Here is a 288,358-nt window from a genome sequence, read left to right on the forward strand (position 1 = left end):
ACCAATTGCAGGGACCCAGCCATCCCCCAGACCCATATAAAGGTTCACACAAACAAACATATAAACTTTATGTGATGATGATGATGGATGGTTGGGCCGTCCAATTAGTGTGGCTACTTACAAAATGTTATAGTAATAGTTCCCTGAGTAACATATATAAAAATCAAGAGTGAGAATGTAAGTAAAGTTACAATAATGAGCTCGTCTTGTTCTGTAAAATTCTTAGGAATCACTTTAGACATGAATTGTAGTTGGAAAAACCATATAGACACAGTGTGTGACAAGCTGTTGAAATTTGCATATGTTCTGAATCGACTTCGCAACATATCTGGTTGGAACACAGTACTAATGGCGTATCACGGATATGTTGCGTCTCAGTTAAGATATGGACTCCTTTTATGGGGAAATTCCAGTGACGTGGTTAGGGCTTTTATAGCACAAAAAAAGTGCTTAAGGGCAATGTGTGGGATACCTCAACGGGAATCATGTAGACCACTATTTGCAAAGTATGAAATTTTGACATTACCATGTATGTATATTTTTGAAGCAGCTGTTTTTGTAAAAAAATGCCCGTATCTTTTCAAAAAAGCTAAAGATGTATATTATAGAAACACAAGAAACCCGAACCGACTTGTAATTGATTTTGTTCCCAGTAGTGCCCTTTTCATGAAAAGTAGTTATTATATGTGTATACGAATATTTAATGCTCTTCCAGATAATGTTAAGGATCTCCCTCTTAATTCATTTAAAGCACAACTATATCGTTGGCTGAAAACAAAGATGTTTTATACTACAGATGACCTGTTTTGCATGTTAGATACGTAATATTAAGTATAAGTTAGATAGTTATTAAGTTAAGTGTACATTTGCATGCTAAACTAGCAAAATATGTTTTTGTACTGATATATGTTATCCTTGCCATCTCATTGTACCATATTTTAAGCAAATAAAGAATATTACTACTAATATTTTTTGATCGCTTTAAATCGTTTGGTAATAGTTACCGCCCGGTGGAAATCGTCTGGCAATGTTGATTATAATTTTTTAACAATATTTTTTAAATCATAGATAAAAATCAGCCATGAAAAGTTAAGAAAAGTTAGTAATATTTTAACCTAACTTTAGCACCTTGTACCGGACACATGGCCGTCGGACCGATATAGCAAGTATGCAGACATTAAACATACATACTATCACTATAAATATTATCCCATACATTTTATTCATGAGAAAATAAGTAAGGTCTGGCGGCTCTGGGATCTTGCTCTATTATTATAGGTACCGATAATTTTGCGGTTCGTACCACAAATGCTTTATCCTTTCATTTCATGATTGAATCCCTACCACAGTAGCAATATGATAGTTCAGTTTTACTGTCTATAGTGCCATGCGTCACTCTCGCAATATCATACTTGTTAGCCCAGGGTGCGTAGACAAGATAGCAATCGTTAATGCTCAGTAGCGAACGAAACGCAACTGTCTCTGTTGCACTAATGCCGTCTTCGGCATCACTCAGGTGATAAATAAATAAATATTATAGTGATATTCTTACACAAATTGACTAAGTCCCACGGTAAGCTCAAGAAGGCTTATGTAGTGGGACTTAGACAACTATATATATATATATAAAATATACAAAACTAATATAAATACTATACATGGAAAAAGTCCATGACTCAGGAACAAAATATCTGTGTTCATCACACAGATACATGCCTCGAAGAAAGAAATACGATGACGAAAAGTTATGGTTTACATAAGTTCTCATTTAGATATCGTTTGTATATCGTATAATTGACAGAAGCAGCTCGATTTGGGCAACCAATGTCACTTTTACGTTAGAAATATCGTAAATAGATTTTATTAGGATCACAGCGGAATCGAAATAAACGCCAATATTGATATGTTGTTTAGTTATCGATCTTTTAAAGATCTTTCCAAGATCTTAAACGTGTCTTAGGTAATTATTCTTTGAATCGGGCTGAACTACGCTACGCTATGGAGCGTGAACGTTTGGCCTCTTGTATACGCACCCTGGAGCCCGATTCTGATTTGAATGTACTTTTCTGAAAGTAAGCAGTCAACAGTGACGTTTCTGAACTAGAAATGTCATTTTTGACAGATAACAGTTACAGTTTGACATTGGCAGAATCCACCTTACTTAAAATGGCGAGGAGTGGCATATAGGGAAAAAAAAACGCGGAAAATGTTTGCAAACGTTTGTTAGAAGTTCACATTCATTTATTTAGAAATTTATTATTTAAGTTACAAAAATACGGTAAAATCATATTTTTACATTAGTCAAGGCACGAGTCGTCGAGAATTGCACGATCTATAACGACAAAATGTCGTTCTACCCTCATATTACCAATGTTATAGTAGCTTTGCAAATTAAGTATTAATTATGTAAAATATAATGAGACTTACGTGTCGTGAGTTGATATTATACTATGTTAATAGCAAGTTAATGCCTGCAGTAACATGCAATTCCTTAAGTTTAATAAAAACTAATCGTAAAGAAAGTTCTCTATTACTAAGTTTGTAATTTGCATTTTAAAGCCATTAAGATTATATCGTTTTTGACATAACACCGATTTTCTGACGTTTGCCTGCCATAAATATTAATTAGGAAATGTTTAAAAATAGAACGGCCTGCGAGTTATTTGGTGGCAGATAAAATTGACTCGTCCGCGGCGGACAATTCAATTCAATAATATTTAGGTATATTTAAGGCCCATTTTTTACTTTTTTTGACAGATTTTGATAAAAATTGGTAGGTATGTTAAAGCTTCTTATTCTGGTCGGAATAAACACAAAATCCAAATTTGAAACTTTTTTTTATATGAAAATTACCATTGATTCAATACGTTTACCGTAACTCAGTGGAAGATTTTGTAGGAAATGCGGTGAAATTGCACTTATGTTGTACAGAATAAGGAACTCTATTTATCCTCCAAATTTATCAAAATCTAAGCAAAAACAAGGCAACCAAAAAAAAGGCACACATGGATCTACACTTTATTTATAATAATATCAACCTCCTATCAATATTTCTCTCTAGAAACAAAATATGAAAGTAGTCTTAATTTTTTTTTCTAATAATTCTATGTCGGTAAAATTATGATGTTTCAAAACTATTCTTAAGGACAATAAGTATTGCACTACTTGAAAAGATGCGTTATTTAATATTTTATAAATACAATTTTGACACTATGCAATTTACATTTTGATACCCTAGCTCACAATCGTACTAATTACGCGATTTTTTTTGTTGTAATTAGTACTGTAGTGCACGGACATGAACTCTAAATTACAACCAAATTTTCCGCGTAATTACTTCGATTGTGAACTAGGGTATCGATTTTTTCTATTAAGTATATGAGTTGACATTAATATCGAATCAGTAGGGCTAAGATGGTCGGCTCGTGGTCGGCTCTTTATCATTTGTCACCATGCACCATGTCATGTCAAATATTTGCCAGAATGTAAGAGGTTTGCCATAAATAATAATGTATATTGTAAATAATGTAATGTATATTGTGTATAATGATGGCATTATTGTAAATATTAGATTTATTTTAATTTCCATTAATAGGTTAAGATTTTTAGTTTTTATAATTTCACACACAATCTTGTATTATTTTTTAATAAAGTCTATCTATCTATCTATCATGCCTATCACGTTCTAACAAGTACGTTAGCGCGAAAGTGACGGGCATAGTGACAAGTGATAAAAATGGAAGCAAGCTGCCACCGCTGAACTAGTTTTGGACCCGGGTACGTCCTTAAACTACGTCCAAAAGAGAGGTATGGGCATTGTGAATTTCATCTCGCTTTGTGTGGTAGGGCACAGCCAGTGGATGTCATTCCAGATCTAGAGCAGAGCCCAACTGGGGAAGTACCTCCACCTTACAGAAAACAGCAGCCAAATAACACTAGACCCTACTCATAGTGTTGTGTTCCTGTCGGTGAGTAAGGTTGCCAGAGCTCAACGAGGGGGGCGGGGTTACGGTCGGCAACGCGCATGTAACTCCTCTGGAGTTGCAGGCGTACATAGGCTACGGAGACTGCTTACCATCAGGCTGGCCGTATGCTTGTTTGCCACCGTCGTAGTATAAAAAAAAGTAGCCTTACCACGACTCCCTTAATAGTGTCAAACTGACATATTCACTGACATCTGCATAACTTATTCCTACGCATCTCGCTCGTACTAATATGGGAGTATATGCACACGCTGGAGATTTTCAAAAGCAGTATGCCGATAAAAATTAAAACGCAAGTAATGTCGTCCTGCCTTTTACCATGCTTAACATATGCTTGCCAGACCTGGAAGTACACAGCAAAAATAAAGAAAAAATTTGTCACGTGTCAACTGAAGAGAAGCATGCTAAATATTAAAAAAATCCAAAAATACGGCACTCTGAAATAAGAAACATATCAAAAGCTATAGATGCTCTAAATATGCCAAAAAGCTAAAATGGAAATGGGCCGGGCATGTAGCACGACTGACAGACGGCCGATGGACCCTAAGAGTGACATCGTGGAAAGGCCCACGTGGGAAACGCCGGTAACGGAAGACCGCGAACAAGATGGGCGGACGAGATAAATAAAATAGCTGGTCCAAACTGGATGCAAATAGCCCAGAACAGAGCAAAATGGGCATCTTTGGAGGAGGCCTTCACCTGCGGAGGGGTTCTTGCACTTTAAGTACTATTAGTCTAAAAAAAAAAAGAAAAGTTAGTGTTAATCATAAATCTAGATTTAGTGTTTTTTAGCTATGGCAAAATGTATAGTCTTAGTTTGCAGGAAATAAAAGGCTTTTTTATTTATTTATTATATGCACACGCTAGTGAATAATGTCAGTGTCAAACTGGTGGTAGCCGCGTAGGATGAAAACTGCTTCGACTTCCGATTCGAGCGCTATCTTGATAGTCACGCGTCGTGATTAATTCTTTTTTATTTTCTCATTAAAACGAGTATTATTTAAAGGGTAATATCGATAGCTTATTATACAGTAAACTAATGTGGTAGTGTGCAGTGAATGGAGAATTAATCTTGAAACGCGTTTAACCACCATTTTGGAGTCAAAGACCAGTAGTCCACGTGCTACTTCACGTGGTCAAATCACCGTACACTGTCTTGTACTAACCGTACAATTTTAGTCGTATTTAAAGCTCCTATGATCTTATTACTGGCGAAATAGTCTCACTGGACTGAAGCCAAATTTTTTTAAAAAGAAGAAGAAAACTGCTTCACATATGTATCTATAGGTATAAAACTTTCTGTATTTAATTAGTTGCTTTGACAAACATTCATTTAATATTAGTCCGGAATGCTACATAATCCCTGAACATACATCATGTATAATTTCGTGCTCGGCCTCGCGGAAGTTTATTAAAATGCCAACAGCTATCGCGCAAGCCGCTTACAGAACGGAACACACTCGCGAGTCTCGCGACCATCACAGTACTGGTTGCAGCAGTAAAGAGTAAAAATAATAAATACTCTTATTTAAGAGAGAAGAATAGCTTTTCAAATGTAACGAAATAACGGTAATTTTTCTATGAAATTCCATTTCGGGAGAAAACGTTTTCCACTAACTAATTTTTCACAATTTGATTGATCACGTGGTATATTTTCCTCTTAAGATTAATATAACTAAAATTTGACGTGAAAGCGAATTCATTTTAAAATCCGCTTCCTGGGGTTTGCGAATCGTATAAAATGTACGGTAGATTTGCGGGATCCGGGCCTCGACCCAGATAAGTCCATACCTGTTAGACTCAGAGTGCTAGTGCAGACACATACATACGCAGTTTATAAATAATAGGTATTCGAAAATTTTAAACAAATCAACCTGTGGGATAACATAAGCTCAGTAAGGCTTGTATTGTGAGTACTAGACGACGATATTATATAATGTAACATACAATTAGTATTTAACCATGTATATAGGTGATTCATAAATCGTCATCAGAAATATGCGTTTCTTACGTTTTTTTTACTTCCATTAACTGAGTCTTATTATTACTTTACTTTTTACCCATTTTTTTATTTTGTTTAGTACGGTCACAAACTTCAATTGTTGACTCATTTTCGGTTCAAGCTAATTTGTTAATCAATACTAACGCTATGACATATCCAATATAAAGTAACCTCAAATGGCTCAACAATTAAAGTCTGCGAGTGTATAGTCAGCTGAAAAAATATGAATCGAGAGAATCGTCTCATAAATATGGTACTACGCTCTTATTACACTGGAATAAGATGCTATGGGGCATATTTTTGAGTAAGATGTGCACATACACCCATATTTCTACACATGACTGTACGAGCCGGGGTTTGAAACCACGATAACCGGATTGAAAGTCCCACTTTGTTACCGCTAGGCTACCAGCTTTTTTCTATTAAAACTTCTGCTTTACCACATTTGTGACAGGGAGATTTGCTATCTCACTGTCACGGGTTGGAATTCACTGAATATCTGAATAGTTTTCTGTGACATCCTGTTTGACATGGCATCCTTTTATTACAAGCTTCTATTTAACTTGTTCTGTTAGTATGTATGGGCCCTATTCGAACTTTAAGATATGTCTACAAATTCCTATGTCAGAGTCAAAAGTGACATTTTTGTTTGAAGAAACAGCACTTTTGACACTGACATAACTGATCTATATCGTATCTGTAGGAAATGTTTAATGTATCTCAAAGTTCGATTTGGGCCGTATGTTATTTTGTTAGTGTCAAATCTTGGAAGCTAAGTTTGACCCACTTCCTGGTTTCCGATTGAGCTGAAAGTTCGCATACATATGTAAGTATAAGTACGATTTGTTTTTACAAAAGTATTTTCATAAAAGTTAATTTCATTTTACCCATTACCATATTAAAGTTAATTTTTGTCATTTTGGGATTTTGAGACTAAGTTAATCTTTTGAAATTGAGGACATATGAAGACAATGGGCATTATGATATTTAGGTGCAATGAAAGTAAAGAGATTTTCCATCCCAGATGGCATACTTGGCCTCATTGAGACTAGTCCAGTTACCTCGCGTTATTTTCCTTCATCCGCTACCTCCGTATTATTTAAATATCCGTGTATATTGAAAGTCGCACGCTTTTACCGCTAGGTTACCAACGTAACTTACTTGTTTTATTTACAAAAGTTATTCTTATCATATCTGCTTATAATGAATAAGGTAATTTCATGACTTAAATACTACGTACAAAATTTGGAGTGTAAAAAGTTATACTTGGATATACTCCAGCCCTTCGGCCGCGTACGCAACCAGAGCTTCGTAACCAGATGCGATCGAAAACTATTTCTGCCTTTTACGAAACCGGTTGCGATCAAAAACTAATTTCGTCTTACCCGTAACCAGTTACGATCGAACACTTCTCGTTCTTATACGAAACCAATGTCTGGGCCATCTAGCTACAGGTTTTTTTTTCAAATAATTTGTCATGATACTCATGATAATTTCTTATCCTGAATGTCAGTGCTCCATGTCTCTTAAGCCAGTGTCTTTTAAGGAACAAGGTTACATTGTATTTGCCAACAAAGTATTTGAATATTATCAACTGGTACAATTTTTGTGTTCTGATTTTTGACTAGATATATAACGTGTACAGTACTTATACTGTATAACAAGGTGTATAAATATAATCTTAGCTGACTTTATCAACGGTCGAAAGGTTTCGTACAACAAAGAAAAGTGTTCGATCGTAACTGATAACTAGTAAGACGGAATTAGTTTTTGATCGCAACCGGTTTTGTACAAGGCAGAAATAGTTTTCGATCGCATCTGGTTACGAAGCTCTGGTTGCGTACGCGGCCGAAGGGTACTCCAGGGATATAGGAATGCAGGAAGGGCCACAGAATAGCTAGACGCTTATAATTATAAAAAAGTGTTCTAGGGCATCCATACAAAAGTAAGCACCATCAGAATGCCTACCATATGCGGGCCGTATGCTTGTTTGCCATTGACGTAGTATTGGAAAAGTACTTTTGAAAAGACATTCCTCAAAGATTCAATTTCAAACAAATTACGTAGGTATGAAATTAACTATTGTGCGTTTTTTTAGATATATGTTTTTTTTTAATATCTCCTCAAGTGGCATCCCTATGCTATTTTTGAGTTATTGGAATTTTTATTTTATTTTAATTAAACAAATTCCAAATTTAAACTACGTAATCGGTCGGGAGTCGACCTAGTGGCATATTGGTAAGAGCGTACGACTTGCAATCCGGAGATCGCGAGTTCAAACCCCGGCTTGTACGAGTACCAATGAGTTTTTCACCAGTCGCTTTTCGGTGAAGGAAAACATCGTGAGGAAACCGGACTAATCCCAATAAAGCCTCGGTTACCCTCTGGGTTGGAAGGTCAGATGGCAGTCGCTTTCGTGAAAATTAGTGACTACGCCAATTCTAGGGATTAGTTGCCAAGTGGACCCAAGGTTCCAATGAGCTGTGGAAAAATGCCGGGACAACGCGAGGAATAAGAGAGAGGTTTTATTATAATACATAACCATAAAAATCTAAATTTATACGTAAAAACAGCTGCCACAGAAAACATAAAATCGGAAACATCAAACATCTAAAATATGATAGAATGTAATTTTGTCGTGAGTCATACTATCTTTAAGCTAACTAATTTTACGGTTTACCTAACTAATTTGAATGCCTAAAAATATGTGATTTTTACCGTCAAATTAGTTTAAACTAAATATATATTTCATAGTCAGGTTATCAGTAAAAAATGTTCGAACCAAAATCTAAATGATCAAATACGTAAATGGACGCGCCACAGAAACCAATATTCACTACAAAAATATTTGTTCTGTAAATATCAGATTACATTCGAGATAGGTCTATCAAAGCAGCCTCAACACAAAATAAAATACCCAGTAGCCATAACAGAAACGAAAATTCAGTAACCAAAATACTTTTTCTATAATATAGAATAGATATATCTATCACGTCGCACGCTCACACTTCCGTAAATGTGTTCTAGCGCGAGAGAGAAAAAATCAACTTATTGCGTTTAAATATTATTTTTGTACGTCAAATACAAAATCGCGAATAACGTCGCAGATGCAACGCGACTACGTAGATAACATCAGAATATTAAAATAAATTGAAACGTTTTCAACTATCTCTCAGATCCAATTTCCTTGATAGCGAATAATAGGGGCATTGCTACTTTTTCGAAGTCTCGTGAAAACACTGCATGTTCACTAGTAAATATTGAAGTTTATAACATAAACTTTTATGTTTGGATATTTCTTATTACACTTTTTGGACAGACTTATTTTAGATGACAAGTGAATCGATGTCGATAAAATAGGGAATATTACGCAAAACTCTGCGTAGGGGGCGCTACTAGCATAAATACAGGGCCTACCGCGAAACACGAAAATCGAAATTTCTTTAACCTCTATGTATGTCTGTTGCATATTCGGGCATTTGAGCAATAGAGAGGCAGATAACGAAATTTCGATTTTCGCGTTAAACTCTCTGTAAACAAACCCCCTTGTTGCATTAAAGTCATAGTTAACTATTTATTAATCTGAGCATCTAGCCCTCATTTTATTATTAAAACAAGATAGTTGCCTTTGCGTCAGATAAATATTTGTTGGTGGTGAAGGTGAATGAATCCTGAAGATTTCTGTGATGCATATACTGATCGTGATGTGAATTTAATTAGATGTTATTTTTTTTTCAAAAAATTAAAAGTAAAGAGCATATAACTGTAGTATGGCAAACAAATTTTGGCATAAATTTGAAGAAAAGTTGGCTGGTTGGTTAAGTTGTAGTATAAATGTGACTGGTGGAGTCAACAAGTTGGATAAAATTATTGCCAACCTGGAGATCCCGGGATCCCGGTATTGATGAAGACAGTTTCGGTATTAATCGGAGTTCTCACAATACCGGAGAACTCCGGTATTTGGAAGCCCTAGAATTTCAGCCGCTGCCGCTACCCTGCCGGCTCTTAGAGACCTGGCGGCTAGATGGGATGGCGCTAGGGTATCTACACATGTTGCATCCCAGATAAGTGACCGCCCCGTTTGCCAGGGGATTAGGGTTATTCTATCGGGCCTCTCACTATCGTAACGCGTCAGGCGACGGTGCGTAACCAAGCGCCAATCGTCGTAAACGCTCCGTAGCGAAGGAAACGCAACTGTTACTGTTAACGTGAAAAACAAAAGAGTGATAGAGAGAGATAGCTACGCTATGCTAGGGAGCGTTAAGGATTGGCACGTTGGCTAAGCACCCAGGTGGTTCTAATGCGGTTGGCACGCCCACGCTGGTAAGAGCCCGACAGATGAAGTCGTTAAGGCTGACATGGCGGCACAGATTGATTTATCAAATATATTATTATTATCGCGACTATGTTTAAAGTTTATTACGTATTTGCTTCACGTAAGCTGCCTTAAAACATTAGGAAACACGTATTTACTTCGCGTAAGCCGTCTTAAAACATTTTATGTACTTATAAATGAAGTTCCTCATATTTTGTAATTCGCCCCGCATTTATTAAAAAACTTTCTTTGTAGATACCGAGAGCCACTATTCGCAATTTCCAAAGCAATCTTAAGGCGCAGGGCCAGGGGTATTTCAGGCGTTGCGTTGCTCGGAATAGGACTTAATTGTGCTGAACATGTTAATCATACGCCACTCTCCTGAAGCGGTAATCAGATTTTACTACTTATTTGTTAATTGTTTTGATGCGACTTACTTGACTCGCAGTACGTCTCGCGCGCATCAACAAATACTTTATGACTGGCAGTACAATTCACGTGTACCAAATGTACCATTAAGGGTGAGTGATCTGATAGACAAAATCCGGCACGCACAATGCATGTGCATTTAATGGCTTAATGTTGACAAACTGTTTTAAAAAGCATAATATTCCAAAGTCAATGTTGAATAAGGTTCTTAAACTTTTGTCCCAAGCGTGAAACGTGACGTCGCCCTCGGCACGTTTTGAAATTGCCCTGTGTACATTAGAACTTCGATGTTCTTATGTCTTTTTCGATTAGTACGCCGCACAGACTACTAATTATTAGATGGAGTATGTTTAATACATTTTCATTCATACTAATGTTATAAACGCTTAAGCCGCTGAACTGATTTAGATGATATTTAGCATGGAGACAGTTTGAGGACCAAGGAAGAACATAGGATTTTTTATCAATCATCATCATCATCATTCCACGCAAACGAAGCCACGGACAGAAGCAACTGCACAATATAGGTGCTTGCGCGCTTTCATGTAAATAAAATACATGACCGCGAATATTCTGTATATGCGGCGTTCATGTTTTAAAACTCTATGGCTCTCCCAGATTTGAAATAAATAAATAATTGAATATTGAAAAAATATAACCAACTAAATAGACTTTCGAAGATAGTTGTGTTAAACCACTGGCGCAAATTTTACAGAAAAAGGACTTTTGCTGAAATGATTTACTTACAAGTATGTATACAGTTCTTTAATCCTGCTTAATTACGGATAGTTCTGAATTTCTGTTTTGTGCAGTGAATTTAAACCATGCACTAAAACTAAGATAACCCAGTTTTTATATGGACATCTTACGCTCCGCAAAACTACTAGTACAGCACTAACCGCCTACTATGGCTTTGCTAATTCATGATTGCGGTAAGGGATTTTAACGTGGGGAAACAGTACCGTAGCACATGACACGTTTGTGATGCAAAAAAAATGTGTTCGTGCGATAGTCGGAATCCGAAATTGAGGTATAGCTGCAAACCTTATTTTATTAAACACGACACACGAACTCTACCAAGTTTTTACATTTTAGAATTAGGCATATATGTTAGAAAACATATTTGTTCAGAGAGCTACCAAATAAAACACAAAAATATAAACTTGAATTACCCGCGCCGCCAAAATTATAAATACATTACCCTCATTATGCAGTCCTGAAATATTATAATCATATCCCGAATAATATAATGAAAATATTATGACCAGTTATTAAGCCCAATAGGGTTTTTACATATTTTTTCTTAAACTTATGAAAAAAGGGATTTTCGCAAAAACAATACATGTTTCCCTACAAATGCGATACATGTGCAACAACAAGATCAATTTAAAACACAAATAATATGAGATAAATAATAAATCAATATGATATTTAAAAAGCAAGTAGGTAAGTTCGTGTAAGTAGTTTTATAAAAAAATTATAAATTAGCTATAGGTATGCCTGGTTAAATACCAATTTTTTTTAACAAATGGAAATGAATGATTGCAAAAGCTACGTTATAATGATAACGTAGTGGCAGATATGATGGAATTTAATTAGCAACCACAATCTCCACCTAGTGATCGCGAGACTTCGTATTGTTTATATTATTATACAAAATCTCAGGGATGTAATCTATGGCAGACCAGCTTAGGGTCAGGGCACACTGCGGCCGATTTGCAAGTTGTTCTGTCGTGCGAGCGAGATGTCGCTAAAATACGCACATAGCGTTGTCTCGCTTAACTTCTGAGCGACGTGCGAATCGAACGCAGTGTGGCATCATGGCATGCCCCTTAGTGGGAGTGACACAAGAAGAATTCCATTATATTTTTCTTTAGCCAGTAAGAGATATTACGGGGCTTAAAATTCTGTTTGATGTTAAAACCACGCATTTGCTCATAATGGGTCCTAAGTAATCGCTGCTGCCGTTTTGTGCCAACTAAGTTATTTGTTGATATGCTTTTATTAACCGACTTCAAGATTTCAAGTTTTCAATTCGGTTGTTTTTTTATGTTTGTTTATTGTTTATTCATTAGTTAAAAACTGTACCGTAACAGTTAGAGCCACAGCGGCACAAATTGAGAGGGTTTTATAACCTAATGTCACTGTGTATTACTGTCTTACAATATCGTGGCTAATAATATATTGAATTGAACGTATTTTATTATTATTGTAGTTTGTGGGCCTTTGAGTGCCACGTTGACCAGGCATTGATCTATTGTGACAGCCCTTTAAATGAATTGAACGTAACTATATGTACCGAGTTTTTTTTATAAAAATATGGGTGCACACATGTTGCTTAACTGTCCCTTGGCTCTTAAGTTGACAAATTACGAGCTGTGGGACATTTTTTTGAACCTAAATGTATTTTATTCTTCACTTGAAGATCTTACTGAGGAAGGTTTATGTAATACAGTTTTTTTTCTTGTTGTGTTTTTTAAATCTTAAATATATGGAACCTATTGTGCCTTACTCTAATCCAAACCTATAACGCTATCTTACAAGAAAATTTATTGCTAACTTATAGGGTAAACCGTCTATTACTGGCCACCCTCCAATTACTGGCCACTTTATACTAAAATGGCAAAAATAAGAATTTTATTTATTTATTTACATAATTCAAGTAAACTAAATAACTATCGTTCTAATGATTAACTTAGATTGTGTGATTATTAAACAGAACCCCTTTTAGTATAAGGTGGCCAGTAATAGATTCTAAAGCTTATAATAGTAATAATTCCATTTTCAAAATCATTTGTTATTCAGATAGCGCTATTTGACTTAAACGGGCAGTATTAACAAATTAAATTAACATAAACATTTATTTAAAGTTTACTGTCAGTCTACCTTTTTTTAAAGTAGGGCAATAACGTAAAACAATGGCCTTGAGATTATGATTTGAACAGTTCCCGCACTGAAAAAAAAAGATCTATCGAGCATACATTAAAGTAATTTTCATTAAGATTAACCGTATGTTTGAAAAACAGTTAAATAGAATACTATTTGAACATTTATTAGTATTGAAAAAACGATAAAAAAATCTATCGTAAACATTACCGTAATACTCAAAACAGTAAAATTTACTGTAATACTTTAGCCGTTTTACGAACAGAAAATTTTACCGCTTTGTTCGATAGGCTCATATGGCTGTGCTAAGCATTAAACGTTAATGCAATTTCAATTGTTTTTAATGTTTTTTTCTCAGTTGCGATACTAACAATAACAATTACTCTTTATTGTTCAGAAATACACAGGAATAACAGTAGCGCAGGAGCCCTGGAGACTGCGTTAGTTTTCACTGTATTGTGTCCCCGTAAATATGATCAGTAAAAGTAAGATAAAATAATAGAATTAGACTTATGGGTAAGCATTGTACAACAAAAAAAAACATAACCTGCATAATCGATACATTTAGGAAGTAGCAGCTTACTTGGATATTCAACATAGTTGTGTGTGTGCGGGAGGGGGGGGGGGGGGGGGGGGGGCGATGTGTGGAACTTTGCAAAGGTACTAAAAATCCGAACGGAAGCTGTAGCAAAAACTTCATTTAATCCGCAATTAACCGGCCCCCGACTCTGCAGATCGGACCAATCTGGTTGGACAACTTTTAATAACTCTGTTACGAGTGTGCCAGGGGTACGGTGACAACTTTAATTAAATCATCTAATTTCGCCAACTTTCCTGATTCAATTTAGACACCTCAACAGCTATTTTTGAGTTGTTCTATTTTAGATTGGGGAACGTTTTGGAGTTTTTATAGGATTATTTTTTAGGTTGGCTCATATATTTCATTAAACCAATGGGGAAAGGTAGTTTTAAATTTTATCAGGATAAATTAACTCTTCAAAATAGTATTTTATACAATCATGATATAAAGAGTTTTTCAGTCGAATACCGTGTTTAGGCTACGAAGCTTGCTAAGTTGCCTAAGTAAGGTACGAGATTGAAAAGCTTAATTATATAGCTATTGTATAGAATACTTTTTCTACGAGTCATCTATAAAACCTAAATAATTAATAAAAATTGGTAAGTATCTCAGTAAACAAAAATGTACCACAAAAGATATAAACGCGCGACTATTGTCACCCGTTTAGTGTTATCTATTGGTGCGCGGTGGCACGTGATTGGTCAGTTGTTTTATAGTTGACTACAGCGTATCGAAATGAATATTATAGTTGAGTTATTTGTTTTAAACTTATTGAAATATAGTAAACACCACTATTTATATCGTCGAGGAACAAATAAGTAAAAAACTTACGTTAACAGAAAAGTTGTCGGTGACATTTGCTTTGTTTTTCAGTTGGAGGTTTTCTGTTGGCCAGGCAGAAACTTCATGCCCAGTTAACTTTGAAAATAATAATGCATATCTCGTAAGCTTGGTTCCGTACGTATATAGTACGTACGGACTGTAAAAGAGGAAAGGGGACAGTCGTTTCTCCATACAAACGTAGTCCCCATTTTCTTCTCTGGATATTGATATTATGGAAAATATATTTGCATAATTTGATGTATATTAACCATAAGTGCGCCTACGTTTGACTTTTTTCGATTTTTGATTATTGTAAAAAATAGGAGAAAAAAACATATGTCATACAAATTTTTAAACGCTTCTAAACCTTATAATAATAAAAAAAACGAAAAAAATATATTTGTTGTTTTTGATTTTTGTGAAATAAGGGGCCAAAAACTGTTTTCATGTATTTTTTTAAATGCTTTTAACGGTTATAATAATAAAAAAATAATAAAAGATCAAACGTAGGGCTGCACAGCTGTGGTTGATATACAAATAATTGTGTCGAAATATTTTCAATAATGTTAATATCCAGAGAGGAAAATGAGGACTACGTTCGTATGGAAAGGTGATTTCGCGCGGGTTCTCCTCTTTCGTCTTAAGTCATATAAAAATAAGTAATCTTAGAGCGCTGAGACAATACATGGCTATCGTTATAAATATTAAGTTGTATGGGAGGTATGTTAAAACTTACTTTTAATTAGTTTAGAACTCGCTTAAAACTTTATAATTATTAAACTTAAATCTTATTATGAATAAGTTTTCGCAAAGATTGCTTACGACCTGCTATAATTAGTTTTTTAACTATTTATTTATAAAGACTTATTTGTCAGTGCTTACGTATAACATTTAAAATCTCTAATAAACATTAGACACCAAAATACGAGGGCGAGCCTTCCATGCCTAAACATAAAATAAAATGATACGTAAAATAAATTGATTATTCTCAAACTTGCAATGAAATATTGACATGACTTACTTCATATTAGGTCCGGAAATACTACGTATCCGGTGTGATGAGTGAAGATGATATGTAAAGGAATTTTATACAGCCTTACAAACCTAGTCCTGTAAGGCAATCTGCTTTTGTTTTTAAATGGCCGACCGCGTATCCCTATGCGACCTCGCTGCGCTCGGCCGTCTATATCTACTTGGCCTGCAACCCTTCGTTTCCCGGCCTCTAAAGTAATGTCCACTTGTCCAAATGACGAAAATCAGTCTGTGCCTAAGCTTAATGAAAACAATCTGCCGCTTGAAATACGGTTCAAGAAATCGCACGACCTGAAAGGGGGCGTTTGAACAGCCTCAATAACTAGCACAATAAAACAATCGTGACAAAGCAACCCTGAAAACTAATTTCCCGGGCGATATTTATGCTCTTTTAAAGAGCAAAACAAACAAACATAAATCAGTAACGTTATTAGAACAAAGTTGAGAAGTTAAACGGATAGAAGAGTCTATTATTAACTAAACAAAAACAATCTGGGCGATGGAGAGGACTTTATGAGTATTTGTTTGATTGTTTGCTGGGTTCAAGAGCTTTTGTGTATCGTTTAGTACTGATAATACTCATTTCTAAAGGGGCGTGGATCAAATGACTAGAAAAATTGGGATATTACTACAAAAGCTATGGAATAAAAGGATTGCCGACGGAATATGAATATGTCGTAGACCGTCATTAAACCTCTGGTTAGACTAGGGACAATTTGCGCCACGACTTTGCCGGATTTAGCTCCACATGTCGGGCGATATCATATGTAAGGCAAGCGAAGTCTGACAGTGACGCACCACTTCACCCAGCGTCGCTGGTGACACGTGTCGTCGGACAATTGTCTGTAATGAACTTTACCGCAGAGTGAAATAGGTACCTAACTGAGCAATATCAATCAGACTGAGCGTGTACGAGTCTTACTTTTTAACGAGTAATAATAACAAGTAAATTGAGAATGTTGCAATAGTTATTTGTACAACAAGAGAGCAAAGTTTGATATTTCTTAGAGTGCTTGTTTTGAGTCCCGTGTAAGCGAAAGATTCTATAATAGATTCACGAGCGTAGCGAGTGAATCTAATTTAGAATCTTGAGCGTAGTAAGGGACTCAAAAGCGCACGAGATGTAAATAACTTTGATCTCGTGTAGTACACAAAATTTTTCACGTCAGTCAGCCATCAAAAAATACAACCTGAAAAAATGTAATCCAGACGGACCGATCACTATTTCACTCATGTTTTCTGAAGGTATTCTAACAATTAACTATAATTACCGCAATAAAACAAAACGAAAGAAATTTCAATAAAATAATACGAAAATAATGAATTAACGAACATCAATTGACATTTCAATCGCCACCTTTTTTTTGTAAAAAAAAACTTTGTAAGATCCGGTCCGAATTGCGGATACTACTATTTGTCAACTATAGTAGAGATCGTTAAAAGTAGTTAAGTAGAATTATTTACTGCGTAACAATTGCGTAAATTTGTATAAGTTCATTGTTTTGATTGTATAATAAAATACGTAAAATATGGTGTTTTTATTAAATTTTAAACTTTCATTTCATGAATTAATTATTACGAATGAAGACTCGTAGGGTGTTTTGGAACGATGCGGTCTGACTGATTTCGGGGGTCTATTATAAACCGTCAATATACCGTTGAATTACGTATGCACTCTTTTTGTCTCTTTCTTTTTGCTAATGACGTGAAAGGGATAAAGACAATAGAATCCAAATATTTCGAACTTGTATTAGGCCCCGCACGTTGAAATGACATTCGAATCTAAAGGTCACTTGAATGTTATTTTGTCTCACTCGGTGAGCAAAATGCGATTTTGCTCACTGTTTTTAAGCAGCAAATTACCCTTGTTCGAGCTGCTGACGTGAAAAATATATTGCTTATTTAGAGTCGGACCAAGATAAGTTGGCAGCGATTGCTATTGCAATGCCTACTTGAATAATAAAATATCTTTATCTTTTCTTATCTTTAAAATATACATCCACGTCCCAAAACCTCAAAGTCATATCAAGCTTAGCAAGTATGACAGTCTCAGTTAGTAATCGTTCGTACCTTATTATTATTATTATTATTTGTTCAGATTATTACAATAACTATATCTAAACTTATTTACTAAATGTCGTTAAACCAGGTTTGTTTCGATACTCCATTCAGTAGTAGATTTAATATCAAAACCTATCATGGTTACATGGTTGCGGCGTTTGGGGTTGTAACTCAGAACCGTAGTCAAGTGTGTGTGTGTGGACTGTGTACACAAAGATTTGTTGGCGCTTTACATAAGCTTTCAGTGAAAAGGACAGACCACTAAATCACCGGACGAATCGGCATAGCAATACAGCGTCGCAATGCGGACAGCGGCCAAACTAACCATTGACAGTTTGTTACGAATCGTTCAAAAATGGACTCATTTTTGATCCTTCATTCGTTAGGTTAAGTCATTAATGTTTGCAATTAAAAATCAATAATTTTTTATATAATTTAATTTAATGTATCCAAATATTCTAATAATTAATTTCATTCAGATTGCATATTTTTTAATTAAAATATTCAATGAAATGTTTAATTCAATCGTTGCTCAATGTCTTTATGTTCTAATTTAAATATGGCAATTTTGTGTTCAAAAACGTTGACAGTTTACAAAGCTTTTAAAAAACTTACCGTTGTTATCCAATTCCCAACGACTGTTCACTTTGCCACTTTTTGTATTCTTGTATTTTTTGAAGTAAACCAGCGTCTATACTACAGTCCACTATTATTTATCACCTCGACAACACCTGAGACCAGCGAAGATTTTACACAGTTTTAATTAGGAAATAAATGTTGAAATATTTGACGCGTAATTTAGAACAAAATTTGATCGCTCGACAAGCTTGGATCTCTTACGAGGACTAGCATCATTGAAAAGATGTTGAAAGTCGTAAACTATAAGTGATACTTTTAAGAAATTATAACAAGGTAATAAAGCTTAGAGGATTTTACTATAGTTAAGTCACTAAAAAGCTTAACTTCTATTATATGGAAGCGCGTGTTTGGCGGTGGGTTCGTATGACACTTAACAGCTATGATTTTCGCTACCCTGGTTCGAAGGTTAACCAGACCGACTCTGCTTATGAACGTCATCATGTAACCGCAGTATTTAGTCGCAGCGTACTTGGGCTACGACCGGGACAGCGATTCGAATGTGTTATTAATTATTGTCATAAAACGGTTATAGACATGATCTGTTTGTGCCATTCATAGCAGAGGGTTAACATCATAAGGCAACAAGCAACCACACTGCTCCGGCTACGGTAGATCGCTACGTCCCTTACTACGCGCAGGGGAGGTTAACATGGAGGCTAGCGTGTCGCCCCCTTTATATCCCGCTGAAAGTTAACTTAGTGGAACCTTAATGACTCTTGTAAATATCTTTGAAGACATTGTCTTGCCCAACTTTTGTAAGTTCCGGGATTAAATTTACCAAATTTTTGGTCCAGAAATAATAAGTGAATTTGTTCGCGAGCCCGAATATTATCCTGTAATGAACTTTACTGCAGAGTGAAATACCTAACTTTACTGCTACTTAGTTCTGGGAGCTTTAGCACTCAGACTGAGCGTGTACGAGTCTTACTTTGTAACGAGTAATAATAACAAGTAAAATGAGAAAATCTTGAAAATATGTTGCTTATTAGCTCGTTACGAGTATGTCTGCCAAATATTTAACAGACTGTTAAACTTAGACAAAGCTTTTTAAAGGAAAACTCTGCGTGAGTTTTTAAATTAATAATAACAATGTTCTAAAATTATGAGCCCAATGAAAACCCGATTAGCGTTTTAGTAATTTCTAAAATAGGTATTTTAGGTTTCGTTTTTTGCTGGAGTGGTCACTGTTTGTACTAACCTTAATGTATTTATGTGAAATTAATTAATATCCTGTTGTCGTATACAATTACAAAATACAAAATAGCGGTTGTAGCGGTTCTGTTACGTTGAAAGTTAGGGCTAAGATGGTCGGCTCTTTATCATTTGTCACCATGTTTGTCACGTTCTAACAAATATATAAGCGCGAAAGTGACGGATGTAGTGACAAGTGATAAAAATGGAACCATGCTGCCACCGCGCTTACATTCATAAAAGTTCTGATCATGTGAGAAGAACAAAAAACTCATGTACAAGAAAAGTCATATAAATTACTTTGATTTTTAAACAACTGTTTATTCAGCGTGAAAAAAGGAAAAGTTCGATTTTCAAAAATGTGGATTGGATTCGATGCAACGAATATGCTCTGGAAATCATTAACTTTAGCGCATGAAATAGGTTAGTGTATGTACCTATGCTTAGGGTCCTTAATATAATTTACTTACTTATTCCAATTAATTGGTAAGACCTAGGACATGTCTAGTTCAATCACAGTCATAATTTAACATTTCGCGTTATTTTTTATATCGTAACTTTTTCAAACGTAAAATAGCGTCTGTTTCGAAAAGTTAATGAAAACAATATTATAAGTATTGTGCCCAAAGTAAGAACTTGGGACTTACATTTTTAGAATATTATGGTAAAAAAATACTTTTTCATATCAGCTATCCAGAAAAGGGCTTTATCTTCTCCGTTAATATCGTCTTTAGAACGGCACTCGCATATTCCGTAGTCTACTACTCCCAAAAATGCCAAGCCGTTTGCCCCTTTTTATTTCGCAGAACCGGCCACAAATCATCCACCATGTTTATCTTCAACACCACTCGGATGCAATATCCACGGAAAACGTTCCCTTGGACCTTAGGAACATCGTGTTTAAACACAAAATAGTCGTTAAGAGGGAAAAAGCAGCCATAAAACATGGCCGCACTAACGTCCCCGATCCATCATACTTGAATAGGCCAAAAAGGTCTTCACCGGAAAATTGCCATGTGTGTATACCGTGTTTTTTTTTCTTCCAACACATTTTAAATCTCATTTATGTTGTTTGGTGAATATTGTTGCCTTTTCTTTGAAGTTAGGCGCACATAAGTGCATTATAATAAGCTTACATGAAAATAGTTATTTGTTTTACAATGGGCCAAAGTTGTTGTTTAACCGCTCGTGCTAATATTGATACCCCAGCAAACGAGAGATTCTAAAATTGTACTACGAGCGTAGCGAGTGGTTCGAGAAGTGAAATCTTGAGCGTTGCAAGGGTTTCAAGGTGCGAGGGCTAAACAAAATTTGCCTCCGAGTGAAACAAAAATTTTCACCACCAACGCGAGGAAAATCCTAACTATGAAATACCAAAAAATCTAACCAAATAAAATCAAAATGAACGTAATAAAAACAAAATCATTCAAAATCGTCAGTTGACAGTCAATTCTACCAGCGTACATAAGGATATAACTTGAAATTTGCATCCGATTACCTTGCCCCACATATGGAATGCAACTTTCTCATTAGTTTTTGAACAATAAAGTTTACTAGTTGATGTGGTGAAAGTAAACTTTATCTTGTGCGTGGGATAGGTTTGTATCCTATTATCTGTGCCAAATTATATATTTTTTACGAGAGTAAACATATAGGGGCGATATATCTGTTCTATACAGCCTATAAACATATTAGCAGAAAAAAAAAGAAATAAAATCAATGAAGCAGTCATGTATAAGCACGCAATTAGGGCAATCTGCTCACGCCAAGGGATCCCTGAGTCACCAGGGACCGAGGGTCTTCATTATGCTGCGTTATAAGAAACGGGTTAACAGCTAGGTGGTGCAAGTGTTGAGAGAAAACTGCTGGGCAGTAGAAAATGTATGTAAGAAGTGAGGATGAAAATTCCGGAGAAAATCAATTTTTATGTATGTGTATTTTTTTTGAATGTATTGTGTTCGTACATGTATCAATTGTATCACCTATACCTATGTTTTTGCACCGCCTACAACTTATCTGCTTTGCCTAAAGGTTGACTGGTAGAGAATGCCTTACGGCATTAAGTTCGCCTATTGTACAGTGTGTTTTCTTATGTGCAATAAAGATTAAATAAATAAATAAATATTTTTTTTTCGGGAATTTTATTAAATTTCGTTTTTTTTTCGGTTTTTTCCTGTTTTATTCAGAAAAATTAAATACGTCATGCACAATGTCACTGATGAGTGATGACAGTATCAAATATTCACAATCCCATAAACTAATACATTAGACATGCAACCTTATTGGAAAATTCATATGGCAAAATACAGAAGTTTAAAAAACGTAAACGTAAACGTGTGGTTAAAAAAAACGTGTTTTTTTCGGCTTAGTTCGTTTTTTTCGGAAGTATTGTAACTGAAATTTACATTGTTTTTTTCGAAAGAAACTTAAAAAAACGAGTCGTTTGAAAGTTTTCCTGCATTTTTCCGGGTTTTTTCAACGCTATAAAGAAGAGACGCTCTCCAGATAGATTTTCGTTCATTAAACCCGCCTGTTGTTTTTTTTATACTACGTCGGTGGCAAACAAGCATACGGCCCGCCTGATGGTAAGCAGTCTCCGTAGCCTATGTACGCCTGCAACTCCAGAGGAGTTGCATGCGCGTTGCCGGCCCTAAACCCGCCCCGCCCCTCGTTGAGCTCTGGCAACCTTACTCACCGGCAGGAACACAACACTACGTTTAGGGTATAGTGTTATTTGGTTGTGGTTTTCTGTAAGGTGGAGGTACTTCCCCAGTTGGGCTCTGCTCTAGATCTAGAATGACATCCACTGGCTGTGCCTTACCACACAAAGCGAAATAACATTCACAATGCCCATACCTCTTTCAAATTGCAGCAATAGCTTTCTATTGCAGGCGCACAATTACATTGCTGTCCCGCCCAGGATTCTGGTGGTCAATGTAACTGTGCGAGTTGACAGCAATATAATTATACCCGTGCAATAGAGATAGCAACAGGCAGTTCAATGTATAAAATTGTATCTGGAAAGCGTCTCTGCTTTGGGAAAATAATGCTCGATTCCCATCATGTATGCTGTAGTGTGTTCGAATGGACTATCCAAATGTAACATTCGTTCCATGAAGATTCCAAAAAAAGTTGATAATTCGAAATATAAAATGGAAAAAATTGAATCTTAGGTGATCTATTTTAAGTTCAACTTTATATCTCGAATTATAAACGTCTTCCTGCCGTGACCGACAAGTTGCCCGTTCCTTTAAAACCTGTGCACTCCTTTTTTTTAATGCACTTTTAGTTCTTTCAGAAATCAGCAGGGGTGTCATCACACAGAAAAGCATTTGCTAGATTCCATGTGGTTCAACTTTCTTCAAATTTATATCACGAGTTCTTCGCGACGTGTACGGATGCGAAATCTGTCGATAAAATCGTTGAAGGAGAAACCGCGCTCAATCATCTGCCATCTAAAGGCCGGTAACGCACTTACAACCCCTCTGGTGTTACGGGTGTCCATGGGCGGCAGTAATCGCTTACCATCTGCCTCCTATATCGTAAAGTAAACCTCAAGCATCAGTTCTTATATAAAATAAGAGCTGTCATTGTTATTTTTTAATACAAACACCCCCATTGTTTTTTTAGAACAAACAAAAAAATATTCTTTCAAAGAAATAAACAGAAAAGAACTTAGCTTGTCGTTTCATATCCCCTTGGGCCGCAATTGTTGTTAGGCGCTTTTTAGGGACTTTTTTCCGTAACTTTGCATTTTTATTGTTTCAGATTAGATACCTGTTAGCTCGATGTTTCCTTGTTAGGAAAACTTTCTTTCCCAAGTATATTATAATAAGGATAGGTAAAAAAATAAAGTACCTATTGTTTATTGGACACTTTTGTCTTACCTAAACAGAAAATAGCTATGAGCTGAAATTCTAATTCAAATTAGTTTGTATATATAACACTGATTTTGATTAATAAAAAACAGTGATTAATGACAAAAGTGCCCGAGGCCAGATTTGAATCCGGTATCTTCAGCATTCGGGTCTGACTCCATAACCCAGGCCACACGGTGACTGCTTTTCATGCACTCGTATATGCAATCTTAATAGGCTAGCGGCTCAATTCGAACAAAACAATACTTATATGACGTCACAGCGACACGATACCGATCTGTCAGTGTCAAAAGAGACATTTCATCAACCAAAGAATGTCACTTTTTACACTGACAGATCGGTATCATATCGGTGTGACATCGTATAAGCATTGGCGAAAGATAAGTGCTAATAAGTTATCTACCTAGGAAATTTTTAATTAAAGCCTTAAAGCTATTTATAACCTGCGTGTATGTATCAAATATTTGTGTCATTCTGATGTATTAAGTTTTAGTAACATAGTATGTAGTAATTGCTTAGTTGTGAATTTAATGTGAGGTCATAGATTAAATGTGTTCATTAACGCAAGGGTATTAGGGTCTACATATTACACTAAGGCCTGAGTAGACGCTTGAAGTGGAGCGTTCGGCGGGGCGTGCAGCGTGGCGTCAGGCTCACAAGAGATTTGAGCTGCACTAAGGCCGCTCCTATACGTTTGCATTTGTTTAACATGCACGCCGCACGCTCCGCCCCGCTAGACGCCCAACTCGAACGTCCACTCAGGTCTTATACTTATACTTAGGTACCCTTGTAGTAGTAGTAGTAAATACTTTATCGCACAAAACAAGTACATAACACAGAGAGAATACAGTAAATCCCCTTATCTCCTTAAAGGATCTCTTTTAGCTAGCATTTAAGCAACTATGAGAGATACATAAGAAACGGTAGTCAAATTAAAATACTTTTAATATTTTATATGACTGTAGTGTTATACCTTCACGACCGGTCTGGCCTAGCGGATAGTGACAGTAGTGACCCTGCCTATGAAGCCGATAACACTAAAACCTGGTTTCAAATCCTGATTAGGGCATGTATTCGTGTGATGAGCACGGATATTTTAGCTTACTGTGTTATTATTATATATGTAGGTCATGCTAAAGTCAGATATCTAATTGAAGGGACATTACAAAGAAAACGGCAAACTCTGGACTATTTCTAGCAGAACTGCTAGACGACCAACCATAGACTCCGTACCTACATAGTGCGTTATTTATTTGTCAAATACTAGCGACCTATTTCACTTGCACTGTCATCATTTTATTCTATAAGGTCAGATAAATGTTGTAAGAACTCACATGCGAGTTTAATTACATTGTCGTACAACCAACTCAACGTATCGATCAGAATCTCTTCTCGTATCATCGAATCCAGTGAATGATTTGATTCCAGCATTTGATACTTTTGATTCCAGCTCGCCCAATCCTGTGCCGCATTAAATGTTAAGAAGTGAAAACGTATTGGTTTTTTTATTAAGTCTCCATAAATTCACAGAATGATGAAAATGTCTGGAATTAATGTAAACAATTCGATCCAGTTCAGTGCTGGATTCGGTCACTAGACTGGAATGCTCCTGGAATAGATGTGAACAGGGCATAACACAAATCAACTTTAGCACGAACTTATTCGTTAATTAGACTTTTGCAAGAATAAGATATATCACCATTACGCTAGAGATGATTACAATTAAGTTGCTTATCCTTGGAATTAGCGATAGCGATATTGACAGCCGGTAATTCTAGAATATGGCAAATATGTTTGATGTTATTTGTAATTTATGAGTATCCGCTGTGAGTACTAAACTAGCATTGAGGGGTTAAAAACGTTTGTAAAAACTGGCGTCTTGCCTGTGGATAATATAAAAGTTAACGGTTAGTTTGGGTACATTTTACTGAGGCTTAAATTATATAGCTAAGTAGTAGTTGAAGGTTGTAATATAAGGTATAAGGTATACTCGTATTTTTTAATGAGGAAAGACGCATAACTCATACTAAAAAGTTTTTGACCCTGAAGCGCCAATATAAGGTGCTAACAATTAGATACCGATATTTTAAGAGATGGTACTTTACACTAAAACAATTAACTTTAAATAGAAATTAAGAAAACTTTTTATATCATTTATCTAAGCTTAGAATAAATTTAAAAGTGGAAATATTGCATTGGGAGAGACTTGAACTCACGGCCACTGGAGCGATACTCCAGCGCTCTGCCATCTGAGCTACTTCATCCATAGCCAGCAATTTTTTTCACCATATCCAGAGGCCGGGAGTTCAAGTCCCACCCAAGGCTATATTTCCTCTATTAAATTTATTCTAAGCTTAATAGCATCGGTCACTCGCAGACGTTTTTGCTAATTAAAAATTAATTTAGTATGGGTAGCACATAGTCCCGATCTTTACATATCTATCTATTATATATATCGTCGTCTAGTACCCACAATAACTTATTGAGCTTACTGTGAGACTAGGTCGATTTGTGTAAGATTGTCCCATAATTTTTATTTATTTATTATAATCCAGCACAACGTTGTTTTATTTATCTCATTACGTTGTTTTTATTTTAGCACGTTAGTGATCTGTGACTGCGTGACTCTGTATGACGATAAGTCGCAGTCGGAGCGACATATCACGTACAAGATTGCTCGCTCTACTTAGTTATTTTTCCGTTTGCAATAAAAGCTAAACTGTGGCCCTTTAGACATTAGAGTAATATCCTGAAGCCTAATTTTGGGATGTGTAATTAATTTTTATCTATTTTTAGCAAAACAAAACATCGACAAACCTGTTATCGATGAAAAGCAAAGTAACATGAAAATGGACCCGGGTACGTCCTTAAACTACGTCCAAGAGAGAGGTATGGCCATTGTGAATGTCATTCCAGATCTAGAGCAGAGCGCAACTGGGGAAGTACCTCCACCTTACAGAAAACCGCAGCCTACTACTAGTGTTGTGTTCCTGCCGGTGAGTAAGGTTGCCAGAGCTCAACGAGGGGGGGTTTAGGGTCGGCAACGCGCATGTAACTCCTCTGGAGTTGCAGGTTTGTACATAGGCTACGGAGACTGCTTATCATCAGGCGGCCGTATGCTTGTTTGCCACCGACGTAGCATAAAAAAATTTAAAACGAGTTGTTAACTTGTTACTCACAGAAATGTAACAAGAATATGAATCAATTGTTAATCGAGATATACATTTTCTCGATACAATATAGTATACCAGAATATAAAAACTATTGTATATAGTAGGTACCCTAGTCATAAAAATGGCTAGTATATTAAAGAAGATAGATTGCGTGCCCAGTATTTCGCGGTAGCTATAATCTTTAATAATCATTGTATATAATAAATAGTTGACGATCATAATGTAAATTCATATAGCCATAAATAATTTAAATAATTTATATTGCTTTAAATAATTTATATTGTAATTTAATATTATGAAAGAAATAAATCTAAATCGAAATCTAAATGTTACTATTTTCTATAGAGAGGTCGGTAGTCGGTACCAACGTATCGACAACAGTTATGTCGATATTTCATTTTGGAAATCCCTCGTTTTTGCGAGGAAAATTCTAGGCTTAGTAATTTTCACGACACCGGCTGGTAAAAGCTTTCCTTATTCTACAAAAACCGATAAGAAAGTTGCATTTTATCCACAAGAGTGGCAAAGAATTTATGCAAATTTTGTTTATTTACTCGTGTCTGATTGAATGGACTTTAAAGTGATGATTTTGAATGATAAATATTAATAGCACTCAATTTGTTTCGTTCACATTGGTGCGGTGAATAATTTTGTGTTTTACTCTGTAGCAAAGTTTGTTTAACCCTCGTGCCTTGATACACTCGGAACGTTTAAGATTCCAGCTGGTGGTTCAGTTTTAGGGTCATGCTTGCGCGGGTATCAATATTAGCATAATAACAACATTGCCCCCTTGTAAAAGAAATAAATATTTACATATCAAAATTATAAAAGCGTTTATTTAAATTGTAAAGCGCTCGATACATAAGACATTGAACAAACTGAGGGCAAACACCGATGTGCCAAAATTTCAAGAAAATATCGGAAAAAGTAGTGTAGTAGTGTGCATGCTTTCTTTACCTAAGAACCATTAGGAAAAGAATTCCATACTTATACCTACTTAATAGTTTGCCTGAAGCCATAAGACGTTAAAATAACTATTTATATATTAAAAAAACTTTTTATACAATTAATTACCTACTATAAGTTATTTTAGTAATATAACTAGAGACTGGCGACGATGACACTGTTGACTTTTATGGGGCTATGACTATGTTTAAGAATACCGCTGTATTTTAATAAATAAATAAATAACTCTTCAGAATTGCTCTAAAGTACCCTATAAATTGTCTCACCCTCTATTTAATAAATAGATTTGTATCAGAGATGGGCTCAATATGGAGTTTACTGAATACAAATATTCGGCCGAATTATTCGGTTCATCGAAAACATTGGAAAAACGCCTTAATTACATAAGCGGCTAAAGTAAAACGTTTTTTGGCCCATTCCCTAGAAATTAACAGGTCAAATAGCAAAGCACTAGCAAAAAATATTTAAACACTTCAATTAATGTCAACTCCTCATGTTATTTTATGACAACGGGATAACGTGATGGAAGAGGGCACTTGTAAAGTTCTAGAATTTAGAGAAATGCAACAAGATCGCCACTTTAGCCGAATACAAATATTGCAAAACTTGCCGTATATGCAGAGTAGGTACCGACAGGGGCGGATTAAGAAGGCGCGGGGCCCTTAGCACAAAAGCTAGCGGGGCCCCCTGGTTCGAAAAAAAAAATGATTAAGTGCGAGTCGGACTCGCACCCCGAGGATTCAGTACCATCACAACATTTTTACGATGTCTTAATATTTTTCGACTCGTTCTCGATTAGTTTTTAACATATTATGCAGTGTATTTTTTAGGGTTTCGTAGTCTCCTGGAAACTTATAGTTTCACCATGTCCGTCTGTCCGAGGGTTTGCTCCGCGATCGTTAGTGCTAGATAGCCGTAACAGAACGGTTAAATAAAAACTATACAAAAATTAGGGTACCTCCCATACAAAATATTTTTTCTTTGACCCTATAGTGTGGCATAAGGTTGGATAAGGTCTTTCAAAACGAATAACGGTCTCCAAAAACCTTTTTTATTATAGTTATTACTTTCGGAAATAATCGCTCCGAAAGATTTTTTTTTATTTATTTTATTTAGCCATTATAAAAGTGCCTAATCTTAATGAAGTTGTTAGTTGTTGTTATTTTATCACAGTTCCTTTCTTCTATATAGGTTTCCTCCTAACCTTCGGTTTTCATCAACATTGTATTGTCACCGATTTTTCCCTAGTAAGTGAATTTTTAACAACAAATTTTGACAAATGGTCAAAAAAATAGTTTGCAGATTTTGAACAACTTACGAGTATTGCAAGTTAAATAAAAGCATGTAGGGATACTGTTTAACAACATCAATATTAGGTATTAAGTTTAATAAAAGCTTGTAAAAATAGGTGAAACGTGAGTTGGATCTACAATAAGAAGTGGGAACTAATGGCTAAGTGAGCCAAAAAATAAGGCCGAAGGCTGAGCCCCACGAGCTGAATATCCGGACCAAACGATTTCGTAGCGTTCCCGTGCGAAGCTGAAGGCCAAGCTGCAGGAAAGCAGAGCCTAGAATGAAACCAATGCCAGAGTGTGAACGAGGCCGGAGGCCCGGAGCGTTCTATCGCGGCGCGCCACCATGCAAAGGCGGAATTGCAGGAGAACAGAGTTTGGAATTGAACCAATGCTGCAATGTGATCTCGGCTCGCCTGATGCTCGGCCTTAGTTCTTGCTCGAAAGTGCGACTTGCTGGGATGCTTTGGGTATCGGGCCCTATGTAGGGCTTTACACCCGGCCTACGCGAATACAAAGCCCTGCATAGGGGCCCCGCTGTTTTCTTTTTATAACGGCTTTGCAGCAACTCGGTATATTTTAGGCGCTCGGCCAGCCGTAGAGGAGCGCGTCCTTTGGCCTACTACGGGCTCAAAGCTGATCATCATTAGGCATTAGCTGTAAGGTGCAATGTGTTATTTGAAATAATAAATAAATAAATCATCCTTCCTTGCTTTTCACTAATATGTTTTTAACACAGTATCTTCTTTTGTTCGTTTCCGAGCTCTGCTGTTTCCTGCAGCTTAGCCATGCACAGAAGTTTTGAGACACTGCACCTTCGGTTTTATGCTAAACTCTGCTCTTAGTCTTTGCGTAAGCCTAAAAATTATTTTAATAATTGATCAATGTTGTTACTGACTTACGAAACAAATACATTGTAAATAAAATGTGATAGTACAGGATCCGCGGAGTGCGAGTTCTACTTGAACTTGGCCGGTTCCGCGTGCCGAAGTCGCATGGTCAGGGTCGGAGTGCGGGGCCCCCCTGGGCGCGGGGCCCTTAGCATATGCTTTTTCTGCTGTTCGGTTAATCCGTCACTGGGTACCGAATATTCGGCCCATCTGGGGGCACGGCAGTACCCCCGCCAAGTCGAGCAAAAATGCAGCACGGCCGTACCATCCTTTTCTCAAAGCAGTTCAGGCCATTTTCGACCCCCTATGAATTAGTTGTGGATAAAACTAGAAGGCTTCATTTTCAGTAACCAAGCAGGCATTGTATAAACACAGCATATTTCAAATTTCATTCAATTTGCTACTGGTCACTTTAAAATGTTCTTAGGTTAGCTGATTACCTAAGGACTGAATAAATTAACCGACTTGGTATTACATGGATCTCACTACTTCTTACGGTACAAGAACTGAGTTGCGAGACTTATTTTTTTTACAAGTTATGTTTTTGATGGCATCTCTAATATGCATCAATTTAAATGTATCTGCAATTTCAGCTTAGAAATGCCGCGTCCGAAGTAGAAACCGCCAATTATTTTCTATTTGTATTCATTTGTTTTTTATCGTAACCAAAAAGGGTCCAGGAACTGTGTATTTTCTTTGATCAGTCCCTATAGAAATTTTACACATCCCAATGATGTTTTTTGGCGTCCCACTGTTAAACTCGACTCCGCAGAAGGGCTTTCATTAACCAACAGCGCAGATTTCCCACAGGACGTCATTCCAATTATCTGTCAGAATTTTTGTCCGTACAAATCGGATGTTTTATTTTGCCCCGTGCGGCTCGACTAGATTACATTTGACCCGATAAAATGTTAGGGTACCGTGAAAAGGTACCGTGGCTACCTTGATTAATCTCATGTCAATTGATAGCAGGTACGAACGAACGAAACTACGAACGATACGAACGAAAAGTCAAATGCTCAACAATTTTCAGCTAATATTATAAACGGATTAACCAGAATTCTATTTTCAACTCCTGCATGTAATATTAGCTGTAAATTGTTGAGTAATACACTTTTCGTAAGTCGCGACGCTCGTGACATCTAGTGACAAGTAGTGGTACTGATAAATCCGCTACTTGACAACTACGAAAATAATAAGCGTTTTGGTATTACTTATTTCTCTATGCCCTAACGAAATAATTCAATAATACTAACTATAGTTATTTGTTTTACAAGGGGGCAAAGTTGTTATTTAACTCCTCGTGCTATTATTGAGATAAAATTGAACCACGAGCATAGCGAGTTCTTCCAAAATGGAATCTTGAACGTTGCGAGGGTTTCAAGGTACGAGGGTTAAACAAACTTTGCCACCGAGTGAAACACAAATATTTTCACCTCACCAACGCAAAGAAAATACTAACTGTAAAATATCAAACAAAATGAATTCGAAATGTATGACATTTAATATTTATCATTCAATATCATCATTTAAAAGTAAATTCTACCAGCCAACGTAAGGAAACAACTCAAAATTTGCATTTGATTACTTTGCCACACATGTGAACAAAATGCAACTTTCTCATAAGTTTTTGAAGTACCAAGAAAGCTTTTACCAGTTGGTGTGGTGAAAAGGGTTTTTTAATCGCAATTGAGCTGCCGTTCTAAGTCAGTTCTGGAATGGTGCTTGTTTTCGTAACAGGTCTGTTTGCTACTTCACATAACTAATGTGTGCGTATAGTGAAGCAAATATTTATTTACGCAGTCGTAATAAAAAGGGACGCAAATGAGGTCGTTGCTTTAATAAGAGCCAGAAGAGCCTAGATGGTAATATGTATGATATAACATAAAATCTCTTTTCACAATATTTATTGCAAGCAATAAGAAACATTGTCTCCTATAAACTAAAATACATATCAACATACACTAAAGAAGAAGTGACCAAGTCCACTGATGGCCGAGGCGGGAATCGAACCCGCGTCTTCGGCTTACGCGGTGGTCTTGTGGCCAGGACGTAAGCCTGACCACAAGACCACCCGGCCACGGCAGTACCAGACCTAATTTCTCTGGTGTAATGCTAATATCTATGAAATGCTTGGCGTCTTTATCTACCTCTAAGGCTCTCTCCTTTAGATTTAGATTTAGATTTATTTATTTTCATAACGATAAATTACAGTATAAATTATTCCTATGTTAATATATATGAATTTACATTATGACATTACATTACCAAGCAACCAACCATTATTTTTACATTATTGAGTCCTTTACTAGTATTAAGTTTATAGATACCCGATCAACTAAAGATTTCTATAAAGTTGTTGGAAAAGTATGTATTCAATACAATTTATTTTATTTTGGACCATGTTCATAATGTTAGTGTACATTCCCTTAAGCCTATGTTAGTTAAACCTATACTAAATTATAAACTATGTCTCTGGATCCCATATGTACACCCTCCCAGTGTTTCCAGAAGGCGCAAGCAGGCAATTCTAACACTAGGCTCAAGAGGCTGCTGGAGCTGTCACGCACGCGACGCATCAGGGAGGCAGTTCAAACGAACTCTTACGAGATTTGAAATTTCCACGAATCCCACAAGGTATATTAACGACTCAATTTAAAAGAAAACAATAATTATTTAAAAGAAAGCTTCGTTGCTGAATTTTTGGCACGCTTTGCAGCTCAAATGACTTTGCAGATTTTGACGTTTGAGTTAACAATTTCTTTATAGAGGTAAGGAATAGAATCTCCATAGGCAGAACTGTTGCAAAAGTGTCCAGCTGTCAGCTATAAATAATAGTTCCAAATCTCTCTAGAGTAGCGCTAGAATAGTAGAGAACCTAGGCGTTATTGACGGAGATTTCAATAAAATTGCTCTTATATCTTCTGGCAATGGCATTTTCTTGTCGTAAATTTGATTTTGTGCCTATAAAAATATGTGACATTCCACGGGTAAAATTACCTTATGGCGGTTGATTTAAGTGATATTATTAACGACGCTCCAATACTAATACGGCGCTATGCGACGAAAACGCCGACCACCTAAGTTACTTTTTTCCATGGGACGTCACCAATCGTATAGCGGTCTCCATTCGGGTTAAATCTAAAAGCACAAATACGGAGAAGTGGCTGAATTTTAAAAACATGCATTAAATTAATCAATAGAAAAAGACGCCTTTTAAAATAACGTTACAGAGTGAATTACACTATTTACAATGAGTATATATGTACATTTTTGCAGTGCCTGTGGTTTAATTCACATCTGAAACAGCTGCTCAGCTCAGGTGCTGACTATGCCGTTGAATAGAGAAAAAGTGCCAATTAAGTTCTTTAAACGGTTAGCCAGGCGTCTAGCCGTTCTGCTGACTGAAATTGCAATTTGAATTCAGAAATCTTCTAATACTATGTTTGTGCTTCAGTCTCATCTTGGATGAGGGCTGCACGCCGACTACGATATATTCTTTAATTTTTTATAAGATTTTATATAGCTTTCCTATTCTTCCCATCTTTTGACATTCAATTAACTCATACTTGTGTAATACTTGTGTAAAAATAGTGTCAATGCAATATAATGCGGACAAATTATTATCTGCAGTATTTAATTGTGCGTGCGAGATTCAAAGCTATTCTTGTCAAATCAATATCAAATCAAGATGCAACTGTCCGAATGTCTACTGTCCAAATTCACTGTCATTCCAAGTGGGTAGTGACCCTGTCTATGAAGCCGATGGTCCTGGGTTCGAATCCCGGTAAGGGCATTGACCTATTTATGTGATGAGTACAGATATTTGTTCCTGAGTCCTGGATGATTTTTATGTATTTAAGTATTTTTATATTATTTATCGTTGTATCATAAGCCTTCTTAGCTTACCGTGGGACTTAGTCAATTTGTGTAAGAATGTCCCTATAATATTTATTTAAATTTATTGAATGACTGTGAAACTTATGTATATATTATACTACGTCGGTAGCAAAAAAGCACGCGGCCCGGTATATTTATTATTAATAATTTGTTTTTATTTTAAGTAGACAGACTACTATATAAATTATGAACTGAAAATATGTAACACAATAAATGACAAAACAAAGTTTCATACCACATAATTTAAAAAAAAAGCATAATATCCTGCGCGCAATATGAAAAATTCCAACATTAGAAATCATTTTTGTCAGCGCTCCAACAAGTATCGTTGTTTGTATTACCTGGAATAATTAAGCTACCTATCTAAAAAAGTAGCCGAAAATTGAGACTGGTGAATAAAACTAAAGGAGCTAGCCTGATAGAGATCGGCAAAGTTAAGTTTGTCGCTAAGGCTTTATGATTTGTTATCCTGGAACATAATGAAAATGAAATGAAAATCTTTATTTCAGGCAACTAGAGTCTTATTAGAGATAAATACCTTAAAACTGGTAATATATAATAAAACTAAACATTACAGAACATCATTACGATGTATTACGCAACCGCGCAGTGTCAGAGAGCCGGCTGTTGAACCGCCGGAAATGACACCCTTCGGCCAAAACTCCTTGTTATGAAGGTCGGTAGACGTTTAGTCGGAACGCTCGCCACAAAAAAATGAAAACTCGTATTGTGTCGAGATTCCAACTTCACGACCCTCAGGCAGGACGAATCCTGACTTTACTTTTACATACTTTATGATGTTGTCGACCTTCGTAAGGAAATGTAAACGGTACAGCAGCGTCGATAAGGATAGGTAACATAAGTCACAAATTTGTTTAAATTCAATTTTTAATGATATTTTCGTGGTCCTCGTTTTATACTTTTAGAAAATGTTTCTTTTTTCTTGCAATTAATTTATACTAGCAAACTAAATTCATTTATTTTTACACGCAGGCGATGCGTTCCGTAAATTCTGAATTTCGACCTGGGGCTGTAATTTACGTTCGAAATTAGGAAGAAGTTTTATTTAACCTTCTTTCCTCATTAGTGTGATGAAAAATATCGTGTGTGCCACGGGCGGTAAAGAATTTACGAACACGTGTTACTCTCAATTCACACTCGTTCGTAAATTCTTGTTTACCGCACTTAATACACAATGTACTATAAAAATATCAACAGGTACTACTGAGATAGCACATGTTTTATAAAGCCCTACTATGTTCTTTTAAGTGCAGTGGGCCACTGTCCTCTTAGCCATAACGAATTCTACTCTTAAGTACATGCCATAAAAAAAGAAAGATAAGATATTATATAGATAGTGGACAGTTCATAACTTCACTGAGGCATACCTTTGCGTTAGGGATGATACGTGCTATGAATTTTATATGAACTGGATGAATTATCATTTTTCTACGAGTACCCTGTACGGCACAAACGCTTACTATATATAAGTAAGCATTTGTGCCAAATAGCCAATAGGCTTTCTATCTTAATAGTTCGTGTCATCCCCGATGACGCGCAGATTTGTCAAATCTAACCTTTAATTACATGACAATAGGAGTCAAGTTACGCTACACGATCTATAACAGAAATGAGACCGGTCCTATGTATATATGTAACTACTAGTTTACTACTCTAGTTAAAACTAGTTTTCATAAAAGCTTTGTTTCCACTACGTCTTTTCAGTCCCGATTAGTTTTCGCGAAGTGCTTTGGTTAATAACTAGTTTTAACTGCTTGTTTTTATTCAAAATCAGTATTTACAAAAAAACCGGTTAGAACTAGTTTTTACTAACTGATTCATTTATTGATTGAATAGAATAGAATGTAAGCACAAATGCAAAATATAAAAATAGAGAAACACAAAAAGGAGTAAGTGCCACGAAATGGTCTTATTTTAGCATGTTGCTCGCTACTTCTAGCGCTGATCTTCCGATGAGACCATCCGGTGAAACAATCACGGCAGCTAGATTGCAGCTCAAATTAAATCACGCTAGTAGAAAAAATAGTGAGTCAAATAGAATTTTTCGTTGGCTCGCGTCGCGAAACTAGTACAAGCGGGAAAAACAACTTTTCTCTGTTACTGCATAAATAACTATTCTCTAAACGCATTTTAGTTTACCTGTGTAGTAACGATAGGCAGTTAGCAGTATCTAGGTACTGCCTATCTGCGGAGTTTTAAGTCCCGAACACTGCTTGTTGTTCAAAGAGATAATGAGATAAAATATCGGGAGAGCTCTCGTGACGTTGAAGGGCCTCTAGATTGCGCTGACCGGCGCACCTTGAAAGTTGTTTGGTAAATTGCAAATTTTTAACTAGATATTTTAAGAGGAAACATTAGTGGAAATTTTTAAATTTCCTCTCTGGATTTTTGCTCTAGATGAATAATATTTTTATATGAGTTTAATATTACCATACATTTCCTAATGTCTGTATGTTTTCATGTTATGGTTTGTATGATAACAAGGTTACTTAAAAACAGCGCTAAAAACGTCAAAACAAAATGCGCCGTATTCAGACGCCTAGCATAAAAAATCGGCAACAATAAATGAAAAAATCAAAACGGTCAGACACAGATAGTTTATGTCTCATTCCTTTACCTGACTTATATTCCTTTTCCTTTACTTAGACGAGTTGCTAGTAAAAAAAAAGTAGATTAGTAGCTTTTTAGATTAATTGCTATTTAGATAAAATGCGAATTAGACGCGCAGCTCCATAGATAAATTGCTAAATTAGACCCCATGCTATTAGCCCATTTCATCTGCTGCTTACTCATGCTTACTCAACCTAATATACTCGTAAATAACAGACAGATAATTCATAGCATATGAATACTCGGTAAAGCAGAGACATTTTCCATATAGATTTTCGTACATTCCCGCCTGTTGACATCTCTATTGCACTCGCATAAAATTATATTGCTCTCCCGCCCATGATGTCGGTTGTCAATGTCACTGTGCGAGCTTGACAGTAAAACAATAATGCGAGTGCAGAGATGTCAAAAGGTGGGTCAATGTACGAAAACCTACATGGAAAACGTCATTACACATAAGTATTTTATGTTGTATCATTCCTAGAACTAGCGCTTTTCCATCTATATCCTTGCCATGTCCTTCTGTAATTGAATTTGTTCTGTGTATTTGTGCAACAAAGAGTTGTATTGTATTTAGCGAGTTCAAAGTCTCTGGTCTGGAGGAAGGTATTTCATTTTCCAATTTGCTTCATCATTTAATATTAGTTAGAAAAGTTTTTGATTTTAAACTGTGGAAAAGCTATTAGATTTTAAATCTACTTTTTACCAAAAGTATTTCATTAATTGTCTATAATAGAGAATAATTATTTAACAAAAAATAAACTGGCTGCACGTCACGTACTGTCTCTTGCTACGCAGCAATAGTACAATGTGCAACGAAGGAGATAAGTGAAATATTGCAAACGAGCGTCTATAGATTTACAACAGCTGCATGCTGGAGTTAAATTAAAGACTCGAGTCTGAAAAATTCTCACCTACGGAGTTACACACAGTGTTCTTTATCACTCTTGCGAAGAAAAAATGTTTATTTAAAGCGAAATAATTCTTACATACGGTGATATTTCAGATATTCGTCCACCATATTGTCATTTTTTGATAGATTAGGCATCGAAGGCCTGTGTGGGTCTGTACCCATCCAGCATTCAGCCACGTTGGATTACCGACTTAAAAAAATACTTCCAAAAAATATTTTGCAGTGTAAAATAACTCTTTTAACCAGTATTTCCCAGTGATTAACCAGCCTTGACAAAATGTACTTAGGATATGACTACAGAACCCTAGTTTCAAATATTGGTTCTCTTGACATCGGCTGAAGCAGTTATCTATTGGCCGGGCGTGCCTAAGCGTCGAAACCTAGTTGAGCTACATCCCTTTTCAACATGACGTTCGTTATATATAACTATCCTTATCTTATGTGAGTCTTGAAGATGCTCGTAAGTGTATATGCTATTGAAAAATTAGCTGTGGGTCAATTACCCTTATTTTGTTTTCTAGAAAAAAACTAATTGTAGCTTTCACAATAAAGTTATTACAGTAACCCAATTTACACAAGATTTGAAAGTCCGAGGAGCTAGGCGAGGCCCATTATAATATATCTATACTTGGTTTTTCACTTCAGTAAAGATAACACCGGGTAAAATAGCTTAGCCAGATATAAATAAATAAATAAAATAAATATTAGAGGACATCTTACACAGATCATTCTTGCCGCAAACTAAGCAAACAACTGAAAATACTAATACTACCCTCCATTTATATAATGGAGGAGACTCTATTTGTAAAAAGTCACCTTCAGTTGTTTGAGATAAAAAAAAACTGTTAAGACCAAATCGCAAACGTGTCGGTCCCCAACTATTTTTGCCACTCTCTAAACTAGCTATGGTAAGAAACGGCCCTTACTGTCGATGTGTGCGCATTATGAATAAAGTGCTACCGTTTCCTGAATCTAGAAATTAGCGATAGATTATTTAAGAAACGGTTAAAGGAAATGTTAATAGAAAAATGTTATTACTCAATGGATGAATTTTTGTTGAAGGTATGTTTTTTCAGATTTTTTTCATATTTCCAATATCTTTACTAATAGCATTATGACTACTGGAGATAAAAGTTTCACCATACAATTCCCTACAAATTTGGTTATATTTATTTTTAGTCTACGATGAATACTTTAGGAGCTACAGGCTATTTAAGTTTATAGAGAAACATGTTGGCTAGGTTTTTCAAAACGAATACGGGTCTTAAAAACTATTTTTTGATAAACGTAATATTTTCGGAAATAATCTCTCTGATAGAAAAAAGAATAGGTTTCCCCCTCTACTTCCCTTAAAATCAGAACCATGGGTCCAAAAAATATGAAAAAAAAAAATCGTGAAAGTAAAGCTTAGTAAAGACTTTCAAGGAAAACTATAGCGAACCTGATCGGCCTAGCCGTTTTTGAGTTTTTGCAAAAAGTTTATGTTGACGAACGGGTAACTATAGAACCCTACACTGAACAGGGCTCTTTGCCAGTTTTTTTTTTATATTTGGTCATCAAACATAAACATCATCATCATTTTCAGTCATTTTGCTTATTCTGAACAAAAAAATTGAGATAAACACATACAAATACAAAAAAAACGACGTTTTCTTAAATCGTCATTTTTTTATCTCTCTGTTAATTTAAACACCCTGTAGCTCACCCGGGATTCAAACCCAGGACCATCGGCTTCATAGACAGGGTGAGTACCCACTAGGCTAGACCGGTAATATGACCGGGTACAGGTCCTGTAGGCAACGCTTGTGTTGACGATACGCACTCGCACTCACTTGATCGATACGCAATCACTATGACATTGAAATATTTTGCTTAATAAGTAGACTATTGACATTATATCCCGAGAATTTTGTTTATCTGGTATAATCCAAACCCAAGTTATGAGGGTTCAAAAAAACGACGAAGCGATTCGAGAAATGGTAGGTAGTCCCCGTGCTCGTCTTGGCATTATCTACTACTAGCAATCTATTTCACTACATTACACTTATGATGCAAGAACAAGTTAATAAGCCCAATCATAACATTTATTTATTTTGTTTCTTACTTGAAAACGAAGTAAAACATTTTCAACTGTAAAAAGAGTTAAATAAGCGTATTCGTTAATTTTGGTTCCCCTCTTTCATTTAGAGACTCGACAGTAATACAAATAAAGCACTTTATCAACTTTATTCTATTTTTTAACTACGAGTATAAAGTACTACACCATACATTATCTATGCAAAAAGCAAATTAGCTTTCTCTCCCATTTCCTTCGAGCAGAATTTCATAGTTAAAAAAACAAGGCATTTCATAGAAAAAAAGTAAAAGCTCACGAGAGAAAAACTATTGTATAATAAAATAAAACCGCCTTTGAGTCCCCTCGAGTTCTGCTCAAAGGTCGAAAGAGAAAGTGTCTTATAATATATCTGGAGGATCGGATCGGCGTGAAGGGCCATCAGCTCAGGGACCAAGTCGTTACGGTCTGGAGGGGACCCTCAGGTGATTTCATACAAACGGAGTTTCCTTTTCATTTTTTTATTAATTTCACGCAATTAAAAAAACAGTCTTGCGAATGCGAATACTTTATTGGATTCATATTAGATTTAGATCATTTAAGTGTAAATACTTGTGAAATAATGTGCGCTTTATTATTATTTTCGTGGCAATATTTCAGTCAGTCTGCCGACTTAAAATTTGAATGGAAACATAAATGCAACACGTTGAATTGACAACAATTCAATGTGCAAACCCTAATCGTATGAACAAGCATACGTATAGGGTTTGCAATCTGTAAATGTATGAAGTTATCCGGATTGTTTTCGGATCCGCGGATCTTCCCATACATTTTACCGAAGCTTAAATTACCTATTTCGACGTTGCATTTATTTTAAAACATCCTTATTCATATTTAAATTAGGATGTCTATTTACTCCTAATTTACTCCCACGCCTATCCAAGCAAGGGTTGACTCGGAAAATTCCCAAAAAAATGAGGCAAGGTTGCCCACGTACCACCCGTACCCGTACCATGAGTCACACACAATGTCAAACGTAATTTACTTCTATACATCTCTCTTGCACTTATATGCGAGTACGAGCAATATGCATAGAAAGTAAGTTACGTTCTCGATAGCGTTTATGTCAGTGCCAAACTGATGGTAGCCACACTTGAGGCGCACAGTGGAAAAGGAGGCTGCATCAATTGACCTCGGCTGGGCGGAGTTGGAGGAGGCCGCGCTGAAATGGAAATCCCTTCTGAGAGCCTGATGTCCCTGATGAGGGATAACAGAATACCATCATCATCATTATTTACTCCCAAACCAATCAAGTTGGCAGCACGGCAAAATTGCGTCTAATGATCGTTGTGTGGTGACTTGAGGGGAGTTTTGTATCAATCGAGTTAGTAAAGATGATACTTCACACAAATACGTCTTTATTATTATTGTGGTTTTGTGTGCCTTTTGAGTGCCACGTTGACCAAGCTGTGTTCTATTGTGACGGCTCTTTGATAGTATATTACTACAGAGGCCGGGAAGTAAGGGGTTGCCGGCCGAGTAAATATACAGGCAGTTTATTTAGGCACCTGCATTAATTTACGGGGTAAATATATAGGTCATACTGGGGGGGTGAGGTCTTTGGGGTGAACCCCAAAATCAGAAAAAAAATTGACTGTTTTATATTGGCTATGGGAGGGTAACATTTTTTTTTTCGCGATTCCGGGGTTGGTGCCATAGTAAAAGTTATTCAGTATGACCTAAATATTCAGCCCGTAAATTATTGCAGGTGACTAAATAAACACCCTGTAGATAGTAGATAGTAATGACAAGACTCGCCCACCGAGGGTTCCGTACTTTTTAGTATTTGTTGTTATAGCGGCAACAGAAATACATCATCTGTAAAAATTTCAAGTGTCTAACTATCACGGTTCATGAGATACAGCCAGATAGACAGACAGATGGACGGACAACGGAATCTTAGGGTCCCGTTTTACGTTTTTGGTACGGAACCCTAAAAAAGAAAAGTTATTTAGTCATGCAGAAATATTTAAAGGGCTAGTTATAGTGCATTAATAACATTTTCGTTTCCCTGTAATTTCCCTGAGCATTTAGGAAAACTAGTTACAGCTATTGAAAACGCGTTTTATCTGGGGCATACTTATAACGGCTAAACTATGAAATGAACTGTCGCTCGCGGTATTTCAGGACCGATACAACCATCAAACCTTCAAGAAAAAGCGTACTCCCATCTTAAAGGTCGACAACGCACTTGCCAACCTCTTGGTGTTGTCATTTTAATTGGAAAACGCGTAGCATAAAATTTATATTAACATTAACATAATGTGTATGAGGATGTAATTTATCCCATTAATTAATCATCTCGTCATCAGATCATTGTTAACATGATTACAGCATCAATCTTCAACGAACCGAACCGAACAACTTAAAACCGAATGAAAGACAACATGAAATATTTGTTTATTCCACAGGTACTTAATTCCACAAAAGGGCTCCAACCACGACAAAGCGGGCCCCTAATATTTTAATGAGACGCTTATACAGTACTTGGATTTGAGTGTTGTTCTTTGATTACTACAAGAATTTGGAGGGTTTCGCCAATTAACTGTCATTAAATTCACCTTGTGATCCCTGTACTTGAGAATATCACGAGAAAATTTAATTTATGTGAAGGAGAATTCGTATACTTAGGTACTCGTACTGGCATACTGCTCTTAAGTACTCGAGACGCAATCAAAAATGTTAAAATTTAAGTCCAAGGTTAACATCGTTCCCGTGAGTGAATATGCCTGGATGGAAAATGGAATCGATGTTAGGTGGTACACTTTTTAGGGTTCCGTAGTCAACTAGGAACCCTTATAGTTTCGCCATGTCCGTCTGTCTGTCTGTCTGTCTGTCTGTCCGAGGCTTTGCTCCGTGGTCGTTAGTGCTAGAAAGCTGAAATTTGGCATGGATATATAAATCAATAAAGTCGACAAAGTCGTACAATAAAATCTAAAAATTTAATTTTTTTTAGGGTACCTCCCCTACACGTAAAGTTTAGTTTTTTTTTTTCGTTCAACCCTAGAGTGTGGGGTATCGTTGGAAAGGTCTTTCAAAACTAATAGGGGTTTTCAAGAAACATTTTTTGATAAAGTGAATATATTCGGAGATAATCGCTCCGAAAGAAAAAAAAAATGTGTCCCCCCCCTCTAACTTTTGAACCATAGGTCCAAAAAATATGAAAAAAATCGTGGAAGTAGAGCTTAAGAAAGACATTAAATGAAAACTATAGCGGACATGATCAGTTTAGCTGTTTTTGAGTTATCGCAAAATGTTTCCCCTTCATAGTAAAAAGACTTACTTTAATTAGGTACTGATTATGCAGTTGCCTATTTGTTTAACTCGCGTGAAAAGTACCGTTTCATTCCTTGGTTAACAATTTACTATACTTTAAACTCCAGTTTAGCTTATTGTGACGGAAGAGTAACTACGAAACCCCTACACTGAGCGTGGCCCGACATGCTCTTGGCCGGTTTTTTATATTTGAATAGGTACAAATACCACGCCGGAAATTAATACTTACTTACTCCGTTGGCTCAGCGACCCAAAATGAGACTTGGCCTCCGACACAAGACAGCGCCACTTTTCTCGGTCCTGTGCGACCTCTCGACAATTGTCGACTTGAAGCTCGCGCAGATCCGCCTCCACCATGTCGCTCCAGCGATACCTAGGGCGTCCGATAGGACGTCCTCCTGCTAGGCGACCCAGGTACGCTCTTTTTACGTTCCGATCTTTTTTCAAAAAATTTTTTCTTCTAACCCATACGTGTGGGGTATCTATGGATAGGGCTTCAAAAATGATATTGAGGTTTCTAATCTCATTTTTTTCTAAACTGAATAGTTTGGGCGAGAGACACTTCCAAAGTGGTAAAATGTGTGTCCCCCCCCCCCCCCTGTAACTTCTAAAATAAGAGAATGATAAACCTAAAAAAAATATATGATGTACATTACCATGCAAACTTCCACCGAAAATTGGTTTGAACGAGATCTAGTAAGTTGTTTTTTTTAATACGTCATCAATTTTTTTTTTCATCAAACCCATACGTTTGGGGTGTTTATGGATAGGTCTTTAAAAATGTTTGCGCGAGAGACACTTCAAAGTGGTAAAATGTGTCCCCCCCCCCGTAACTTCTAAAATAAGAGAATGATAAACCTAAAGAAAATATATGATGTACATTACCATGCAAACTTCCACCGAAAATTAGGTTGAACGAGATCTAGTAAGTAGCTTTTTTTAATACGTCATAAATGGTACGGAACCCTTCATGAGCGAGTCCGACTCGCACTTAGCCGCTTATTAAAATCAGAAATCATCGCATTTTATAGCAATATACAGTTTTTAAAATCACAAATCATTGCATTTATAAAACGGAATACTTTAAGTAAATACAGAGAAAAAAGGTTTGCTTCTGATGATATTTCACGCTATATGTCACGACTCCTATATCTTGGGTACCGTGTCTGTGTTTTCTATTGGTATGCTAAGTAACGTAATAAGATTAGCCCCAACATCAACGTCTTCCAGAACTCGACAACTATTTAGCACTATTCAGTTTCAAAGAACCAAGCAACTATTCAAGGTGTTCGCGTAAAGAGGACCGACGATGCTTGACAAGAAACGTTGCCACATTCCGAGGGCTCTCGTCCCTTTTTGAAAGGGATATGTTATTTAGAGGAAACATTAGTTGAATCTGTTTTAGGATTTAAACATTTTAAATATTATTTTGTACTTCTGGACTTAAATATAAATTAGTTCACACTGCCACATATTAAATTAAATGTATTACGCATAAGATCAATTAACTTGTGCTTTATAAAACCGTCAATAATACGACTTTATAACAAAAAATATATTGCCACCAACTTCAAGCTTTAATTCATTAATTATTTTACAATTAGTTAGTTTTTTAAGTAAAATATTTTTTATACTTCCTCAAAAAAGATAATTTGTTGATAACGAACAAAGGTTGCTAAAGATTTCCAAGAAAAGAAAATGCTGTTTCTTTATTTTGCTCAATAAAAGGTTATAACACAAAGACATAGGTAGGTATAATATTGCTAGGAGTAGACGCACTTACGTCCTTTCTGAGTCTTATGTAACGCCACATATTGCACATATCTGAGATCCTCACTGCATCGGACCATGAATCGGACGTTCGAATCGGACGTAGATTTTGATGTCTAAGTGATGTCATTTAGGTATATTCGTGTGTGCATTTCGCTCGTATTTGTCCGTATACTTGACGCGGCGAATGATGATCGCTATGACGGTTCCTCTAATTAGCTTTTGGATAGACATAATTTAAAGAATAATTGTAGAAATAGGTTTTTACCGTATTTTTATTACCTAATTGTTATATTTATAAATAAATAAAAAAATAAGTACCAAAAAAGGTCCAAAAACATTTGACATTGACAGTTACTCCATACAAAAATCATTGGCGGGGTTATCATTGGCCGCGTCAGGTACCTATAGGTACTTGTATTGTCCCGAGCGAGACGCTCAGGTGAATGATAACAGAATGACATCTTATTCATTATCAAAATGTACGTTTGAACTGGCCTCCACCAATTTGTTCGTAGCACAGGAACGGTCACGTCGTCTGGTAATATCTAAAAATGGAACATGTGAAGTCACGTTCTTAAGATTTGAAGCTCAACAGCTCTCATTGGGCTGAGATGCACTTAGGATTTCCTTCGATTTTCAGCTTCGGTTTTCATTTCTACATGGTGGAATATTTTTTTATTAAAATAAATATGATGTGCAAACTTTTTAAGTATTTTTTTAGCATGCATCCAATATTTTATATTATATGAGACGTATAAGATATATATATTATGAAATAGTTATATTGTCTGGTTTCAACAACAGAATTAAAATTAATATTTATATTTTTCCTTAATAATGAACAATCAAAGTAGAATTATATACAAAAATATATTATTGGATACTTATAAAATAAAACAACTAAAACTAAGCCTATCTAAAAAAAATAAAAATAAAAACCCTACCTTCTAAGCCTAGGCGACGCAGGCAACGTTTCCGCGCTGTATAGCGATAGCAATCCTTTTCGCGAGAAAGCTACCGGCGCGAGAGTCCCCTGTTGCCTCCCTCAACCGCTTTCTAAGCTCCTTAAGTAGCCCACGCGCTCCACTACCCCACGGCCCCAGTATCACGACGCCAAAAGCTACGAACTTGTAGTTGGCGCCGAGACAGCTGTATTTCTAGGCCTTAAACCGCTCTTGGGCGTTCTGCTGGTCGCTTCAATGTAGGACGCTGCCAACGTATCGGCGCAGGTAGCATCCAACACCAGCGCGCGGCTCATTCTCCGAGGGATCAACGACATCCCGTCCGGGCGCATGCCACTTGCACTTGCTTGCTCGCTTGCTTGAGCTGCGGGGACGTTGACACTGATGAGAGCTCTTCTAAGGATGTCGTTAAGGGTGGCGCGGCGAGACAGGCGGCCGGCGCCCGAGAAGCAGGAAAGGCCGTGGTGGCCAAGCCGGTCCACTTGTGCCCCACAAGAAGCACAGGCGTAGTCTGTGCATATCCTGATTCCAAGGCAGAGACCGACGGCTATACGTAAGGTAACTGGGTCAATTATAGTACCCGCGTTGGGCGAGGGATAGGCGTGAATCCAGTGACCCAATTCCGGTTTGGACGTGGCTAGGAGCCGCACGAAGTCTTTGCCTGACGATGTGGCCACGAGAGAGTTCAAGGTGGCAATGGAGGCTATTGTGTCCCATGTTCTCTGTTGTTTGGGTCTGGATGGCAAGCTTGGGCTCGGTCCAGCAAGCCAAGCATTCGTGGCCCCATCGAAACACGTGATCTCGCAGTTTGTAGCCGTAGAGGCTTTCAGAATTTTTCCCTGCGAGATCAGACAATCTATAAAATATTGTCTTTCAGAAAGCGACGATGCGTGACCGAAGTAGAACTAAATAGAAAATAATATTAATATATCTGCCGTATGTAACTTCAAAATTGCTTTCTATACTGTATAAGTGGGTTAAAAAATCCAGCAAATATTATAAAATTATGTCATGCACAAATAAAACGGAAATATCGGAAACCATCCACACTAAGTATTTATAGGTATTATGATTACATTTCGAGTAGGGATTGCAATCCGGTCCGGCGGATCCGGTAATCCGGCCGGATCCGGCACTTTTCAGGAGCTACCGGATCCGGTAAAAATCACCGGATCCGGACCGAATCCGGTCAAATAAAAAAAACGCCTAAATACAGCACGCACTGTGCGGTTTAGATGAGGAAAAGGCGACGGATGAGAGGTATGAACTTGAACAGAGCATAAAACGAATGAAAACGTTTAAATTTAGTTAAATAAAAATATATTTATTATGACGATGACTAGGAACAGAAGTTGCCTTTCATGTTGGTGGCACGATACGACGATTACATAAATACTGTAATAGAAGGAAAAATTAAACGATGGAGATGCCATGGAAGGCATTTGTAATTTATGCTAAAAAGAAGAAAAGAGTGTCATAATGTTGTGATAGGAGAAAAGTAAACAAATGAGCAGGATTAAGTCGGCGGTACTCAACCGACTAGAGCTGGGCTAATCAATATGTGTTACATGTGTGAATGAATATAAGATTGTAAGTTTGTATTGAAAATGAATGTATGAAATGAAATGATAACATTGATAATCTTTAGTTTACTTCGAGTTTATATATATATATGTATATATCTATAAAATATTGTTTATTTTCTATTAAAATTTGAGAGAGAATCTTTTGTATTTACAATTTCATCCAATCTTATGCAATTTCCTTAATGGTACATGCTACTCTACGTCTAGCCAATTCTTTATTTGATCCATGTAACTTTTCTTAAGGAGTCCCTTTCCGCGATGGATTTCAATTCTACACTCTATTATTTTTCACATGAGATCGTCGTGTCGTGTAAGTCGTGTTCCATTGCCTATAATTTGACCAATATACTTTTCTGTAAATAAAAAAAAGTACTAAAGTACTACTTTCTTGGGCAAAAAATGAGGGAAAATTTAATATCATTTTGGTTAATAGTAAAATATCTTATTTTCTTACTAGAATGGATGTCAACGTTACAAAGAATTCAATCAAAGAACAGTAACAAAAACATGTCATTTCAAGGAGTTCCAATTCCCACCCCACATCCCATTACCGGGCTTTGGAAACTAATCAAATTTATAATTGTAAACGAAAATTTGAGCACTTGTGAATATATAATATATAATAAATGACCGATTTCATATTTGGGTTATTAAGTGATATTGACAAGGTCACACTTTTTACTACTAAGGGTTATTTTATTGTTAAGAAGTTATTTATTAACTTCAAATTATAGATTTAGGAATACGTATTACGCAAAAAATTAGAAAAATATGTCATTTAATTAATTTCGATATCCCTATACCAAACCGGATCCGGTCCGGCCGGATCCGGCCGGATTATGGCCAAAACCCAGCCGGATCCGGCCGGATTGAAAATCAATCCGGTTTGCAATCCCTAATTTCGAGTCTTAAATGGTTATAATACACCGATATCAAACTGTTATAATATTCTGATAATCATTTCAAAGCCTTTAAACGAGCATTTCTTGATATATATTTATATATTCCGGGGATACTAACAATTCCGATGAAAATTGCTATACGGGGTTTTCCCGGGGGCGAAACATCGAACTAGCTAGGTCTTATCTCTGGGAAAGTCCGCAATTGTGAGATTTTTATATGTTTTCCGAGCAAAGCTCGGTCTCTCAGATATTATTATAAATTTGCAAACAAAATGTTTGCGCACGCCATAACAAAGTATAGAACCCAGAACTGTATTCTTAAAGTCGAAGTGTTTTCGAGTTTGAACTGGATATTTTCTCGAAGACAACTGGATATTTTTATGAAGAGTCCCAATCGGACAGTCTCTCATGTTTGTTACTGTTATTACTTCTATTGACCTAGGGATGGCCATGAGTTGGCCATGGTTTTATTTTTAGTAATATGCATTGGCATATGGCATTGATATTACATCAAACAAGGCCTTCATGTATTTATGTATTCTCCGATTCGTTCTCCCTATCATTTATTCTGTATATTTATTTGTGTGTTCTAATTAAAATCTTGTAAGATATACAAGTATTTTTAGAATTGTTTGAGCTGTATGTGTGTATTTTCGTAATTTCGAGCTAAAGGGCGGATCTGATGATACAGTCGCAACAAAACAATGCAATTGTTTGAGTTAGAATCATTCCGAAGAGTAATTGATTTGATTTAAAACTGTAGTTTGCAATAAAACCTGATGTTAAAAGTGTTATTAATGGCATTATACAACTATAATTAATCACAAAAGTAACATAATATTTATGCAGATCGAAAACACAATGTCGTTAAAATAAATAGTGAAATAGATGTTTCGCATCGCTACGTTGGCCTATGCCATGTCGCTGCGCTCGTCGTCGGAATAATACACGTACTTTACCCAAACTCTTATACCCTTTCAAAGTTCATTTGAAATTGGACTGTACATCGTATGAATTTATGGTTTCTTTTACATTTTTTGCAGCTATATCAGCTAGGACAGACCAGCAAGTTGGAGGGATGTAGTATATCGGGGCATGTCTGTTGACCTCGCAGTCATAGATAGCTATCACAGATTACGCGGTTATCGCATTGATGTGGATCCGCATGCCACTCCGTGTATAAAGCGATGTTCCGCTCGCGCATCGGAGCGGTATTCGGATCCGCATCTTATGTGCACTTGCTGAAAGCAACTTATAAATACATAAATAAATATTATAGGACATTATTACACAAATTGACTAAGTCCCACAGTAAGCTCAATAAGGCTTGTGTTGAGGGTACTTAGACAACGATATATATAATATATAAATATTTATAAATACTTAAATACATAGAAAACACCCCTGACTCAGGAACAAATATAGGATTTGAACCCGGGACCATCGGCTTCATAGGCAGGGTCACTACCCACTAGGCCAGACCGGTCGTACTTATCGCAATGTGCGCAAGGTGAGGGCTCTTTGTACTTGGCTGCACGCATGGATATTTTGGAAGATGTCAATCGATTGTACTTCTCGTGAGATTGAAATCTTACTAATAAACCTACTCTCTATTGTACTCTGAAAACCTTCAATGGCGATAATAAATGTGGCGCGCACACCGTGAGTAAAAATGCCCCATAAAAAAGCGCGCGGCCTGGGACATCACAAGCCGCACGGCGAAAAATGACTTTCTGATATTTATGTTGTAAAACAATGCATTTAATTAATCACTTATTATACATTTTATTTCTCATTATAACTTAAGGTATCTAACAATAAGTGTTGAATATACATTAAGGCAATAAAAATATGTTAAAATGTTACGTTCTTAAACTCGATTACTTCTAGAAAAATGTTACAAAAAATTGCGGATTTTATATTCTTGGATTAATTTCATGTTATAGAACGTATTTCTTGAATAAAAAATATAAAAATATTCTCATCCATGTAGCCAATTAGGTTACTTTCATTTACATATTGATATAATAGATTCATCGAAGCATAGATTGAAATTCTAACACAAACATACTCACGTACCGACAGCTGGGTGCTATACAATACCAGTCAATTGGAAAATTAAAATGAAAGCAAAACTGTAACTTTAGATCAATCAAATAGACTTTTTATTATTATTCTGCATTACACAACATTTATTCGAAATTAACTCTAGTAAATTTAATTTAAGTATGTAAATTCTATTCAAATAATATTGGAAATTAAATAAAAAAACATCAAAACGGCTTAGTTTAGACGGCCTCTCTGGTAGGTAGTGACCTATTGACCCTGCCAATGAAGCCGATGGTCCCGGGTTCAAATCCTGGTAAGGGCATTTATTATGTATTTATATCTATATTGTATGTATGTATATCGTCGCCTAGTACCCATACTACAAGCTTTGCTTAATTTGTGCCTGGGTAATATTTTATTAATTCCTAGCAGAAATTCTCACAAAACTGGACAACCCACAGAAAAATATCCAATTGGGTATAATTATTTCCATTTTGTATCTTGTCCATTGTTTTCAATTGAAGTTTTATGTCTCTGTAGACGTAGACATCTATACATCTCGTCCAGAAAACATGAAACTTTTCTATAAGACGATCTTCCTCGAAGATTGTACTAATTGTCTATCACCCGGAGTTATGTTGATTTTCGACCGACTACTTGGTTGTTTTGAGGCTCTGGTGATACCGTCCACGAGTCTATAACGTATTTTTAGAAAATATTTCCTCAAGTTACTCTCGTATGTTTATATAGATAAACTGCTATTATATTGCGCACTACTGTAGGTACTTACATAAACTGTTTAAATAATAAATATTAATTTTAACCCGTGGCTTAGTCACGTAAAAAATGGTGAAGTTCAATAAATAATTATTTAATTCTGATAATAGTATTTTATACAGCCGTAATAGAGAAACATAATGAAAATATCACAATTGTGTGGGCAATTTCACTTTCTGGGACACCCAATTAGCTTAACTGTCGAGAAAAAGTTAACTGGATGGTCAGTTTCGTGGCGACAAATTAAGCTTTAAATTTCAACAAAAACATTTTTTTTGTGTTCGATTCAAAAATAATACGCGTTATTGTAATGTAAAAATGTGGAAAAAGTTGATTTACATGAATATTTCATGCTTAATTGTCGTCACGAAACTGATCATCCAGTTAACTTTTTCTCGACAATTAAGCTAATTGGGTGTCCCTAAAAATGAAAATGCCCGTGTACGAGTCTTCTAAAATAATACTTTCTTTAGTATGACACCTAAATAATTCATGAAAATTGGTAGGTAAGTATCTCAGTAGATAAAAATGTAATACCAAAGACATAAACGCTTGAAGTCCACCGCCCGCCCGTCCCCCGTTTAGTCTTTTCTTTGGAAACGTGGCGGCACGTGATTGGTAAATTTTTTATAGTCGACTACAGCGGATCGAAATGAATAATTAAGTTAAGTTGGAAGCCCATTCATGATAAGTATGCAATTATAGTATGACATACGAAATCTTAATTCAAACATTACAGTCAACGAGTAGAAAAAATCGATTTCAGTCTAGTATCGGCCATGTTAAGATTGTGTTACAAGCATGCACACGAGAAACCGTAATGTGTTTAACCTTAATCATGTCACAGTTGACCTCGTTGGCTGCGTTTAGCAAATTGTTACATTTAACATCAAGATTGGCGAAAACGTGAAACCTGCTCGTTATAGCACGCGAGCCAACGATACCGGATAGTTCACGACTTAGGGCCAGGACACACCATGTCGCGCAGCAAACGTGCCAATCGCAGCCAACCGTGCTCTCTTCCCTATTAATATCAGAAGCACGATTCTAATTTAAAAAATTGTTTACCTAGTTAGTACCTAATAGTGCTGACTTCTTAGAAAAGAGCTGTTTCAATTTCCGGAAAAAATTGCAAACTTTCTCAATGAGCATTCCATTGAAATTTGCATTTTTACAAAAAACAAAGCCAAGTAGAATGTAAATAAATCTACCCTTACCTGGCTCTGCTCCACCATTAAAAACTACATTCGGACTTTGTAGCGTGAGAAAGCGGTAAGCAATTTAATTAATTTACCAACGATTTCATAATGTTATGCTTGGTGGCGCGGAGTTATATTATTATTTTATTTACAGTAAATATACTGTACCACACTAGTGCGAAAATTAACACATTACGTAACTATGTCGAAAATTTAAAGGGTCATATGTAGGTACCTACTGTAAAATGTTGTATGATACATGTGCGAATAGGTAATTCGCATCTCGTGTCGATTTAGGACACTGTTTTTGATGGTGTTTTAATTTATCGCCACTCATTAGGATTTCCTATCCTTCGCACTTGTATCGTAAACTGCTATTAATTTATAAGTTTAATAATGACACCAATGAAAAATAAAACCAAAAAAATAGTGTAGTGTAAGGGAAATACGTTGTATCGTTAGAATTAATCTATATTTATTCCATACTTAAAGTTTGTTTTTTTATTTTTTTATTTATTTGAGTCAATATCTTTTTTAGTAAGAGCGTCTTTCTTGTGGACATCATAAAAGAAAATATTTTTTCACCTCAGCAGCTCGAACAAGCCTACTTTCGTTGCTCCAGGGCACTCCCTGGACTCAGGGTACTCCACACTTGGAGAGTGTGACTTTCCTCACTCCAGGGAGTGACACAAAGCAGCTTTTTAATTTACTGAAGGCCATGAACACAAGAATAAAAACTAAACTTGATGTTGAATTTTTTTAACCTTTAATATGTTCTCACTACTAAGGTGAAAAGTTGTATATGTCACACGAGAGCAAAGTTGGTTTAAATCTCGTGTTTTTGAGTCCCTCGCTACGCTCAAGATTCTGATTTAGAATCACTCGCTTCGCTCGTGAATTATAGAAGCTTTCGCTTACTCATGACTCAAAATCAACACTCGTAAGAAAAAATAACTTTCCTCTCTCGTTGCACAATTAACTATTTTAAGCCTAATGGCGTTATTCAGAAACGCATCACAAGCCTGAATTAGCTAAAAAAGTTCTTATGATTTTGAATTAGTTTTGATAGCGTATTGACAAACGTATTGGTGATTGATGTGCATCTCACGCACGAATTTTACTTTATTTCGCATGCACCAATCAGCGTGAGTGATATTCAAGGTCTTCAAAGTAATAGAATAAGATCAAAACCATAACAAGTTATTAAATCTGAATCGGGCTCACGGGCTACATGGGCCAAACACGTTTTAGAAAAAGGTCACTTCTGTGGACTATACAATCGTTATCGTTAATCGTTAACGTACCAGCCGTACCATAAACATCCCGTTTTTCTTTTTTAAGTCTCAAGTACTGACAAAATGTAACGAGCCAAAGATACCGCGTATAAATTAGCTTCAGGATCCCTTAAATTTGCGATATCTACAGGAAAAACGCAGGTAGGTAGGTTCGTAGGTGCTTTTCTACAAACGGGAATAGCCGTGTTATAGGCTAAGCTCGCAGCACATAGCTCGCGCTGGCAGTGATATCGTATCTCATTCTTCGAATCGGGCCATATAAATACGATGATTATGAATAAATTTTAACACTTAAATTTATTCATCATCATCGTGTTCATACGGCCCGATTCGAAGAATGAGATACGATAACGATAAATTCTGGTCTAGATAAGGTATCATTTAGATATCGTTTGTATGTCGTATAATTGACAGAAGCAGCTCGATTCGGGCAACCAATGTCACTTTGACGTTAGAAATATCGTAGCATCTTATTGGGATCACAGCGGAATCGAAATATAAACGTCAATTTTGACATGTCGTTTAGTTATCGATCTTTTAAAGATCTTTCCAAGATCTTAAACGTGTCTTATTCATTTTTCGAATCGGGTTGATCATCATATTCATATTAATATAAAGAGCTTCTTTGTGACGGAGCTACGGCTCTACGGCGTAGGTATTTGCTGTAGCACGTTGGGTTTATTATATATGCCGAACGCTATAAGACGTTTCATCGTGGAACGTCACAAATTAACATTATTAAATATAAATCAATAACATAAATATTATAGGACATTATTAAGCCAATTGACTAAGTCACACAGTAGGCTTGTTTTGTGTATAATACTCATATAAATATTTATATAAGAGTCTTCAATGAATGTAGTCGCAGATTAGTTGACCTGACGCTTGACAGCCCTCTGCTGTGTCATGTCTAGCAAAGCGGATCAGCATTGCCATACAACGTGGCAATGCTGCCAGCCTTTTGGGCAGGCTACCACTAGATGGCGATTTGGGGCAAATTTTCTATTTATAGTTTATTTTTAAGTTTAGTTTTAATTTTAGTTTGTAATTTTTACTTTAAGACCAAATTTTACTGTTTGTTATTATATTACATTACCTACTTGTGAAATAAAAATAAAAATAACTTAAATACATAGAAAACACCTATGACTTAGGAACAAATAAATATTCGTGCTCATCACACAAATAAATGCCCTTACCAGGATTCGAACCCGGGACAACCGGCTTCATAGGCTGGATTACTATCCACTAGGTCAGACCAGTCATCAAAAAATTATACTATATTTATTAAGTCAAGTTTATTTTACCACTTAAAAGTCAATCCTACCAGCCATGGAAGAAACGACTCAAGATTTGCATCTTATTACTTCGACAATCTTATGGATAAATATAACTTATCAGTTTTTGAATAAAAAAGAGAACATTTAAAAGATTGTATTTTATTAAAACCAAAAACACATTTAAATGATAAAAAACTTAGAATAAAATGTAACCTAAAATTAAAACTACATACAAAACTAAAATTAAAAACTACAAAAAAAAACAACATGGGTGACCTAGCCCAATATGTTTATAATAAGCTAGATGATGAAAAGATGATAATGGTGATATAAAAGATGATGTGGCGAAAAGGACTTTAAACGTCTAAATGCAAAATAACCATGAAGCGTAATAAAACCATCCCATATTAATTAATCACGGGGTATTTCATTACTCGCATAGTTGGAAATACTGAGTTACGATTTAATAACATAATTTAATTAAATGCCATAGGCAGATATGTGAAGCTTTGACAAAATCAAGTTAAGTCAAAGGTGGAACATGGAAATCCCTTTTATGAAACTAGCCTTACCTAATGAATCTATAAAATTGAGTTTGGAAAAATCATCTTTACGTATTTGAGCAAGTTTCAAAATGAATATAATGTTTTAGACCTTCTACAAATATAAGCATTAAAACGAAAGTTTAAGTTTTGTAAAGTAGGTATTGAACTTCAAAACTGTATACATAGGAGGGTTTTTGTAGCGCAACACTCTAAAGTCCAATTTAAACGTTTACTAAATCTGCTGACAGATCATATCCATAACATACAATATGTGTAATGTGATAAATATCATAGCGCATTTACGTTATGATGTATGGCTTTTCTTCTAAATGGCTTTAAATAAATAAATATTGGATATTTTTACACAAGTTGACTCAGCCCCACAGTAAGCTCAAGAAGGCTTGTGTGGGCTCAGACAACGATATATATATAATATATAAACATATACTTAAATACATAGAAAACACCCATGACTCAGGAATGAATATCGGTGTTCATCACACAAATAAAGTCCTTGCCGGGATTCGAAACCAGGACCATCGGCTTCATAGGCAGGGTCACTACCTACTTCGCCATACCGGTCGTCCAATACCAGTTTCATAACAAGACTATAAAGTTCTAATCGCCCTCCTGGTAGGTTAAATGGTCAGGTAGGTTATATAAAAAGAAACATGGAAGCAAGAAATGAATGAATACTGAAATATTCATGCAAATTACCAATATAGAGCAGTTATTTTCCTTCGTTTTAGCGCCTCGACAACTTGAAATTCACTTTGTTACTTATTTATGTTTATATGACAAAGAAAAAACCGTCGCATATTTGATATTTTTAACAACTTATATAAAATATACCTTTTTTGACGATAAAAGTACCATTACATATAAATCAAATCCTGAGTATAAGTTCGATACAGCTGACAATAAAAACACTGAACATGTTTCTTTAAATTATTAAACATGTTAAATAAGTATTTTCGATGTTTTTTTTTTTTATGAATACAGTCGAAACAAGCTAACGTTGCTTCTACATGGGAAAACCAATGAAATAAACACATTCTAAATAATAGACATTTATATAGAAATATGACGTTGGTGGAGACGCTTCAGCCCTTCGTTTTAACAAGTCTAAAGTACTAAGTGAGCGACGATTTAAAAAAAAAAACCTTAATTACCTACTAAAACGTCTACGAAACTTAGTGAAACACTAAACAATACCTTATAGAAACTTACTGGCCGCTTTTAACGTATCCTTGCGCTAACAAACAGGATTCCAAATTCAAAACTTCAGCTTACTTCAGTAGCCCGCGAGCGCTCGTGGCGGACGCACGCACGATGCCGCCGTGATGATTCGTACGCTCATCCTCATATACATCGCGTCGTTGGTTCACAGTGAATATAAGGGTGATATTGTGAAACATGTGCGTCATTCTAGCAGGGCCCTCATAAGGCATGGCCGGTCTAGGACCCACTTGACCAGACATCGAGCCAGGGAGTTGGTGGCCCAGGACATCGAGGCTGAGAAGAGCAGTGAGCTAGGTACTAAGTTCTTAAGGATGTGATAATTATAATGATTTTTATTTTAGGCTATGAGTAACGTTTGAAGTTAAAACTTTTAAAACTTTAGTCACTTTTCTGTTTGGCATATAACAAAATAAATTTAATTGGGCAATTTTTGTTAATTAATTTATCGTCAAGCAGTGAATATAAGATAGGAAACGGGCATGTTTTTTTTAAGTAATTAGGACTTAAAGTATAATTGCAACGTCAATAATGAGGAATTAAAAAAAATCTTTTGAGTTTTAATATCGTAAACACCCATATAATGGAAAAGGCACCAGTAATGGGATAGTATAGACAAATCCTGTAAAATAAGTACTTATCATCTGTTTTTAAACACTGACAACATTTTACAATAAAAAAGAGCCATAGAGCTGCTTAAGTTTGATGTTTCATTGATTTTTCTATGTTTTAAAACGAATGGTGCCATACATCCCATGACTGGAGCAAAAAAATATCGTTTTTATTTATTATTAATATTGAATCTAATTGCAGCATCTTTCATTAAATACATTGAAAATATAAACGACGAATAGAATATTAAACTTTTAACGCATACTTTGATAGAAATTTTACAGATGCTGAGAAAATATCAAAATATCCAAATTTTCTCTTAAATGTTTCATGACTGGTGCCAGTAACATACGACGACTTAATTAAAAATAATATATAATGTATAATGGCAGTAAATAAATAAAATAAACAGATTATTTTTACGCTTAACAAATGACTGAGTTATATTCACTGGACGAATAATAATTAAGAAACCAGTACCGATTTCATTATAAACGTCGCTTAAACGTAGTACTATGCTGGCCTAGGACACGGTTAGTAGGTAGGATTCTAAAGGATTAGTCTCAATATTATTTAATTTTTACCTAAAAAACTTTTATTCCATACTAAAATCAGACACGTGCCTATATATTTCCTTGGCTGATGGTACAGTAATAAGTTATAGAGGTAAATTTAGAAAAGAAGTAGGCTCTAGAGCATCAAAGGGCAGTGGCACATAATAGGTATGAGAGAAATTCATTGAGCCTTAACATCTCAAAAACATATATCTAATAAAATTAGACAAACTGCGTATGTATTTCTCGTCTAGAGAACACTCGAAACTCTGGATATTTTGTTTTAACCCTGAATTAGAACCCGGAATTTTCGCGGCAAAAGAAAACTGTCGCAGTCTGGCTAGTGTTAGAAACATAGAAACATTTTTCTATCGATATGGATATATATATAGTTGTGTAATAGGAGTAAAAATCGGTCCAGCAATTAAAACAATATTTATGAAACCAGACGTGAGGTTTGTATAAATTTATATACAAGCAGACGCATTATCTTCACATATGATCCACGTCAGTAGGTACTCACAGCAGCACGTTAATTCGATAATCATTAATTTCTCAACTTTCTCCGGGAGTAAACAGTTTGGTTTGTCACCATTTTATTACTTAATATTATACAAAACAATCCCTTAATTTACCAATTCTTTTGCATAATTTAAATCAGCTGTCACGAATGATTTTGAAATAATATAATAATAATATATCGGCACGATTTTTTTATATACCTAGGTATTAATACTCGATATTGATAAAAAAAAATGTTTCTGAAACTAGCAAGATTGCGAGAGTCTTTTGATTTTCCGCAAAAATTCCGGGCTCTGCCCAGAATATTATATGGTATGGAATCATAACATGGGGTACCTGTAGCGTAAATAATATAGCAATAATTGAAATTGTATAGCAACTGATCCTTTAAATCATTAAAAGAAAACCAAGGCGTTTTTCTACTGAAGCAATTCATAAGTCGCGAGGACATCGAGACTGAGAAAATCAATGAGCTAAAAACCATGATAATTATCACATCCTATAGAAGCTGGTGTGATAATTATCATCTTTTTTAATTTGGCAATTGTTTTTAATTTATCTATCGCCAAGCAGTAAATAATAGATAAATACATGACCTGCATACATAGAAAACACCCAAGACTCAAGAACAAATATCTGTGTTCACACACAAATAAATGCCCTTACCGGGATCGAACCCAGGACCATCGGCTTCAAGGGCAGGGTCACTACCCACTAGGCCAGACCGGTCGTCAAATCAATCAGTTCTAATACAACTACTTAGTTAAAAATAATAATATTGCAGTAAATAAAAAAATTCTGATTATTTTTACGCTTTACAAATAACGGGGTTATGTCCATTTGACGAATAGTTAGCACGGTCGCATTTTATTGCCTGTCACCGTGCCTGTCACGTTCTAACAAGAATGTAAGTGCGAAAGCGACAGGTATAGTGACAGGCGAGAAAAATGTACTGATTTTATTATAAGCGTCTCTTGAACATAGTTCTATGCTGGCACAGGATTCTTCACGGTTAAGCCAAAATTAGCGTTCACTGTACACGCTTGTATTCTTTGTTGGGAACTTAAGGCGAAGAGTAGGGCAAGCTCTTTCCATACAATCTTTGTACGCGTTTTTCATCGTTTGTGTTTGCGCTACAGTTATTATTTTTGATAAATATGCTTATTTTTCTGTTAGCTAGGGCTTGATGTAGTATTTTTTTTTTAATTAAGAAAAATTTCTACATCAAGTTCTGCGTATATCCAATATATACAAGCAAAAAATTAAATGAAATTCTACGAGTATAGTGCCAAAACTATCGAATAAAGCTTGCACAAGGTTTGTATGGAGAATGCCTTACATTAAGGCGACATTGTAACATGGAGTTCTCAAAAAAGAATTTTAGTTTTTTTATTCACATTCATTTTTAAGTCCAAGGGAATATAGATGATGAGAGCGAATTCCATTCCTAAGCATTTTGAAATGCAGTGGCCCATAGATAAATACCGTAAAACATACATATTATAAAACAAAACACTACAAATCACATTATGATAATATGTTATGTCAGTATAGCATGGTAATAATAGCATTATTATTTTGCGAAAATTGGATTTAGAAGTACGTCATGTAGTACGACGTGCGTCTTCGCTTGTAAAAAGTAACATAGTAAGGTGAGATAAGATAAACATATTATATTACATACCTAGTTTATTTTACAGACATCGAAAATTTGAGGGCAAATTTGAATGACAGGTAGGGAGTTTCTGTATCGATATCTCAATTAACGAAAACTGTCACTATTAAAAATTAAAACACTAATATTACTTTGCTGATCCGGGAAATAATAACGTGCTAGTCAATTAGTGCTAACCCGTTATACAAATACATGTAATAAACTACTAACTATTACATAAACTGTTATTTTAGCCTCGGTGGTCGTCCTACCTCTTTTTACTTTTGATTGAGTACCTAATTTCGCTAACGGAAAACATGGCGAGCTCGTATAAGAAGCATTCCAGGCCTGCCCCGTACGAACACATTTTATTTCGAATAACTTCAAGAATCAATCCCAATAAGGCGTACTCCCATCTTAAAGGCCGGCAACGCACTTACAACCCCTCTGGTGTTGCAGGTGTCCAAGGGCGGCGGTAATCGCTTACCATCAGGTGATCCGTCTGCTCGTTTGCCTCCTCTACCATAAAAAAAGGCCTAGTTACCCTTTAGGTTGGAAGGTCAGATGGCAGTCGGTAATTCTTGAGATTTGTTGCCAAGCGGATCCCAGGATGAGCTGTGGAAAAAAAGGCCGGGACAGCGCGAGGAAGATGATGAAGATAGGTTCAAGTATCAGGTTTTGATGCGATAATTATTTTTTTTAACAATTTCTATATCCCTTGTCTCAAAAGTGCAACTCCAATACTTGTAAATCTTCAGAAAAATTACGATTCCTCGGAACAGCGCTAGACAAATTCGTGGAATGCTCTATAAAATAATACATGTACTTTTACGTAAGAAACTAATAAGAAAATAACTATTGTTTTCTTAATACAAGAAAGTATTTTGTGATAAAACCTTTGTGTTTATTGAAGGTGAAATTTCATGAAGAATGTCCTTGTATATAAATATTATTTTATGTTTGTATACGCAATGTGTTAAGTAAACAGGTACTTAAAACAAAAAAAATAAGCAAAGACTCAAGGATGACGTAATATGTATAAATCCATTAAGAAGAAAAATTTGTGGAAAATTTTCCATACAACATACAAATGTCGAGAACAAAGCCTTGATTTCTGAGATTATTACGCAGGATTTTTCGCCTGAGCTGCAGTTGTTCTTATCGAACTAATTTTAGGGGCTCCGCCGTCAGTGCGACGGAGATATTTACCTAAAATTATCAAATCTGAGAAGGGGCTGTTATTTCCTCTTAACTTAGTTAATTTAAGCAACCGAAAATAATATATCTCAATCGAAAATAACCTTAATTTGATTTAATTACTTCACTTTGTTTTGATACTCTCTCGGGATAAATATTAGTATGTCAATTCAGCGGTTGTAGCATGGTAGGATCTTTATCGCCTGTCAATATGCCTGTCACTTTCGCACTTACATACTTGTTAGAACGGGACAGGCATGGTGACAAATGATAAAGAGCCGACCATCTTAGCCCTACAGCGGTTGTAGCATGGTAGGATTTTTATCGCCTGTCACTATGCCTGTCACTTTCGCATTTACATACATACTTGTTAGAACCTGACATGCATGGTGACAAATGATAAAAAGTCGACCATTTTAGCCTTACAGCGGTGGTAGTATGGTAAGATTTTTATCGCCTGTCACTTTCGCGCTTACATACTTGTTAGAACGTGACATGCATGGTGACAAATGATAAAGAGCCGACCATCTTAGCCCTACAGCGGTTTTAGCATGGTAGGATTTTTATCGCCTGTCACTTTCGCACTTACATACTTCTTAGAACGTGACTGGCATGGTGACAAATGATAAAGAGCCGACCATCTTAGCCCTACAGCGGTTGTAGCATGGTAGGATTTTATCGCCTATCACTTTCGCACCTACATACTTATTAGAACGTGACAGGCATGGTGTCAGACGATAAAACGCGACTATACTATAACCGCAGGTTATAACCTAGTGCATTGTACATTGTCCAGAGAAGAGAAATTTTAGATACTATAAAGATTCGGAAACTGCAGTACTTTGGTCATGTATCGCGTCGCGAAATGACAAATACCACCTCCTCCAGCTGTTAATACAGAGGAAAATCCAAGACAAACGAGAATGTGGAAGAAGATGTACCTCGCGGCTCAAAAACCTCAGGTGCTGGTTCAACATGAACACCGGATCGCTGTTTCTAGCTGTAGCATCAAAAGTAAAAATAGCCTTGATGATGGCCAACCTCCGGCAAGAGACGGCACCATAAAAAGAAGAAGAAGATAGTACGGTCACGTCTGAAAATATCGATACGAAAAAAGTACCAAAATTATGTATACACGACTTTATTGCCCATATATTAAGGTAGTGTATACATATTTTTGGCAAATTTTTCGTATCGATATTTTCAGACGTGACTGTACATTGTTTCACCTTAAAGACGGAAAATAATGCACCATACAAGCTGTTCTAAAGATTGCTGCAAATTATATTTCAACAGTTGGCTAATTGGCATAGCTCGGTTTTTCAAGGACATAAACGTAGCAGTACTAGTGATTAATTAAATCTAAATTCAATGTTACCGATATCGATAGCGAGCAATTTCTAAATCATAAAAACACACGTGACTCATCATAAATTAAACATTATTTTCCTACTCCTCTACTGTTATCTGTCATTTAAGCATTCATGAACATTAATATAAGAACATACATGTTTGAAAAAAGTCTATTATATGTATTGTCTATTCCTCATAGCAGCACTTGTGTTATAAAATCGCTAAAACGATACTGTGATGAATGGCTAATTGTCTACTAATCTTCCTGGCGTTGTTCGTTGGTCGTTGTTGGCGTGTAAACTAGGCCTTATTGGGATTAGCCTGGTTTCCTCACGATCTTTTCCTTCACCGAAAAGCGACTGGCAAAATATTAAATGGTATTTCGTATTAAGTTCCGAAATACTTTTTGGTACGAGCCCGGGTTTGAACTCGTGGCCTCCGGATTGAAAGTCGCACGCTCCTCTTAACGCTAGGCACTAGCGCTTTGCGATTATTTGCTACTAACTAACACATTCAGTGCCAGCGCTTGCTACGCGCTACGAGCGTAGCCGATAACATGGGAAAATGAAAAAAAAATCGTATGTAGCGAAAAAAGACTACGGACTGAGCGCCCGCCTGGCGGGTTACTGTCAGTGAATGCGTTAACAAAATGAAAATTAATACAGTTTTCAAACTAAGTGCAATGCTGCCAACTTACAAAAACCATCGTCCATGAATGTCAGTTAATAACAGAGTTCACCATAGACAAGAAAGTTTAGACGATTTTTTCATTTGACGTATTCCACGCTTCTAAAGTTTTTAAATTAATGACAATTTTATTTATAAGTAGTAGTCGTTGTATAAGTAAGTTGAAAAATGCTAGAGGATTCCTTTAAATTTAAAGGCCCATATGTACTGTAAAACGTTGTACGATACATGTGTTAATAGGTCATTTTCAACTCCTCCCTTCGGTCGTATTTTAATTTATCGCTACTCGTTTTGAATTTCCTATCGGACTTGTATCGTAATATATTATTAACAAAGGTTTACATTTGTGTCTAAAAGATAAAAGAGAATATTTTGAGGATAATACGAGTACGTTATGTTTTAGTTCAATGATTGTAGTTTTTTTTTAAACATTTCGTAAAAGATGAGTTTGTGTGTCCGCTTCCCATCAGACGGCTTGTCTGCTCGTTTGCTGACTATAAAACAAAATGTAAGAAGAAAATCATAAAAATATTTCGTTAACGAACTTGTGTTTAAATAAAAATTATTTATCTCGAAAATAATAGTCTAAAGGGCACCGTGAAAAGTTCTTTTTTAAATAATGGCAGGGTAATTTTAGAGTATTACATAGAATGACGTAATGTTAACATTTTTGAGTATTATGAAAGTAGTGGGTAAGATTTAAAGGAGTAAATATATTTGACTTAGACTGTGCATGATAAAGATACAATAATACGTTCAAAAACGTTTCACTCATAATATATTTAGAAGACAGATAGTAGATGCATTTGCCTACGTATTTTTAAAAAAGCTCTGTCATTCATGAATGATATTTCTATCACCCTGAGGACAAGGCGTAAAAATATGTCTCGACGAAATGAAATGGATTAAACATTTACTTAAATTAACGTCTTAATGCAATTAACTAATTAGACGAATTTCCTTTTACATCAGAAAAGGTTCTTTCATGTCTTGTCATCTACTTAAATTCTTGGACTTATTTTCAATCTGCGTTATTTTTTAAAGTAAATTAAAATCAATATTTAAAATAGATCAAGAATTTTGTACGTAATCAATGAATAGTATCTTTGATAACTTTACGTTTGCATTTATAAAAATGAATTTTTTAAATATTTGATATACTATTTCTTATAATAAAATAGGTTTTTAATAAATGTTTTGAATGATTCACAGTTAGTTTCACTAGACTTCAATCGACCGGGATATTCCATATCCATATCCCGGTCGATTTAAGTCTAACTGATGAGTTTTTACTGCAATATCAGAAATATTATCGATAGATAATGTATTTATTCTGCTATGTAACTGTTATGTATATTACTGCAAATCGATGATTTATACGTTACTTATTCACATCACCAAAATATTATTTATAGTGTTTGAATCATATTCGGGTAGTAACCCATCAGAATATTGGCCAATTAAGAACTAAGCAAATTAATGTCACTTTTATCTCATTTTAACATTCACTCACCCATGCATCTCGCTCGTACCAACTTAGGTACATATTGATGCAAGTGAGTTGCATTACGAATAATAATATATCAACCACAGATTTCGACAGATCCAATGTCACTCTAAAGAGGAAAGGGGACGGCCGCTTCTCCATACAAATGTAGTCCCCATTTTCGTCTCTGGATATTGACAAAATAAATGCTCTTAACTCTTATAATAGTAAAAAATCAGACGTAGGGGCATAGCTCGATATACAACAAATTATGTCAAAATGCGATTTTTCAGTTTATTAATTTATTTCCAAGTTAAAACTAATTATATTTCAGAGTAGTTCACTAAAAATAAATCTCATCGACAAGGGCACCCATAAAATGAGAAAATGTTCATTTCTTGAAAGTTTCAAGCAGAAAATGTTCTAATATAAAGACTGAGGGAATAAATTCCCGGTGGCGATACAACAGTGCCAGTTTAAGAGTTAGGCTACAACGAGGCAAGTTTGAGAGCTTCCCCTGAACTTTTACGAGGATTTATTGATTAACATGAAAATTTTATGGTGTAATTTTAAAGTTTATGCTAATTATGATTTTCTTTTAATTATTAATACCAAAGTAGTTGCATATACCTACAGGCTAGGTATACCTCAATACTCCACCTTGAAAATTACAAACCTAATTACTTCAGAAATCTGAATCTATTGTAATTTTTTAGTTTGCTTGCTGATTTTTCTTATTTTTAATATAATAAAGAAGTTGTAGGAGAGCCTTGTGTACGTTTATGACCATATTTTAGAACTGCATCATCAGATTCTGACTTGTTGACACAGATGAACTAGGAAGAATTCCGTTACATCAAAAAAAAACTTTCAAATATTTTCAATTAAAATCTGATTCTATAAACTGGAAGACATTGGCAGAATGACAGAGTTTGACTATTGAGAACCTCCTTCTTAGTTATTTGAGCCCATGGAGATATAAAGTCGTTTATTTTCTAGGTCCGTGTTTGAGCCTCACTGACGTAGACGTAGACTAACCCGAAAGCAGGATCCTAAAATTATTTGTACCCACTCCAAATTGAAGCGACCTAGTTGAAACTTCAAATTGCACTTGCATTTGCATAGTTTGGAGCCATGGCAATCGCCGATACAGGAAAATTCGTGACAACATGCACTTTATTACCATTTTGACGTACTCGCTAGTTCAGCAACAATTTATGAGATAAGTGCATGTTGCAGTTCAACTTTTCGAAACAGCTCCAAAGCACGTGAGTTGCAAAAGTTTACCCTAATCTCGTTACAATAAGGGTTGTTGAGTTGAAATGAAATAGCCGGATAAGAGGGTTGGAAATTTATTCCATTATTTAAACGGAAACGGAATAGCTTCTGGTTTACAAATGAAGAAGAATTTTATTGCAAAAATAGTTCAAGAAATAGATAAGGAAGCAGGTTGGTTCTTTATTTTCTTTTCTACATTAAATAATATTGAAAAACAGATTGTGGCATTGGTGCTCTCAGTTTTCTGATCACTGTCGCACGCAAATTTTAAATGTTGTGGCGCTATTGCAGGCTTCTTTATTCTAATTTTTCTTCGTAGTTTTTACCCTTTTTGGCAAAGTTTACAAGAAACACATCGTTATACATTTTCTTTTGCAAATAACTATACTTGTTATATTATTTAAGGCGCAAGTGTAAATTTAAACCCATATTTACAAGGATTGTATTTTGATTTTGGAGTTTTTAAAAATCACTATGCTACACTAAATACACTTCTATGTAGGATTGCATAATAGACAACATGATATGTAGGTTATAAACCTATTATTAACAAAACGTATGAAAATTAACCAAATTTTAAATCTGAAATACTTTTCATATGAGATAACGTGGTTACACCAACTGTCGTTATCTAATCGTAATCATATTACACATTTGTGAAAATGTTATCGTATGGATAGTTTCACAACTGCGTCGTTAGTATTTGGTGCAAACGACCTTTAAAAATTGAAATAACTATTAAGTAGGTCTCAAGAGTTCTTTAACTCATAAATTTCAAGTCGATAAAACATAGAAAATACACTATATGTGTAATGAAAATTCATAGTTACATTCGACAGCCAAGACGTGGGTAAAATTAGAAGAATCCTTAAAATGTAGGTAGGAAGTAGGTAGGAAAAACCTATCGACTAAATTATGACACATTTGTACCCACTCCATCATGTATTATCGTCACAATAAATTAATATGATAACGAATACCTTGGCATTCATTTTAAGTCTAGGGGAAAGTATATTTTTTTATTTAGCTACTTGTAATATGGCAATTTAGAAATGGCTTTCATTATGTTGTATAGTATAATTTAACATCAATTATATTCATACAAATTGTGGATTGCGTATTTCATAATAACGAAAACAAATTTACTGTGTTTTTAAAGCTCAATCGAAATGAAAATTTTATCTAAATACGTAAGATAATTCGGGATTATTACGTCAAAAGAATAAACCCTAACTAATCCTCCCAATCCTAACCCCTAATAACTAGTCCTAATTTGAAAATAGAAACCTTAATTTTAGCTAAATTTGCCTTTCTTTAAGATTGGCTCACGCTTGACAATTCTTAAAGCGTTTTCCGTAATTTATTTCTAATGAATTATTTAGGCTCAATTCTGACTAAGAGATTAAGACCGGGAGCCAACTCGCATTTAGTAGACTGGCGGCGGACTCAAATTTCCTCTCATAACTGCCCAACCGGGAGGTGACTCTACTGAATGTGAGTCGGTTTCCAGCCTTAAACCATTCAAGACCACATAGATCCACTGGTGTAACTATGCAGTTAGTAAGTTACTCGATATACGATGTAGTTAGTTTTTTAATTTTTAATTTTCGCCCTCAAATTGGTCGGCTAGTTTAAAATTAATTTGTTTACGTTACGTACTCATTCGTGTTTGGGTTACAGACTTACATGTGTGTACCATATATCAACTCAATCGGCCAGACAGACACACGAGTGATGCTATAAGGGTTCTGTTTTTCATTTTAAGGTAGGTACGGAACGCTGAAAGATAAGGGACTTAATTTCACTGTCGTGTACCATGCTGTTCTCAGAAATATTATTATTTAGTAAGGTAGAAACGTAATATATTTCGCGATTCTCCGCTGCCACGTGCGGATTAAGAGCGTAATTCAGTTTGGGCGAGTGCCTCATATTTTTGAAGTCTGAAGTTCAAAGACAGATGCGAAATCGAATCACGAAAGACACTTAAGACTGGTATGTTTTTAAGCACGAATCACATCTGCTTTTAACTATCTAAAAATACATATTTCTTAATTTTACTGCTATATTTATATTAGCTTTCTTCAACGTTGCTTTTTTTAAATACTCGTTCAGGACTGCGTACATATTTAACTAATAGTAAACCTTTAGTTTTAACGAATAATAAGCTTATATAGCGCAATCAGAAGCTCCTTCTAAGAGCATTAAAATAAAATAGTTATTGAAATTTCGTTATCGACCTCACCACCATTCTTGCATGTTAGAGCGATAAAAGATTTTTTTAAATTCGAATTGCCACTCCAGTTCCATTGAAGCATTCAAGGGTCAGCGCGAAAACTCGGCCGAAATAAAATTCTAGCCATTAACTGGAACACCCACCAGTAACTGGACAAAATTAATATAATTAGCAGTGTTTTCACAATAACAAGTATTAACTATTTGTTGCCAAGGCATTTTGATAGAACTTTGCACAAAGGGATACAAAATGAGTATCGGAATTCAAAGCCAGCTTTTTTTTAGAGTGAATTCACTCACTGAATTCATTCACTCACAGCCTGCGTATTGCAATAAACGTGATACATTCTCAAAATATACACTACTCAAATCACATCGGAACAAATCAGGAACGTGGATGGATTGTCTCTAATTAAACCTCATACCTTTTAAACACGATGAAAATGTAAGAATTAATCACTAGACTTAAATTGACCGGGATATAAACCGTGATTACCTTTTATATTGTTTTTAATATTTCGACGATATTTCCCGATATTTCGACGCAGTTACATGCATCTTGTTCACGGGTAACTGGAGATAGCGGGTTATAAAAGGCAATCACGGTCTATGTCCCGGTTAATTTAAGTCTAGTAGAATGAATCAGATTTGAACACTAAAACTTTAAGAAAAGCCCATTCTGATTTGAGAATTTGTTAAGGTTTTCTTCTTGATTTGACATTGAGTCGTGTGATAAGGCATCGCACGCGTTCCAATAAAGGGTTCCAACATAGCGGGGAAACGCTGCCAGCATCCGCGGCACCATGCCAAAGGGTTAGATGTATTTTAGGTTTCCCTGGTATTCGTTTACTAGTTTCATCTAAAAATAAGACTAGTTATTTTTTCTTTATTTACTCCTGTATTCCTAATTGAAGTTTGTTTGTTCCTACCAATAAAACTTCTAAAAATATCGAACTGACTGCTCAAAATACAAGAACAGCTGGACCAATTTTAAGGATATCGGATTTGTTGGATTCGTGTAGCAAAATAACCCGATCAGCAAAAATATCGAAAAAACACGGAAAATAATGGAGAAGTAAATTAAGACTGACATTTAGGTACTTATTTATTCGTAAATTTCATCATGGATATACAACTATATGTAGGTTCTTGAGGGTGCGGATTTCCATTTTGGATTCTAAAATGGCGGGCATGTACTTTTTCGTAAAAGCGTCATGGATTGTTTTCTAGGTTCTCGGGGGTGCTGATTTCGAAAATTTTGACTTTCATCCACAAGCGGTATAAAGTTCGCCGGGATTGCTAGTATACACTAGTATGTCAAAATATTTTCTGGGTGGTTTAATAAATCTTATCTTTAGGCACAAATCTTATGCTTCAATTTTATCTTTTACTGATAAGAGTAACATTGTGCATTGTCTAAAATACAATGATTATAAGACGAAAAACCAGGCTATTACAATATAATACTTGGCGAATCCGTAAAATTACTGGGCCATTACAGGCAGCCAATTTTGATACATTAACGGCAAGGGAACAAAGGAGCCAAATCAATCTTCTGCCAATTAATGCCTCAGTTTCTGTCCAGTCGACAGAGACTGAACACAGTGACGATGTTTATTATGGACTAAGAGCTATTCCCGGAAAATGGCACCTACATGATAATGAAAGCAACGATATTTGAAAGTTAGTTTGCTATATTATACTTATTATTTTACCTAGACAGCAGCTGTTCATTGGCGGAGGTCAGAATGACAGGTCAGCAAGGATTTTATGTTGAAAAACGGAATGCGAACGTACGAGAAAAGTCCCAAAGTTGTCTCATTCGTAATAGGCTATTAATTATCATTAAAATAATGTTAAATGTTCGTGGAAAATAGAAAGTTTATCTTTACATTTCTTTCTTGGTTATAGGGTGACCACACTGTTTATACGAAATTAATAAATTTAATTTAAATTACAAGATTTAGTCTAAATACGGCATCTAACCACCTGCATACCTATGTTGTTACTCTCTAACATTAATGCTTTATTAAATCGTGTCAGTTCTGATGATGCCTCCGATGTCTCTGTATAATTTGAACTGATATTACATATTTTTGATTGAATTATTTTTCCGCTATGTTTTTTTAGTCTATCATAAATCAATGATTCAATTTTAGTGTTTAAGCTATGTGTATCTTTACAGTACATATATCCAGATTTTATTTAGATTAGATCTTTACTTTTCAACTGTGGTTATTTTTTTTATATTGCAAAGGAAACTTATTACCTAATTAAGGTTACCTAAAATGACAACAATCAAAACGTATAGCGACAGATCGATGAGATGTTGGGCTTTTCCTAACATAAATATTAAATAAACAATAATTGGGAGTAAATTGACTGTCTTGTTCCCTTGAGGCGACCGAGTTATGGCAAATTGGCAGCCGGAAATCAAAGCTTAATAAGGACGGCATTGAAGGGTATCAGTTATTTTTAGAATAAGAATACCTACCGAAACTAGCTTCTGTTCACGACTTCGTCCGCGTAGAATATACAATGGCCGTAGAATATCGCTCACAGGGTTCTATGTTACATTTTCAAGATAGTTGAAATCGACTCAATGTCACTATGACAATGTTCAAATTTCAGTTCGATAAAAGTGAAACATAGAACCCTGTAATATTGGGCCAACGATATGGAATCGCACTCAAATTTCCTACTTCCTATGTTGAATTTATAAATTGAAGGAAAAATGGTAAAACTCACTTCTTCGGGCAAGACTCGAACTTGCGATCACTGGTAAATCACTCTGAATCAACTTCATTCCATTTTTCACTTTAAAAATGTGTAGTATCGCTTGCAGAAGTACTTATCTGCTTCTTTAAATAATCGCTCCTTAGTCGAGCTCCTACTTTCAATCGTGTGGACTTCGTGCTATCTGAACATGCAATTCTCTCGCCTAATGTTGATTTTGATGGTGACGTTTAGCTTCTCTAACTGGTTTATGGAGTGTGGAATTAAGAGAAGTGGCATCTCTTATGGTAGAACTGTTGCAAAAGTGTCCAGCTGTCAGCTATAAATAATAGTTCCAAATCTCTCCAGAGTAGCGCTAGAGTAGCTAAGAACCTAGGCATTATTGACGGAGTGAATTGCGCTGTCTATGATTTTATTTTTTTGTTCATGTACTCTAGGTATTGTAGCGCCACCTATTTAAAGTTATTTGATGATACTTTTTGGTACATGGAGATTTTGTTCCTTATCTCCACCTTCCGTAAACTGGTTGTTACCTAATAAAGGTTCCATTCGGATATCAAATACAGCAGTATTGGTGCAAGATGATTGGCGATATCACTATCATTTCCCAGATTAATTCGCGTTTCTGACTTTGCGGCATTGCATCGTCACCGCTTAGATGGTTGACAGTTCTCAACTATGTGTTTCTCCAAAAACTTCCAACTTTACGCAGCTAAACTGTGGAATGGACTATCGCTTGCGATATTTCCGGACCGAAACGATCTTCAAACCTCCAAGAAAATAGCGTCTTAAAGGGCGATGACGCGCTTGCACCTCCTCTGGTGTTGCAGTTGTCCATGGGCGATGGTAATTGCTTGCCATCAGGCGATTTGTCTTCTCGTTTGCTTTCTATATTATGAAAACTGGACAAGAGCGAGTCGGACTCACACCCACCGACGGTTCCGTACTTTTTAGTATTTGCTGTTATAGTGGCAACAGAAATACATCATCTGTGAAAATTTAAAATTGTCTAGACATCTCGGTTTATGAGAAAAAGCCTGGTGATAGACAGACAGATGGATGGACAGCGGAGTCTTAGTAATAGGGTCCCGTTTTACCCTCTGGGTACGAAACCCTAAAAATTACTGTTATTGATATTGACATCACCCGTTTCCTACTCTGCTGCAACGCTGCATCAAAAATACTATTGTAGTCGTAATAGGTACGAAAGTAAACTTTGTTTTCATTTCGATATGTTTCTTGTTTTAAACTCTCTGATATAAAAAAAAAACTCAAACGAATGAAACACAGGTACGGTTATTATTCATAAAGCAAATTGTATAATATTTTCCATATTGTCAAAATCCAGACAGGAAAATATAAACTACGTTTGTATGGAAAAAAGTTTCATTTCAATACTCAGTTTATTTGCAAGCTTTGATTTAACTTGCATATTTGAATGCGTTTCATGCATTTCGCTGCCTAATATAAACACAACTACATTATTATTTGCACTACACAAGTAAGTGTCAAAACAAGTTCTACTATTAGCAGAAAATAAATATGATGAAAATGTACCCGGATTGTATATAACGAGAAGAATCCATCTCTGTCAAGAAAGATACTCTGAAGCTATGATTAAATACGGAATTTGTGAAGATATTGGCAGTTATTGTTGCTATGGTTACTGATATACCTATTTAGAAAGTATGAAAAATATTCACTTTGGCTGTTATTACTAGAAAAAAACTAAAGAGGCCAGTAAACTAACAACGTCCACAACGTCCGGTGTCATTTTCGTAAAATGCTTTTTATTTTAAAACTTAAAGAAGCTGCATTACTGTGGCAACATTACTGGTGCAGCCTTTACGTGATCGCTGTCACAGTCCTAGATAAAGTGAGGGACAGACTGAACGTTTGAATCGTGACAGTAATGCGGCGGCAAACATCACTCATTTTAAGAAGGAAATAGGCAGGTTTAGCGGCCGTCTCCACACCGCAGCAGTAGGTAATGCTGTCACAGTAATGACCTTGGAATTGCCATCCAAGTGCCATCTTTACACAAGTCCACGGCTACAAATATGGTCTCATCCGGTTAAAAAAAACTCCTTTAAACTATAATTTGTGCCAATTTTGTTTCAATAGCTTGTGATTTCAAATCTTCCTCTTCCTCGAGTTGTATTTTGCCACGGCTCATGGGAGCCTGGGGTCCGCTTGACAACTAATCCCAAGATTTGGCGTAGACACTAGTTTTTACGAAAGCGACTGCCATCTGACCTTCCAACCCAGAGGGATAAACTAGGCCTTATTGGGATTAGTCTGGTTTCCTCACGATGTTTTCCTTCACCGAAAAGCGACTGGTAAATATCAAATGATATTCGTACGTAAGTTCCGAAAAACTCATTGGTACGAGCCAGGGTTTGAACCCGCGACCTCCGGATTGCAAGTCGCACGCTCTTACCGCTAGGCCACCAGCGCTTCAGCTTGTGATTGCAAATATTAATAGTTAACTCATTTTATTCATCCTAAGCGATGAATTCCTAAAAGACAGAAATGAGTTTTTTTTTACATATCTCGTAAAAATATGATCGTCAGTCTCTCGCCTGCTTGCTCTTGGCACGTAGGCGTGGGCGGATGTCGGAGTATCTTGAGGGAGTCGGAGACAAAACTATGTACCTTATTGGATGCGTATTGATTATCGATCTATTATTGACATCTAGGTTTCGAGTAGATAAGTACATACAAAATCATAAAGATGGCGCTGTTAACTTCAAGAGTTTACACCTACTTTTGCTTACGAACCTGAGTGTCTGACCGCTAAAAAACTGAGGCTTAATGTCGCCGTGGACTTATTTTTACTCTTAGATGAAGAATAAAGACCAAAACACGTGCACGTTGAAATTTGTTACTAAAAAGTTTGTTGCTCGGCCGTGCGTTTCGGTGGGGAGGATTGGATTAACGCACAAAAGCACGAAATTTCTTGACGCGATAAAAATCTCTGATTTTCGCGCCTTAGCTGTTGTAATAGCCTGTTGTAATAAGTTGCTATAGTAAACATAATTTGAAAATGTCCAAACTGCGGCGCCCGTTTCACAAAGGAAGGCACCCATGATTTTTTTTATTAAAATGTGTGCTACGTAGCTGTTGGCCGGGCGCCTCTGTTGGTGGGTTGGCTTAGCTAAAACTTTCTTGATGCGATAACAATCTCTAATTTTCGCGCCTTAACTGCGGGAACAGCTAGTCCCGGAGTACATATAATTTGCTAGCTGTCAAAAGTGGGAAGTTATTTATCGAATCGTCCGCTGCTCGTAGAATCGCTCAACTTTGAAAATCGATAGCTGGGCGTGGACGTAAGCTCAATCGGCTGATGTAGAAATACGGCCTACAATAAAATCTTTAGGCCCATTAAGCAATTAGTTAGACCACAAAATATTAGCCGTGTTCTGAACATGCCCCAGCTGTCATCGGCGCGAGCTGTGAAGAGAACTTCCCCCGCCAACGTTAGCGTCGATCAGAGCATTGTCATGTACTTCACTCAAATAAACAAAGTTTTGGAAAAAAAAATGTACGAGCTGTTATCGCTGATTGTACTTTTCTTTCCACAGGCAACTAATACTCATTGAAACAATTCTAAAAACCTCAAACACAATTATTTTGCGTTGCTCCATCACAGAGTTCCTATGGCCACTTCCTGCCTCCATTATCAGATCAGCTCTATGGTGCCATAATGTTGCATTGTGATTTGACTTACATATGTATATAAATTTTCAGCTTCATTGGAAGTCGGGAAGTGGGTCAAATTTAACTTGCAATATTTTACCCGTACAAGCATAGTTGCAAATAAAAGCTGGTAAAAATAAATCATTAGTATCATTACCCAAGACCTAGTGCTTTTCATGTTAATAAATTAACTGTTAATAAAATATTTTATGAAAAATGTAAGAGTTTAATAGAACCTCGCATGAAGATAAAATTGAATATATCTGTTGATATCAAACCTATTTTGATTTTATCTGTCGCCTGTCCTACAACCTCACTCTATGCCCTCACTCACATGCCCGACCCATATCTTTTACTCCGGAAAACCATGGAAATGTCAGTTACACCCCACGAATAATTTAGTATCGATATCTTAAGAAAAAATGGCCTTCCATTTCTATCAGCTTATACCTCCCTATATCAAACTCAAAGTAAGTTACCGCCAACTAATATTTAAGTCAAACACATTTTGAGAAATAGGTAATGAGGTTTTCATTTATCTTTCACGGTTTAGTTAGGGAGTTTCTGGAGATATGCCAGTCTGTCAGAATAATGACGGGTGGGTAGTCTACCTAGTGTTAGAATTTACGTAATTTTCTTCTATTCATAATTTAATCTGTGGGTCTGAAAGATCACTTAAATTCATTTAATAAATAAATTATAAATATTTGTGGACAATCGTACACAGATCGACCTGTGTAGCTTCAAACTAAGCAAAGCTTGTACTATGGGTACTGGGCGACGATATACGTATATACATAAATATTCACTTATATATATAGAAAACACCCTTGATTCAGGAAAAAATATCTGTGTTCATCACACAAATGTAGAGGCATTTGTGTGATGAACACAGATATTTTTTCCGGGATTCGAACCCGGGACCATCGGCTTCATAGGCAGGGTAGCTACCCACTAAGCCAGACCGGTCGATAAATTTCCAACCACATACCATTGATGTACTATGTACAAGATTGCCTGTCAAATATCAAAAGTGCGCCCAAAATCGGAATGCAGTCAAATGTCATTGGAAATATTGAAATCAGAAAAAAATATGTAATTGCCGAAACTATTTGCTTTTTTAACTGTACTTATACCTATTCCATGATATAATCACCCAACGTATTTCCTAAATACAGCTTTTTTTTATATTCCAGTCCGCTAACCTTACAATTTGACACATTCAAGCGGCCGTTAGCGGCCGCTTGGAAGCTCAAAAGTGGTCACGTGCTTTCATTTGTAGTCTGCCTTTCTCGCACTCATGAAATGTTCATATACGTGATGGCTTCCCTCTAGCACACTTCAATTACCTTTAAGCGTAGGTAAACGTCATTATAGATCGGTACCCTAAATGATGAACCTTTTACACTAACAGTGAGTAGTGTTGAATATGAAATGTCTTGAGGTATCAGGATTGATTTATTTTACACAACAATATGTTGAACATTGTCAATATAGTCATGAGGACAATTCTAATTTTTAAATTAAAAGAATAGTTGAAAAAAAACCACCATTTCGGCCATGATTCGAACTTACGATCTTTTGGAATACTGGTTCAATAGCTTGTAACTGAAACCAACTGAGTTCTACCAGAAGTTTACCAAACCGTCTAGCATGACTTGCGTTCTCGCACGCGAGTCCATACTTGAAGTCGCGCAGGATGAATGGACTATGAAGTTGAGCGCGAGCACGCAACTCATGTTAGCCGGTCAACGGTTGTACAAATAAATAAATAAATTTATTATAGGACATTGTCACACAAATTGACTACTCCCCACAGAAAGCTCAATAAGGCTTGCATTGTGGGTACTTAAACAACAGTATATATAATATATACAATAAATACATAGAAAACACTCATGACTCAGGAACAAAAGGTGACAAGTTCTTTTTGCCTAGAGTCGTGAGTTTATCAAATTTTCCTTTAAGTATTTATAATTTTGTAATATCGCTCGCAGATGTATCTGTTCAAATTCTAACAAACGACGGAGAAAAGTTGAAATTGCAGGGAGAGAAGTTTTGTTAATTTCATAACCATCACCATAAATGAAATAAAAAAATTTGTATATGGCTTCGTTCCCGTTTGATGTTTATCTTTTGTTCGGCGGTTTCTGTCGGCCTCTTTTGAACTTTAATACCTATACGTCAAAATTTTGCTCTAGACACAATTTGTCTATTTTCTTCATGTGTTTCTGTGTAATTTCTGTAGTAGTAAGTAATTCTTCTTTTTCTTGGATTTTTTTATGTATATGTGTTATCTGTCGCGCTTGCTTCATAGCTTCATTATGCTGAGTTGGGTCCATTTTGTGATGCGCACTTAATGTTCTGTTCTTCTTTTTTGTTGCCTGTACATATTCGTACATGTTTGTGACTCTCATGAATATAGTCCATTGAATGAGTCCCTCCAAGGGGGGTCTAGAGTGCGTGAGTTAGTAACGTAAGATGTTTCTTCGGAAACATGTCAAGAGTCCCTAGGTAATAAACATACTAAAACCCCGGGACACTAGGAGGAGCCCCGGAGTGGGGGGAGGGGGGGAAAGGGTCCATTTTTTCATTTTTCGCTTAAATCTCAAAAACGGTACATGTTAGAGAAAAACTTTCAAGGAAAAGTTGAAAGGCCATAAAATTATCTACAAGTTGTACCTAAATCTTTTTTTTCTATTCCCAGCCGTTTTCGAGCTACATCCCATGAAAGGTGAAAAATTCGAAAACTTTATTTTACCAACTTAGGGTTATCGTAACTACCCTAATAAAATTCAATTCCTTCTAAACGCCTCCATGTTGGAATCTGGTTTTTTTATCAATGATAGACCTAATTATGAGCAATCTATCGGTACCGGTCACAAATTGCACTTTTGAGCTTTTTGGAAGAAAAAAAATAAAAAGGTCAAGTTGCGTAACTACCCTAATATAATATTTTGACAATCGATTCCTCCTAAAGGCTTCCATGGAGGAATGTGTTTTTTTTACCAATGATAGACCTAATTAAGAGCAATCTATCAGTATCGGTCACAAGTTGCACTTTTGAGCTTTTTGGAAGAAAAAAAATAAAAAGTTCAAGTATCGTAACTACCCTAATAAAATTCAATTCCCCGTAAACGCCTCCGTGGTGGAATCTGGTATTTTTATCAATGATAGATCTAATTATGAGCAATCTATCTGTACCGGTCACAAGTTGCACTTTTGAGTTTTTTGGAAGAAAAAAATAAAAAGATCAAGTTCAGTAACTCAAACTACCCTAATATAATATTTTGACAATCGATTCCTCCTAAAGGCTTCCATGGAGGAATGTGTTTATTTTACCAATTATAGACCTAATTAAGAGCAATCTATCAGTACCAGTCACAAGTTGCACATTTGAGTTTTTTGGAAGAAAGAAATATTTTTTGATCGATTGATGTGATAAACATGGGTATGTAGTATGGGGAAATTGTTTGAGCCAAAATCATTTTTTACTGCGTGTAACTCAGAAACGGCTGGGAATAGAAAAAAATGATTTAGGTACAACTTGTAGATAATTTTATGGCCTTTCAACTTTTCCTTGAAAGTTTTTCTCTAACATGTACCATTTTTGAGATTTAAGCGAAAAATATAAAAATGGACCCTTTCCCCCCCTCCCCCCACTCCGGGGCTCCTCCTAGTGTCCCGGGGTTTTAGTATGTTTATTACCTAGGGACTCTTGACATGTTTCCGAAGAAACATCTTACGTTACTAACTCACGCACTCTAGAACTTTTTATTCAATGGACTAATAGGTGTCTTTTATCTTATCTTATATGGATTGGATATGATAGTGTCAAAAGTGACGTTTCTTCAAACAAAAAAGTCACTTTTGACACTGAGATATCCGATCCATATCGTTACTAGAGCAAATTTTTGACGTATATTAAAGTTCGAATCGGACCGAGAGAATCAATACCAATGGGTAGAATTTAATAGAGTAGCGTATTCACATATTGACATAAACAAAAACATACTTAATATATTGTTACTATGTTTGTTTGATTTTAATATTATTGAGTCACGTCCGATCTCGCATATATGTATTTTTTTGCATAGGTATTTAATTTGTAAATAGTAGGTAGTGATATCTTATTCTCAAGTACAAAGCCTGCACCTAACAAAAGTCTCTTTTTGACCCAGTGGTTGACTGGCAGAGAATGCCTTAAGGCATTAAGTCCACCACTTGTACTTAATATTTTATGTGCAATAAAGTATAAATAAATAAATATATAAATATAAAAGTGGCATTCGAATTTTACACATTCATCTAACTGGTGATTTAATCTCACTTTGTAATAACTATGATGATGAATATTATTATTTGTTTACTTATCTTTTCTCTTAACCAATCAACTACGGGCGGCGAATGGAGTCGCTACTAACAAAATCATTCCACAATACGGGAAGGCTGTGGAAAAAAATAATGGACCCTGGAGGGAAAGTGCCTCAACAGACCCCAGCAAGCGCAGTTCTCCATACAAAAGTGATTTCGCTCTGGCTAACGACTGGCTACATTGCTCTGAAACTTTGTACTTACAATAGGATAAAATGTATCTAAGGCTGTAATTAGTTTATGTAACCTCAAATACCACGGTTAAAAAATACAGCGAATTTAAGAACTTGTTTTTGCTTTATTTTGTTTGTTGTATAATACTAGATATATCTCATGTCATTGTACTTGCAAAGTTTAATTACAATCGTAGTTAAATATGTAGTTTTAAAATGAGAATGAAACTTGTATGGGAAGGTGAAATTCGGCAGAGTTTGCCGGGGTCTCTTAGAACCTTGAGTTAAAATTCATATTCAAAATTCATAAATGAAAAAATCGTACTTGCATAGTAAATGCTCTAGTACAGAAAGGTATCATTTTCTGCACACTTTTTGGAACAACAATGACCCAATTTTAGAGCATGTGAAATGAAAAATGGGTTTGCTATACTATTTCCATTCTGATATTCCCTCCCTATTCCATAAATATGATACTTTTACTCAAACGGTTAATTGAAATTACCCTCAAGAAATTCTTTTAAAATGTATACTGAATCATGTTTAAAAAACACGTATTTTACTTTACTAAGTAGAGCGTTTCATCCCTTGGATAACAATCTACTGTATCAATATTACATCAATATCAAAACCTTTACAGATATGAAAATCAGAATACCGCGTCTAATGTGCTCTGCATGGATTAAAAGATGTTATCAGTTATCTACATCTACGTTGAGCTGAGATCCCTAAACTTTTGTAACATATATCCCACGTCACTGTCGTTGACAGGTGCTATCATCTCTCCGACTGCGTCCGACGCGCCCTATCTTTCAAGAGACGTCCATCATTTACAGTGATTGATATAAGTCTGAACTCGCTTTAGACTAGAGTAGTTAGTTATTTGTCGCAGAAAGACGTGATTAAATGTTAAGTGTAAGCCCTGAGTGGACGCTCGAGCTGAGCATGCAGCGGGGTGGGGCGTGCGGCGTGCATGTTAAACAAATGCAAGCGTATAGGAGTGGCCTTAGTGCACGCTGCTCAAATTACCTGTGAGCCCGACGCCACGCTGCACGCCCCGCCGAACGCTCCGCTTCGAGTCACGCCTTTCACTAAATATTTCAAAGCGCTTAAATTAATTTGATTATATAAATAAATATCATAGTCCCACGACTATGCTGAGACGGACAATTAACATACAACACACACACACACACACACACACACCTACACACACACGCACACGCACACGCACACGCACACGCACGCACGCACACACACATACACACAGTGTGAGCGAGATGTATGTGCGTGTACGCACCAAACCGCGGGTATCATGTTTTAGAATTTTAATTCGTTGTATTACTTTTTTTTCTTTCTGTACGTGTCTATGTTCGGCCCTATGTTTGACTGCTAGAGAATGCCATTTGGTATTTAGTCCGCCATTTGTACAGAGTTGTACATATTTTGTGCAATAAAGTGTAAATAGATAATGATCGTCTTTGTTAGTCGGTTGAAAATCAATTTGGTACACAAATACAATAAATTGTTTACAATTACACATAAATGTTTTAAGCATGTTAATCTCCTAATTTAATTCAACTAACTGTGCCAAATGACCATTGAACCGAAAATGAATACAAAGCTGATATGGAACCTGATACAAAGGCTTTTACTTCGGCTTTGAGGTTCACATACAGATGGTGTAATTAAAGGGGCCAACTATTTGTAGGTATGGCATGCGCATTGAACTGGAAAGGGGCTTATAGTTACGAATATAAACCCATTTCGTTATTGGCCATCTTGTTAGAGAAAGGTTAGTATAGGAGGAGATACGTAATAAGGAATATCGACCTTCACCTGTTATATATTTGTGATAAGAAATAAATGATAGGTATTATTCACATTGCCACATTGCAAATAAGTTGCCTAGTAAAATTGTGTACGGACAGAAACATTTTTTAAATGTTTTTGTTGTTTAATCGGATATTATATCAAATGAAAGCTTATTTTATACGAGTATGTAAACGATTTTTATTTAAAATCTAGGCAACCATTGCAGTTAGATTATATATAAAATAATCTTTCATTTGATATAATAGTCGATTAAATAACAAAAAAAGTGTCTGTCCGTATGCAATTTAACTAGGCAGCCTATTTGTAATGTGTCAATGTGAATATTATATAATATAATAATAATTCAGCCTATAGACGTCCCACTGCTGGGCACAGGCCTCCTCTCATGCGCGAGAGGGCTTGGACTGTAGTCCCCACGCTGGTCCAATGGATGGGTTGGAGACGTCACATACACCTTTGAATTCCTTCGCGGATGTATGCAGGTTTCCTCACGATGTTTTCCTTCACTGAAAAACTCATTGGTACGAAGCCAGGATTTGAATCGGTTGATAATTGTGACCTGTAGAGGAGAACATCCGGACATATGAAAGCAGTTTGCCGGAATCAAAACGAAGACCTTCGCTAACGCTTCGGTCAATTAATTTGTAATATTTTAAAATTTGTAGTATCGATTGTAGACCTTTCTGCTTGATAAAAATTTATTTATTCTCAATACAACTTGAGACTCCAATGCCGTTAAGATAGAACATTTTCACGATAGATATCGCTATGCGCTTTCCTAAGTGTAAGAACTGAGTGGACACGCGAAGCAGTGCTTTCGGCGGGGCGTGCAGCGTGGCGTCGGGCTCACAAGTGATGTGAGCAGCGTGCACTTAGGCCGCTCCTATACGCTTTGTTTTGTTTTACATGCACGCCGCATGCTCAACTCGAGCGTCCACTCAGGCACACTCAGGCGTGTTAAACAAAAATAAAGGAATGGAGAAATTCTCACGTTTCGGTAGCCCAGTTAGTTAAGAGCGATTGGACTAGTGTTTCAAAAAGTCGCAAGTTCTAATTTTGTTTGATGCGGTGATTTTTGTTTTTATTTTTATTTAAATTTAAAATATATTTGTAGCTTATACGAAGGTAAAGATTTTCCATAAGTAGCTTCCTCGTCTTTACTACAGAAATCTCAAGAATCGCGTATCGCATTAAAGTCGCGACGATATTCAAGACCCTCATCCAAAACTTGGAACCTAATAAAGAAGTCATCCCTGATCAATACTACCCGGGATCTCATAACATCTTATTGGCATCGGACACATGGCGGGAGAAACTTTATTTATTGCAATTTGTACTTAATCCCGAACACTGATATTAGTTCTATACGTATATTTACTTGGTATATTTACTTAGTATTTACTTCGCTTGGATTAGCTTGGGAACAACAACAATGGGTCGGAATAAGTAGGTAATATTTGCTTCTTTTGTAAGGATTTGTGTATTGTTTTTAAAAACAGCTTTATATTACTAGACAGAGTAATCTCAGTATTTTACTTTTATATATGTATTGTTTTGATTAAATAGTAGATTGTGTTTTTAAAAAAATGTACCGCCCGTGGCGCACAGAAAGTTTTTCATTACACTTATGAGGAAAAAACAAAATTTTAAGCGAAATAATTCTTAAATACGGTAACTTTTGTTCGCCATATAGTCAGTTTTGACAGGTTAGACATCGAAGGCACAGACCTATCTGGCATTCAGCCACGATTGAAAATTGTTTAAAAATATTTTAAACGGCTTATTAATCAAATTAAATATTTTTAAATATAGACAAAAAAGTTTTAAAGTAAGTATATATTTTAAAAGTAAAACTCGTTTATACCTCCTTGCATATAAATTGAGTAGATGATAGAAAAATCATTATGCCAAATATGCCCATGATGTATATTGAAATATAAAAAAAAAACTATTACGCCCGTGGGCAGCTCATTCCATCTCAGTATGCTGGCATACAGTAACACCGTTTTCAAGTAAGTGCGATGAAAAATACAAAAGGGTGCTCAATTTTATTATAAAAAAATGTAATAGCAGCAAGCGCTAATAGCCAAGAGATTAAGTTTGAGACTTTCTAAGTAGAGAGGTCATGGATTCGTGCTCGCACGTGGCACGTACCAATAAGCTTCTTTGATCACCGAACATGGTACGATACCTATATCACTAAATAATACTCTTCGGTGAAGGTAAACATGGACTAACTCTGGTCATTAAAACATTATACAATAAAAAGAGATCTGCGCCATAAGAAAGGCCGCGGACTGAACCACGCGACACTGCGAGGTCTGGGAGACATGTCATTCGCACTTGTTGGTGCTCGAGAGATACACTTCGAGTCATGTCAAGGTCGTATATACCATGTTCATAGTATATTGTTGTAGTTTAACACGTTTACGGGCACAGCGCCATTCTCGAAACTGCATGATATAAAGGTGCTTTCCCGTCTATGGACAGACTGCTACATCGCATTTTCTATAAAAGCTGTGACACATATTGACAGCTCAGATTGTATACATCTTCATACATTGAAGAGGCTCGTGATACGGCATGTCGTCAATCACCGTAACGTCCTCAGCCGTGCCGTGCCGCAGCATGCGTCATGGCATTTGACAGGTGATGCATAAAATCGGTAAGGCTCTCAGAAGTTTTTGCTGTGACATCAGAGAGCCTTGTGGTGTTCGTAAACCGGCACAAGAGACTTAACATAATATTATGAAAACTTGGCATCTGTGGACAAAATTGCGGTTTCGTCACAGTAAAAATCATCGGCTGCAGACTTGGTGCCATATCACGAGGGTCTCCTTTTACATCTCTCGACGGTCTGTTCGTGAACTATAACTATCATGCCATAACTGTAAATCACCCTCTGTGACTGAATGAGCTTAAATCAGCCAAGCTGTGCCCGTACTGTTTTCCTGAACAACATAGTAAATAATAAGAAATAAATTATTTGTATTTAACAATTTATTTCATCAGAATCAGCCTCTCAATTGAGTTCGACAAGCATTTATTTGAATTGACGCCCTTGAACCGAACTTTGTTCACTCTTTTCGTTCAATCGCTTCATAAAAATCTTTCTGCCGTAAATTCCTTTATGAAACTTCCGCGCCACCCGTATTGGACCATAAATAAGGTCCAAGGATTTTCAGATAAAATACTTTATGTAGCTACACGTATTCATAAAGCATAGAAAGTATTTACGAGTTTCAAATGACCTCGAACCGTATTGAAGGGTATTTTTAAGAATTTACTGAAGTATTTTGCGGTGCTGGGTTTCAAATACAGTGGATGCTACGGGCGTATAATTAAATTCTGTTTACATTTACCTTAAGCGGGGCATATTAAATGTGGGAGATATACGGACGCGGAATCAGATTTGAAGAATGCGATGGCAACATGATGTCAATCGGATTGTGTCACGCTCACATTAATATTTTCATGCGAGCGAGACGCATTAAATGTGCCTCACGTATAATGTTTTAATGTTTGAATGCGCCTCTCGGGGAGCGTACGTACAATCCTAATGAGTATAATGGAACGAAAATAACTTATTCCAAGGATGATTCGTAATATGAACGTTATTTGTATACGTATATTTCAGTTCCTGCATTTGTATTCTTCATGCAATAAACTCGTAATTTTATGTAGTAGCAATAGCAGAAGCTCGTTTTGTACACAAAAATACGAGTATATTTTAAGAATATAACACTTAATAGGGCATGGATGTTAGAACCACTCAAAATTTAACTTAACCATTTTTAAACTAGTGGCTCTGAGCTATAGACCTCACGTTAATCTTAGTAAAAGTGAAAAATACCTGCCCGTTGTAGGTTCATCATCATCATCATCTCAGCCAAAAGACGTCCACTGCTGGACAAAGGCCTCCCTCAAGGTTCTCCACAACGAACGATTATTCGCTGCCCTCAACCAACGGCTTCCCGCAACTTTAAATAAAAAATAAATAAAATAAATAAATATTATAGGACATTATTACACAAATTGACTAAGTCCCACAGTAAGCTCAATAAGGCTTGTGTTGAGGGTACTTAGACAACGATATATATAATATATAAATACTTAAATACATAGAAAACACCCATGACTCAGGATCTAATATCCATGCTCATCACACGAATAAATGCCCTTACTTTAACCAGATCGTTGGCGCATCTAGTCTGGGGCCTTCCCACGCTGCGTCTTCCGGTACATGGTCGCCATTTGAAAACCTTTCTGCTCCATCGACCATCGGCCATCAATGTGGGCTTGCCTGCTGTAAATGTGTGTACTAGCGGTATGCAGGGCATGTTGCTCAAGGGTCATAAATTCCAGCAGTAAAGCGTCCCTTTCTGCATAAGGTCTTCTTATATAGTTGGCGCCTCTTTATAGGATCCAAATGAAAAAATCGATGCTTGTCACGAGTATGCTTATAAGTAAGCAGCAGCTACGTTAAAATAGCTTAATATATAGAATATTTCAGCTTTTCAGCGAATAGGGCCAAGTGATGTCGACCTTATAAATCACTACACCTTATAAAACAAAGTCCCCCGACGCGTCTGTCTGTTTGTATGTATGTTCGCGATACACTCAAAAAATACTGAACGGATTTTCGTGCGGTTTTCAGCAATCAAAATAGTAATTTTTGAGGAAAGTTCAGGAGTATAATTAAGGAGGGTTTTGTGTAACCCGTGCGAAGCTGGGGTGGGTTGCTAGTGAAGTAGAAGGAAAAGGTGACAATAAACCTCACAGTACTCGTCCAACGCTGGATAAGTGCTTGTCTACATCTCGAATACTTAGATCAATATTTTTCCTTTTTCTGGACCTTTCTGCACTGTGTTTTAATTGTACGCCCCTTTTGCCCTACCAATAATGTATATCCCGGCATCAGTTCATCAAGCATTCACTCCTGCAGCAACGAGCAACTGAGCTATACGAACAACCTTCCTTCTGTGAAACTCTTCACTTAAAGAAAATAATATTGCTGCTTTAATATCGCTGATCGTGAAATTTTCGACAACTTCCGCTCTTCAAAATCCGGAAGTACTAGAAGATTGTTTCCGTATTTGAGTTTCCAAAGTGCCTTCACTGTCACTTGAGCAAATTCTGCTGCGGAAATTCATGCCCGAAACCTCTTCAACGCTAACTTGGGTTTTGTTTAAATCGTTTACGTTGTTTGTATACATTGACTGCCTTTCATAGACTTCACATTGTTAAGCAATATACTAAATACTCTTACCTCCCAACTAAAATTAAACGCTAAATTTAAAGTTTACAAGGCACCTTATTTACTAAGTATGGCTATAACCAAGGCTAATTTACTCATGACTAAAAAGTGAACAGAAGAACAGAGGACTCAGTAACAAATATCGGTGCTCATCACACAAATAAATGCCCTTACCGGGATTCGAACCCAGGACCATCGGCTTCATAGGCAGAGTTACCGCCGACTAGGCCAGACCTGACTTTGATATTATTCAAATAAACTTAAAAGACAACTCTATCTTACCAATTAACACATACTCGTAGTTAAATGTAACCTCTATTTAAATCGCAATTAAAGATTAAACGAACAACTTTGCATTTTCGACTATCAATAAACAGTTAGGTTGGTAGAATTTAATAATGGACCGGCGTAACTTATAGTTGCAATTAAAACTCCATTCCACCCTGCGGTACACCGAAAAGTAATTTATCAGCCACGCTAACCAAATCTTGTACACAATGGAACAAATTGCTGCGTTGTTTCCAGTGGTGTCGCATTATGAAAATTATTATTTTAGGTGCATTGGGGTTATTACTTAACATAGATTGATTTTGTCAAGTGACAATTTACTGCATTGTTAATGAAAATTTTGACTCACGGGTCATGACAGTATAATGTACCTACATAAATAGGTGTTTGTAAAATCGAAAACCCATTTCAGAAGCCAGTAATTAGGTAGAGTAAGACTAAGACAAGTCTGCAACGATTTTGATAGCACACGTAGTGTAAGTGTTATTTTAAACGTCAAACTTCTATGAAATTATGACGTATAAATAACGCTTGCACTAGGTACGTAGGTATGCTATCAAAATCTATATGCTATAAAATATGAGGCTTACAGATAGAATAGGCCATTATGTTTTGTACACACAGAAGCATTAGGGAAAAAACAATTCGAGCTTTCACGCAGTCACCAAAAACACATTAACTATAACTTAGGGTTAGCCCAAACCAAAGTGTTAATGTTGATGTTACCGCCCCCATTTTCTTTATCAATGTATCTGTACGTAAATCAATTATTCAAACACGTTAACGTTAAGGTCATACTGAGCAACTTGTACTGTGGTACCAACCCCGATATCGCGAAGAAGAAATTAACTCTTTAAAGAAATTTCAACATCAGACCAGCAAAATGTATGAAACGGTCAAAAATTTTTTTGCGATTTCAGGATTGGTCTCATAGTAAAAGTTGTTCAGTATGACGATTAATGGGTTTAAGTAATTGCTTTACGTTTAGATACTGTATTGACATATTATTTAAATAAAGTTAAATACGTGAAGCATCGAGCGTAACGCCACTTGCGAACACACACACTTGTGCCACATATATGTCCATAATTTCAATATACGGTACTCGTGCGTTTATGTAGGCGTATATTTGATTATCTTCTGATTGTAATAATAGCAAGTTAGCTCATTAGTTATACATAAGCATTACTTCGCTCCCATATTCAACAAATTATCGTGCTCATCAAATATACTCCCTTAACACATCACAAGCTCTACACGAGCCTATGTATGTACATAATTAAGTCTGATATATAGTTAGTTAGTGGGTCTGGTGTATAGTTTACATAATGCTGTGCTATCTATGGGTGTATTCTAATTACTGAAATATTTTTTTTCTCTTATTTCTGGAACAGTTCAAGCGCTTGCCCTTATTCCATACAGCATGTCTTTTACTTCCATGCCTCATCACCGTTACCTCATGATTCACATATTTCTTTCAAAGAATGTAGATGCCTAAACAGACCTTAAAATTGATGAAAATGAAAAAGTCAAACCTAATCATATCATGAAGTAGTGAATTCTAGAATAGCATTTCATGAAATGATCAAATTCTATAATCTGCAAAAAACACATGAATCTTCACTTTTGGAATAAACTACATATTCTAAATCACAGCTTTTTTTGTATCACAGCAGCAGTGATACAGCAGCAGCAACAGCAGTTCAAAAACAAACCATTCTTTCCCTGTTACTAACCCGTTACTGTGTAATCATTTATTTTGGTCTCTAACCAATTTTATTATCGGCAGACCAAACATTTACTTTCCATTGTTAAATGCTTTTTGTTTTGGTAACGATTGTGTACATACATTATGTTGATAAAATCAATGGGTAAAAAATGTTTATTTCAAAGAAAAACTTACTTAATTCTGATTGCATTGATGTACAATCACTAATGTGTAATTGTGAGCGCGGTCACTAAACTTGCGTTGTTATTTTGATTATGCTTCTCATTTAAACTATTCTTAACTAATAAGTTTATTCACTTGGTTTGCAATACATTTCCTAGCGCATTTTCCTTTGTGGTAGCCTGAATAGGCTATCAAGTTTGTCCACTATGGCACTGTATTGACAGCAACGTAGCCACTTCGCTAACCGGCTGGTGAGTTGTAGCCCCAAAATGTGCTATTTGCAAGACGGGAGGCATTGTAGTCCAGGAAAATATTTGAGAGGTTATTATTGTAGCTAAAGCCTTGCTCCCACTCTGCAGTCACAAGGAGAGTTCGGTTTGTCAAACTAGTTGATTAGATTAGATGTGTCCACTAGTTACGTTAGGTGTCCGGTCCGCACCGCGTCTCCAATTGCTGTGGAGGATAAATCAAATTATCCTATTGAACTGGATCTAATGCTCATAACATGGTGAACTAGATTACGTTTGTAATCACGGAGGACATTGTTAGCGGGATCAGGGAAATGCTCATTAATTTACTGGCATGTTGTAATATAACTTTGAAATTAATTTAGGGCAGATATGGCTGCTTAACCCAATTGCGTATTACATTTATTACAAATTTAAAGGTCATATCTAATTAGGATACTCGTAATCCTGAATATGTATTTCTTTGTTATGGGTTTTTAACCGACTTCAAATTCCAAAAGTAGGAGGTTCTCAACTTGGTTATATGCTTGTTTCACGCATTCCCCCAGGATTACCTAGCGTGATCCCCCAGGGAATCCTGGTAAACTCAAGAGTTCACCATCAGAATCCCCTTAAGTAAACATATGTAAAGTTGCGATTTCTGCCATTCGCAATTTTTACCACTTTATTCTTTCTCAATTGTTTCCTTTCCCGATAGCATTTCTAACTATTCGAATATTTTCCCATTATATTTGTTTTATAGTAGCTTATTTTTCTGAGAGGCTTCCTAATCATTCGTATAATTTGGATATAACTTCTTTTTGTAAATCAATATCGTACAATAAAATAACACGGTACTGGCACTGTTTCGCTCGCGGTTCACCTAACACATTCCTGCTTGCTTCGCTCGTCGTCTCACCTATCTATTTTCTGTCTTCCATGCTTATAAAAAAATGTGGGAAATTATGCGAATAATGAGAAAACCTATCAAAAAAAAATATGTTTCCATATCGCCCTTTGCTCAATATTCTTTTTTGTTTTATGATACTTTAGTGTGTGTACGATTTAACATTATAAATCTTCATTCAGATAATTCTGATGAAATTCCGAGTTAACCAGGATCTCCTGAGGGAGCAGGATATAAGTATATAAATTATCAGATCCTGATCTCACGATCTATCAGAAAGTGAAGGAATTCTGCAAATCTATGTGATTTTTGTATTTTCATCAACAAATCAAGCATTTATATTTAAAAAAGTGACATTTGATAAAGTGAAAATGTTGACGAAGGCATGGATAAAACATCTCAACTACACGTATTCGTTAAGTTTGTTCAGCTAATTAGGTTTTTAAGCAACAATAGGTTGATCTTTATAAGTGTAATATTATCTCCAAACATTTATTGAATTAACTTGTTAAACCGAGCCCGACCACGTGGTTCCAAATAACCACACGATTATTAATATGAATTTATTTGAGTATCAGCTAACGAAAATTTCATACGTTTGGTTAACTACGATAACCACAAATGCAAATGTAATAATTACATACAAGTCTCTGGCAGCGCATGTGTAAAGGAGTGTAAGTTCCACGTAACACTTATGCCCTTATACATCTAAACTGCCAGAGACTTGTACCCTTTTTCACTAGGGCCACAGAATTGCTCCATCAAATTAATAAAAAGTTAGGACTGAAAATACTTCACAAGTTTTTTCCTCACAATTTCGGTGATTCCCGTTATTTAAGTTGTTGCACTGAAAGTTAAACAAGTCTCACCGCAAGTTCAAACACATTTTCCGGAACTGTTTACACTTAAGTAAGCAAGTATTGGGCCTATGCTATTCAACTCTTATCGTCTGTCATAGTGGATGACATATTATAACAAAAATATCGTCCAAAAGAGTAGCAAGACACGATACATGATAAAAGCGCAACCAACGTATTGACAGGGATCCAATTTTACTAGAGAAAGTGATAAAAAATCGACTCGACACGTGTACTTATCTAATAATAGTTGCGTCCACAAAGCGGGAAACTTAGCCTTGGAATGCCACTAAGAAGGTGAAATGAAGAGAAAACGTCTTCATTATAATGGTGATGCCTATTTGTCTAACGTTATGATGAGATGCGAGACAAAATTACCTACTTTACATTGTGTAAGTTCACATTTCTGAACAACATTGCCACAACAACAGTGCGCAAACACGCCGCCAGCCAAAGGCACATTACCCGCCATCACATTACTTGAAACTCATTAATATCTCGCTTGCTGACAGGCAGTTACACAAATATCCGTCGTCACTTGCTTATTACATGAACGCTGCTTTTTTGGAAGGGTTTAGTAGTGGAGCAAGCTAAGGGTTACAGTAAAGCTTGTCGATTATTTTTGTCCGATTTCGACAAAAATTGGTAGGTTTAATAAGCTTTTTTTCTGGTCGGAATAAAAAATGGCCTGATTACCTCTCGCGTCGAATAGCAGGTACATTGTACAGCTACATTTCTTGTCTTTTGTTTTCTCTCACATTCCGTAGTTATTCACATACACACATACCCTCACATAAACACTTTCACTTACATACAACTTACTGAGACCTTTTTAACTGTCTTTGTGCTTAGTTTGATAGTTAGTCATATACTAAAATTTTTTTTATTAATTTAGCTTTAACAATAATGTATTCTGTTAAACGAAGAACCGCACCATTTCGATACTTCTCTGAGATTCCCACGTTACAGGCTGAGCCTAGTGTGGGGATCAATGTACAGCTGCTCTTGTAATGCCAAATTCTTGAAATAAATATATTATTCTTATTCTTATTTTCTGGAAGTTTAGCATAAATATAAATTTATTTAGCAATTTGACAGTTGAATAACAAAAATACGGCAAAAACATGTTCCTTAGTTATTTTCTAAATTGAAAAGAATTGAAGGAACTATCATAGGGACCATAATTCAACGCTAGACTGTTACGTGTTGGTGTTAAACTAATTCACCATATTCTACAATACCCAATTAAAAAGTTTATATTATCGTAATTTTTTTCGGATCTTTTTTGTTTTAAGTCTACTTTTTTTATATAGGAATTGAGGAGATAGTTACAAATACAATTTATTATATTATTCATAAAGCTTCAGTTCTTTATCAATTGACATAGAATTACAAATGCCAATGTCACGGACCTACGGTTAATATATTATACTCGTATTGAATTGATAGGAATCTGTGATGGAAAACGCACGCGGAAACCCACGGTCTCATATACGACTCCAAGAAAAGTGAGCTGCTCGTGTTTAAGGCGGGTTCAAAAAAACCGAAGTAGGGTAAACCATAGAGTAAAGATATTAGGTAATATGACTTATGACAAACTGTGACAATGGAATGGCGGATGGCTTGAAAGTGTGCGTGTAGAAGAGTGATATTCTCCTTGATGTAATAATTATTTTAAAAAAAACTGCACTGTTTTATGTTTGACAATAAATATGTACTTGATTTAATAGGTCTTGAAAATGCGTAATGTTGCATAATTACTTAATGCAAACATTATTTAAAATAATAATATTTAGCATCGGAATGGTATCAGTTCGTTTTTTTTTTAAATTTAAACATTTAACTTAAAACATATCTTAAAACCATAAACAAAAATATATGTTGTAGATCGGAAAACATTATAAACAAAGATCGAAAATTTATAAATATCAATTATTTATAAATTTATAAATAATCCTGAAATATAAAAAAAAAGACTTTTACAAATATCTACGTAGGTATATGCTTTTATAAGTCTTAAGACATGCGCACCATAATAACTACGGACTCAAATTACATACACCGCATGCAAAAATTTATAAAATCATAATATTTAACATTAGAAGAAATCAATTGTTAAAAGATATTAGAGATATCTGATTTTAAACAAAAAAATAATATACATAACAAACAAAGGTTTACTATCAAATATTAGTCAAAAGCGTCATTCATTCAAAAATTACCATATCGACTTATTTTAAAATTCACAATCAATAATTTATCCGTTTACCGAAATAATCCCTTATAGGTACATAACGATTTAATAAGAAGGGCATCAATTACCCTACTTTCGGGAAAATACCCTATTCAACCTACTGGTCATACTCCTGTTCCGCAGAAATTGAAATGAAAATATCGTGATTTTACGTACGATAACATGATAAGTTATCCCATCTTTACCTATGAAAAGTTATTCCATCTCTTTTTTTCGTCCGATCTGTATAATTCTTACAACACTTGACCACGCATGTCGGCATATTTTATATTTTTCTTAATTTTTTCTTCCACCAATTTACTCAAATGACATGTCGACCCGACTGACGGCAAATTGGTGGATGAGGGCATAGAGATAACTGTCAATGTCTGTGTGTCACGCGTAAATACTAGGAAATTTGTGGATGATGGAATCCTAGTTGTGTTTTACCGAAACTCCGTCCGCAGAATTATTAGTCCAAGGGGTAAACCGTCTATTACTGGCCACCCTCCAATTACTGGCCACCTTATACTAAAATGGTTAACATAACAATTCTATTTATTTATTTATATAATTCAAGTAAACTAAATAACTATCATCCTGATGATTTACTTAGATTGTGTGATTATTAAACAGAATCCTTTTTAGTATAAGGTGGCCATGAATTGGAGGGTGGCCAGTAATAACCGGTTTACCCTACATACCACCACTAAAACTTGGAGGAACTGAGTTAAAAAATGACACTCAGTTTCAGTATCTGGGGCACTGGGTCACCGAGGGCCTCTCTGACGACCTTGACGTGGAGCGAGAGCGAAGGGCATTAGCGGTGAGAAGCAACATGTTGGCTCGCAGGTTGTGCACGTTGCACGAAGAATGTCGAAATAACTCTTTTTTCAGGACATTCTGTTAGTCTTTTTAAACGTGCAGCCTGTAGGTCATATAATTTACTTCGACAAAATAAATATAATCCTGAAAATCTATTTTTTCTTTTTCTAAATAAGTATTTTTTTGCACCAAAAAACCTAAAGCCATCGGAGGGGCTAACATCATCTAATATTAGCTATGGTTCGCAGTTTTCCGTCGTAATGTTTTGTCAAAGATACTTCGGCGTTGATTAGATCCCAAAGTTCTTCGATCCACGTTTTCCGGGCATAAGTTTCCGCGGTATTTGTCCCCTGTCAACAAAAGGTTATGACAAGAAGCTTTTTTTGATATATTATATTAGGTTTTGTTAGATGCTTTTCTAAAATTGTGATAACTACCGGAATTGTGTTCTGGATCGCATTCAATTTAATTGTTATTTTTATCAATTGAACAAAAACCAGAGTACAATTAATTAAAACAATAACATAAAAATCACAAACATCAAAAATTGCATAGGGTAAAGGCATCAGTATTCAGCCTTTTTACGAAATTTCTATGTTCAAGATCGTTTCATTTGCCCTCTAATTGACCAATACGAATTATTAATGTTTTGTCCTTTAATAACTAAATAAATTTTAATTTTTATAAAGAATAAAACGTTATTGAATTTATCTTTTGGAAATATTCCATTCAATATATTGAAAGGGCCTTTTTGCCAGTAGTCAGCCTCCTGTGTACCAATAGACAGCCTTTAAGTACCCAGTGTCCAGCCATCCCATTTTAACGGTTCACTAGTGGGGCCCTGAGTTCCATGTTCTCAGTGGCCAATGGTCAGCCACAGGTTGACTACTGGGTGTTTGATGTATTTCAATCAAATAAAGTCATAATAATGTAAATATTTAAAGGTGCTTGATTTAACGACTTACATTGCATTTGAAAATATAAAAAAAATCTTGAATCTTATAGCCTCCCTCGGCTGCCTTCTGGGTTTAGGACCTTTTTAAAATTACTGCCTCAAACCCAGTAGTCGGCCAGAAGAGGCTGACTATTGGATTTTGTATAAAAAAATAGTTCCCAATATTCAGCCCCCTTAAAAATGTTACTTTATTATAAAATAAAAAATAAATAAATATTATAGGACATTAATTTTGTGAAGCAGTGCACAATCGCTTAACAAAAAAATCACAATTCGGAGGATAACGACTGATACCTTGTGGCACTCCAAAAAAAAAATGGCGCTTATCACATAACCCTTCATGTCAGAAGACAGCACTTTTTTAAAGTAGTTTTATGATTGATGCTAGACAATTCTTTTAAAAATTAAGTTTGTTTTCAATTCATAGTTTAACAATCTATAGTATCACCTACTTTTCGTATGAAAATATTAAAAACTTTGATAATTAATACCAAAAATAAGCAAGAAAGGCTGACCACTGGTGCATGGCTGAGCACTGGTGCCGTTACCCTAGAAGTACTTGATAATTTGGGGCGGGTACGGCCCTGGCAGAGAGGTCTATTGGGGTAAAGACGTAATCCGCGTAAGCTGAAGACTCTGGGGGTTTATATACGGCGAAAACCGAAATTCGCAAATTGCGGGGATTTTTCTCTTTTACTCTGACTAAGACGTAATTAGAATGACAGAGAAAAATGCCTGCAATTGACGAACGGTTATTGCCCTGGTTGTGGTTCGATTCCGGCTTCTGCTACCAGAGGGCTTGGTCACTTTTTAACCTGACTGCGTCAGAAGGAGGGTAATGTTTTTCTTTAGTATATAACATCTATTTTACCTGAAAAACATAAGTCAAAAAATATTTAATAAAATAATTTGACTTGTTCCCAATGTTGAACATTAAAAAAACAATTGAACATGTTTTACTTAACCTAAAATTATCGAAACTTAAATAAATCCAAACGTAAATACTTCTTAATCTAAATCTTATACCTTTAAACGAGCAATTCTTGTATATATATTTCTGTGATCTCGGAAACGGCTCTAACGATTTCGCTGAAATTTGGTATATGGGGGTTTTTGGGGGTATACAATCGATCTAGATTAGTCTTATGTTTGGGAAAACGCGTGTTTTCGAGTTTTCATGCGTTTTTCTTTCGTCGCAGAATATGGTCGCTAATTTCGTGTTGCCAGCCACTGTCCGTCTGGTCCAGCGGGTTAAGACGAGACGGCTAGAAACGAGTGTTACGAGTTCGAATCTCGCCCGGTGACTAACTTTTTTTTTTATATGTTCTAGTTTATACATAATTTTTTAATTTTTATTGTTTTAGACAAGTTTAATTTAGTAAAAAAATGTAGTTAAGATTATCACCTATACACCACCATATTACAATTAATAGTTATAACCGAGCAAAGCTCGGTCGCCCAGGTACTTAACACTAAACAGAGTAAACATGTATAAATACCTACCTGTTGTAACCCGCCTCGTCTTAAAATCGGCGTAAAAATCACAGTATATATTATAACTATGATAATGTTATAGAACAGCTTGGCAACTCGAACCAATTAATTACATTGGATTGGTTGTAATGGGTTGCCTTCGTTATGCACTAATAAATTGGTAATAAAATGTAATAAACTTGTGTATTCGTTGATAACATTAATAGAAGTAATGAACAAGAAATATAAATGACGTCAATTCGTTATTTTGGTAAAGATGTTCGAGATATGATCTTCTTATAAGTTATATGATTTCGATAAAAATACCAAGTACTTTAATTAAATCTTATATACCTAACTAAGTTTATCTTTAGATTCATTAAGGCAAAGTAAAGACAAATTTTGCAAGAGGCAAATTGCCTTCATGCCAAAGCAAAAATGTAAGTGAGAAAATTTTAATTTTTCTTTGATGTCGTGTCATTTTACCGAGGTAGTTGTAGCACACGTTAATATGCGCTTTAAGAGGATCCCAGAAAAAGTTTCTTGTTGGTTGTTCTTGGCGTGTGTTTTCTCCTTTAATAAATAAATAAATATTATAGGACATTATTACATAAATTGACTAAATCCCGATATATATAATATATTAATATTTAAAAATACTTAAATACATAGAGAACACCCATGACCCAGGAACAACTATCCATGCTCATTACACGAATAAATGCCCTTACCAGGATTTAAACCCGGGACCATCAGCTTCGTAAGCAGGGTCACTACCCACTAGACCAAACCGGTCGTCAAAAATGTTTTACTTTTTCGGGAGTTGAGTATGAGCAAAGAGATTAGGTATTGGTATTGTATTGTATCATGCGTCAATATTTATCAAAAATACAGGATGTTTTGTTGAGATTTTCACCTTTATTGCATTACACATGAATATTATGGAAGGTCCTCCTGCTGACTGGAATTGACAGTTTAATTTTCTGGAGCACCTACGCGTATGTTTACTAAATTGATATAAATGGAATCCTGGGACTGAACACCTGTTGACCTATGATATTTGAAGTATATTTACAGAATAAAGGTGATGTTTGGATGGCAACTGCAGCTGCGGTCGCTGTCACTCGGCCCGATTCGAATTTTAAAATATGTCAAATATTAGGTTTAGATACGATATGGATTGGTTCTAGGTGTCAAAAGCGACGTTTTTGTTAGAAGAAACGTCATTTTTGACACTGACATATCCGATTCATATCGTTTCTAGACGTAATATTTGACTTATAAGTGACGTTAGTAGCCATATTATTGCAGCTACAGAGTGTACGTAATAGTAGTTTATGTGATTGCTACATAATAAAAGGCATTAAAATGGGAGCGTGGGTGGGAACGAACGAAGTGAGTTTCTTAAAAGGACCACATGAGTGTTTTAATGCCGAATTATGAACAGTTACAACTAAACGGTTATAATATGTTTGTCTACACACATATTATAAACTTTCTATGATATATTTTCACTATATTTTCACTAACCTCATATTACAGCCGACATTAGGCTATCGTTGCTCTCTGGCAGAACTTGCGGATATGAGATGGCGTCTCCGAAATATCTTTATCGCTCATTTTACACAAAAAAATTGTTGTTAGTTTAAAATCAACAAAAATAATTAATTTTATAATTACAAACTAATTTGTACGTCAAATGGCGGTAAATGAAAACTTTTTCACGCATGTCACTTATCCGTATTTTTTTAAAATTCAGAGATAAACTAGAGTAGGGAGCCGATTGCCATATCTTTCAACTAGATAGCGAGATTTGGCTATTATTTATAGAAAGGCATATTTGTGTAGATAAAACATTTTTATAAGCCTAAATAATATTATTACTTGTGACATACGTTTTACTAAAACATCTTAAACGAGCCATGATCCCGAGCTAAAATATATATCTTTAAATCAGACACGCGGCCGTTAAAAAACTCCATAGGTCGAAATGAAAATCGTAAAAAAAATTTACCCGCTTTACAAATTCATTCGCATATTTGAACAAATTAATCCGAAAAAGTCTTATAAAATGGCAGAACGGCGTATAAAGACCGTCAAGTTAGACAGGCCCGGGGCCGGGCCGAGGCGTCCGACACTTCGTTTTCTATAGAAAATATCACGTGATCACAGTCGCCCTCAAAGAAAACGTAGTGTCGAACGCCCCGGTCCAGGCCCAGACCTAACGTGAGTCGCAAAGCACACTTTTCCTGTATCGTCTTCTTCTTAGTTACCTGATTTCCTCCCAGTGTCTAATTTAATAAAAAACAATTTATATTTCCATTGCCTCATACAATTTTCAATTAATATTGCTGTAAACTGACAGACGCAGTTATATTTTCAATAATTGCAAGTTCTGAGATGAAAAGCGTTTACCTTTCCTTTACACTGTCAAATTATTGAGGAAATTAATGGATTCAGAACAATATTGAAAATAAAGGAAAGCTGGCTGTGATTGCTAATTTCATGATTTAAATAATTTAGTATTTTCCTTTGTCACGACGTCCAGCCAGCGCTTCTTAGGCCTACCGCTGCCGCGTGATCTAGGGCCTTGGACAGTGATGTCAATATAAAAAAGTGGATTGGAATATTCCATTTAAAAAGTTTGTGCTCCAATTCAACTTGGTTCTGCGAACGGCAGAATTTAACCATTTTGAAAACCCGGAGCACTTAACCTCAATTTTGTTTTATCTTTTAATTGTGTTTTGCTTTTTTATTGTACCTATATTTAGAATAGAACAATGTGCAACGAGGGAGGTGAGACTCGAGTTTGCAATATTATTTATTAACGCTCGAGTAACACACGATATGGTGCTGCTCAGTCTAACAAGTCAGGGCATCGAGAAAACTACTAAGCATATATATGAAGAATACGTAAGTAAATATGGCTTTCTGTATAACGCTAAGAAAAGCGAATATATGGTAATTAAGGCCGTCGGGGGAAAGGTACCGAAAAATGTACCTGCCATAAAACTTAATAATAATGAGCTCAAGCGCGTGTATACCTTTAAGTATCTTGGACACTAATGATGACCTTAAAGACCAATTAAATAAAGAACGGGAGCGCAGGGCACTGGTGGTCCTATGCAAAATGCTAATAAGTATTTTTGCACGGTATAGCCAACAGGTAAAAATAACTCTATTTAAAGCCTATTGTCAAGTTCTCTACACGTGCAGTCTCTGGATTAGTTTCACGCAGAAAACTGTGCGAACATAAATAAATATACATCGACTGACATCGTGTGTTGTCAAAAAACATTCATCAATCGACAGTCTGCGGTTAAACAGAGAAACAGTGACGTTTGCTCTAACAAGAGCAGTTTCGAGTTTGCCCTGAGAAGAGCAGTTTTATATTGCCCTGAGAAGGGCAGTTTATGCATATCCAGAGCTCGCAGCATCCTCGCCGTATCTTCCAATCAACAAGCGCATAGCAACGGACCGAGGCACGGCGGTGTGTGGGTTTCATTCGATACCCTTCCTTGGGTGAGGGTGTGAGAGGTCTCTTCCGCATCCCTGCTGTGGAGACTATGTCCATTCGGGCCCCGCCGTGTGGGGCGGTCATTCGCGCGCGAACGCACGCTCGACGAACTCCTCCAGGCCGCGCCACTTCAGGTGTTCGGCGATGGTTGCGTTGCTGATGAACCGGGTTGCTGCGACGATGCTCCGTAGTGAGAGGGTCTCCTGACACCTCATCTTCTCCTTGTTAACTCCACGGCGGCGGCGGAATGGACTGGCGCAGGCGGCTACTGTAAAGGCCGATACGACTCACCCGTTGTGCGACATTTTGAGTGTAACATGACCGCTGCCAGGTGATTGCTTTCTTGCTGTACTGTTCACTTTTTGTTTTTGTTCTACTAACACTTAGTTTTAAATATTATATGTTACTAACCATTATGGACCGTTATTGTCTATTGAAAAATAAATTGATTTGAAATTGAATATTTTTCATCACACTTGCGAAGAAAAACCTAGCGCAATAATTATTAAATACGGAGACATTTCAAACATTCGTACACCATATTGTCGTTTTTTGACAGGTGAGGCATCGAAGGCACAAACCCATCCGGCATTCAGAAAAGATTGAAAATTGTGTAAAAATATTTTATACGGCTATTAAATTTATAAAATGAAATATTTTTCAATAAATAAATAAATATAAATATCAGTACCTATTTTCAAAGTAAAACTCATTTATACCTACAGGGTTCGACCGTAAGTTTTTTTTTTTTTCACAATCCCTAACTCCCGTGGGAACAATATAAGCCGTGTTCTACAGTACACCTGTATGAATTAAGATCTTTTTCGAGCTAGTATGATGAAATGAATTAAAATTGTCAACTGATGAAAAAGTTAGTTTGGACCTAGATTTACTATGCCATCCATAGTACATCGTCCAACTGGTTATTTGGATCCAGTATTATTGATAGTAAAACACAATTGGATGTTAAGTTTATAGATGTTTTTGACGAAGCTTGTTGCGGAATTTATAAGTTGTTTTTGTACAATAAGTATGTGACGATACTTGCGCGGATTACATTTGTGTTTTGACGGAGCATGTGGCGGATTGCATTTGTATTTGACTGTCAATAATTCTTATTTTTGCCAAGAGTAAAAAAAATACTTAAAGTTTTGTTACCTGTATACAAACAGGTTGATTTTTAACTCGTAAACAGTTACCACGTTTCCCGGTAAAACTTCGGTTTAATACCTAAAACCTGCCTGATTATTTCCATGCATTATTTGTTTTAATTGCCGTTTCCTATCAACGATTGTAATCTTGGCTAGGCCCCCAGAAACGTATGACCATCAAACAGATATATCTGTATCAAACTGTGTAGGTACTACCTATGACACTCATTATGATCCGCTTGGCAATCAGGTCAAGTTCTTCACGATAAGAAAGTGTCTTCAGACGTGTTTGGCCCGATTTCATTATCTACTCGTAATGTTTATTTACACTAGTATTTACATATTTCCCGTCTAGTTGGTCCTGTTTTTTAATAATATGTTGTTTTTTTTTAAATATTTTGTAGCACCTTACACAACGCTTATTCGATGAAAGTTTTATAGGTGCCTGATTTTTTTCTCTAGGCAGTACGAAATCACATTATTTTGATACTATACTAATTTAAAAAGTCTTCTGTTTATAATTTGAATAATAAGAATTTAGTCGGTACCAAGAAACGTCTTATTTCGCCACTTCGATGTTTGTTTGTTCTACCAAAGATAATTGAGTATAGCGTCACAATTGTCAAAGTAAAATTTGTAGTCAATTAAATTTACTGCCACCTTTCGACACGGGGTTAAAACTCTTAGAATGACATAGGTTATTCGACCCATATCCTTTCACTGATATTTGTTAAATACACGTTAAATATCAAATGATGTCGCTATATATTCGAGTGTCTTAGGCCAAAGGTATATCGCCATCTATACAAGAATATTTTTTTCTTGATTTATCGATTCTTAAACTCTATTTATCTTATAAGAAGTTATAATATATTTTGGTTCTACATATCAAGAAATAACGATAATGATGTATGGACCGTATGGTATCCTTGTATGTTGGTGTTGTTGTGTCATCCAATCTTTGATTTGAAATTCTTAGTATTCTAATAGATAATTATGGGTTTATATTATCTATGCGGGGATAATTCTCTTTGGATTATAGCTGTCAGAATAAAATTTGACAGATTTTATCGGCAACTGCGAAGTTTCCTTAACCTTTGTGGCTACCACCAGTTCGGCACTGACATAAATGAGATCGAGATACTTACTTTCTATGCACGAGTACGAGCGAGATGTATACAAAGTAAATTATGTTCTCGATAGCGTATATGTCAGTTTTGACACTGTCAGTGACTCATGGTATACGGGTACTTAATTGATCGAGTGTTAGTGAAGGGCTCCGTTTCTGCTTGGGGCAAAAATGCTTTCGTATATCTGGATGTTCTCCTCTACAGACCGCAATCCTCAACTGATTCTCGTTAAACGGGAGATTAATACATTGTTTAAGAGGCTAAAAAATGGCCAATAGATGGACAAGTTAGTTTCATTTTACTATACCTACTTTAACTCCAAATTCATAACAGTCAACCTTGTTGTCGCTTTAACTTTGTATTCGCGTAAGCATTAACACAATTGGAATTATTCGTTTGAACAACCAATATCATAACTGTAGAAAAAAACAACAATTATCGTAACATCCCGCTTGTTCGTTTTATTTTTATGTTTTTAGGATTTAAGATAACTAACATATTTTTTAAAGTAGGTTTATACGAAAAACATCCAAGAAAGTGTTTCAAAAGAACTGCTGAACTGAATGTCGGGTTGGGAATGACAGCGAAACGCTAAATCACAATGGCGTCTGCTTTAGGAACTATTAGTTGAGCTATTATCCGTCTTTAGATCAAGCGTCATAGTGTCATTAATAACGCTCGGACGTTTCTCGAAGCTTCGATTAATCAATTACCTATTCACCAGCTTTGTTGTTCTGATAATAATCCAGTGGAGCATTGTAATTTTCGCCAGGCATGTAATATTCAAGGCATAATATTCAGTCATCCTGAAAAGGGTACGCAGCCCGGTTTTTGTTACGATGTTTAGTGATGGTCAGATGATAATGATATTGAAGCTAAGGTTTTAGCCAAGATTTAAACCCTTTAAAATTAACAAATCATTATGTCCGCAATTAAGGAAATATCCCACATTGTGTGTAATCTTACCTGAGTATAGAATAAGTACTGTTGTAAGAAAATTGCCAAAACAAGATGGCTTATTCTACTCGTACTACTGGGTGTTGTTGTTAAGTTAAAACGATATAAATATTGTATTAATAAAATTCGTTTCTTTGAAAAATGCTAAAGGTTTATTCTCATAATGAAATAATACATCTTTGGAGTTGTCGGACACCGCTGTAATAACTCAACTATCATGAAACCTATTAACAGTAGCTGTAGTAGCGTAATAGGCAAGGAAAGAAAAGCTTCACTAGAATCGAGCCAGCCTTGAGACTTAACAGCTTTAATCTTGGAATTAGCGTGCTTATTAAAACTGGAAGGTTCACTTTAACGTAAATATAGCAGAATATTTTTTAGAATTTAAGCAAGCTTTTTACTTTTTGTTGGAAATTTTGTAGGAAAAGCCGTAGGGTGTTGTAATCTTATTCTACGAGTTAATTTTATATTCTTAGTACATATAAGTTGTGATAGCAGAGTAGATCTGAGATACGAGCTTCGAATTCGATCGTGGACTTCCGATAATGATCGCTGGACAGTTGGTCAGATTGAAACCGGTAGGAGATGTGGTTGAGGTCCTGATTAATCCGTGATATACCCTCATTAAAATCATCAATAAGGATTGAGGATATAACAGGTAAGAACCTGTGTGTGTATATAACTGTAGGTCATCATGATAAGATATGTATATCATAAGATCACTCGATAAATGAGGTGAGTAGGTTAATAAATAAACAGAAGAGAAGGGGAAAAGTATACCGCCCTGCGTAACACCGGAAGAAAGGTCGCATCAACCGGACAGGTACAATCTTCAAGAAAAGCGCGTTTTGAAATGACGCGCGCTTGCAATCCTTTTGGTGTTGCAGATCTCCATGGCCAACGGTAACTGCTTGCAATCAGGCAATTTGTCTGTTCGTTTGCTTCCTATAACGTACAAAATAATAGCTTCGCGATGACCACTTAGGTGAGATGCATAATTATCCAGCAGTTTAAATGTGTTGTCATCGATTGATTAGAGGGTTTGTCCAGAGCAGCTGGTAGCACGATGGTATTTTTATCACTTGTCACTATGCCTATACGTTTTAACAAGTTTGTAAGTGAGAAAGATCTGATATTTGTGGCCACTTTGTCCACTACCTCAAATATTTCGTAAATAGAACAGTTACCTCGAGAAATACTATCTCAATTATGGTAGTTACAAGCTTCCATGAAGAGCATTTTTGTATTTAGAAAGGCATCGCTCATCAATTTTCAACTATCACAGATAGCTACTATCTTTATTTGACATAATTTTTTCAAGTGACAGTTATCTATAATAAATTAATTTATATTTATACATGTAGTGGAAGCACTCTGCCACTACTAATATAACTACTAACATAAATGACCTCTTCAAGATGAAATTTAACGGGTCCATATTGGGTTGCATACAAGTTTAAGTCATATCTTTGATACACATAACAACTTGTGTCATAATCATCACTGCGCATACAAATGAAAAGTATTAAGTATATTGTGTCATACACTTTTAGCCAGAATATTTGATGACAATGATGACATACATAGCAGTTGTCATATATTTTATGTGCATACTTAACGAACCTAACCTAAAATTTTATGCGAATATAATTTATGACTATAAAAATTATGACATAACTCATTTATGACAAAAACCTAGTTATGCTCAGGAATAACTTTTATGACTTACAATTTTACGTATAAAGTGTTATGACAATTAAAAATATGTCAAAAGTTGTTAAGCGACCAGAGGGAGTCCCACTTTACCACCACTTTGTATCTGTATTTACTTATAATCCCATATACCTACATTCATAAATTACTTATACAGGATTAAATTTATTCGGTGGGAACTAATTTTTCTAATTGAGTAATAAATGGCGATCTTATTGTAGCACTAAGTTATTTTTATCATACCTAATTTAAGTTGTAATTAAATTTTAATTGAAGTTTATTGTCACCTTATCAATAGTTTACTCCAAAGAGATTAAAACCTCTTTCCAAACTAATAGCCATAGAAAATTAAAAACTCATGAGTGATAAGCTGTCAATTTGTGTTTACTTCCCTTCAATAAAAGGAGGGGGTCCATGTAACCAGTTGCATTTTAACGATATAACAAATTTTAATTAAATTAGATGGTTAAGTAAATTGCATAAGTTCTCTTTATTTAATTATATTAAAGTTGGTAATTACACTCATTCATGGGTTGGCAGTCATAGCAAAAGACATGAGCCTGCGACGTTACATTGGACGACACGTCCGATCGCGCGAAGTAGAAAGTAAAGATAAGGAAAGGAGACCCACAATCAGATGGGAATAATAATGCTGCGTACACAGAGAGAGAGAGAGAGAGAGAGAGAGAGAGAAGAGAGAGAGAGAGAGAGATAGAGAGAGAGATGATCACCGATCAAATATCACCGTGTATAATAATGTAGGTATATGTTTAGGTATTGTTTTTAGTATAGCCCTAAAAAAATCTTGCATGTGAATTTCTAGTTTCCGAAATCCCCAAAATATATAGAGATACATATATACGAGTATGTATAAGAAATGCTCGTTTACAGGTATAAGATTTTTTTAATAGTCCCATCATTTAAATATCCTCTAAATAATATGCTTACACTTAAACACAAATGTTTGACCTAGAAATGACCGTCTTTGAACTTACTTTGACTCCGTGCCAACTTCTGATACATCAATACTTATTTCTTATTATATATAGAATAGATTACCTTTCATACAGGGTGGCGCATTCAATAGGTATCTAATAATAATAAGACCATACATTTTATAATATTACCAATTTGAGCCAGATGTATATTCCGCAAAGTAACGCATGTTTCTATTCATTATTTGAAAATTAGAGTGTTTAACTTGGGTGAATGGCACCATTCTAGTCGCGGACTATTGTACTACCTCGACAAAAATGGGTGCTTTTCATCCCTTGGTTAACAATCTACTATTCCTGCGTACATTATACGTAAATATCTCATTAGAAAATTGGGACCGTGCGAAGTGCATGGTCCCCACCATGCACTTCGCAAGGAAAACGATCCCAGCGCATAAGGTGGTAAAAATTAGATTTAACTGCGGATAGTGTCTTTAACATTTCGTTCTAGTTATATATATGTTCTAGTTATAGTTATTTAAGATTACTCCTGAAATTTTAATTTAAATTGCATGGTGTAAGGGACTATTGTAATCTGTATGAAAGGCTTAATATAACTAACGTATTTAATTTGATAATTATCAATACTGTATCCGTGTAAATAGCTTTGCAAATGCCACATACTATTGTGATCTTTTTCTAGAAGTAAGAATGGGTAATAGTAAGTTATCACCTAATTCACAATTATTCACCTAATACTGGTACTTTCTTGGATCCGACCTCCCTAAGACTGGCGACTGGTTTGCGACTCGGGGTTTCGGTATGTACGCCACATATAGTTATAGTAATCATCAGTATATATCCATTATGTATATTGTTATTCAACAAGTTATATACCTTTAGAATTACTATTGATAGATCAAAGTCGTATGAATTCTGTTCAATAGTTTTTAGTTTTGGACTAGTTTTATAAGATGTAGTGCATTAACGTTTTCCCCTAGACTTGCGGACGCTAGATTGCATGACAGTCATGCACATAGCGAATACTCAAAAAATCAGCATGTAACTATTTATGTTTTATCGCACCCCGTATCTTTACCGGGATGTATCTAATGGTTTAGATATCTATTTACTCACGAATACCTCTATCAAATAAATTCGTTTACTTTGCAGACTCTGAAATGCCATCTGTCGGGAGTAGGAATAACGAGGCATTGTTCCCTACAGTTTAGAGAAAAAGTAAATTGAACCAATTTCCTCTTTTGTCTCTAACTGTGATGATGTTTTTTGTTTCGCCATTACACGATTCCTGTGAAGGTATGTTTCCGTTGATTGGAGTACTGCAAAATAATAAGGTACGAGTAGACGTTATTTTCTTTCATCTTTTTTCACATCATACAATGGCTCCAGCGTAGACAAGAGCATCCCAGTACAAATGAGTACAACAAACGTAGTTATTGTTTTAAGTTGGAGAAAAAAAAAATCAGGTCTTAAGAGGGAAGAATAGCTTTGCGATCCTTACTTCCCTCTTAAAACCCATATTACATTACATAAAAAAATAAAATGATAAAAAAATACATGGTGAAACAGTCGTGGTGTTAACAGTGAAACACAACAAATATGATTATTTTATATGTACGCATAAACAATGTAACCTTATTTTATTCATAAAACACGGAACAGCAATTAACACTTTACATAGCAAATACTTTCAAAATACTAACAATAAAATTAAAAACGAATATAACTTAAAATATACCTAAATAAGGTCCGGCGGCTTGGAAATGATTTTATGTTGCTTTCCAACATAAAATCATTCCCAAGCCGAGGAGACCTATAATACGATACGATAATTGGGTGAATCAACCTTTTAGTGTCACTTGTTGTCATGGTCACGATTAGTTGTCCAGGGGACAAAAGACTCTTGGAAAACATGATTTTATGGTATATATTTAAATGTATAAAACATTTTGTGGTAGTTATAACCAATTTCCGCATTGGGCTAGCGTGGGGACTATAGCCCGAGCCCTCTCGCGCATGAGAGGAGGCCTGTGCCTAGCAGTGGGACGTATATAGGTTGAATTAGTATTATTTCCATGATGGTCCATCTACCAAGCATGTTAATAGAACGGCATACAACATCTCTTCACACAAAGGATAGGATAATAACATAAAAAGTTGATTTACCCAATTAATGATTTTGCAAAAAAGGCCCAATTAATTATAATAAAATTATTACAGTAAAAATCGAGAAACAAGATAATGTTAACGGCACTAATCATGAGACATTTAAGAGAAAATTTGGAATATTTTGATATTACTGCTGTATGTGTGCGTGAAAATGTGTATGTGTTAGTTTTTAGGGATGCGGACTGGTTGATGCGGAACGGAATAGTGATTAATTGAAGCTTCGATAACTTCACTAAAAATAAACATCATAAATAATGCTCACGGATGAATATTATTTTATTATATAACAAAATAACTCAATTCTAGCGAAAAACGTATTTTTATTCAAACTTTCCCTTCGTTTCAACCTGTATAAACACAATAAAGAATAAAAGCGTTTTTTGTTCATTTTAGGTATAGTTAATCCTTTCAAGTTAAATAAAAAATTTAAAAAATATCGATAGGTTATCGATGTGACTTTATCGACATTGCCACAGCAACCTGGATAGTCATACACACTGTTAGTCGTACATAAAAACCAAGTGGTTACGGTCACAGCTGGCTTTCTCTTCATCGATTGAATCTCATATTTTTATGCATTTAAATATTATTACGTCCATAAGTTCTGAACCTCCATGTACGAGCCAAGATTTTTCACCTTTCACAAAGCCTACTCAACTGACGTTGCTATAGTTCGTGTCATGCACGATGATGCACAGATTTGTCAAATCTAAACTTTAATTAAATGACAATATGAGTCAAGACACGCGTCGTCGTAATGATCAATATATGTTTCCATAGCAATATGTAACTATGAAACATTTTCCTGCTTTCATGATCAAAGTCGGGGAGGATGGAGTTATTGCGGACACCGAAGAGAAAACTCAAATAAAAGCCAAATCGTTAGTAGTAATCAGTCTCGTTTTATTTATAACTACTGTGGACATTCGTCTAAAACATCAACGTTAATAATTATCTCTTACTCAGTAATAAGTATTAAATACTTGAAAAATAAATAAATAACCAATGACGTGGGAAAAAAATACAGACATCAAAAAAGACACTTTCAGGTAAATACACTCAAACTATTTATCATTTTTATTCCTCTGCATAAACGTTTATTTATATTTGACAAATGTTACATTAGGTAATTTATACGATGAGAAAACCAGGGCTGCTATTTATATATCCGGAAACCGGGATTACAATCTTCTTAAATAGTATATTTGACCTCCATGGTAAAATTTGAACTTTTTTAAGTACTAGCCGGTATATTTTTTCTTTCTTATTAACGCTAATGTTTTGTTTTTGACGGGTTTTAAATGTCATCTCACTGCAAGAATGGAGCACTCGTGAAAATATTCGTGCTATGATTTATTATGATTTTCGGCGTGGTTTAACGCAACAACAGTGCATTGATCAACTAACTTCAACTTTTGGTGATGAAGCTCCATCTAAAACTACTGTGTATCACTGGTTTAGTGAGTTCAATCGTGGACGTAGTATGCTTACGGACGAAGTTAAGGCAGGTCGCCCAAAATCGGTCGTTGTACCACAAAATATTGAGGCTGTGCGAAAACTTATAATGGACGACCGACATGTTACGTACCGCGAGATAGAGGCGACTCTGAATATTTCTATGACTAGCATTAATAGCATATTACATGATCATTTAGCTGTAAAAAAAATTATTCGCGTTGGATACCATACAACTTAACTAAGGAGCAAAAAGATGCTCGCGTCGAATTGTGCAATAAAATGTTAAAAAAATATAACCGTGGTGACTCAAAGGCCGTTTATAACATCTATACAGGTGACGAATCCTGGATCTATGCATACGATCCCGAAACGAAGCAACAATCAACGGTATGGGTGTTTCAAAATGAGCCGAACCCTACGAAAGTTACTCGTGCAAAAAGTACATTGAAACAAATGGTGGCCTGCTTCTTCGGTATTAATGGCCATGTAGCTACAGTGCCACTAGAAAACCGTAAAACGGTTAATTCAAATTGGTACACGACCATTTGCTTACCGGAAGTATTTGAACAAATTCGTAAAACTAACCAGCGACGAAGAATCATTCTTCATCATGACAATGCCAGCTGTCATACGTCACGCGAAACAACTCTATTTTTGGAAGGTCAAAATGTGGAATTAACGGGTCATCCGCCGTACAGCCCTGACTTGGCACCCAATGATTTTTATTTATTTTCCAATATAAAAATAAATTACGCGGTCAACGATTTTCGACCGCTGAAGATGCTGTCGACGCATTCAAACAACACGTTATGGAGGTACCTCAGGCGGAGTGGCAGAAGTGCTTCAAAAATTGGTTCACACGAATGCAAAAGTGCATAGATCATCAAGGGGAATACTTTGAAAAACAATAAAACCATTTTCAGCCGTGTACGTTTGTTTGTTTTTTTGTTTCCGGATATATAAGTAGTAACCCTGGTACCTACATAATACACTTATGGCTGACAGAAAATAAGAGAGCGAAACTATACACAGCTATCATAGACTAAGTACAGCATAGTGTTGCTGCATTCAATTTACATAAGGAGTTTATATACAATGCAACGAGGACAATACAATTAAACATTTCGCCAAATTACAATGGGTAATTGCGGACGTCCGAGATTATCCCACAGAAATTGTCCGCAAATCACCCAACAACACATATTCAACAAAAAAAAAAGTAAGCAATGAGACACGTGGTAGCATCACTATTATATAAACTAATATTGTAGCAATCCTTACCCAAATAACATTACCGTTACAGTATACCGTACCGATAACATTACCGTTATTGTATATATAAATACGTACACACGACATCATATGAGGCACAAAGTAATAAGAAATAGCAACAAAATTTCAATCTTTCTTCGCACAGGGGCGCAGATGGCCGACACGACCGAACCAGTCAATTGGCGGGGCGCGGAGGGGTGTACGACGTTATATACTCCAGTCTTCGGAATTACCTATTGTCCGTGATTACCCAACTCTCCCCTACATCTTGTTATATTTCCAAAATTCGCCGGCAGATGTCAAAGAACGGTAATTATATTAATTAAACTGGCTTGAATTTCATGGTCCTTTCACGAGTGAATGGAAATAATGAAATTGTGGAAAATAGAATAAACTTGTTGGCAGTGGGTTCAGCGGATTAGATGGTTGGAGCCAGGGAAAATGTTATAAGTGAAAATAATTTGAACTGATATTTAAATCAAACTAAACAAAAATATAAAACCATCCTATAATTATCCGCATAGCAAAATTATAAACTGATTATTAAAGGCTAATATTGCAATATCAATCTATCAGATATAGTTGGTGTCATTCATGATGACGTGCAAATTTGTCAAATCTAACCTTTAATAACATGATAATAATAGTTAAGGCACGAGTCTTTGTGAATGACACGATCTATACTGTGTGGTAGGAGCAATTTAAGAGTACATCGAAAACAATAAAAAATTGTCTGAACAAAGTGAGATATATATATCTAACAGAACAAAGAACCCAGCCAAGCAAAACGCATGATTTAACGCGAAACTGAATATACCTACACAGTGACAATTGTGTCATAGCACTCATAGCACTACACTACGAGTACCCTTGAAACACAAGTTCAATTTAAATGTGAACGTTTTTTAGAAACTTCTAAAAATCCTCGAGAATCAAGTACAACGTCGTTTAAAGTTTGATTGAAAGGGAATAATGTATTGTTACAAATTAAACATTTTTACATTTTACGCTTTATTAGATATTTTTCCTGGCCCCAAAATCTTAATATTCGGAATAGGTACGTTGGTAGGTATACATGTTTTGTTTCTATCGAGATGAGACTGTATAATTTTGTTACTCAACGGCGTCAAAGGATTTCACGGAACCAATTAATTTGTGAGATTTCTATTCTATTTAACCTCGCCGATGTTTGCCCCGGGCACCACAAGGAGCCGATTTTCTTATAGATTAGCGGTATCTGGCACTTGAGATGGTTGTCTGGTTAATATTAGGCCTTATCTTTGAGTAAAGGGTATGATACTGGCTTGTTTGCAATGCCTACCGTACTACATTACACGCCCGTTATTTTATATAACGCCGGTGGCAAATAAGAGCATGGATTAGTGTTTATCACAATCTATAATAAGCACGCGCTCTAAGCTATTTTTACATTTACTTAATGATGCGGTGTCAGCTTGGTCAAAAATGCTTTTGTATCTCCGGCTGTTTTCCTTTACAAGACTCATTAGATAAGATATCGAGTAGTATTATTCAAGTAGGCATATTACAATGCACCTATAACGTCGAATAAAGCTACGCCGGCTCTAACCCTACACCTCTGACCCGAGAAGATTTAAATCACCCCTCAATTGGAGGAAGGTAGTCCAATATAGCAACGGCAAGAAACTCGGCGGGACACATCTTTTCAAAACATTACATCTTAATATAATTAACATACATGAAATAAGAAAAAATACAAATTAATTTAATACATACAGTAGGTATTTTTCTTTATGGAAATTTGATTTAAAATATCACCATATATATATAGTCATTTCTCGACCGATTTACATGAAATTTTGTGAGCAGATCAATTACATGGATTTTTAGTCGATTTCATTTTGAACTGTTTTCAAGATTGCCGAGGTTCCCATGGATTCGTGAGGGCTAGAGCTCACACAGCTACTATCATTTCTAGGTCAAGACAAAAATAGGTTGGTCACTTGGTTCTATTTGTCGCCTAGACTTTTCGTAAACGCTAACTTAATTCAACATTATAATATAATATTTACTTGTAAACAGTTCCCTAATTGATGCCATGTCTACACACGTTAATACATGTTCGAAGTCCTGTTCGATAGGCCCACAATCTCCGCCGTCAGCCCGAGTCAAGGGTTAAACAGCGGGTTATGTGTACAAAGGAGCTTAGCTAACTTGTATAAGGCTTACTGTTTGGGCGCCTTAGCGAACAAATATCTGCCGTAACTTAACTGAATCGATGATATATGATGGATTATGGTTTATTAGCCAAAATCCGTACTAAAGTTTTTTGTTTTAAAATAGTACCTAATCGTTATATATAACTATTATAGGACTTTTTTAGGGTTCCGTACTCAAAGGGTAAAACGGGTCCCTATTACTAAGATAAGTTAGATTCTTACGTTTATTAAGCTCAAGAGTTTTACACCTTATACTTACATAATTTCTTATTAGTACATTACGATACAAGTGCGAAAAATAGGAAATTCGAAACGAGTGGCGATAAATTAAAACACGACCGAAGGGAGTGTTTTAAATCGACACGAGTTGCGAATTACCCATTCGCACATCTATCGTACAACATTTTACAGTACATATGGCCCTTTAAATGTTCGACACAGTAACGTAATATGCTAATTTTCGCACTAGTGCTATAAAGTAGCACCATATGTACTGTAATAGTACATTACGATACAAGTGCGAATTATCTATTCGCACATGTATCGTACAACGTTTTACAGTACATATGGCCCTTTAAATGTTTGACACAGTAACGTAATATGCTAATTTGCGCACTAGTGCGGTAAAGTAGCACCATACCATTATATCATTGTCCAACTAAGACTCTGCTGTCGGTCCGTCCATCCGTCAACAAATACTAAAAAGTACGGAATCCTGAGTGAGCGAGTCCGACTCGCACTTGTCCGATATTTTTTTTCAAATTCTGACTGTACACCGCGAACTAACTAGGTTGAAAAACAACGACTTTTACCAGAACATCAACCCCTAAATACCAATAATCAAATAACAAATACAGTTTATTTTAGGAATCTAAAGCCTGTATAAATATTATATTAACATGTACTTACTTGAGCCTTGTATTGTTATGCCGTAAGCCTATTATTATTACCTTAGCACTCTTCTAGCCGACAACGAAGGAGACACATTAAGATAATTCTGCTTACCAAGTAAAATTAACTTAAATATCAGGTGACTACACTCACACAAAAACAACCCACCACATAACAATAAATCCTGTTCTAAGCCCATTTCATATCTGTCAACACCAACAAAACTCTGGAAATACATGCCTTGCGGAAATAAAGATTTAGGATTTCATATTATATTTAAGTTTTCTCTGCATTTGGGATCCTTGAAAAACAATAAAGCTGGCTTGCAAAGGTTATATAAATTGCAATAAGTCGGATATACGTCTTAGATATTGCCTCTTCAAGCATATGAAAGCCTTTTTTGGAATTATATTCTTCGGGTTCACTGAAAATGAATGAAAGGTGCTTGGCAAATAACGACGCTGATGTATTTTACGCGCTTGCTCGTATTTGTAATTTGTGATGAGATGTTTTAGAAGTGATATTGTTATTTACTTGTATATGCTTTCGAACAATTGTGTTTTAACGATGCAGCCACTAATTCATAAAACTTACGGTCCGATTCGAAGAATGAGATACGTTAACGATATTTTTTCATTTAGATATAGTTTGTATGTGTCGTATAATTGACAGAAGCAGTTCTATTCGGGCAATCAATGACACTTTGACGTTAGAAATATCGCAGATAGATCTTATTGGGATCACAGCGGAATCAAAATAAACGTCAATTTTGACATGTCGTTTAGTTATCGTACTTTTAATGATCTTTCCAAAATCTTAAACGTGTCTTAAGTGGTTCTGTGTAAGTGAATCTTAAATAATTTTCAAAATGACGTATAGGGACAAACGAACAAACAATTATAAACTGCTAGATTTGACAGACGTTTAGGAATCGACGTAAACTTATCGGAATTATATCAGCAAATTGAGTACTGGGTACAAGTGACCTAAAGAATTGCAATCTTTATTTGTCCTAAGTAATATTTTCGAATATTTTTAGGTATTTAAGTGTTCCTGAAAACCTTTTAATGGAGTTTAATGTTAAAACACAGGCTTCGTGTGTCCTTAGAAAAACGTATAAGATCAATACAGATAAGTTACATTGGGGCCAGTATAAACGTAGATAAGTCTTAATTTCGAGTTCATACAGTTGCTACCTGCTACTTGAGTTTAGTGGTATGTTTATTAAAGGTAATAAACACTTATCAATGTGTAAATAAATCCAATGTGACAGCTAGCCACACTTTGGGCCCGGTGAACATACCATACAGACACCGCTGCCCGCCGCCCGCTGCGTGTGTATGGAGTGTTCGTAAATGTTCCGGAGCGGTCGTTCTCGTCCGTCCGGCAGGTGGACGTTGCACGCACTGCGACGGGCCTCCTACAGTATTGGCCGAACATTAATTGATAATTAGAACAGAAACAGAAACTAGCCCCTGCCCGCCGCCCGCGGGTCAGAACGACCGAAGCCTTACTCAGACCAGTCTTACCTGTATCGATCTATCCCCGTATCTAATCTATAAACGCCTGATTTTCCCTTACTACTCCATTTGGATTAACAGCATGGACCTATAATCTTCAATACATCAGAACGAGCTTACGTCGATATAAGGAAAACGTAAGCGTCATTCACCGTCTGTCTTATTTGGTTTTGTTAGCGAACGGGTACTCGTACGGAACACGGTCTAAAAAGAGCTTGTTATTGAATCAAATTATTTCTACGTTCTATGTTATACTTAAATATAATGGTGTTAACAAGAACTGAAAGTGGGTCATTGTTGTTCTATGAACTGTGCAGAAAGTGATACGTTTCTGCTCTAGACCATTTTTCTTTCGAAGTACGTATTTTTTCTTCTTTTATAAGCCACTTTCTTTTTTTACCATATTTCAAATGATTATAAATGGTTTACTGTACAATTTCCATTTTGTATTTTTCCCCATTTCATAAATAACGATACTTTTACCTAAACTGTTCATTAGAATGCAATACCATATAAGTTTATATTTAGTCATATTTTTATAAATACACCTGGATTTTACTTTCCTCGTATTCGAAATTAAAAGAAGAGTGTTTAACTATTGCTTGGTTAACAATCTTACTGTAACACAATACATATGCTAGTTTTTCTTTATTATGATTATTATGAGATTTAGGAGCGTAAACCAAACTCTATACAAAATCTAAAACTCTTAATAGACGAACAATATTTTATATTTTGGGCACGGAACCCTTAAAAGCCGACTTAGTGCGAGTTACTGGGCGTAATCAATTTGTGTGACTTGTCCATTAGTTTGCGTAACTGTCTCGTGAAACTACCTACAATATGTATGTTTATTCTGCAAATCTTGTAACATCTACTAGATGGAGCCAGCTCACTTCGTGCTCTCATATTGGCTTTTAACGACTTGTCCGGCCTAATTGGTTATATGTATATATCGTTGTCTACGTTTTATTGTAGCTTACTGTGATGCTAAGTCGATTCGTGTAGTTATTATATCCTATAATGTTGTTTTAGTCTTTTTTAATGTCCCGTTATTTATTTATTTATATAAAATCCCTAAAATCGCCACTAAAATTGTATTGTATTGTGGTTGTTTGATGGAAAAACTGGTTTTACTTAGGATGAAATTAGTTTTAGAGACAATTGAATACCGATTGACTAATGTACCTATATCTTTATCCAGAATTAGGGACCTATCGCCCTATCGATTTGCGAGCGATTTGAAAGCGAGGCGAGTGCGTAGCGAGAGATCGACGCGACGCGAACGTAACGTCTTTTCAAAAAAAACCCAGTATCTTTATACGCTCACAAATGACTACTGCCATAGGGCTCTTAGGATAAACAGGCTAACAGCAGTTTAAATTTGTTAAATGTAAAAATATAATAATCTAAATAGCAATAAAAAAAAACCTAAAAATAATAAGATTGAAACTAGGTATAATGATGTGGTTGGTCTGTGTTTTTTTTATGGTAGAGGAGGCAAACGAGCAGACGGATCACCTGATGGTAAGCGATTACCGCCGCCCATGGACACCTGCAACACCAGAGGGGTTGTAAGTGCGTTGCCGGCCTTTAAGATGGGAGTACGCTCTTTTCTTGAAGGTTTGTAGGTCGTATCGGTCCGGAAATACCGCAGGCGACAGTCCATTCCACAGTTTAGCTGTGCGAGGCAGAAAGTTCCTGGAAAAACGCACAGTTGAGGAGGAGGAGGAAATGTTGTCGCGTAGGGCGATGGCGAAAAGAAGCGGCAGGGATTAATCCGAACAATTCCTCGGAACACACCCCGTTGTACATGCGATAGAAAATGCAGAGCGAGGCCACATCTCTACGCAGCGCCAAGGAGTCAAGCCGATCCGAAATACACTGGCAGTCGACAATTCGAGTCGCTCTGTGTGCGGTAATCTTACGAAATACACGTTAACTTCTGTTAGTGTCTTGAGTTTCTAATTCTAAACACGTGTAGTGATATCGTAGGTCAAAACGCTTCTTAAAGCGGATTCTGTGGGCAGTAGTCTATGGTTGGTATAGATATGAAGTAGAAACTTACTTTAGTTGCTAAATACTTGATTGTTTGCGGCGAGTGTAGGTGCGTGATTGGGACATACACATCCCGACATATTACTGAATTAGAGTTAGGTATGTTTAGATTTAGACAAGCTTAGAATTTGTCGTTAGAATTAAATGCCATTTACTTAAAGCTAATCCTATAATTTGAACGAAGGAAGCGGGGCGTGCGCTGTGGTTAGGTATCTCGCACCGAGGTGTGGGAGGCAAGCGGGGTGACATATCGCATTCTTAGACCTTGTGTTCAAGCTTTATGTACTTAACCACGTGTTTATAAGTAAAAACAACTTTTTATGATAATAATATTTGATGTTGGTGTTGTTAAGTAAACAATACGTACTCGTACTCATAGACTTTAGATGGGTGTCTTTAAGGCGAGATATGAGTGGTATTTTATGGTATTTTCGATTACATTTTCTACAATGAAGTTCTGTACCCCTAGTGTAAATAAATTCGATTTTGAAACGTGACGTACGCGTTTGCGTTTAGTCTCATTTTGTATTGGATTTAGAAAGAGCGCGCCAAGCGGGACGTTTTGGAAACTCAAAATCCTATACAAAATGAGACTTAACGCAAACGCGTTCGTCACGTTATGATGTCGATAAAATTTACACTAGGGGTACTGAACGAGTGTTATTACTTAATGGTTTCAGAATTATGTAGATGAGCATACTACACGCTTGATGGTAAACATTTACCGTATGTCACATGCGTTTAACTGACCTCAAAACCTAAACATATCGCTTGTGTAACGCAAAGATAGAAAAACAAAAACCAGATTGTGTTTAAAGAGATCCCGTTCATGACCGATTCCTTATTGAATCGCAGCATCTGGCACCCAGTAGCAACTGTGTTCAGGGGACATTACATTTGCATATCAAACATTGGCGAGTCACGGACTCGAGGCAGACCAGTTGCAATGAGTGCTGTTTGATTACACGCTGCATCTCTCCAACACAGAGGCAAATATCTAATTTAAATACATATTATAAATCGAAAAGCAAATAAATAGCTGCGATAAATACACAACACAGAGGGGGAAAGTGAGGATGGGGAAAAGCCGTCCACTATCCCTCAAAATAAGATTTTAATATAATACATATGCAGGTATTTCCTCTAACGCCTACGCCTGTCACATGAAAAAAAAAATATGTATTTTCCTTCTTGTGTATTGTTTTAAAGATCATTAGGTCATGTTATCCTGGTTTGCTGCCGCACTCAACTTTCACGCGTTTTCGCAACATTGAGAACACATAGATAGCAAAATTACTTGCCATAAATAACCGTAGCTATCAATTCGCAGCCTCCCGCTTGTAATGAAAGTCGCGATTGCTCTATTTGTTGTCCTCATAAACAAAATCCTCCTTTATAGGGGGATTGCAAAGATTTTACACACCCGACCCAACGACAGCTGAATCCCCTTTACGTGAAAAACGTCTTTACAAGAATCACCATCCGTACCGATGGAGGAGAATTTTCACATTTTAATAAAGATGAGGTTTCTTTGGAGGTAAAGCTACAAGCAGGTAGTGATAAAACGATGTCGTTATTTTGATTAAATTGGGCATTGTTATTTTATTAGTTGCTGTTTTACTAGGTTTTGTTTATTATTTCATGACGCGTAATTCCGGCAGGTTACCATAGTGATATGACTATGATCATTAAGTTGGCGTTTGTTTAAATGGTTATTGATCGTGTCATTCACGATGACGCGTGCCTGGACTCGTATTATTATGTTATTAAAGGTTAGATTTGACAAATCTGCGCGTCATCGTGAATGAAACCAACTATACCCCTATGGTTTGATTGGGCAATTCGGCGTAAGGATCAGAAGCCACTGATTATAAGTTTAAGAGAATGCTTTCTCAAATAATACGGTAGCTTAAAAACGGACCATAATGTTAAACTGCAAAACAAAGTTGCCAGGAACTTGAATGATGAATTGAATTTGAAAGTAGGTTAATCAATGTATGTCAAAACGAAATAAGTCGCCGAGATTAAATTTCTTGGGAGTTTACAAAAGTTTGAACGAAGCATTTATTATTTGAAAAATGACATGATATTGCGTTTATTTTTGTTATCATTTTTGCCTTAATATTTTGTAACAAGTGTAGGTATTGGATTATCTTATAACAGTTACATAATTTGAAAAATATGAACATGCAAATGAACATGTAACAGAATTACAAGATACAATTTCAACACATTTATAGTTCTACGTTTAAGGATGTTAATGAAGAATATTTTCTTTGTTACAGAAAGCATCGACAAATCTGGGGAAGACCCGATAGTATCCGCCCTCAGACCGTACGGCGCGGACAGCGATGACGGCGCCATCAAAGACTCCAACCAGTTCCAAAAGTTCTTCGGAAACTATTCTTCCGCCCACTTCACCAAACCCTCAGACGTAACCCTGGCAGGACACTTGTTGAACCTAGAACATAGCTACGACAATGATACCCAAAAGATAGACACCCCCGAAAACGTGAATACAGTAATCAATGAAACTGTAGATGTAGAAAACATCACAATATCTAGGCCTGTTCATGAAGATGTTGTTACTAGATTCCTAAGGTTAATAGAAACACAGCATTTGCTGGGAGAAAACTGTACAGCGGGGACTGATTTGAATTTAGGCGAAGGAGTTGTAGATAGATATGCTCAAGAAAGATTTAGGATAGAAGCCGACGTGGCTGTAAATAGAGCAAACATGCTGACCAGATTGTGGAAATATGCTGGTCCGTCAGTGATGCACAATGAATACTTGCTGCATGCTAGTGTATTTTCTATGGTGGAGTTTGATGATGATATTTTTGCTGCGGGGAACTGCTACGATCAGTTTCAGTATAAGGATTACCAGCTTTTTTGTCCCTTCGCGTACCGATTGCCGGAGGGGCCGATATTGGCTAAAGACTTAGCCGTGGAGTACAAATATTTGAGCAACACGTCCGAGTGGTTTTACATTGCTCGCAAAAATGCTGAGCGTGTAATACGCAACTACAATCAGTTTCGCAGAGGTGAGTTGTTACGATTATGTTTCATTAGCTCGTGATTTGAATTCTTTACGTATTTAAATCTTTGCTTTATTGTAGTAACTCGTAATGTCATGTTATTAAAGGTTAGATTTGACTAATCTGCGTCATCGTGGGTAACACGAACTAGGTATAACTTTCTATAACCATCATTTTATACAAAGGCATACTAACATGTGTACAGGATTTAGTACCCTAGTAGGTCGGTTCACGGTTGTTTTAACGGGTTATGACATCAGTCGCAAATACTGTAGACTCTGGTTTGAATATCAGAGGCCCATTTCACTTTTGTCTTACTAAGTATATGATTATATTAGAATTTGCAGTTGCAGTTCAATAACTTTCATGCCAGTCAATCGTAATATAACTTCACGCTTTGTAAATATATTGTGTAATGATTAATTTTCATTAATAATACACCTCCCAAATTATCCATAGTCAATAAATTACTACTAGCTAGCATAGTGATGCAAGTTCAATATCGTCTTTATTGGCGACCGACAATGCGATACACACACAAACACCATGTCTTAATAAATAATAATAATAAATAAATATTATAGGACATAATTAACACAAATTGACTAAATCCCACAGTAAGCTCAATAAGGCTTGTGTTGAGGGTACGTAGACAACGATATATATAATATATAAATATTTATAAATACATATATAGCACCATGACTCAGGAACAAATATCCAAGCTCATCACACGAATAAATGCCCTTAACAGGATTTGAACCCGGGACCATCGGCTTCATAGGCAGGGTCACTACCCACTAAGCCAGACCGGTCGTCAAAATGTCTCACATAAAGCTTTTTTATGATCATGCTTAAAACACAAGAGACGAACGAATGAATGCTAATTTCTTTAAGCAACAAAGGAATTTTCATTATAATATATAATACTGTATGATAAGTTTTAAAACAAACTTGAAAATCTTACCTAATCATGGTCATATTCAATCAAGTTTCTTTTATGTTAAGTCTAGCATTAAGAAATTATTTTATGACGTTTCTTTGATTTTCTGTCTATCTAGGTATAAAGTTTCTAATCAGTCGGGTTTTTACAATATCATTATCATCACCCATTGTATTAACATCCCATTGCTGGGCATGGGTCTCTTAGAAAAGAGTTTTGGGCTATAGTCCCTTTCCAAGCCCGAGACGGATTGAGATCATATTTTACCCTTTTGAATTTATTCGCAATATTACCAAGATCACTAATAAGAAACTGATAAATAGAAATTGATACTTATTGCACACATGCATAAGCACTAAGAGACTCAAGCCAATAATACAATCTATGTCTTCCGGTTTGGAAGCTATATGCCCTACTGCTAGAGATGGGTTGTGGGTGTTTACCCGAATCTACCCAAATCGGCGGATAGATTTTTTTCTTATTAGACATGATAATGTACTGCTAGTGGTTGTAATTATTGTGTTATGTGAAACGAAACAGTTTATGAAATTAATCCTTAACCAGGTCTCAACTCATAGCGACGACAAAAAAAGGTTTTTTGACGAGCAGAGTTATTTCAAAGACCACTAAATATTATTTATGTATAGTTTATACTCGTAAAGTGACCGATTTCCGAACGCAAAAAAGATGTATCAAAGCAAATTCCTTTGACGTTTTAATTGTCAAAATCAAATTTGTTAGAAAATAGTCGTTCTTGTGCGTTTCTTCTGTAAAAATATTATGCACCGAAAAAAAAAACAGTAAGTGTAGGTGTGTTGTAAATTCCTGGGTTCATATTAGATAATGTATGTGTAGTTTTTACAAAATTGTGGCTATAGTATGTAACCAAACGTAAGGAAAAGAAATATACCACATAATTGTTCGATAATAAATATGATATCGGTACCTGATTTATCGAAATTCAGTAACTTTTACCGTCGGTAAAAAAAACACAATTTCATCATTTTGTATAACCCTCTGTGTTATTGGTTTACCATATTAACATTATCAATGACAAGAATGATACAAACAGAAATGTCATAGTAACATTTGAAATGTGAAGTGTTTTGCCGATTACAGCGCTTGATTTTATTAAATTTCTTCATGAGTTCTCGATTCTTTTTATAAAACGGTTTTCTTCGATCGAACGAACAGGGGACCACAAGGCCAAATCTGGCAATCCACTGATTTTAAAACATGTAACGTGCGTAATCGATTCCGCACTTCAACAGCGATATCAAGCCGTACACCATCATGGTGGTACCAGGTCTGGATGTTGTGAGCTAGAGGTAAATTCATTCATACTAATATAAGGTGGTAGTAGTTAAAATATATTTATTTGACGTGACACTAAACTTCAAAATTTTTAGTTTGAGGTTTGACGAAATAAATTAATTTTTGGGTGATTTAAACGGGCTTAACGTTTACGTTTTATTACTTATTTTAGTTTTTAACTTAAAATTGTGTAGTATTTATGTTTGGAAGGTTGTAAAACAAAATCGATCAGTAGTTGTTTACAGTGCGTAGAAAGCTGCAATAAATTTTGACAAAGTATCGAAAATATATTTAAGTGATAAACTTATTTGAATTTCTTTTAACATTACCTACTTATAGCCCTTAATGGGTATCTAGAAAGCTTAAAAACTTAATCTTTACATTTTGCGTGAAAAAGGCCAAAAGGTTAGAAAAAGGTATAAGTAAGTTTATACTAAGAAGGGTCATTATAATATATTCGGACGGCTACGGTACACATAGGTAAAACAAAAACGTAAAAGTACCTACTTAACATTATGTAGATACTTAGAACTCATAATGTGCAGTGCTAATAAGTTGATTTAAATATCACTGGCTGTCATTTAATTGACAAATAGAAGTGCTGGAGTAGAAAAAAAATATATTTGGAACTCGACTGAACTTACTTAGGGAAAAGTAATTAGTAAATCGTGTCATTGTAGAACGGTCTGATTTGTTAGTGTTTTATAATATCGCCACTCATTTAGATTTTTTTCTACTCCCGATATTTCGTGTAATGACCACTTAAAAAATATTGTATGAAATACATTGTTGCCAACCTTATTTTAAATTTCATTTCTGACATATAAGTGAACCATAGACAAGTTTTTTTTTAAATATCATTTATTCATTTTTCCGCCCGTACCCTCCATTCTTTGCTACTTCATGAATGTGGTTATTGTGGTTGCCGAATAAAAACTTACTTAAACTCGCCTTTTGTGACCTCTGTTAAACAACAGTTGCATAATACTATTTTCACACTAAACTATTTTATAAATCGTTGTAGATACCTACCTAATCTAGACGAATTTATATATTGAGAAAATACTTCAAAGAAGTAGAAAGTCACAAACAAATAGGTATAAAGGTTTTGTTATTAATTAATTATTTTATAACAACAGAAGTTTTACGAATATACAGAGTGTGTTTTACATAAGATCGCAAATTGAATCAAGGCGTAGGTTTCTTCAGTGCCATAAAAACGATTTAAAAGAAAATTTATTCATAACTAACAAATTGCATTTCATTTTTGTATTTTTTTGTGACAGTATCGCCTCACTAATTCATTATTAATTATATAAAACGTGCAAAATTATTGTATAAGGCAAAATAAAAGTCGTAATATTTTAGTAACACAAATGAAAGTTAATTAATTCATTTGGGCCTAAAATAACTACCCTTAGAATATGCGGTCGTATCAAAAATAGACGCTGTATATTATAATATGAATCACGAAAATGTATGTTTATTATCATCACAGTTGCTCGTAACGGGTGCTGTTTACGTAAGCATATAGGGGAATATTAAATTTGTGGGTATTTAATCTTATTACATATTTAGCTATGCCACCACAGCAGTTTATGAGTATTTTTGTGTATGAAAGCGTAAGAAGGAAAAATAGCTTTGCGATCCTAACGAAATAACGGTACTTTTTCTATGGAATTCCATTTCGGGAGAAAACTGTTTCCACTTACTATATCTTAACAATTCACTTTGATTTTGATGTCGATCGCTTCAGCATTATTTATTCTAGGGTTATAGGTTTCGCTTACTTGAAAGATTCTTCTTTTGTTTTGCAAATTTTGAAAAAAAGGAAAACCTTAAACCTAGTTTTTCATTGTGTCACTACCTAACATATGTATTTTTATTCAGTAATTAAAATAAAATATAACATTTTTAATATAATATATCTAAACTAACTTATTGAAACGCATAACATATAAAAAATAATATAACTAAAGTAAAGAAACATATCTAAATACATATATTTACAAATAAAAAATGGGGGCTAGCTCGTCGCCCGATGGTAGGGTGCCCAGAAGGCTGGTGGCATTACCGCGCTGTATGGCGATGCCTATTTGCTGGGCAAGGAAAGAACCAGCCCTCTGGTCACCCGTAGCATCAATGAGTCGCTTTACCAGCTCTCTAAATATACAATGGGCTCCGGGTCCTCAGTGCCCGAGGGTCTTCACCCCAAACGGCTCAAACATGCAACCAGAATCAATGGATGCATATTTGCGCCGTTTGAGGCGCTCGGCTGCTTCGGCGCCCGTTCCGGCCTTGATAGAGGTCCCTGGAAGGTGGGATGGTGCAAGGGTATCTTCACATGTGGCATCCCAATCCCAAACTAAAGGCCGTCCCAGCTTCCAAGGAACCAGAGTCATACCTAACATACTAAAATATCATAGAAAATAGAAAATATTTAGAAGTGGAAAAATATTTTCTCTTTTTGTATGGACGATCACGTGCTATACTTCCCTCTTTTATTTGTAGATTTCTTTATTATTCTTTGTTATTCATTATCATTTTAAAAATACTAACATTAGCTTATAATTTCTTAATTATTTTGTTACGAACCATGCTATGGAACGTACACGTGTTCTGAAAATAATTGAATTGAATTGAATAATTCATTGTAAAAACACCTCTTTCGGACCCAATATAATTATAATCCGGGTACAATAGTACAGTAGCCTGTATTGATCGTTTAATTTCAACTGTGAAGAGGCGATGGAGCACCAGGAACCAATTGAAACAAGTTGAAGTCTCGAAGGTTAGATGTAGAGGTTACGTTAAATAGAGGCATCGTATCTTACTTCAAAATTGCTAACTACTTTCAGGGGCTGGCCTCGGGGTTAATTTACTGTTCAATAGAGGTTTCGTGATTGGTATATTTATATATTATTCGAATTAATAATAATTTGGATTTTCCTTTATGATTACTTTAGCGTCAAAAGTATACTTGAGGTATTATGCCATAATTACTAGGAGATTGCTTGTAGACATTGAGCATTTTATACATTGATTCGAATTACCAACTTTTTTTAGCTACCCGGCAGCGGAACCAATATATTATTTATGATAATGACTTGGATTCTTCTTTATAATTACTTCAGCGTCAAAAGTATGCTTGCGGTATTATGCAATAATTTCAAGGAGACTGCTTGTAGATATTAAGTAATGTTCAGTGTTGGGATACGAAATAGCCACACTCCATTCCAGCCACTTAATTTCGTTCAATCTCGATCAATCTGGCGTGGGGTGACCAAGCGATTTCGTGTAACGTAAGATAGTTTTGGGACTAAAATACATTTTGGGGTCATGTCCAAAATGTATTTTAGTCCCAAAACTATCTTAATATCTATTACAAATTTTCGGTCTCTTTTAATGCCACGTACTATTATAACAAATGATAAATAAAAATATTCGAGTGCTTACAAATTTTCAAAAAGTCGTCTAGATGATATTAATAAAAATAATCTAGTTCCATAGGGACATCTTACGGTTTTTTTTTACTTAAGTTATTTATGTGACAGCATGTTATAGACTAACAGTGCCTCCATTTTCTACTGGAGGTTACGATTAGGTACAAGTACCAGCAATACAAGAACATAGTTAAATTTTGCCGATTCATGTTAAAACTAACCGAATCTTAGCTATTATGGCGGTAATGTCAGCCAGATCTCTGTGTAGGCATTATCAATGTCCGTAATTTATCGTGCTCGAAGAAAAGGCCCATCGTGCATATTACGTTAGCGGGCATGTTGTTGTTGTTGATATACCTATATTTACAGTGCCCAATGCAACTATAACAATTTGTGTAGGCGCTTGTTATTATAAATCTGTTTTGAAAGTTATAATGTATGCTATATAGTTTTAATTTAGGTTGTCTGGAAGAGATCGCTCTTTACCGATAAGGCCGCCAGTTTTTTACTTCTATTTGCATGTATTATGTATGTTTCCATGAACATTTCTTCTGAGGTTGTGCAATGAAGAGAATTTGTATTGTATTGACTTTTAAATACAATAAGTGATCATTTTGTCTTTATAACCTCTGTTAAAGGTTTTCTCATCGCAATAAATTATTTTAATTACTTGCCGTTATTCCTTCTTTCCAATCCTAGATGTCATTCTTTTTAAGTAATGTACTAAATACTAATTCATGATAATGTTTGACCCGTATATAACTGGGACATTGGAATCTAAAATGTCCCCGCATGGACATGAAAGCGTGGTCACCCTACTAAACCTATTTTCACCAATTATCTAGCTAGCTGTCCGGTGCCCGGTCTATTTCCTTTATGAGTCCATTTCTTCGAGCACTATGCCTTGCAGATAGAGAGTCTATTTAAGCACTCAGGAAAAAATAAATAAAAAGAATAAATAAATACCATAGCAGAAGAACATTGAGTTAAATAAGCGGAAATACCACGGAACATAATAAATAAAAATAAATAAATATTATAGAACATTCCTACACAGATTGACTAAGCTCAAGAAGGCTTGTGTTGTGGGTACTCAGACAACGATATATATAATATATAAATACTTAAATACATAGAAAACACCCATGACTTAGGATTAAATATTAGTGCTCATCACACAAATAAATACCATTACCGGGATTCGAACCCGGGACCATCGGCTTCATAGGCAGGGCTACTAGGCCAGAACGGTCGTCAAAATACAACAACAACAAAAAAATACTGTTTAAAAATTCCTTATCTGTACGCGCGTACCTATAATAATTTTCTGGTTTATTGAGTAAGCGTCAAGCAAACGACGATCAGGAAAAACAGTAGACAAAAATATCTAATGAACGACATGGCTTCAGGATATTATTGAAAGTAAATTGTAAGATGAAATTACTCGTAAAATGGTAATGGAATTCGTCGAATATAATTTGCATGCTGAAAATTTATGAAATTAAATATTAATTATTGTTAGCTTCTGCATTAATTATAAATGCATTAATATTGAAATGGTTTAACCTGCATTGGGCCAGCTTAGGGACATCGGAACTATAGCCCATAGTCCTAGCGGTACACCCCGAGATTCAATAAAATGCTGCATTTGGTGTCAAAAGTATGAAAATTAGTACGATTGATCTTTAGGCTATTTGAATCAATTTGACCCGTAGAACCAAAAAAGGGAAAAAACTCCTCTAGTTATGACGTCATCTTTTTTTGTAAACATTGGTAACTAGGTCTACAATAAGCTTAGGCGCGATAATGTACTCTAGTCTTTAGGCCCATGACGGGAGATCAAGTTTGAATAACTCTCTAAAAAATTCAACAATTTGGTGTTATGAGCAAATTCTCCATTCTCATTAAGGCCCGTTCACAGGATTCAATACCTACACGTTCAACGACACGGCGCACACGGCGCGCGTGCCGGACGAGATTCTCTCCGTGACCTATGAGGACGGGAAGTGGTCCAAGCCGTACTATGACTGCGGCGGCGGCAACATCTGGATGCTGACATACACAGTGCCTTTCTTTGGATACAACAATGGGACTTATTTTTTCAAGTAAGTGCTTCAACTGACAAAACTTTTCTGCATGTGTGTTCTGTACTACATCAAAGCCATACCGATATATAGCGCAAAACCTCGGGGGTGGTATGTTGCCCTGGAAGCCAGTTCAAAAGTAAATTTTGTTGTCAAAATGATCGTTCCGCTTGAGCCAATACATTTACAAACAAGCACGACAAAAATGAATTCCCGAATAATAACATAATGACATCATTATCATTAAGGAGTGTTTCTTAAAATATTACCTCTTTCACTAATTTTGTATTTTTTCATAATTTTTGTGTTTTTAGGGTTCCGTAGCCAAATGGCAAAAAACGGAACCCTTATAGATTCGTCATGTCCGTCTGTCTGTCCGATTCTGTCACAGCCACTTTTTTCCGAAACTATAAAAGCTATACTGTTCAAACTTGGTATGTAGATGTATTCTATGAACCGCATTATGATGTTTACACAAAAATAGAAAAAAAAACAATAAATGTTGGGGGTTCCCCATACTTAGAACTGAAACTCAAAAAATCTTTTTTCATCAAACCCATACGTATCTATGGATAGGTCTTTAAAAATGATATTGAGGTTTTTAATATCATTTTTTTCTAAACTGAATAGTTTGCGCGAGAGACACTTCCAAAGTGGTAAAAAGTGTGTCCCCCCCCGTAACTTCTAAAATAACAGAATGAAAAATCTAAAAAAAATATATGATATACATTGCCATGCAAACTTCCACCGAAAATTGGTTCGAATGAGATCTAGTAAGTAGTTTTTTTAATACGTCTTAAAATTAAAAAAAAAAAATCATCAAACTCATACGTGTGGGGTATCTATGGATAGGTCTTCAAAAATGATATTTAGGTTTCTAATATCATTTTTTTCTAAACTGAATAGTTTGCGCGAGAGACACTTCCAAAGTGAAAAAATGTGCCCCCCCCCCTGTAACTTCTAAAATAACAGAATGAAAAATCTAAAAAAAATATATGATATACATTACCATGCAAACTTCCACCGAAAATTGGTTTGAACCAGATCTAGTATGTAGTTTTTTTTAATACGTCATAAATGGTACGGAACCCTTCATGGGCGAGTCCGACTCGCACTTGGCTGTTTTTTTCTGCTCAGAATTACAAGCTATTTCGGTCCTAATGGAATAAAGAAATGTCCATGGGTTTTTTCCTACTGTGTTAATATTTCCCCATAAACTTTGTAGGTGGTAACAAAAAGGTAAATTTGAAATTTTATAGAAATTTTGGGACATTTTTTTTCTCCTATAAGGATGAAAAGGGCTCGCGATCCTGACTACTAATAATACAAAAGTGGCAAAAAAGTTTCTTTATTTTGTGGCACAAAAAAAAGAAACGCTCTAAGATATCATATTTACAACAAAATGTATTGTTGAATCGGCCACCTGGTCTAAAGAACACCCGAAACTTTGTAATTACAATTGTGTTGAAATTGAAATGTATTTATTTGTCAGAATATGGTACAACATTGATTTGATGTTTAATTACAATTATTGCAAGTTCTTTCATATTCTACCGTGAAGGCGGTGTACAAATATTTTCACTTATATCTAGTTCTTACATCTATATTTTTGGTTTACACAATATACGAAAACAAAACTAGGAACAATCAAACAAACTATAAAACTAGTCACTAGGTCCAGAAACTCGTTTAACTGTTTTCGTGTTTGACCGGCCTAGATTTGAGTAGTTTACTAATATAGACCACGGCATATTTATGAATTTATTTTTGTCTAAAAGTGTATCGACACAAAATACAAACCCAATATCTAATGTTGAGTTTATTCAGAACATGTTTAATAAATAAATTCAGTCTTTCATTCAGGAGTGTGTCTAGTTATATTTAGGCAACTAAGGGCCGGTACAGACGGACTGCAACTCGACTGCAACTTGTATGGGAACTGCATGCCGACTGCACTCCAACTGCAACGACGACGTGCAGTTCCCATACAAGTTGCAGTCGAGTTGTAGTCCGTCTGTACCGGCCCTAAATTCAAATGCGGTAAGATTATATCTCTCTTCTGATGTGTTCGTAAAACTAAAAACTTCTGAATAATACGATTTATTCCAAGCACTCTAAGAAATAATATAGAAACTTTGAGTTTATATGGCTGAGGTTTGACAAAAATAACACAATATACTTTATCTGTTAAAGGTTTCTATTTGTTATTTACAATAAAACAAATTATTAGTGTTCTGATTTGTTATTGCTACCTAAGTCGATCTTTAATCCCAGTTGGCATTTCTTAGATTTAAAATCATATAATCCAATATTGAAAGTATTTGCTCAGAAAGAAGTATAAGAGACAAATTGGCTTAAAATATACAATAAGTATCAGGGATTTTTCCGCCAAGAGTCTCCTAACTTCGTCCCATTACTTTTAGTTCCCCATTGTCTGCAGTTTTTCGATCGAACAACAAGAAGAATCAAAGTTTCACGTTTAAAATTGGTAGGCTATTTCGCCTGTGGAGGAATTCTATAGGTACAATAGTATATAAGCCTAGCACAGACATTTTGCCTGGCTGATTCGTGAAATTTTTAATTCCATTTTCTATCTAGCAAACTTTGTAATTATCTAACCTATTAGTATTGGTAGCTAATTGAAGTTCAAATGAATGTCATTGCTAAATAAGTTAAACGTTGGTACATTATATTCGCTTGATAGTTAATCGAATCGAAAATATCTTGAAAAGGCCGTTAAGACCAATATTTTCACTGCTAATTTTAAAGTGGTGTTTATTTCTATTAACATGACATGGTATAAAATGCCCATCACTTTTCCTGTCGAGAAATACAAGTAGTAAGGAGAATATTTTCCCAAAAGGAAATGTTCAAAGTAAGACACCCGGGCTCGAGCAATAGCAAACACTCACCTGCCAATAGCTGGCGGCTGGCACAGACACAAATTAACCTAATTACTTTGGCTACTATTCACATTGCTATAGTGAAACGCAGCTAAGAAGTCAATCCTGACAGTTATGAATTGACCCATATATATATATGACTCTAACCATTTCGATTAAACGGTAGGTCTTAGCTTCGTAAATATAAGGGTCAAATCATAACTGTCAGTATTAACTTCATAGTGGCTTTTCACTATAACCCAGTGTGGGTGTTCATGTAAACATAAGGACAACAACTGACTGGCTGACTGGATGACATTATATAATATTTGGAACGACATACATAAAATGTCAGTTTTAAATATAAATTTTAGCCGTCTAGAGGTGATCAGAATTAATAATCATCCACGTGACTAAATAACTGTCACTTTTAAACACCGCGGCATAAAAAGTGACAGAAACCGTTTTATCACGCTGTCACGTAGAAGAACATCATATCCTCAATTCCATACAGACATCGGATCTATAGGGACAAACAGCTCGATTCGAACTTTAAGATACGTCAAATATTACGTCTAGATATGTTATGGATCGGATATGTCAGCCAAAAGTGACGTTTCTTCAAACAACAACATCACTTTTGACACTGACATATCCTATCCGATCCATATCGTACCTAGAGCTTAGTTCGAATCGGGCCGAAGAAGTTTTATGACAGGTAGGGGATATCGATAAACTGATAGCTGAAGCATCGATATAACCCCCCAAGCGAAGAAGTGCTGGTGGTCTAGCGGTAAGAGCAGCGTGCGACTTGCAATCCGGAGGTCGCGGGTTCGAACCCCGTCTCGTACCAATGAGTTTTTCGGAACTTATGTACGAAATATCATTTGATATTTACCAGTCGCTTTTCGGTGAAGGAAAACATCGTGAGGAAACCGGACTAATCCCAACAGGGCCTAGTTTACCCTCTGGGTTGGAGGGTCAGATGGCAGTCGCTTTCGTAAAAATTAGTGCCTACGCCAAATTTTGAGATTAGTTGTCAAGCGGACCCCAGGCTCCGCGACGAGCCGTGGCAAAATGCCGGAATAATGCGAGGAAGAAGAAGAGGAACCCCCCACATGTCATTAAATTTTTCCCCCTGAAATGCAAGGCAGACAGTATAACCCTATAGACGTAACTTAAAAGAAGACTAGATTGTTAAACAGTTCACTGCGACAATATTTTTGTACCTACTGGTCAAGTGCAAGCACAAGGCCTCGTAAGCGTTCAGAATATAGCCGTGTGCTTCGCCAGACACGGTCGAGAAGGCAAATCCTGGGCCAGCCAGATTGCCGCGATAAGGGCTAAAAGCCTTGGGAGTTTAGGTCTTTCTTTAGGGCGATTTGGTAAATTGCGCTGCGGGATTTTTGGGCGTTTACTAAGTGACGAGTAAATGCGTGTCATGGCTAACGTCATACTAGTTATGAACGATTTTTGTTTTTTTTTTTTGGAGTGATCTCTAAGAAAGATACACTTATATTCTGAGACCGGTTTAAATTTAAAAAAAAAAGAAAAAAAAATTGAAAGAAGAAGTTGTTACGGGTTTGATGTTATTTTCGTGCAAGTAAAGAGTAAAGAAAGTAGTCGTGAGTAAGATGCGCGCCAATCACCAAGACTATCGTCAACGTCGTATCAAAACCTATTCAAGAACATAACAAATTATTACATTGGAATCGACCTCTACTCCTTAAAAGGTAATTTTTTTTTATACCACGACGGTGGCAAACAAGCATACGGCCCGCCTGATGGTAAGCAGTCACCGTAGCCTATGGACGCCTGCAACACCAGAGGCATTACAGGCGCGTTGCCGACCCTTTAAAAACCTGTACACTCCTTGTACTGGCATACTTGGTCATACTGGCAGTTGTAAAGTAAAATCTATTTTTCTACTCCTCAATAGTTATCTGTCATTTTTAAATTGTTTATTCCTCATAAGTTCATAACAACAGCACTTGAGCCATACCATAATCCAAATAAATACAGTTTTCAAACTAAGTGTATTGCTGCCAAAACAAAACTTCTTCACTTCACCATCTAGTGAACGTCAAGCAAAAATAAAGTTCATAATAGACAATGTTATTCATTCCGCGATTGTAAAATAAATTTATCATTTTATTTCTAAGTCAGTAGTCTTAGAAAAAGTATTGTATGCAACGTTGTATAAGTAGGTCAAAAAATTGTCGTGGCTTCCTTTGCAATGTTCGCCTACGCCTGCGGTTCCGGCTCACATTGTAACCCACGCCACTCGCCTTTTTTGACCCTTCTTAGGCAACGGTTGCATAAAATACTATTACGTGGCTCCATACCCTATAACCCCACAGCTGTAATCGAAAAGCGCCCAACTATGGCCCAAAATTAACGTAAACATCTGCGTTTAGGTATTATGGTTAGATATTTTAATAAATAGCAAAAAAATACAGACAAATCTATGCAATATATTCTACAACTGCTATCAGTTTAGTCTTTCTAATTCTGGATTTCAATATACCAAGGGTGTCACGTTTATAACGAGCAATTAGGCACATTAATTCAGACAGTATTTAATCTTGAGCTATAAGTTTAAAAATTTGTATAATTCATCTCACAAATCTGAATTGTATTACACAATTATAAACATACAGAAATATCCAATAACACTTAGCATAACGGCGTTATCGTACGTTCCTAATACTCCGCTTATATCCGTCTCAAAAACATTTTTATGACTTCCCCATCACAAAACGATACGATTATTGCAGCCCAAGATACGGGAGTGCCATTCGACACTTAAAAATATAAGCTTGATTTGACATTACTCACATAGCCTCTCGCTCGCATCAAAATATAACGAGCTGCAAAGACTGGAACACATGTCAATTTGGGATTAGATTTTTAAATTTCGAATGATTCTCCTGGCTTGGGAAGGCCGTTAATCGCCGCGGGTAAACGGCATACGATTTGACGATAAGATTTTGGTCGCGTAGCGAACCACCAAACTTATTATACGTTTGTCAACACTCAAGCGAATGGAACAGAATTTTTACTGCTTACGTCACAATCCTTTGTAATTTGGCACGTGATGATGGTTTTGTGGTCGTGGATACTCTAACTTTTGAAGCATGGATCCAAAATATATGAAAAAATCGTGAAAATAGAGCTTATAAAAGACTTTAAATGAAAAGTATAGCAAATATGATCAGTCAGTATTTTTGAGCAAAATGCTATGCATACAGCTTTATCATGCGAACGGCTAAGGAGTGGAATTCACTTGGAGGAGAGTGAATAGACATCTTTTAGGTAAACATCTTAAATCCTAGACAGTATCGACACTTCCAAAAAGAAAGAGTTAACGCAAAAAGTCTCCCCTTCATAGTAAAAAGACGTACAGCCACAATTAAACGTTATTACGACATTAAATGGGTTTAAAATGATATTGGGCATTATTCATGTAAATAAAGTAAAATAAGCAACTTTTATTTTAAAGATCTGTATAAAAAATATTAAATAATAAATAAATAATAAATAAATATTATACGACATTATTACACAAATTGACTAAGTCCCACAGTAAGCTCAATAAGGCTTGTGTTGAGGGTACTTAGACAACGATATATATAATATATAAATATTTATAAATACTTAAATACATAGAAAACACCCATGACTCAGGAACAAATATCCATGCTCATCACACGAATAAATGCCCTGACCAGGATTTGAACCCGGGACCATCAGCTTCGTAGGCAGGGTCACTACCCACTAGGCCAAACCGGTCGTCCGGTTAAATAAAAATTGAATGAGTAAAATAAGCAATATTTTACTCATTCACTTTTTATTTAATATTTAATATCTCTTAGTTTCATTCATTGATGTAAGTAAAAGGGGTAGATATGTGACGTTAATAGTTGACAAAACTAAAATCTGGTCCAGCACCCATTCATTTGCAAATACTACACACCATTATAATGTACATGTGCACAACGAGCAACAAGGATAACCAAATATAGTTAACAGTGCTGCGCAAGCGAGACCCCTATATTTTGCGTATTCCTCGAGGTGCAACAGAGAAAAACTAATAACATTATACAAATGTGTAGGCGAGACGTACATACTTCTTAAATTGTCGTCTTAAAGTGATATTAAGTCATTTCGATTTTTAAAAAATATCAATGATTTGATATTACCTAATCTTAGACCGTCTCTCTCAAGCAAATATCTGAGCGAGCGAGTTACACTGAGATTAATTTCAAATTATTGACTATCATATTTTTAAAGCATGAAATTGACCCTCGTTTTTTACTTCTGAAACCCTGGTCGACTATTCACTATGTTCAACTAACGTGTCGCCTCGAGAAAACCAGTATAACGATATTATCTCAGTTGATAGGGATCTCGAGGTTTCACTTCTGATGGTTTTTCGGAAAAGACAGGTACGCTTGACAAGAGACAATATTGTAATCACTGGTAATTCGTAGTTACTCGTTACTCCTGGTATTTATATATTCCAATAGTTCGCCGAGCGCACGACTCAAGAGAACCAATATAAAAGTGTGAACCTTGTTTATTCATAGTTACGATACGTATACGGATTCACTTATATTGGACAAGTTGTAAGTCATGGGAATAAGCGCCTTCAACGTCGATCTTTATTAGGTAGCGTCAGGAAACAAATATTTATAAAATATATACGAAATTAAAATAAATAGGCACTTTATTTATTTTATGGAAAACAATTTTTTTTTCGCTAACACACTAAATAAAATATGTAAAACCGTATGTATTTTATATGTAAAACCGATAGTTTATCTATACAATTAAAAAAAATATGCGTAGAGGGCGGTATAAAAAGAAAAATTATAATGTATGGAGAGAAAAAAATTGTATCAAAAACGAAACCGAACATCATTTTTAATTTTCACAATTCAATCGCTAGGCATTTCCACTGCTGCAGCTCGTTTTAAAATAGAAATAAGTTAAAGTTTTTTCTCTAAACATAATAGTTTTCATTTTTTTAACGTTCATACTCATTTTTAGTTAAAAAAATTGCAAAATGTTATATTTTTTTAAATCATTCCCTATCGAAGGCGAAATTAGCAATGTCCCACTTTTCTCGATTTGAGACGGCAGCGTGACCTTACATTAGAATGTTCAATTTAAAGTATTCGTTCTGATTTTCATCACCTTAGTTGCTCTACAAAGAGGACAAATTAAAACAAATAGTCAAACGGTAAATACGTAGTTAGGGAGTTTCGTTCTGTTCATCATCAGCAGTTCCACTACTTTAATTGCCAGTTTTTGGATGAAAATGCTTAATTTGTAGACAAAAACTACAAAAATCACTATATGTGTACCTATAAGATTTTAGGTGTTCCCTCAATTCTTCCATCATCAGAACTTTGAACCCGGGACGGGACCATCGGCTTCATAGGCAGGGTCACTGCCCACTAGGCCAGACCAGTCGTCATACATTTTACTTGACAAATAGAGATGATTATTATTTATTTCTTTTGTTTATGATAAAAGGAAGTAAATAAATAGGTTAAATTTGATTGATTTAATATCTTTTCTAAATATTTTTTACACAGTTTTCAACATACATAAATACATCTTAAAACTACACTATAACTCGCATATTAAAATTGTAAATCCAAGCTCTGGTTAAAAATGTTGTCCATAGTTTTCCTATTGTTGTACAAGTACTATTTAGCAATTTTTGATGGACTATTCCCGATATTTGGGTTTCAAGTTAAAGCAAGATATTGTTTTAAAAATACTATCAGAAAAACTGGATTTTTGGTTAACAACCGGTTATTCGTATATTAAAATAAAAACTTGTTACATTCTATAGTTTCAATAGGAGCACATGATTTAAAAAGTTGCATATTTATAAAAAAATTGCTGACTCTACAATGCATGAAGCGGGCATGCCTACTTGACACTCGGATAAACGTGTTTCTCACATGGGTAATGCATTATTTAGCTGTCGCGCTCACTCAATAACAAGGAAATTTTAAATATTATTTAGAAAAAAATATGTTTTCAAATGTTATAACAGTACTTACGAATGAAAAGTGATACCGTGAGCTTTGTTTTTGTGCTTGGAGCTATTGAAGCACTGGAAAAAGGCGCAACACGGCATTCTTTGGCAATATTTTATCGAATTTGATGACAATGTTGACACTTCAGCGTCACCCGTACGACTAATTCAATATAGGTCCCGGAACCTATATTTTGTGGCTCACGATCGAGCGCCTGGTACCTCATCTACCCCTATTACGTACATCAATGGTTTCATTGGCTGTATGAGTGTTGCTATTGAATGACTATTGACAGTTATAGAACGAAAAAGTAAAATATTAAAAAGTAAGAGGCGATCCCAATGAATTTAGTACTTTAATTTTCAAGTCATTTTAAAATGACTGCAGTTTTTTTTAAATATGCGTTATTCGTAAATTTTTCATATATATTGCAATTTAAAGATTTTCGCTAATGACCAGATATGCAAATTCTTAAGGAAAAAAATCATGGCTATATACGTCTATTAATTTCATTACTGGTTATGCAAATTCGCCTTGTCTTTTTGGTTTCCACGTACTCGATATGAACAGCACAGTGCTTAACTCGCGTGAAAGGCACCATGCATCATTTCACACCTTCAGCGCTAATAAAGACACGTTGTCGTTTTGCCTGTACGAAGCATTTCCGCTACATACCGGGTAACAGGAATGCTTCCAGTTTAGCCTATTGTGACGGAAGGATAACTACGGGAATGTACACTGAGCATGACTGCCCGGCATGTTCTTGGCCAATTGTATTTTATTGTATGTAGTATTTTTTCATCAGACTTCGATACAAATTGTTGGAGCTTCTGTACAATATACGAGCAATTTTACTGTAGATATATCTTATAATAATCTTCCCGTGAGTTACGAAAACGTATCGTATTTTCGTAACTCACGACGTACGTAACTAACGAAAATTACATATATTTTTTGTCCCAAATTGAGATTCCGTATTTGTTCCGTGAATTCCGTCTTGATTGAGGAGCTCTTCAAACTTGCCACATTTTATGAATATCTGACAAAAAAAAACTCCAGCAAAATAAAAATCGGCCCACCTTGTAGAACCTTGTTATTTTTGTCACTTTTAATGAAAAAAATGTTTAATGTTACCATATCTTCCCATCAAGACGAACAAAGCGATGCATAAGCACACTACATACCTTTTTTCGAAGCGCTTCGTCGTTTTTAGGGTTCCGTAGCCAAATGGCAAAAAACGGAATCCTTATAGATTCGTCATGTCCGTCTGTCTGTCCGATTATGTCACCGCCACTTTTTTCAGAAACTATAAGAGCTATACTGTTCAAACTTGGTAAGTAGATGTATTCTATGTACCGCATTAGGATTTTTACACAAAAATAGAAAAAAAAACAATAAATACTTGGTTCCCCATACTTAGAACTGAAACTCAAAAAATCTTTTTTCATCAAACCCATACGTGTGGGGTATCTATGGATAGGTCTTCAAAAATGATATTTAGGTTTCTAATACCATTTTTTTCTAAACTGAATAGTTTGCGCGAGAGATGCTTCCAAAGTGAAAAAAATTGTGTCCCCCCCCCCCGTAACTTCTAAAATAACAGAATGAAAAATCAAAAAAAAATATATGATATACATTACCATGCAAACTTCCACCGAAAATTGGTTTGAACGAGATCTAGTAAGTAGTTTTTTTTTAATACGTCATAAATGTACGGAACCCTTCATGGGCGAGTCCGACTCGCACTTGGCCGCTTTTTTTTGAACCCTATGAGCCACTTTGTATTATACCAGATAAACAAAATTCACGGAATATAATGTCAATAGTGGACTTATTAAGCATAAAAATGTCAATTGCATAGCTCTCATACTTTAGCTTTCTTATATCTAAAAAAAACACGATTTCGTAACTGACTCACTTACTCACTGAACCCTTAGGGTACTTCCTGAAATTTGGTATGTAGGGTAGTATTATTACACAAACAAAAAAAAATCTAAAATTTGAATTTGTTTTGGGGAATCAATAATCTGTTACTACAAGAAGTATTGTATAATAAAATATAATGAAGAGTGAATAATTTTTTACCTGACCATGTGACGGTACGGTAGCGAAACGGCCAAGCCATATTATTTTGACTAAGGTGTAGTTTGTGAAGTTAGAACTTGTAGAGTTAGAAGTTTGGCTCTGCAATAGATGTGATAACTTTTTGACAGTGCAAGCCTTATGGTTTCGTATTGGCAATATTTTACATAAAAATGTTATATGGGCGCTTTAATGAGACACGCGGGCAATGAATTTTAATAAGCAATTGCTGTCATACATCAACATCAACCCGCCGAATAGAATTAGTTAAATAACAGTTTTAATGTAAGATAAAAGTTTTACAACAGTGATGTGAGCAATTTTCAGTTTCGCATTGACAGTAGCGACACCAAGTGGCAATATTAGTACACTAACTGACGTTTCTTCGTTCGGAAACTATAATTATGTTTACACATCTTCAACATCCTCCCTTAAACATAATCCCATCTTGGAAGAGCAGTATGCCAGTTTTGTGTGCGACGTTGCTTTAGTAAGAGCGTCAGCAATCATCTTGTCTGTCTGTACGTAGCGCACCTCAATGGCTCCTTCAAGTATCTTATCACGGACGAAATGATGCCTCACATCGATGTGCTTCGTCCTAGAATGATATCCGTCAGAACCTGAAAGTTTTATAGAGCTCTGATTATCACTATAAATAACTAAGGCTTTATTCTTCAGTTGAGGCCACAAATCTTCTTGAAATTGTTTAAGCCACAAAGCCTCTTGTACGCACGATGATAGAGACATATATTCGGCTTCGGTTGTAGAAAGAGCAACGGTAGGCTGACGTCTAGAGTTCCAGCTGATCGTTCCTCCCTGGAACAGAAACGTGTAGCCAGTACAGGAACGCCTGTCATCTCCTGAACTCGCCCAGTCTGCATCGCAGTATCCATGAGCCATGGTTTCCTCACAGTTTTGCTTATAGCTCAGCCTGTAATCAAGGGTGCCTTTTAAATAACGCATAACACGCTTCAGTGCAACCCAGTGCTGCATCTCTGGTTTTTTGTTATATTTGCTCAACATATTTATGACATAACTTATGTCCGGTCTAGTAACTTGTGAGATGTACAACAAACAACCGATTATCTCTTGATAAGGAACATTATCTAAAATCTCGGCATTTTCGGTAGTTCCAATCAGCTTAGTATTCAAATCCATCGGTGTTTGTACACTTTTGCAGTCAGACATGCCAAATTTGTTTAACACTTCTTGTATATATTTTCTTTGGTCTAAGTACAAGATGCCTTTGGTCCTATCTCTCTCCACATGTATGCCAAGACAATAATTAATGTCTCCTAAATCTTTAATTTTAAATTTTTTATGCAGCTCTTCCTTAAAGTATTGTTTTGTCTCCTGATTATTGGTGAATAACACGAGGTCATCAACATAAATGGCCAGAAAAAACATATTACTACTATCTACTATTTTATAATAGATACAAGGATCTAATTTTGAACGTGAGAGTCCCATTTCTCTCAATGTCATATCAATCTTCTTGTTCCACTGCCGGCTGGCCTGTTTTAAGCCGTACAGTGATTTATTTAACCGGCATACTTCTTCACCGTTGTTGCCATACATTTGCGGTTGCTTCATGTAGATCTCCTCCTCTATGTCGCCTTGAAGAAAGGCCGACACAGCATCCATCTGACAAATATCTAGGTCATATTTAACTGCTAAGGCAAATAAATATCTTAAAGAAGCGTACCTGACAACTGGTGAGTATACTTCTGTGTAGTCTATGCCTGGTTTTTGAGAACATCCTTTGACAACGAGCCGTGCCTTGTACTTCACTATTGCTCCATTTTCATTTGTCTTGGTTTTGAAGACCCACTTACATGGTATGGGGCGCTTGCCTGGTGGTAGAGTAGTAATTTCCCATGTATTATTCTCCATTAAGGACTGATACTCCTCATCCATAGCATCCTTCCAGTGTTGAGCATTAGCACTCGACAAAGCTTCTTCTACAGTCAGTGGATCTGAAATCTGAACACACATGAAATTATTACCTGGGGCAAAATGTTTCTGATGAGACCTCAGAGTGATTTGTCTCTCAAAACTTTCATTGCTGTCACTACCGCTGGGGTAATATGTCTCATCATTAGTATTCATTACACAGCTGTCAAAGGATGTTTCAGAATCTGATGATGTAGTTTCATCCTGTATTGTTTCTATGCTACTATCATCAGTATTTGTTATATCTTCACTCTCCTGTGTCTGTTCATCTGAATTAAGAGGGACTGTGGCCGACTGTGGCCCTGAAATGGGTTTCTGTGTCATATTTTCAGTGCTTTTACCATCCTCAATAAATATAACATCCCTGCTAATCACGGTCTTTCCATTAATAGGATTTAACAACCTGTAGCCCTTAGTATTGTCACAATAGCCTACAAAAATTAATTCTTGTGATTTACGGTCCCATTTTAGGCGTTTTTCTTTTGGAATGTGTACCATAGCCTTAGTTCCAAATATCTTAAGGTGTGAAATGTTAGGTTTCTTACCTGTCCATTTCTCGTATGGTGTTACCTCGTCCAAAACTCGTGATGGTGATCTGTTGATGACATAAGCAGCACAGGCAACTGCTTCAGCCCATAGATTTTTCTGCAGCTTTGCCTCAAAAAGCATGCACCTTGCACGCTCTACCAGACTTCTCATCATCCTCTCTGCCAATCCGTTCTGCTCATGCGTGTATGGAACACTGGTCTGGTGTTTGATGCCGGAAGCTGCTAGAAATCCAGAAAAATCTTTGTTACAGTATTCAGTCCCACGGTCGCTCCTAAATACCTTTATTTTTCTTTCTAACTCATTTTCCACCTCTTCTTTGAATGTCTTGAAAACCATTGTAATATCCATTTTATTCTTAAGAAAATATACATATACTTTGCGGGAATAGTCATCTATGAAAGTTATGAAGTATCTAGCACCACCGGCTGATGGTACCTCCATCGGACCACATAGATCTGAATGCACTATTTCTAGCAATGCAGTAGCTCTAGAACCAGAATGCGGAAATGGTAATCGTGTTTGTTTTGCTTCACAACAGGGTTTACATACAGCATCACTCTGCTTATTGTTAGTAATATTTATGCCTTCAGCACATACCTCTAACTTCTTTACATCAGCCATATTCAGATGAGCCATTCGCTTATGCCAGGTGACAATATCTGCCTTACTTGCACAAAAAACAGCACATGCACTGCCAGTTACAGCATTTAGCTTATACAAGTCATTGATTGCCTGTGCTGTTGCTATGAGATTCTTGTTGGCATCAAAAATATAACAGCCTCGTTTTGTGAATTCCACTGTGTAGTCATTTTTTGTTAATTGACTAACCGATAGCAGGTTTGCACCCAACTCAGGAATAAATAAAACTTTTCTCACCTGGATAGGACAACCATCTTTACATGTGTCTGTTTGAATATTTACTTTACCCATTTTCTCTACCGTGACATAAGCTTTATTTGCCACCATTATCTTTTGGACCGGAGGTGGTTGTAAATCATACATCCATTCTGAAGATCTTGTCATATGCATTGTCGCAGCCGAGTCAACATACCAATCATCCTTATTTATCAACGAATTGCATGCTGAAAAAACTGCTGAAAAACCATGTTGAACATTACTAGGTTTCTTCGCTGGACACTGGTTCTTGAAATGTCCATATTGATTACAGCCGAAGCAACGCGGGCCTTTTCCTTTGGGCTTTGTATTTTGGTTAGAAGTACTCTTCCCTTTAGTCAAGAACGCAGATGACTCTGAACTTTTCACTTCTTGTAAAAGTTTAGTCTTTATAAAATCTGATGATATCTTGATGCCGGAACTCTCGAGACCCATGATCATCGGTTTGTAATTCTCAGGTAAACCCGCCAGCATGAGTGTGCCTAGCCACTCATCTCCCACTTCGAAGCCTATATTCCTTAGCTTGTATGCAGTGCTCATAATTTTATTCACGTAATCTTCAATATTTGAGCAATTATCGAGTGACGTGTTGATTAAATCACGTAATAATCCCACTTTCCTTGACAGCCCGGAGTCCTCAAATGCTTGTTGTAGATTTAACCACACATCTCGTGATGATTTTGCGTTTTCAATATGAACATAGTTGATTGGTTCCACTAACAAAATAATCTTGGACTTTGCTTTAATGTCTTTCTTGGGATCCACTTGATCTCCCGGATCAACACATTCCCATAATTCTTCGTGCTCCAAATACGATTTGACTGCGAACCTCCACGTCGAGTAGTTTTCACGACCGGCTAACTTCTCAATTTGCAGGTTAGACGTAGCCATTGTTCCCGGGTCAAATTATTTCGCAAATTACTTGTTGTACTGACTTTACTACGATTAAAATAATTAACCTCAGTTCTATATTGCGTTTATGGGACGGCCCATAACCTGAGGAAATAATACGCCGAATAGAATTAGTTAAATAACAGTTTTAATGTAAGATAAAAGTTTTACAACAGTGATGTGAGCAATTTTCAGTTTCGCATTGACAGTAGCGACACCAAGTGGCAATATTAGTACACTAACTGACGTTTCTTCGTTCGGAAACTATAATTATGTTTACACATCTTCAACAGTTTATTCAGCAAATATACCACAAGACTATTTTTACACGTCAACATGGAATTTACTTACAAACAAAAAAAGTACATCAACATTCAACAATTATAAAATACAATTAACTGACGACCGGTTTGGCCTAGTGGGTAGTGACCCTGCCTACAAAGCTGATGGTCCCGGGTTCAAATCCTGGTAAGGGCATTTATTCGTGTGATGAGCATGGATATTGGTTCCTGAGTCATGGGTGTTTTCTATGTATTTAAGTATTTATAAATATTTATATATTATAATAATAAATAATAAATAAAATAAATATTATAGGACTTTATTACACAAATTGACTAAGTCCCACAGTAAGCTCAATAAGGCTTGTGTTGAGGGTACTTAGACAACGATATATGTAATATATAAATATTTATAAATACTTAAATACATAGAAAACACCCATGACTCAGGAACAAATAGCCATGCTCATCACACGAATACATGCCCTTACCAGGATTTGAACCCGGGACCATCAGCTTCGTAGGCAGGGTCACTACCCACTAGGCCAGACCGGTCGACCCTCAACACAAGCCTTATTGAGCCTACTGTGGGACTTAGTCAATTTGTGTAATAATGTCCTATAATATAAAAAAACTGCAAATATCAATGCAAACTAAAGTATTATTATTACTTATAGATGTATAAAGTCTCTTGATGTCGCATTACTAAAAAAACTAAAATGATAATATTTTAAAAAACACAAACAGATACAAGAAAAATAATCTAAAATTATTCACGGTCACGTGACCTTTTCGGTTTAAGATTATTCACGTTCTTTGCTTGCTCTTAAATTAACAGGTCACAAAATGCCGCGTCAATTCCCAGAAAGGAAGCCGAGGCTATTTTTAAAGCCATTATGTCAAGAATAAAAGATCTTATAAAAATGCCTGGAAGTTTTTAAGCTATATAAAATTGCTGTACACGGCCCGATTCGAATAATGATTAAGACACGTTTAAGATCTTGGAAAGATCTTTAAAAGGTTGATAACTAAACGACATATCAAAATTTACGTTTATTTCGATTCCGCTCTGATCCCAATAAGATCTATCTACGATATTTCTAACGTCAATTATACGACATACAAACGATATCTAAATGAGAAATTATCTAAACTAGAACTTATCCTTATCGTATCTCATTTTTCGAATCGGGCCGACAGGCATTTCTTTCCCTGACTGACATTTACTGCGTAGATACATATATTTCCTGTTTCTGAACAGATACGACTGTATAATGAGTGTCGTAAAAAAAGCTTTCGTATTTTTTGGTAGAAAAACTTCTTACTTCAGACTTTGAAGGATGCATCACGTTGAGGCATATGTCGTTATCTGAGGGAGAAAGTTTAACAAAGCCAAAAACAAAGACCCAATATTCATTTATTTTTTTATCGCACGTACGTTTTAATTCATAAAATAATCTGTTAAATTTTTTGCAATGCACGAGATTTGTATCTATATACTTGTATATATTTAGCCATCGTCAACATCGATTTTGTGTTCTTCCTGAACCGTTCTAATGTAAGGATGCTAAGCAGGAAGAATTTCGTACATTGACGAAATTCGTGGTGCTTAACGTTCTTACTTAACAGTAATTTACATAACTTAATTATTTTAAAAAGTACACTTCTATGGCGAATATGTCCTTGAAATTACTTGCTACATATAAACCAAATTCGACTGAAAACGGGAGCCATTTTCGATGTGATTTTTCACATTATTTGCGATATACCTAAGCGTGAATTCCTAGCATTAATTACCTTTTGTTTGATGGCATGGTATCCTAAAAATATTTAGTTTATTTGGTCGTTAAGACGCGCAGTATAAAGTGATATTTTCCTTTAAACAGGCAATGCAGTGAGAATCGAGTCTAATGGAAACCTCGCCGGAGCCACTGATAGCCTATAATGGAAAATGGGTCGTTGATATCTATCAGTTTAATAGATTCAATAAGAGCCGATATTGCATTGGATAAGAAAAGGATAGCTAAATGAGAGCTAGAGTTTCTAATAGCGTGAAAGACAGAGGCAGAAATAACGGCGAGTTCGATAAAATTTTACCTGCGCATTTAGATTTCAGCGTTTTTGCTGGTTGAATTCTTTCCAGGGCTCGTTTTGGTAACCTAACACTAAGAATGAGCACAGATAATCGTTTTCAGAAAGATTGCTTCACATGCGAGCTTCCTACACAGAGAGAAAAACTAGGCCTGCTGGATTTGTCTCAAATAGGCTAAGTTTGCTGTATTCAATGTCGAATCTTGCGACTAACAAATATCTTTGTGTCTGGAGTGACAAAGGCTTCCAAAAATTGTATACGGATTTTTTTTTGGTTCTAACCCTTATCATATTCAAAAAAAATAAAAGGTTAAAGTAGGGGCACAGATATGATTAATGTTCATCAAGTGGTGTACACAAATCCAAAAATTCTAAATACAGGGAAGAAAATGGGGACTATGTTCGTTTGTAAATAGAAGCGGTCATGAAATATCCTCCTGACACAATAATTTTCAAGAAAATTGGTACGAACCTCTCCTGTCTCCCGTTGCGCACTCCCTCCTTAACTAACCGTGCTTCCAAACATAAAATGGGAGATCAATAAATAGAATGTGAAGTTTGACAGAAAAAAATGTTTATTTTAGAGTCTACTGTTACGATGGATGATAGAAAACATAACTTTTAACTAGTGGCACCGAAAATTCTGGATAATATTTTATCGAGAATCGGTCCAGATTAAATTTCAAGAGAATCGGTCCAGAAATGCGACCTGTGGAGGAGAACAGTCGAACAAACATACGATTTTTTTAACCTAATTTGAAACGGAGACTTTTGCTCTCACTCGTTTAGTTACTTATAACTAGAACTATTTCATGTAAATACTTAATGGATGAATAAATTGTTAACCCTCCTTATACGTCCACATTTTTCAAATATTGTTAAATAACATTCTTTTCGTTAGGAACTCTGGTATTTGGAACTATAAATTTTCCTCGCTGTACACTTTTTTTCCACCCAGGACCGTGTGAATTGTTTATGTTCTCCATTTATAAGGAATCTCTTTATTTCTAAGACGATATTTCATTTATTTACACGCAACAGTAAATTTCCTACCGCCATTCCGGAATGTTCGAAATTTTCGTCTAGTTTTTATTGAAAAAGGTAATTTAAGTAGGTGTTAGTGTATAAAATATTTTTCCTTAATTCCTTACGCTAAATACTTTTGTACAATATTCACTTATTTTTGTCATCAGTATCATTAGCACCAACTCAACTTATCCCTATAAATTCATATAGGAGTATTGACTGGGAGCGTGGCGTCTCCGGTAATCCGGCCACTCGGACGTCGGGACCGGAGGATTGAGGTCGGGAATCCTGGTGCTGAGTGGCCCATGTTGACTGGACGTCCACACTAAGCCTGGTATTCATATGGACCTCCGGGGGGAGTCTGGGTGGTGCAAGTTATTTAAGGAGGGGAAACCGGGCCAGGGAAAACCCAGCAGCCAAAAGTCCCCTTATCGAGCTGTCATAGGATCAGAGGCCCTACCGCAAAAAAACTACAATTAAACACTTTATCTGCCTGTATATAACGAAATTTCGATGTAGACTTTCGCGGTAGGCCCTCAGACAGGCTATGTAAATTCTCAATAGTCTGTTGCGGAAGATTTGTACGTGTAAAACCTTACCTAATCGACTAAACCCACCAAATCCGGAAGACATATAATTCTTAGTTTTAAATCTACCTACACTTAGGAGCAAAACTGTCCCAATAGTAGCATATTAGTAGAATGAGGAGAAGTTGATGTTGATCAAGGGTAGGGGCACATGATTAATACATAACAGTACTCCTTGAAATTTTCTACAAATTCGCCTGACATATGATGTACTTGGCATTTACGGTTATTTTGTAATTGCGAATCGAAAAGTAGACAATTTTAAGTTTTTATTTCTTCCTATGGAAACTCCAAATAGGGAACCATATATAATTCAGTTTTAAGGGTTAGCGAGCTTCGCAGGTAGTGTCACGAAGGCCAACCTGCACCACTCCACTAACCTGGGGTAAAGCGGTTAAACTATTATCCCAGTGTCAAATTGTACAACCATGGTAACTCCAGGTTTGACCGGTTAACCTTGGGCTAGTGGAATGGTGTAAGTGGGCCTAAGTAATTACCATAGGCAACACATACAAATCCGTGGGTGCCAGGAAATTCTCAGCCCTATTCATCTTTCTATTACCTATAGATGAATTCTGTTGCCGAGTGAATGGATAACACTGCAGAAAAAAAACGAGAGATTGACCAGGTTTTACTGTATTCCTTATCGGAGAGAGCGCTTTAGTTACGTAAACTTTCGACCATTGCTCCTAGTCCGGAATAATTAGGCGCTATATGTCGCCGTCCACCGCATAACTCCACCCTAAACATTCACAATCACTTCATCTACTCATTCAAATTTGTAACTTAGTGCACGAAAACAAGGTGTATAATTGAACGGGTTTTCCGTAACTATGGCATAACTATCCATTGTGGTTAGGTATTTACATAATCTTCCGGAATGGACCCCGTCTTGAGGGTGCGGTGCAAAACATACGATAGTTGAGCCGCGCGAATTATGGTTCGATTTGAATTAATTTACTAGAAATATCTACAATTTCCCTTATGGTATATTTTATCTCTAAATATATTATTCAACATACTTAACTATTCACTTGGTATAATGTAAAGTAAATAAATAAATATGATATTACATGAGACTAAACATTGCACCACTAGCTTGTAACATTTTTCATGCCTCCTTATTTTAACAACGAGTACTTTAGTAAGAGATTACAGTTTTCGTAGAAAACGTTCTATCAAAAGATATGAAAAGTGCTTCACTTCACATTACCACATGCTCCGTAGTTTTGCAAAACTCCATAGTTTTGTTATTCTTTTACACATCATTTAGAAATACTTTTTTGATGTTCGTATTTTTTAGTCGATAATGGAATAAGATATACAGGGCGTCCCAAGACTATGGGACAGCAAGGGAAAGTACCTTAAATATCTTAGATAAGATATTTTGCTGAAAGAAGACTTTATTATATTTTTAAAAGTAAGTAATATTGCATTCAAATAATTTCTAAAAAAAAATTGAAAATTGCTTACTTTTTCTGGGAATTAAACCGAATCTTAAATTTTTACTCTATTCATTTCTTTTGCGATATCATATTTCTGAGATGACTTATTTTTTATGCATTCTTTCGATTGGCATCATAAAAATACAGTATGTTTTTTTTTTACATTTGAGTCGGTTCGATTTCCAGACAACGTAACTTATTTTTTTTAAATCTTTGAATGCAGTATTACTCAGTTTAGAAAATAAAATAAAGGCTCCTTTTAGCAAAATATCTTAAGTCTTATATTTAAGGTACTTTCCTTCGATGTCCCATAGTCTTGGGACAACCTGTATATTCAACTTTATGTACTTATAGGCTTAACGCTGCTTCTGACATATTCGTTACTTACTTTATCCATTAGAGTGACGCCCGCCGACCATCTTAACATGCGCATTTCTGCAGAATGGGGTTTGTTTAGGTGTTGTTTATTAGTGGCCCAGCCTCAGCACTCGAAACCATGGAGTATGGGGGTCTTATATAGTTTTCTTTTTACCCTCAGTGGCCTTTTAACATCGTCATTACTTCCGTAAGCTGTCTTCATTTTAACTATTCCGCAGATGTGCTCTTAAATTTACACACTGTATTTATTTATACCCTTAAAAGCAATTCTGTAGAAAAAATCAGGCCAATTCGAGTTTTAGTTATTCGATGTCATTTCAATATAGTGCTGTCAGTGTCAGTGTCAAAATGAAATTTCTTCAACCAAAAACATCACTTTTGATACTGTAAGATTAGTATCATATTGGAATAAGATCGAATAACTAAAACTCGAATTGGCCTGAATATTCGTTCCGTATCACATTTATCGGTTAAATTATGGTCACCAAAACCCGTGTTACGAAGTAAAATATCCCTCACAAATGGTTTGAGATAGCGACAGAAATTCTAAAGTGCAATTAAAAGCTTTGCTTAAACCCTTGTTTGTTGGAAATTCTATCCCTTTACAAAATGTGCGAGATTTCCGGAATACTCTTGGTATCCGTTCGGAAACCAGTCTACTTAGGTTTGTTGTTTCCCACAATGGCACGGTTCCAAGAAGGGATGGAATTGAACATTGTCTTTATTATTAATACCGAAACCAATTATCAATAATGTGTTAATTCAAATGTTTGAATTGGTAGACTTAAATCGACCGGGACATAAACCGTGATTACCTTTCATATTGTTTTTGAGCTCCCGATATTTCGACGTAGATACATGCATCTTGTTCACGGGTAACTGGAGATAGCGGTTGGGTGTCAAAGTTGTGTAGATCGCGCTCGGTCTACCCTAATTCGTGCGCGCGGGCTATATCGGGAGCTCAAAAACAATATAAAGGATAATCACGGTTTATATCCCGGTCGATTTAAGTCTAGTGAAACTAACCGTGAATTATTCAAAACTGTTGTTTGAATAGGTATTTAATAGAGTGCGATACAAGTCAAGAACGATACCTTGAAAAGGAGGGGGAGGCCATTGCCTAACGGTGGGACACTTTTAGGCTGATATAAATAAATAATTAATAACCTTCATTAAGCATCGGTTTAGCCCGTAATAATTATACACAGTTTTAGGAGGCAACATTTAATTACCTGTTTTACCGCAAGTGGAAATTCGTGGTCTTTGCCTACCTCTCCGGGAAATAGGCGTGATTATATGTACCTATTTATGCATGTAATAATTATGGCTAAGAATCCGCTTGCTACCTAACACCATTTTCACTTTTCCTTTTGTTCGTAAGCACCCAAGTTTATCACTGCCACATAAAAATAAACGACATTCGGTTTCGGCCAATCACATTACCGCCCTCACTACTAAAACGCTCACAAAACTATTCTAGCAATTGAACGGACTTGTTTTATTTCAATTGCTTGCTGGAGCTATAAGTTTTCCACGTACTCCGGATTGTTTTGGAAGTAAGCAAGCAATGGTAAGCTCTACAATTTGCGGTAAGATCTCGCCGTGATAAATCGACAACGTGTAGGGAATGATAAGTGAAGACGGGGTGAGTTTATAGGAAATAGAAATGGTGGGAAAAGTGTTCGTGTAAAATGGGGGTTTGGTTTAGAAATATCCGGTTAGGAAACTTATCGTGTTGCCTATTTTAAGATAATGAGTAGGTATGACAACCTGCAGGTTGCCTAATTGAAATTGTGTGCATAGCTTCTCTGTTTCAGGGTGTATTTATATCCCTCTTAATTTTTTAAATAAATCCTACCTACACGTAACTTATGTCTGATGTCATACTAAAACTAATGTTTTTGCTAACATACCCTTTCGCTATAAAGGCCTTTATATACTTACATAAAAGTAAAACAGGTAATTTCCGTAGACGGGCCTTTGAAAGGGTCACGCCGGCCCTTCCATGCTCTTAAGATAAAACTTTTTTTATTCCAGCAGCCATACAAAGAATTTCAACAACATTTTACACATCATTATTTGTCGCAAACTTTTATATATAACTCAGAAATAAAATATCCGTAATAAACACACATATAAATATCATTATCGGGATTGGACACCGGAATTCAACTTCTTTGTGTGATAAAACTTTGGAATGATTTGCTAACTGATTATAAAATACTTCCTGAACAAAATATGTAAACGATCAAAGCGAAAATCGCAAAAAAGTGGGGATTTAAATTTGTAGGATTACAAATAGTGGCTATGTGAGTGGTAGTCTGAAAAAATGTATGGGTCCGCCATTAAAAAAAATCCAAAAACGGAATCGACAACAAAAAAGTATTTAATCATAGAATTTGCTCAAAAAAAATCACGAGAATTGGTTGAGAATCACGACGTTTAGAGAAGAACATCCGGACATAGGAAACCATTTTTGCTTAAGCTGAAACGGATACCTTCGCTAACGCTCGGTCAATAACTGAAATTAATTAGGTTGATCTCAATTAGGTTTCCAAGCTTTTATTTAGATTAACTACGTGATACACATAACAATCAATCTTTATCTACATTTTGATGATCTCGCATGAGCGTAGATACAACGACGAAAGAATATCATAATGAACAACCCAAAAAATTAATATGCTTAATGCGTTTGAAAGAACTGCTTCCTTTGGATTCGTTTTTTTTATACTACATCGGTGGCAAACAAGCATACGGCCCGCCTGGTGGTAAGCAGTCTCCGTTGCCTATGGACGCCGGCAACTTCAGAGGAGTTACATGCGCGTTGCCGACACTAACACTCCGCACCATCGTTGAGTTCAATTATGTTTGACGCACGATGGAAAACTAACTTAAAACTTAGGTTTCGTCCGCACAGACCGACAGCTTGCTAAGCGTCTAGCTAGAGCCTAGCGAGTCATCTAGCGAGTAGATTAGTAAAACAAACATTCTAGAATTTTTGCAACCGGCTGCATTGCGCGCTTGGCGCCAAGCTAGTCGCTTAGCGTGTATCGAAGCAAACAAACATGTTTATTTTTTTCGACTACCGAACACAAGCCACTTGGCTCTAGATCCTAAGCAAGCCGCCTGTCTGTGCGTACGTATCCTAAGATAATGATAAGTAGGTACGTAAAAGACCACCCAAGTGTCCAGCTACCTTTATTGAGAACAACTGAACGAAATAGGATTCAAATATGATGCCTGCTATTTCTGTTTCAAAATTGCAACCTAATATTGCCTCCCGCCACGTATTACATTAGCTTTTACCATTAAGCTGCATAACCATTGTCACACACTTTGTACATATATTTTCTATTTATTCGCCACGTTATGATGTCACAACTGCGGCAGGAATCTTATATATAAAAAATAAAAAGTCTTAAGGCTGGTTGCACATTGCACACCATTTCACGTGCGAACTTTAAAAAAAACCGCACGAATGGCGTGAACGTTCTTAATACCTACTATGCGAGCACGTATTGAACCTGTGTATTGTAGTTCGGGATTTTGAAACGCATTATTTTCGTGTATCTACATAAACAGTTGACAAAACCGTAGTAACTACGTAAAAGTCTGCAACGGCTGGACTGCGTATCACGGCGCAAGCTTGCCAGGATTAAGCCCAACACTTGAGTGGTACTTAGACGCTTCGAGGGCGCCACCAGGATTTAGCAATCGATTCTGAACGCTTAGTAGCAGGTAAATTTTTTGGTAGGGGTAGCTGAGTGTCTAAATGGCCGTCGGTAATTCGTACTGCTACTAACATTGCAGTAGGTATATGATATAGTGATTCTTAGGTCCGAAATTGAAATGGGCACAGATATTTATATATTATATAAATGCGTGAAAATCGGTATAAAAAATATGAATAATCGGTACAAAAGTTAGACGGGAGATGGGCACGGAGGAATTATTTCCGATAATATTCACTATTATTTACTTTACCAATAAAATTATTAGTAAAGACCCGTAATCGTTTTAAAAGACCTATCCAACGATACCCCACACCATACGGTTGAAACGAAAAAAAATTTTTTTTTGTACTTTTTATTTTACCACTTAGTTGCCATGATTGATTATTGCAGCTTTCTAGCACTAATGACCATGGACGGACAGACAGACCGGCATGGTGAAACTATAAGGGTTCCTAGTTGATTACGAAACCCTAAAAAGCAATTTTGGTCGGTTTTCTTTATAAACTCCTATTTGATATTTGCTAAATAGGTAACTAGTAATAGGATAAAATAATACTCAAAGTGCGAAATTTATATTAGGTACGAATAGGTCCTATTCATTGGCTTACTATTCAATTTCGTATCCAATGTGCGTCCGGCCTAACAATGCCTAACATTTGTGTGGCACAACGGTTTCGCCACCACACACTTAATAGAATTGATAACATTTCTAACATAATTTTTGTTTCGCGCCTGTTTTTTGTTTGGTTGAAATGGCCTTTATTGGGAAAGCGTGTGAAAGACCTTTTTATTATAGAAAAAGTAGCTAAAACATCCACGTCCATTCTGTTAGGTACTCAATTACTTATGGACTTACCGTCAATGTCGCGACGTTTTTCGCTCCTTTGAATTTGGTCGTCACGGTAGTCAAGTCCAATGTCGACGTTTTTCGATCTTTTGAATTTGGTCGCACGGTAGTCTAGTCCAGTAGTAAAACTATGATCCACAACTTCAACACGTAATTGACCGAAGCGTTAGCGAAGGTCTCCATTTTGACTCGGGAAATCTGGTTTCTTATGTTCTCCTTTACGGGTCGAAATTCTCAACCGATTCTTGTGAAGTTTTGTGAGCATGTTCAGTAGTTAGATATAATTTTCTGTCGTTTCGTTTTTTTTGGTAATTTGCAAAATGGTGGAAATTGGCACAAAGACTTAAGTCCCATTAGCGTCTATGGCAATTAAAACTGTCGAGTACGCTGTGATAATGACTTATAGAATATTTTTTTGTTTTTTACCTTTTTTTAGCTAATGAATCTTAATGCGAGATTTAAATCTCACAGAGTTATGTAAGTATCAATACCAATGTTGCTTTCGTTTTTTTCTATGTTTGTTCTCTCATTTACGAGTATGAAAATATTTGTATTTAATGTACCTAATATAATATAATATTTGTAAATAGTCTAAGATACTCGTATTCGAGTTAGTTTTGGACCACAGTTCGAAGATTTTGAATTGCTATAATTCAAAATCTTTGGTTGGTTTTTTGAAAAAGTTTGCGATAAATGTGTGTCGATTCGGGGCCTTAGGAAGAGGCACAATGTGCGATACATTGGGTATATAGTGCAGGGGCATAGAGGCAAGCGGGGCTCATTTAGCTTCCTAGAACCTAGCCTAGCCTAGCCACGCTAGTAACCGAACAAATCGTTCCTGATTAGAAAATCAAGTTCACAGTGACTAAAGTTGAAGGCATTATTTCTAAGGCGCACAAAGATGATTTTTACGTATTCTTAAAACGAACAAACTATTAATAGTTTCGTTTTAATGTTCTAAGTATTTATCAGATCAACTATTATGTAAGCGTGTTAATTTAATTACAATTCAAACTGACCGGGACAGGTAGTAGAAAATAAACGCTTACAAACATATTACGAAAGCGTTTTCAGCGTTTGCAGGTAAAATGCCAAAACCGAAACCTGAAACCGTAATTTATTAAAAAAATATACTTAATTAACCCAATATAATTAGATGCAACACATGTATCTCGCAAGGCAATTTTATTTTTCACCACTCCACCGCGTGAATGCTCTCTTTATTATTCAAAAACTGATGATAAAGATTCATTTTGTCCACAAGAGTGGCAAAGTAACCTGCATGTTGCCTGGTGTAATTTACCTATAAATCATGGTTTTGTAACATTAATATTTAAAATTGTTGATTTGGATTCAATTTGTAATTTTTTACAGTTAGTATTTTCCTTGCGTTAGTGTGGCAAAATTCTTGGTGTTAAACTCGATAATAAAGTTTGTTTAAACCACAATTCCACTTTTCCAACCACTCGCTATGTTTGTGGCTGTATTTTGCAATCTTTTGCTTGCTCCGGTATCAATATTAGCACGAAAAGTAAACAACAATGTTTTCCCTTGTTTACAAACAACTATTATCGGCCTAGGGCGACCTAAACTATGAAAATCTAGAAATATATATTTTTGCTGTTCCCAAGTAAAATATACGGCGATCCTGAATAGACTCGGGAATCGTTTACAACGTCCAAGTGAACGGATGAATGATTTACACAATCCATCTCCCTCCAGATGCTGTCCTTTCACGAATGGATGGAACATAGGAAGGATTAGATCTCTCGCTATCGATGTCACGGATCACTTACGTGTCGATAGGTAAATCTACCGTTTCATGTCACTCGTTGCCATGGATACAACTGTAACAAACACGTCAAGAAACATTAGTAGACGAAATACAACATTTCTTGTAATAAACTGTATCATTATTGTCATTTGTAGAACGGGACATTTACAAAACAAGTTGAACCAACCTACACGGCTACTACGAGTTGGAATTTGACATTTACATTAATAGCGTGAATTCGATCACATTCCCTCTCTATCGCACCAAAATGCGAGCGAGATGCGACCCAATTTCAACAATGCTTATAAAATTACACAGCGGCACCAAAAATCAAAAACGTCACTTTTGACACTGACAGATCGGTATCATGTCACTTTGACATCTTATAAGCATACACTGCACTCGATAAAGCATTTTTCGGGCACGTCAGTTAGTAACGTTTGCAAATAAATCAATAAATTTTCGTGTTGTCAGAATAAGGTATTTGTACTTAGTATTTGTAACCTGGTATTTAATCATAATGACAGTAGTTATTTCAGTTGCGTCCTCGTTAACTACTATTGGGCGCAAATTTCAATCATTAACAGAAAATGAGTGTTAGGGATAAACGTGAGTGCTTCTGCTTGCTTATATAATAATGATGTGGCTTAAAATTAGCTCTGTGGCGACAGTTATAAGTGAAGTTATCGCAGCATCTAATTTTGAGAAGAAAAAGCGGGAGTGTGTCTGATTTTTCGGACTTCAGTTTGTGAACTATAATAGATGTAAGACCACCTATGTGTATTGACAGTGGCTTCTATAGGGATTTATTACCTATTAGGAGTGTGGGTATTTCATAATGCGGAGTCCGTGACACGTGATCAATGGACATATCAATGTGGAAAAGGTCCGAATATCTCTGAACACGACACTAATGTCGGATCACAATGTGTTTAAGAAGAGGTCTTTACCTTAAATACCAATCTTTAACTTTGATCTTCGCATCAATTACATGTTACATGCGGTTCATCAGTTCAATGGTGTATCATTAGTTAAATATTGATGTTTTAGGGTTCTGTACCTCAAAAATAAAAAACCAAACTACGTATATTATATTTACGTTGGTCATCACTTTGTTGTCCGTCCGTCTATCCGTCCGACCGTCTGTCTGTCTGTCAATACCCTTTATCTCGTAAACGCGTGGAGGTATTGAGATGAAATTAAATCATATACTCAAATCTACAATTCCTCGAAGCTAAAAAAATCAAATTTCTTTGTCAACGTAAAAAGAGATACGACCGTTTATGCCGCAAACCCGTATATTTCGACACTATAAAGGCAATCAAAATTTACAGGGTACTTTTCGTTGACTTAGATTACCTAGAGCTATAAAATTTGTCATGTAATATCGTCTTATACTACAACTATAATGAAAAATCTCACAACTAAAAAAATAAATTTGTAAAAAAAAATAGATAAATGAATCAATAAATAAGTTACATTTGTTCGGAACCCTCGGTGGGCGATTCCGACTTGTACCCTTCGTTTAACCATTAAATCCGTCTGATGTAAAGTGACCAGTGCAATCAGTACCCCTAATGTAAATTTATTCGATAGCGAGACGTGACGTACGCGTTCGCGTTAAGCCTCATGTTGTATGAGATTTTGAGTTTCCAAAACGTCTCGCTTGGCGCGCTGTTTCTAAATCCCATACAAAATAAGACTTAATGCAAACGCGTACGTCATGCCACCCTATCGAATAAATTTACACTAGGGGTTCAGATCTGCGATGGTGCACACCATCGCAGATCTGCGTAGAAAAAAGACCATTCGTAGTTTAAACAGATATAAAACCCATTTAGAAACTAAAAAAACGGTTATTTCTAATCTAAAGGGTCCGGTGCTAAGTCCTGGCTGTACTCGTAGGTACTGGTTGTAAATATTTTATTATAAAATTAAAATTACTAATTAAGTACCTTCTTACTTAATTAATAATATAATAATGTTCGTTCAGGGAAAAACAGGGAATCGAGAAAAATAAATCTCAAACTTAGCTTTGATATTTATACATTTTTTTTTAATGAAGTACCTACTTGAATAATGAATTAAAAGGTAAGCTCTTAATCGTTATTCAATATTTGTATTCAGTCGTTTCTTCTTTCAAATATTAATAAAATAATATAAGCTTTAAAAATAAGCATTAATTCATCGTAGATTGTTAAGCAAGGGATGTAATGGTGCCTTTCACCCGAGTTAAACACTCTACTTTTTATTTTGTAGTAAGTAGGTACATGTGCATTGAAAAACACGGCTAAGGATAAACTTTTTAAGAATAGACCCACATTTTGAAAACCTCCAAGCGTTTACACATGTTCTTGGTCAGTGTCCACGATTTTACTCCATATAGGAGAGCCGAAAAAATATACAACCGTGCTAAACGCACCCTAGTAGAAATCTTCAGCGAACGGTTGCAGAGAAGATGTTCGAGTTTCCTAAAAGCGTTACGCGCCTGTTCACTTCGACACTGAATTTCGACGCTGTGATAACTCCCCCGGACAGACGGAGTCAATTTAGGGTTTGACAAAATAATGCAAAATTGAAAATCAAGCAGATATGTCTGCAATTCAAATAATTGTTGATAAGTTAAATAATAATGCGGACATATCTGCTTGATTTTCAATTTTCATTTGCCTTTGCACTATGATCAAACCTAAATTGCCCCCGTTTGTCCGGGGTACGGAAATATCTCGCAAAATTTCATCTATGAACACAATCCAGCGGTTTTCATTCGAACACTGAATAGTACTTAACTAGAATTTTCATTGCAAATGGTTTATTGAAACAAGCAATTTTGAGAATTAGGCGTATTGGAGTAGTTTCAATGCAAAAGGACCGAGTATCGGACATTAATGCAGCTAAATATATATGTTTATTGAGGTTAAACTGTGTAGCAACATAGATCGTATAGGACTGAAACATTATTTACGTAGAATTTGTAACTTTGATAATTCCTGCAGATTTTTTATATACATATTATAATTATATAAATATTTATAATAATATACCCGTTGTTTTTTTTAAACTCTGTAAATTTCGGAGTATGGCTAAGTATATTTAAGGAAACAAAATGGCATAGTTTTTTTTTTATATTTTCTATAAAAAGTAATTAATACCATTATTGTAACGGACATTATGTATAAATCCACCATACAATTGAAAACTATGACATATCAATGACATTTAAAATATCAATCGTCAGATTTATAAACTCATACTAAACACTAATCAATATGTAAACAGGCCCTAAGGCAAGTGTATACGCTTGTAAATAAAATAAACTTAATAAAAAAAACGTCATTAATTATCTCCAAAATGAAGTTAATTTGAATACCAATTTGTTTGAGAAAGTTACTTAATTTAAGCTCAGGAATGTACTCCTGAAGTTAAAGGACTTAAAAAAAGATCCTTGTCACAATGACAATATTATGAGAACTCTAGCGACTTTCAAGTTGTTTGTGACAAGGTACACCGAGCATGAACACATTATTACCTAGGTATTTATAATATTTTGAATATAGATTTGTGTCCAACTATAATTTACGTAAAATGTTCAGGTAAATAAACCGCAAAGTTCAGTTCCAATACATCTGTAGGTACATACGAAACTATCTAAGAACCAAGAGTATAGCCAGTTTTCACAGTTTAAATGCATCAATTCAATATCCATTAATTACCTACCATTTTCAACAGATAATGACCCTCGTCTACTCCGATTGATTATCTGATACGCGCGCAATGTACAATTAAAAATATAATAACATGATCTGCAATTGATATTTATATTAGTTTTCGGGTCGTAGTTCCGGGTATCTTTTTTTTGAGAAAAGCGTTAAGGCTACTTTTAGATTTTGACTACAGCAGCGTTACTGCTAGAACGTTGCAGCGGCGTGCAATTGACAATATTATTTTCAACTTCCTTGGTAAATTGCATTAATATCATTGTCGCAGTGCTGTTGTGGTTAGAATGTTCGTGGCCACTCGTATCACTGTTTTACTCTGCTACAACGCTGCATCAGTAACGCACCGTCAGCTATGCAGTCGCAATTAGAATGAAAACTTTGTCATACATCTGCGAGGGAAGAGGTTCCCATCCTCGTATTCGTCAGGTCGGTTGTCAAGCAAAAACGTCAATAGAAAGTGAACTCTCTACTTACAATTTACAAACTTCTAATAAGCTCAAAGAAAAATACCTACATTAAATAAATTGAGGAGACAATCAAAAACCTATATACAATACAATACAAATCCACTTTATTGCACAACCTCTGAAAAAATTTAAATGGAAACATAGGTAGTGGAGAAATGAAACTTAAATTAACTAATTAGGAGGTGCAAAAAAACTAAATAGCAAACTAAATTAAAACGAAAATACCCTTAAAATTTAAGTCTACAACAGTAAGACAATACATTTACCTACCTACTACTTACATAATTATATACCTACATATATACAATACCATATAATTCTTGCCAAAAGAGATAACCAGTAACGCGGACAGAAACACTAAGGAAGGGATAGATAATAGTCTTTAAGATGGGATTTGAAAACAGCAAGGGATTGAGCTATCTTAGTTCGACAGGAAGAGAGTTCCATAACCGAACAGCCCGAAAAGTGAATGAGCATTTATAAAATTTTGTGGAGGAAGGAGGGACAGAAAGAAGCAAATTTTGTGAGGATCTAGTGGAATTTAAATAACTAAAGCGTTCTTTTAGGTAACGGGGAGTGGTGGGATTAAAGAGTATACTATAAAGAAGACCTGGTGTGAAAATGGAATCTGGATACCATCAAAGTATATGGGGGGAAGATTCGCAAAATCTACTCTAGGAATTAGTTTGCTACTGCCAATGATGATGACTTGGGTCTTCGAAGGATTCACTTTCAGACCATGACTTGTGCTCCATTTCAGAATGCGTAACAAGTCATCATTCGTGCTCTCTAAGATGGAAGGAAGATCGCCAATTACTCCCTGTCTATATATCTGGAGATCATCGGCGTAAAGGTGAAATTTTGAAGAAAGATTATGAAATTACGAAAGCTCTAAAAACCTATCCCTGGGGAGATACTTTATCAAGAATATTTTCTTTTCCAAATACTTGGGAATATGAGTAGGAAAATACGTCGAAACAATATTACGGGTCACGGAAAAATGGATGAACTTTTCGATTTTATTCCCTTGCGTAAGAATTGTGGTATGCAAAATACTTAAATATATATGAATCAGCTCTGAATAAACGGCAATGTTTAGGATCAGAGTATACGGAGCGGAGACGGTGTGGCCTGCCGCAATTGAATATTTCTGTATTTTTTCATAACTCGCATAGTACGAAATAATACAAAAAAACAAAACGCCAGAGAGCGAAGTCAAGATTCAAATAAAATACTAGTACTTGAACATAACGGCCATAAGGCCTGTTCTTTACGGGATAAGGTTCAATTTTGATTGCAGGTGAATCATAAGGCAAACGCGTCTGGATTCTTAACTGATTTTATTGTAACTAAACGAGAGGGTAAAAATGCATAAGTATCTATAGGTACAGCTAGATAGTAAGTATAGTATGAGGACGGAAATCGACAAAACATACCGCCCGCCAAAAACAACAGTTTTTAACTAAACTAAGGAAAATACATAACCTAAAACTTACGTACATAGTTGCTTGAACAATAATATCCAAATGCATCCAAACACTTAGGTATCACAAGCACTAACATCACAACCGTATGTTTTAAGTTCAACACTAATAAACAAAGTAATGATTTCAATGCATTTCACTTGCATAATAACAAATAACTAATTACAATTCAAGCGACGCTGGCGTGAACCAAAGAAACATGATAACTGATAAAGTAGGCTCAATTTCTTTAAGTAAACAACTAACTGCCTGCATCGCGGAGGAAATAATTGCGTGCCGGCGTAGGGTATCTTTTGTTAACATTTTAGTACCTAAGCTTACTTCTAAATACAAAATCTATATTAAATAGGTCAACCATAATAACAAAACTTATAACATAGCATACACTTTAGTGGACTGTATACGTAAATCATTTTGTTTAACCGACTTCATAAAAAGGAGGTTCTATGTTTGTAATTCGTATGTATTTTGTTCGCTTTTATGGACGACGTGAAGCATAATATCTTAACAGCTAGATAATCTTTAACAAACAATTCGTTATATTTTTTTTTTTGTACTTAAACAAGTTGAATAGGTAAGTAAATAAGGAAAAACTTAATTTCTAAACAAATAAAGGTTTACGAACCTATTTTACCTGTGCATGTAATTACATTTGCATGTAATAAAGTTACAATGGTATGCTTAAACGCTGGTTATAAGAAAGTCTGCGATCCGCTCGGTAACCCATTATCAAGAATTAACCCATAGGGGATCCGTCTTATACACGTGACATCTACAAAATGTAATTAATGCATCCTCCTATAAATACATAAATAACATAAACTTAGCAGCTTTTTTATACTTAACGTAAATTACATAGGACAAAGTATTTAGCGCTTTGAATAAATTTTAGGAAAATAGCTTATGTCGCTAATCTTTGTGCTTATGTATTGAGTAGGTATTACCAATTACAACTACAGTCGGCCAGCATTATTAGTACCTGAAAATTATTAACATACGAAATAAATTTAACTGCCCACCATAGCTCATTATTTTTCACTACAGACGTTAACTGTGTATTAATCTGCAGTTTTAGGTAACAATATTAATTTAGACAACGGTCTCTTTAGAATGTGATTGCCCTTGCACTGGACCGTTACAACACGTACTAAGTTATCAGGCCCTGCGTGCAGTGCCGTGATCTTGCCTAGCAGCCACTTGGCCGGTGGTAAGTCCTGCTCCTTCATAATGACAACATCTCCTATACAGGGTGATTTTACTACATCGTACCACTTGTGTTTTTGCTGAAGTGTGTTTAAATAATCTGACTGCCATTTTTTCCAGAAATCTTGCGTTTGTTTTTGTACGAGTTGCCAGCGTGTTAACAAATGTAAACTTTTAGTTTCATAACTTCTATCAGGAATGTTAATCAGAGCTTCACCTACAAGAAAGTGTCCTGGCGTGAGGGGGTTAAGTGTGTCCAGAGTATCATCCAGCTGACAGAGTGGCCTTGAATTTAGACACGCTTCAACCTGGCTTAGCTGAGTTGAAAATTCTTCATACGTCAACTTCGTAGCTCCGTTGACTCTCAATAGGTGGCGCTTTGCCGAGCGTACTCCACTTTCCCACAGGCCTCCAAAGTTGGGTGACTTTGGCGGCACAAAGTGCCACGTCGTACCATCATTAGCAAGAAGTTCAGCTATCTCTTTAGGTACACTGTTAGTGCTCTTAGACCATATATCTCTTAGTTCCTTATCAGCACCAATAAAATTAGTCCCATTGTCACTCCATAATTGTGCGCAATGTCCTCTACGTGCGACGAACCTCCTGAACGCCGCGATGAATGCTTGAGCAGTAAGATCAGTTACTGCTTCTAAGTGGATTGCTTTTGTGCACATGCAGACAAACAAGCAGATGTAGCCCTTTGCAGATGTACGACCTCGACCCTTTGACGTTCTCAGATACACTGGCCCAGCAAAATCAACTCCACTGTGGTAAAAGGCGCGATTCTGAGTGACTCTTGAGGTGGGTAACTGACCCATTAGCTGCTGTCTTGTGAGTGCATTGTTTTTTATACACACGATGCATTTACGAGTGAAATCTCTAACTGATGATTTGAGACCTATGACCCAGTACTTACTTCTAACGTAGGTCATCGTCTGCAAGATTGTGCCATGTAAAGTTTTGGTGTGAGCATCCGCTATTATTAACCTTGCAACATGTTGCTTGCTTGGTACGATAATCGGGTGTTTAGCGTCTTCTGGCAGATCCGCTTTACTCAACCGTCCTCCAACTCGCAGTAAATCGTGTTCATCTACGTACGGGGTAAGTTTAATTAATGAACTTTTGTTTCTAACCTTTCCTTTCTTTTTCAGGTCTTCAAATTCTTGGCTATATACTAGTTTCTGATAATATCTCACGCAGCAGGTTTCAACTTCATCTAATTCAGCAGCGCTCAAGATATCATGTCTTCTGTTTTTATAATCTAAAAATCTCTTACATTGAGCTATCACTCTTTTCATCCTGACCATCGACGAAAATCTCTCCCAAATAGGTGTGTCTTGTACTGAAGTGTGGAATGATTTCTTGCTTTCTAAATCTGTTGTTGGAATTGTAGTGGCCCTTAACATCTCAGTGTTTGTCTCCTTTAACCATCTGGGTCCACTCCACCAAAGTTCATTGTTTGCTAGTTCACTTGCCCTGATACCTCTTGAGGCAAGATCAGCTGGGTTGTCTTCCGACGAAACGTGTCTCCACCTGTCGTTATCTATATGCTGGATAATTTCTGACACTCTGTTGCCAACGAATACTTGCCAGCGGCTGGGTGGGGACTGCAACCATGAAAGCACTACCATCGAGTCTGTCCAAGCGTAGATTTTGTGCATAGGTATGTTCAATAACCTTGAAATTTCATGCAGCAGCTTTGCTAATATCACCGCAGCACAAAGTTCAAGCTTCGGGACCGTCAATTGCTTCAGGGGGGCTACTTTTGTTTTAGAGGCTAACATCGTGACATGAACAACTTCGTGCTCGTCGATAACTCTTGCATACACAACAGCTGCAAGTGCAAGTGTTGAGGCATCAGAGAACCCGTGCAGATATACTTCTTTGCAGTGAGATGACATCTTGATCCATCTTGGAATCTCAACAGTTTGTAGCTCGTGCAATTCGTCTCTGAAGCTCATCCATTCGTCAACCAACTCTGAAGATAACTCATCATCCCAACCACAATGACAAAGCCATAATTTTTGGATCATGATTTTGGCTGTTATTACAACAGGTGAGAGCCATCCAAAAGGATCAAACAAGCTAGCAACATCAGATAAAATCACTCTCTTTGTTACAGGTATCCTGCTTGCTGGTAAACTAACTGAAACGTGAAAAGTATCATCCTTCCTATCCCAGGTGAGTCCCAGTATTTTTATTATTTTATCTAATTTAATCTCTTTTTTGTCTTTTACAGGTTCCGGAGTCTTCGTGCCATCAACCAAGTCCTTCAGGAGTTCTTCAGAGTTACTAGACCACTTTTGCATCTCGAAACCACCTGCCTTTAATAATGCATTTATTTCTTTACAGGTTGCTTTCATTTCGTCGAGATTTTCATGACCTGTCATAAGGTCATCCATGTAAAAGGAGTTTCTTACTACAGCCGCCCCTCGAGGGTAGTTGTGTTGTTCATCATCAGCCAAACGTTGAAGAGTACGGACAGCCAGATGAGGTGCAGCTGCTGTCCCAAATGTCACTGTAAGTAGCTTGTAACTATCTATCTTCTCAGATGTATTATCCCGCCATACTATGCGTTGTAAATCTGTGTGTTTGTCATGCATTCTTACCTGACGATACATCTTTATAATATCGCCAATAACACAGATTTTATGAGCTCTCCATCTAAATACCAGACTACGAAGATCTGGCTGAATCGTAGGTCCTACCATCATGCTGCTGTTTAAGGAACATCCGTTTGGGCCCTTTGCTGACGCGTCATAAACTATACGCAGCTTTGATGTTTCCTTATCTTCTCTTATTACAGCACAATGCGCAAGATATACTGCATTACCTTCATCTTCTGCGTCGACCTTCTTCATATGGCCTAACTGTAAGTACTCGTGTATAACTCTGGTGTATTCTGCTTTCAGATGCTCGTTTCGGGCGAACTTTCTTTCCAGCTGCTCTAATCTGATTACTGCCTGATGCTTTGTATTTCCACACGATCTTACAGTGTCTTCAAAAGTTGTCTTTAAAGGAAGCTGTACTACGTACCTCCCTGTCTCGTCCCTCGATGTTGTTTGCTGATATATTTCCTCGCACTTTTCTTCCTCTTTCGTCCACATGCTCTGCTTCGTGTATAGTTCAGATTCTACCTCCCAAAACCTTTTCAGGAGATTATTATCTTCTTCAATTTGTCTTGTAACATGTAGACTTGTAATGTGCTGTGAAACAGTAAATGATGCATTAGTATCCTTATTACCCCCTGACAAAATCCAGCCCAGGTGTGTTTTTTGAGCAAGAAAATTTCCTGGTCCTTTGATTAAACCTGCTTCTAGGATTTCGCTGTAAACTCTCGCACCAAGAAGAATGTCAATCCTCCCTGGTGAGCCAAAGGTGGGATCAGCTAAATCTAATTCGTCAACTTGTGGCCAATTAAGACTTCTTATTTCCCTAGATGGTAGCTGACGGGTTATAGATTTCAATACATAAGCATCTACATTTATACAATAGGAAATATCGTACCTTGATTGTATGCGTAATGTTACCCTATGTTTGATAGTCGTCTCACACTCCTCAACACCAGAGATCACTCCGCTGATTTTAGTTTTCTTCAAACCCAGCAACTCGACCGCCCTTGCAGTCGCGAAGGACTCCTCTGAACCCTGGTCCACGAGAGCCCGAAGCACGTGTGACTGCTCCGACTCCGCTGTAACATGCACCAGTGCTGTCGTCAACAAGGTGCCTCGACCAGGTTGTAGAACCCGTGATGCGCTCGACGTGTGCGCAACGACGACGGTTTGTATCTTTTCTTTATTGTTGTTATTTGTTTCTCCAGACGTATGCGATTCTCCACTTGCTTGTTTCTCTCGGTGTAATAACGAGTGATGCTTTCTTTTACAAATCTGGCAAGTTGTCTTTTGTTTACATTTAAATACATTGTGGTTCGGTATTAGGCAATTAAAACAGAGATTATTTTTCTGCACGAAACTGTATCTGTCTTCTACTGATTGCTTGGAAAACTGTTTACATTGATAAATATAATGATCTTCATTGCAGAATGTACACTTCACTTCGCTCGTTGCAGTAACATGAAACATCTTTGTTTTCACAGGTTTGTATACTTTACTTGCAGGTTCAACCATCTCCAGAGTACGAAATCTATTTTCCAGGAACGATTTTAATTTTTCAAAATTAGGTAAGTCGTTCGTCTCGTCTCTGCTTATTAACTCTTCCCATTCCTTATGAGTGCTCGAGTCTAATTTTGACACTATGGAGTAGTTAATAATTGCGTCCCAATGATTTGTAGGTAAGCCTAGATGTTTCAGCGCACTCATACATTCCACCGAAGTATCCAACAGTTGCCTTAATGCTGTAGCTGATTCGTGTGTTAACGTTTTTTTGTGTAAAGAATTTCTTAAAAACACAGTTTGCTATGTATCTCTTATTGGCATAACGTTTCTTTAGTACTGACCAAGCTTCTTTATAATTTTCAGCGGTTATTGAAAATTGTCGTAATAATGCCTCCGCTTCTCCAGCTAAACTGCCCTTTAGGTAATGTAACTTTTGAACATCTTGCAAAGATTCATTGTTATGCACTAATGCCATAAATAAATCATGGAAAGACTGCCATTCAGTGTAGTTGCCATTAAACGAAGGAAGCGAAATACGTGGTAATTTTACTTCACCACTATTCGATGTGCTAGGTGTAAGTGTTTGTTTAGACTCACTTTTTGTCGGCACCATACAATCTAACTTAGACATCATTTCGCCTTTGTATGCGTAATACGCTTCTTCAAATTCCTCAAACATGTTGTCGGCGAAATAATTTGTAGCTTGACGCTGTTCCATAGGAATCGACAAAATTAACATTTCATGTAAGACTTTAAACTCTTTCCAGTACAACTCCAGTGTATCTATTCTTCCCTTCACATAACCAGCCGTCAATCTCTCCTTAGGCGATTTTTTGTAGTTAACGTGCGCCTTTTTCACCTTTTCAAGCGTATCGGCTTGAATCACTATATGTTTTTCAATGTTTTCCATTGTAGTATAAGTCTATCACAATCAATAAATTAATAGTCTATCGTATATAGTGAAAACACAGCAATAAAAGTACGTAACCACTGTAGGAAAGTTCCACTCCTTTGTTAACTTATTATGTGTAGGGTAAGTGAGCGCCGCCGCACGAAATTGTCCAACAAATGTACCTAAATCACAGCGACTCACTATTGTAATACACGGCACAGTACTGTCTCATTTGTAGTTAAACAACACAAAAATGTTCTCCACGATACACCTTGTCCTTTGTGCGATTATCACACGTAATTAATTTGCAAAACTATTTTTGTAAAAACACCGAATTTTCTTAATCCTTAAAGTTCATTTGGCTTAATTCACTTTTGTTACATATTTATCCAACTAATTAACCACTTTTCCATATGTATTTAACGTTATTTCACCGAAATTACACTCATTTTCTATTGAACCAATTATTTTTACGTGTCACTGTTCAAGCATCTTGGTTCGTATGGACCATGTTCTTTACGGGATAAGGTTCAATTTTGATTGCAGGTGAATCATAAGGCAAACGCGTCTGGATTCTTAACTGATTTTATTGTAACTAAACGAGAGGGTAAAAATGCATAAGTATCTATAGGTACAGCTAGATAGTAAGTATAGTATGAGGACGGAAATCGACAAAACAAGGCCTCTATCGATAAAAAAACTGTAAATTTCAAACGGCTGTAATTTTGTTTCTAACCAAGATTATTACGACTTTCTTTCCGCGATATTAAATTTAATTATCATATTATATATTCTAATATAAATAATTCTGATTTTATGCTTATATAGCAACGTTACACCGACAAATAGAAGAGATTACTGAAAATTGGACTTTTCCAAATAGCAAGAAAACTTGTAACATCCTATAATATGCTTGGTTTCGAAACACTTAAAATGACTGAAGTTTCGTGCATTTCATAATAAACGACTAATTTAGTATGTTATCTTTTGAATAGAGGCTTTGAAGCGGCAGACCTCTAGGTACAAGTGACCTTAGGCTCATCAGAAAGATTACTAATAGAATTTGCGAAAACGAAGCATACCTGTCATATTTATTGTAAAAACTGGGGTACATATGCGGTTAAAGTGGAACGAACTACGACGAAAGTCAGTTCAGTTCTACGTACGAAGGTTATGATAGCTAAAATTTGCATTATTTAATTCTAGGCCAAGTGGAAAATTATACAATATAATTATCAAAGAGAAAAGCCAGATCACCAAAAGTCATGGAGTACCGTTCTCTCAACTATTTTTGGGCTCAAATTAAAAGTGTATTAAAAGAAAGAATGAAACAACCAAAAAACATTAACAATTCCAGTAGGTGATGGGCTGGTGCAGGCAAATATGAAAAACGGGTCAGTAAAAAGCTGCCACCGAATTTGCTAGGAAAAAGCTGCCTATCACTCTTACACAAAAAAATATAATAAATAAACTGACAATTATCTAAATTAAAAATCGCTTTTTATTATCCTTATTCTAAAAACCTTAGTTTGTTCTCAATCGCATCAGTTTTTTTCATTTGAAGTTTACAGTTTTCTTTCGGTACCTACACCCCTTAATCCGAAACATACCATTTGATGAAAGATGTCTTCATTTGTTACAGAGGGACGAGCGGTATAGACATAGATCTCCGACGAGTGGACATAGACCAGTGTCCTTTGAAGCCTGGGTCTGTGCAGCTCAACATCTTCGCCGGCACGGACAAATGCAAGAAGAAGACTACCGAGGTTAGTACCTTCATTTAGTATGTAGATTTTTATGAATGAACAGTATGGACAAGTTATCGTTAAAAAAATATTGCTGACTGTACTTGAATGAGAAATAGTTCGTTTACTCCTTTTGAGATGTGTTTTTGTTATCCATGGAGAAGTTACCTTGGCTACCTTCTGATTGCATCCTCCGGTCAGCAACATGTTAGCATATGATTGCATTACTCGTATCATCCTAATTACTAAGTACTATTCAACTGAATCATATATCAGGAAGTATTCCAATTAAAATGACAATATTTGAAGCACATACAAATGTATGTATGTATACACTTTATTGTACATAGAAATAAAAACACGAAAAACACAGTTACAGAGTAAATTAAATACAACAAAGGCGAACTTATCCCTGTATGGGATCTCTTCCAGTTAACCTTTAAAGAAATGAGTAAAACAGAAGTTACAGAAGTAATGGTGACGGTGAATGAATGACAAATACAAAGAAAAGTGTACAATCACTCAAATTACTGAAATGCACGTTTTGGATACACATTGATACAAATATACTTAGATAGAAAAATAACCATAAAATAATGCATACATATATATATAAATAAAAATAAATAAATATTCAATATATAATATAAGTAAATAGATATGAATTCGAACCAGAAAAGTAAAGGAAATTAAAAAAGTAGAAGTACTCAATGGAACTAGGAAGTCTTAACCAAAGTATCGGAAGTGTACGCATTGAAGCTAAATAAACGTGTGTTATAAAAATTAAAAATTCAAATGTACGCATTGAAGCTAAATAAACGTGTGTAATAAAAATAAAAGCATAACGAAATGTCATACATTAAGATTTTCGATTTCATTGCGACTAGTTGAAAGGTCAAAGCATTCAAATAACAAACACAAGCAATTATGTGAATGGATTCATTAATGGAGAAATCATAATCAATCATAAATTCAGAAATAACAACATCGAAATCATAACAGTTAATTTATTTACAGTCCAATTCATAAAACCTCCTCAATTTTTCGAACTCTTTTAAACATTTTGTACAAATAAAAGACTGTCGTTTCCCCAAAAAGAGCTTATGAGGCTAAAAAAAAACAACGAAGCGCTTCAAGAAAAGGTAGGTAGTGCCCTTGCTCTTCGCTTGGCACGTCTTGGCAGATATATTTAAGTAGGTTAATCAATGATTAAGGTTGACAAAACGGAAGATATTACGAGTAATCTCTTACCAACGACTTTTTCTTTCTTTCTTAATGACCTTGTATTAAAAAGAAGGAAAGGAAATACAAATTGTTGACATAATAGATTTGGGAAACCGTAATTTGAAGAGTTATTTTAAGCTGCTATCTTATACTTTACCCGCAACTAATTGTCAATTAAGTTAAATCTTTAGATAAGAAAATAACGGTAATACTTGCCATCAGATAAGTCCGGGAGATTTATATTGGCGCGATCACGTTTTAAGTTATGGTAGGTTTATCTTTATGAATAATTGGAAGATGATTTAATCGGTAGCCAATTTTGACAATACTGGCAAAAAAAAATAGAGATTAATCACCGGCACATATTTACGTGTTACATACTTGCCAATTTTGGATCTAGTTAGTAGTAGTAGGTTATGACATATCGTTTGATATTGCATTCAGTAATGGAATGCATCGAAAAAAAATTCGCAGACGTCAGACTTCACTATGCGTATAGTCTTATACATATACTATACGCATAGTGGCGTCTATATTATAGCCCTTTCAATTTTTGTCAAGCAAGGGAGTAGTGAAGTAGTTTTTTTTTTGTTTTTATTTCGATTTTAGACTGAATTGTATCTGAAGGAGGAAATTGTTCATAAACTGCTCGAGATCCAATATATGAGACGGTTTGTTAGGTATTTGATTTAGATCAAGTTTTACCCACGCTTTAAAAGCCCAAAATATCAAGTAAACTTTTTTCAAAGTTAACCATCGCAGACTACAATATACATTTTCACCCCTTTTTCCCCGGTAGGGTACAGTCCCCATCAAAAGTAGCGGATCAGTCTAGGCGTCAGAAGTGTCTGTCTACCATTATCTAACAGCTTAACAAAAAAATATGTCTCTATATGTATAACAATTAGACTGTAAAAAAATAAACATTGCAAACAAAAATTGCAAAAAAAACAAACAGATTATCATAATCTACTACGTAGCATAAGCATAGCATTATGCTAATCTACTTCTTATAGATAGTTAGAAGTATGATGTTTGATTTATAATTACATCTTATTATTGAATCTCCTTGGATTTCACGGGCCTATAAATCCCGGTCTTTTGATAGGCTTGCGTGGGGAGATAGATCCAACATGTAGAGCCCCTTGGAGGGCTTTAATGTCATGTAGAACGCCTGCTGGAACCCGTTCACAGGCTCAAAGATAGACCCCATGAACCGGTCGCAGCAGGCACATCATCATTATTATTATTAATTATTTACTCGTAGAATAATATATATACCTAATTATGCTTTTGACTTAATTATTCAAGCAGTGCCTTTTTAATGATTACCACATTTTCATAACATTTTTTTGGATACCTATATCTTTACATTTGGAAAAGTATTCCCGGATGGCCGATACTTTTAGTGCGTTGTTTCGTTCGCTACTATTGATGTTGACTGTACCTGATTTTCCTAGGCAAAGTATATTACTATTTTCCAGAATCCAATAATATAGAAATACCTTATCCGTACCTATCTGGGACTATAATGTAAAATTCCGTTACACGTCAAAGCTCTACATCGGGCGACTGAGCGGAGAACTGTCTCCGGGGAAACTTTTAGCATATTTCCTCGTTATTGTTTGCGTACGCCCTGAGCATTGTCAAATAACGCAAATCCCTGCGGAAAGTCACTCCGAACCCTTATTCTGTCCATTGTGTAACACTCAGACGTAAATCAGAGAGAATGTTTTACTTATTGTACCTGCCTAGATTTTTTTAGGGTTGCGTAACAACTAAAGCTTGTTCACAATATAGTGATTATCGTAAAATATGTCTTTGACGTTACTTGACAGTTCCTTGTAGGTACTCGTTGTTCAACCACTCATAGCCGTCTTAAAAGTGATATTGTACAGTTGGTAGCGCTGGAGGCCTAGCGGTAAGAGCATCTGAATTGCAATCCGGAGGTCACGGGTTGCCGTGGCAAAATGCCGGGACAATGATGTTAGCCTAAAGTTGTCAAATTATACATAACGCTACTCAATGCTTGCCTAAGTTTTTTTGTAATACCACTGGCCTCTTAACGGTAAATAAGTGTCCATAGACTCCATCCTAAGTCAACGGATATCGCATCGATCTATATGAGTAAGAAAAAGTACGAGAACACAAACGTGATACGTAATTAGGTACAAAGTGCCAATTAATAACACCGTCAAAAAACTCTTAAAATCTTTATTTGTGGGTGGATCACCTTTATATTCCGTCCCGTCTGTCAGCCAGGAGACAACAATAGCAGAGTTTGTTAGAAGAAATTGCGTATAATTAAGAAGAGTCTGTAGCTCGTTTCTCCATACAAACGTTGTTACGCTTTTCTATTCTAACGACTAGCTAGATTTCTCTGAAACTTTGTAATTAGTTTCTGTAGTTTCAGATTCCATAGTTTAAAGAATACAGCGAATTGAAGTTTTTCATATAAAACTTGTTTTTGCTCTATTTCGTTTGCTTTATAAACTAATAACAGGCATAGATATATCTCATGTCATTATATGTGCAAAGTTTCATTACAATCCAACAGGTAGTATCTTAATACAATTTTTATATCTGAATTGTCCAGTGGTGAGCAAGTTTTTTGATAGTTGAGGCTCTGAAGTAGATCCGCACTTACGCGTAAATCGAAATGGAAAGTTGAACATTGTCAATACAAAACTTCTACCAAGAAAACTTTGTTGAGCGATCGGATTTCGCAGGTAAATATAATCATATTTTTAAGACTTATTTTACCGCTTTATAAGCGCCATAATAAGTAGGTGTGCTAAATTACAACTTCTGAATAAATATATATTAATTGGTTAGTATGTTGATATATATATTGCAAATAAAGTTTCCACAAAGAGAAAATGTAGCTTTTATATTTGTCCGCGCGGGATATATTTTAATTGTTAGCAAGAAAACAAGTAAATTACATTTAAACGGACATTATTTATAAACTTCCACTAGATATTTAATTTCAGGTAGGATACTTAATTAGAATATTAAATAAAGATTTTTATTAATTTCATATTTCAGATTTCAGATTTTTATTTGCAGAAAAAGGGTTAGTTACAGGTCTTAAAATACGGTTAATAATTGTTCCACCTTTATCCGCTATCTCAAGACAGCATGCAAATTTTAAAATTATTCTTAAAATAATTTACATTACGAGTAATAAACAACATTCATCTATTTACACAACACATTAATTATATACATTTATACACAATTTATTGCTATTTGTGAGCCCTGCAAGTGAAAATTATGCCAAATAATAAGAAAACCAACCGACCAGGAATATAATCATTTAAAAATGTTTATTCAGACATGATATTGTAAAAACTGCCTTTTTTTATACTACGTCGGTGGCAAACAAGCATACGGTCCACCTGATGGTAAGCAGTCTCCCTAGCCTATGTATGCCTGCAACTCCAGAGGAGTTACATGCGGGTTGCCGACCCTAAACCCGCCCCCCCTCGTTGAGCCTACGTCAATTCTTTAAATTAGTTGTCAAAGCAGACTTCAGGCTCCCAAAGCTGGGACAAAGATATTATATGTGAGAATTGATTAAATACATCCATCTTATAATTTTTTTTTATTTTACAACCATACAAAACCCTGCTTTTAAGTGTACCTAACCTAACCTACAGGTTTTTCACAGAACGGAGCTGAATCATTTAAATCCCTCTTACGCGTTAAACAATACATAATCAGGATTACCCTGTAAACAGCCGATTAAACATGAACCGTTTTCATTGTTTTTAAGTCTATTTAAGTTGCTAAACTTGTTCGTTTGTAACAGCGTTAATATCCCAGGCTTTTCACAGGAATATCAATATTCATCAGTATTACTGAGCAGAATAAGTTCCTCGGACAACAATATTTGCATAAGAAAGTCTTAAGCTGAGTACAGACTTGCGAAAATAGAGCTCAACTCAAACAGTAATCTAAGCAGATCTTAATTTGTATGATTTATTTATTTCATAACATATGATTACTGTACGAATTACATTCATGTCCATCTATAACCATCTATATTGTGATCGTCAAAAAATAAATTCAAATAATATTTAACAACATAATTATGATAATATAATTGAATTAACTATTCATAATATGGAAACTTTCACTTAACACGTTGAACGCCATGGGGGGCACCGGCGACCTCACGAAGTCAACTGCAACACGCCATGGGGGGCACCGGTGACCTCGTGTTAAACCTGTTTTTAAGACGCTATCCTGCGCCGCGTGTAGCAGTTATAAGCAATGCGTTGTATGCAAGGTACCGGCATGGCGCTCGTTAGTAAAACGGTGGCTTGGGACGTGGGTGCAGTTAGTGACATAGTAGATTTGTTGAAAAAATGAAAAAAACAAGGCATTTTTTTCAAATCACAGGTTTAATTCTATAATTTATATAATTAAGTATTTGCAATAATTATATAATTAATAGAAATTAATTTCAATTATCTGGAGATACACGACAATTATCAAAAAATAAGAAAAAATAAATTTCCCAATGCAGACACACACCTGATACATGCATTCCACAAAAAAAACATCATAAAAACCCAAAATTAACAAAAATAAACAAAAACAGCGTATCTTCTTGAACCAGTAGCAGGAATTGCCAAACCAAGCTATTGTCACACAATGCCAAAGCAGTTAAATTTTATATTATAAGCATATTTTAGCGGGTGCGAATGTGACAGTATAATGACCGGCACAGTGACCGGCGTGGCCGGCGGGGGGACCGGCGTGGCGTCATGGTAACGGTTTTTGAAATATGAACTTCACAGCGCCACGGGGGTCATCGGTGACCGCGAGTTTTTTTTTTAATAACTTTTTAACTAAACCTCCAATAACAAAATAAAATATATATCGATATACATATCAAAGTAATAATTGAATTTACATCAAATTTTTTTTTAAGAAAAAATGAATATTTTGGTCTGGCGTTTAACGTGTTAAATACATCGAATATCCATAAGAAATAGAAAACAATATCAAATATGCAATAATAAATTATACAGTTATCTCAAAAAAAAAAAACTTATTTAACATTTACGAGTATAATGGGTTGTCTTTTTTGATTTTTTTTAATGTTGTACCGGATGTTTCCATCCTTATTTTTATAGGTTACCAACGTTTTATTATATTTCAAAAGAATGCAAACTTGGTACATAATTATTTTTCTGAAAGCAACTAGGGAACACTACGTTTTAAAATTTGATTTACGAGTTGCATCCGTTCCTACGTAACTTGTTACTAATTCGAGGAGAGAAGTATCCCCTCTATACCTAGACCAGTTTGTGGTATTGTTATTCTACTTTATATCTAAGTAGTTAAAAATCCTGACATCTGACATTTCTATTCATTTGTGCGTACTAGGCACAAAGTAATATCCTTGCTCACGTTTACTCGCGCTACACGCACATAACTGACCGGTGAATGGCTCAAAGCTAAATGGATATGTGTGCTGGCGAAACCGGCTTGTCATGAAGTCACAGTTTTGTCTTAGCGACCTGTTTTTCTGTCTATCAACTCTTTGGTATTAGTTTTGACTTTTAAGTTACTGGGGACGTAAAGAGAACATTTGGAATCGAAATAGTTTAAGCAAAACGATTGAAATATCACTGAACTGGAGGTTGTTTGACGGAGATAAATGTATTCAGTGTGCGCATTCGATTTGAAGCGACATCTATTTTAGAATTTCTCTTTCTATTCTCGAAAATTGTGAATTTTGCTGAAAATATTTTTAACAGCTATTAAATCATTCACTTTTTTAACATAAAAGAAATAAACTATTGAAAACGTAATTTAAAAGTAAAACCTATTTATAGCTTGGTTTTAATAATAGGCATTTAATTTATAACTTTCTTGGTACGTAAAATAAAACTGGTTATATCCCGCCATACCAGCGTGAAATATTACGCTTTCAGTACCCCTAGTGTAAATAAATTCGATTTTGAAACGGGACGAACGCGTTTGCGTTAAGTCTCATTTTGTATAGGATTTTGAGTTTCCAAAACGTCCCGCTTGGCGCGCTCTTTCTAAATCCAATACAAAATGAGACTAAACGCAAACGCGTACGTCACGTTTCGAAATCGAAATTATTTACACTAGGGGTACTGGTATAAATATATCGGTACATTATATGTGTGATAAAAATATACGTCCTTTCAAAAATTTCAATGACTTAAGGTACTCATTTCCCCTGAAGGACACAATCACTTCCAGGTGGAAGCCGTAGTTGCTTTGAAATTGGTTCTTCATTTGTGCTTAGTTCACACAGTCCCTGCCGATTGCGTGCCAAACACACCAAGCTAGATGTACAGTACAGGATTAATCAAATACACGAGCGACTAGTGTCGGTAATAACTTCGAGTCTTACGAGTCTTATATTCGAGGAACTCGGTTTGATTTTACAAGAATGAGGGTAAAAATGTAATCTGATTATTTCAATTTCAAGCGGTACCTACATACATTGGTCAGGACTCAATCTCTAAGGCAATCTCTAAGTTTGGATTAACTAAGCTTAGCCTTCATTATTATATTATATTTAATTACTATACGTATTTTTTATTTAGTTATTTTAGCATTAGTTCATATAAAAAAATGGACTCGAAACTGAAGTTCATTATTGAGATCTGTCATGTGAAGGTTATATAGCCCAAAGAGACGAATTCTATAAAAAAGACTCCACCATCACAGTAATCAATCTTGCTGCACACGCCAGCTAAGCTAGGTCGCCTTCACCGCGGCTTCGAAACCTGGCCCCGTTAAAACGGTATCATCAGGCTAAGGGTCGTGGGGTTGGGTAATCGAAGATCGGCAGCGAAGAGCTGGCCTACACCAGCAGCCACATCGTCCACAGAAAGTCGTCAATTGACCTCCCTACAGCGATGGCGACCCGCCACAGCCGTAAGAGGGAAGCGGCCTCTCATACCCTCCTTTCAGAGAGGTATCGAACGAGATCCATACACACTGTAATCAATATTAAATATTTCATTTGTGTTTGTTTTGAACGCATTTTAATAAATTTGCGATTGAAAACATTGCAAAATTGCCGAAACATCCATCAAAACAAATTATATAGTATCGATTAAAAAACGTAAGTCTTTATTTGCGTATTCAATTATGAGTATTAGCCATATGACCTTAAACGCAAAATTATATTGAGACGACAGCTGTCACCTTATCCAAGCTATGGGAAAAATATTATATATAATCACCGCTTGAAAGTTGAAAAATAATTGCGTCGAGTCTAGGTCGAGGACTCTTAATAACCGAGTCACTACCAACACTATAGGTAAATCGTTTAAGGAATGTTATAGTCTTGACAGAATTGACAGTTAATATTGAATGGATAATACATTGGTATTAAAGTTAATATTTAGTAGAAAGCCCTGGTGATCAAATTAAATTGGATTTACAAAGGATGAGTATGGAAGGATGATAAACCGAAGCTCGCGGATCTTAACCAAGTTTCTTGGAACTAATGTATGGCATTGTCATTTAATATTACCTAGATATTGGAGATGGAAAGGGTATATACTCTCATTGAAATTGTATTAAATTAAATTTATAGTAGATAAGACTAATAGATATGAAGTTTTATTGTTAAAAGTGAATTGTTTGTAAAAACTACTAGGTTAAATCTTAATCCAACGTTGCATTTATTTATTTTTGGATTTAAAAAAAACAAGTGGGCTACAAATAATGATTAGAATCAGGCGTTATTTTGCGGAAATCTATACTAATTAAAACAAATAACATTACTTTGCTAATCCACGAAAACATAACGTGCTAGTCAATGAGTGCTAACCCGTTATACTTGCGTATTTTTACTTGCAATTAATGACTCATTGACTAGCAAGTTATCTTTTCGTGGGTAAGCAAAGTAATGTTTTTTGTTTTACTAAGTGTGCTACGATTAAAAGAAAAATCCACTAACTTAGTATTTATTACTTACATAAAGAAAACTAAAATCACAGTACAACATAATATTAGCTTTACATTGAACTATTCGCCTTTCATCCGAAATATAAGTAGATTCAATTGTTGCCAAAAATACGCTCCCGGTCGGCTCACACAAATCCCTTTAAAGGATCCAAAGGCCTTCATAAGGTTCAAATCCGGTGTATTTGCTACGGTAAGTTTTCTCTTGGGCTATCATTCTTAAAGCTTACCGAGTACCTACAGTGCTACAAGAAATAAAAATAAGACACTAAGTCCGAAATATAGTGGCAACACCAGTTGACATGTCTCAACAATCACATTGTTGTAATAATTATTTTTGAATAAAAGAACGAATAATAAATAATAATAATAAATAAATATTATACGACATTATGAGACGTTGAGATGAGTCCTTGAGAGAATGGACGAAGATCGGAACGTAAAAAGAGCGTACCTGGGTCGCCTAGCAGGAGGACGTCCTATCGGACGCCCTAGGTATCGCTGGTGCGACATGGTGGAGGCGGATCTGCGCGAGCTTCGAGTCGACAATTGGCGAGAGGTCGCACAGGACCGAGAAAAGTGGCGCTGTCTTGTGTTGGAGGCCAAGTCTCATTTTGGGTCGCTGAGCCAACGGAGTAAGTAAGTAAGTATACGACATTATTTGACTAAGTCCCACAGTAAGCTCAATAAGGCTTGAATGTGTTGAGGGTACTTAGACAATGATATGTATAATATATATATATTTAAATACATAGAAAACACCCATGACTCAGGAACAAATATCCATGCTCATCACACGAATAAATGCCCTTACCAGGATTTGAACCCGAGACCATCAGCTTCGTAGGCAGGGTCACTACCCACTAGGCTAAACCGGTCATCAAATAAGCATCAAAATTAATTAAACAAAACATAGTTCAGCTCGGAAGTTAACATTAACGCGGTTGTTTTATAATAAATGCAGCGTTAAACGCGATGCCTTTGCCGTGCACCATTTTACATTAGATAATCTAACACACATTTTTTTACGCGATAAACGTAGCGATATGAACTTTGTCATATTTTCTACATTCCGTTGATCGCATCCGTTTCCGATCCGTTCGACGCTGCGTTTATGGCATACAATCGCGCGCTTTAAAGTATTTGAAAGGCGGTTGGCTAAAATTTCAAGTTGGCTGGTTGTGATCTTTCTGGTTTAAAGATGTTTATGAATAATATACTAAAATAACAAGTAAAAGTATCTCTTAATACATAACTTTGATTGATAAACCAAGGCATCGATGTAGGTATATTTGATACAACAAGTCTGTAATACATATACAAGTACGTTGTATTTTTGTCTTTTTTTTATGATACAGGAGGCAAATGAGCAGACGGATCACCTGATGGTAAATGATTATAGCCGCCCATAGACACTTGCAACACCAGAGGGGTTGTAAGTGCGTTGCCGGCATTTAAGATGGGAGTACGCTCTTTTCATGAAGGTTTGAAGGTCGTATCGGTCCGGAAATACCGCAGGCGTCAGTTCATTCCACAGTTTAGCTGTGCAAGGCAGAAACGCACAGTTGAGGACTGCCAACCATCTAAGTGGTGAGGATGGAAATGTTGTCGCGTAGGGCGATGGCGAAAAGAAGCGGCAGGGATTAATCCGAACAATTCCTCGGAGCACTCCCCGTTATACATGCGATAGAAAATGCAGAGCGAGGCCACATCTCTACGCAGCCCCAAGGAGTCAAGCCGATCCGAAATACGCTGGCAGTCGACAATTCGAGTCGCTCTTCGGTCCAGTCGGTATGCGGTCCAGAGGGAGAAGCTAGTACAGGGGTGTCCCTGACCATAGGTGAGAACAGTATTCCATGTGTGGGCGCACCTGCGCTTTATAAAGCTGTAAGCTGTTGTAGGTGTGTGTGTCTAATTAATTTATATACTTTTCGAAGTTCCTTGAAAATATCCGTTATAAGTATATGCACTGCGTACACGTCAAATGTCAAACAACAAACGTAAAGGACGCATTTATGCGGCAGAAGAAGATTAGTGAATGGATGCTTGCATCATAATTATATTGCCTGTTGAAGTTCAGTGACGACCTTAAAAATAATCTAGAATTTATCGTCGGTCTGTAGAGTCGTAACTATTAAGACCGCTTAGCTTGGCTTGCGTTGTCGCGCGCGACAGATTAGTAAAACTCAATTTCATTTATTATTGACTTGACACATCTTGCAATGCTTCTCGGTCGCACTAATAAGCACGAGCGATTGTATCAATTATAAATAACAAATGAAGTCGAAATAACAAAATTAATCTGACAGAGCCATTTTTCTATGTGTGTGTGTGTTTAAATGTGTTTAATAATAAAAATAAACTAAAAATTATTTATTTTGGACCACAGAAATCCATAAAAAGTTAGTCAAGTACATGCCTCTCAGTTTTAAATTGTATGTGTGTGATTCCATTCATTCAACACTCATTCCATTCTAGTTTCTCTGCGAGAATATCTCATCTCCTTACATTTACCTGACGGGATAGATCATACTCCTATTAGATATTTTTTGATATTTAACAAATTTAACTCATATCAGTAAAAAATAAGGATCAAATTCAAATGGCGTTCTAAGTTTTAATGATGTGTCGAAAGATGGCAGTAAATTTACGACGCTACAAAGTTTTCTTCGACAATACAGCTCTATTTCAAATTCTCTTTGATAGCGTGAAGTAGCCGATAAATTGACTGACGTTTTTATACTGAGTTGCAAGCCAATTCGATCTGACATCGAACCAATATTTGAATGATATTGGGATTACATCAGTTAACTGCCATTCTCGCCGGCGCCTCGCTTGCATTAACTTGCACGGACAAATCCGAGCGAAATGATTTAGATTTAGGTATTTCTTTCATAATAATAAATTACAATATACATTTTATTAATCTAATCTATATAAATTTATATTATGATCGTCAACTAATTATTATGCATGTTTGAAATGGCCTGTTGGTAGCTCTGCTTCCGCCAATCACGAACAAATATTGTGTAGTGCATTGAGTCTACACCGACAAATAACGAAAGGGCTTATGAGATCGCAGTGAATAAAACAAACGTTAGTGTAAGACCTGAGTGGATGCTCAAAGCGGAGCGTTCGGCGGGGCATGCAGCGTGGCGTCAGGCTCACAATTGATTTGAGTATGGTGCACTAAGGCCGCTCCTATACGTTTGCATTTGTTTAACATGCACGCCGCGCACCCCGCCCCGCTGCACGACCAACTCGAGTGTCCACTCAGGCTTTACACTTACATTTCCAAAATCTAATAATGATACCCGCCCGACATCATGCTCTCTGGTTCGAACGGTTTCATACAGTCGAGTCACTCGTGAATCTCGTGATAAAGGGAATATTCCTATGTTAATTTCACATATCATTGACAGCGATTTAGCTGTAAGAATAGTAAATGTTGGGGTGTCTCTCAAATGGACTCTATGAATACCATATTATGGATTGCCGGAGGGATTATGCAAATGGATCGCTAGCTTTTTGTCCGACAGACGCATACGAGCCGTAGTAAACGGTAGAGGTTCCGATCGCATAGACATTAACGCTGGAGTTCCGCAAGGTTCTGTGCTATCCCTAACGCCGTTTTTGTTGCACATCAATGACATGTTGTCTATCGACGACATTCATTGCTAGGCAGACGACAGTACTGGGGTTGCCTGTTACACAGGCCGTGCCAACATCCCTCGTTCTGTGGTGCTGGAGAGTCGTGAAAAGCTTGTGGTGACATTTCCAGTAACGTCCAATTCCGTAGCTACCTAGAAGGAAAGGGTGCGCTGGCGTCCAAAAAAACTCGATGTGCTCAATAAAGCGAGGCGATACTTCACTCCGGGGCAAATACTGCTGCTATATAAATCGCAAGTTAGACTCCATATGGAGTATTGATGTCACCTTTGGGCAGGAGCACCAGACCTGCATGCCACCTTGGACAATTCGACTCAGTCCAAAGGCGTGCTGTACGAATCGTTGACGATCCCAAACTCACAAGCGGTAGGTATTGAACCTTTAAGTCTAAGGAGAGACTTTGCCTCCTTGTGTGTGTTCTACCGCTTGTACAATGGGATGTGCCCCGGCGGACGTCACTCTGCGTATAAAGGAAATATAGACAAAAAAATGATTTTGATCTCATAATAAAAGGTGGAAGCGCCAATGTGTGCGTCCTAAACTGTTTTCGGACGTGGACGTGGGACAAATGAATTAAGGGCGCAATACCAGGGTTAGGTTTAATTTTATTAAAAAAGTAGATACGTGATAATTGTTTGTGAATTTGTGAAAAGTGTTTTTTTTTGTAAACTTTTATAGAGGGAACTTTTATTATAATGTAACCGTTTATTAATGGTACTTGTTAATCACTATTGGTTTTGTTATACATATAACAGTCTGATATTTGAGTTACTTATAGCAAGATTAGGTATGTATATTAATATCATGACCATAAATGTCTCCATAATACCATATCAAACCTTCAAGAAACCGGCGTACTCCCATCTTAAAAGCCGGCAATGCACTTCCAGCTTCTCTGGTGTTGCGGCTGTCCATGAGAAACGGTAAATGCTTGTGAAGTATTTTAGAATGGATTTTTAGTATGTGGTCAAACTCTAGACCTCCATCTACTTCAAAAACTTGCAAAAAGACCAACACAACTAGTTTTCCCAGATAAGGTATAGTAACACATACATATAGCTTAGTGTTCCAGCTACTGTAGCTGTACAGCTTTACGTGAAATTCCCAATCCGGCAGCGTGGAATACTTTTCGTGTGACATGCTCGAAGGCCAAGAATTGGAAGAAGAAGAAAACGAATACTTGCGAAATTCTTAGAATTTACAAGTATTCGTACTTTAAGGAGATGATTTTTTTTTGTCTTCACGTTGTGTTACGTTGAAGTAAATCAAAGTCTTACTTACGGGTATTATTAATTATTTTTATTAATATTTTCAGACATCATGATCCATATAATTTGTTAGTACCCTTAAATACTTAATAGTTACAACTATTAATAATATTAATAATGTGAGATTGGATAGGCATTGATGAGCTTGTAACTTATATGACTTATTGCATAGTTTTAATTAAATGGGGCACAAACTTATAACAGGAGAAAATAATGTAGTAAAGTCTACATTTATGACCAGGGGTCGGACAAAAAGTGCGGATGACGTCAAACCACTTATAGGATGATTTCAAATAGTATTTTTGATTTTCATAAACAATTATCACTTATCATTTATCAACCTCTTTATTAAACGATATCGCCACTTGAAATGAGTAAGTATGTTTTTGACTGACACATTGTCAATCAGATGAACAATAAATTGACTTCGTTATTGTTTAGCTATTGTATCTTCACGATTATATTTAGCTAAAATTTATATTTACTAATGTATAAGAAAACGCTCTAAAATTTCATCTTTACTCGAATATTGTGGCAATCCCACAGACTTGTTCTAACTAATTTCAAATAATTATACCTTATGGTAACAAGTTTCGTGAAATTTATTTTATTCACTACATCACCCTACCACCTGTATTATTAATTCCATGGATTTATTTACGATTATTTTACTTCATTAATAGTACTTTGTTACTACATGTCACACGGAAGTTTAAATACAAACTCAAACATCATCCTGTGTGCAAGATTACGTCATTTTTACGTCATCCGCACTTTTTGTCCGACCCCTGTTTATGACCAACCATGTCTGTTGAAAACCAACACCGATCAATTATTGAAAATGAACAAAAGATACTCATCAAAAAGCTTTAAAATATTGTTTCCTTTAAAACAAAATTCTGGATTTCATAATCCAGTCAACAAGTTCAAAGTAGTAAAAAATAGAGATACTGCTCCTAAAAATACATGTGATACCTCATTATTTTCGGGATTATACCAAATTAGATTCGGAATGATCAAAAATCATTACCACATAAAAAAATGCGAAAGTTATAAACAATTATTAATATTACTTAATATAAATGAAAACAATAACAGTCCCTCCATTTCCTGTTACTAATTTTATCGACGACAAAATGTAATCTAAATTCACTTCGCATGTAATTACGCAAATAAGCTCTGTCTTCTGAGGAATGAGATACACAAATATTTGAGCAGGTAAGGCGAAATCTATCGGAACTATAAGTACATGCAACAGAAAGCGTAGCACCTTATGGTTTATTCCTAAATCGCTTTATTTCATTAAGTGGTTGCAACAGATTCTCTAAGCTTTTATTCTTATTACTTTTACGAGTGATGGCTTATTCGACTTTCACAAATGGTTTGTGTCGGCTATTTCTTTATTGTAACATTCGGAAAGTTGTTTTCCTTGACTTGTGGCTTTTACTTCAGACATTGATCCGTCGCAAGGCGGATTATGTGGAAAAATGTGGGGCGATATGGAAATGTGCTCTATATTTAGGATTTTCTTACGCCGACAATTACTTTGTCTGCTGGTTTGGGTATCATTTATAACTCGGCAGTTTCTTTATTTTGGATAATTGCGCGTTTGTGAAAATATCTAGTAGCTATGCCCCATCACACATAACAGCCGTAACAGCCAAATAAATAGTTGATATCTTAAAGAATTATTTTATAACTGACAGGCATCATAGTTAAGGATACATTTTGGTTGTGAAAGTCGTGGTAGCAGCAGCGGACAACAGGCGTTGTGACTGTCAATTGCCTTGAGAGCGACGGACGACAGCTACTTAATCTATCCAGGAGGTTAATAGTATCATCGCCTGTTTCCTGTTGCTGGCACGCTGCAACGCCACTGCAAAGAGAATTTGCACATATCAGTGAAAGAATAAGGATCAAAGTCAAATAGCGTTCTAAAAGTTTTAATCATGTGTCGAAAGATGGCAGTAAATTTACTGCGACTACAAATTTTCTTTGACAATCCACCTCTATTTCAAACTCTCTTTGGCCACTGTAATCGCAATCCAAATGTAGTCTTAAAGTTCACATTATTGTAACACTACGCGTCATTTAAGTTCTTCTACCACAATCTTTGCATAAATCTAATTTCCTTCTTATTTTTGCATCGGTTTAAGAGTGATATCACGTGGTCGTCCATACAAAAAGAGAAAATTTTTTCCACTTCTAAATATTTTCCATTCTCCATGATTTTATTGTATGTTATTGACACGATGAAAAACTAGATTTATAGGTTTTCCTTTTTTTTGCAAAACTATTTGTTTTCATAGCGATTCCTATAAACCTACAATATATTATGCTGAAGAGATCGACATCAAAATCAACGTAATTCGTTAATATTTAGTTAGTGGAAAGCTTTTTCTCCCGAAATGGAATTTCACAGAAAAAGTACCGTTAATTCGCTAGGATCACAGCTATTCTTTCTTTTTAATTATCAAATAGTCATGTGGTCGTATAATAATTTTATTTGTTCCTGGTATATTTTCGGGTCATTCAATATAGCTAGGCATGATATTTTTATAAATTTTCCTTTAAAATCAATGAAAAAAATAACAATGGCTGATAATGTGAAAATATCTAGGAGTATTACATAAAAATATGGAAATTATGTTCTATATTCGGAGGCCGTTACGTAGACAATTACTTTATTTGTTGGCAAGATTCGGGTGTCATTTATTGCTTACTGAGATTTCGTGTTTCGCTTGGCATTTAGAAATATCGTAAAAGTATTATTTATTACATAAAGTATTTGGCTGCTTACTGGTTATATGTCAGTGTTTGGCCAAAATTGTGGACAATGTGGATTCTTACTCGTACTTTCGATGGATTAAAATTTATTGAAATTTTCAAATTCAAGTAACATCAAAACCAGAGCAAGCAGATTTAATCTTATTTCATATTAATAAAAGTGTGACTTTGGAGATTGTTACCGACCGAATCCGACTTGAGAAAGTGACTTTTCCAAAAGGATAAGCGGCGACTAAAGTAAAAATCTCTGATTTATTTATTTTTTATGCTGTATGTCTTTACTCATAACAATGGTGTTCCGGACTAAATAGAATAGAAACGCGCACAAATTTCTATCTAAAAAATTCTGCCGTTTACGGCGCGGGGGACGAGGTAACGCACACAAATAGTGTTAACACTGACACATTTGTTGCATGCGTCGCTACACAGGCACACAACTAAATTATCAAACACTAGCATAAAATATATTTACACAAGTACAAGAACAAACACATACAACCCTGTCCGTGAACGAGATGACCTAAATTGTGCGTGGGACGCGTCGATACTAATGTCGATATTTTATTAACAATAATAAATAATAAATATTATAGGATATTAACAATGAATTTTAATTTTCTGCTTTTGTCAATTATAATAATAGTTAAATATCAAGTCTTTGTATGTACCAGCATTTTACTAACTTTTAATGTTTGTTTTTTTTTTTTTAATACCACGTCGGTGGCAAACAAACATACGGCCTGCCTGATGGTAAGCCGTCACCGTAGCCTATGGACACCTGCAACTCCAGAGGTGTTACATGCTCGTTGCCGACCTTTTAAAAACCTTTACCCGTAAGGTCCTTTCTTAGATATATATGTCAATGTTACAAATATGTCGCGGTGTGTATGCAACTTTACCTACCTACTATTTTATCACTTCACATACATTACGGTGAGTGGCTTTTTGGTGGCGGGTTCGTGTACAGCACCTCTCCTTGTTACAGTGTGTTCCGGTACCCGGGCTGGGCTTCAGACGCGGGTCGTACTGGTGCGTGTGCCGGCGGGGCTTCTACTTCCCCAACACCACGGCCGACCATAGATACTACAACGGCAGCGATATTGAGGAAGAGTACGAGAAGAGCTTACTGGTAAGGTTTTGACGACCAGTTTGGCCCTGTCTATGAAGCCGATGGTCCTAGGTTCGAATCCCGGTAAGGGCTTTTATTTGTAGCATGAACACAGGTATTTGTTCCTGAGTCATGGTAATTTTCTATGTATTTAAGTATTTGTTTATTACATATATATATCGTTATCTGAGTACCCAAAACACTTCTTGAGCTTACCCTAGCCCTTAGTTAATCTGTGTTTCTTTATGTCCTATAATATTTATTTATTTATTTACTTATTTTAAGTCCAACAGCTCAAGGAATATTAGAGACTTAAGACCAAAAAAAACGACCTCATGTTATCGCTTTTCAGTACAAACATAGTACCTAGTTTCGTCTCCGGATATTAACATTGTAGATAAAATAATTATACGTAAAGTGATGTATTAATTAACAACAGTTTAGTTTTTTGCGATTTTATTATTATTATTCTTAAGCGTTATTAGCTTTTACAAGTTTGTATGGCATTTATTTTTTTGCTCCTACCCCTTATATTGTAATAATCAAAATATCGAAGTTAGACGAAGGGTCATAGCCGTGGTTAATACTAGAATATAATAAATTGTGTAAATACAGGTACTATATTTTCCATAATGTCAATTCAAGGGAGGAAAATGAGGATAACGTCTGTCGAAGCCGTTGACTATCTGAGAATATCTTTACGTGCTACCCTATTAATAGTACACTATTAATCAACAAATATAAACTCGTAAAACTTTTCAACATGTTGAGCAATGAGCACTCGCTTAATAGACTAGAAAAAAGGTACTTATATTTCCGGTTGAATGGCTCTAGGAAACAAGAATAATGGATTATCACATCCACGACAATAATAATCATATTAAATATTTAAAATATTATATTACTTGAGAGTTTCATTTGTTCCAAATTTTATTGCCGGTGGCTTAATAAATAATTTTCTAACTGAAGATTCAAGTGGTCGGATAAAATTTAATTGAATAATATTTTTAATATCCAACGCCGTTAAAATTATAGTACAGAATTTTATTCCACGTTGCCTATTAAAAATTAAATTTCAGTGGCGCTTTTAGCGCTTAATTACTTAAGCTCTTTGATTTAATTACTGTTGATAATGGAGGTCTCTGTTTGTTATTATACAAGGACAACATAAATGAGTATATGAATTAATTAAACTTTTAGTCCGATCAACACGGCTATAATACGGTGTGAAAATACGGGTAAAAATTAAACCAGATATAGAATTTATCCGTGTAGTCAATAATTAAGATGTTTTACGAGTATTAAGTCACGACCCCGTAATTACTTTTTGAAAAATTACCGAGCAGGAGCATGGTCTGAACATTAGGGCTGATTCAGACAGCATGCGAACTCGCATGCGATTTTAGTTACATCGCGGACTATTATTGAGGTTACAACCAATTCGGCCAACCGATCAAATATCGCAATGTAATGAAACTCGCATGCGACTTCTCACATTGTGGAATGAGCCCTTACGAGACATAACATGACATGACATTACATAACACGAGCTATTCACAGCAACTGCCAACAAGCGTTAACAGTTAATTTAAAAAGCTCATATCTCATAACTTTTGTTGCTTAATAATTCGGGTCCGCAACGTAGGACCGAATTAATGACGTATGGTTAATATTTTCACTGTATTTCTAAGTTAAATTTGTCTCAATATACTTCTTAGGTTCCATCCATCATCATCATCATTCGCTTACCCTTATCCCATTCATTTGGGGCCGGTGCAGCATATATTTTTCTTCCATACTCCTCTCTCGCCCGTTATTTCATCATATTATATGACTACGTTATGTGAATAAACGAAAAAAAAAACAATTATATGTAAATCTACTTTCAAATTAGAGTCTGTTCGTAAGGAGAAGAGTCGTGTGTATTATTTATTAATGTATTTATTTTATATTTCGGAGATAACACAGAAAGAATCATACAAAAAACAACCATAGAACAAACATGTATAGATACAGATGTTTCCTTGGATATATCTCACTAAGAACACATAGTATATTCAGATGCGCAATGCGATAATACTTTGCTGAATTTGGATACAAACGGTACGTCAAAAGTACATGGTAGCTGAACTGTTGTGTGCTTAGGGAATTGAAAGGTAAAGCTTATATTACTAAGATGACATAAGAATGATAAGAAACACCCCCCATACATTCCACGACTCTTCTCTTTCCGAACAGACTCTAATACAATGTATGATTTGAATTTTGTCAGTTAATGCTGCCAGATCCAAATTACCTACTTACACTACAATTAACAATTACTTATTTTTACCATCCTTTTCTATTGGACTACCGAGTTAGAGATACGAAATTCAGGGCAAAATATATAATACGTGAGCAGACCCCGAAGTTCAAACCACAAAACAACTAAGCGTAAATTAAACAAAAACATCAGAACTACGTTCACACTCCGTTATGTGGGCTGCGTAAAACGAAAACAAATGAAACACGTGTTTATTTATTTTCGTCTGTTTGCTTATAAAGAGCTCACGGTATGTACGTCGCGCTAAGATTGTCACTTGTCTTACCATGACATGGTTACATTCACGTATTTAATGTTTGAAATATATCGAGATATATATTTATATTGAAAAGAGGACATAAATACGAATTTTTGACGTGATAACGTCTTATAAATTGATGAACACCGGTAGCATGCACAAATAAGTTTTTGGCAAAAAAATCATTTTTGGTACAAGCTTTTATCGCTGACTGTACTTTTTTTTCCACAAGCAACTAATACTCATCGAGACAATTCTAAAAACCCCAAACACAATTAGGTTACGTTGTTTTATCACTAAGTTCCTATGGCCAACTCCTGTCTCCATCATCAGATCATCTCGATGGTACCATAATATTGCATTGTCACCCGACTTACATATGTATGCAAAATTGCAGCTTCATCGGAAACCGGGAAGTGGGTCAAATTTAACTTGCAAGATTTGATTACAAACAGACAACGGTCAGGTGAAAGTAAATAAAAGCTTGTAATAATAAGTTAATGGCAAAAATTTAATTTTTGCTACAAGCTTTTATCGCTGACTGTACTTTTCTTTCCACAGGCAATTAATACTCATCGAGCAAATTTAAAAAACCCCAAACACAATTAGGTTGCTTTGTTTTATCACAGAGTTCCTATGTCCACCTCTTGTCTCCATCATCAGATCAGCTCGATGGCACCATAATATTGCATTGTCTTTATTTTACTTACACTTACAAATTACCTAACTAAGAAAAGGTAGGCGAGTACAGTCAGCATCAAAAGTAGCGGATCAAACAAGGTTTCAAAAGTATCTACTAGTCTGTAACAGCTTAACAAAAAGATATACTTTTGAACGTGAATTTTAGAGATTTATCTACATTTGGAAAAGTTATCCGGAATATCAGATACTTTTGGCGCGTTGTTTCATCCGTTACTATTGATGCTGACTGTGCCATTTGTAAAAAAAACAACAACAATATACTAATTTATCGGATCCGCAATCCCTAAACGCTCAATTAACCCCCTATCTTCCACAACGATCTTCATTACAAGCCTGGCTCGCTGATCGAAAAAATTTAAGGTCATTTTCACGAATCATTTGCCATGATTAAGAGTCTCCTAACGATACTGATGTCTAGAAATATTTACAAAGAAAATTAAAGCGAGTGATCCCTTGAATCTAAATTGTAATCCGTATGGACGATATATAGGTATCCGAGTAAGTATATACAAACAGAAACAGTCTAAGAAGGTATCAAGAAAAATTGGAAGTAAGAGCCCTTTTCCTTTATGAATCAAACATTAATCTGGTCAGATATATGTACTATAGAACAAATATCCTAGATTAAACAGCAAACCTAATAAAATAAACTGATTGGTAAACTAGACTGACGATCTAGTCAATATCGCAGATAACCAATCGTAGTGCAGATAGATTATTAAGGTGACCTTTAGAAGCTTTGGCTTGCTATTCAAAGATATGAAGTGAAGTAATCTCGACCATCGAAAGTTCTTTTTGATGACAAAGCAAAGGAAACGAACGCTGTTTTTCAATCTGTCAGCCAGTTTATGACGCCGAGATAAAAATATTGCTGATAGTGTCATAAAAATGTGTATATCTCCGGCATTTGAAAAGTCACTCAACAAAAAAATGATTCAGTAAATTCGTATTTACTCGAGAGTTAAATTTCTATGCTGCGGCGATGACTGCTTCCCATCAGGCGGCTTGCCCGCTCGTTTGCTGCGTATTACATAAAAAAAAATGCTCTAAGAATGTCTTATATTATTTACCTAGGTTGATATTCCTTTTCACTGCCTTATCAATTCAGCAAATAAATATATCTAAAAAAACTTTCAACCCACTATTATTTACAGAACCAGCGAAGTCTCTACTCTACCGAGCATGCTTTCGAATGCCTTCCCTGCGCCGAGGGCTGCGAGGCATGTGTTGACGGCTCGCCGTGCGTAGCCGCCCTTAACTGGGTGGCGCGGACTACAATCTTGGCCCTTGCCTGCTTTTTCATCTCCTGTCTGCCGTTCATTGTGTACTTTACCATCAAATATGGACATGTCAGGGTAAGAACGTTTTGTATATTTATTTGAATTAGATAAATGAACGTGCCTTCGAACGCCTGCTGGAACGCTGGCAATGAACTCAGTGAACGCGTACAAACCTTCACTTTCGCAACGCCTGATTTGTCATCTTCTATGTGCCATTAATTATACCTAATCTGAATACGGACACTTCACAAGCCGTCTTGTATATACGTATTTAGCTCAAATACGTGCGTAAAATGAATAAGAAACATTTTTGTTATGCTCCCAGTAGACTACCTGCCAAAACCTGATTAACTTATTGCCTTTACAGTAGGGTAGGTAGCAACTTTTTTCATATCAAGCGTCAAGTTTATTATGAACCCCGTATACGTAGGTAACCATTTCTTCTTCGTAATTACTGAGTTTTTCTGTAAGCTTTATAAAAAGTACATACCATATCTAAATGCTCCAACCCCGGTCAATAAAAAACCGACCAAGTGCAATTTGAACTCTTGTCCTAAATTTGAAGAATGTTTTGACAGCACATAATTAATATGGTCTGAAGTCCGTCACTCGCTTGACCTGTTTTTACGTGTTTTACTGAATATATTTTTCTGTATCACATAACACTTTGTGCAGGTTGTCCGCGCTGCAAGTCCAGCTCTACTCAGAGTCATAGTTTTGGGAGCGTTCCTCATCTACTGCACAACCCTGGTCATGTACGGGCGACCGACTGTGTTCACGTGCACAGCAAGGGTGTGGCTCCGAGAAGTTGGCTTCTGTCTTACTTATGGAGCACTTATGTTGAAAACGTGGAGGTAAGATATTAGACCCGGATTTTGGTTAGACCCGAAAATTGTGATCATTAAAAATGTATATCATTTGACGTCGCTAGTTTCACATCGCCTGGTTTTACTTTCCTCGCGTATTCCAATTCCAATTTATTAAATCCGTAGCTCTATAAATTTCACACAATTTGCATCTTCAAGAGATTTTACTAAGGACCTCTTGACTGGTCCATCTGATTGATGAGCAGCAGGGCTGCCAGGGGGGCGATTTTTGAATTTCGAGCACTCGATTTCGCCACTCGCGAATCTGTGGAAAATGGCGAAATGCTATTTTTGAAATACGAGCGATAGAAATTGGGAATATAGTGTTATTTACCACTCGTTTTCAATTCTATAAGTAGAATTTAAATACCTAGTAGTGGGATAATATTAAAGGGCAAACACGAAATCGAGCGATCGAAATTCAAAAATCGGCTCTAGGTGCCCGAATCCAATATTAGCGATACACTGGCTACAGGGATTTTGTTGTACCTTATGTCGGGGTCAGGTCGCATACTTTCAACCAATATTTTAAAATATTAATTGTATGTATATAAAGAAACTTTTTAAGGCCCCTTTTACACCCAACCGTTCTTCATTAAGAGGATACGGGAGCTGAAATTTACATATTTTAGGTGAATATATCCGTCTCGCTAACGAAATCAGCTCCTTAAACTAGTGCGATAAGGACAACCCTAGGTTAGGTGAAAAATCCTGCGTAAGAATCTCAAGAAATGATGTTTCGTACTCGACTGTTTCCTCCTCCAAAACATAACCAAATGTAATGAAATTTTGAGATATAAATGGTAATTAAATTATAGTGTTGGACTGTTTTGCTTCTGAGGCTAATTGATGTCAGTTTTGAATATCATGCTTCTCTTTGCGGCCTAGTAAATTACGCCCTTTTTGCGAATATTTGAAGTGCATTAGCGGCAGTCGAGTACGTTTGTATGGAGAAATGACCACTCCTGTTGCCTCTAAGAGGAAAGTATAGCAAGTGATCGTCCGTAAAAAAAAAGTGAAAACGTTTTTCCACTTCTAAATATTTTCCATTCTCTATGACTTTTTAGTGCCTAAGTTATTGACACAATGAAAAACTAGGTTTATAGGTTTTCCTTTCTTTTAATTTGCAAAATAAAATTGTTTTTCAAAAAAGCGAAACCTATGAATCTAGAATATAATTATTATGCTGAGGCAATCGACATCAAAATCAAAGTGATTTGTTAAGATTTAGTTAGTGGAAAACAGTTTTCTCCCGAAATGGAATTTCATAGAAAAAATACCGTTATTTCGCTAGATTCGAAAAGCTATTCTTCCCTCTTAACGCATAGCGCCCGTAGCCCGTATATAGAATATTTAATGTGGATGATGAATTGATGACCATGTGTACAAGCACCCTTATCTTCTATTATTTTTACGACTGATAATGAGAAGTCCGAAAAGGCTACGAAATAATATGCTATGAAATAGAAAACCACAAAACAATTTTCAATACGGGGCCCCATAAATACTAAATCTGTCAAAGCTCATACAACACAGCTACATCATAGCAAAAGCAATCTTATGTTAGAGGAATAAAGTTACTATTCCAAAGGCAGTGGAGAATAGGATGATGACGTAAAATCAGATGGTGATCTTTTCACATTGTCAGAGCTTTTGTTACATTTTCACTAAAGCACGACATTGTTGGTTTTATTTTGCATTCTGTTTGGTTGTATTTTAAACCAGCTACGGGATTTATATATACAGAAATTATTTTTAACTTCAAAAAGCAGTCTACATATCTGATCGATTGATACATATCTGAACCACCCGAAATATACCCCGCCCGTAGCTTTAATGTCTGCCCAAGGTCCCGCTATTCAAAACAGGTTTTGATTGACTAAAATGAAGTTCTATATGTCAAACGAGCTGCGTGCAGCACAGTCATAGAGAAATAAGTAAGCATCTCTATGAACCGCCGGAAATTTATTAAAAACTCCTTTTGGAACAGATAAAAGAAGATAATGTTGCCAATATATAGGTACAAATACTAACATGTTATTAGTATTTAAATCTAGAAAGCTCAAATGAAAACTCAATTTCCCCATTGCATCTCCAGAGAGTCTGTTCCACTAAGAGAATTCCCCTTGAAAACTATTAATACTTTCAATCTCTTACGGTTTTTCGTTGCATAATCTAAAGGGTATCCCAAAGGCCAACCAAAGGGCATCCTTAGGGAACGCAGGCTTTGACATACGAAAAATAGTTCAAGGATTCATTTCGACAGAGGTAAGGAGCCCTGGGGTATTCTAAAATAAAGATTTGTATTCTTGATAATGTAAATACGTTGAAGATTAAGTAGATATAAGAACATATTTCAAACATTATTTTAAAACTTAGATTATGTTAGGCTTTTTATTTAAGTACATAGGTCACGAGATAAGTTTTGCAATAGACAAATATGAAACAAACAGGTGGCCTATCACATATACTTTTTAAAACTATCGACAATGGTTGGCTGGAAAACATTTACTTTCTTTTTAAATTTACTTATTAAAAAATCTTAACTTTGTTAACGTAACGTATGAAATGTAAATGTTGTAGTACCTGGGCGACCGAGCTTTGCTCGGTTATAACTATTTATTGTAATATGGTGGTGTATAGGTGATAATCTTAACTACATTTTTTTACTAAATTAAACTTGTTTAAAACAATAAAATTAAAATATTATATATAAGCTTGAACATATAAAAAAAAAACAAAAGTTAGTCACCGGGCGAGATTCGAACCCGTAACACTCGTTTAGTAGTCCGCGTCTTAACCCGCTGGACCAGACGGACAGTGGCCGGCGACACGAAATTAGCGAACATATTCTGCGTCGAAAGAAAAACGCATGAAAACTCGAAAACACGCGTTTTCCCAAACATAAGACTACCCCCAAAAACCCCCATATACCAAATTTCAGCGAAATCGTTAGAGCCGTTTCCGAGATCACAGAAATATATATATATATACAAGAATTGCTCGTTTAAAGGTATAAGATAAAATATGCGTAAATCGCCCTTAGCCCACGCCGACGTTTTCAAAGTTTTAATCTATGTTTTAATAAGTTTTAAAAATAAAGTAAATGTTTTCCGCCATACATTGTCAATGGAAATATAGTTTTAAAGAATATATGTGATAGGCCACCTCATTGTTTCATATTTGTCTATTGCAAAACTTATCTAGTGACCTACGAAATAAATAAACCCAAGGGAATCCAGAATATTTTTTCGTTGAAATTGATCGAGTAAGTTTGAAATGAGATTTGTTTCTTAAAAACTTTTTGGATTAAAGTTAATTCATTTCTTTGTTTTTCTATTCAAGTGGAAAAAGAATGGTAATCACAGCTGCTGGATTAAAGTTATTTTATGTAGTTTTTTTATTATTATAAAATTCTCATTGTAAAAGGTTCTAGGCCGATCCCCTACGTAAAACGGCACTGATGATTCAAATTATTAGGTATGCGGTGTTGACTTTTTATTTAAAAAAGTGTCAAATCGATAATTAAAGACATAAAAATACATAATATGCAATTTTTACACGCTTTTATCGTTTAATTAACTTGCAATATTCATATGTAAGTTGTTGTTAAATTTTTAAAATCTTTTTTGTGTTATCTTATCTTATTATGATATATTCTTCTTTATTCACTTCGGGCCTTAGCTTAGGTTTTTTACAATATGAATTTTAAAGTCAAACATAAAAGCAATACACAAATATATAAACACATTATTAAAAAAACCTAACCTAGAGCCGCAGAGAGAGCAACCGGCGTAATACAAGTGCCGATGACCCTTTATCCAGCCACCCAGCGAGAGTCTCTTTAGGTGTTCGGACGAGACTGTGCTATGAGGCCTATGACACCGTTCGCTGAGACGACTATCGGAACAATGATTGTCGAGTCAACATCCCACATGGCGGTTATCTCGTGAGCGGAGTCTAGGCAATTGCTGGACTTGTCCTTCTCGACTTTCACGAGATTCTCATCATAGAGTGACGTCGACGAGCACGGCTCAGCACTGCGAACGATCTATCAACACGATATCAGGCTTATTGGCAACAATAATCCTGTCAGTGATAATAGATCGATCCCAATCCCCATATACTTATTATTATGATGACATTAAATTAATTTGACGATGGAGACCAAAGGAGACAGTTGGAACTTTGTGTTAAAACAACGCAATATATTGAGTTTGGCGTGTGTTAACAAAAGTTACAGTCGGCAATAAAAGCTTTTTTAAATTATATTATGTTGACGTTTATCACTTGTTGCTGGTACTTATACGTTTTCGTTATTTGGTGTTATGTTATCGTTCATTAAAACTCATTTCAAACATCATATTCTTTCCTCCTTAAACTATTAACTGAAACTATTATTGTTCTCAGAATATCTGTGATCTTCCAAGTACGGTCAGCAAAGGCGGTCAAAATATCCGATATGTATCTACTGCGGCGCATCGGCATCATAGTAGGGGTAGCGTGCGTGTTGCTCGCCATTCGTACGCTGGTGGCGCCTCCTGCCGTCATTGTAGGCAGGACGAAGGAAGACTTGAAAGCGTATTTGTGCAACACGGATTGGTGGGACCACTCTTTTACAACGCGTGAGTTATAAATCCACATTAGTGTTAATATATTATTAGTTGGAGCCGATCGGGCGGTCGACGTAGGTATCGATGGGCGGATGTGGTGGACATGGATCTGCGCGAACTCCAGATTGAAGACTGGCGGGAAACTGCACAAGACCGGGATCAGTGGCAAGCAGTCGTGTTGGAGGCTAAGACACACTGGGTCTCTGCGCCAGAGGAGTAGGTAAGTAAGTATTTTATTAGATTTTAAACTAGTTGTAAAAAAATACCAATTCATTATAACAGTAACACCTGCTGTGTACCTAATGTTACTTATAGTTTTACAACGTGCCTTGGTGAATTTCTACTGACATACATTGTCGATTTAATGACTCACTACTTGCTTGGCAGTCTTGGCACATATTTTTATGACCTAACGCGATTGAAAAATTTTAAGGTTTCAGTTTTAAAGCCACGCCAAAATAAGCTTAGGTTATAAAATAACGAAAACGACGTGTTTTATTGGCGGCTCCTAAATTGAATTTTCACCTACCCTACCTTTGCAATATTGTTGCCAAGAGACTTGCACAAACGAATGTACCTACTTCAATACCATCACATTTGCCTACACACCGTTTGACAATAACCTATTTACCAATGATATTCTATAACTATAGAGGTTATTCTAATATATATAGAGCCCAGAAAATACTTCCATAATTATTTCATTATCATAAATCTGTTTATATCAATTAATTTGGCATACATACCATTTATCTTCGTTTCACTTGTTGTTGAATATAAATGTGTATCGTTCACTTTCGGCTCGTTAGCACGTGCATATTTCTCGCTAGCCTAGGTGACACTAAAGAACAATTTTAAAATTTTTACAATTTAAGTGCTTCAAATTTGTAACGCCTGTGATCTGTTTGGAGGAATAATATTATTTACCGCACTTTTGCGATTGTTTCCACAGACTAGACTATGGAACAATGAAGTAAAAGTGGAAGGATGAGAACGAATACTGTTCTCGTGGCAGTTGCATAAATAACATCTATCGTCTTGTAATTATTTCTGTCCTGATTTACCTACATGCAATTTTCATCTGATTTTCACTAACGGGTTTGTGAGCAGGATTAAAAGAAATTAGTGAGATTTTGATGACCAGTCAAATCAGTTTCTTTTTTTAATCTGTCAAAACGATTTGCCACTATCGTATTCATATAAAACACTAGCAAATGACCAGGGTCAAGTTACCAACTCTTTTTAGTTCTATACGATTTACAAAATATAAATTGTATCTAAAAATAAAGTTTTCCTTTATTAAGGTTCTGGTGCTTTATTTCATTCATAGTGGGATAATTTATTTGAAATACTGTCAACATCCCTATTATGGCTTTCGGAAATCCATTGAGAAGGTAGGATAAGGATATATATAGGTATTAAGGTTCTAGAAATAATTTATGAGCAATTATGTACAGAGGTAAACAAATATAAGACAAACTAAAAACAAAGGACCATGGGTAACTTTGTATGGAGCTTGGTCTAAAAACCAACAGAAACGAGAGTTAGGTAATTGGATAGGTATGTCTATGCTCTTTATTTCGTTCTATGGGCATCAAGCGAAATTCCGACCCATAGAACGAAATGAAGTACACGTATAAATAAATACCTATCTAATGACCTAATTCTCATCTCCGTTGGTTTTTGGCCCGTTTTGACGCATAGTCCTTTCCCCTATGCCGCTGCCACTTGGTAGTCTGGGTTACCTGGCGACCTGAGCGATGGCCGAGCCAAACCTGAGCTCACCAGCGGAGCGCATATGCAGATATTTTAACTTTTGAAAAAGCTTCTTCTCTGCCTCCGGCCCCCAGGGTCCTATATTTTTTTATTCATTACATATTTTTGTCCACAGTGGAGGTGATATTCCTTATGTGGGGAATCAGATTGTGCATCATGGTCAGGAAAGCACCTTCGGAATTCAACGAAAGTCGGTTCATCTCCATGGCCATCTACAACGAGTTCCTGCTCTCTGTCTTCTTAAATATATCTATGTAAGTGTCTCCCGGCGACTCATACTTACCAACTTGAACTTTAATGGTTTTGAACTAGTATTGATACGACTTTGACGATCGTCTTGGTGATGGTACCCGTCATCAAAATTTCCGAAAATGTGGGTTGAATGATGATTAAAAATAATCACATTCTACAAATAAACTTAGTAAGCAAGAAAATCTTTCATATAGTTACTTTTTTAGAAAGTAGTGTTTGTCGAAATATGTCCCAATATTATTAACACAGGATGATAATAGGTACATATTACTACGAGAAAATATTGAATATGGTGCAAAAGGTTTGCTCTCATATACACTCGTCCATAATTCATTTTAAAAAATCATAGTCTTAAAATGCCCACCATTTAATATAAAATTACAGTATAGAAAAAAATACTGTTCGCCTCGCACGAGTACAATTCACAAAGTAACTTCTCACTATGTTTCCCTTTGCTAACAAGCTTTAATAGTAAATAATACATAAGTTACACATAAAGATCATATAAGTACAAATTCTATTATATAACAAGGAAGTCACGTGCAAAAGATAAAAGGTCTCTGAGAACAACAAGGATATCGAAGTATTAAAAAGATTGCGCGTAAAATAAAAATAAACGTACGAAGACAGAGACTTTTGAAGTTTTAATTAAAAGTACTCGGAATTGGATATTCTGGGATTGCAGACTTTCATTAGGTATTGAAGGAATCATGTACGATTTTGTTTACTCGCAACTTGTTACATGTGTCTAAGTAAAAAAAAACTTGTGAAGCTATTTTCAAATACGTGTGTGAAAACTTTGAAATTTGGATAGACATTACACATTAAGTTTGTTTTAAAAGTTTATAGTTTGCAAACTCATTATTTACTTAGCTAAGTTTAATTAAAACTGTCCCATTATATTTGAATTATCTACCCGACTACATGAAGGCAAGGATTCATTCAAATGGCTTGCGAACTCGCATGCGAGTTTAGTTACGTGGCAGTCTATTGAGGTTACGTCCAATTCAACCGACCGATCCAATACCGCAATGTAATGAAACATGTGAGTTTTGGTCCGCCTAAATTAGCCCTAATGATATAAGCGGTCTATGTATGTTACCATGCATTATGTTACCTATGTTTATATATGTTTGTGTTATCTGTTTCACTGAAGCCTCAAAACTATTGGTAAGTGAGGTAAATCGGTTGACCCTGTTTTTATAACAAGAAATTGTCTTAGTTAGAAACATAACCTGTGACAGGTTACTTTTCTAATAGATTTTAACCGTTTGACCAAAGACATCAACTGACAAGCGCGACAACAGTTCAGCCTTCTTGCATTGCGACAAGGTTGGCGTGGCGTTCAAATGGTTCAAAGAGGAGAAAGATTTTTATATAGTTTGAAAAATATATTCATTAAACATTGATCTTATATACCGTATTGTACTTGAAATACCTATATACTTATATCTTAACATGTATTACTGCAAACATCTAATTTTTTCCTTATAAGGTAGACGCTTTTATTGAATATCCTAGAAACAGTATCAATAATCTAGTATCAATATTTATATATTATAAATGTTATACGAGTTAAGCAGAAATCAGGCGTAAAAATACCCTAAAAAATTAACTATAATTATTTCCTTCATTGGCCATCCCGTAATAAAAGTAAAATTACAATTTAGACTAGATATCTGGAGGATGAAATTATTTACCAATCTCGTTGGTCCTAAGGGATCCTATTTAGGAAATTAAATTGGTCTCCCGGCCGCTTAACCTCGCTGGGGTTTATTGAAGGGCTCAGACCACTAAGGACTAAGTTTTCTTAATTTTGTTGGGGTAATTAAAATTTAACATTTGTTAAAAGCTTTATCGGAGTTAAAATGAATTAATAAACATGTACTCTAATGACTTTACGTTAGCATGACACCGGTCGCTTGGTTGTGCTTGTTTTCGACATCGGTATAACTTCGTTTTGGATGAAGCTAAAAGATCAGATTTTCTCTTATTTAGTTAAATTAAGCAAGGACAAGTGCGTGGCGTAGACAAGTTTTTTTAGAAGTCATGTGACCTAACAAACCAAAAGAAAAACACGGTCATGTTGGTCTCAATTCGAAATTTAATATAAGTACCCAATCTTCATAAATCAAAAAGCGCTAATTTTATAAATAGTCAAAAACTTTATGACAGGAAATAATAACTTCGTAGAATCTCTGAAAATGAGTTGAGAATTTCACAAAAACATGCCTTTTAATATTATCGACGTAGGCACGTTAAATATTTACTTGGTTTTCCTTTGAGTTTGATTCGCTTTGAAGGCGGCCGTACGCAACGGAGAGAACATTCCTTTCGTCAGCTCAAATCGTGGTGTTGTTAGAGATCAACTAAGATATCCAAGGGTATTTATTTATTTTTCTCAAACATGCTCGGAAATGGTCGCATTTTGCTCGTAAATCGAAGACGCCAAGTGCCCAATTTTGATGCCATCGTCGACGACGCGGGGCCGCCGCGCTCCCGGCGTGACCGCAGCGGACAAAATTTAAATCCATATGATTAATTTTACTCCTGCGAGTAAAATAATCGATACAAATTTCGGCCGGCGCGTCGCTGCTCTGGGCTCTGCACGAGGTACACCATGCACGTAACTTTGCAGACGCAAGTTCCGTCAAATTAACCGGTTTAGAACAATAAAAACCACTTTCTTCCTATGTCGGTGTCCATGTTTATGTGACACACCACCAGGCTGACCAGCCGTTGCGTCGCTCGTTCAATAAACCGGTTTTATTTAGGTTACACAAGTTCTTAAAACGTTCGCGTTTTTATAAAAGTTTGGAGGAAAACCGAAATAAACCGTTATTTACCGGTATTTTAAAAACCGGTTCCGAGCCCTGTCTACAACGGTATTCCTCACAATATTTTTTACATGCTCTTCCCGATATTGACTTTAAGGCCCTTCTCTCACGAAGCGACTATCAAGCGATTTGTGTTTCGTACGCGTATCCTACGCGTCGCTTGTGAGTAGCCGCCATACATATTCATTTCGTTTCGCACATGACGACGAGACCCGTCGACGACGCGTTTGATATCAGTCGCACGAGACTGTCTTGCTGGTCGCACGTTACTCGAGTCGTATACGCGTTGCATAAGTTGCATTACAAAATGGCGATGGAACAAACTTTTAATATTAATATTGTTCAAGAGGTGGAAATTATCCATGTTTATATAATTATAAGCTGCCCAACAAAAAATCTGACATTGCACAGCACAACAATATATATTCGCACACCAGAATGCTGTTTTGCTGGCAAATTATCTTTTTCTGCTGTGCAATTAGATTTTTAGGTTATAAAAAATTGTCTCATTGACGTAGCACTCTGTGCGGAAACAAGTACCATACCAGTAGGCGATCATGGTTTGCATCTCAGTCGCGTAGCATTTGAATAGTCTCGTGAGAGAAGGGCCTAACTATCCTATTTCGGCTACGCCGCACTCGGCAATGCAAGCATGTTTTGAAAGTGAAATTAACAAAAGATCTGTTCCACAGGCTGTTTCTCCAGTCTCCAGCCAACCCCGATCTCCTGTACATCATCTTCTTCTGCCACACGCAGCTAACCGTCACGCTGCTTCTCTGCTTCATCTTCGGGAGCAAGGTAGGCACGGTAAGAGGAGAGGATTATAACTGTTGCACCCTTGTAACACCCGAGCTTTACACTACCTATAAACTGTGAAACCTAAAATCATATATGTGATTAAGTACATCAGGATGAGTTTTCACTAAAATAACATTCTTACATTAACTGAACAGAAAATTACCATAAGTTTATATTCAAAATCATATGTTATATTATCTAACAAAGTCACGCGCAAGAGATAGATTATTCATTATATTCACGAGACATCCAAATTTTGTTACGACCTTGTGTTGAGGCAGAAATATACAACAGTACTAGTATAAAAATAAACCTTATTATTATGTCTCGATGTTTTTTTTATATTTAAGAAGGAATAATTTACAGCAGGGATATTTTCGTCATAGATTCGCAATCTTGAGAGAATAATTCTGATTTACCAATTCGTTGAGGATTTAATCTTGCTATGATACGACCATGGCGACCGCTCAAGCTGATTGGTGCGTGTCATTAGGCATCTCGTTCTCGATTATTGATGTACGTGAGATTTACCATAATGTATTATTCAAATTACAAAAATCAATGAAATATTACTTATAGATACTTTATTGATGATCTAAGAGTACAGTATCTAGTATAGAAAGAAACAGTGTCTATACTCTGTATCTTTAGGTATTTAAATAAAAGTAAACAAAATCTACCCTGAAATGGCTCCTTAAGCCAGTTGAGGGTAGATGAAAACATTACACGATCTAATAATGTAGGTTAAAGTCAGGTCGTTCAGTCACAGATCCGGCGGTTTTGTATTTGGTCGGTTAACCAATAAATGTTATAACTACCCAAAAATTTACAAATTCTTTGTTTACTTTTATTTAAATACCTAAAGATACATAGTTATAGTATAGAAATATTAGATGTATACAGTCTCCAAATGTCAAATTACACAAAAAAATTCTATGATAAAAAATACAACCAACAAATACTAAAATTCTTTAGAGATGTAAATAAAAGTCTTTAAGTGTCAGAGATAAAATATAATTCAAAAAATAAACCATTAATTTATCCTTAGAGATATAAAGAGTCTCCAAGACTTGAATTCTTATATAAATAATAAAATTAAAAGACAAGAAATTAAATCAGACAAACAGAATAAGAACCGAATGAAGTGTCTCACGATAATGCCACTGAAAATTACAAAATAAAAACTAACATTTTTATAAACAAAATTGGCCTCCTGTTCTAACATTCAAAAATCAGAGTATATATAAAAAACCGGCCAATAGCATGTCGGGCCCTGCCCAGTGTAGGGTTTCGTAGCTACCCGCTCCTGGTGTATAGCAAGCAAATGGGAGTACCTTCGTATCCTTTTATTAAGAAGGGAAGACTTTTTGCTCAAAGATGGCTCAACCGATCATGTTCGCTATAGTTTTCATTCAAAGTATTTACTAAACTTTACTTGCATGTTTTTTTTTGGATCCATGGTTCAAAAGTTAGAGGACACATTTATTTTTCTTTCGAGTGAATATTTGCAAAAATATTCTCTTTACCAAAAATGTATATTGAAGTCCCGTATTCATTTTGAAAGATCTATCCAACAACACCCCACCATCACAGGATGTAACAAAAAAAAATAGTACCCTAAAACAATAAATTTTAATTTTTTTTTAATCATTTTGGTGCCACGATTGATTTATGTATCCATGCCAAATTGCAGCTTCCTACCACTAACGATCACGGAGCAAAGCCGCGGACGGACAGACAACCAGAAGAACAGACACTATATGGGTTCCTAGATGACTACGGAACCCTAAAAAGCCTATGTATATAAAAACATTGATAAGGTGACGAGCTTTTCTCGTATAAGTTACACCTAAATGAAATCGATTTTCTCAACCCTAATAAGTAATATGTCTTTTAAAGGAAAACCTTTCAGAATGCAATGTGCAAAATGTTCAATCAGCAGAACGGCTAGACGTCTAGCTAACTGTTTTAAGAACAAATTGGTTCTTTTTCACAGTTCAATAGCGTAGTCAGCTCTCGGGCTAATAGTTCAGATGTGAACAGAGGTTCATTTCATTTTTTACGATTGGATTAATGAACTACTATTCTAAAATTTTTACAAGCTTTTATTTAACTTGCAATGTAACTATGTATATAAAAGTACGGGTGTATGTTTGTACGGGTCAAATTTTGCAAGCTAAATTTGACTTACTTCTCGGTTTCCGATTGAGCTGAAATTTTGCACGTATTTAAGTTGGGTGACAATACAATATTATGGTCCCATCGAGCTGATCTTATGATGGAAACAGGAGGTGCCCATGGGAATTTTGTGATATAACAATGCAACCTAATAATGCTTGGGGTTTTTAGAATCGTCTCGATGAGTATTAGATGACTGTGGGAAGAAAAGTACAGTCAGCTATAAAAGCTTGTAGTAAAAATGATTTTTTTACCAAAAACTTATTAGATAATCAATTTAATGTCTGTATTACAGATGTGATTTGAGTTAAATGGGCACTCAAAACTTATTCCTTCTCTTCTGCAGGGAAAGATAGATTAATTTATTTTATTTTGGTTTAGTTTATATCTTTGTACGATGTATTTAAGTAGCAGTTTTATTTTAGAATAGAATATAAACTTTTATGTTAATTCAGGTACCTGCAGGTCTTACAATAGGTACCTATAATCGTTTTATTTTTCTAAGTTGACATATTTGTAGAAATGGCAGTAAAGAAGGAGTTTTATTACAATGTACAATTAAATACAAGCGAATTGCAAATTTACCTAAATTTAAATGTACTATCTGTAAAATCTTACAATTAGTGCTAACGTAACTATTCCTATGAGTTCTAAATAAGAAATATTATATATTATTATTTTATAATCTTATACTAATGAACCTTATTTGCATTGGAAAAATAGTACAGATAACAAAAACTGTCTGTTAGATAGGTTTTCAGCTTATTGACCCTTTTTTTTGGCAATGTATCTTACAAGATACATAATTTAACACACTGTTTTTCTTTTGTATTTTGCTCTACTTATTAGGCGCAAGAGAGAGGCTTGGACTCAAGATTTTATTTATTTTGCTGTAAATTTGCCAAAAAAGGGTTAACAAATGTTGTGTATTGCTCTTTAGTTATTTCTTTTGAAAGTTAAGTAAAGATAAATTCTTGTAGTCCTCACGTGAAGGCTACGACTTTCTAAGTTACTGGGATGGCGTTTTTATCCTTATGACTTATGCCATACCCACATGTGGCGGTATTTTGCTTTTATATATAAAGTCGGGTTTTGTGTACACATTTACTAGCTTCTAGAATATACAGACAGGATAAAGTTTTTTTTTTTAAAGTTTTGAAAGTAAGGTTAATTTTTTTTAATAATCCTTTTTAAAAAGTCGTAAGAAATGTGTGTACGTCTGTATTATTGGCCCACAAAATAATTTGTATCGACATAATACGCTGTTCGGCTAAACAATACTTCATCTTTTTGTACGAGTATCATTAACTGAACCGGTGAAAATATAAATTGGTTAAATAACCCGTAATGCGGTTAACCATACGGAATTGGAGGGAACTGAGCGACCTGTTACATTTTGCGGCCCTATTTCCTAATGAATGCTTGTTCTCATGTTGCCTCTAGCTAATCAATAGGCAGTTAGGCAATATACGTGATTTGAAGCTATGAATAACGTTAATCAAACAGTAATGAAAATAAGTTATTTGAATAGCAGAAATTGTTGTCAAACATTTCAGAATGGAAACCTTTCTCAGGGTCTATCTCTAATAGATTAATAATTATAAATATCTTACAGCAACTTTTCTCCATATCTATCTTAAATTTAGCGGTTTTTCATAATGGGTGAAAGTTTCGAAAAAAAAAAAACATTGCGATGGTATCAGTAGTGAAACCAATTAAATAATCCATCATTCAAGCAACATTAGATTAGATTTCTTAATTGCTTTAAATGTATTTTATTACCTATTAATAATAATAACAACAAATAACAGGGGACATCTTACACAGTTCAACCTAGCTCCAAACCACGTAAAGCATGTACTATGGGTATTAGGCGACGATAAACACATACTTATATAGATAAATACATACGTATATACATAGAAAAAAAGTGGCGCCATCTAATAGATTAAAGCCCAAAGGTATGGCGACATCGTTTCGAGCGATAGCGTCACAAACTTTACCCGATGCCCAGTAAGATGACGCCACTTTTTTTATATTTAACAAATTTAACACGTGTCAGTGAAAGAATAAGGATCGATGTCAAATGGCGTTCTAAAATTTTAATCATGTATCGAAAGATGGCAGTACATTTACTGTAGCTATAAAGTTTTCTTTAACAACCCACCTCTATTTCAAATCATCTTTGATACATAGTACAATGAGTTTTAGAAAAAATACTGTAATGGAACGAAAATCGCATGCAAGTTCTTGAATAGGTAGTCAAATGCGACTGTAAACAGTTTACGGACGATTTTATAGGATTTAACTACCCTAATACCTCAAGGGCAAATGCCATAAAAAATCACACCGAAACTTATTTACATATTTTCAAGGGCAAACTCCAGCCAAAATCTTAAGAGGGAATAATAGCTTTGCGATCGTAATGAAATAACGGTACTTTTCCTTTGAAATTTCCATTACGGGAGAAAACTGTTTGCACTGACTAAATCCTAACAAATCATTTAAATTTTGATGTCGATCGCTTCAGCACAATATATCCTAGGTTTATAGGTTTCATTTTAAAATTGTTTTTATTGTAAATTAAAAAAAGGAAAACCTATAAAGCTAGTTTTTAAGTATTGTCAGTCATTAACATACATAAAAATCATGTTGAATAAAACATCATTTTATCTTTTTGTATCGAGGAGTACAAATGTGGTATACTTTTCTCTTAAAGTTGGCTCGATAGAAAATAACACAAATACATGTCTAACTTCCATTTATTTTATGTTGTTTATCGCTTCCATGCATATCGTAACATCATCTGATTTTAGTATAAAATAGCTAGGAATAAAGTCGAGTAATTTAAAAATAAATAAATAAAAACTAATTAGTAAAAACAATTGAGGTCAAAGATGATTATCTATGCGATGGCTCATCTTTCATCATGCGGCGCGCGATATTGCGTTGTAATACAATACTAATAAATAAATAAAATAATTATATTTCGGAAATAGAACCATAGTTGTTAGTTATATTTAACTTATAAAATAGTGTTAAATTACAAACTACTCTTAACCTTAATCTTAATCTGAATGCTGCCGAAGTCGCACTCCTCGTAGTGGAAAATCAATTACAAAAAGGAAACTTATGAGTTAAATTTAAGTGCATTTAGTTAAGCATCAATTGGATAAGTTTAAATTAAAAATCATGGCTCAAAAATGATACGTGCTTAATATAAAAACGTACCATATAATTCTAAAATCAATTACATGACAGTAATTACTAATATATAGGTTAGTGGCGTATATTATATATTTACAGTTTAACCCCCTTATTCATAAACGTCTACTAAAGTTGACAAGCCGCTAATAATCGTTTGTCCCTTTCTACCAATACGTCGAAAAGAGACAAACGATTATTAGCGGCTTGTCAACTTTAGTAGACGTTTATGAATAAGGGGGGAAGACTTTAAACGTGATTAAAATTTAAAATGCTAATAACAAAATAACACAGCGTAGCAAAAACCATGTTTGCTGCCTAGTGTATCAAAAACGAAAGAAACAAAATAATAATTTACTTATTAATGGTTAGTTACTAATTTTACTGTAGCCTCGTAAGGTGTACATTCCAAAGCATAACTTTCTTACATTCACCTAAACTTAACCCTTATCTTTGCAGGGCTCAAAATATCTTAAATACTTATTAACTTTTTTTTAGACACCTATCGAGCACACTATATACTACTATTAAAATAATGAAAAAAATATCGGGTTTTCCAGTTTCGGAAAATCATATGTATCATGTTTGATACAATTTATATCCCTCGACAAACTAGATGCCTACTTTCTAGACGAAAAATGACAATTTGAATAAAAATAAAAGATGGAATGTCACAGAAATCATCATTTATTGCTAATTAAACGCAATTTAAATGACTATTACGCTTGTTAATATAAATTATATTTACGGATACTTGACATGGTAGAAAAATTTGATCCCGTGGAGAATCAAAAAACTCGTTAACAAAAAGTTGTGTCAAATAGAAACGTACTTAAACACATAATAAATGGTGAAATAAACATTCTTTTTTTCTTAGGGAGCATTTTTTGTCATAAATATAATTTCCCGCACTACGGTCAACGGCATAGCAATAACGCTACAGCGTATGAATATACAGTTAAAAAACGTATTACTTAAGAAAAATCAAATTTCAATAACTAAATAATAAGTGACTAATATGACATAATATTGAAAACATACAAATAAAAAAAAATCATTCATTCCTATTTTGATAACAACTTGACAATATATCATTCAAATTTATTTAAGAACAAAATACATTTAATTGGGCATTATAAAAATAAACTAACTTATCTATTAAATAAAACTAAATTAAAACTAAAAACTAATACTAAATAAAATTAAAATATGTCTAAAAAATTTGGCCCCTTTGGCATGGTGCCGAGGATGCTGGCAGCATTTCCCCGCTGTATAGCGATGCTAATACGTTGTGCGAGAAAGCTGCCAGCTCTTCGGTCACCTGTGAAGTCGACCAGCCTTTTAGATAGTTCTTTAAAAAGTTGTAGAGCATTAGGACCCCACGGGCCAAGCGTCTCGACCCCAAATGGCATAAAAATGTATTCGGGGCCGAGACCCCTGTACTTTTGTATTTTAAGCTTTTCGGCCCCTTTAGCCGCGGCACCCGCACTGTTACTGGTTCCGGTGAGGTGTGCAATTTTTTTTATCACTATTAATAGTTATGCAAATTTTTACATAGACAATTAATACCTATATATTTATATAATCATAAATCTAAGCCTAAATTAGCTCGTGGCATTGTTCCTTATTTTGATATGTACTTTTCTGGGTTTTTGGCAATGTATCAAATATAATACATAACAGTTTCATGTAAAGATTCTATATATTTAATGCTTTTAAATACGGCTGTTATGTAAATATTTATGCACTAACAGATAGTAAATGCATCAAAATGTAGATTATGGATAAAGATATACTAATATAAAAAATAAGTGCAAAAGTTCAAATAAATACAAAACCAAAACCTGTTGTTTACGCGGCGCCATGTTGATTATTACTAATCAATTACTTTGACACTTGTGTGCATTGTTTTTTGCTGTATTAAAGGAGGATAGCTCGACATATTATTATCAGAATTATGTTGTTAGGTAATATAGTGAACCTGCTAGATTTTTAAAGTTCAATGTATCACGAGTGTTACAAAGCCAAGATAAGGTTTAAGTGATAAATACAGCAATCTGCATTTATGTAGTATGATATACTCTTATTCAAAGATATCACGCTTAATTTTATTCTTTCATTGCGCTAAACGTTTTTATTTACTTTGTTTCACTAAATGGGTTGATTTTTTATTTCCTTTTTTTTACAAATTTTGATTTTAAAAGTTTGTTAAGTTTGAAGAGCCCCTTTCTGGGCGGATTATAAATACGAAATCCCAATTTAGGACCAGAAATGTGTGTAACTTTCCGTTGTTGACTTCTAATTTACCAGACATTTTCGTAGCTCAGAGGAACAGTTGTAAAGAATGGGGAACTCTATATCCACCAAATATCGAATTCTGCTGAAAACAAACTACAACAAAATAAAAAATCGGCCCAAATGCACGGATTCTTTTTTGAAGCGAACAGTAGGCAAACAGCAGTGGAGTTCACTCTGTGAGGCAAACAACCGGCATCCCTGAACGATGATTTAGAGCAGTGACTCAACTGCGATTTTATAGGTATTATGACATTGATTCCCCTAATCCTTAAGTATTTTTCACATAGCTCGGATACTGTGACAGCTGTCATCTACATATAATAAACAAATAAATAAATATTATAGGATATTACGAATATTCAACAAACTGACTAAGCCCCACAGTAGCAGAAATAAGGTACTCAGACAACGATATATAATATAATATAAATACTTAATTACATAGAAAGCACCCATGACTGAGGAACAAATATCCCACCTAGACCAGACTGGTCGTCAAAAATATAACCTAATTTATAATCTTAAAGCGCTGACAGCTCACCGTACCTAAGCTTTGTGAAAAATACTATAAATAGGAAACAAACGCTATTTGAAATGGGATATGTGATTTCCGATATAAGTAACTAATTTCAAAATATATATCTTTTTCATGATCTGGTTTAAATTGAAACTGATTTTTTCCTAGTAGCTTATATAATTATATTTTTACTCTTTTGTGTACCTAGAAGTAATACACTGTTACAGAGTTGCAAGAGATATCAAAGATATTACTTTAATAAAATCGCATGTTTGTGGGAACCCTAATCTAACCAATTGAATCGAGCGCACTACAAAGTACTCGGGTTATGCTTTTAAATCGTTTTATTTTTTAATAAAATTTTATTTTGCAATGTGCTCGAAACAGGTACTATTAGAATGAAGAAATGAAATAACGTTTATATTTTAGCTCTTATTTGCAATAAGTATAAATTAATTGCGGAGTATAATTATCTAAAATCAAATACTAAAAGAACAGATACAAAAAGTGCCATATTTAAACGATGTAGGTATTTAAAGGTATATGATAAAATCGCATGGCCCGCTTGAAGATAAAGCTAAGAATGCTTACAAATTTGAAATATCACGCAATTTATCCTTGTAGAACTTTGATACTTTTTCTAAAGAACCTATTAATGTATGCTGTCTCTTTGCACCGTACCTAATTATTAATATTATTACAGAATTTAAGTCCTTAGTGTTAAATATAATTAATCGTATAACCTGCTAGCAACCGTCACTTCCGCTTTCATTGTGCTAATATGATTATATCATCAGCTACTGTTGTAAAGTCTGAGGTATATGATCATGACATATATGATCCCCCACTTCGCACGATTTAAAGTATCGTTTATTGTGAAACCAATTACAAAAATGACAAATAACTTTAAATATCCTGTACTTTGTTCACAGGCGTACATGGTATATAAGGGACACGGCAAAGATGAGCGCGAGAAGACCGGCAAGTTCAGGTCTCGTGCTGCCGAGTCTACCTACACCATGACCACGAATCGCAGCACGAGGTTCTGTGACAACATGACTGAGAGGGAACTCGAGGTAAGTATTTGTAGTTAAGCTGGATTTTGTGCATATAACGTTGAGAAAACTCACTTTAATAATAAATTATTCTTGCGTAGGAGGAGTTTCGAAAAATCTGCAATCAACTTGAGAAGCTACGGGAGCGGTGTGGCACTGGAGGCATATCCAGACGCATCACAGCCATGCAAGATGCTTCAGCGTTACATGAAAGGAAACCAGCCACGTCGGACCACTCTGCACCTCTCAAACTAAATACTGTATTCAGCGCAGTAGCTGACCGCCTTATGTGTACGGTTACACCTGCCGAAGAATCCAGCAGCAGTGGCAGAGATCTACCCTTTGAAGCCCCTCCAGCTTATAAACACAAAACGTTTAGTCCTTTGAAAGCTGTCGATGACAGCCAAACAGAACCCAGTCACACTGACGTTACAATAGCCACGGATTCTCCAAAAAGAAAAACTGAACTAAACGAAGAACAGAAAGATGACAAGCAGAACGGTGTTTTCAAAATTTCTGGCGAACCGAACTGTAGTGATATAAGGCCGCCTGAGGTAGCCAGTAGGAATGGTTTTAGTGGTAAAGGTGAGAAGAGTGAATTGAAATCAAGTCCTAGTAGTACAGAGACTTTGAAAGGTGTTAGATCAGGCCACGCGCGGACACATGCTATCGTAATTAATCTTGATGACAAAAGTCGTTTTACCGAAGAAGTCACTGTATAATCTTCCATATTTATAGAAACGTCTCTTCTATCAGAAGAAGTAAGCCGTGGAAATAATTTCAAAGACTGTACTTACGTTGAGATAATTTTAATCCAGATAGATTGTCCAAAGATAGATAAGGATTTTATAAACGCTAGTCTTAACTGTGATTGAGTGTTGCTAACTTTGGACCCTTCTATGTATTTTAGTTGGAACCTTTCAGAAATATAAAGTTTACATCCTTTTCCAAGGCTCGGAACCGGTTTTTAAAATACTGGTAAATACCGGTTTATTCCGGTTTTCCTCCGAGATTTTATAAGAACGTGAACGTTTGAAGAAAGTTATTGTAACTTAAAAAAACAGTTTGTTCGGCGCGCGACGCAACGGCCGGTCGGCCTGGTAGTGTGCCACGTAAACATAGACATCGACAAAGGAAGAAACCGGTTTTCATTGTTCTAGACCGGTTAATTTGACAAGAACTGTTCTCATAAAAACCGGTTAAAAATAACGGTTTTTCGAGCGAACCTGAAATATAAAGGTTTTACGCCAAGTATGTACTTAGCTACTACTTGGCTTGGGCTTGGTGGCTTGGATTGGCATGGTACTTTGGTTATCATTGTGACAAGGTTTTGGAAATTCTACCGGTTTCGAGCCTTGCCTTGAAAATAAACTGTTCTTAGCGGATTGCATAATGGGGTCCAATTCCAGTAATGTAGTCATTTTGGATATATAAAATAATTTGAAAGCATATCAAGATAAATGTAATATTATTCCATAACTAAAAATATTTTCCCTTTTAAATCTTTCAGTAAATATTTAAAGCTCTATATAAATAAATAATGTAATATAATGAATCGTTTACTAATGCGGCTCGAAAATTAGTTTCTTATATTTTTGTGTTCTGCTAAGCATTTCGGAATAGATCGCATTTCTGTTTTTATGTTAGTTTTGATGTGTTAACTGCATATTGCAAAAAAACAAAATAATAAGTTTCAATATTTGTAAAGCTAATATTTCATTAAAATTTTCATATCCCCATATATAAAGTGTATAAAAAGGTGTCAAAAATGTAAATCCAAGGTTATATTATAAATAATGTTTTCATTTCATATAAAAATAATTCAATTAATAAAATGTTGGATTTGATTATGCCCTTGTGTTAAGTATTTGGTGAAAAATAACTAATTAGTAGAATCAGGCGTTACTTTGCGGAAATCCATGCTAATTAAAGCAAGAAATATTACTTTGCTAATCCGCGAAAAAATAACGTGTGAATCAATCAGTGCTAACCCGTTATACTTACTTGCGTATTTTTACATGCAATTAATGTTTCCACCCTCCCACCGCAAAAATAAAAACGCAAATAAATATAACAACCCACCACCAAAAGAACAAAACTCGACACGTGTTTCGCCTCTATACGAGGCATCCTCAGGAGATGCTGGAGATGTTGACGGTCTGACACCCGACAACTGAAAGGGGTCAGTTATATTTATTTGCGTATTTATTAAAAAAAAAACGCCAATTCCAACTGCGTATCTAATGCTATTAAAAAAAGCATTGTTTATATTTTCACATTCCTGATATTCTAATTTAAATATTACAATGTTTTGTTCACAAACTAGACTAATAGGTAGATAGATTAGCTTTGTATCGATGTTGACCATTATGGGAGTTATGAATGTACATGAATTAATGGTTACTAAATAATTCCTTCAGAGCTTTATTTTGTGTTCAAATTAATGTCATAATTGTTAGATGCATGTATTATATGAGATTATATTGTAATTATCCAGCCACGAAAGACAACTAGTGAATCTAGTAATTTGTGAATATAGAGATAAGGTTTTTGACGTATCTAAGTTGTAAATATTGCTGATTTTATCATACGGGTTACAATATGAGATATTGTTAACATATGGGCAGTTTGTGCCACACACAATCGACTAACTGATCATCGTTAAATATGGGCTTTATCAACTTATAGAGAAGTGCCAAACTTTTCGTACCGTCGCCATCTGATATATCGGAGCAGCCAAGGTGCTCACAAATATCTAAGCACGCCTCTATTGTCATCGCGTTAGAGTGTGTGTTCAGAGGTTTTAGAGCACCTTGGCCGCTCCGATATATCTCATGGCGAATGTACATGCAAATCTGAATGTGATGATTGATTATGTTGACAGACAGTTTGGTGAAACCGGCCCTAGAATTGCGCAATTAAGTTATGTAGAATCGTGATTTAAGTAAGAGGAAGTTTTATTTAAAAAAAAATTCTTAGATTCGTTGGGTAAAAGTCCGCGTAATCGCTGCAAGTGCATGCAATGAGTTTTCTGAAGTATTGGTATTTACGCCCCGATTCGAACTTTAAGATACGTCAAAAATTTCCTTAAGATAAAACATGGATTAAATATGTCAGTGTCAAAAGTGACCTTTTTTGACGAAACGTCACTTTTGACAAATATTTAATCCATATCGTATCTTTAGCAAATGTTTGATGTATCTTAAAGTTTGAATCGGGCCGATTATGTAAACAAGTAAGTTCCAGAAGAGGCGGAACTGCGGAACTACATATAATATAAACTTTTACTTGTATGATAGATATACATACATAATACAGTTGCGTTTCTTAATAAAATGCCAATTACATAAATTTTGTATTTTTTTGTGAATTTTATGTTATTTTTACTCAGAATCATGAGCTCTTTCGATCCTAATGGGATAAAAATATATCCCAGAGGTTTTTTTTTATATTATGTTATCACTTCCCCATATACTTTTTAACAGCGCGGCTTACGTGGGCGATGCCTCGCGAATGTGACGCGGCGCGGCGCGGCGGCCTAACGGCATTCGGAGATCGCCTACGTAGGACACTTCCATAGGTATCAAAGGATTGAATTCACCCGCGCCGCGCCGCTTCGCGTTCACGAGTTATTCGCTCAGGTAAGTCACTGCCTATGGCGGTAACAAAAAGGAAAGTATGAAAAATGTATGTAAATTTTGGGACACTTTTTTTCTCCTATAAGGATGAAAAGGGCTCACGATCCTGACTAGAAGTAATACAAAAGTGACAAAAAAAGTCACATAAAAAGATGGAAAAAAAAAGAGAAACGCTCAGTTACTACTGAACATTCCTCTTAGTACGGTCGCAGAAATTAATTCTTTAGCAGTTAAAGGTTCACTTTGCATTGGATCGTCTTAATAAAGTATATACAACCAAATTTCTTTGAACCGCAAATTGATAAAGAATCAATTTCCTCGACTGTACCTACAATGCATTGACATATATATCTAAGGACGGGCCTTACGGACAATAAGAATGGGGTCGGTACAGCGGTGTCACGCACACGAATTCGAGCCAATTGTGCAACCTAACGCCGCAACGCGATTGGTTGATGGATTAGCTCCACGCGCGCGATTGGTCACAACTAGTTCCGAATTCGAGAGTGACACCACTGAACTAGCGCCATTTTTAGTGTCCATAAGGCCCGTCCTTAGATATATATGTCAATGCTACAATGTATTTTATTTGTTGTACCTGTGTAATGATTACTGCTTTATGGTTGACTTTAAAATCGTTGAAAATAATACAATAACGCACAAATATTATATTTGTGATCAGTATTACTTTTTGTTACTCTTAAATGTTAAGGTTCCTAGAACAAGTGTAAATATAATACTTTTAAGTTTTTTTCTGGAAGAGACAACACGAGTTTATCATTAACCTGTAAGGTCTGTGTGAACTATGTATGACTATTATTTACTAATACGGGACTTAATTGCGTATAAACAAACTTAAAAATTACCGCCAATGCTTCGGCCACGTCACGACATCAACATCAACACCTGGCTTTGCAAGTTTTTTTTAATTTTATTTACTCAATAAGAAATACAAAGCAATATTCACTTAACATATTTTTCGCCAAACTGATTAACAGTTTGTTGGCGAACTTTTTAGAACTACCGCCACTTCGTGTTTTTTAATGCGGCCTGTACACACTCGTAGAGGCATCCCGAGACATGCCGAGAACGAGTGTGTACTAATCGTGATCGTGATCGGATCGTTGCCGCGACTCTCAGCGAGAGGCTCTCGTCGAGTGTGTACAGCCGACATAACAAACTGAACGGTCGGTACATATTAAGACACGGATGACGACTGCAACATTACTTTTGCACCGTTACTGCTGCAGCATTTATGAGTGTGACTTCCGGGGCTCTCGGTCTACTAATAGACTCTGTTAAGTAGGCACAGGACTTTAAGAGGAATTCAAAGTTGCGATTTTTCCATACAAACGCTCTCGACTGTTTCCTCCCTGGATTTTTAACCTAGAGCAATTATTTTCAGTCGGCGTTGAGCATAACGCTCGGAGCATACTTTTCGTGGCCAATGCGTTAGTATCATTCCAAATTAAGAATTCTCATTTCATACTTTTAATACAATGTTAGATACATTCCACCGCCGTTCTTTATATTTATGTCACGACCTAAATATAAAGAGTTGACATTTTTCGTGTTTTTTGTCTGTTGTCGCTTGAACGACAGTAACAATAAGAAAAATGATATTTGTTGTGGCTGATTTTTTTATAAATAATAATAATGGGTATTTTGGAGAAAGCTCCTTCTCAAGAAGGAGCTTTCTCCAGAATATCCAAAAATAAATACAAGTTAAATGCTAAAAGCATAATTGAGCCAAAGAAATATGGGATTGTAAATGTTATAAAAATAAGTAAAAATTAGATCTAAAAGTAAATTAATGTATATATTACGATTATTGCTTCAATATCTCATAAATAATTTGCAATAATATTGATGTAAGTAAAAAGATTATAGATGAGAGTTCTGCAATAATAAATTGAATTGGTTGTAATTATTTCACTCAATTATTTATATCTCTGTTTGGACACATAATCATTTAAATTAAATATTGCGTTCACAAAAACTAAAATCATATGGAGTGTATGAAGTAAAAGCGTGTTAAAATGTGGAAATTATTTATGAAACGTTGCCATTTTTCTCAAAAATTCTCTTTTATAAGCATTGTGATTTCGTTTATGCTACAGATTTCCTTGTAAATGCTGATATTAGCATGAATAATCATTATGAAATACGTTGACTGTCTAAATAAAGAAGTTTATTTATCTACCGTATTTTTTTTATATTCCCTACAGAATAATGAATAGTAGCGCACCAAAGACCGTACAGGACAGACCCGCCGTAAGCGTGAAGTATATCGCGTCCATACATTGTTATTGCCAAGAGATCCGTTGTTGCTCAGAGAAAGCACAACCATTTTAACTTAGACATTGATAAATTAACCTAGATATGTGTTTTTATAATATTAATAACTTTGGTAATCGAATATAACATTTAATACAGAATTTAATTGTTAGCTTCTTAACATACTGTAAAAGTGTTACATTTGATATGCAGGAATTTATAAGTACTACAGTATACAAGTAGGTATTTAGGTACCTCATAAGTACTACAGTATACAAGTAGGTATTTAGGTACCTCATAAGTACTAACATTAAGGATGACTCACGCTACACAGTGCCAGGACCGGGCCGGGGCGGACCGGAGCGAGCCGTCACACGGACTTTCAGGAGCGCCACCGTCGCCGGACCGTTCCGGGGCCGGGGCGACCGGGCCATCATCTCTATATTATAGTAACTCTATGCGTTGACACTATCGTTGAGTCTCCGAGCGCGAGACAGGCTGGGCCGGGCTGTCCGAGCTCACCGAGCCGTCCAAATAACGGACTGTTCATGACAAATGTCACAAATGTCAATCATATTGAAAAAATTGGTTCGATGGGAAGCAAGTCGATATAGAAATAAATAATAAAATCAAAATATTGGCCCTGGCTGCCATAATAGCTGATGAAGAGAATACTGCATACTCTGGGCAATTGTGCATTTGGACATTTCGCGGACACTTTCGGAAAAAGGAGAATTACACAACATTATGTGAAGAGATTTATTTCCACATGACCCGAGACTCTTTCGAAGCCACCGTGTTCTCTGCTTAAGGTAATGGAAATACAATGCGTGTATATTGTCTCAAATAATCATGTGCCGAAGCATATTAAACTATTAAAAGGAAAAGGGATGACCGGTTCTCCATACAAACATAGTCCCCATTTTCCTCTCTGGATATTGATATTCCCTTCGTTCTACATCCAATTTTGTAATAGTACATTACGATACAAGTGCGAAAAATAGGAAATTCGAAACAAGTGGCGATAAATTAAATCGACACGAGTTGCGAATTACTTATTCGCACATGTATCGTACGACGTTTTACAGTACATGGCTCTTTAAATGTTCGACACAGTAACGTAATATGCTAATTTTCGCACTAGTGCGGTAAAGTAGCAACATATGTACTGTAAAAATATTATCCGTAATGGGGACTACGTTTGTATGGAAAAGCGGTCCCGTTTTGAGGTAGGTAACTAGGCAGATTACTTAGAGATTGACTCATCACAAGCTGCCCTAAGTGCTTCTTAGCGAGTAGACAGGCCTATTGTTTTTCAGTATTATTTTCTTCTATTGAGGTGTGCATTTGTGTTGTATTGCAAAAATATATCCGTTGGGGTTCAGTGATACCCGATAGATATTAACCCTGAATCACAAATGATCATTTTGCTTAATGCCGCGTTTTTGCATTATTTTCTCCCATCAATCCTATCATAGACTTGTTCCGTTTCAGGAATGCATGAAAAACTTAAGTTTAAAAGAGAAGATATTTAAAATGGCTGTAGGAATACCACAACATTTTAAAGTATCGATATAAGATAATCATCTACAAACATTCAGCTATAGAGAAATACGCGTACACCACTAAGAATGTCGGTGGTGCGCTCTCAAAGTAAAAAAAATAACCTTTAAGTTCGGTACACTAAGATAGAATTGTCTAACAAGTACAAAAAATAAACTACTTACTGGCTTACTTACTTCTTGCGGAAAAGGAATTTTTGATCTATAATACGAGTGGGTTAGGTAGTTGAAATTTACAGTGTGCATTTTATGGTTCCGTAGCCAAAATGGCAAAAACCCTTACAGTTTCGTCATGTCCATCTGTCTGTCTATCTGTCTGTCCGTATGTCACAGCTATTTTACTCAAAAACTATAAGATAACCAAAAGAGAAAAGTGGAAAGTAGGTATTTTTTATACTACGTTGGTGGCCGGCCTGATGGTAAGCTACTACTTAGTTTAGAAGTTCAAGTGTATAAAAATATAATTTTTAGGCACGCCATACATGTAACTAAAAGTGAAAAGGTTATTCAAGTAAAAGAGTATTAAATTTAAGATTTTTTTTAAGTAAGTGAGATGGCAATGGAGTCTTGCGTAGCCCGTCATGCTAGCCCGAAATGATATGAACGCTCTGACGTCGGGCTAGAGCGGCGGCCTCATATTGAGAAAGTCGGGCGTAGCCCTTGTGGTATGCGTGCTCTAAGGCCGAGGGCCCCCTCATAACAAATGAATCGGGGGTAGCCTTACGTACCTAAGTAGCTTCCTCATACTAAAAAGTCGTGCAGAAGAAGATAACAATATAATTTTTTCAATATGTCAATTCCAGATTTTCTGTGTTTCTTAAATGTATAGTAACATGGCAGCAGTTTTCATTTTTAGGGTTCCGTACCCAAACGGGACCCTATTACTAAGACTCCGCTGTCCGTCCGTCTGTCTGTCACCAGGCTGTATCTCATGAACCGTGATAGACAGTTGAAATTTTCAAAGATGACGTATTTCTGTTGCCACTATAACAACATAGTATTGTGTTCCTGCCGGTGAGTAAGGTTGCCAGAGCTCAACGAGGGGAAGGAGGGTTGTTAGGCTCGGCAACGCGCATATAATTCCTCTGGAGTTGCAGGCGTACATAGGCTATGGAGACTGCTTACCATCAGGTGGGCCGTATGCTTGTTTGCCACCAACGTAGTATATAAAAAACCAAATACTAAAAAAATTACGGAATCACGTTGGGCGAGTCCGACTCGCCCTTGTCCGGTTTTTAGGGTTCCGTAGCCAAATGGCAAAAAACGGAACCCTTATAGATTCGTCATGTCCGTCTGTCTGTCCGATTCTGTCACAGCCACTTTTTTCCGAAACTATAAGAGCTGTACTGTTCAAACTTAGTAAGTGGATGTATTCTATGAACCGCATTAAGATTTTCACACAAAAATAGAAAAAAAAACAATAAATTTTGGGGGTTCCCCATACTTAGAACTGAAACACAAAAATCTTTTTTCATCAAACCCATACGTGTGGGGTATCTATGGATAGGTCTTCAAAAATGATATTGAGGTTTCTAATATCATTTTTTTCTAAAATGAATAGTTTGCGCGAGAGACACTTCCAAAGTGGTAAAATGTGTCCCCCCCCCCCCCCCCGTAACTTCTAAAATAACAGAATGAAAAATCTAAAAAAAATATATTGAATACATTGCCATGTAAACTTCCACCGAAAATTGGTTTGAACGAGATCTAGTAAGTAGGTTTTTTTTAATACGTCATAAATGGTACGGAACCCTTCATGCGCGAGTCCGACTCGCACTTGGCCGCTTTTTGTATTTATTCGTAAGCTTGCATTAATTGCCATGGCACTTTAGGCTTAGCTTGTAAGTACAGTCGAGGAAATTGATTCTTTAGCAGTTAACGTGTCACGTTACAATGGACAGCTCTTACGATAAGTATGTACAGCCAAATTTACTTGAACCGCAAGTTGCTAAAGAATCAATTTCCGCGACCGTACTAATAGGATATTCTTTGCTAATAGGTCTAATATATAATATGTTGCGGACTCTTTTCTTAAACCTTTTTACTTGTATACTTTTTACGACATTTGACGCTGTCATGTTATTCAAATAGTAAAATAAATCTGACAAGAGAGAAAATTGTGATCTTATTTACAGAAAGATACTTAATGTATGAAAAATAAGCAAAAATAAGAATGAATGTTTTGTGAGTGTGAAACAATTTTATTTTATTTGACAAATAGAGCACTGCATTGCATTAACGATTATTATTATTTTAATTTGTATGTCTTTCCCATCACGGAACAATGGTATTCCGGACCTTTGAGAAGCGTGCGCCGAGCCCTAACCTAACGTAGAGGCCCTTTTGACACGTTCATGAAATGTAAGATGTACACCGAGCTGATGCTGCCCTTGCCCATGTCATAGGACGCACGCAGAGGCAGGCCCGACAGGGTGTAAGGACTATTGAGAGTTGTTGGAATCTAAAATAAACTAGGTTATTGTGTGAAAGCGATGGGCTAAACACTGAGCTATGGGATAAAAAACCAGACGCCTGCCTAATAAAACGGTATACAATTTTATTTCCGGCAGACGACACAAAAAGCGACATTTGGGATGGCTCAAGAGTAACACTGGTGTGAGCGGCTCAGGGGTATCGAGAGGCGTGCACCGCTTTCAACCCAGTGGCTGTAACAGCCACTGTGCCAACTCGCGTCTTGCACTTCCACCCTTGGAACTTATAGCTCTAACGACTCCACCCTGGCCGGCCGGCCAAGGCAACCCAGAAGCAGATAATCCTGTCCCACCCACCCTCCTTCGAATGACAGAACTCCCTAGGAACACTCGGGTACGTGAGATCGTTACTCCCCAACTGCATGCCACAAGCTGCCCGAAGTTGACTGATTGCACTGGTAAAATCAGCGGGCCATAGATTATTAGTTTGCAGTTCCTAAAAGCCATTGCTGAAAGGATGTGTAGCTGTCATATACAAACACAATGGGTAGACAGTCTCAAAGGGTATGTCTTATGATAAATAGTTTCATGCCACAGTAAAATAATGTGATTTGTAGTATTTAGTTTTAAAATATATTTTTATAATGTGTATGCTAATCTTAAGGTATTTATCTATGGGCCGCTAGTTGCCTGAAATAAATTATGATAGATAGACGGATAGATGGGGTGTTCTAAGAGAAAGTCGCTTTGAAAATGCTTTTGTCTTGTATGGCAGCTTCCTCAATCAACTGCGTAAAGCTCGAGAAAATACTGCCAAAAGGCTAGGCTAGATAATAAGTTTTTATAAAAGAAACATGTCTTTATGGGACCCATAACATTGAAGCAATACAAAAGTTAGAAATGAGAGTCAAATCTGACAATCGTTATCTACGCACGAAACGCCCCTTATTAAATGATAGGTACTTGATCGTGACGTCATGATTAAGTTTAATGCGTTTTAATTGCATTGCATTTACAAAAAGAGGAGCTTTCGAGTTTCGAGGATTATGTTTTTAAAATACGTGTATATTACGTAGGTTTGTTTGTATTGATTTTTTGATTCTAGAAATAATAGTTGTATAACCTTAATATGTATGTAGGTAAGTACTAAAAAATCAAAAAAATCAAAATCAAAACACTTTATTGCCAAAACATGATGATACAAAGAAAAACAATAAAAACAATACATAAAGTCTAGGTTAAGTATGTACTAAATTATTCTAGGTTAAGTACTAACTTATTGTCTAAACTAAATGGTAATCAAAATTAGCAAGACATGTTGGCTGTGGGTACCAAGCTCAGCATATGCTAGACTGGCGTCCAGCGCTGGTTTTCAGTTTGGCCCCTTTTTGTAGAGGTCTGACAAAGTGTTTACATGTTGATCTTTTCTGAGCCGTTAAGCATTTTTACTTACAGCGAAAACAAAACTAAGTACATAAAAGGTACCGAAATAGGTCAGAAGAGCAGTAAATTCAATATTACTATACAGTATATCCAAAAAGAGCGCTATGATAAGTAAAAGTTCCTTTTTAGGGTTCAGTACCCAAAGGGTAAAACGGGAGCCTATTACTAAGACTCCGCTGTCAGTACGTCTATCCGTCTGTCACCAGGCTGTATCTCGTAAACCGTGATAGTTAGTTGATATTTTCACAGATGATGTATTACTGTTGCCGCAATAACAACAAATACTAAAAACTACGGTACCCTAGATGGGCGAGTCCGGCTCGCATTTGTCTGGTATTATTTAAATATAGGAGGCAAATGAGGAAAGCCCATGAACAGAGGTCGTACCTATCATAGGATAAGTAGATATATATGTACAAAGAAACAGCGGTATGTTAAGTAGATTTTTTTTATATAGTAGGCAAACGAGCAGAGCCCATGAACAGAGGTCATACTCTTATCATAGAATTGGTAGATATGTACAAAGAAACAGCGCTATGTTAAGTAGAATCGATTTTTTTTAAGTAGGAGCTAAACGAGCAGAACTCATGAACAGAGTTCGTATCATAAGATTTGTAGATATGTACATAGAAATGGCGCTATGTTAAGTAGAAGTTTTTTTTTAAATATAGGAGGCAAATGAGCAGAGCCCATGAACAGAGGTTGTATCATAGGATAAGTAGATATGTACAAAGAAATGGCACTATGTTAAGTAGATTTTTTTTTTTTAATATATGAGGCAAACGAGCAGTGCCCACGAACAGAGCTCGTATCAGAAGATTTAAAGAGATGTACAAAGGAATGGCGTTATGTTAAGTAGAAGTATTTTTTTTAATATAGGAGGCAAACGAGCAGAACCCATGAACAGAGCTCATATCATAAGATTTGTAGAGATGTACAAAGGAATGGCGTTATGTTAAGTAGAAGTATTTTTTTAAATACAGGAGGCAAACGAGCAGAGCCCATGAACAGAGGTCGTATCTTAAGATTTGTAGATATGTACATAGAAATGGCGCTATGTTAAGTAGAAGTATTTTTTTTTAAATATAGGAGGCAAATGAGCAGAGCCCATGAACAGAGGTTGTATCATAAGATAAGTAGATATGTACAAAGAAATGGCACTATGTTAAGTAGAATTTATTTTTTTTAATATAGGAGGCAAACGAGCAGAGCCCACGAACAGAGCTGGTATCAGAAGATTTATAGAGATGTACAAAGGAATGGCGTTATGTTAAGTAGAAGTATTTTTTTTAATATAGGAGGCAAACGAGCAGAACCCATGAACAGAGCTCATATCATAAGATTTGTAGAGATGTACAAAGGAATGGCGTTATGTTAAGTAGAAGTATTTTTTTAAATACAGGAGGCAAACGAGCAGAGCCCATGAACAGAGGTCGTATCATAAGATTTGTAGATATGTACATAGAAATGGCGCTATGTTAAGTAGAAGTATTGTTTTTAATATAGGAGGCAAATGAGCAGAGCCCATGAACAGAGGTTGTATCATAGGATAAGTAGATATGTACAAAGAAATGGCACTATGTTAAGTAGAATTTTTTTTTTAATATAGGAGGCAAACGAACCGAGCCCACGAACAGAGCTCGTATCAGAAGATTTATAGAGATGTACAAAAGAATGGCGTTATGTTAAGTAGAAGTATTTTTTTTAATATAGGAGGCAAACGAGCAGAACCCATGAACAGAGCTCATATCATAAGATTTGTAGAGATGTACAAAGGAATGGCGTTATGTTAAGTAGAAGTATTTTTTTAAATACAGGAGGCAAACGAGCAGAGCCCATGAACAGAGGTCGTATAAGATTTGTAGATATGTACATAGAAATGGCGCTATGTTAAGTAGAAGTATTTTTTTTAAATATAGGGGACAAATGAGCAGAGCCCATGAACAGAGGTTGTATCATAGGATAAGTAGATATGTACAAAGAAATGGCACTATGTTAAGTAGAATTTTTTTTTTTTTTTAATATAGGGGGCAAACGAGCAGAGCCCACGAACAGAGCTCGTATCAGAAGATTTAAAGAGATGTACAAAGGAATGGCGTTATGTTAAGTAGAAGTATTTTTTTTAATATAGGAGGCAAACGAGCAGAACCCATGAACAGAGCTCATATCATAAGATTTGTAGAGATGTACAAAGGAATGGCGTTATGTTAAGTAGAAGTATTTTTTTAAATACAGGAGGCAAACGAGCAGAGCCCATGAACAGAGGTCGTATCTTAAGATTTGTAGATATGTACATAGAAATGGCGCTATGTTAAGTAGAAGTATTTTTTTAAATATAGGAGGCATAAGATCAGAGCCCAGGAACAGAGCTCGTATCAGAAGATTTATAGATATGTACATAGAAATGGCGCTATGTTAAGTAGAAGTATTTTTTTTTAAATATAGGAGGCAAATGAGCAGAGCCCATGAACAGAGGTTGTATCATAAGATTTGTAGAGATGTACAAAGGAATGTATGACCTCGTAATTTATTCACCTGGTAAATTATTTGCAGGTGACTAAATAAACACCCTGTATATATTTGTTGTTGTATCAACAAATCAAGCATTTACATTAAAAAAGTGAGTGACATTTAATTAAGTGGAACTGCTGATGAAGACCAGACGGAACACCTCAACTACGCGTATTTCACGTTTGGCGATATCTTCTTCGTTGAGATTGTTCTGCAAGTTATTTTTTAAGCTTCATTTTAGTCAAGATCTATTTCTGATAATGGATCCCAGGAATAATGGATGAAACTCTTCAAATATTTTACATATAGTATATTTTTATATTTACATTTAAACAGTGCTATTTGGTGAAACGTGTTCATGAAGATTAGAATATAACTTCTCCTTGACAAGTATTTTACGAGTTAGGGCTTAGGTATATTATATGGGCTTACCTATGGGCTATTGTTTTTCATTCAATAGTTTACATATGTGAAAGAGAAAGTATAACAATATGCTTGTTAGACTAAAATAGCTTTAGTTTTGTTAATTTCAAAAACTTAGTAGGTGATAATTATAACATAGGTATAGAATCTTCAAAAATAAAACAGTAGATACAAAGCAGGTGTTATTGGCCCGTCTTTATATATAGAAAATCGATGGCATGATTCCTAGGAACAGATCTTCGTATGTGTTATAGTTTCAAACTTTCCCATACTGAACGATCTAAATAGGCCACCATGTATACCCTACGGAACATTTTATTTCGTTGGATGAATTTAGGGTGTAGGGGAGAAACTACCCAATTATGAGCTACTTACTGAAAACTATCATTAATAGACAATTGTAAGGATATTTAACATTGCCAAAATAAGGTTAAAGGTGCCCTCTAGTAGTACTTAGTCGATATTGTGATACAATGAATGGTATTATAAACATTTTTCTTTTTTCATATACTATGGACATTCCTCGATGGCACCAAGCTGCAACTGGAAAGCGATGATCACACGGCAAATAAAATCGTGAAGACTGTAGCAGCCACGTCTAAGGAGGATGAATGTATCCACATTCAATATTTTTTATTTATTTTTTGTTTGATATGTAAAAATGCACGTTAATAAGGTGGCAAACTATTATTAACAGAGACCGGAATTATTGTGGCATTCTTGAACTGTCATAGAGAGTTCTCATTTATCGACTTCGGGTACACATATATCGATACAACGTAGAACACAAAATATTAAAAAGTTATAAAGTTAATGGATATTTGACTGTAAAAGAAGTAACTGCTTTTTTGCATTTCTTTTTACTTATTAAAAAATAGCTCTATAGTTAGGGAGTACAAGTCCAGTAAGGGTTGCTAGATAGCATCTCTCCAGCAACTCTTACTGAGTTTCAACATAATTACTTATATTTTCAAGAAATGAGAGGGGTAAAAAATTATAACTAACCATATTATTCTCAAAATGTTGGATTGTTTTAAGCATGACATCAGTGGAATACATTTTGAGCGCTGGGATTCGGTGGTTAACAGTCATAGTCGGTCTTTCGCATGTATTGCCGTTATTCTTTAAAAACGGATGGGAAAGTTACTTACATTTTATTCATAAGAAATGCAAAGTAATTTAATCATTCAAATTTTGAAATATTTTATCACCTAGGAATGTAAAATTAACGACGACGACGACTTGTGATGATTTTGAAGTTTAAATAATTTTTGGCGTTGGTGTGGTAATTATACATTGATTCATAACGAGTTCAATTATTCACAACCAGTGGCAGTAAATTAAAACACGATCGAAAGGAGTGTTTTAAATCGAAACGAGTTGCCAATTATCTATTCGCACATATACAACGTGTTACAGTACATATGGCACTTTAAATTTTCGACATAGGCGCGTAAAGTGCTAATTAACGCCCTAGTGCGGTAAAGTAGTACCATATGTACTATAAAAAATGTTGTGTTTCAGTCGTTAGAAAAAATTGTTTAACCCTCGTGTCTTCAAACCCCCGAAACGCTCAAGATTTCCACTTCTCTAAAATACATAACTGTTTTAGCCAAAAATATTAACTGTTGAACTATATTGAAGGCCCGGTTCACATTGAGTGGCTGCACCACTGTGCACATACAAAGTTTATTCTAACTGTAACTTTTTTGACCACATTATTTTCAATATTTCTCGATTTTTAGCGAGGTAAATTTTTTTTTGATGTCATGTACCAAATAATACAAAAAAGGTACTAAAACTGGGAGTAAGCGTCAGGATGTCAGGACCATGATAGCTATTTATATCGTTATAAATAGCTATCATGGTCCTGACATCCTGACACTTACGATACTACAATACAGTAAGGGCTATAACCGCGAACCACTTCATTAGTTCATCTATTCGCCTCTCTATCACTGCGCGATCTTTCTTTGTGCGAAAGAGAGGCACATAGGCTTCCCCTTCCCCCTGACGAAATTATGCGTTCCACGTCTTAATCATTAATTTAAGAACAATAAAACATACGAAGAGTATTATTGTATTATTTCAGTAGTTACAGTAATAATAGGCATAAAATAGGGATTATTACGCAAAACTCTGCGTAGAGGGCGTTACTAACGCACACGGGGCCTACCGCGAAATGGAAAATCTAAATTGTGGTTTCTGCCTCCATCATTCTTGCATATTCGATAGACAGAGAGGCAGATAGGTAACGAAATTTCGTTTCGCGTTAGACCATCTGTAACCAAAACGCCTTGATGCATCAATGCCGTAGTGAAAACTTGTCAAAAAACTGTTTAAGGCATAGTATGCATAAGTTACTCTCAGGTTTATAATACATGCTAGTGCTGCTCTCTACAGCCTGAAAAAATGTATGGCCTATCTATTTCAGGAGAATGCATCGTACGCGAGCAGCTAGCAATAATATCGCCAACGACAGATTGCAAATGAAATATAGGCACCTTTATGAGTAATTCAATAACTGCACTGAAATATGATGTTCGTACTCTCTGCAGGCAGATTTACAGAAGATCAGTTGGACTTTAAATTAAGTAAAAGAAATAGTTTCCCGTAATCTACAAATTTATTAACGAGATATTTCATTATATATAACTTCGTACGAAATGAAAAGTAATACGTGGGAATATGAGAAAAAATTAGTATATTTATATTAATTTATAACCTACATGCTCATTAATGAATAATTTTTACAAGCAGTAACATTACTAGATATCTCATTTAATATAATCCGACTAAATTACATTTCCGCAACACCTCCGTATTTCACAAAATAAATCAAGACATTATGCAACTTATATAATTTTGACGTATATATCCGAGTCGCCCGTGTTGCGACCGTCGCGACTTTCATGTAGTAACACCTAACATGGAAAAGTAAATAATAAAGACTGAATCTTCACGGATACCGCGTTGTTCGGGAAATATATATAGGTCAAATAAATACTTAACTAAGTCGCTTGTAATAAACCTTGCGTAGATAGATAGATAGATAGATGTATAAATAGAATACTCTTTATTGGAACACCTCAGTAAAAAGATACAAAAGAAAATAAAAAACAAACAATTGATTAAATGTAGAGGCAGACAACAGGCGGCTACGTAACGACTTATATATACTTATAGTACGTTATTCTTTTGTTATATAATTTATTTCATTGTCAATAATATGATAATCCGACAATATGTACGAAACGGCAGTATTTAGTTCTTAAAGCTCTGCTTCTTCTGAACATTTTTTTATTCCACTTCATTTACTATTAAAATTGGTAACAAATTCTTAGGCAACTTGTCTGGCGCTATCAACTATCTCAAGTAAAATGTGGAGCCAGCGTGACTAAAATAAATATAAGTACTATTTTTTTATTGCTTTCCACAAAACCGGCAATATGTAGAATTGTGTAGCTTTATTTACAGAAATTTGGTTTCATATAGAGATTGGCAGTCATTGTTAATTAACTTCTCTCTGCGCCGAGTAAAATATAACCCGACCAAGTAATGTATTGGCTATACCATCCATATTTAACAAACAAATTTATGACGTTTTGTAACCTTCTTATTTTGGCAAATATATACCGACACATCCGAGCATGCATATTGCGAAGGGTGGTATTCTGGTTTTTCATCTTGGTCCAATGTGTATTTGCGTCTGACATTTTGCTTAATGAGAGAGTGAGACGCAATGCACATTGGACAAAGATCTTAGACTAGTGGAATATCACCCGAAAGGAAGAATTGAGTCACCGGGTGGCCCGGAGGCTCCGGGAAGTCCGATTTTTGCTCATAGCATGACCGGCTAGTCTCCGGTCCGAGCCCGCACCGGGCCACTACAGAGCTCCGGTGATGACGTAATGCTTTCCATAGAAAACGAAGCGCCGGAAGCTCCGGCCCGGCCCTGCCCCTGTGTAGCGTGAGTCAACCTTTATGCGCTTTACCCGAGTGTCATGTACTGACTACATTCAACTAACATCTTCTGCAATGCACATGACTTTTAATGTTAAATAAATGAAATGAAAAGGACAATGAAAAAAATCACTTCCTCGAACGAGACCCGAACCCGTGACACCGGAATATCAGCCTTCCACTATACCAGTGGAGCTAGAGATCTAATGCTAACTTTGCACGTACTAAGAACAAAATTCCCTCACTTGATTCTGTGTTTCTGAAAATATGACGTTAATAATTTAATGACACAAATTATTAACGTCATATTTTCAGAAACTTCACTCTAATGATGACATTGCCTTCTTCGTGATACACCGGGGGTTTCAGTGCGGGAATGTTTGACGGTAGTCAAAGAGTAGGTATTGATTTAGAAAACAGAATATAATCGAGCAGGTTACTGCCTAATGATTAAATAAAAAATAATATTTCTAAATTTAAACCAGCTTTTTTTTCACCAAACTGATGATGATCGTAGAATTAGTTTAATGTTAGTCTGGTGGCCTAGCGGTAAGAGCGTGCGACTTGCAATCCGGAGGTCGCGGGTTCAAACCCCGGCTCGTACCAATGAGTTTTTCGGAATTTATGTACGAAATATCATTTGATATTTACCAGTCGCTTTTCGGTGAAGGAAAACATCGTGAGGAAACCGGACTAATCCCAACAAGGCCTAGTTTATCCTCTGGGTTGGAAGGTCAGATGGCAGTCGCTTTCGTAAAAACTAGTGCCTACGCCACATCTTGGGATTAGTTGTCAAGCGGACCCCAGGCTCCCTTGAGCCGTGGCAAAATGCCGGGACAACGCGAGGAAGAAGATGTCTTACGAAAGTTTAAATTCGGTCACTCATTTTATCTAGAATATTGACAGTGCCAGCGCCGGCGTCGACGTCGCAACAGTAATGCAGCTGCAGTCGTATCATACTGTAATATAAGTTCTACGCCATGTTTTTTTTGTTAATTTCAAGGGTGCATTCCTGAGCTAAATTAGGTAACTTTCTCAAAGACACCGTATTATACATTTCTGAGATGATCAATATTTAATTATTAGCTTTCAGGCTTGTTTGAATATTAAATAGTGTTTAATAACGATCAATGTTCGAAATGATATTGATATTTCACAGTTTTCAATTGTTTGGAGGAATTGAATGTAATGCCCATGTTACAACAAATAATAACTTTTAATAAAAAAAGCATTTTTTAAAATCAAGTTTGCAATTTCGTTTCCTTAAACGTACTTATCCATACCCCGAAGTTAACGGAATTAAATAAAGACACGGTGTATAAGTAATATTACACAACCAAAGTAAGTATCATGAAAATTAAGTCACGCAAAGGTTTCATTTAAATATTAAATTACGAGTCAAACGATAAGAAAGACAGGATAAAAATAAATAACGAAAGGTCAGGACACAATCCAATCAAGAGAGTCCGTAATTTTATTTTTATATAATTGGACCTATCAAAGTTCAAAAAGCAATCTAAACAAAGTACTTAAAAAAATGTATATCATGGTGACTTTGTTACCTGTAAAAACCCTTTCTATAAAAGCCACTATTAATAACATGTTAGAAAACCCTTTCTAAACATTTCAGTTTTATTTGCATAGCTACCTGTATTTATAATACTATAGAGGAGGTCATTTGCAAAAGACGCTTAATAACAATCGCTCTTTTTCCACATGAGATGTGATCTCAAAAGCTCGGAAGTCCTGCCAGAGTAGATATATAAAAGGGTATCCCATCTTCAAACGAAAAACACACTCACGGTAGGCACGCACATATACAAGTAACAATCCACACAATGACAAAGACTAGTTTAATGTGGAGACCGATTCTGACTAAACATTTGTTACAATTTTTGTCTTGTTTTGAAACGACCTTGACGGTCGTGGCAGTTAGCAAGCACCAGGCTTTAGGTGTGAACTATTACCAATTGTTAAATCAGAATTTGTCCTCTGAATAGATAATTATGGACATATTAGTCTCACTGTTAGGGATTTAGAGGTAGGCATACGGTAAGTTAAGTACGCTAGACGAATTCCTTAATTACTAATAAAATACAGGCATTGTTTCTAAACTGTAGTCGTACTCGATCCAGCCAAAACTGATACATTTTTTTGCAGCTTTTCCTAGGAAGTACCACTACTAGTACAAAAACCTATATACGACATATTTGCCTAAAAAGCTTTCAATAATAGATACTTACAAATTACTTTATATATCATTTATAATAAGTAAATATTCATTTTTATTTTTAGATATAAAATGCGAGTTTGCTTTAAGACTTTAATTTCTGTCAGTAGGCATGTTTAATCCATATCACATAGTGGCAGCGTCGTGGCCAAGAAGGTGTTATTCACTGAGTTTTTACTGAAACAAATATTCACAAAAATGTCATTATCTCTAAAACAAGACCGATTTCAGAAAACTTTGTATGACATTTTAGTCTCTAAATGCGGTCAAGAATACATCTTTAAAATCTGTCGGATTTTACCAACCCACGGTGTATAAATCGTCGTCTAACCTATTTATTACATTGAATAATTTCATTATTTAGAGTTCCTTCTGTACTTTATAATCATAATCATTTTATTCGTTAAGCCAATTTACATGTCAGTCAGTGTGATAAAATTCAATTATATAACACTTTCAACAGAAAGTAAAATCATAATCTTCTAAATTTTTTAATGATTCTTTTACTCTCCACGCGGTTCGTTTGTGAAACTCATTACCTTCTGACTTAAGGCATGCTAAATCACTTCATATTTTTTAAACTCAAGTAAAAGAATATTATTTATCACTTCCGTAATGTTATTTTATGTTCTGTTCCTGTTTCCCTTGAAATTTTTGTTGGCCGCATTGCGGAAATTAGATTTATATATATTCGTAAATTTGTTATATATGATATTATTTATGTATGTAGTTTATTTTATACTATTTGATATTTATGTATGTATATAATTTGTATTATTATTTCTCAACTTCTATCACTCACTGCATAAACTACTCACATTACTTGTTTTTTTTACCCTTGTCTCCACTACCTTAAGGTTGTCTAGAAGAGATCCCTCTTTAGCGATAAGACCGCCCGTTGTCTACCGTAGTCTGAGTTGTGTGTTCAATTTGTATGTCATTATGTTCTTTTCATATTGGTGAAAAATAAAGAATATTTGTATAGAATTTTTTTTTTATATTAAGAGTATAAACTCTTTATAATTGTAGAACGGGCGCTCAATAAGCCAACTTTTTAAGCGATGCTTAAAGCTGCTTACACGCTTGAAGCCTCAGTAATATTTTTTGGTAGGCGGTTATAGACCACTATAGGGCCGCATACTCGTATTACTTAATCTGTAGTTATAAATAGCTCCATCATCCTTGTAGTGACTTTCAACATCATCAGATACACGCTGTACCCTGTCCATAATTCACGGTGTCATTTACATCAATGTCACTTTGTCTCATATATCAGGAGCGTGATTCCGATTTAACAATTTTGACACGACGTTGACGATCGTCTTGTTAATTGGCATCTCACTTACGACTGCACCAATCATTCATTCATTTTGTCTTTATTATTCGTGCACCAATCAGCGTGAGTGATCTTCGAAATTATATCAAAATAAAATCAAAACCGTAACAAGTTGTTAAATCTGAATCGGGCTCTACGTGATGAATAACTTTAGCCAGAATTTGGCCCATGTGCTGAAATTGATTGACAGGGCTCGAACGTTTAGCGTTGGTGACAGCATGATCAAACCACCCATATGTTTAATAATCTTTTTGTAAACAATTGCCACATATCAACTCTTAAATAAAGGATATCGCTATTTGAAATAAACAGTACAAAACGTCTTTGACTGACATTGTCATTTAGATTAACAATAAGTTGACATATGCAAAACAACACATTTTAATATACGGCTCAATTCGAAGAATGATATACGAAAACGTTAAGGTCTGGTTTAGATAAGTTCTCATTTAGATATCGTTTGTATGTCGTATAATTAACTGAAGCAGTTCGATTCGGGCAACCAATGTCACTTTGACGGTAGAAATATGGTAGATAGATCTTATTGGGATCACAGCGGAATCGAAATAAACGGCAATTTTGACATGTCGTTTAGTTATCGATCTTTTAAAGATCTTAAACGTGTCTCAATCATTGTTCGAATCGAGCCGATAGTTACAAACACAGTGTACTGAAAGACAAATTTATTAAACAATCGTACCTTACGGTAATAAGTTTTGTGCAATTTATTTAACACATAATTATTTGTGCAATCCGCCGTCATTCTTACGTCATCTGCACTAAAACTACGAGCCCTACTGACACGATTGACATCTCATTCAAAATCGGCAGAGTAGTCTTAACTACGTTAGCACATTCAACAAAGGCATAACACACACATACACACATCCACATAAACACTACTATAATTACAATCCTTGACGTAGTCGAGTGAAAGGGGAGCAAAAACGAGCTTTACCAAAGAAGCAATGACGGAGGAAATTCATAATATGTTTCAAAATTGTTCCGACAAATGTGATTCGGCCTATTTCACATTGAAACCGTTTGTGGTTTCGAGGCATTGTAACTCTTGACAAAGGGACCGGATAATTTTATTTATTAGACGGCCTTTATTGGCTCTGCTGATTGCGAATGACATGTTTCGAAAGACGTGACCGCTTTTTTAAATTAAATTGAACATGGGTTGGTGTTTAAACATTCTTTTTTGAAACATTTCAATTTGCCCAGTGCGTAGGCAGCTGTCTTACTGAAAATAGATATGTGGCTTCAATTATGATTCTGATTACGTTTTTTTACCGAACTTTGGGTTATTGTTATCAATAAATCAAAAACCATAAACGTTCCGAAATATTTTACTCCAATGTTTCGTTCCATTTTTACAATGCCTTTTTTCCGAAACCATGACTATTTGAATACTCATCATGTAGACTTCATTGGGTTAGGTTACATTACTGACTTTTCAGAAAATTCAATGGTTGAATGAAATAAAGGACAGAAATTTTCCAAAAAAAACCTAAAACAATGCATGTGTGTTAGTTCTTCTTGAAAATACATCTAAGTTAATATTTACTACACTGGGCATCTCATTGGGCAATTGTTATTATAAATTTAAAAAAAATGGAGCTACACTAAAACGATGATCAGTTGAGCACATATCGATTACCTACAACTTAGCGGATGTGACAACATCAATCAAGTCGCGTTGTCGATTCCAAAGGTACCTAAGCAGGATAACTATAGTGACGTTACACGACAAAGTACCTTGCCGCGTTTGGCGCTTACGTTGCATAGCACCGCATTCGGTTTGGAGCGTTGTTAATAATGGCGTAAGCGCCAACCGCCATAAGGTACCTTTACCCGTGGAATTTCACTAGTTATCCTGCTTTCCAAATCCATTTATTGACTTAGGAAGTAGGAAAACCCGATTTAGATTTAAGAACTGTTTATGGTTTTGAACTGGTTTTGATTCTAGCTAGATAATCGTCTTGATGATTGACGCGCATTTTACGCTCCAAACAGCATGAGCGATTTACAAGGTCATATCAAAATATGATCAAAATCGTAACAAGGTGTTGAATCTGAATAGGCATAAAGGTTCATCACTCGATACAGTTCGTGTCATCCACGATGACGCGCAGATTTGACAAACCTAACCTTTATTACGTGACAATATGGGTCAAGAAACGCGTCGTCGTAAATTACACTATCTATATCCTGAGAGATACCGAGTGCCGGACTTTAACGAGCCTACCAGTTATTTACATAATCTGTGCCGGACGAATGTCTGATACTGGGTACTTAAGAAACATCCGAGATACGGAAATAAAGTACTGGATATAGACGTTCTGTCTATTTTTTTCCTAAAGGGCAAAGGGCGAGAGTGGAATGATTTTGCTTCTTGTTTACATAATCTGTGCCGGACGGATGTTTGATACCCAGCGCTTAAGAAACATCTGAGATACGGAAATAAAGTACTGGATGTAGACGCTCTGGCTATATATTTTCCTAAAGGGCAAATAGCGAGTAGAATGATTTTGCTTCTTGTTTACATAATCTGTGTCGGACGGATGTTTGATACCCAGCGCTTAAGAAACATCTGAGATACGGAAATAAAGTACTGGATGTAGACGCTCTGCCTATATATTTTCCTAAAGGGCAAAGGGCGAGTGGAATGATTTTGCTTCTTGTTTACATAATCTGTGTCGGACGGATGTTTGATACCCAGCACTTAAGAAACATCTGAGATACGGAAATAAAGTACTGGATATAGACGTTCTGTCTATTTTTTTCCTAAAGGGCAAAGGGCGAGAGTGGAATGATTTTGCTTCTTGTTTACATAATCTGTGCCGGACGGATGTTTGATACCCAGCGCTTAAGAAACATCTGAGATACGGAAATAAAGTACTGGATGTAGACGCTCTGGCTATATATTTTCCTAAAGGGCAAAGGGCGAGTGGAATGATTTTGCTTCTTGTTTACATAATCTGTGTCGGACGGATGTTTGATACCCAGCACTTAAGAAACATCTGAGATACGGAAATAAAGTACTGGATGTAGACGCTCTGGCTATATATTTTCCTAAAGGGCAAAGGGCGAGAGTGGAATGATTTTGCTTCTTGTTTACATAATCTGCGCTTAAGAAACATCTGAGATACGGAAATAAAGTCTCTCTCTCTCTCTCTCTCTATTTTCTCTGGCTATTTTTTTTTCTAAAGAACAAGTGGAATAGTCTAATTTTAGATAATGATTTTCGTTTAGTTAGAAATTGTTTAATTTACTTTCGAAACATTAAATTCCTATTTTTATAATATATCGCAACTATTTTGTGATGATTTTAGTTGTTGTTGCAATTTCGCGATTTTTGGAATGAGCAGCAAAAACTCCAATACGGTTATTTTGTGAAAAACAGGGGATAGAGTAGACAGGGAACAAAAGAGGCATTTATATGTAATAATTAGCAAACGAGCAGGTGAACCGTCTGATTGGACGGACATGAACAATATTGGAGGAGCCACTTATGCGATGCCGACCCTTGAAAACCCTGAATACCCGCTTTTTATAAACCCCATCTCGTAGCGCAAGCCACTTAAATAACGGGTCATGCAAAAACAAAATAATATAAAATTATATTAAAAGGGCTAATATCGTATCTATGATTAAGTCGGATAAACGCTCGACGTATTTCGATCAATTTTTGATGGTCTTGGACTGGATCACCGACTGCACCGTCTCTACTGACTGATCGAGCGCGCGCACACAATATCATCAGTAGTAGAGATGGTGCAGCTGGTCTGAGAACTACTGAATACCTATACATTATTTACACTGAAGTTTGTTATTAAACCTTCACAAAAATGGCCCATTAAAACATCAATAGCGTCCATCGAGACGAAAAATAAATCACCTCCACAAGCTTTTTCACTGAAAAAGGTGAAAAACAACCTCACTGATTTCACTTAGTGCACAATGAAAGTAGAAAATATTGACAAATCTCATCTAGCTCAACTATTCTCGTGGAGAATATAAATATTGACTTAGTTAATGGCTCCGCAGAATGCAGCCCCGAGATCTTGATAAATATTATTGTATTGACCCTTCTTGGGCTTAGACGGAGGTGTAATGTCGAATATCTTGCAGCATAAATTGTATTGCTAAACTGGACGCAACTTCGAACATACATTCTGATATTTAAATTTTGACTTTTAGTTACCTATATAATTTGCGCGTGTATTTTGTCCGTACATGATATTAGAGTGAGCGAGTCGCACGGGCGAATGATAATGAATATTTTGCTATTTACAGAAAGTGATACATGTATCACACCACATTAACCTGCATGTATCATTGTTATGTTTTGCCCGCATTAGCTTACAGTCCTATAAGAGCGGAAGAATATGGATTAATCATGATGGAGCGGTGAGTATTTTTCTACACATTGGTGTAGGGATTGGTGTGCACCTGACGCGCGACTTCTGCTTCATTCCGCATGCACCAATTTAGCGTGAGCGATCTTTAAGGTCATCTCAAAATGATACAACCTTTGACAAGCTCTTCATTATGAATCGGGATCCATAAGTACTTACTACCCTATAGAATATAAATTTAAGAGGCAATTCTAGGGATTTGCAGTGAAGACATTTAAACTTATCTGAATAGTTAGCTGTAGGTGTGTAGTGACAAAACAGAATTGTAAGATGTTGTGTTTTTTGATTAGATTATTGTTAAAACAAAATCTATTGATCTAAATATATCTGTGTCAATGAAGTTTTGTTATTGAAATGGAATACAATAAGTTGTATTTAGGCTTCACTTTTAAACGTATTGGCTCCATGGAACGAGGTTTCCAGAGTGAATTAGTATTTAAAACAACACGTAGTGTCGCTGAATATAAAAGCGTATTAATATCAAAAAAACTTATTCATTTTAGCAATACAAAGCTATCCAACAGGGCTTATCTTATAAATCTTATAATTAAAGACATTATCAACTTTGCAAACAATCTAGGAAATAAAGAAACCTGACGCCCATTCAACGCCGAGAGAGTTGTTATTGTTATAGGTGATACATTATAAATATTATGTTTACGTTTTAGTTATTTACGTATGAAAACTGAAACCCTGCTGCTATATACATTGTATTTTTTAAAATATATTATAGGACATTATTACACAAATTCACTAAGTCCTACAGTAAGCTCAATAAGGCTTGTGTTGAGGGTACTTGGACAACGATATATATAATGTATAATTTTTTATAAATACTTAGATACGTAGAAAACACCCATGACTCAGGAACAAATATCCATGCTCATCACACGAATAAATGCCCTTACCAGGATTTGAACCAGGGACCATCAGCTTCGTAGGCAGGGTCACTACCCACTAGGCCAAGCCGGTCGTCCAAACATTTAAACGTAAAATAGGACTTGACTGACTTGATTTAATGTTACATTTAAAGTATAACAAAGCATTTTGAGAAAAAGTGTTCAAATGTTATAACAAGATCCGCCATTCAATCAAAATAGGTATGCCGAAAGTTTTTTTTATCATGTTTTAATTTTCAATTTTTGTATAAAAGCAACTTGGAAACTCAGATTTTTTGCATTTAATGTTATGACTTACTTTAATGGCGCTATCTAGTTATAACATTTGAATACTTTTTCTCAAAATGCTTTGTTACTATGGTATTAGGTGTCTGATTTTACACGTATAAAGCTAATATAGAAAAATTTCAAGAAGGAAGTTGTCCGCTGTCTGGTTTAATGACGATCTGATTAACCCAACTATAATTCATGTAGTTATTGTTCATACTATATATTTATATGTAGGTATCTTAACAAAACAAACTGGTCAGGCTTTAAAATATATAAACAAATAGTAGTACTTGAGGAACTAGTAGGTTAACGATATTTTTACGGCTAAGGCCACTAAGGCGCACTGCTGAATGTGACAACCATGTGGGTCCATGGGAGAGTAATAAAAAAAACCCGGCAAGTTCGAGCCGATCTTGCACTGTAAGGGCTTAGTACCGTCACACACTTTTAACGTTTTAGTTTTTGCCCGTAAGACTGTCTCAAGCATCATGTTTTTGTATTGGTTGCTATGCATTTAATTTTTAACCATCGCAGAGCAATACCAATCAAAAATAACCAACAGTATTGTGAAGATGTGGTTTCCATTCGAGAAAGGAAGCCCTTTAATTTGTAAGTAAATTATTGTGTGGTGTTATTAGGATGACTACAAAATACAAACTCTAGAAAAAATCAACTCTTATCAAGATACAGTCCGCTGACAGACATACAGACGGACAACAGAACCAAAAGAATGCGAGGGATACTAATTCAATGTATTTTCGTTTGACACCCTTCGAGTACGGAACCCTTAAAACGATTTACACCCGAAATTTTACGTTCGGGCTAAATCATGAGAGGCAGCTGCAGACTCGCTCGTAAAGGTACTGTTAGGGCGTAAAGACAGCATTACAGCAGCAGTATCACAGCGCGACATTACTGCAGATTGAATTGCAGCCACAAATGTCAAACTCAATTTTTATGCCCGCATTTTTGACATTTCCGCCCTCAATGCGATCGCGGCAGCAGTCTTATTACTACTGGTCTAAGTCTGAATACCTACCTTACCTTACCTACTTATCTTACCTTATTAAATATCTTCATTTTGTACAAAATATGGTATACAAGGTAGACTTAGCAACTAAGAAGCATATACATATTTCACCAGCAACTGGCATGATCACTTCCCATAATTATAACGTTAAAAAACTAAAATAGTCGTAATAACGTTCTAAAATAGTCAAAAAATCACCAATTGAATAAAAACATCATTGTATCAGCTAACTTTTAAGTTTACGCTTAAAGCAACTAAATGGTTAGTTATTTTACTTTTTTGAGTTAGGTTTAATTAAATTAGTTCATTTTATAAGCAGTTATAATTCTTGTAACTTCAATTTAATTTGTATATACATTATTTATTAATAAATTTTGAAATGTTCCAAATGTTACTAAATGGTAATAATTTCAGTTAATCTTGGAGATAATTATAAATTTTAATTGCCAAACAATAACCGCTCTTTCCATACAATGCTGTCGTTTTAGTCGCCGTTTTGTTTTAAGATAATAATCACATTGATAATGTTGGCGCTGTATTGGAAACCGCATAAGCACTATCTAACGGCCCGATTCGAAGAATGAGGTACGATAACGATAAGTTCTGTCGTTATATCGTTTGTATTTCGTATAATTGACAGAAGCAGCTCGATCCGGCAACCAATGTCACTTTGACGTTAGAAATATCGTAGATAGATCTTATTGGGTTCACAGCAGCGGAATCAAAATAAACGTCAATTTTGACATGTCGTTTAGTTATCGATCTGTTAAAGATCTTAAACGTGTCTTAATCATTTTTCGGATCGGGCTGTAAGTTCCTTATGTAACTACAAAGATCTCAAGCATTGTCCCTTAGCTAGATTCAGATTTAACAATTTATTGCGGTATTGATCTTATTTGAATACAAACTTGGAGATCGCTCCCGCTGATTGGTGCATGCGAAATGAAGTTATGGTGCATGTGAAGAATGAAAGTTGTGCGTAAAAAGAGGATATCAAAACCTTAACAAGTTGTAATTGTTGTGAAGTATAAATTATGCTCATATTGTAACATTTTGCACGTGTTTTGTTACTTAGGTACTTTAAGTATTCGTAAACACTAAAGGCATTTTGCTAAAAATGAACATACAAAAGTCAAAAGCAGTAACATTTTACTCAATTCTGATGCAAAGTTCCTAACTTTGTTTCTGAAGTCCGGCTTTGCCGTGTGTGCCTCTCAATTACTTCGAGTTCACCTGCAGCTTGCCCTAAATATTTACTTACCAAGTTTTTCCTAGTTGCAAGAGAGGAGTAAGTAAATAAAAGTGTTAATCTTTCGTAAACAGGTACTTTACTAGTAGCTATTTAACTTTGTTTGAAGGATTTAACTAGTTGACTATTAGCGAAGTTGGTGTGATGTGGTGCAAAATATGAAATTTTGAAAGTAGGCATAGGAACCGGTCTTTGTTGGCGAAAGTACCTTAGACTCGTAATCGATTGCAATATTTAAAACAAAAAGATAAAGCACTAACATTATCTAGCTGCCACAATCTAGCTAGGGCTAGATATCTAGCACAAAATAAAAGAAGTAGTTACAAAAGTGAAGATTATATAATCAAGGATCACAGAATATTGACCAAAGTTAGGAAAAAATAATTTATAAAAAAATCCTTAATACTAGTCATGAAAGGATTTGCTTTCTTAAGGACATATCCTAGTAGCGTTGGACTTGTGAATACGCCCTAACATGAGAAATAACAAAGCAGGCGAATAAACAATGAGCCAATTTCAGAGTATGACAAATGAAAAATAATATTTTGTATCGCACTTATAAACCGGTTGCCAATATTCTCGCCTATTCTTATGTCTTACGTCTATCAAATCACAGGTTTTAATCATGAACCCGAAGGTCATAAAACGTTTTTTTATCATACGACGCTTTATATTGGTCCTTGGTAGTTAAATTTGACTATGGTTGGACATAAAATAAATCCGTAGCCGCCTCGCAAAATTTCATAAATATATTTCACTTTTTATGGTCTCTTAAATTAAGGAATGTATATGAAAATATGATGTCATTTACATGTAGGCCGTAAAAATGTTTTGGGACAATATTTGCAAGTTATCTGGTATTCAGATATAAGCCTTATTTCTAGTTACGATCGTAAACAAAGTTAAAGGTAGGTACTTGCCGTTTATTGAAAACCTAATTAATAACATTGAAAATTAAATCAGGCAGCTTGCAATTCGCGTAGCTGTAAAACAAATTGCCGATTTTGAGGTTATTTTAAATATCGGTGCATAGGATATAGATAACAAACCAAACGACTTAGTTGAACGCCGATTTTTAATCACGAATAGATTTATGAATTTTTTTTGTGACATTTCTAATTACAATTTTGATTTTATTTATAATAATAATATTGACATTGACTGAAAATTTAATTTATCAAATTTAACTTATTACATAAATTTACATTTTCCTTATAAACAGTTGCGATTAAAAAATAAATCATCGGTGCCGTGGGCAACTGACGAGTTGTATGCATACATGCAAAAGCACAGGGATCTTCATGAGATACGACGGCAATATCTAATAATATTAGCAGTGCTGTCTTTGCTATCAAAAAACTGCAGCCACTTATATCGAGAAAAACGCTAAAAGCTGTATATTTTTCCCATTTCCACTCCTAACAGTCCTTAATATCATATGGTACGTTGATTTGGGGAAACTCTACTGATGCAAAGGGAGTTTTAATAATACAAAAACGAGCGATTTGATTGCTGACCGGAGTCCAAGCTCGACATCCGTGTAAAGAACTTTTTAAACAAAATGGCATCATGACACACTTCTCCCTATACATATTTCAAGTACTAATGTTTGTGAGATATAATTTAAATATGTTCAAACGTATCGAGGTTACGGGTAAGCAACTCCGATCTACAGGGAGACTACGTACAGTGCCGCGTCGCATGGCACTTTCAGTCAAAAATCTGCAAAATTGCCAAAAGAACCATCTGACGAAGCATCTGAACGCCAATTAAGATCTTTTTTATTGGATAATCCATTATATTCTGTAAAATAATACATGGAAATGACATGTTAAATTATGAATTGATTTTAATATATGATAATTATTATTTTATTCTTATATTGTAATGCCTTGTATTTTAATTTGACGATCATTGCGAGATACTAGGTATAAGTAGCCATATTGACATCTTTTCCGTAATTATTTTATTTGACATTGTATAATTATTTCCCAGTATTTATTTGACATTGTGATGAATTTATTTTGCTATTGATTTTTAATGATTTTTCTGTCTTGATATTGTATATATATAATAAATAGTTGACGATCATAATATAAATTCATATAGATTAGCTTGAAATAATTTATATTGTAATTTAATATTATGAAATAAATAAATCTAAATCTAATCTAAATCTAAATCTAGGCACCGGCTCAGATCGTTTGATGGACTTTTTTTAAATAGTATATGTAAAAAAATGCGGTTTATTAAGAAAATTACAAGTAAAACATACCTAGTAATTTGATGAACCGCCTGTATTTTAAACATGGTATTTATTTACAAAGCGCTTTATAAATCATCGCGCGGTGCATATAAGATTACACGTTACTTGTGCCTGTAGGTACGAGAATAATTTGTATGTATGTGCGCGAAAATTATAGTGTTTATGTGCGGTATATCGGTAGGTAAACGCATCAATGTGAATGAATGAATGGTTTATTTGAGTCAAACAAGTGTATATACATGGGTTTTACATTTTTGGTTTTGACCGATCCTTGTTTTGCCATGACTGGCGTACAAATATTGTTTTTATACTAACTAAATTGACTATGTACAAGATATAAACCTAACCTTACATACTACGATAAACATTAGAATGTCATGTAATTCATGCAAGTAATAAGAACAAGTAATAATGAATAACAAATTAGATTTTAAATAAAATTAATTATTTAATTAATAATATCATTGGCGGAGTAATTTAATATTACAATTTACATTTGTTAATGAATTCATTGACAGAATAATAACAATGTTCAATTAAATAATTAAATAACATCTTCTTAAAAATATTAAAAGGCATTTCTTTAAATGTATCATAGAGAATATTATATATCTCCATAGCCATACAGTATGAATTTTGCCGTGATAACGCTAGATTGGTTTTCGGTAAGTTTAACTTAATCCTAATATGTGTCCCTCTCTTAGAGTTAGTGACTCTTACATCAAACAGATCTATATTTTTCTTTACAAATAAACACATTTCAAACACATACAAAGATGGAAGTGGCAGTATACGCGCATTTGGATTGGTAAAGTGGTTTACCATGGTCTAAGAAATCGGCTCCACATAAAGTGCGAATGCAGTTTTTTTGTATTTTAACCTTTAATAGGGCAGAGATATGAATTTCGAAATAAGACAAGTTCAGTGAGTGATTTAGATATTTAATGTAGCCACAATTAACATGGTAGTAAAAAAATATTTTTCAGGAAACTAGTTTTCATGAAAATCGGGGTGGTAACTATATGACCGTTACCTCTTAATGATTTTTAGGAAGTGGTAAGTATTTTACCGTTGCCCGATCGTGCTACATGAGAAAATGGTGTCTTCAGACTAGTGAAGAGTTTTCTATCAATTTCTGAAATATTTTACATATAAACGCTTCATAAATGTCTTGGTTTCTGTAAAACTGATCTGATGAGCAATATAAGTTGCAATCAGGTAGTGAATTGAGTTCCGTCAAAATAAGTATACCAGGGAACGCGAGTATTTCGGTTTTGTTTGTAGTAAAGTAACCCAATGCCAAGCATTCTTTTGTATAGCGTAAATGTTTGTTTGTTCTGTAATAAGTTCGCAGGCCGCGTCAGGAAAAAAATATATTCAAAGAAACCGTAGAGTTGTGTTTTGTGAGTAAATGCCATAATTTTTTTTAATGGCAGTGGTCTAATAAACTTGGGTATGCGATGTACTGGTAAATCTGAGGACCATTCTTGAGCTGGTTCTATACGAAGAAACTTAGTTTCATCCATGTCTTGAGGTATGTTTTGATTGATGACCAGAGACAGTGTCTGCATTGAACGTAGAAGGGAACTAGGCACAACTTTACTTTGTAATTTAATAAAAAATAAATATATATATATACATCGTGTTTTTATTGAATTGCGTTAACTCCGGGGTTTCGGTAAGTACGTTTAAGGAAACTAAATGGCATAGTTAATTTTCAAAAAAAAAAAATTTTTTTTTGTTTTTTTTTACTATTTTTATTTTTATAAAAAGTAACTAAATGTTGCATATAGCGTTGTTGTAACACGGGCATTACATTTAACTCAACCAAACAATTGAAAACTGTGACATATCAATGTCATTTCTAACATCGATCGTCCGAGATAGTACGTACGTTTAGTAGCAAATGTATGAACTCGCACTAAACACTAACTAATAAGTAAACAGGTCCTAAAGCAAGTGTACACGCTCGTAAGGGCCTTATAATATAAAAATTTATGATTGATTATCTCCGAAATGGAGTTAGTTAGAATATCGGTATCTTTGAGAAAGTTACTTAATTTAAGCTCAGGAATGCACCCTCGAAATTAACGCAAATCAAAAAAAACACGGTGTATATATATAACTTGTGGTATTTCCTTGCTGGACTGAGTATCAGTTGTCTCAGTGGTGCTAGATGAAGCAATAGGGGTAGGCATATTATTTAAGGGAGTAACAGGTCTTGCGATTTTTTCAGTTTCCATGGTTACGTTGTCAACTAATTTCAAAATATCTTCAGAAGACTGATTTAGTATTTTGTGGGGTATATCTAGTATTTTGTGGGGTATTTTCACTTATTGCCATATCGTCTACCTCTAGATAATCATCTCTGGTATCAACAATATGCTCTTCGTCAACCTCAGAACTCAAAATTTTTGATAATTCTCGTATAACTTAGTTATCTCAATTATACTCCTTAACAAAATTAGAAATATATCACATGTCATCATTTGACTCGCGTTCAGGGCTGAAAAGATTATTATTAAGTATTTCTTGAATATCTTTATCATTTTACTCCTTTTATCTAGACATATTTACTGAAAACGAGAAAATAAAAATTAATATTTTTTATTTGATCCGTACTTTTATGACCGTAACGGGCACTGGTAAAATATTTACCAACAACTTTGAGCTATCATCCTAAATCGTGGGAATATGTATTTTAGAGGGAATAGCATTTAATTAGCTAGATAAAATAACTAATTATTACATAAAAATAACAAAAACCACCTACCGGAATTTTTATAGAACACTTTGATTACAAATATTCTCTAAACACTATAAAAATCGCTCGACTTTCAAATTCTCTGCTTAGCAGGTACAGAACCTACTTATGACACTTCACAGTGTTGCCAACATATTTTTTTATGAATGGTAGGTTATGTATGCGTTCATAAACCTCTTAAACCACCAGATGATTCAAATTGTATTTAATCTGTGCTTGACAGAAAGAAGTGGTAAGTATATGACCGGTGCCCTATTAAGGGTTAAAAATGATTTCAGCATCCGTCGAGTTTCCCCAAAGTATGAGTCCGTATCGTAATATTGATGCCATATAACCGTGTGTTGACTTTCTTAGGATATCCAGTTGAAAATATTTTGCTGTCATTATTGCAAAGAAGTGGCACAAGAAAAAAATATTATTTACTAAAATTTACAATATCCCATACACGGCGTTGAATTAGGGACGGGAGCTTACTTGATGAATCACGTTAGAGCGGTTGGACTCAAACGAGGCGTCCGACAATTCATTTTCTATGACGGGTGATCGTTGATCGCGTGATAGTTTCTATAGAAAACAAAGTGTAGCGTTCTACCGTGAACCATCCGTTATTCTGTGCTACTACTATTGTTGAATGTTTACTCCTCCACCCAACTTTTCCGGAACGACAAGAGCGATTACGAACACATGTTCAGTAATTAATCGAAGTTACATAAGCCTGGTAAAGATTAATTCCCCGCTGAATGGCTTACAGTGACAAATCTACATGACGCCTGCAGGCTTACGCCGACGAATGGCTTGCTCCGGAGGTGCGAATTCACTGATACGTGGCTCAGCATGCTTGGCTGCGTTTCAACAATGTATGTACTTAGTACTGAATACGAAACTTAATCTTTGTTTTGTATAAAGTTCGATTGATATGCTTAAGAAGACATATTGCTTATAAGACACATTGTTAATATGTGTAAAACCCAATGTTTAATTTGTAGGACCATATTAAAACTGCCTACATGCCCTATTTTATGAACAAAAAGAGTATATGTTTCAGAACTTGAAAATCTAGAGGTATAGGGGAGACTTAAATCTTATTCCAAAATCAAAATAATTATTTTATTAGCACTCCAATTACCTGCTAACTAGAGTGACGAGTGAGTAATTAAAATGAACTAACTATATCTTCTAATTTAACTCACTCACTCTTCAATTCAATTGGGATTTAAATCGCTCAGTAACTCATCTATGTCAGCGTTACTTGCTCGCTCTTTCCCACTCATGATTCGAATGAGCCGGCCGAGCCAAATGAGTGAGACGATGCCAATATGCGAAACGATCATTTCGGAGCGGTTTGGAGAGTGTCAGAAAAACATGGCGGGATCGTATCGCGTGATTCGCCATCTTAGTCGCACTTATGGTTGTGTGTATTATAACCATCTCTTATACTGAGTTGAAACGGTTGTATTATAACAATCTTTTCAACTCAACGAAGCTTATGCGGACCTCTACTCCTTACGATACCGATTTGGGTATGATGCGTTTGAGTCTCCTACCTATGCAAGTGTCTCGAATTCCCTCTAAGTTAAAATTATGAAATATAAATACCCCTAAAAAATTATAACAAGAGTTTCTCTCAAAAGAGCCGTAAAAACAAACACTCTTCCCGTCTAGTTATGTCGCTTCTTCGAAACTTCAACTTCGTTTGTAATCTAAATTTCCCTGTCAGTGACTGCTGTGCTCACTTGATGGAAAATCTAATCGAAAATACCACATATTGCCCCAGGCAAATCTCAACTTGGAAAGAGCAGTATACATGGAAAGGCACTTACAAATCCAGCATCGCAAGAGGTCAATAAAGTTTCATTACGTTAATTTGGTTCCAATAGGCACAATAACAGAAATGCCTGTACTTACGCATGCCAATTTATAGGCTTTTTATTACATACCTTTCAACGCGAATATCAGGCCAATTCAAACGTACACTGATATTAGGCTGACATCTAACTGATATCATTCAAATATCATGCATTTCGCTCGTACTTGTATGTACATGTATTGGCGCGGGCGAGACACACTGTACTAAATTATTTACATCAAATATTATACTCATGTCAGTGCACGTTTGAATTGGCCTATATAACTGGTATTTTAGTACTATTAGGAATAAAACTATAAGAAATAAAAAGGTAATAATAATATATTACTTACTAACTAGTAATTATGACATTTATTTACAATGACAATATACATAATGGATATATACAGAGGATTGTTATAACTGGCTTAAATCTGAAATAGGTCCTTGAGGCATTGTACCAAGGAAGTTGTGCGAGGACGCCGCCAGCTCTTTGGTCACCAGTTACGTCAACCAGACGCTTCGCGATTTCTGCAAAAAACTTGTGCGTGCTGGGACCCCATGGACCTAGAGTTTCGATAGCAAATGGTACAAAATGGTACCTTTACCGAGGCTCTTATATTTATCAGGTTTCAAAATTTCGGCGCTTTGTTAATTATTAAGTAATAGGTAAGCACTTGCTTATAACACTTGCTCATAACGAAAACTGGATAGGGGGAAAACCGACTTCAAAAAGAATAAAAGAAAGTATTATCCCGTTCTTATGCGCTAGCATCTTATATTTATGATTGAAGACGATGCCAAGCCAAAACTTGAACTCGCGACTCCGAGATACCCCGCCGCTTGAATAACTGAGCTGCCCAGAAAACCAGACATAGACCGTCGACAGCGAATATTTCCACCACATCCTTCATATTATGTACTCGTACTTACATTAGTTAAAGTCTCGCCCAGGCCAAGACTGCTAAATTTTCCTAGTCTTTCTAAGATTGCATCATCAGTAGCCGAAAAAGCTGAAGACGCCGTTTTCGATTCCGGGCTCCGCCACTAGAGGGCTTGGTCACTTTTTAGGGTTCCGTAGCCAAATGGCAAAAAACGGAACCCTTATGGATTCGTCATGTCTGTCTGTCCGTCCGTATGTCACAGCCACTTTTTTTCTCGAAACTATAAGAACTATACTGTTGAAACTTGGTAAGTAGATGTATTCTGTGAACCGCATTAAGATTTTCACACAAAAATAGAAAAAAAAAAACAATGAATTTTGGGGGTTCCCCATACTTAGAACAGAAACTCAAAAAAAATATTTTCATCAAACCCATACGTGTGGGGTATCTATGGATAGGTCTTCAAAAATGATACTGAGGTTTCTAATATTTTTTTTTCTAAACTGAATAGTTTGCGCGAGAGACACTTCCAAAGTGGTAAAATGTGTGCCTCCCCCCCCCCCTGTAAGTTCTTAAATAAGAGAATGATAAAACTAAAAAAATATATGATGTACATTACCATGCAAATTTCCACCGAAAATTGGTTTTAACGAGATCAAGTAAATATTTTTTTAATACGTCTTAAATGGTACGGAACCCTTCATGGGCGAGTCCGACTCGCACTTGGCCGCTTTTTTGCTTTAGTACGAGTAAATGACATCTACGAGTATTTTAATTTGTAAAATTGTCCTTTATTTCAAAAACATTGCGATAAGAAGTGTCAAATCTAGTTAGGATTATTAAAGTCCGAATGCGGTTAGTTTGGTAGCTATAGCTACCAGTCGTCTTTATTACCTATGCAATAGAGTTCACTGAAAAATATCTAGCGAGCGAGTGGTTTTAGCACGTCTGTCTCTCGGGACCGACTTGTTGTGCCGGCCACGTCTATTCCAATTGTTTTATCCGAACTCGGACACAACTTTTACGTGCTCTACTTTTTCAATAACCCGAAAATTCTATTTTGTTTAGTCCCTTAACGAAAATAAACTTCCCTAGGTTTTCAAACATAAGTTCATAATATAATCTTAAATTGACAAGATGAGAAACTTCAAAAGCATAATCTAAATTGTATTATTAGAGAGCTAAATTAAATCCTAGGAACTCAAATTTTGTTTTTAATTTCGTACTAGATTTTAATGTCTCAGATTGTCATTCTTATTTTTTACATGATAATAACTAGTTACAAAATAATTACAAAATAATAAAAGGGAACGGTACCTTTGATTTATTTAGAAAACATACTTAAATATGGCAAAATTACTGGTGGCAAAATTAGAAAATGAAGAGCAAAAGCGATATTTTGAAATAAGTCTCCAAATCGAAACAAAGAGAAGCAAACAGCCGCCTAAGTCAGTTAATCGAAGCTTGTGTCGCGGCCCAAGTCTAAAAAGCCAAGAATTTAAACATACAAGATATCGTCACAGACCAAAAAAAAATTGAATAGTAAAATATTTTTAGAAACCACATCGATGCAATAACAAATTAAAAAGTACTTTAATTGAACAAAGAAATTCCGATGTGTAGCCTCTACGAAGCATTTCTGCTACATACCGGAAAATCCATGCTATGAGCTACGACGTAGCACTACGTTAGGCGCCTATGTTTCCTTTTTTCCACCGATATCGACGGACACAGTCACGTCGAAACAATAAATGTATTAAGCATTTTTCCCGGAACCGTAAAAAGCAGCTTTTTTTATATATATCTTTATTGAAAAAAATAAACTCTTATTATCTACGTTTAATACCTAGGTTAACAATTTCATATACTTCACCTATGTCATATTAATTACAACTGTTTGTTTGCATGAAATTTACCCTTTCAGCCTCGTTTCGGACACATTCCACCAAGATATGGTACACATCTTCTTTCACTCCACATTCGGTACACTTTGGTGACTGGTTCTTACCCATTATGAATCCAAAACTATTAAGTGGTATGTGTCCGGAACGCATCCTGAGAGCAGTAACAACATCCGATCTGGCCATATTTAACCCTGCAAACCAAGGGATTCATAGCAGATTGGGTTATATAGTCCGATACCAGATTCCTTTGCTTAGTGATCTTTCATTAAAATGTTATTTCCACATATCAAAGCACTTCAGTTTCACTGCATAAAAAAGATCACTATGGCATGGTAACCACCTAGTAACAAGTCGGTCCGTAGACGCCTCTTTAGCGAGTCGGTCTGCCGCCTCGTTGCCCGGTATCCCAATGGGTACCATTGCAAAACTATGACTGTTTTATTTGCTTGCAAGTTACGAATCGACCTTAATATGCTATAGGCTATCGGTGCGCCTCGATAGTTCGAGGTGCATCGAGCCAAGTGCTGTAAACCGCTTCTGTAGTCTGTAAACACCACGAGGCTACCCGTATCGAGCGACTCACTGTAGGGAAGGGCTTCTGCAATTGCCAGCAAAAAAAAAGCAGCTTAAAAGTAATCCGCAGCATGAGATGCCTTGTACCAGATAGACACTGACGGTATAATGCCTTTCCTGTGTTCGATTGAACCCGCATTAACTTCTTACTAACTGATGGCCGCCTTTCTACGCTTTTGGCAAGAGTTGGAACAATTAAGTTACTTTACACATTTATAACGGGTATAATTAACGGTTTTCCTTGGCTTAAACGAAAGTACCTGAGCCATAGCTAATAGTACCTATTAGTATAGGTAAAAAAATAAATTAAGAACAAGTGAATGTCTCGACTGATTTCATCATAATTAGAGTAGAACTGTCAGTTTTAATAACAAAACTTCCATGAGACACATACATATTAAATAAGTGACTTAAAATACGTGAGTGACTTGTTGTAACATATTTAATAATGTCAGATTATATATGTCGCTGGCCGATCGTAAGATCAGGCAGATCGGGTTTTTTTTTGTTTATATACTACGTCGGTGGCAAAGAAGCATACGGCCTGCCTGATGGTAAGCAATCTCCGTAGCCCATGTACAACACTATGAGTAGAGTCTAGTGTTATTTGGCTGCGGTTTTTTGTAAGGTGGAGGTACTTCCCCAATTGGGCTCTGCTCTAGATCTGGAATGACATCCACTGGCTGTGCCCTACCACACAAAGCGAGATAACATTCACAATGCCCATACCTCTCTTTTGGACGTAGTTTTTCTTAGGCTTATCGTGAAAATCTTTATCACGTTCCCTGAATTGATGGAGTTGCGCTACGCGGGGCTCTTATTTCTGGATAGTTTGCCCTTCGGGCATCTTAAGCAACCTATCGAACCTATCCTACCTATCTATTGCTTTAATGCGACTACCGTCAAAACATTACACAGGAATATTACGATCTGCCTGATCTTACGATCGGCCGCCGACAAATCGTGTATGTCAGTTCAATTCAATTCAATTCAATTCAATTCAATTCAAATATACTTTATTCATGTAGGCCTAGCAACAAGCACTTATGAATAGTAAGACAGTATTACATATAATTATCTTAATCTAATTATCAGAGCAATTTATTGATGTTGTAAATATTATTCCATATATAATACTAATGAATATAATTCATAGATCAAATTTTATACTAAAAGTTTCACAAAATATAGTCATACAAAAAAAATGTATAAAAAATACTAGTCTAGATTGTTTCTAGAATAAATTCTAAATGTCAAACAAATCTAATAAAAACAACAAAGGAAATACATGCATTGGAATATCCATTTCATCATCATTATTCAAATATAATAAATAATTAATCATTTCGAATCACAATTAATCCCACGTTGTTTTATCATTCATGTAGTCTTGTGTGGTATAATAAGCTTTAGAAATAAGTTTACGCTTTACATGATTCTTAAAGCTTTGCATGATTCATAAGCTTAAAGAAGCTATTAAACTGCTGCAGTTATGTCTGAGGGTCTACCGCGAAAGTCGAAAATCAATATTTTGTTATCTGCCTCTCTCCCGCCAGAATATGCAAGATTAATGCAGCCCAAAAAAAGGCAGATAATGAAATTTCGTTTTACACGGTTAACCCTGTGGCGGGAAATATTGTCAATATATGTATAGCGACAAATTGCCATTGGACAGATATCTGCATAAGATTCAGTGCCTTATACGCGCTAACTTACTTGTAACTTATCAAGTTTAAGTATTTACTTATTAAGTTTAAGAAAATATTTACTAAATTAGCATATTATATATTTATTATATATTTTTTATTTCTTAAGTTTACCACAAACAAGAGCGAGTTCCCAGCGTAATTTATCCAAGCGGTCCGTTATTTTCTCACATTTCCTAACCTAGGCAAGGTTTTCATTGAAATGTATGCTAGGAAATGGTTCTATAAATCAGTGCAGTATAATCGGTGGCCGAGTGCAACCCGTGGTTTCCCGATGGCACACGAGAGCAGGCGAGACCATTTCTAAAATGGCATCCAGAGTTAGAAAGCGCAAACTTTGCAGACAACAAATTGAAAAAAAAAATGCTGCTGTTGCGTTTTTCGATAAAAGTTTCAACCAACAGTGGCACTTATGTAGATATATTTTATTTAACTTATTCACTCTCAGCAACGCTTATTAACGTAACGCCACACTAAAAAAAGCACACACTATTACACGAAAAATATAAAGTAGGGCTTACTAGAGTACGCACAAACACTTATGGCATTTACAAGTATGTACATAACCCTATCCAATTTCTTAAAGACCCACGTACGAGTACTGACTGGAATTATTTGGATGACAATGTAGCAATGTAAAACTTGGTTCTTATAGCAAAACAACATAATAATAAAAATATGTACACTAATCGCCAGTACGTGAGCCATAAACAAATAAAAGATCGTCACTGACCTTAACTTCCATTAACCGAACTGAACCGAACGATGAATAACGGCCACTGGTACCAATACGTGTCCGATGCAGGGGCACCAAAGCCCGCGCAGTGGAAACTTCAGCAGCATAAATAGTACCATACACAGCTGCAGTCATGCTTCTTGAGTTTGAAAGTAGAAGAAAGGGCTGCATCAATCGTGCGTGGTTAAATTTCGATTCGGAACCTATTCTGAGCCTCGTTAGTCCCAAACACCAGTGACGTACAATAGTTATTTACAATACAAGTGCAGAAAATAGAAAATTCGCAACGAGGGGTGATAAATTAAAACACGACCGAAGGGTGTGTTTTAAATCGACACGAGTTGCGAATTACCTATTTGCACGTGTACCGTACAACGTTTTACAGTACATCTCATTCTCGCTCGCGTGCGGGAAAGTAGCACCATATTATGTACTGTAAATAAGATTAATACATATTTTACAGTACATATGGGGCTACTTTATAGCACTAGTGCGAGAAGTAGCATATTACGTTACTGTGTCGAACATTTAAAGGGCCATATGTACTGTAAAACGTTGTACGATACATGTGCGAATAGGTAATTCGCAACTCGTGTCGATTTAAAACACTCCCTTCGGTCGTGTTTTAATTTATCGCCACTCGTTTCGAATTTCCTATTTTTCGCACTTGTATCGTAATGTACTATTTTACCTGAATAAGAGGCAGCCCATATATTTAATAACATTAATTGATATAAAAACCATAAACATGGAATTAACATTAAATAATTATAATTGAATATATCAATTCGTACTCAAATTGCTGAACAAAATTGTGCAGAAAAAACAAAAGACGAGCGAAAAGGGCATGTTTTATCACCAGCCAGCGCGCACCGTGGCAGTACCATGCAGGTTTGTCATGTTACAGACATAATGAGGTAATTTCATGAAAATACATGCCATGCCTGCAAATTTCAAATTACTCTTTCTAATCTAAACATGCGAACATGAACTCGAAAGTCTTTGACTTCATTTGGACTCTACGCTTAAAGCTCATGGCGATAAGAATATTAATTTTGTTTACAAAATTACTAAGTCACTATTCAGTAGGTATTCAGTCATTTATTGCCTTCATAGGTACATATTAAGGTGATACATAAGAACTTTGATCAGCTGTAAGGGCACTGCAAACGTAACTTACTGACTAGTAATAAGTAGCTATGAAATATGAATCACTATTAAAGGTTACATTACATAAAATATTAAATTTAACATTACAATTAAAAATTAAATTACATGTTATTTATTTATTTAATCTTTATTGCACATAAGAAAACACACTGTACAATAGGCGAACTTAATGCCGTAAGGCATTCTCTACCAGTCAACCTTTAGGCAAAGCAGATAAGTTGTAGGCGGTGCAAAAACATGAGGTATAGGTGATACAATTGATACATGTACGAACACAATACATTCATAAGAAATACACAAACATAAACATACATACATATATATAAATAATATTGATACAAATACATATACTTACATATACATACATATATATATATGAAATCAGATGAACTTACAAAGCAGAAACATTAAGATTTTCCAGTACTGCCAGCAATGTGCTCACTTAAGGATTTTTTTAAAGCAAACCTGTTCGGACACTGTCTAATTTTGACAGTGTCAATTTTGTCTAATACGACTAAAGATTAAATATTATGAAATTTACATTACAATCGATGATTTTTTTTTTCTCTCTTTATTTAAGAGCTTGTCACCGAGGTGAACATGTCGCTCCATAAAAAAACAATAATACAATATTCTTATACAATTAACTAATTCTATTAACAATAGCCTTTCGTACAAGCTGTAGTAGCGCCATGGCGGAGTCTGACAGAGGAGCAGCCAGAACGCTATTGCAGCCCCCGACATCAAACATAGTATTATGGCTTGAAAAAGCCAGTTGTATCTTAGCGGCTTCATTCCGGACACATTCCATTATAACATGGTACACGTCTTCTAATACGTCACATTCATCACAATTAGGAGAAGAAACTTTCTTCATTAAATAACCGAACTGATTCAATGGGATATGTCCACAACGTAGTCTCATCATCAATACAATGTCACGTCTACTAAGGAAACAATCAATCCACGGTGTCATTAGAGGACAATTGATGATTACATATTATTTAATTTAACATCACGATTAATTACATATTAAATATTAAATATATTATTATATTATTAGTTATTTCATTATATTTCATAAAGTTACATTTTAATTCAGGAATTCTAGTACAGAGTAAAAAGATTTTTGAATTAAATATGTTTTGAGTTGGGTTTTAAATGCACTTATATTACTAAGTTCTCAGATCTCATTTGGGATTTTGTTAAATATTTTTATTGCCATGGCAAAAGGAGCAGAGATAACCATCTTGAATTTGGTCTCAGGTAGAGTTTGGTTTTCTAGGTCATAATGAAGATCCGTGTGAGTATTCTGGATATAATGGCAAGTTGTTTTTCACGAACATAGAAGCTTCTAAGATGTGTATTCAAGGTAGAGTCAACATTTTTTGTTCTATAAATTAGTGTTTGCAGCCTATCATTTGATCCACATTAACTAATATTCTTAGGCAATGTTTTTGTAGTATAAACAGTTGTATAGTATCTGAACTGTTTCCCCATAAGACTATTCCATATTTTAGGCGTGCATATGCGTAGGCACAAGTCGCTGTTTTTATATCGGTGCATTTCTTAATTTCATGTAAGGCATAGGTGAATCGACTTAATTTAAGGGAAATTTGATGGACATGTTCTTTTCAGTTTATTGTAGAATCAATATGAATACCCAAAAGCGCAGCAGAATCCACACATTCAAGTTTTGTATCTTTGAAGCTATAGTCTACGTTCAAACTGTGTTTTTGGTAAGGTCTGAACTCTAAGAGTTTAGTTTTGGAGAAATTTATACTTAGGTTATGCTCGCTAAGCCAACTTACAATACTAGATATAGTTTCATCGAAGTGATTTTTTAAAGTAATATTATTTTCGCATGAAATTACTTATGATATATCATCAGCGAATAGGGTGCAAGAACAATTTATTGTTTTGGGCAAATCATTTTATTCCTATAATGTAATATTTTTTCTGATCCCAATTTACCCTCGCTCGGTAAGCGTGTAGATTAACATAGCTGTGCGGTGGAGATTTAAGCCATAAATCCGCTTGGCCTAGGTCAAGCTCAGGTATCTTATATAGTATCTAGACACTCGTGCCTACCGACGTAAGCCAAAGGCAGGTTTCCGGTTCCGAGAGTAAATAATTGCTTTTGACTTACGTATATAGATTCTGTGGGTAGTGAAAATGTATACATACGTCGCAGTGTGTTGGTTGCACCACGGATGAAAGTATCTTTGTTGTATATACTGCACAAGACAATAGGGTTGGGTGGAGTTTGTATGTATTACGAAGATTTTGTTAATGTATTGACTTTGACTTACCTTGACTTATTGTACTAGATGGGGCAGAGGGCATTCACAGTGCGTCGCCATCTGGATCGGTTTTGAGCTTTGTGCTTGAATTCGCTCCAAGTCTTCCCAATAGCCTTCGCCTCTGCAATAATAGTCCGGCGCCAGGTCTGGACGGCAACGTTTCCTCTTTCCTTGGGGATCCCAGTCTAGGGTTTGCCTCGGTTAATACGCGGTAGGTAGGTTTTATGTTCATGGCTTAGACAGTGTTCCGTACCTATTAGCACAAGTATATCTGCGAGAAAAATATATCTACATAATATTCAAAATGTATGAAAATGAATGCAGAGGCACTTTGGCTGTTTTCACACATGGCTGCTTCTGACTATCCCAAGGAATAGGCACATCATTTAACATGAAAAAGTAACCCGTAGTTGACTTTCTAGTGTCGAAATTCTGGGCAAAATCTGAGTTTGAATAACCAACTAAGTCTGACTGCTTCTCATTAAAAAAAAAAATCTTTTGTTTTTATACAGGATTTTCTCTCTTGGGGACCCTATATATCTCTAAGGATAATTTGATAAGCTACATAATATTTTAGTTCTGACACTCGGAGACATTTACATCTCTAAATTATTTTAGATTTTTTTTTTTGAGTTTTTTTTTATATTATTACTATAGTTTTTTTTTATATTCGACATTAAGAGACTTTGAATATCTTTAAGTAATAATAATAAAATAAATAATAAATAATAAAAATGTTTATTTATCAGCTCACAAAGGATTTGTAACAATTTCACAATATGATAACAACATTTAAATTCGAGATGAGGTTGTGATCCTTTGTGAGAGACTGGAGTCTGAACTAGGTATAAACCCGTATTACAGTTCACCAGGCTCTCACCCCCGAGAAAACATTAAGTATACCTATATTAATATATAGGTTTTGGTACTAAATCTACAAGTGTACAACAGAACTGATAATAAAATAAAACTAAAAATATCGGAATAATACAAAATATGTATAAACAAAGAGTTAACACTATTTACGTATCACAATGTCTATTAGTGTTACACAGGAGTTGAAAGTGTGATTAATTTGTAAATGTGCTCGTGTGTGTGTGTGTGTGTGTGTGTGAGTTGCTCGAATTATATTTTAATAATGAGAGGCTAGGCAATCCTCAATCTCGTCATAAGTTAGCGTTTGTAGCCAATCAGTGACTTTCTGCTTACATTCTCTTAGTGTGAGAGCATATTATATCCGTAAGGTCGTTAACCTTATTGTACAATTTAGAACTAAGGTAATCAACATGACGTCCTGAAACTGCCAAGCGAAATTTCTGTATACCACAGACACGAACTCGACGTTTATTTTTCGTGCGATTTTTATCAAAGGTTATGGTCTTATGTTTTTTTTAAATGACTTGGCGGAAAAATAGACTTCGTACCGACAGCACTTTACTCTCTCTATAAAGATCAATGGTAGGATACCTGAAGGGTTTCTTGAAAATTACCTTTAAGACTGCACGTTGCGCTCTTTCTAAGCGCAAGAGTAAGGTTAATAATACTTTAGTTTGAAATGATATTTGCAGTTAGTTGTATTTTATAATTGTTTTTTTTTGCTTGTATTTAAATTCCATGTAAAAGTGCCCTTGTAGCCTATTTCATGAATAAATGTTGAAGTTTTTGAATTTTGAAATATTTTCATTTGAGCTACATGCCGCAACTAGATTTGTTAATATATCTACTTAAATCATTTACACCAAAACATTTGTGTTAGGCCTAGTTGCATTTGCCAATAGCAATAGCGAGCTTCGCGGGAGGGAAAGTCAATCCTATCATTCTAAGTTTCATTTTTTTTTATTAGGCACGTTAACAACATCAATAGTAGTATGCATGCATTAGCAATATTCATATTGAACTTACCTATAAGCACAACGAAAGCGTGCTGGGCCCATAATCTATTAACGAAATCGGAAAACAACAACGGAACGACGACGACGACGACGACGGAAGACTATCATAAATAATCAATACATTGAACGAATTACTTACGGGTGTAAGTAAACGCATACGACCCGACCGTACGTCCACCATCGTACTACTAGCGCCAAAGGCCATTTATGGAACTAAACATTAAAACTAAAGCATTTTCTATAATAGCTATTGTATTCAGCCAATATCACACTTCTATACTCAATATTAGCGTGGTTGGACTCTAAAAATAAAAATTCAGATAGGGTAAGTTGGAGCGAATTCGCCCTGTGCCGGTCAAAAGGGGTGAAGCTAATGATGTTATCTTGTGGCTCGTTACCCGGAGTGAGGCGTAACAAGCTTGCAGCGGACGGACCAATGCAATTAGTTTTATATGTGAACAGTAAATAGACAGACAGATATAGGATCGGTGAGATAAAACGGTGACGTCATGACCAAATCCAGTTATCACTGTTGGAGTTCATTAAAAATAAGAGTTTGCAAAAATCTCTTCTCAGTCGTAGTAGAGCTACTATCTGAATACATTTTCTGTAAAGATGTACTTGTGTGTTTAAGCGTTATAAGTAATTGCGATTTATTGTCAACATAGTTTTTTTTGGTATCTCAAACGGCGCCACACGCCCATAGATAGTGTCAATGGTTTTCACTGCTCTCGCTCTCTCTATCAAAAATGGCTGCACGCGTAAGTTCGTAACTCTGTGTTAAAAATAATAAAATTAGTTTAGTGCACAAATATTGTGCATCATAATGTGAAAGTCGAAATAAAAGACTATTGTGTTAAATCCAACGTTTTATTGAAAAGTTATCCACCAGTGAACCAGCTTATCCATTTATCCAAATTGTGCCGGCCACATGGTCGGACATGGTCCTTCGAACCGGATAAGAACGAAATTACAAGATTATCACCATGGAATATATAAAATTACAGCAAAATATAGAAGAGATTTTTTCCAAGGCGTCTTTTAACTGACACTTATAATCAATATATTTTTCTTCGACTCTGTCATAGGTTTCATTTGTGAAGTACGTATTGCTTGGATCCTTAGATTCTAACAAAATCGTTTGATGGTTGCTCTCGAAAGATTTCCAATTTCCTTCGAGAAGATCTAACCTTGCTTGTAAGTACGTGTTGGTCATACGCGATTTCGGTGATTTTTTGAGGTTAGAAGCGGCCTTGTCAATTATCTCTTCTATATTTTGCTGTAATTTTATATATTCCATGGTGATAATCTTGTAATTTCGTTCTTATTCGGTTCGATTGGACCAATGTCCGACCATGTGGCCGGCACAATTTGGATAAATTGAAAAGTTATCCACCAGTGAACCAGCTTATCCATTGTACAGGCAGGTTAAAGTCGTGGACAAACACACTGATTTCCAACGCTTGCTGTGGCGTGAGAGTTCTGATGACATTGTAAAGGATTACAGGATGTTACGTGTAACTTTCGGGGTCTCGTCAGCTCCTTATCTTGCAGTCAAAAGTTTACAGCAAGTGGCTAAAGATGATGGTAAAGATTATCCATTGGCTGCAGAAAGGGTGCTGACAGATTTCTATATGGATGATTTCATGAGTGGGTGTGAGACAGATGATCAAGCCATCCAAATCTATTCGGAAATAGTTAGTTTGCTAAGTAAAGCTGGGTTTGAATTACAAAAATGGGCAAGCAATAGTCAAAGATTAATGGAAACAATTTATCCACACCCGGTTACCAGCTCTGACAAAGACATAAAACTGGATGACATGATCAAAATCCTAGGCTTGTCTTGGAATCATCAGACTGACTCATTTCACTATAAGGTTAACTTACCTCCACAGCCAACCCCCGTCACCAAGCGGAACATCTTGTCTGACATATCACGTCTCTTTGATCCACTGGGATAGATTTCCCCAGTCATTATCCGAGCCAAGATATACATGCAAAAACTGTGGGTTTCAGGTCACTCGTGGGACGAGGAAGTGACTTCCAACTTGCTGACAGAGTGGAATGAGTTCCGTGAGCAGCTCCCGGTTCTCAACGACTTCATCATGCCAAGATGGGTTGGCGTCAGGCAAGACGCGAGTGATATCCAGCTGCATGGGTACTGCGACGCCTCCAACGACGCTTACGCAGCAGTCGTATACCTGAGGGTAGTGGATCATGAAGGTAATGTTACTGTCCATTTAGTCGCAGCCAGAACGAAGGTCTGTCCAATCCGCCAAATTTCCACACCCCGACTTGAACTTTCCGGAGCAGTACTCTTATCCAAACTGCTGGCAGAAGTATCCACTGTCTTATCCATGCCAGTCAGTCATTGCAGGGCTTGGACAGACTCAACCATAGTCCTCGCATGGCTTCAAGGTGAGCCGAACCGTTGGACAACGTTTGTTGCCAATCGCGTCACTGAGATCCTATCCATACTAAACCATGATCAGTGGGCGCATGTAGAATCCACCAGCAACCCGGCAGACTGTGCGAGTCGAGGAATGTCACCATCTGATTTCATCCAATTCGAGTTGTGGGTCCATGGCCCAGCTTGGCTACATGACCCTAACTACCAGCATCCAACATCCGAGCCCGTATCCACTGAGCTAGAAGCAAAGCCCATGAAAGTCCAGGTATGTACAGTTTTATCCCCTGCTCAGCCATCCGAAGAGTTGAGTGCTTGGACTAAATACTCATCTTTAACAAAGGCAGTAAGAGTAGTAGCTTACTGTCTCAGATTTTGTAAAAAACTGAAAGGAGAATCGTTTCCATCCTATCTGACCGCAAGAGAGCTTGATAATGCCTTGAAGGTAGGTATTAAAGCAAGTCAATTGTCAGCCTTTCCCCGGGAGTTAACTAACCTGAATAACTCTAATCCAATTCCCCGGAGAAGCATTATCTTATCATTGTGTCCCTTCTTGGACGAGGATGGCATTATGAGAACGCGAGGTAGGATTGAGCATAGCGATCATTCTTATAATGTAAAGCATCCTATCATAATGCCTCATGACCATCACTTGTCAAAGCTGATTGTGAGTGACGCTCACTCAAGGACTCTCCACGGAGGCCCCCAACTCACCCTAAATTATGTAAGATCCAAGTTTCTAATTATTAATGCCAAAAGCTTGATTAGACATATTTTAAGTAAATGTGTGAGATGTATAAAGTACAAAGTCACCAAAACTCAACCCTTCATGGCTGATTTACCCAGTACCAGGGTGACTGTTGCTCGACCGTTCCACCGCACCGGGTGCGACTATGCAGGCCCTATAAATATCAGAATATCCAAAGGTAGAGGATGCAAGAGCTATAAGGGCTATATAGCACTGTTTGTATGTATGGTAACCCGTTGCATCCACCTGGAGGCAGTAAGTTCACTTACCACTGAAGGGTTTCTAGCTGCTTATAGACGGTTCGTGGCACGTCGAGGACCCTGTAAGGAGATTTGGAGCGACAATGGGTCCAACTTTGTCGGTGCATCCAAGGAACTGCGCATCCTCTTCCAGCAGGGCGAGGCTTCTGTCATGAAAGAGGTTGCTGAGGCCTTAGCTAATGAAGGTACTGAATGGCATTTTATTCCACCCCGGGCTCCCCATTTCGGTGGACTCTGGGAGGCGGGTGTCGCCTCTACTAAATATCATTTGAAACGGGTCCTAGATGGCACCACTCTCACGTTTGAGGAGTTATCAACGGTTTTAGCACAGGCTGAGGCTTGTCTAAACAGTAGGCCCATGTACCAGCTGCCATCAAATGAAGTGGACACGAGTCCACTCACCCCGGGACACTTTCTAGTTGGCGAAGCTCTGGTAACCGCGCCAGATCGCAACTATGAAGATTCTCAAATCAGCCCTTTACATAGATGGCAGCTCACCCAGAAGATTATGCAGCAGTTCTGGCGAAAGTGGTCTCAGGAGTACCTAACAAAGCTCTATCAGAGGTACAAATGGACTAAGGTGACCCCAGAGCCACAGGTAGGTGACGTAGTGTTAGTCAAGGAGGATGATCTCCCGCCCTCGATGTGGTTATATGGGTTAGTACAAGAAAAGCACCCTGGTCCAGACAATGTCACTAGAGTCGTTACCTTAAAATGTAAACATTCCAAACTTATGAGACCTGTTTCCAAATTAATAGTGTTGCCTGTTGCCAACTAGTATTATTTGTCATGTAGTTAAAGTTATAGTTTCCTGTATTCTTATTTTGCTACCAGTCAGAGCAAGACTAAGAGTATGTTATTAATATGTGTTAAATTTAGTTGTAGGTACCAAAATGGTACTGTAAAATTCATATGGTTGATACTGTTACTGTATAACTTTAGGTTCTTACTCGTAATGAAGTTCCTACAAGGTTGTTACTGAAGTCTCTATTAATACTTCTAAATTCTACTAGTATGTAAAACTATACAAGTGTACTTATTCAAAATAACTGATAGGAAAGAGTACTAATTGTATAAATATTGTAATAGGTATACTTATAAGTTTTTTTTTTTTTTCTAAATTACATTTATGTGTTATGTAGTAATTAAAGGGTTTTTAACCTTCAGGTGATTTCTGGATACTCACTTTTACGGGTATGTTAGTAAATGTTAGTTAACGTGCTAAAGTTAGCATACAATGTTACTTGTCTTAGTCAGCCTGTTTTCTCTATCTCTATAGATTGTAATCAAAGTTGTTCATGATCTCTGCCTTATAGACTGGTGAACAGTGTATTGTATTGTTTATGTTTAAAAAATTTAGATGGAGTGCAAAGTTATCTATTGATGTCATGTTAACTCGTTTTCATGTTAGTTTAGTACGTTAGTAATGTGCAGTTCCTAAACCTTGTTATGTATGTACTGCTGTATGATGTCATGGCGGGCGGTAGGAAGAACATACTGTTCTTGGCGGGCGGAATGTTTAATCGTTATAAGTAATTGCGATTTATTGTCAACATAGTTTTTTTTGGTATCTCAAACGGCGCCACACGCCCATAGATAGTGTCAATGGTTTTCACTGCTCTCGCTCTCTCTATCAAAAATGGCTGCACGCGTAAGTTCGTAACTCTGTGTTAAAAATAATAAAATTAGTTTAGTGCACAAATATTGTGCATCATAATGTGAAAGTCGAAATAAAAGACTATTGTGTTAAATCCAACGTTTTATTGAAAAGTTATCCACCAGTGAACCAGCTTATCCATTTATCCAAATTGTGCCGGCCACATGGTCGGACATTGTGAACCAAAAGCTAAATAACGTGTGAATAACTGATTTATTGTGTACAAAAAATCTTGATAACTTTGGTTTAAAAGCTTTTGACAGCCTGTATACAAGTGTTATTCAGCTGATTCACCACTATGCACACACTTATGCAGCTATTATATTGCTGGTATTCGGTTGTAAGCTGTTTAATTTGTGGCCAAATCTTGTGTATAACGTCTGTAACAGCGCTACTACAGGCATTATTCAGCTACCTTATTCGGCTTACAGTACCGCCATGCTCTATTATTCAAACAATATTCAGCTGCCTTGTGTTGCTTGGGTAGACTCTTGTCGGAGTGGTCGTGGCTGTTATGGATGACATACCAAACCCCCCGGTGCGGTCCCGCCGGTCCTCCAAATGTGCGGGGTTAAGGCAGCGAGTAACTTTAATGGCTCCTCTACACGATGGACCATCATAGTGGCCCACTAAGCTGGGCCAGCGTGTGGAGAGGGTAGTGGTGTCGGATGGCTTATGGCGCGCGGGATGGCGATGGGATGGCCGCGGTGTCGGTTTTTCGTCCGCACATCAAAGGCAGTGGACCAGCGATGGCTGTCCGCATCTACACGTGGCCCATCCCTCAGTGCGTGCTCGAACGCGGTCGAGTGAGGACGTTCGTGCTGTGTATTATTTTGATTAAAAATGACGAGTATGTGGGTGCATCACGAAAGAATAAAGTTTTTAGAGTTATATCGGGGAGAAAGCGTAACATGGAACCCCAAACATAAAGACCAAAACTATAGAAATAAGGTAGCAGGATATTTAAAAAAGAAGTTTTTATAACAAATAGTGCACGAATTAATTAGAGGATTAGGTAAATTAATTATACATTACGCAGACATCTACACAGTATATACAGTACATTCACAATTTAAATAAATAAATATACCAATAATAAAAGAAATTAATATTAGATACCTACATATCTAAATATACATACATAAATTATACCTACATATCTAAATATACATAAATAATATATACCTACACAGCGGCACATTAAGGAAGAGACAAGTAATGATTTTTAGTAGGGTTTCAAAGCTTTGAAGAGTTTATTGCACAAATTTAAATTGACTTAGGTGACAACCTGTGTGGCCTAGTGGGTAGTGACCCTGCCTATGAAGCCGATGGTCCCGGGTTCAAATCCTGGTAAGGATATTTATTCGTGTGATGAGCATGGATATTCGTTCCGGAGTCATGGATGTCTTCTATGTATTTAAGTATTTATACATATGTATATAATATGTATATCGTTGTCTAAGTACCCACAACACAAGCCTTATTGAGCTTTCCGTGGGACTTAGTCAATTTGTGTAATACTGTCCCATAATAAGTAGTTTATTTATTGCGATGGATAGATAACATCCACCATAATCTTCTACGTCATTTCTTTTTAATTACTTTATTATTGTGCAGATTAAGAAAAGGTTGGTACGTGGCGTATAAATAAATTGCTGCAGCGGCTAATGCTCCCACGTCCATCTTGGAAAACGAATAGATCGCAACTGAATGTCGCCATCGTGTAGTGGCGTGTCAGCCATCGCATGGCCATCTCGCTGGGCCAGCGCTGGGCCATCGTGAAGAGGAGCCATAACGAAAGTCAGTTGCATACTGAGCGATTTATTATTAAGGAAAAGCAGGGTTTTTGTACTAAATAGCTACGTGCGTGACATTTAGGTGGCATTTAATAATATTACAAAGAAATATAATCACAATTTCTCTTCTCGAGTCGGCCTTGATCTTCTATTATGTTTTTGAAGAAATGAATTTCTATTTATAAATGTCACATGTGTATTACGAACGATTGCCACATCTACGATACCAATTAATAATTATACAGAGAAAATTATAAAATGTAGTAATAAAAAAGCCTTTTAATATGTGATGTTTATCGGTTACTTGATATAATGTGGTTGACAATTGTAATTCTTTATTGCGTATAATCTTTGCACAAGTTTCCTAATAATGTAGACTAAAGCTTCTTAAGAGATTAGTCTGACAGCCATGAAAAATGTTTGTCTATCTGTGTGAAATATTGTGACGCTAAAAACTTTTTACGCTTTTCCCGCCAAATTGTTACATGGACCGTACCTGTCTGGGAACGAGTATTTTGCTTGCATGAGAACCTCTAGAGTCGGACCAAGATTACTATGTATGGAATTTGTAATAATAAAGTGTGGGAGGGTGTTTTCTAAAATGAATATTGAAAACCTGTTTCTTACAAATCTGGACTTTCTTGGGCTCATTCTACTTAGAATCGTTAGCATTCTCCATTATACTCGTATCATTAAAAAAATGTTCCAAAACATCCGCTCCATTACGTCACGATTTAGTGTAGAAAAATATTTCACTTGTATGAGCGTAACGTAGTGGAAACTACAATTTTCATACAAATTTTTGGGACATATTTTTGGTATCAAGATTGAATGCTAGTGATTCTGAGTTGAAAGAACCCAAAATCCCAAGATCCTGGTGATCTGTAAGAATCAGGTGTTAAATATTTTTTCTAGAGAAAGCTCGGTAATTTCATCATTATTGATTACCAGATATTAAAACTTTGTTTTCTCTTTTTGTGATTAAATTTAATCTTTGCTCTTTATGTAAATTAAGCGATTTAAATTCGAAATCATATACGTACTTTGGCAGTCGCCTTGGGTCACCGCCGCAATTTGGGAAGGCTAAAAACCAGCGCTGAAACCACGCCGTAAAGATGGGGCTTCCAGTACATAGCTGAGACTGTCCTATTGTAACTTTGTAAATTAAACTAATTTTAAGATATTGTCTAGGTTAAGTATAGCTTACGTGTGTAATATTTTATTGTAATTAAGATTATTAGTTGTAGCAATAAATTATTTTTCTTTCTTTTAATTTTTATTATATGTTTTGATTAGGTTTTAGTATCTGTTCCCGCTAAAAGCTTTCTAACTCAAACCTCAGGCAGTATAGCGTCAAGTCAAGGATTTGTGACATACGTAAAGTTTAAACTGCTTTCCCAAAAATTAACACAGTCGTTATTGTTAAACTTTCCTCTCTATCGCACTTGTTATATTCCAGCTAGGTGTCTTTCCAAATAACAAAAATTCAATTTTCAATATTGCTAAGTATTTTGGACCACTATGTTGTATTTAATTTTTTTTCATATATTCGCGGTAGGCTCACGGAAAACGCTATTTTTTTCTGTGGGTAGGCCATTAGGGTCCTACAAGAGCACGAAGCAGTTGTTTATTTTAGATTAGATTAATTTAGATTCATTTATTTCTTATTGGAAATGTACATTATATTTTACATGTCAAAATAAAATGCATTCACAAAAAGATCGATTTACGTGAGATGGCAATATTATACTCCGCATTGGCTTGAACGAGCGCTCGACTCGCGCGCATTTAACAGGTGTTTATAATAGGACGAAGGTTGACCCGGTTTCTGTCTGTTTCCGATCTTATTTGAGATTTATAAATCTTTCCTTTCTTAAGTTAAAAAGTTGCGAGTGGTTTTGTCAAGTTGAATGGAGTACCTTGGGATTATTGGGAACGACACAGTTTGAGATTAATAAAAAATAAAGTTAGGTGTTAAATCAACGTAAAGATCGTAAGAAGATGTAGATTATTTTGTCCTAGAATGTAAACACATTTAATATACCTATACTACTCGTTCGCGTCCTTCCTATTTTTTTATTACTTAAGATTGGAATAAGAAACACAGGGTATATAGATACCAGTAGGTACAGAAGCTCTGCGCCAATATCTCGCCCGCGAAAGTACCTGTACCTCTCTAATTAATACAGTTAGATAAAGAAGGGGTATCTATCTCGTGGCTGAAACACTATCACGGCGATTCTGTGAAAAGCCTGCAGAATCGTTAACTTTTATTGATTTGTCCACAGAAAATAACTTTTTCTAAACTCATTCCCAATAATTGATGGTTAATCTAATGAGATGATCACCGTATATTCTAACTATGGTCCAATCACAGATCACCACAACTACTAGATGCAGCGTACTGTAACTCATGGTCAGAGATCGGCTACGTCAGCCACACGAGAGCACATGAACGCCAAAAAAGGAGTTGAAGCAGTCGCCGTGGCCGAAAACGGTCAGGGAGCATATATTATATAAATGGTAACTCAGTAGTACTGCTCACGGTATAGCATTTTGCAAATAAATTGCGCCTGTGTGCGGTCACTGAAGCTCTTTGTAAATCCCTTAATATATATTATACCTAAATGCGAAAGTAACTGTCTATCTGTTATTTAAAACAGGTTTGAATGATTCACAGTTAGTTTCACTAGACTTAAATCGACTGTGATGTGGATCGTGATTACCTTTTGTATTAATTTTTTTGGTTATTTTTTTTCTCAATAATTTTAGTGCTAGTCATGCACGATGTAAAATATATTTTTCACCTCAGCAGCTCGAACATGGCTAATTTACTGCTTAAAAACGAGTGAGACAAAATTACATTCAAGTGACCTTTACATTCGGATGTCAATTCTACGTACGTCATTTCTAAGGCTAATATACAAGTTCTAATTATTTGGATTCTATTCTCTCTGTCCCTTTCACCTCATTAGCAAAAAAAGTTCAAACGTAATTCAACGGTATACTGAAGGTTTATTACATATAGGCACCCAAATAAGTCAGACCGCAACGTTCCAAATCAGCCTATGACTTTTCATTCGTAATAATCAATGAATAAAAAAAAGCTTCAAATTTAATAAAAACACCATATTTAATTGTACAATCAAAACAATGAACTAAAAAACTACTAAGATTATTACGCAAAATAAGGAATTCCACTTTTAACGATCTCTACTATAATTGACAAAAAGTAACCCGCAATTCGGACCGTAACTAATAACATTTTTTTATTACAAAAAAAAGTATTCGACTGAACTGTCAGTTAATGTTCGTTATTCCTGTATTGTATTATTGTGATTTCTTTTATTTTGTTTAATTGCGGTAATTAAACTTAATTGTTAGAATACCTTAAGAAAGCTGAGTGAAACAGTGATAAAGAAGTATTTCATTTTTTCAGCTTTTATTTTTACCTTCCAAATATGTTCTCACTGTTGATTTGAAAAGTCTTATGTACTACACGAGATCAAACTCAAAATAAGCACTCGAGGAAATATCAAACTTTGCTCTCTTGTGTACTAATAACTATTTTTTTGCACAATACCGTCAACAACCTTATTGGACTTACACCCTATTGTCTCTATTGTGCGTGTTTGTTTATTCGTTGCTGTATTTATTTATTTTTTTGGAACAAAAAATTGAGTTTTTTTTTCACGGGTAACTGAAGATGGCGGGTGAGTGTCAATGTTGTGACCGCGCTCAGTCTACCCTCATTCGTGTGTGTCGTAGTGCGTGTGCTTGTTACCTCTTCACGCTTAAACCGCAAAAACCGATTTAGATGCAATTTGGTATGGGGATAGTTTGAGGTCCGTGGAAGGACATAGGGACCATTTATATCAATCATCATCATTCTACGTAGATGAAGTCCCAGGCAAGAGCTAGTGTATCATAATGCAATGTCTCTGTAGTCAGTGGGTCCAACTCAACACTGTCAAACACAAAACAACAAGCGCTCTTATACATTTTACCCACGACCTATGACAATAAAAGAAACCTTGTATACAAGTAAAAGTTTATTGCGTTCTTATCTATTTTCCACAAAAGCCGTTTTTAGAGAATAAAAGATTGGCCGGTTTTATCTCTTCGTGCGAGCTCCAGCAAAGCGAGCCCAGGCGCCTGGATTATGGGTCTGCGTGTCATCGATTGACAGTCTGTACAGTCAGCTGTTATTAAACATGCACTAAATTAAGGTTATGTTTTATTTCACCGAGATGAAAATGCTGTATTAGGCTGGTGGTGTAACCAGACTACACATGATCCAAAGTACATCCAGGGGCCATTTAAAATCCTCGAGATACTGCAAAAATACAAAAATTAATATATTAAATAACATCATGACCAAATTGATCGATTGTTTTGATTCCTCGGGGATTCTAGTATTGCGTTATCAAGAAAAATATAAATTTTAATATATTTTCTTTAGTAATATATTTAATAATAATTTAGATTCGTGCACAAGATGGATTGGTATATAGTCCCCACGCTCAAATGGCCTAAGTAAGTGTTGGTTTCTTTAGTAAGTGTCCAAAATCCCAATGTTAAATAATGAATTCACATCAAAAATCACTTCGGCCATTCAAAATTTTTAATAAAAATGTTCTCAATTTATCACAATTGTTCTTTAATACTTATTTTTTGAGTATACTTAGATGAAATGCCCAATTTTTAGAAAACTGCAAGACCGATTAGAGAAATCCATATTTTGTAGTAAAGGGTATATAATCTCTAGTCATATTCGATTCATATATGCGCTACAAGTCTGACCTAGCTATTAATAGATTGTCTTTATCCGTCATTTTGACTTATTTTACTTATTTTAAAATATATTCTATTATATTTCAATGTATTTATTTCAGACTCCGGGTCCAGAACATTGTTAGTATTACAAGTAAGTACTTAAATGTAGGAGTTAGTGCCTACATGCTACAGATATATTCAAATAATAAATAATAATAATTAAATTAATTTAAATTATATTCTACCTACGAGTATACACTAAGAACAACATTTGGCCGAGTGAAAATGCATTTTACTTTTTATTCGGTATTTATTAGTTATTGCATTTTTTAAGAATCATTATTGTTCTTGGTTTAAGAAAATGTTATCGATGGACATAAAAATATTAAGGGTTCATTGCAAACTGTTCTGAAAAGTTGAAGTTAGTGCTATAGTGAACTCTACAGATACGAGTACGATGGTCGTAGTTGTCAATATGACGGAGTGATAAAGACTGAGTCTGTCTCTTCCAATCGCGTGGTGTCAAAACGTGACACTTATTTTATCATGTGGATAAAGCCATCCATAATACGTCTAGACTGTACTAAACGATGCGTCGAGATAAGAAACATTGTAAAGTTGGGAACAAACACATGGAACCTTTCTCAGATTAGTTTGTCTCGGGTGGCGTGAAGATCTTGGATAACATTCTGTCTCGCTAACTTTAAATGAGCCTGTTTTTATCTCGTTCCAAAAAGTTTCTAAATACAAAGTATACAAATTCTAAGGCGACTGAAATGCTGAGAAGTAATCCACTAAATTGTGTACCTTTGTCCCGTACATAGGCCAATTTTCTACAGATTTGCAGGGATAGGATTTTATTTTTTACAATAGATGTTAAAAAATGCCCAGGAAAATAATGATCAATCTGAAATGTTGAAAAATATATAATTATTATACGAAATGAAATGCGTTTTTGCGGGACAGGTCAATAAATGCCTCTGAGCCTTGGAGGATTTCACAACCGGAGTCGCCTTTAAGAGCTTATTCCCTTGTCGGAAACCTCGGAAAATATGTATTGTATGGACTGACGTTTATCTGACATGGCTATTTGTAAACGTACAAATATCCATACATTTGACGTGCCCTACCCCGCAAAAATCGGCATACTTTTTGTACAGAAAATTACAGAACTCCAGTTGTAAAATCCTCCAAATTGTGAAGGCATTTGTGAACAAAAGGAATTGGAGTTGATACGACCTGCATCACTCACGCGCACCAACAAGTGCGAGTGATATGCCTAATGGTTAGTGATCGTTACCAACGTGCAGTTTTCATTGCAGAAGCATATGGTTGGGAGAAAAATCAATATATGTAATTTTTTTTTCCTTCTAACTCTTTTTTTAGGTACAAATAAATGATTATGAATTAATATGAATTATTTACTACAGGATATAATTCCTCACATTAGTAAACCTTCTTTGACCTTTTATATAAAAAATCACCTACGGCGTATGACATGTCATTGTCATGCATTCATATCGTATCATTAAATATAACTAAAGGTAAAGTAAATAATAATTTCGTCAACGTGGAAAGGTAATTTAGGTACTTAAAATGTTTCTTTTTCTAATTGACGTCAACAACTAACACCGAACTTCATTCAATAAATTTTAGATTTTTATTTAGCAAATGAAAAAAAAAATTTAATGAAAAAAAAAATGATTATTTTGATAAATGCATTCACATCATAATACGATGATATTTAAAATACTTATGTAACATTACTTAAATGTATAGATATTCTCATAATCGTATCAAGAGAAGATCGAAACCCTGAGGCTTATTCTATTTGTAATAACAAGTTATAAATTTGATCTGGATTTGTTACACAGTATGTATTCGGATGGCCTCTGCAGCATATTACTGTTGTACCTGTGGATTTTCTTGAGAAATTGCGTTAATGACGTTGCCACATTACTGTCGAAATTAGACCGTTAAATCTGTCACTAATTTTAGTCAGCAGATTGAAGTAACATAGCCCACGTCAACGCAGGAAACAGCAGGTACAGGAAAACGTGGCTATCCAAAGTCTCATTTAACCCTTTCTGTACGGGTGACAACCAGAGTGGCCAATTAGGCATCATCACTGTAGTACGGGTGTCAACTATAGTTGATCGAAACAAGGACGAAGTTTGAAATTTTTTTTCAACCAACTTAGACCTTATATGTTGGTAATAACGATGATATTTAGTAGTAGCATTAGTATAGATTAAAAAAAAATGGCAAAACATTCTGGTAGATGGCGTTAAAACAAATATTTATTTAAATATCCCGCATTTTTTCTGTCAACTGGGGTTGACACCCGTACTCCACGAGTGCAGAAAAAGTAACTCAATATGGCGGCAAATAGTGTTGTTTTATATTTCATCGAGTTTTAGTAGTTAGGCTAGTTGCAAGTGTTATAGTTGTAAATTTCGTGATTTATAGAATAATTTAAAAAAAAAGTTATAAAATTGGCTTATATTACAGTGCATGGTAATAAATAATAATAATATGTTCTTAAGATTAAAATAGTAATGATCTCTGCTACACTTTTTTATTTTTACCCTTGAGCAGTACAGATAAATATCGACAACTGTATCGATAGGTGCACATCACTATTTTATTCAAATGGCAGTCGTGTTTTTATGTTGCGTTAAAACGGTTGATATTTTTGCATTTTGTTAATAATTATTATCATTTCAAGGCCTTGTTCTATTCAAAATATCATAAACTAATATTTACAAAACTAACAATAGTTAAAATCGCTTGTAGTAACTTACATTTATACTTTTTTTAGTGAGAGATATTACGCGTGAAATATAAAGTAATAGTGATTATAAGTGCAATAAGTGAGTAGTTATCAAAAGTGCATAATGTTTTTAATGTGTGTACAAAATTTCAACCGCACAGCTGTTATATTTCAGAAAATACACGTAAGTGAAAATATGTCTAACCGCTGACTCTCGCAAAGACATGCCCGTATTGAGGCGGTGCTAGGCGTTCCAAGTCCCCGTACAGAAAGGGTTAATATATTTTGCAATGAAAATCTTTTGTAGAACAAAATAATTAGCTTACCAGTACCTTTTGTAAACTTGAGATGTCTTAATTTGTTAATTCTAAATCAAGAATAACTTGTAAACTTTGTATTTTCGTTTTATGACTCATTTTCTCCCAGTAAACATCAAAATGTAAAGGTGGGTCCGAAAACATGTTGGAAAAGACTTTCTGTCTTTTAAAAATTGTGTTAAAAAACAATCATTCATCTAAAATAAAACGTACATCTTCAAAATATTCTAGAAGAAAATTACTTTGATATACTAATGCTGTTAAAATAACGAGTAACTAAAATAGCCATGCTATAGTTTAAAAAATCTAACGTATTTTTGGGCAACGCTGTATAGGGGTTGGGGAGCCGAGAGAGGATTTATGCAGTTACTCGAGCGCGTCAGATTAAGATATGAGTGATATCTTGCTACTCCGTGGAGCTTACCTCAACCACTTTTAGCCGTCTATGTTGATCCTTTGGTTGTTTGGTTGGTGGCGGGGGGCGTACAACAAGTCGTTAAGCCGATTGTGGGCAAATTATTGCTTTAATTTTGCTATTACTACATCTGACAATTATTTTTACGCATTTCCTTAATCTGACGGTTACAATGTGAAAATCGGGCGTCGAACTAGTGATCGTCAAATTAAGGAAAAGCGTACAAATAGCTGTCGAATTAAATAATAGAATAATTATAGCATTAATTTGGACCAAAACGATCAAATTCACAATCTACTTAACGATTTTTTAACCAACCCCCAAAATTAAAAAAAAAAATCTGTAGACGCTTTCCTAATCGCTGGAAAAGAAAACTTTATATAACCCTTTTTCCTTCCTATCGTCTAATCTTTCGACTCCAATAGGTAAACGACGCTCGAGTAAGTACACGTTTATCATATCCGGCTCCCCAACTATAGAGGTGATTTGAAGGTGGTCGTGTTATTCGGTGCCACCCTATTATTGCCATAACAACAACATGCCCAAACATAGGTTTATGGTTAAGAAGAAATTTATTCTCAAAAAGAATTTACAAAATTCGCTTACTTGAGAATACAATATTTATATAATATATCTTAGGACTAACATGCAGACAATGTAAGATTAATCGATACAAAATTTTAGTTAGGTTACAAAGTGGGTAGAATAGAAAAGAAATACTTAACTAGCCGACTTGGATAACTTAACTCGTACAAGTAACTATGGTGCATTCCCAGCGCTTAACTAGCGCATGTGAGTTTACGCAATCAAGTATATGTGTGACTTCCAATTAAGCGCGGTTAGTAGGAATTGTGAGTCGCGTTATATTGGTTTACCAATTATGCGTCCGTCAGCGGGGCAATGAAAACTCGTTGCGTGACAAATGTCGGCGAGCTACGAACCAGTTAGCATGGAGAAGTCAATTGGTTATTATAACGCAAGTCACAGAGTATTACATAGTATTTGTTACAAATAATATAACAAGTTACAATTATTTACGGTATTTCATTTATATATCATTTCATTTATATATATATATTTCATTTATAGTAGTTGTAACTTTTTTATTTATAGTATAGTTATTTTGTTGATGTATATTATTTTCATGTAATTTTATGGATAAAATAATAAGTAGGGAAATAAAGTTTTTGCATTTATCATTTTAGTTTATTGTTATTTATGTTTATTTTAGTATATTGTTTAATAGTATAGTTTGAATTAGTATTGTTTACATATGAATATTAACGGTTGTAAGACATATAGGATACATGTAGTAATATAGTATATATATTGAATATGAAATTACATGCGTGATTTTTTTCGGATATTATTATTTTAAAGTATAAAACTTAAAAATAATATTTATTTGGATTAATTGAAAATGTATTTGATTATATGTACGTACTATTTGCTTAACAAATATACATGCACAGGCTCATTTAATTATTACATTATTTATTATATAGAATTTTAGGTGCTTGTTGAAGCTAGCCATGGATTTCGATTCCAGTATGTTTAGTTGAAATCTGGTACGTAATATTAGCTATATTAGTATATATATATGAGTTTAATTTTACACCGCCGGAGTCTCCGTCACCGTTACTTGTACATGGTTTTTTGGATGTGAAGATAAAATTTTTGGTATGCCCTTTACATATTTGATGTATAAGTTTGGCTCACCATTAGATATTCGAGCTTGAAGTTCTTCTTTTACACTTTTTAGAAAGTCTCTCTGGTAGGGCGTTTGGTCCGAGTATATTTTAACATTATGTATTTTATTTTTATTTCGGAGTATGTTGTTCACTGTAGCCTTTGATGCAAAGGTCGCCTTTATTGGGCGAACTTTGTTTTCGACGTATTTACCTAGGCGAATGATCTGCAGAGGATCAGGGCAGTCGTTATATATTGTTTTTATAATCTTTTCAATTTCATATTTGTCAAGGACATCTCTATCAGCAGCCTCGGGACCTGCTTCTTGGATACCGACTATAATGATATTCTTATCTCGAATGGATCGCTGTTGACATTCTGCAACGAGCTGATTGTAACTGTCAGGCGTTAACGCAATGGGTGCTCGTGTAACACTTGATCTAAGTGACTGAAGATCCGTTTCTATTACCTTCACTTTATTTTCGGCGGCCGTTACAGATGTGGTCAAGTTTCTTACATCGGTCTTTAACTGGTTCTGTTCGGCACTCATAGTGTCAATACTACTCGATATGTTACCAATTTGATTTTTAATGGTACTCACATCCTGGCAGAGCTTTTCTATATTTTCTGTTTGGGTGTTACTAGAAAATTTTAGTAGAGTCATCATTTCAGCCATCTGCTTTTTTAAATCTGCCATTTCCATTAAAAGGTCACCAGAAAAATCAGACAGTTTACGTTTATTACGAAAACCTGGTCTTTGTAAATCTAGTTCAGTACCCACTGCAAGGTTTGATTGTGATCCGCTGAGTTCACGGCTGCCACTAACACCGCCTCCATTTGGTGGTTGTAGTAGTAGGTTGTAGGTAGGTCCTTAAGATTAAACTTGAATATTAATTCCTTCAGCCCTACGGCATCAGCTTTAGTTCGAGATGGGTCCACAAAGTCCACATTTCCTATCCTTTTGATATACGTCGTGCGTTTCATTATACAACTCAAACTCGAGTCAGTAACTCATTTTGAGGGATCACGATCATATTTGATTTTAAGAGAAATTAAGTCATAACTGGTGGTGTTTAAGCTCATGTCTGCTTTTTAAATCTCAATATTCACTTTTTTTTATATACTATTTCGGTGGCAAACAAGCATACGGCCCGCCTGATGGTAAGCAGTCTCCGTAGCCTATGTAAGCCTGCAACTCCAGAGGAGTTACATGCGCGTTGCCGACCCTAAACCCGCCTCCCCCTCGTTGAGCTCTGGCAACCTCAACATAAACAAACACACAACAACAAACAAACAAACATAGAGGGTGTTTTTCTAACGTACACAGTATACAAATATATAAAATAAACTATTGCCTGTGATTATTCGTGACGTCGTGTTGTTTAAAAAGCTATCTTTTTTCATTTTGCATTTTCAATGTTGGTCCGTATTCGACTTGACAAGAAAACATACAAATTAAAAAAATCTAAACGAAATCAACGTGAAGTCGAAATTTAATAGTAACAAAGAGAAATATTTAATATAATAGAGAGGTAAAGTCAAAGAAAAAATGTGCCCCTTAGTTTGACATACAAAACAGATGGCGCTACTAAAGTACTAATGCATGGATGTACTGCGCCATATATTTTGCGGTCACTGAATTGTCAAACGTCAACTTTTTACAGTCAAGAGTTACCGCAAACTGTATTGAGCTGTACAGCGCTATATCGTTGTCTTAGATTTTACACATCTGAATCAATGACACGGGATTAAAGTGGCAAATGAGGTTAAAGTATACAGACGTCATCCATAAACGCCTTACATGCCTGAATTAGCTAATATCGATCGTTTGTCTTAATCTGTAATTTTGACTTATATATATCGGAGCATCGAAGCCACTCTAAGATATCCGAACAGTCGCTTTAACATCTTCATAATAAAGGCTTTGTTCAGATATTTATGAACACATTGGCCACTCCGATATATCTGGTGGCGACTGCACACTCACTACGGCTGAGTTGATTATCGCGCAGCACTTTCCTTTTTTTTAATACTACGTCGGCAAACAAGCCTGATGGTAAGCAGTCACCTAGTCTATGGACGCTTGCAACTCTAGAGGTGTTACATACGCGTTTCGGTACCCCTAGTGTAAATTTATTCGATGACGTAACGTGACGTACGCGTTTGCGTTAATTCTCATTTTGTATGAGATTTTGAGTCTCCAAAACGCTTGGCGCGCTGTTTCTAAATCCCATACTTAATGAGACTTAACGCAAAATCCAATTCATTTACACTAGGGGCTCTGTACACTCCTTTTTTGAAGCACTCCATATTGCCCCATACTCGTATCCTTTCTATTAAATATTTTCTCAATCTACTTGTTCATGAAACAATACATTTTAGTATTCAATCACATCATAGGTACCCCAAAAACCAAAAATTTCATGTATAAAACTCGTTTAATATCGGATCTAATAATAAGTTTGATATCAATATTCGATACTCCTGCTTAGGTAATGATGTTGCCACGTGGCCGGAATACTGATCGTTTTACGGTTCCCTGTTTCGCTGCGCAGATATATTTAATAAAGACTGAAGCAAAAAGTTTATTTGTTAAAAAAACTAATTACACTTTTATATATTATATTGCATTGTTTTTTGGAAGTACTAGTTTGACGACCGGTCTGGCCTAGTGGGTAGTGACCCTGCCTACGAAGCTGATGGTCCCGGGTTCAAATCCTGGTAAAGGCATGTATTCGTGTGATGAGCATGGATAATTTTGTTCCTGAGTCATGGGTGTTTTCTATGTATTTAAGTATTTATAAATATTTATATATTATATATATCGTTGTCTAAGTACCCTCAACACAAGCCTTATTGAGCTTACTGTGGGACTTAGTCAATTTGTGTAATAAAGTCCTATAATATTTATTTATTTATTTATAGTTTACTTTTACAAGTATATTTCATCCGCAATTTTACCCTTTTCAGGGCAATTTTTTGTGATGAAATAGTACCCTTTGTCTTTTTCCCGGACACAAACTATTTCCTTAAGTAGTATAGAAGCGCCGGTTCTGCCCCATGGTTTCACGCCCCCCCTTTAGCTCCGCCCCTCGCCCACCAGGTGTCCCACCCCTGATCCCAGTCTGCCCGACCTAAAAAAAAAAAAAAAAAAAAAAAAAAAAAAAAAAAAAAAAAAAAAAAAAAAAAAAAAAAAACAAATAGGGCCCCATTTGGATCGATTGCGATAGGTCCCGACAGTGCCCGGAGTCTCCTTCTATCACTTCTGCACTCCGCTACATAAACAATACACGCTCGTCGACTCTGCCATAAAACCCTCGCCGGCCCTTTCTATTGTCTCTATTGTTACCACGACTCGGCGACATGCTATTGTTACTGCCTGCGGTCTCACTCCGATCTTATTTATTCTGTACGTGTTTGCAACAATTAATTAATTTAATAATTATTACATATTTACTTACTCCATATCTACTTAGGAATAAGTATTTTACCTGACCTATTTATATTACATAGGTTTTTTTATATGAACACCTATTACGTTACGATTTTGCATGTCGCCTCCTTCAAACTGTACAGCTCTTTGAGAAAACAATATTGGTTGCAACGCCTATTTATATATAATTACATATTTACTTCCTCCTTATGTACTTAACATTAGGTATTTTTTTTATATGGGCCCTTAACGTGCCACGATTTGCATGCTGTCTCTTTCAAACCTGTATTGTTTGCAACGCCCATTTATTTATATACAATTACATACTTACTTACTCTGTATGTACTTACGACTAGGTATCATACCTATACTATTTTTATTCAATTGGGTTTTTTTATATAGCCACCTCTGTTACGTTGCGAGAACAATATTGGTTGCAACGCCTGTTTATATATAATTACATATTTACTTCCTTTTCTTATGTACTTAAGATTAGATATTTCTTTTATATAGGCCCTTAACGTGCCACGATTTTCATGCTGTCTCTTTCAAACCTGTATTGTTTGCAACGCCCATTTATTTATATACAATTACATACTTACTTACTCTGTATGTACTTACGACTAGGTATCATACCTATACTATTTTTATTCAATAGGGTTTTTTATATAGCCACCTCTGTTACGTTAGGATTTGCACTCGCACGTTGCTGTCTCTTTCAAACCTTTGAAGAAATCAATAATGTGTATTTACGATAGGAATTATACCTAAACTATTGTATATATACATAATGGGTGATGATTTCATCCCAAATATTTTACATATTTACCTATATGTTAGCAGTTTTTGTCTTAAATTTTATTGATTCCAGATTATTATTGATCGAGACATTTGTGTTGTCTTGATTTTTTATCCACTCGTAAATAAGTTTGGTATATGTGAGAAATTGACTGCTAATTATTGATAGACAGTTAACATGGCCGTCTTTAGGTCAGGTTTCAACTTGTAGGTATATGTAAACAAAGTTTCCGTTATTTAGTGCTATAATTTATTGCATTCCTGTTTATACCAGTTAGATAGATGGGGTAGTGACTTTCAAAATCCTGTTAAAACGTGTCTCTTCCTAGGTGGTCCTCTGTTCCCACTAGCGTGCCTGAGGTTTTTTTTAAACACAAATTCATATAAAAAGGCCGCTGCTGAGGGTGAATTATATAGTATCTTTAGACCACCAGTTCAGTTAAGAGCTCTTGGTTTCTACACATTGAAGTTTTGATTATCACTTGTGATCATGGATGTAAGTAATTAAATTGTGTTACTCTATAATTGTTTAATTATCATGTTAACTCTTGTGTGTATGTTTGTGTGTAATTTTAATTGATATTATTATTTCAGTTTACCGAGAATACCTTCAAGAACTACTACTTCAATGAACACGAAGACGAAGCGAGCGATGAGGAAGGGACGCTTGCTTTCAAAGTCAAGCAGGCCATAGCAAAGAAGCGACCATCCAATAACATCGACGTGTTTTTCGAAAAGTCCAAGAAGAAGCCGAAAGTCTACAAGAAATCTTCCACGGTCGCCAAAATGACGGAAGACGGTGTCGCATACCTTACATCTGGACAAGACGATGGGGCATATGCCTCACATCTGATCAAAATAGAGGTATACGACATGGAAAAAATTAAAAATGTTTCGCCATTGGAGCATTGGAAACACTGCGATCTTCGTGTTAGATACTACACCGTCGGAGAAGGGGACACGCATGAACAAAGTGCTCGTGATGTCATTTACAACATCACAAAAGAGTTATCGGCAAAGCCTAAGTGTGTTAAATATTGTTTAGGAACTGAAAATAAATAGTGTTAAAGTGCTTTGTTTAATTTCATAATCTTAGGTCTAAAATAAGTTTTTCAAATATTGTATTGTTTAAAATAGTTTTAGTTAACGTTTAGCTTCAAACTTATTTTAAGTGTCTTAATTGTAATACTGTGTATATCGAACTTTTTGTGTAACATATATATTTTTTATAAATAAAACACATAATTTCATTGTACATATTCTTTTATTTCACAAAGATTTGTTTAAACATATTTCTTAATACTAGATCATTACTCAAAGTATTATCAGAAAACAAATTTAGAAATTGAGACATTTTTTTCCCTTGATACTTAAAATAAAGATAAACTAAACAATATTCCCCACAAACTGAGGTAAAATAATTTTGAAGTGATTTATGGTTATGAAACCACCTTTTAGCATTTCTTTTTAGAAATAACTTATGATAACCAGTAGGCTTTCGGCCAAAAGAGTCAAAGTATTCACCATATCCGTTCACATCAATGTAAATTGCGATCCAATGAGACCCAGGTTTAGAATCGGGGTCCAAATTGCTAATAATAAAAGCAGGTAAATTGATCCAAACAGGAATGCGATTTGCAGGAAAAACATTTGACTTAAACCTTTGGTTTATTTTATTCATACCCAGTTGTATTTCATTCGAATCCATATCAAACAAAATGTATATGTTGACTACTGATGATTTTACAACCAACGTTGAAGGGGTAATGATAAAAATTGTGTGAATACATTGTATTTATTTAATTACTAACTGTTATAATCTACAGTGACATCGCGATTTTTATTTATTTCAATTATGTTATCAAATTCAGCATACACAACACAGTTTATAGTGCTATTTAAAGCTGAATCAAAACGAACTTCGATTCTAACACTTCCATGTCTAACAAGATTCCAGTGTGAAGTTGAACTAGCAGATAAATCAGGAGTCAAATCAAAACATAATAAAGAATAACCACCCATATAGTTGGATCTGCTTATAGCATTACCTTCATTATGGAAATGAATACCAGTACCAGAAAACAAAGTATGATAAGCAGTGGCTATTAAACCTGAAGAGTTAAATGAGGGTTGTAATGTTTTAGAAGGAATTTCGTGACCATCTACATACAAACTAAATGAATTCATATGATAATGTTGGAAATTGAATGGATTTATAGCTAAATTACCATTAAACCCAGAGTTTGAAACAAATCCAATAATACATCTTTTAGGAACTTGCCCGAGAAATATATTATCCAACGTTTTACCCTGTATACCTGCGGGTAATGTTATAACTTTAACTTCCGCTCTTGTTATCGGGTATTTGGCAGTTGTTGTTGCTAATACTTTTTGATGGGCTAACAAAACACTCGGATTTATTCTCGCTCTTCTGATAATGAGACTGGCATCTGTTATTTGTACTTTAAATTTACCATCCTTATGACAAATTAAATTAAATGCTTCTTTCGAACGGACTAATTTTATTCGCATTTCCATACCATTAATAAGAAATTTCTCTTGGTTAAATATGTCACCATGCAAGTGTCCGATCATTTCAACTTCATTGCTTTCTTTGACAAACTCCATTCTTTCGTGAAATCCTTTGTTATTCGAGTCAACACTGTCCATGTAGTTGGGGGTATCTTCATACCACAATCCACAAGTCAAATGAGATTTTTTGGCTCCTGAACCATAATTAAGCAGATTTTCCATATAGGCTCGGTAAGCATATGTATTGTTTGGAGGTGATATGAGCTTCTGATTTAAATAGATGTCTAGCTGGCTAAAAAGGGAATGTAACCAATTATTAACTGGGGCAACGTCTGCGTCAGCTTTTATTTTCGTTCCATCCTGATTCAATATTTTGGCCTTTATAAGCAACAAAGTATGTGATAGATCAATGTAATCATCGCCCGACCCGGGAACTTGAAACTCGATAGGGCCATCATCACTTAGTGATGAAATTGGTTTATAATGAATCCACTGACCACTTTCAATGCTGGTTTGAGTTGATGGTAGAGCAAATAAGTCTAACTCAGATTTGGCGCACTCACATGAATGACTATGTAAGAATGACATTTTTTAGTTTGAAAATATATCTTCAATATTATTTTTCTTTTGTTTTTTAGCTCCTCTTCGTCGCGATGCTTTTAAGTTAATGAACGGTTCACGTCTTTTTGTAGACATTTTATACCCAGACCCCGACATCAATGAATCAATTTTTTCATCTGCTTTTCTTTTTAAGTTGGCACTTGCTTCTTTAAACCTAGATCTAATCGAACTATCCATTGGTCGTGAGTTTACCATATCGGATAAAAGGCCGATCCCTGCATCTAAAGTTTCTTTTCCCACTGTTTTAAAACCACTAGATAATAATGGTAGCACAGACCTAAAAAGACCACCCAAAAAACTTCCAATTCCATGTCCTCGTTGAAATGGAACCCCTTTATATACAATTCCGATACCAGTGCCAGCTTGATGTGAATAGTAATGTTCATATGGACAGGAGATAGATGATCTTTTATAATTCATTTTATTCGTTGGAAGTGTAGTTTCACGCAAGAAGACCCAAACTGGAATGGTATTCTAGCTCCGGTAGTTGATCTTATATCTATTTCTATAGTATCAAATTCTCTTCGTAATACGGGTACATAGTGAGCAGGTGAGAAAATATGTGTTTTGTAAGCACCATAGATAAACTTAGTTGGATCTAATGGTATTATTCTTAGTAATGCTGTTATAACATCTCCCACCACTTGTGGATGAATGATATCAGTATAAACGAACATTTGTGAGGGTAAACCTAAGTATAAATTGGCTGGATGTTTTCCCATTGAGATGTCTTTTAAATTTGATCTCGGTGCAAAGCCTAACTGCAGACTTAATATGGGAGTTGTTGTAATTGACATAATTTCTTTATCCATTGCTACCGCTGACACCATTTTCGAGATTTGATCATATTTGAATTTAGCTTTATTCTTTAACAGTGGATTTTCATTGAATGCATTAAGAAAATGATCAATATTGTCATATGAAGTCGCCGGTATATGAGTTTTCATATCAACAATTTTATCCGTCTTGCCCGCATGTCCTTTTACTTTTTTTTTAATATAAATTATATTTTCAAGATCTTGAACATTATACATGGAACAAGGGTATTGAAATTCTACTAAGCCAACGACCCATTCTCCTTCTAATTTAATGGTTTTAGGTAATTTTGTTAAAAAATGGGCAGTGGTATTATCATTGTAATAATCAGATGAGCTATTACTCAACAAAGTTAAGTAAAAACTGTTTTCACTCATAATGTTTCTAAGCTAGATGACGGTATCCAGGAATTGAATTTATTGGGATAACCTCGCCACTTCACGAACACCTCCTTTCTGCCGCCAATACGCCGCGAGCGTATTATTTTATCGATTTTATACTTGATGGAGGGGTGATGAGTTACTTTTTGTAATTCTTTAGAATAAAATGTACCAATTATAGGTTCCCCTTCTAAATCTTTTAAAGTATAAACAACCCACGGATACCTATTAATAACGGATGCAATCACAAATATTTCATCACTCCAATTAGTTTCATAACCCTTTTGAAATATATGTTTATATTTTGTTATCCTTACATGATCACCTACATTTAGCCTTGCCTTTCCTAATAAAGGTCGTGTATAATTTTTTCGTTCGTATAAGTTACACCAAACAGTTCTTATATTACCAAAGTTAACATCAACTGGACGCATTTTTATGCTGGAATGATAGCTATGGTTATATGAATAAAGAAGATCTTGTAATATATTAGTGTAATTGTAAGTGTTATTATGAGTGAAATAACGCCACATTTTTGTTTTAAGAGTTCTTTGAAATCTTTCAACTATGCTAGCCTTAATATCTGGATTATTGGTAGTATAATAATTTATATTCTTACTTTTAAAATAAGCTCTTACTGTCTTTGAAACAAATTCTGTACCCTTATCAGATTGAATGTGTCTAGGAGTTGCATTTGCTTCCGTAAATATGCTTTCAAAACATGTTTTAACCGTTTCAGAATCCTTCTTTTTCATTACTCTTGCAAAAGCATATTTACTAAATACATCAATAACACAAAGAATATATTTATACCCATCGTTGTATTCACTATAGGTACGCATATCACTTAGGTCAGCTTGCCATAGTTCATTGTAGTTAGACAGGATGTATTTGTTACGCGAAAAACGTTTATGAACAGGTTTATGTAGAGTGTACGCTTCTTGGGACTGCAACCATTTTTTCACTTCCTCTCTATTCATATAACCTTTCATTTCCTTTATCAGATTATTTAAACTACTATACCCAGCTGGATTTGATACATCGTAGTATATTCTATTTATGTCTAATAAGGAGTCCATTTTTCCCACTCTAATTTCTTATGAGATCTCGTTTTTGGCTTAGTAGATAGAGGAGTAGATGCGTTTTTTTCTGTTATTGATAAGTTTTGAGCGCTAATAGAAGCCTGCGAAGTGCGAGGTTCTGCTGAATGGAGTTTATTAATAAATTCCAAATTTGTTGGGTTACCAATACATGACGTTGGCACTTTTATCTCATTTAACATACTAGCGAAATCTTCCCAACCGACTGGTTTTGGGCGTTTAAGCGGTCTAACCACATCACCTACCAAATCGAGAATATTACTGTTTCGTATAGTCTGACTGTTTATAACTACTTCACCGTTCTCCTTCCACCAAATTTTAGGTTTATTCAAAATAATATTTTGTAGTAGCGTCTGTGTTTTTGTCTTGTAAGATTTAGGTATAACATCTATAATATAAGATGGAGAATATTGTTTAGGTAAATTAAACTTTGATCCACCAGGAGGTGTAGCAAAAACATTCGTTTCAGGCTCAGGTAAATTCAAATTTCCGCTCAAGTTTTCAGTAAATGATTTCTCAATACGAACATTTTCATCCTTTTGGACGTCATTCTCCTTTTTATTGGATTCCGAAGCAAAGTTGTAGATCTTATCGCTAAGGTGGTTAACTTCATCCATCTCTATTGGTATTTTAAATGGTCTTCGGTCTGTTTCAGCAAAATGTAAATATCGTTGTAGTGCTTGAGAATATAAAGCCCACTTTTCTCGATCATTTATTTTCCTTCTAAGAATTTTATGCATTTCGCCATCTAGACGAGATGTTGAATTTTCCACCTGGTTGTCACTTCTTTTAAGTCTTTCAATTAATTCTGGTTCTACTAACAACATTTTCTTTGTATTCTCCATTGTGTTTAAGATAAGGAATTTACCAAAGCACTTAACACTGCACCTAAAATAATTGGTAAAAATGCACCCCCTTTCTGAATAATAATAGTTTTTCTAAGCTTGTTCTTGCCTTTTGAAACTAATTTTCGTAATATATCCTTATATTTTTTGAGTTTGGATTTTACTTTGTTATCTAAAGGAATTTTCCCATTTAGAACGTTATAGATACATTCACAAATGATATTGATCTCCTCTTCATCACACGATTTAAGTAAAGCTGTGCGATATTTCGGTTTAAGTAACTGAAGTGCTTTTAGTAAATGTTTATAGGTGCTTACCCTTGAATGCATCATTTAGAACTGACTAAAACTTGATGATCCTTGTTGTATTTAAAACCTTTCTTTGGGATATACACCGTGCAATGACCATCAAACGGGAATATTTTAGTTTTAAAACGGCACATGTCATCTGTATTTTGTTTTAGATCAATCATGAGATAGCCGTGGGCGTGTTTAGTAGCATCCTTGTAAGCTTCGTCCACGAACTTTGAATTTTCTGGGTAAACTTGACGAGCCAAATAACGTATTTGTGTTTTATCTCTAGGGTTTTTAAAGAACACTAAATAACTTGTATTCAAAGACATATCACGTTGACCTTTACCTTGATGAAATATATTTTGTGTGATATAAAACACGCTCAAGTTTCTGTGGTGACTGCCTTTCGTAAAAATATCAACAATTCGTCCATCTGATTCCCTCATTAAATCATCTATTATAAGCAGTTTAGGTTTTTGACCATCAAACATAGATATGTCGGGTATTCCTTGATTATAATTAACATTTTCTAAATTGTATACAGGTTGCATTTCATCATAGCACCAAATAATTTCGTCAAACTCAACATTACATATTTCGTTTGAATTTTCCAAAAAACTTGTGACAAATTTAGTTTTACCACATCCACTAGGACCAGCTACAATAGTGGTAAAAGGATGGTAAAAATGAATCATTTCTGACCAGTTTAAAGTGTGCATGTGCTGATGTCACGAGAAATAAAATTGAAGTGACATATTTCATTTAATTCAGGTATTTTAAACTAAACCACGAAGGTTACTAGCCGATGAGGGATCACAAGAAAATAATATAAATCAATTATTACTTATAAAAGTTTTATTTTTGAGATTATATAATAATATTGTCATTATAATCTAATTTTACTATCACTTCGGAAAAATAAAGAACCAAGAAGAATACACATACACGTTTTTTTTTTTTTTTTTCACTATAAACAAAAAAACATTTTTTTTTTATTGCTTACAAGGAATATCAAACAAAATATTCTTACAAACAAATATCATAAGTGAGACGACAATAACGACTGTAAAATAATAAAAATAAAATCACAAAAAAAAAAATCTCGATACAACTTTCTCTTCGTCGTTGTAGGGCACTATTATAAAGGAGCTAGGAATTTCAATTATATCCTAAAAAAAAAGGAAAAAAAAATACATTAAAGTTATAAAT

General features: G+C 35.7%; 2 protein-coding genes across 2 annotated transcripts; both read left to right on the forward strand.

Moving 5' to 3' along the window:
• The first annotated feature begins 56,629 nt into the window (after positions 1-56,629).
• Positions 56,630-215,058, forward strand: LOC133519253 (metabotropic glycine receptor). The gene is made up of 12 exons (XM_061853244.1): positions 56,630-56,879; positions 119,164-119,922; positions 127,538-127,721; positions 168,696-168,819; positions 186,703-186,846; positions 191,243-191,443; positions 192,044-192,222; positions 196,645-196,859; positions 198,739-198,877; positions 202,405-202,510; positions 211,640-211,783; positions 211,864-215,058. Exons 1-12 carry the CDS (start codon positions 56,687-56,689, stop codon positions 212,482-212,484), a joined length of 3,009 nt encoding a protein of 1,002 aa, XP_061709228.1. The 5' UTR covers positions 56,630-56,686; the 3' UTR covers positions 212,485-215,058.
• A 64,405-nt stretch (positions 215,059-279,463) lies between these two features.
• LOC133519240 (uncharacterized) lies at positions 279,464-281,642 on the forward strand. Its single transcript, XM_061853233.1, has 2 exons — positions 279,464-281,058; positions 281,157-281,642. Exons 1-2 carry the CDS (start codon positions 281,053-281,055, stop codon positions 281,622-281,624), a joined length of 474 nt encoding a protein of 157 aa, XP_061709217.1. The 5' UTR covers positions 279,464-281,052; the 3' UTR covers positions 281,625-281,642.
• Positions 281,643-288,358: the final 6,716 nt, after the last annotated feature.

This window comes from Cydia pomonella, chromosome 6 (assembly GCF_033807575.1).
Source record: "Cydia pomonella isolate Wapato2018A chromosome 6, ilCydPomo1, whole genome shotgun sequence".
In the NCBI taxonomy this organism is placed as follows: domain Eukaryota; kingdom Metazoa; phylum Arthropoda; class Insecta; order Lepidoptera; family Tortricidae; genus Cydia; species Cydia pomonella.

Coding starts and splice junctions, on each gene's coding strand:
- LOC133519253 (XM_061853244.1), top strand. CDS start 56,687: ATGATTCGTACGCTCATCCTCATATACATCGCGTCGTTGGTTCACAGT. Junction 192,223..196,644: donor CTTATGTTGAAAACGTGGAG/GTAAGATATTAG, acceptor TATTGTTCTCAG/AATATCTGTGATCTTCCAAG. Junction 211,784..211,863: donor TGACTGAGAGGGAACTCGAG/GTAAGTATTTGT, acceptor ATTCTTGCGTAG/GAGGAGTTTCGAAAAATCTG.